Below are 286,368 nucleotides of genomic sequence, written 5' to 3'. Positions count from 1 at the left end.
AGCACTGACTAAGTCCTGAAATGCAATTCCTGCAGGAAATTGGTTCAGTCTAAAGCTGGGATGGAATCTCTGGGGACTGGTCTTTTTGGTTGCTCCAAAATCCTGGGCCAGAATCTAGAGGGGATGTTCCCAAGCTGTTGTACTTATTACAAAGGAACCAGGTCCAGTGTTTGCCTGCTCTGAGCCTAACAAAGAGCTGAGTCCCAAATCCGGTGCATGCATCACTGCCGCCACGGAAGCCAACCACTCTGACACAGCAAAGTCACTCACCCCAATAAAGGGACTTTGCAAAAGGAACGAAATCATATGCAATTGCCTTGGCTGTGAGTGCTTTCTCCAGGATGCATATCTGTGTGTGAACTTTCTACAGTCGAGTTGGACCATAAATTACTTGAGTCAATTCTAAAAGAAGCTACCCTCTGCAGCACCATCCAGATTAGAAAACAATTTTCCTGTCGCAGAGATGCAACATCCACTTTGGATCCGTCTTTCTCTGGATGCTGCATAGAATTGACCTTCTGTTCAGAAAACCCACTCCTAACACCAGCAAAGGGATGAGGCAGGTACACATGGTATTCCAGGGTCTTCCAGGAATGACAGAAACATGACAAATGAGAGAGACAGCCAGGCAGGTGTGTGAGGGAAAGTTTTGTAACAAGCAATGCCGGCTGGATGTCCAGATATCAAAAGAGGAACACCTCCAAACTCAGAGTCTGGGACCATAATAAGGAGCTGTCATTCAGGGCTAGCATTATGGAGTGTCAATATGCCTCTCCACAAGGGGTTGGAGATAGCAGCCCTGGGTCACATGCATCTGCTTTAACATACAGAAAGCAGATATAGGACAAGAAGATCCATCAGGACCCATCCACACTGCTAGTGTGTTCACCAGACAGCAACCACACTCAGAGCTTCTCCACCCACCAGTCTCAAAGGGCTTGACCAACACCCCTCCCAGATTGGAAGCAGTTGTTGCAAGAGCTCTAGCCCCATTGCATTGTGGGTCAGTGTTGCAGGGAAGGGCCTCCAACATGAAGGCCCCTAACTTGTGTTTAGTGGGTGCCCTGCACTAATAAGCCCTCTTGTGCCTGGGTGGGTGTTGCAGGGGGTTGCCACAGCAACCCTCTTCCTATGTTGTAACTAGAGCCCACTGGGAGTTAGGTGCCTAAATAGCTTTGAGGATCTGGGCCTCGTTGCCTGAAGGAACAACTTTAATGCAACATGCAGGTGCCAATCTCTCCCCCGGGCACACAAGGAATGGGTGCTTTGGCCTGCCTCGATTCGGGGGTGGGGATGGGAGCCCCTGACAGTGGCTATAAGTCAGTGCAGCCCTGGTTGGTTTTGACGTGTTCAGACCCCATGTGCCGCTTTGCAGAGTTCCATTGATTAGGATCTGATTGAGTCACCGGTGGCTGTGGTCGCTATGGAGACCTGTGCCTGAGACTCAATTCGAACAGTTTGTACCTCACCTGTGTGCTCCTCCTCACGTCCCGATCCAAAGGGACCAGCTAGAGGCTTCTCCTTGCTGACCAGATGGACCTGCTACCCCCAGCCCCATGTGGGCAGCCCTCACCACCTGGACACACAGTCAGCAGAAGCTAACAGTCTGCAGGCAAGGGCTCTGTTGCCAGCCTTTCCCCTCCGGCTGAGCTGCGTTACAGGGGAGCCACGGCTGAAGCAGCACAGTGTAAACAAAACTGGCCCCTTCCAGCTGAAATCAGTGCTCCTGGGGGAGCCCTGCAGGACTCTATGTGTTCACAGGCCAGGCCCAGCATGGTTAAGACCCACCCCTGGCCAGGAGGGCCCCCCTCCAGTCTCCAGAGCCCACTCAGTCCTTGGCCCTCCTAATCAAGGCTCCTCATCCCAGTTTGCATGGGAGATGTTACCAGGCTGCCACCTCCACAGTTCCCCTCTTGGGGCACAGGTGGCTCTACAGCAGCCCTACCTCAGTTTCTCCTTCTCAGGGCTCCTCAGTAAACTCCACTGTGTGGCTTGGCTGCTGCAGTGACAGGCCCTCCAGCTAAGTCCTTAACAAAAGTCCACCCCTTCCAGGGACATAGCGCTCCTCAGGCCAAGTCCAAAACAAGCAGTCTCTGCACCAGTCTCAAACTGGGCCCCGCCCCTCCTTCCCAAGGGGTCTATCTTCTCACCTTGAATTCTTCTGTCCCCCTGGGCTCAGCTTTCATCCTTCCCAAGCTCTTTTCCATCTCTCCCCTCAGCTCTTCTGGGCTCCTCTGGGCTGCTCCCTGCTCCTACCTGAGCAGACCCACAGAGGTCCTGCCTGCCTTGTGCTCCCCTTGGTTCCCCATGGCCATCTGCCACCAGGGCCGCCCGGGGAGGGGGGCAAGTGGGGCAATTTGCCCCAGGCCCCGCAGGGGCCCCCACAAGAGTTTTTCGGGGCCCCTGGAGCGGGATCCTTCACTCACTCTGGGGGCCCCAGAAAACTCTTGGGGGCCCAGCCCCCGGAGTTTCTTCCACTCCGGGTCATCGTCAGCAATTTGGCGGTGGAAGGACTCCCTGCCTCCGAATTACCGCCGAATACCCGGCACTTCGGCAGCGGGTCCCACTTCGGCAGTATTTCGGCGGCAAGGGTCCCGCCGCGAGTCTTCAGGGCACTTCAGCGGCGGGTCCCAGAGCGGAAGGACCCCCTACTGCCGAATTACCACCGAAGCGGGGGCCCCCCGCTGCCGAAGACCCCAGGCCCCCTGAATCCTCTGGGCGGCCCTGTCTGCCACATCCCCTTTCTCCCTTGACCTCTGGGCTAGATAGGCCTGGCCCACCCATCACATGACCTTCTTCATTTCCTCACCTGGGGAGGAGAGTTGGCTGTGTCAGAGGTGGAGTGGAACCCATCTCTGTTTAAGGGTCCAGCCACCCTGTGACAGGAGGATTCTGTTATGAATAGGGTGACCAGATAGCAAGTGTGCAAAATCGGGACAGAGGGTCTGGGGGGCTGGGGGTAACAGGCGCCTACATAAGACAAAGCTCCGAATATCAGGACTGTCCCTATAAAATGGGGACATCTGGTCACCCTAGTTCTGACAGGGCTAGATCACATTCTGCAAGCCCTAAATCATCCCCAAATATATTTGGGGCCAACACAACAAATCCGTCCCACAGGACAGACTTTAACCCTGTCCCAGTTACCAGGCTGCCAGAATGCCTTTGTAAAACATGGCTTGAGTTCTGGACCCATCGATCATTCCCAGTGCTGCTGCCTGAATTGCCTTGTTATTCTGCTCTGCACTTCACACCCAGGACTACATGCCCGGCCTATGCTATGGCTTCCTCTGTTGCTACCACTGGTGGTGAATTACACTCACACTTGAAAAGCCACCGTTTCTTTCTTTCTTTCTTTCTTTCTTTCTTTCTTTCTTTCTTTCTTTCTTTCTTATAACCTCACAAACTCTCCTGTGCATGCACAACTAGGTGTTTATTAGATTCCCCTTTGCAGTTAGGTCAGAAGCAAACTAATTCCCAATGAAGCCCATAGTTTGTTAATGACCCACTTAATTTCCTCACATGTCATTAATGTTAAGAGACTGAATTTAAATCAGAATCCTGGAGAGATGATTAAGCCTCATGATGGTGAGAAGCCTCATCCAGGAACAACTGTGGGAGGGTGCATTAGAGCCAAGAGTGAGCGAGGATTGTAGGTCGACCACAGTGTGCGTGCAGGGAAAGGACTGGGGAGGAAACCCCATCACTCAGTTCCTGTTTGCGGAATGACTTTTGTGGGTGTGTGAGGCCTACTGCTGGTGGATGAAGTTGGATTGACAATCCCCGTATCCCCAGAACAGCTACAGCACTGGTTGCAGCAGTGTATGCTTCTCCCACCTGCTGCTCCCCACTTGATCAGAAGGGACCTCTGGCATCCCCCAGCCGATCTTTGGCCTCTCTGCTGAGGCTTCTAGCAAGGATACATGTTGTGAAGGCAGGTTGTGTGATGTGAATCAGACCAATATCCCCAGCTTATTTCTCAAAACCCATTCACTGGGAGAGATTTTAACCAGTGGCGAAAGGCTCTGATCTCATTCTCTACCTGCTGAGCCACATAGACCCGCCAGATCAGACAGCGCTGGTGAAATCTAGAAACATTTGCTGAACACAATTGTGACAGAAAGAAAGAAAGAAAGAAAGAAAGAAAGAAAGAAAGAAAGAAAGAAAGAAGGGGAGAGGAGGAGACATGGCATCGCCATCAGGCCAGAGAGATAGACAGAGACTTTCTCCAATTTCCAGCCATTTATCTACTTACAAACAAGATCTGTTTTGCTAAATGGCACCAAAGGCACCTACTATATAAACAAATCTAAACAACCCCACTCCCCAGGCCACCCCAAATAGTGTGTAGCCTCCAGCCACTGGTGTAAGCAGCTTCCCCAACTCAGCTGAAGGAGAGGTTTGTTCTCTATGGACATCCCAGTGCAGGGTGGGGCACACAACTGAAGCTGGTGAATTTACAGCCATCGCCACACAGGTGAGTTCCAGACTCCTAGAATGGAAGAGCTCAATAGAGCACATTGTGGGATGGATCATGGGACATAGAGCCTTCTGCCTCTAGGTCACTGGCTCAAATTCAGCCCAAGCTAATAGCGAATGAGAGTCATTGTCGTCTGCTGGCTGGTTGATGGCTTACATGAAATGCAGTTGATGGGTCACTGCCCAGTTTCCAGTGGGCGAAGGTCCACAATCCAAAAACTGCCACCATCGCCGCTTCTGGCCTTTTGGTTGGTAGGTCTCAGCAAAGAGGCCCCGAGTTGATAGGAGACTGAGCTGTCCTCTCACAGGTTCCCTCCAGCATCGGCTGAGGCACATGTCAGGTGGGAGGGAAGCATGCCCCATCCCTGCCTATGCTTTACCTGATCCGTAGAGCCTCCACCTCTCATCAGCACTACATTCACCTCACATACAAACCTCAGTCCTTTGGGTGAAGGGAAAAGCCAGTGTATCACAAGCCAATGTGCTGTCAAGGAGAAAAGCCTGACTTGTCATGGTGCCCCAGGTGTGGCAGTTAGGAGCAAGGAGGGGAGGGAGGAGACTGGTGGATCAGTTATGTATCTTGAGCAAATACCTGATCAATAGGAGAATAGCAAGCTTGCAGATTTCAGTGTGAAAGTGAATCCACACAGCAGGGAGAGAGGGGAGCAAGCATTTGGAGATCAGCGTGGACAATGAGGCAAGTGGCTCCAATGAGTCACATTCTACTTTTTAAAAAAAATAAGCTGAGGAAAGGAAACATCAAAGAATCCAGTGCAATATTTCTGAGGGGCCTGGTAGGGAAGTGAGGACATGGCAGGTGTAACTGTAACAAGTCTGCAAGGAAAGACTTGAGTGGCAGTCAGCTCTCCAGCAGGAGCCATTCAACTCTGCTAAACTGGATGAGGCCAGGAAATGCCGCCAACAAGAAATTAGATCACAAAGTGACAAGGGAGACAAACAGAGCTGGTTGAAACATTTTCAACTGAACATTTTGGCCTTTCATTCAGAAAACGAATTTCAAAATGTGGGAATTTCCCATGGAACAGAAATTCCATTTTCTCACCAGTTCTAGAGATGAGCCTAGACTGAAAACTCATCCCCTGGGACTGCGGATACCTCCCTCACTGGGCTTTCTGGACATAGGGATAGGAAGGTTTAAGAAAAGAGGTTATAATATCATAATAATAGTATTCAGACACAAAATATATGGGCTGACTTGTTCAACTCTGAGGTACTTGCATCTGTATTTGGGCACCAAAAAAAAAGCGGACCAAATGTTCAGACAGAGTGGGGCTGATTGAAAATGTCCAAATTTGGTTTTCAAGAAAACAAATGTTTTCATTCAAAGTGTCTACTTTCCAAGGAAAATTTTGATTTTTCATAAAAATGCCTGAAAGCTTTTGACTGAAAACCAGAAGATTTTTATTCAGAAATACTGCTGCAGTGTCTCATGGGAGTTGTAGTTTGGGTACCCCATATGTTCATTCTTTTTTGTACACCAGACTACATCACCCATGAGGCACCATGGCCACAGAATCCCATGATGGACTTCCTCCTTCATGCATCATGGGAGACATCCCTGCTCAGGTACTTTGAGTTGTTGGCTACAGTGAATGGAGCTGAGTATTCACCCCAGTAGCAATGCCCTCCTAACAGGGACTGTAACAATGGACTTTGGGTAGTTACTTTTCATCGTAAGGTTCCCTTTATAAATAGCTTATGAAAAACTAATAATGATTAATAAAACTGTTACTACATGGGTAATTAAATGTTAGTGTGCAACAGGTCAATAGATTGCTTTAAAACCATGGCTATAGCCATCTACAGCACGGTCTACTGTTGCTCTTATAGCCACCTGTAACCTGTCATCTTCATGTCTGTAACATGCCTGGGACATCTGCTAATCATTTATAAACCATTTATAACCGGAACCTCAGTAGAAGGCGTGACCTACTTTACACTTCTCTAGCACCCGTCACCAGGGGATATCAAAGCTCTCGTTCCCCCTCCACCATTTCTGAGACTGATGAGTTACAATTGTTACCTCTGGTCCCCTAAAAGTGAACCCAGGGTCACACTTGTATTAGTTTTATTACAATGCTGCTGTTAGGTCCGATAGAAAAGAGATGGAGCCAGGGGTGGCTCTAGGATTTGCGTCGCCCCAAGCAGGGCGGCACACCACGGGGGGCGCTCTGGTGGTCGCCGGTCCCGCGGCTCCGGTGGACCTCTTGCAGATGTGCCTGCAGAGGGTCCGCTGGTCCCGCGGCTCTGGTGGACCTCCTGCAGGCTTGCCTGTGGATGCTTCACCGAAGCAGCGGGACCAGGGGCCCCTCCGCAGGCACGTCTGCGGGAGGTCCACTGGAGCCGCAGGACCAGCCGACCTTCCGCAGGCATGCCTGCGGGAGGTCCACCGGAGCCGCCTGCTGCCCTCCCGTGGGACGCCGCCCCAAGCGCGCGCTTGGCGCGCTGGGGTCTGGAGCTGGCCCTGGATGAAGCTTATTCATACATGCACACATTTACTGCATTCATACCCTCATGCACCCACACACTTACACAGGTGGAGAGTTACGGGAGTCAGCATGGAGGCCGAGAAGCCGAAGTGTGGTAGATCTGGTGTGTCCGCCTGCGGTCACAAATCCAGGCTGCTGAGCAGGTCAAGAAGCAGCAGCTGCTTGTGTGCATGGCTGCTTCCTTTTGCTGGAACTGGGTGGCTCCTGTCACGTACACTGAGTTTTCCTTCTGTGTCCATCACTGAGAAGCATTCCCAGACCAGTTCCTTTCATTATATTAGACACACCTGGCTCCTGGCCAGTCCCACATACCCTCCCTTGTTCACACTCCCTTATCTTCCCCACACACTCCCTTGTTCACACTCTCTCAGATTGTGTGATGGGATATTACACAGCTTGGAAGTTCGTACAAGTGGTAACTTGAAAAGGTTACAGAGCTTGCAAAGGTTACAAAACTTAAAAGGCTATGCTAACAATAACTGAAGTTACAAAGTCTGCAAAAAGGCTGCAGACTTAATGATACAAGTTACAGATCTTACAATCGCATTTGAGCGGAGGCTTTACATAACAACAATGTAAGGAGTTTGTGTTATGCCTGGACGCTAACCTGTCGGTGTCTTTTGGACAGAAACTCACAGCTGAGCTGCAGGGAGTGTTAAACTTTCAATTGGAACAAACTGCCTAGGGAAGAGGGGAATCCTCCATTTCTTGATGTCTTCCAGGCTAGACTGGATGTTTTTTTGGATGATTGCAAACTCTGGGGCAAGGACCATCTTTTTGTTCTGTCTTTATACAGTGCCAAGCAAAATGGGGCCTTCCTCCATGGCTTGCGCTTCTAAGGTCTAGGACTTGAAATTAGATGAAGGTTTCTAACCATTAGAGGAGTGAAGTTCTAGAACAGCCTTCCAAGGGGAGTAGTGGGGGCAAAAGACATATTTGGCTTTAAGACTAAGCTTGATAAGTTTATGGAGGGGATGGTATGATGGGATAGCCTAATTTTGGCAATTAATCAAAGATCAGTTGCCAAATTATCAGCAGGTAAGTATGCCCAGTGGTCTGGGATGGGATGTTAGATAGGATGGGATCTGAGTTACTACAGATAATTCTTTCCTGGGTGCTGGCTGGTGAGTCTTGCCCACATGCTCAGGGTTTAACTGATCGCCATATTTGGGATCAGGAAGGAATTTTCCTCCAGGGCAGATTGGCAGAGGCCCTGGAGGTTTTTCGCCTTCCTCTGCAGCATGGGGCATAGGTCACTTCCTGGAGGATTCTCTGCAGCTTGAGGTCTTCAAACCACAATTTGAGGACTTCAATAACTCAGACATAGGTTAGGGGTTTGATACAGGAGGTGGGTGGGTGAGATTCTGTGGCCTGCATTGTGCAGGAGGTCAGACTAGATGATCATAATGGTCCCTTCTGACCTTAAAGTCTATGAGTCTATGAGTCTATAATAATATGCTTTACATAAGTTGCAAAGCAAAGTTATTGGGCTCAAGACAGGGATAACTGGATGCAGTTCTCTGGCCTGTGTGATGCAGGAGATCAGACTAGATCAGTGGTTCTCAGCCTATCTACCATTGTGGGCCACAATGTGTTATGTGGGCCGCATACAATGCTACCTCTATGGCCCTGAGGATGTCACATGGGCCGCAGCTCTGTGCTGATTGGGCCGCAAGTGGCCCACAGGCTGCAGGCTGAGAACCACTGTACTAGATGATCATAATGGTCTCTTCTGGTCCTCTGGTCTTGAAAATCTATGACTCTCCATCGTGTGTAAATTCCTCTCTTTGAAGAGGGTTCCTCCTCCAGCCATCCAGTTTACCCACAGAATAGGCACAGCACAGGTACTGGCAGGGCAAGCTGCCCCCTCATTGCCCCTCCAGTGTGCTTTCACTCTGTCCTTCAGGGACTCCTTTTAGGGCTAAAGGGGAGTCCGGTCTCTGTGGCCCCTTTCAGGACTGCCCAGGCATTGCTAACAGGGGCGGCTCCAGGAACCAGCGCTCCAAGCGCGTGCCTGGGGCGGCAAGCCACTGGGGGCACTCTGCCGGTCGCCGCTAGGGCGGCAGGCAGGGTGCCTTCGGCGGCTTGCCTGCGGAGGGTCCGCTGGTCCCACGGCTTCAGTGGACCTCCCGGAGTCCGCCGAAGCTGCGGGACCAGCGGACCCTCTGTGCTTGGGGCGGCAAAATGTCTAGAGCCGCCCCTGATTGCTAAGGCACTTGACACCTTGGGATCTGTGCGGTAAAGCAGCACCATTACTGTTGGGAAAAGGACCAGCCACTCCACCACACCCTTGATTCCAGCTGCTTCCTCGCCTGGCAATATTTGTGGAGTTTCCCTCCTGTCGCTGGGCTCTCTGCTGATGCTGCCAAGCATGGCCCCAGTGGTGATGGTGTCTTGTGGTTGCAGCAAAGACCAGGCTGAATCCCGCCACCACATTGCACCTGGCACCCGTCAGATGGGAACATTCTTGCGTTAGCTTGGTATCGATTCCAAAGCAAAGGTCAAACACATGAAACCAGCAGCTCAATACACTTGGTTTCTAATTAATAATGAGTAATTAGGAAGGCCATGTTTTAAGTGAGAGATCTCAGCAGTCAGGAGATCCCAGGTCGGGGCATGCTGGCTTCCCGACCTGCCATGATGGCCCACAGGAGCCATGGGCAGCCAGGCACAGGTCAGGGCTCCTAAGGCTGGGGGCTAAAGAAGGCTCCAACAGTTCCCAGCAGGAGGCACAAAGGTGAGCTGAGGCAAAGGGATAAACTGGGCCCTCTGGGTAAATGGCAACTCCAGCAGCTAATACCGGCTGATTATAGGATGAAATGATGCCTCCGAAGAGGGAGAAGGTGGAATCAGTTTGTATGCATGAGAATCCAGCTGCCGAGAACACAGTTCCTGGGACTATTCCATTATACATACTGATTCTTACCTTCAGCCAACCGGGGTAGAAGAAAAACCCATGCACTATTACAGTGGTTAGCTGTTGCTGCTTAATTGTGCACCTCCTGCTTGCAAGCTAGTAATTTAGTGGTAGCCAACATGTTTCCTGCCCTCGCAGCTCTTCCCTGCCAAATGTTCAGGGAATGTTGCATGTTAAGCTGCCCAAGGAGCTCCAGAAACCAATTGCTCCGACCCAAGAATGGGCTGCCTGCTTCACGCTGAATGTCCATCTTCCCAGCTGCAGGACTGCAGCAGTGCTGCCTCCATGCTGGGTGCTCACCACCGCAGGCATGACAGAGCAAGGGTCCCAGCTGCAGGATAAGCTTTTCTGGGAATGTGTTTCTGTGAACATACTCACGAAGGCTGGGAGCAGCTTGGTGGAGGTTTGAGTACCAGTTGTGTAACAAGAGGCAGGGCGGCCAGCAGTCACTCCATCACGACTCCGGCCTGCAGCGGTGGGAGGCCGTTGCTGTGCTGTGCTTAGAGTCTGTTGCTGTGCTTGAAGCAAGAGGTGTAAGCAGCCTCCTCTCTCATACAAGCTCCACTGAAGCTAGTGGGGTTTTCAAAGCACCCAGCATTGATCTGACTGGCCTGAACGGGAGCCCAAGCTGAGAGCTTCGGGAGCCTCCATCCCTGATCTCAGCGTGCTCCGCCAATGGAACACCAACATAGACTCATGGCATCATCAGGAGACATCCTCATTGGCCGAAGGCCTTTCCTGGAGGGTGGGACACTGTTTTCCAAATTGTGCCCTTCCACGGGTATTCCGTCACTCATGGTGCCACAGAGCTGGGGCAGGCACGGTGAAGGGCAGACTGTTGCAGCGCTTAGTCCATTACCCTCATTACTGAGCACCTCAGAGCCCTGAATGTGTTGATTCTCACACACCCCTGGGAGGCAGGCGGGACCACTGTCCCCCTTGTACTGATGGGGAACTGAGGAAGCATATGGAGGAGCACAGAACTAAACCTGGGTCTTCCAAGTCCCCCCAACCTAACAACTGGACTGTCCAGCACCCACAGCCTGCAGCTGCTGCCTTTGCATCTGTCCTGCACCAGTGGCCATTGGAGGTGGTTTGCAAACTTAGCTCCTGAGCTCTTGTCGTCATTAAAGATTCTATGGCACTTTCCCCAAGAGCAGATGGTTTAACCCCAGTGCCCTGGCCCGATTCCAGCCTCTATCCTGCCGTCCTGCTTCCACGGCATCCAGGAACCTTGGTTACTCCCTGCCCCAAACGCACGCACAGTCTTTGCCCTAATACAGAGACACTGAGCCCTCCAGCCTGATGCCCTCTCTATGCTGTCTGGCTTTGAGACATCAGTGTCATTTAAGTGTCCAAGGATACGTCTACACTGCAAAAAAAACCCTGCAGCAGTCAGTCTCAGAGCCTGGGTCGACTGGCTCGGGCTTATGGGGCCTGCGCTCCAGGGTGAAAAATAGCAGCATAGACATTCAGGCTTGTGCTGGAGCCGGGGCTCTGAGACTCTGCCCTGTCGCTGGGTTTCAGCCCGAGCCAGCACATCTCCACTGCTAGTTTTAGCCCCGCAGTGCAAGCCTCACAAGCGCAAAGCGCTTGACCTGGGCTCTGAGATGGGTTACTGGGGGGTTCGTTTTTGCAGCTTAGATGTATCCTTGGCGGGCACGGGAAAAACTTGGTCACTGATTTACGTGCTGGCAGGTGCTGAGCCTTTTGGAAAACCTGGCCTCAAGTCTTGGTGGCTGCATCGACGCTGGAGAACCTCTGGAGACCTGCCATTGTTTATACGGCCTTTGGCCAGCTGGAGAGCTTTGATGGATGGAGTAATTTGGGTTTTCTTTCACTTGGCTGATATAAAATATGGATTGTTACAATTCTGTTGGATTCCTCCCCTGCCTTGGGGCAGTTGGCAGAGACTCTTGTGTGATTTTTCATACATTACTGAACATTATTCTTTGTTTTCCAGTGTCCAAACCTTTGGTTACAGGACATTAGATCTTATCTAGTTAAAGGAAGATAAAGAAGACAGGCCACACAGTGGTGGGAATTCACCATGCGTAGGCCTCAAGCACAGAGAGTGTCACTGATGTGGCCACCTAGCTTCAAATATTGCTGCTGAACCCAGACAAGTGCCTGGCTGGGACTGGGATGGGCCCCTGGGTCTACTGTGGAGGTGACTCTACTCCCCCCACACGGGGCCCCTAAAATTGAATCTCAGCTATTGGAGACCAAGTCCGGCTTCTGTTTCCATGGGAACAGCTGTTAGGCTGCAGAGCATACATACGGTAAAGTTTTTCAAATCCATGAGCTTTAATAAGTGTAGCTAAGTTCATCCAGCCTCCATCCCTGGGCCCATTCCTTTCAGCAGAGAGCCCAAACTGCCCTCCTTGCTTTCCCAGCTGCCCTCAAGAACCAGGTTTCCCTCAGCTCTCCTCCTCTTCCCTCCAATGCCTTCCTCTCTGTGCTGCCTAATGCACTCCAGGCTGGTGCAAGGGCCTCCTCCTCTGCAGCGCCTGGCATTAGAGCAGCTTTGTGCACCACTCTGCCGCACAGTGCAGTCAGCAACCCTATCCACGCCAGCTTCACCCAGGCCAGGATTTGGGCAGAGCATAGCAGGGTGCTGACACTGTACGGCACGGACTAGGTCAGGCAGGGGGCCAGTCAGTGTAGCTTCATGGATGTTAGTGGCCTACCCTGATTTACAGCAGCTGAGGATTGGAGCCCCAGTGTCTAGGTGTGTCTGGCGGGGTGTGTTTTTCTGGATGGAAACACCCTTCTGCCTGGGTTAGTTGCTGCAGTCACTGTGTGTGGGACTCTGGCCCTCATCTCCAGTGCAACACCCCTGGGGATGGGGAAAAGCTGAGGCTTACATGCAGGGAGTACAAAGGGGAACTTGTCATTACTGAAGATGCCAGCACGCACAGGCTTTCCCTCTCCAGCCTCTCAGGCCCAGGGACACAGCCCATGTGGCTCTCTCAGTGCACCAGGGTGCCTTTGCCCTGGCCTGGTTAAGGAACCATGGAATGAATTGGGGATCTGGAGCTCTCAGATTTCCCCAGGCCCTTCAGTGTGCTTCAGAGCCTGGCCTCGCCGGAGGATGTTCTGCTAGTGCGGGACAGACACCACTGGCTCACGCGGCTCTCTTAGCCCTATCAGCTGCCTTTGCTAACACTGGCCCAGATGCCTGGCATGGTGCTTGTGTGACTGCACTGTGATCTACGACAGGGTCCAGCTGGACTAGTGTTCTTCTGGCCTTGGGGCTCTCTCTGTGGGCAGTCATTAGGTTCTGTCCCGTTGTCCCTTCCTGTGTGTGTTATGGAAGGGCAGACAGTGCGGGCTGCAGTGCCAACAGTTTGCTGGTGACACTGGGCTCTGCATCTCATCAGAGCCAGATGGGAGAGTCTCTCAGCATCTAACCAGGAATGAGGCCGGTAGGAGGACAGGCTGACTGTCCATCAGTCCAGAGGTGACACTGGCTGGCTGGCAACAAAGCCAGAAGGGATGGCAGGTGATAGCTTTTGCATTCCGTCTGCCAGCAAGATGCACAGTTTGGAGGCCCTAGTGGAGTCGCAGTTGTTTCCGCAGGGTGTAGTAGCAGCTATAGCTGTGAATGCATTTTCCACATGCAGCTGGCAAAGAGACTATGGATCTGAGCCTCAATGGCCACATGAGACACATCACCTCCAGGCCGGCTTACTGCCATATGCTCTACGTGGGACTGGAGCTGCTTGGTCACCCAGTGCAACACATGACCCCTGGGATCCCATAGTCGGTACTGGCTTCCTGCTGGGCCCTGGCTGCCATGCAAGCCCTGTGCGGTTTGGGACTCAGGATGTGTCTACTTTGCAGGCAGATGAGATTGCAGTTCCTGCAGCCAGGGCCGAGCTAGCTTTGATCTAGATCAAAGTTAGCTTGAGTAACAATGGCTGGGTAGCCACGGCAGCAGGGGTGGCGCACGGGCTGACCTCCTGAGTACAGCGCCGCCCAGGACCCATGAACTAGCTAGATCTAAACTAACTCAGGTCTGCCTATCCCAGATGCAGTCACACCTCCTGGCTCCAGTGTAGACGTATCATTGGAGGCCTGCTTTACGCACTAAGGCTCAGCTGAGGGGGGCTGACATAGCCAGGTGGCTGGTAGCACAGTGCTCAGCTCCAGAATTCATTCCCTTTGCTGGGCTGAGAGCGCCTGTGGCTGGTGAATTTCATTCATGCCTCAGGAGTTATCTGCTTGCCTTCGCATTAGCCTCAGGACCTGGTGTGAAGCGGCAGATCATGCCCTTTAGGTGGGAGCTTTTCGCTGAGCCCAAAGCCCCTAGTCTGACACTTTAGTGTGTTTAGAACAGCCCTTTTTATGGATCCTAATCGGCATTTGAACCCAGGACCTTCAGCACTAAAAGCTTGAGTCTCCACCTCTTGATTGAAAGGAGCAGCTTCATTAGCTTGTAGCAGCAGTAGGGTCTTATCCTCTGTTTAGACAAGCCACTAGAAGGGGACACAGCATGCTTAGCTAGCGTGCTACATGCTTGTGTAAAGTAATGGCCATGTTTTATTTCTATCAGTGAGCTTAGAACTGTTTAATAAGCACATTTCATACAGTTTAACAAATAAGCAACATACATGCATACTTAATAGGCAGGTTCCCAATGTCAGAGTCTCTCTGCTAGCCACTATAATGCACTCAATAAACACTAGTCACTAACCCCTTATCATGAAAGGGGCCCTGCTACTGGCTGGAGGAACTCCACCTCCACAGTACAAAGGGAAGGGTAATTTTATGGCTCTGCTGCTCTTAATAACATGGTATAGCTAGGCCAAAAGAAGCAGGTGCAGGAGAGGAAAATAAGAGCAAGAACAGTTAATATCAAATACCCAAAGCTATTTGATTTCCAGTTGCAATGACACACATGGTCATGACATCCTTCACTGCACAGCTTCTCACTGCCAGGTTCCATCAAAGAACAGGAGGCTGATGCTGCCAGTCCCCCAGACTCCAGCACTCGGACAGGGAAAGTAAAGAGTGACACGCAAAGCAGTCACTGGGGCGGGAGGGAGGGGCAGCGCCAGGAGGGGTCCTGTTCCCCAGGCCAGAACCACGCAGTGGAAAGGCCAAACAATCCAGATTAGATAGGAGCAATGTGCGTGGAATCATTGTGCCCAGTTTGTCTGGCTTGGCAGATGCACGGATGAGCTCTGCATTGCAACATGGAGATTATCATTCATAATTGTTACTGAGTGACCCAGCACATTTTGCAAATCTCAGAGTGCTTTTCAGAAGTACAAGCAGTGCCCTTCACCAAAGTGCAGCAGTTTCTGGGGTGGAAGGCAGCTGCTATGTATTAAGTATCAGAGGGGTAGCCGTGTTAGTCTGGATCTGTAAAAGCAGCAAAGAGTCCTGTGGCACCTTATAGACTGATAGACGTATTGGAGCATGAGCTTTCGTAGGTGAATACCTACTTCATCGGATGCATGTAGTGGAAATTTCCAGAGGCAGGTATATATATGCAAGCAAGAATCAGGCTGGAGATAACGAGGTTAGTTCAATCAGGGAGGATGAGGCCCTCTTCTAGCAGTTGAGGTGTGAATACCAAGGGAGGAGAAACTGGTTCTGTAGTTGGCAAGCCATTCACAGTCTTTGTTTAATCCTGAGCTGATGGTGTCAAATTTGCAGATGAACTGGAGCTCAGCAGTTTCTCTTTGAAGTCTGGTCCTGAATTTTTTTGCTGCAGGATGGCTACCTTTAAATCTGCTGTTGTGTGTCCAGGGAGATTGAAGTGTTCTCCTACAGGTTTTTGTATATTGCCATTCCTAATATCTCATTTGTGTCCATTTATCCTTTTACGTAGGGACACCTGCTCTCGGCAGTGGCTGGGCAGCGGGACAAATTTGGAGGCAGCTCTGGGCTCCTGGAAAGAAACACCCTGCAGGTGGTGGAGCAGAAACTAGGTATCCTGCCACTTGCTCAGCCCCAGAGAGACAGGGTTGCATTTAGTGCTGTAGAGCAACCCCTAGTGGGCAGCCTAGGAGCAGCAGCCATGGGCCAAGTGTTGAGGGAGTTGGGATGTCTCCCGACCAGAAGCAATAAAATCAGAAGATGCTCAGTGCAAAATAGCAAGAGACAAAACCCATCCAGAACAGGAAAATTGGCCTCCAAGCAGCATCTGGGATGAGCATCAGATCGGTGCTTCTGGAGCTGCCATGGCTTTTAAATAAACGATGAGGCAGAGCAGACATGTGCCAGGGGGGTGGGCAGGGACATGTATAACAGTGCTGTTGGCACCGGGAGTCTGAGCTACATCAGTTATTTTCCTCCCACCTCCCACTTTGTGATACTAGACAAACAACCCCAGCTCACCCATGCAGGCATCTGGGGACGAATGCCACCTAAGCCCACCCCTCTCTTGCAAGTACATGACAGAGTGGGTGAGGCCATGTTTCCAGAGCAGTGCTGAGCATAGCTCTGCGCCCCTGGGATGACTGCAATTAATACCCACGCTAAGGAAGAATTGTATGTGCAAAGTGCCCCCTGTAAAGTGGGTGAAAAGGGGATCTGGATCGAAGATAACTGAAATGACAGCAAATATCTGCAGCCTTATTGAGTCATTCCCTGGCCCCTCACCCCTTAGTCACAGCTTAGCCAAGCTATGCAGATTTCGGATCCCAAGCCTGCCCCTGGTAGCTGTGGGAAGTTGCATTAATAGGCACCCCTGAAGGCAGGGCAGGGAGCACAGGGGAACCTGGCCTTGCATGGATGAGAGCATGGCTGTGACAGAGCTTGCAAGGGACTCCTGCCGCTAGCAGGACGCAGCCCTCAGCCGCTCCTTGTTGGGATCACGTGGCTCACACACAGAGCCTGATCCCTCAGAGGAGGACACAAAAATCCGCAAAGCGTTCTCACACCCCAGTTCTGTACCCACTTCCCAGCCCTCCTTGCCCCTATGGGTTTAAATGGGCACTCGGGGAGTGCAGGGTCAGGCCCATCTGTGTCACCACTGCCCTCTGCTGGAGAGAGTGCCCCATGTTTGTCTCTGAGACGCTGCAGTGCCCTCTTAACGGCCATAGCCAGGGGTGCTGGAACAAAGTGTGTAATGGGATGCTGAGAGCCATGGAACCAAACTGTAAAGCCTGCGTGTGATGGAAACCACTTCAAGCCAGGGGGTGTGGCAGCCCCCAAGCACCCCTAGTTCCAGCATCCATGGCTGCAGCCTGCAGCTGAGCCCTAAGCCGGCTGCTGCTAAGCCAGCATTCAGCCACAGCCCCGTGTCCCGCGGGTTCTGGGCTCCCTGGTGCAGTTTGGGTGTGAGTTAGTTGATGACCATGGTATATTTCTTGCAGACAAAGGTTCCCTTCCGCTCTCAAGGCATTGCATTGCCTTGATCAGCTCAGCTCAGCTAATTAGAAAGGAATCAGTCCCAGATCGTCTGTCACATGGTCCCTACTTGATGGGCTTTTGTACTGTTGGAAATCCCAGGTGGAGAGATTGTTTCAGTATGTCTTTGGGCACGGGGCTGTTTGAATGGAGAACATTTGGATTGATGGGAGGTTCTGATGGGCCAGTAGAACCAGGGCTGATATGGGAGCAGGTACCCTCTGAAATCTCTCAGGATACTGTCTGAAGCTCAGCTCTTTAAATCCTGCGTAAGCGCTTTATTTTTAGCGTACTTTCCGAATGCACCAAGCAAGCCCTGGGAAAGCTGTATAATCTGCTTGCATGCGAGGCACCAGCTAGGCTAGGGGGCAGAGCCCAACCCAGGAATAAATCCCAGGTCAGATGCAAGAGCACCATCCTTCATCCTGCGGAAAAGGGCAAGCCAGAGGGCAATGTTTTCCGAGACTGAAAACCAAGGTCCCCAAATGACGCACACCTGGAATATCCTGTGCTCCAGAGGAAAGACGAATCTACCTCTTAGCACATTATTTTGGGCTGGTTTGGTCTGCTTAATTCTTTTAAAATCTCCATTGGGGGTTTTATTTGAGATAAACAGCCCAGCAGTATTCTGTTTACTAGACAGATGCATCTCTTAATTGATCTGAATTGCTTTACCTGTTTAAAGCCTGTACAAATGTATGAGTTGCCATGTTTTGTCTGTTGAGTGAAATAAATGGCTTCTTAAAAGTCTCTTGCAGATATCGTAGTGTGTGCACAAGATAGATGCAGGGATCCCTTTACAGAAATGCAGCTGTTTCTGAGGTGGGAGGCAGCAGCTACTTATTAGCTCACAGCAACACTATGCAATGGCTTAAGAAGTAGAGAAAAGTAGCATCGCTCTCAAGAGCAGCAGAGGAATTTAGGGAGACAAAATGTAGCTGGCTCACTGAAGCTAACACCCTGGCTTTGTTTGTAGTATAATTAATAACCACAGTTTTACCCACCCTGGGTACTGGAATCAGTGACTTCTCTCAGCCTGCAGGTGTTTTTTCTTTCCTGCAATTTTGATCATGCTGGTCTGTGGAGTTTCCTTGTAACCAGGCTAGGCACCTCCCAAGTGCTCCCTCGTGGCCTGGGGTGGCTCTGCTGGACCTTGCCTCATTTTCCCCTTCTGGTCACAGCCGCTTAAGAACTCTGCATCACAGTCCAATGGTCATTAAAACACTCTCCCTTCTGGGGTCCAATTTATTTAGTTCTTCCATACATTGGCTCTCCAGGTCCCATCCCAGTACAATGTCTCTCTTCCTGTGAAACAGAAGGCCTCACAGCTCCTTCCCAGAGCTGGATGCAATTCAGACCAGCCCTTTATTCCCTGTGGTATTCACCTGCTTCCTTCCATCAACTGCAGTTTCCCCTGGCATGCATCTAATCAATCTATCTATCTAGCTATCTGCCTGCCTGGCAGTCCCACTCCTCCCAGCTAGAGCATTACGCTCCCACTCGGGTTCCTTTTAAATCCCACACCTGATGCAGGTGTAACAGGGCAGGGCTGGCTGACCTCAGTTCTCCTGACCCTTAAAGGGGCAGGCTGCCCTGTTACATTCCTCTTGGGCTCCTTTGAAAGATCTCAGGCGTTGTCTACATTTTCTCATTCTGCTCAACTAAACAGAGCAGAACCACTTCCCTACACTGCACAGCCAATCTCTCTCTGTTGCTCCAGAATGGCTGATGAGCAGAGATTGCCTCGTAGCACTAAGACCTGGCCGCTTTCACAGAACAGATCGTGGCACATTGAGGAAGATGCTCTAATGCACTGTGATAAACCAGGCAAACTGAACGTAACAACAAATGGGCAAAGGACTTGTTGCACGTTACTCCTGCTTTTAAAACCTTTATTTTGGCCCTGCTTCTGCAAACATGCATTTGAGCCCAAGCAGGCACTGAGCTGACACTTCTGCATGTCAGTAATTTGTCATGAGTGAGGCCTCCCAGTTATTAGTGAAGCTCTGGTGTTGTAGGGCCCCACTGATGCCTTGCCAAGAGGAATTCTCCCTCCACCTCACACATTTCTTTGCTTCCTTAAAATGCATGAAGGTCTGCAACGTTTTCTGGGTTTGCTTATTGTTTTAAGTCACAATTTCTTTTCTCATTGTCTTTTTAACCTTCAGGAATATCAGCCAGGTCTTGCCTTCCCTCTCCGGTTGCAAGACTCCTTGGAGGACCAGAGAACTGGAGCGGGAGCCCTCAGTAGATTTGAAACATTCTCTCAGACTGTACATCTGAGTTAAACTGAGGCTAACAAAAAGAACCAACTACCCCAGGATTTTAAACAGCCTAACAGCCCCTTTGCCACTCCTTGGTAGTTCACACTTCACGCTCTGCTGTTTGTGACAGCAGCAGCCTAGAGACTTCCAGAGAAAACAGGACAGACAATATCATTCATAATAATCGTCCGTCTCTCATCCCCCAACATTAAAAACACACACACTTCAGGAGGCAAAAATCCCCAACCCATTCCAGGCTCTCTTTACCCCACGGGAAGACTCATATGTGAGTGCAAACTGGTTTGTGTCTTTCCTTCGCAGGCGGCCTTTCGCTCATGAGAGACCAAACTGCGAGGAAGTGCTGGAAGGAATGGGGAGGGTGAGCACCCAAGCAAGAGGGCAGATCTCTGTGCCCCGCCGCACGTCAGTTCAAGTTGGGAACAAATGCCGTGGGACAGGATGGACTGGACGGGAATGAATGTACGTCTGAGCGGGAGCTCCCTGTGCAGTGAGAGGCTGGGAGGGGAGTGGGAGGCAGGCTTGTAAGAGTCTGTGGCGTGGTAACAGCTCTCACACACACACACATGCTCGCTCTCTCATACACACAGATGCTCACATAGCCCTAGCAACACGGTTTGCCAAGGAGGCAGGTAGACTTTAGACTCCAGCTACAGCTAACTTGTCTTCACTCCCCTCCCAGCAATATCTCCATCCTGTGGTTCCTAGGTGCTAGTTTCCCAGGCTGGAAACAGGAGTGGAGAAGTGGACTCTCCTACCCAGTTCTCGGGCAGGCTGCGGTTCTCTCCTTAGCTGTGGGGATTTACGTCCAAAGCAGAGTGCTCCTTGGGCAGCTGGCCAAGTCATCTGTGGAGACACAGGGCTGCCTTCCACCAGCAGCCTGGGCTGAGACAGGAGAGTGCTGGGGTTTGGAAAGGTAAGTGAAATTCAAATCATTTCAGAAGAATGGATGGGGAAGGGAGCTGGGAATATCAGGGGAGGTGCACAGGTTATTCAGGGTTGAGAGAGTGACTGTGAGTTAAACTCTGTGGAAGGTCAGGAAACTGGGAAAGCCTGAGTTATTTTGCAGTGGGGCTGAGCATCACTGTGTAACCAGAGGTACAGCAGGGAGATCCTTCTGCACTCTACTATATCTGGTGTATAGTGCATCTTTCAGAGCCCTCATGCTCCAGCCACTAGGTACGGCACGTGTTTAAAGTCCATAGTTACAGTCTAAGCCCCGAAGCTGGTGTTAAGTATAATCTTGTTTCCCACAAAGCATTCTCTGCAATTGCATTCCATCCTGATAGTCGGATTTGATTTACCGCCTGCAAATTCACTCTTTAATCTGTTTGACTGCTTGCTGAGAGGATTATTTGAAGGGGGTTTAAAGGGACAGACACTATGACCAGAAAATGTATTCTAGCCTATTGGTATTTTCCTTAGACTGGGCTACTCTGTGTAACCCAGGGCAAAGGAGTCTGTAAATTATATCCTCTAGTTTCTAAGTGCAGTGTGTGCAATGTATGGATACAGCCAAAGACTTATCTGAAGGGACGCCCCATTGACTAGACTGTCATATTTCATTGCAGTGGAACGGGTGCCACCAGAGCCTTAAGAAGTAATTATTTAAAGGAATGAAATGAACAAGTATGTGACTGTTAAATCTCTTAACTTGCAAAATAAAACCTCTCCTCTCGCTCTCTCTGGAACCTTGGTGTGGTTCTCTCTCCCTTCCGGGAAATCTTTGTGCGATGTTATTGACACCCATAAATTGTTCTGGATTCCTTGTTCTCCACATGAGCTCAGACAGGATTTAACAGCTGCTCACCAAGACGCCATCACATTTCCACCATCAAAGTGTTCAGAGCAGAGCGTTTGAAAGGGAAAAGATGTTAAAGAAGCCAGCGCCCCGGGAGAAAGCAGTGACATGCCAGTCTGTGTTGGTGCTGCTGGCTAGCAGGGTTGGAAGGTCAGCTGGAGGTGCAGGGGCCATGCTGAATGGGAGTGAGGGGAAAAGGCAGACAAAAGGACTTTGCGCTGACTGGGCAGGCCACCTGGGGAAGGGCTGAGGGCTAGTTCTGTGACTCCCAGTGGAGCTCCAGGCATCTGCAGGGTGGTGGTTGTAATGGCATGCTAAGCTGTATCGTACTGTTCAGCCATGAGGTGCCGCTGGGTGTGACACTTTATTTAAGCTAACCCCAGCCAGACCTGGCAGAGCATTAAAGGATCTCAAAGTGAACACATCTGGAGCATGTAGGCAGCTCTGTGGCCAGTCCATAGCTGGTACGGGAACATGACAGTGGTGAGGGACCCAGTCGCAGTGCCCTGGGGGTGGCTTGGCACAGGACAAGTGAAGGGATAGCGTTGCCGGTTTGAATGTCTAGCCTCACTGGAAAGCCCTGTTGCTATTCTAGCACTGTCAGCTGATCCCCTCCACCTGTGCAGTGCAGGGGATCAGCTCAGGGCTGGGGTCCGGTTGGTTCTGTGTAGACACCAAAGATCCACTTGCCGCGAGGCTAGCGGCTTGCCCCAGTGTCCTTGGCCTAAATTTCCCCTCCCCCATACTGTTGGGCAGGGTGATTCATAGATTTTTAAGGACCACTGTGATCATCTAGTTTGAAATCCTTCACAATACAGGCCATAGGAGGGCCCTGAATTCATTCCTGTAGTTGAACTAGAGCATATATCTGTGCAGGGTACCTGTTGGCTGCTGCCCAGAGGTGGCTGCATTTCAGTGCAGCAGAGTTTGCAATGTGCTTTGGGATCCTTTAGGTTGGGAGGTAGAACAGGTGTTATAAGAAAGAAACTTGACCTCAGGAGCCAGGAGATGAATCTCCTACACCTGGAATGGAGGCTTTAAACAAAGAGATGCTGATTAATCATCATCCATCTGTTAAGGGCTGAAAAGGTGTTTGGGGCTGCTGGAAACAAAGACCAGACATGAGAGTCAGTCCCTGTCTGGAGGAGCCTGCAGTGTGAACACCAAACCAGGGCTGCCCAAGTTGGGAACACAGCAGTAGCCTGGCCACACCCCCTTTGGAAGGACACGTAGGAAGGACACACCCCCATGGGGCATTTCTGCTAGATTTAAGGCTGCTCTGCAGACTGGAGCAGCACAAAGCAGCCTTAATGGGGCTGAGGATCTGGCCCTGGGAGACCTAGGGGAAAGACTTAGCTTAGAAAACTAAAATTAATTCTCATTAAAGTGAGTGAGGGGTGTGGGCGCCCCAGGAGGCATGGGCTGCAGGCGTGAACGGCAGGACGTATCCTGGAACACCTGGGCTGGGTGTTCTGTACACATCCTGTACACATGGCCCAAGGCAGGGACTGAGTCAGAGGGAACGTCCTCTGCTCTGCTGAGCCCGTCCCTTGCATGCCTCACAGGTAGATGTAAGCGTGTCCGATTACACAGTCGTGTGCAACGGGGGACAGGTCTCCCTACCCCCACCTGGGGAACAGCGCATCCCAGACACAGGGGCGGGGAGCCCTGTGGATAGGTGTGGTGGGCTCACTACAGCACTCATACATCTGCAGCCTGCATTCCCCGCCACAGGGTGGCAGAGCCGACAGACCTACCATTTTTAAGGGGCCATCACTTAACTCCCATCATTGCCACATGTTGCTTTGGCCACCACAAGCATGGGACTTGATGGGTGCAGGAGAGAGGCGGCTATCTAATACAGAGAGGGAACCTGCCTCCTCCTCCTCAACCTCTTCCTCCCCCACCTCACATTTCCTGCTCAGCAGGTTCAGTGGTCAGCCTGGTTGGAAACACCCAGGCCAGCTCATCAGCACAGGGACAGGTTGTCCACCAAATGCCTGAGACCTTGCTCTTGTCCTTCACTTGATTGATCTATTCCCTGCACTGTGCAGCCATCTGCCGACTTTCTGAGATACGCCCCAGCCACCTTCTGACTGTGCTTGCCAAATTCAGATCGGCTGGGAAAAAGTCTTCTCTATGCCTTGGACAAGGACTATTGGCTCCGCTTTTCCATTGCTGAGAGGTGGCTAACGCTGTTACTGTGGCGCTCCCAATGTTCAGCTCTCTGGGTGATGACGTGACAATGCTGGGAATGTCCAAGTGACTGAAGTGTCCAGGCGACATAGGCCTGGAAGCAGAGTGGCCCACTGGATAGCACACTGGACAGAGACACAGGAGATCTGGGGGCTAACATCAGCCCTGTCATGTCCACTTGCTGTGCTCAGTTTCCCCATCTGTGAAACAGGCACAGTAACACTGATCCTGCTTTGTACAGTGCTTTGAGATTTACAGCTGGTAAGAGCTGGGTGTTACGATACATGGGGTATAGAGTCCCCAGGGGGAGCCATAGAGTAGCACCTGCATCGTGGCAGTAAGTGAATGATGGGTGTCTAACCACAAAGAGTTAGGGACGGGTGGAGCTTTGGCAGTTATCCACATCCCAAACATGCATGTGCCTGCCCAGGTACAGGAACTGGCAGGACACCTCGGTCATTTATGGGGCACTCATTGAGTCCATGGACACAAGGTGTGTTTAGCCAGCTATCTCCCTAACCAGTTGGATGCCTGGTAAAAAGTTGCCAGATGGCTGGGGCTTTACACATCGCCTGAGTCTTGCTCCAGGTCCCAGAGCAAGGGAGCTGATGTAACTCGCACCGCGGCGCGCAACAGGAAGAAGTGACTCGCAGCAGGGCATGAGCGTGTGTATGGTAAAGCAGCCCCTACCTGACTGGAGCCCATGTCTTCTTCCAGCTCAGTGGTGTGTCCGTCCTGCCAGCGGCGAATCCCAGAGCTGTGCCTCCCTTCCACAGCTGGATGAAACCTGGGAGAAAAGCAAAGACACCTGGCAGCAAAGACCTCCTGGGTTAATTCCTCTATTTCCTTTCTACTCCCAGCTAGTCTGCTGGGCAGCAGGACATTTCCCAGTGTCGATATGACTCCTATGGCCAGATCTGGGCCCCTTCATAGGGAGTAGCTGCATGGTGCCTGTTCTGGGTCCCCCCCACGTGCCCCAGTGCCTTGCATCTGGTTGCTGCTGCAGTGCTGATCTCTGAACCCCTGGGCAGCAGTGCTCAGCCCTTGCAGGCAGCTATCCATCCTGCTCCACGAATCTTTGCCCTTTAAACAGCAGCCCTTGGAGCAGTGACTGCAGGAGCTGGACGGGCGCTGGGGCTTGGCGGAGAATGCAGGCCCTGGATTACTGGCTGGTTGCACTCAGCAGCAGCCCACGCCTCTCCTGGTAAGAGAGCCGCCTTTGATTCCTTCTGACCCCGTCAGTGATGGACATCAGGGCCCAGGTTTGTCCTGCCTGTGCAGTCCAGTGCTGCTCAGTTCTGACAGCCCATTGTGGCCCAGCACCAGGCCCACTGCTGAGGCTATGCTGGGGTTAACCCTTCCTATGCTGGGCTGAGCACAAGTGCCCAATTACCCGTGAAATGGTGCAAAATGAATGACAGTGTTCTGCAGAATATGAATCTGTGCAGCGTGGCTGAGTGATGACTGTGGGGGCAGGGGGACAGGGTCACAGGCTGCTGATATCTGGAGGAGGTGCAGGAATTACAAATGCGACAACGAACACAGACTGGGTAGCAGAGAAAGTCTCTGGGCGTGCAATCGACTGGGTCCTGGAAGGCTGGCAGCACTCACTGTGCTAGCCTTGCCATAGCCAGGTATAGCCAGGGAAAGCCGTCAGCAAGCAGGCAATGGAGTGGCTAGGACCTACCAGGCCTCACTGCTATGATTCTAGTCACTGATCCTGTTTTCCACCCATCCTGGCTTCTACAGGTGGGCGTGCAAGATTTGCTCAGATCCAAGCCTGGTGTGGAGCATGAGGGAAGAGAGTCTGAAGGCATCCCCCTCTGCCAGCCCTCAGGGCAAGGTGGCTCTCTCACAGTGCCCCACATGGGCAGTACTCTGCCTGACCCTTACCTGGGGCAGGGCACAGAGAGCAGGGAGGGCACAGGGAGCTCGTGCACCAGGCCAGGAAGAATTCCAGTGCCTACCTGTGTTCAGGGGAGCCCAGTGGTGGCTCTTGCCCTGCTCCCCTGGATACGTGCCTCTGCCCCTCTACACACTGGCTGGCACAGCTGGTGAACCACATGGCAGGGGAGGGAGCTGCATCCCTTCAAGGGGGTAGGAGCAGGCAGGCGGCCTCGGCTCAGCCCACAGCTTGGGGAGGCCCCCAGCATGGCTGTTAGGGTTGCCAACTTTCTACTGGCACAAAACCGAACACCCTTGCCCCGCCCCGAGGTCCCGCCCCCGGCTCACTCCATCCTGCTCCCCTGTCGCTCGCTCTTCCCACCCTCACTCACTTGCTCATTTTCACAGGGCTGGCTCAGGGGGTTGGGGTGAGGGAGGGGTTGATGGCTCCAGCTGGGGGTGCGGGCTCTGGGGTGAGGCAACGGATAAGGGGTTTGGGGTACAGTTCCCTCTCTGCACCTGAGGGCCCCATACAGCACCAATAGCCACTGGCAGCCTGTGTGAATCCCAGGACAGCTGATACAAGCCCCCATACAGGCTTAGCCTGCTGACTGTGGGGCTCAACACATGCTGGGCTCCAGTCAGTATCCGCTCCTGTCCAGCTAAGGAAGAACAGAGGGAGAAGCCCTTCCCGGAGTGAGCTGACGAGTCTTCCTTCCTTAGCTCTGGAGAGGCTGCTAATCGCAGCTGGTCCTCAGTGAAACGCACTAGCCGAGAGGGCCCTGCATGCTGAGTGCAGCAGACATGCTTCTCCCTGGGGAGTCCTGCACCCAGGACTGATTCACTCCTCAGTTGCGCTTGTTAAGGGCAGAGAGGGCTCCAGTTAAAGCTGGGCCCTGGGAGCCCTGCTGCTTTCCCAGTGCCCAGGAGGATGGCGGCTGTTAGAGGTGGGTTCAAAGAGGGGAGATTTGGCTCCGGATTCCAAGCACCCCAATGGTCAGGGTCTCTGGAGCAGGTTTGGCCAAAGGCTGTTTGCCGACTGGTCCTGCTGGGGATGGAAAGCATTGATTGACAGGGAAACAAAGGGGTGGCTGCCCAGCTCCTCCCTATGCTCCCCTGGGCTGAGCAGGACACCCCATTACGTTGCTTTGTGCCCTGCTGATTGCAAAGGGGTTTCTCTGGCAGGGAGGCTGAGTGCAGACTCACTGGTTAGCTCACCAGCCCCCTGGCTGTTTGGCTGCAGCTCAGTGCTCTTGGGACACCTGCACGGCTGCACCCTATGCTACGTGTCCCCTTCACTGGGCCAGCATCCCAGGGGACATTGCCCCTAACCACTCGGGGGCTGCAGCGGGAGCTAGCACTGCAAGGGTTAAGAGCAGCTGGTGTTCAGATCAAAGTGGGGAGCTGCTTGTGCCTTAACAATGGCCTGAGAGCCATTTAACTCCTTCTAGTCTGACACCAGACAGACACCCAGGCGTTGCAGCTGCTGTAATGTCACTGCTGAGCCTGGGCCCGCTCCAGGAGAGCGCTGGAGCTGTGGAGCTGCCCAAGAAGCTCTGGTGCCTCTGGGATGCCTCCTCCTCCCCCCCCCCCCCCGGCTGGGCCGGCAAAAGAGAGGGGAGAATTTGGTCTGTGGTGCCGATGTTTCCCTGAGCCTGCTGGTAGCGGTGCCTCAGCTTGCTCTAGTTATCAGAGATAGGGTGCCCCATTTCGCACCATGGCTGGCAGGAGCAAGAGCAGGGGCAGAAGGGATGGGTGGGCCCAGTGAATCCTCCCAGGCTGTGCCAAAGAGTGGGGAACAGTCCTGTGTCCATGCAACACTGCAGGAGGAGAGCAGTAGTCCTGGCTGGGCTGTGGGGAGGGGGCGTCCCAGGCTGTGCTGCAGGATATCAGGATAGTCAGCATGGATTTGTCAAAAACCAGTTGTGTCAGACAAACCTAATAGCTTTCTCTGACAGGGTAGCAAGCCTTGTGAATGAGGGGGAAGCGGTAAATGTGGTGTATCTTACCTTTAGTAAGGTTTCTGATACTGTCTCACATGACCACCTCATAAACAAACTAGGGAAATACAAGCTAGATGGAGCTGCTATAAGGTGGGCACATAACTCATTGGAAAACCGTTCCCAGAGAAAAAACAACAAGGAGTCCTTGTGGCATCTTAGAGCCTAACACATTTATTTGAGCATAAGCTTTCATGGGCTAAAACCCACTTCATTGGATGCATGAAGTGGAAAATACAGTAGGCAGGTATAAATACACACAGGGCCATCCCTAGCTATTTTGGTGCCCTACGCAGTCCCCCTGCAGGGGTGTGTGTGGCCCCAGGCCTCTGTGGGGGTGGGGGGTTGGCACCAGGCCTCCACGGTGGGGCAGGAGCAGGCTTGTGGGGCAGGGGGGAAACTGCCCCCCAGCACGAGCTGGCGGAGTGGATTGGGGCCAGGTTGCTCCACTTACTGCTGCCCGGTGAGTGCAGGGCAGGCCCGACCCCACATTCATGGGGTGGCAGGAAATGGAGTGACCTGGTCTCAGCCCACTTGGCTCTGCTCCCCTGGGTCCCAGCCTTGGGGCTTGGGGGCAGAGGGAAACCGCCCCCCCAGTACTCACTGGTGGCGCGGCTGGGAGCTGGCAGCATTGAGTGGGCTGGGGCCGGATCACTCTACTTACTGCCACCCGGTGAGTGCAGGCCAGACCCCTGCTGCAGTCCTCAGGGAAAGGGGTGGAGTGGGGCTGGGGCAGAAAAGGAGTGGGAAGAGGCAGGGTGGGGGCAGAACAGGGGTCATATGGTCACACTGCACCTAATCTCGTAGAATTCACTGGACATTTCATGAGTTTTACTTTTTATTAGTGTCATTTGTGGTTTATAGACCCAAAATCCTTCAGGGATTGTCACAAATGAGTGTAACATTCTGTGCATTGGCTGAGCCTGGGGCAGGGGGCTGGATGCAGGAGTGAGGGGTGCAAGCTCTGGGAGGGAGTTTGATGCAGGAGGGGGCTCTGGGCTGGGGCAGAGTGTTGGGGTGCAGGAGGGGGTGTGAGGTGAAGGCTCCGGCTGGGAGGCGCTAACCACAGGAGGCTCCCAGTCAGTGGCGCAGCAGGGCTCAGGCAGGCTGCCTGCCTACCCTGGCCCCACATTGCTCCCAGAAGCAGCTGGCTGCTGGCACATCTCTGTGGCCGCTAGGGGGAAGAGGGGCAGGAGGCCTCTGTGTGCTGCCCACACCTGCAAGCGCCACCTCCGCAGCTCCCATTGGCCAGTTCCTGGCCAATAGGAGCTGTGGGGACAGTGCTGGGGGCAGGGGCAGGAGGCAGGGGGCAGGGGCAGCACATGGAGCCACCTCACTCTCCCTTCCCCTACCCCCAGGGGCTGCACAGATGTGCCAGCAGCCAGCCGCTTCCGGGAGCAGCGTGGGGACAGAGCAGGCAGGCAGCCTGCCTGAGCCCTGCGGCGCTGCCGGACTTTTAGCGGCCCAGAGATCACAATCGACTGGCAGAGGCTCCAGGATCAACAGGTTGGTGACCACTGATTTAGATAATGGCATAGAGAGCACACTTAAAAAGTTTATGGATGATACTGAGCTGGGCAGGGTTGCAAGTGCTCTTGAGGATAAGATTAAAATTCAGAATGATCTGGACAAACTGGAGAAATGGTCTGAAGTAAATAGGATGAAATTCAATAAGGACAAATGCAAAGTAGTGCACTTAGGAAGGAACAATCCGTTGCACACATACAAAATGGGAAATGACTGCCTAGGAAGGAGTACTGCAGAAAGGGATCTGGGGCTCATATGGACACAAGCTAAATGAGCGTCAACGCTGTAACGCTGTTGCAAAAAACTCAATCATTCTGGGATATATTAGCAGCAGTGTTGTAAGCAAGGCATGAGAGGTAATTCTTCCACTCTACTCTGCTGATTAGGCCTCAACTGCAGTGTTGTATCCAATTCTGGGTGTCACATTTCAGGAAAGATGTGGACAAATTGGAGAAAATCCAGAGAAGAGCAACAAAAATGATTAAATGTCTAGAAAACATGACCTATGAGGGAAGATTGAAAAATCTGGGTTTGTTTAGTCTGGAGAAGAGAAGACTGAGAGGGGACATGATAACAGTTTTCAAGTGCGTAAAAGATTGTTACAAGGAGGAGGGAGAATTTATTTTTTTTTAACCTCTGAGGATAGGACAAGAAGCAATGAGTTTAATCTGCAGCAAGGGCGGTTTAGGTTGGACATTAGGAAAAAACTTCCTGTCAGGGTGGTTAAGCACTGGAATAAATTGCCTAGGGAGGTTGTGGAATCTCCATCATTGGGGATTTTTAAGAGCAGGTTAGAGAAACACCTGTCAGGGATGGTCTAGATAATACTTAGTCCTGCCATGAGTGCAGGGGACTGACTAGATGACCTCTTGAGGTCCCTGCCAGTCCTATGAGTCTATGATAGCTGGGGGATGGGTGATATCCACATCCTACCTGTGCAACCTTGTGAAATGCTCTGCCCCTGCTGCCAGCTGGACTCAGGTGATCTGCCGTGGCGTTGTGGGGAGACTCTGGCTCTGAGTGATGCCCCACATGGGCTGGGGCACCGGTTTGTCTCGCCCCACCGCCGCTGCCCATGTTCTGGCTGGTCTCAGTTCTCTGTGGCAGTGATTAACCTTCCTATACGCACACTAGGACGGCTCTGCTCTCCTCCAGCTGTGACACAGGGAGAGAGGTCCAAGGGGCAAAGCACAGCTGTGGCCATGCTGCAACCGGCAAGCTTAGTGCTCCCGAGTCCACTGCAAAATGATCGCTTCTACTCCCCTTCCCTCTCTCTTCCAGACGCCCAGGGACCCCGGCTCGGCTCAGCGACCCTCGCACCTGGGCCAACAACTGGTCTCTCTCCCCCAGATCCAGCAGATAGCCATGAGGGGTGTGTTCTGCTCCTTGTACAGTTGGATGCTTGTTCACCTCGCCTGGATGTGCCTCCTTTCCTCCATGCAGGTAAGGGTGCATGCACCTGCCAGCAAGGCCGGCTCTAACTTTTTTGCCGCCCCAAGCAAAAAAAAAGAGCGCCGCCCCGCCATAACACCCCTCCCGAGCGCCGTGCTGCCGAATCCCCACCGAGTGCTGCGCCGTGCCGCCCAAGCCCCGCCCCCCTCTACAGCTGTGCTGATGGCCTTCAATCCAGCCCTGCACCCACTGCCATTCCAGCCCTGGGCCCACCCACAGATCTAGCCTCTGCCTCGTGCTGCACACTGAGGTGGCTGAGCAAGTGGGAAGGGGCTACATTTTCCCTGGCGGTCCCTGTGCTCCAGGTAGGGCTGCCAGAGCCCTGGGCTGGTGCGAGATTCTAACCTGAGATCTGTCCTCCCAGCACTGCAGAGCGAAAGTTCTGGAGAAGACCTTCGAGGAGTGGATGAGATACCGGGACGAGTGCTTGAAGAAGCTGGCAAATGAGCCATACCCCACAGGTAGGGCAGCCCGCAGGGGCAGTGCTGGGGGGTGGGGGGGGGGTTGGAGACCATGTTTAAGCACAGTGGATTTACTGCCTATGGCCACATTCCCGCAGGGGCAGCTCCCTCCCAGCGGGGGTTGTAAGGCTCTGCTTTCAGCTTAGACCAGCGATGGCCACAGTGAAATCTTGGGCTGGGGGACTGCGCACAGGCAGGCTGGAGCTGAGACCCTCGGAGCGTGCCTGCGCTTTTGCAAGTGCGGGAGAGAAACTCCCACAGGCCAGCCCTTTCCTGGGGATGAGGGCTAGGAGCTGGGATGTTTCAGGACACGACAGTCCCTGCAACTCTGCCCCCCCGCCCAACTGCCAGAGACTCCCCCACCATGGCTCATTAGTACCACCACCTGCAGTGCTGATTGCCTCATGGCCATTCCACTCCCTAGCCAGCCCCCGGCCTGCTGCCTGAGCTAAGAGCCACCTGCTGTGGCTGACTCACCAGCCTGCTCAAAAGCCCACCCTGACTAGCTATTTACAGCCCCCAATCTGTGTGACCATGGGCAGCATCTGCCTGGCTTGCACCGTGTTAGCCACCATCGATTCATTGTGACGCCACCATGCAGAGGTGAAAGTAACTTAAAGGACTTACTGGTACGCCGGAGTCCTGAGCGGGGGCGTGGCCTCAACCAGAAGAGGCGGGGCCTTTCATGATTTAAAGGCCCTGGGGCTCCGGCTGTGGCTGGGAGCCCCTAGGCCTTTAAATCACCCCGGAGCCACCAGCTGCAGAGGTGGCTGGGAGCCCCAGGGCTCAGGGGTGAATTAAAGGGTCTGGGGTTCTGGCCGCTATGGAGCGGCCTTTAAATCACTGCGGGAGCCCTGCCACTGCTACTCCGGACCGGACCGGCTTACTTTCACCTCTGCCACCATGGCAACTGGCTGCATGTCCGAGGTGAGGAGACACAGAGCCTGTCTCATCGAAGGCTGAGAGGAGACGAGTCAGACACAGAGGCAGAGGTTTGCAGAGAGTTCCTGGGACACTTGGGTGGTGGGTAGCGTGGCCCCGCAGTGTGGCACTTGGAACTCTGGGTGCTGAGAAGAAGCAAAGCCTGGCGCAGGGCTCCAGGAGACAACGCAGCTGGGCTGACTGCTCCCTGGGAAATCCTGTCCAGGGTCCAGGCCGACAGCTGGCACTCAGACTGGCACATGAGACAGCTGCCAAAGTCCCAGGCCCAGGTCAGTGTGAGGGCGGGCAGGATTCTGGGAGTTTGGCCATCACTAGGCGGTGCTGGGCTCTAGCCTTTGCATTGCAGTAGTACCTTGGGGCCCCAGTCAGAGGTCAGGGGCCCACGGTGCTAGGTGCTGTGCAGACACAGAACAGACAGTCCCTGCTGTGAGCAATGTACAGACCACGTAGGGCAGGTTCCCAGGGAGTGTGCACACAATCACTGAAGCTCGCACTTTTAAAGCTAAGTCTCAACATTTTGATTCAAAATGCCAGTAGTAGCCTGGGTCACTGTGCCCATGAGAATGGCCAGCAGGCTGGCAGCGCCCCATGAGGGCAGGTGAGCCGGAGCTCAGGGAAGTCAGGGCCTAAGTGAGTTCCAGGACATTGGATCAGGCTCTCACTGAGAGCAGCAGCTGTTGGCTGGGATGGCTGGAGAGCTGTTTGCAGCGTGGTTCTGGGTGGTGGCAGGTGGAGAGTTCCAGCCCGCTGTGCAGAGCGAGGCGGCAGGGGAGGGGAATGAGGATGCTCTCCGCTAACAGGTGTGACCACCTGCAGTTCCTTGGGCCAGGCTGTTAGCAGATGATGGGAATGGTGCAGACCAGGCACTGCGCAGACTGCCGGCCTCTTCCCTCCTGAGCTTTGCCTTTGTCCTTCAAAGGGCTCTACTGCAACCGGACGTTCGACATGTACGCCTGCTGGCCAGATGGGAGCCCAGGCAGCACCATCAACGTCTCCTGTCCTTTCTACCTGCCATGGTTCGAGAAAGGTAATGCCCTGGTGCCCTGCTCTGGAGTCTGCCATCTGACTCCACAGGGGGTCACAATCCTCTCCACTGTAGAGATGGGGAAACTGAGGCACACCGCAGGGAACTGACTTGCTCAGGGTCACAAGTCAGCAGCAGGGCTGTGAGTAGCACCTGGGGATCCACTTTCCCTAAACCCTCAGGGCCTTGCACACCTCAGGACATCACTCACCCCTGCAGAGTGGGTGTGAAACACGACCAGGTCTCCCCTAGTGAAGTGTCTCACGCTTGCTGTGCACTGGTGAGTGACTGCACAAGGGGTTAGAATCAGGTGCCTGGCACCTCCAAAGAGGCACTCAGCTCCAGGGCTGCAGGCTCACATGCAGAGGTGCCTTTTTGCTGTGCCTGCATATGGGGAGGGAAGCCCATCCCCTACACCCCCCATCCATGGGGCAGGAGAAGCCCCTCTCTATAGCGCTCCCCTCACCTGGGTCAGCTTGCCCCATGGCTCCATTGCCTTCATGGGCCCCTCACTCAACCCAAACAGCTGCAAGTGATGGCCCGACAGCCTGCACCAGGCCCTGTAGCCTCATCACCCAGGGTGAGTCTGCGAGGGATGAGAGAACAGCTTGGAAACAGGAGAATCCACCTGCCTCTGCAGCCAGAATCCCCTGCAAACAGGCCCTGTGCTGAGCCCCCAGTGCAGGGTAACCATCTCCCCCACACATACCCCTGCCACTCTTGGGCATCTCTTCCTCTGCCAGCAGGAGCCCAGCGAGACAACCAATACACTGTACACAGTGAGAGAGGCTGGCATGAGGATGCTCCTGGCCTGACTCCAAGGGTCTCGAGGGCCAGCCTGGCCTGGTGGCCTGATCTTACAGAGCCATGTGCTGGGCTGTGCTCATCCATTCCATGCTGGGAGAAGCATCTGAATATTGTAGTGGTGCTGTCAGCCCTTTGGGGCTCCTCCATCACTGTAGAGCAGGGTTTGGCAACCTTTCAGAAGTGCTGTGCCGAATCTTCATTTATTCACTCTAATTTAAGGCTTCATGTGCCAGTCATACATTTTAATGTTTTTAGAAGGCCTCTTTCTACAAGTCTATAATATAGAACTAAACCATTGTTGTATATAAAGTAAATAAGATTTTTAAAATGTTTAAGAAGCTTCATTTAAAATTGTCACCCCCTCACAGTTCCTTTTTGGGTCAGGACCCCTACAATTACAACACCGTGAAATTTCAGATTTAAATAGCTGAAATCATGAAATTTCATATTTTAAAAATCCTATGGCCATGAAATTTACCGAAATGGACAGTGAATTTGGTAGGGCCTTATCCATGTAGCTCCAGCTGCAGTTTTTGCTCTTCCCACCCCCCAGTGGCGGAGGCTGGGTACTACATCCAACTGAACTTTTAGCATCTGACTGGATGCTGCTAGGTTCTCTTTTTGACCAGACATTCTGGTCAAAAACCAGATACCTGGCAACCCTGCACCAGTAGCTGGCTTATTATACACATAACTCCCCCCCCACACACACACTTTTTAAATTATTTACTCCACAACTTACAAAACCAATAAGAATACCTGGTAATGCATTTCCGATCGCAAATAACAGTAAAACGATGTAAAGAAGCACTCGGTCACTGTTACACTGTATAATCTTTTAAACATGTAGATGGACATTGCTCCCATATAGAACCTCACAGTTCAAGCTCTGCAAAAGGGGATTCCACCATCTGTGTTGCATTTTCAGGACCCACTTTTGGGTCAGACGGGTCATTCTGTGATTCTTCAACCATCTGTTCATGAGGTCTGTCTGTAACACTTGATATTGTGTCTGGAGGCTTCCCCTCCAGACTTCATTTTTCTCAGCTGACGCACGTGTTGGCACACAACTGAGGTATCTCCCAGAATTACTGGGTAGGACCCTGGTCCTTTAATGTCTTGAATGACCACTGGCATCCAGTTGGGACCAAAGGTTTTAGCATAAAGGACATCACAGTAAAACTACATTTTTTAGCATATCTGCTGATTTTGTTTTTGCTGTATTTTCCCCACTAAGTATGGATGCATAAGGTCTAACCTTGACTTTAGTTTCCTTCCCATTAACATCTCCGCTGGGGACAGGCATGTAGTAGACTGCTGGATTATTTGAGAATTAATGAGACACTCTCGTATCTATTGTACCCCCAGGTATTCTTTTAATACCCTCTTTAAATGTCTGAATTACCCATTCAGATAACCTATTTGAGAATGGACATTGAGGTGCTGATGTAACTTGTGAATGCTGTTTTGCTTCATAAATCTTTTGAATTTCATGCTAGTAACATCTTCCATGATCTGATACAAGCATTTCAGGTAAAGCATAGATCCTAAAACTGGTCCTTACTTTTTCTGTGGTGGCTTCGCTAGGGGATGTATTCATGAGTTCCTATCCATCTGAAATGTGCACACACTAGTACTGAAAACAGTCTTCCCCAGGAATGGTCCAGGATAATCGATGTGTATGGTTTCCAAGGCTTCTCTGGTCACTACCAAGAATGGAATGGAGTCACAGTAGAAGCTTTGCAACTCTCTTGACCAATTGAACAGGTTTGTACCCAACTCTCAATGTCTGTATCCATCTTTGGCCACCACAAATAAATCTGGGCTAATCCTTTCATTTGGTGATACCTGGGTGTGTCTGGTGGAGTTCACCCATTCATACATCACATCCTTGCTTTGGAATGAGGACCCGTAATACACACCCATCTTGCACACTACATTCACTATGTCACTTATAATGAGGTGTGAGCTCCTGATCAGCTTTGGTCTGGGACCATGTTCTAGCACAAACTCTCCAACTCTTGCGAGTACTGGATCTTCACCAGAGCTGATTTTACCAGTATACTGTCACTGGAGGCATATGGAGACAATGCCTTAGTAACACCCTCTCTTCACTTCTTTCTTTTTTGTCTCTCCAGTAAAGACAAACAGGTTAAAGCATCTGCATTTCCAGCTTCTTACCAGCTTTGTACAAAACAGAATATTCATAGGCTCTTAATGTCACCGCCCTCCTCTGGATTCTGGGAGATGCCATTTGTGGCACAGCCTTTGTCTCATTAAACACCGAGAGGAGGGGGTTGTGATTGGTGCAGATTGTAAACCTACACCCTCATATATATTTGTGAAACTTCTGCACCCCAAAGATAAGAGCTAATCCTTCTCAATCTAGCTGTGAATAATTCTGTTCAGCAGAAGACAGAGTCCGGGATACAAATCCAATTGATTGCTCTGATCCATCCACCATCTGGTGAACTAAAACGGCTTCAATTCCATAAAGAGATGCCTCATAAGTCAAGAAAATTTTTTTTGGCAGCTTGATAATGGACCAGGACTTCTGAGTACCGCAGCTCTGATATATGCCTAAGTACAGAGGCATACTGAATTCCTTTGACTTTCTCACTGGGTGTAGTCCCGGGGCATCCACGTTATATCCCAAGCATATCACTTCATGTACCAGGAAGGAAGACTGATCCCTTTTTAGGCACACACCTGCTTTCATTAGCCCGTTTAGCACTTCTGCTAAATGTTGTAACTATTTTGTGTCGGTGGTATCTGGCATTAGTATGCCATCCAAATAAACTGCCTGCCGTGGGGTACACTCACTGCTGTGGTGCCTCCTTGTGGCTACATATGGGGGGTTAGTTCTCATCCAGTCTGGTGCCCCCCTTCCATTGCTCATTTGCTAGCTCTGCAATCTCTCTCTCTGGACTTGGGGTGCTCCCTCTTCATGACTCGACCCTCTGGCCAGGTCACTATAGTCCTCCCTTTCCAGGGTATCAAAGTCCCACTGGACCAACTGTCTCAGGCAGTCTTCTGATCCACTGCCAAGTCTGTGCCACTTTCCTAGTGGCTGGCAGGGGAACCCAGACCTGCCCACTACTCCAGGTTCCAGCCCAGGGGCCCTATGCCCAGCAACTGCAGTCTGTTCACCCTCCAACCTGTTGCCATGCCTTGACCTCTTTCCTAACTCTTTTCTCTATTTTCTGGCCCATCTCCACCCCCCCATGGTTACTTCACCCCTCTCGGCTTCTTGCCTGAGTCTGCAGTCCAAGGCAGGATCCCGGGGCCTACTCCCCCTAGAACTCCTTTGTACCTAGCCAGCTCCCCTCCTCTCTAGGGAGTGACTGCAGAGATCCTCCCTGCTGGCCACCTCCAACCACCAACTTCCTCCCTTTATAAGCCTAGCCCAGCTCTTCCCCCAGCTAGGTTTCATCAGCCTTAGGCCTTATCAGTCCCTGGCTCTCCTCCATGTGCCACCTCTAAGGATCGTTGGCCACTTTCACCTGTTCAGGCTTGTGGGGGGTGGACACCCCATCCCAAACCACATGTGGAACTCCCTGAATCAATCCCTCCATGCTTCTCTGGAAAACAGCAGGTGCTGAGGATACCCCAAAAGGAAACTGATTATTTTTAAACAGGCCTTTGTGAATATTTACAGTGTCTTAGTGCTTTGGCCTGGAAGAAGAGTCCATCTGTTGATAGGCATGGCTCATCTCTAATATGGCTCCTGATAAAACTGCAAACAGATCCTCGAGCTTTGGAATTGAGTACTGTTCTAATTGTGAGACCCTATTTACAGGCAATTTACATTCCCCATCTGGCTTTAACACTGGTGCTATTGGTGCAGCCCATTCAGAAAACTTTCTGGATCCATGATGCTAAAGGTCAATGGAAAGGACACCAGCACTCACTGGTTCAAATTCTGGGATGCTTGTGATGTCCCAAACAAAGACCTGATGGAATGCCTTCCCCATTGGCAGCAGACTGTGCTCAACCTCATGCGGACAACATGTGGAAGATGTGTCTATCTCCTTCACTGATGGAAAAATCAAAGAATCACCGAATTGTAACTGTGGTGAGGAACAAACCATGCAACACATTACAGATAACTGTCCCATTCCCGGTTATGGTGGTGGCACAAGGGGGATCCACCTGGCTCAAAGCATTAGAATGGCTTTCGATTCGCCCGATTCAGTTATAATCCCAGACTGTTGCTTTTCAAATGCCATACAAAAGAAGAACAGGCTCAATAATACCAGTTGCCTCTAGCTTTTTTTAATTAAATTTCAACTTTTTGTTTCATAACAGAGGGTACAGATCTGGGTTTGAAATAACAAGGTGTGACATTTATGTAGATTTTTAGCAGTCATGCCTTTTAAGGTGCCCCGTTCATCTTTAAATACTCCTTATATGTATTTAAAATAGTTTCCAGAACTAGATCATCTTCTGATTTCAAGTGATGCACTTTTTCCTTCCAGTCCAGTGAAAGGTCATCCAACCATCCTCGACCGAGCAACTGTAAGTCAGGGCCTTCAGTCACGAGCAATGGTGGATGCCTTACTTGGCTCTGGTGGGAAAGCTTTGCACTGGTGGCTCCCAGTATCTTTATTGCTTCTCCAGTGTTTCATTGTATCCCATGTTTCTGCACTGGAGATAGTTTGCTATCTTTCCACAAGGTCTCACATGCTTCTTGGCTCATAATAGTCATGCTACATCCCGTATTTGAGTTCAAACCGTGCATTTTCCCCCAACTTACAGTCAGCTCAATATGAATGGGATCTACACCTCTACCCCGATATAAAGCGACCCGATATAACACAAATTTGGATATAACGCGGTAAAGCAGTGCTCTGGGGGGGGCGGGGCTGCGCACTCCGGTGGATCAAAGCAAGTTCGATATAACGCGGTTTCACCTAAAACGCGGTAAGATTTTTTGGCTTCCGAGGACAGGGTTATATCGAGGTAGAGGTGTACTTTAGGAATATTTGTTTCAGTTATACTATAGATAGGATAAGTCACTTCCTCCTCTTCTTTCACTGCTTTCCTTCTTCAGTACATGAAAGGTACTGTGGCTATGAGGCTGCTTTTCATCATGGTTTTATGCCTCTGCTTGCTTGGTTTTATTTTGACATGGTCTTCTCACATGCCCAGTCAATCTGTAAATGTGACATTTTTTATGTTTAAATCTGCAGACATTTGGGGTGTGTTTTCCTCCACAATAACACTCCTTGCTACTGATAGGATCACTTTCCCTGGCAATTTTGTGCACAGTACCTTGTGTTTCCTGAATGCTCTTCTGAAGGCTTCTGTGACTTGTGTTTGTAAATCCTGTACGTTTTTCTTTGCAAATTCCATAGCCTGGGCTGATTTCAGAGCTGTTTCAAATTGTAACTGTGTCCAGACAGTAATCTCCTTTGCATTCTGTCATCATTAATGCCACAAACTAATCTGTCTCTTGGCATTTGTGTCAGAGTTACACCATAATTGCAATCTTGAGAGAGCCTCCTCAGTCCCGCCACAAATTCTCCTACTGTCTCCCCCGATTTCCTTGACCGAGAGTTAAACTTAAATTGTTCTCCTGTTTCACTGGATGTTGGGTTGAAATGGTTTTTTAACAGATTTACGAGCTCATCAAAAGTTTCATCTCCAGGCTTTTTGGGGTTAACAGGCCCCTACACTGCTGAATGTGATAGCTTTCTGCTTACCGTCATCTGTCATAGCATTAGCAGTGACAAAAGATGTTTTGCAGTATTCTACCCAAGTTTGCGGATTAAATGGTGAAATGGTCCCAAAGGTTGCAGCCATTTCCCTGGTGTTTGTGAGGATACTAACGCACATACTAACGCACACTTTCCTCACTGAGGGGTCGGCTCCACCTCATCACCATAGATTGTAGCTTAAACCAGTGGTTCTCAAAGCCAGTCCGCCGCTTGTGCAGGAAAAGCCCCTGGCGGGCTGGGCCAGTTTGTTTACCTGCCATGTCCGCAGGTTTGGCCGATTGCAGCTCCCACTGGCTGCAGTTCGCCGCTCCAGGCCAGTGGGGGCTGCGGGAAGGGCTGCCAGCACATCCCTTGGCCTACGCCACTTCCCACAGCCCCCATTAGACTGCAGCGGCAAACTGCAGCCAGTGGGAGCTGCGATCGGCCAAACCTGCGGACGCAGCAGATAAACAAATCGGCCCAGCCCACCACCACCCCGAACAAGTGGCGGACCGGCTTTGAGAACCACTGGCTTAAACCAAATGTATTCCAACTTCTTTGAGTATTAATGGTCTCTTTAGACAGCCAACACTCATCTATCCTGGCAATAGCTCCACAGTTGCCAACAACGCACAACACAACCCTAGAACAGCCACACATGTCCTTCTTTAACTATCTGCCTATTCCCCCAACTTCTTCGCCAAGCCTGAAGCAGAGCTCTGTGGAGCTGGAAAGCTTGTCTCTCTCACCAACAGAAGTTGGTCCAGTAAAAGATACCCTCTCACCTACCTTGTCTCTCTAATATCTGAGATCAACATGGCTACAACACTGCGGACATACTCCCCTTAGAGGCCGGTTTATTATACACATTATAACTGTCCCCAGGATTGCCAGTTGTGGGGAGCCTGGGGGATCAGGCTTTTGTCTGAGGGGGGACCCCAGGGGAAGGCAGTCAGCCTGAAAGGTGACCCTGGTGTGCTCTGTGTCTGCAGTGAAATACGGGCTAGTGAGCCGCAAGTGCGGGCTGGATGGGCAGTGGGTGATGGTGAACGGCACGCAGCCATGGAGGGACTACTCCCAGTGCGAGGAGGAGATGGAGTCCACCATGGAGGAGGTGAGGCTGCTGCGCCTGAAGGGGGGGGGGTGTGCTCCCAGCTCTGTCCATGCCAGCCCCCTGACATCCCAGTGGCGTGTGCTGGGGCCAAGCCAGGCCTGGCCTGGGAGTGTTGGTGTTGGGGAGTGGGGGACACAGGAGCCTGAAACAAGAGGGATAGGTGGTAGCAGGGTGTAATAATGCACAGGAGGAGGGGAGTGGGGAGGGGCATGTTATAACGCCTGGTGGGGGAGCGGGGACCATTCAGAAATAGAGTTCAATGTAAACACAGGTGCACAGCTCCCTCCCTATCTCTGCTCAGTCACGTGCTGCCTCCCCCTTCTTGGGGTGCTAAACCCCCACTCCCTGCTCTCCCCTCCCCGACAAATCCCATTGTCTGGCTGGGGCTGGGGCTGGGGTGGTCACAGCTTCCCACTGAGCCCCTCAGCCCCACTCCCGGATCATTGTGGAGGCCATTCAGAGGCCCTCGCCAGCTGGGGAGCTCAGGACTCAGCTCCCTGGGGTGGGGAGGATGTGAGGTCAGGCCCCAGCAGCCCAGGTACATGGCTGAGCTGGGGCCAGGGACCCAAGCCCACTATCCCACAGGACTCTGTTTCAGCAGGGCTAGTGCGTCCCCCGGTGGGCGCTCGGAGTGCAGGGCGGCCAGTGGGGGCGGGGGTGGCAGAACTGACTGTCTGCCTCACCGGGTCCCCTTTACCCATGCCAGGAAGGGGCCCGCCGGCTGATGGTGAGTTTCAAGGTGCTCTACACGGTGGGATACGCGCTGTCGCTCCTGGCATTGGTCTCCGCCCTGCTCATCCTCACCATCTTCAGGTAGGGCCTGAGCCTGGGGCACGGGTGCTGTGTGTGCTGCACCGGCAGGGTATGCGGCGGGGCTCTCCAGCGGGACGGGGTGGAGGGGAGGGATGATCCTGTGCTGGGCACTGTGCCCAGTGCTGCTGCAACTGACTCTAGCATTGCAGGCATTACAGTGCCTCCTGCTGGGGCAAGCAGGCAGTGCATGAGCTGTGAGCTTGGCACAGCCAGCCCTCCTGCCTCTTTCCCTAATCCTGCTTGGAGAGGGGCGGATGGCAGTAGCTGAGTGCTCCCCCGGCCTGCAGTGCCTGCTGCAGGAGAGACTCGGCTGCTCTAGCCCTTTCCCGGGGAGAAGGTCCATTCTTTTCCCTCAGCTCTCCAGTGCTGAAAGCTCTCTCTCTCTCTGGACCTAGGAAACTCCGCTGCACCCGCAACTACATACACGCAAACCTCTTTGCCTCCTTTGGGCTGCGGGCCATCTCGGTGATTGTCAAAGATGCGCTGCTGGAGAAGCGGTGGGGCATGGAAATCCTGCATGTGTCCGACTGGGAAGCACTGCTGAGCAATGAGGCAAGCCCACCAAGAAACCAAATTCTCCTTGGGTGGGGGTAGAATCTAACTGCCAATGCCTGCGCCCCCTTCCCTGGCTAGCCATGATGGCTACCTGCTGTGCCCAGGTCCATAGCCTGACAGCTGGGCAGGGAGGCTTGACTTGGGGCTGGGGATGCGATCCCTGGGTGCTGGTGTATCTGAGTGCAGGTCAGTGCTCAGATCCACGAGCATCCAGGAATCGCACCCCCAGCCCCAACCACTAGGTGGACCTGGGAGCACTCAGAAGGACCCTCTGGGCGGGTACATCTATTGGCTCAGCCGGAGGGGGGTTCTGCCAGTCTCCCACCGGTGAATTTTTTGAAGCTATTGAGGATCCTAAATCACACACATATTGTGATGCTGAGCTTAAAAACCTCCACCCAACAAAGCAGGGGAAATCAGCCCCTCCTTCACTGGCCTACCACAACCCGAGTTGATGGAGCCCTTCCCCCTTCTACGGGGTGGGGCAGCCCAGTGGCTGGAGCACCGGCCTGGCACTCAGGAGACTTGGGTTCTCTCCCTGGCTTTGCTAATGGGTGATCTCGGGCACATCATGTCCCCTCTGTGCCTCAGTTTCCACATCTGTAAAATGGGGGTCATGATAGAAAAGTGCCATAGAACCACCTGCTGCCCCTGCAGATGCTTCCTACACCCTATCACTGAGCCAAGTGATGACGTTTCCCCTGCTGGTCAAGATCCGCTGTGCTTTCCCTCCTGTCTCTCCCCTATAGCCTGCCTGGCTGTGTCTCTGACGGGATGAGAGTGGGGGACTTTGCTCTGGGAGATGAAGCCCTGGATGTGAACAGGATCACCAGAGCAAAGCAGCAGGGGAGAGCGCCCTCCGGTGGGGTGAAGTAGCCTGGATCTCCCTGCGACTCCTGGTCACATCCATGTTAGCCTGCCCAGCGGGGGGCTGTGCCTGGTGTCATGGAGTGCACAGGGTGTGCTGGTTAATGGACACTCTCTGGTGGAATAGACAGTGCTCTAGGCATATACCAACTGGCTGCACTTCTAGTCCCAGGTCCCCAGCTCAGAGCATCCTAGTCTCCTCTTCCTGCACAGTCACTTTCTCTCTCTCTCTCTCTCTCTCTGGGGCTCCTCTCCACAGGCTGCAGTTGGCTGCCGGGTGGCTCAAGTCATGATGCAATACTGCATTCTAGCCAATCACTACTGGTTTCTGGTGGAAGCTGTCTACCTGTACAAACTTCTGATTGGAGCGGTGTTTTCCGAGAAGAACTACTACATGCTCTACCTGTACCTAGGCTGGGGTGAGAAGGAGAATGGCCCATGGGAGAGTGTGAACGGTGGCCTGGGCGTGCGTGCGTGTGTGGGGGTGTGTGTGTGTACATGAGGCGGCAGCGTGGTGAGGGTGTGGGCCAGAGGTGTGGGTAGGTAGTGTGGGGATGCATATGGCATGGGTGAGTTGGGTGTGTGCCTGTGGTGTGGTCATGTAGCATGTGGGGGCCTGGGCGGGCAGGGGTCTGGTGTTTGCTGAAGTGAGTACTAGAATTACAGAGGACATATCGGGGAGCACAGAGGGATGTGGGGCACTCCAAGAGGGCAGAGACTCTGCCAAGTGGGCAAGTAGCCACCAGGTTCCCCACCTGGGCGACTTGGCAATGGACTGACACCCAAGTGGTTTCCATTCGGTTCTACGTGCCCATCAGACAGCAGCTCATGCCCCTAAAGCAGGATCACTGCTCACAGTTGATAGTGCCTCACCAGGAGGGTTAATAACTTAGTGACATGGATGAGTGGTGACCCCTAGTGGTGCATACATGACACAGGAAACCCTCACTAGGTGGGGAAAGTGGAGGATTGGGGTCGTGGCCTGTCCTCAGTCCCCCAGGGATGAGAATCCCCCGGAGGGTAGGGGCAGGTCCCTTCTTGGATCAGGGAGGGGAGAGGGGGTAGGACACCCCCTCAGTTTGTGAGAGCTGCTGTCTCAGCTCAGGCAGGTGCTTGGTCTTCACAGGGTTTGCTGTGTGACTTGCAGGAACCCCCGTGGTGTTCGTGGTGCCGTGGCTGGCGGCCAAATACCTGAAGGAGAATGCAGAGTAAGTGCAGACGCTCCTCACTCTGCTCCCCCAGCAAGCCAGGCTCCGTGCTTCGCGCTACCTGGGTTCTAGTACGGCGCAGCCATGGGAAAGGCAGGGAGAGCTCTTCCACTGAAACCAACGTGCATTGACTGCTGGGGAGAGAGGCATCCGATTCCTCCACTGCCATGGCCCACCCCGGCCCTGTGTGACTCCCCTAGGGGTGAGGGAAGAACTCAGCCTCCAGGGCTTGGTCAGTGCTTGGCCTCCCTGGTGGGGCAGGGCTGGTCATGAGTAGGGTGACCAGACAGCAAGTGTGAAAAATTGGGACACGGGGTGGGGGGAATTGGAGCCTATATAAGAAAAATACCCCAAAATAGGGACTGTCCCTATAAAATTGGGACATCTGGTCACCCTAGTCATGAGTGCTGTGCTTGGAGGTGCTTTCTGGGATGGTCTCTGCATAGTGGGAGCAGAGCAAAGACCCACTCAGCTGATTTCCCACAGGCCAACAAACGGGGCTGGTCAATGCTGACCTGGATCCCTGGAACTGGGCCCGGGAGTGAACAGCTCCATCTTCCAAGCCACGGAGCTATTGGGGATAAGCTCTCAGCCTCAATAGCCCAGCCAAGACCATTAGGAGGAGCCATGAAAAAGAGCCCATCCCTGGCCTGGCAGTGGGACTTGTGGGCTGACTCCTGGGGGTAACGAGCTCCAGCCGTCAGGGAAACACAGGCCTGACCTTCCAAGCTCCTGCTGCGGCATGTCTGAGGCACCCTCCAGGGTGTGGGGCAGGGAAAGAGATTGTCTTTCACTAGCCCACAGCTCACCAGGCTCCCTGCCCTGGCCCCTGCTGGAAGCAGACAGGTTAGCTCTGGGGGTGGGTGAGATGGGAAAGGATTCCAACCCCTGGAAAATGGGCAGGCTGGCACAGCTGGTGATAGTCATTCCCGCACCTTTGGTGCTGAGGGGCAGCATCTCTGTCCAATGGGCCGGGACGTCCCAATCATCCAGTGGCAGCGCTTTCACCTGGCCCCGATCTGGCTGTGGATGAAGCACAGCTCTCCTGCCTGCTGGCTCCCCGGTGTTTAACAGCATGCCTCTCTTGTGCCACAGGTGCTGGGCTCTGAATGAGAACATGGCCTACTGGTGGATCATCAGGATTCCCATCCTGCTGGCATCCCTGGTAGGTGATCTCAGAGGTCTGTGATCGGGGATCACATACGAGGCATGATATCTCTCAGGTGACAGCAGTTAGTCTCTTGCAGTCACTGATAGTCTGGCTCAGCTCAGAGGTTGAACATGGCCCAAGGATAGCAGCAGCTCCTGCTGTAGAAATCACCATCCCTAATCCACAGCACGGCACCCTTCCCTAGTGACTTCCCCACGAGCCTGCCCCAGGAGGGAGCTCAGCATCATTATCCCACTGAACAGCTGGGGAAACTGAGGCTCTGGGGAGCACTCAGCCAGTCAGGAGCAAGCACCTACACCTCTTGGCTTGCAGTCTCCTTGTCTAACCACTAGGGGGTGACAAAGAAAGGAGACTCGTCCCCACCAAGTAACTAACCCAATTGAACCCCTCTGATTAAAAGAGAAACACCTGTATGCGGGGTCCTGGCCCCGGCCCCTCCAGATTCCTGACCTGGATGTCAGGGCAAGCAGAGTCAGGCCCCCAGAGATGCCATCCCACATGTTCTGTTGAGCCCAGTGCATGCTTGGAGAGGGCTGTGTGCAGGGCCAGTACAAGGATGTTTCACGCCCTAGGTGAAACTTCCACCTTGCGCCCTCCCCCCCTGCCCTAAGCCCCCCCCACGGCAGCTCCCCACCTCTGCCCTGAGGTGCCCCCCTTTGCAGCAGCTCTCCACCCCCACCGTCCGCCCTGAGGCACCCCCCCCACCCCAGCTCACCCCTGCTCCAATCAGCTTAGGCGCCGCAAGCCTGGGAGGAGGGAGAAGTGAAGCAGCCACGTCGTGCTCGGGGAGGAGGCGGGGCAGGGGCGAGCTGGGGCGGGGAGTTCCCCTGCCTGCTGCCTCCCACCCCCTTACTTGCTGCAGGCGGCCCTCCCCGCGCTCCCCTGCCCCAGCTTCCTCCGCCTAAATGCTGGTGGTGACCGGGGCGACCAAAGATCCGGCTGCCACGGTCGCTGCCGAAGAAAATACCGCCCCTCAAATCCTAGCACCCTAGGCAACCACCTAGGTCGCCTAAATGGTTGCACCAGCCCTGGCTGTGTGAGTCTAGTGGGGGCTGGGTGGCTCCCCAGGCCGTGCCGATGGGCTCGCTGTTGAGTCTCTGGGGATGTTTGTGCTGCTCCCTGCCCCACAGATATTTCTGCCTTCACTGTTACTCCCTGCACATCCCTTCCCCTCGTTCCTCCAGAGGTGCTGAGTGTGACCCGCTTCCTTTCATGCTCAGCTGCCCCTGCCCTCAGAGGCCGTCACTGTCAGAGTGACCTGGGGAGCCCAGAAAGGATAAAGGAGGGTGCTCAGCCTACACCCCTCCAAGGCTGGCCCAGACAATATGCAGAGCCCCCTGGATGAATGCAGAAGTAACCCTCTGCGTCCTCCCCCCACAGATCAACCTGCTGATCTTCATGAGGATTCTCAAGGTGATCCTGGCCAAGCTGCGCGCCAACCAGAAAGGCTACGCAGACTACAAGCTCCGGTGAGCTGTCTGTGTGCGCGCCTGCTGGGAATGACTTCCCAATGGGTGCCTATTGCGCCGGCCATTCTGGATCTAGCTCCCCTGCATTGTAAACCCAGGTCTGTGGGACCCACGCATGTGGACTCAGTGTGTCCAAGCCTGCGCTTGTATCCACACTGCATTGGAAGCCTGGACCTGGGTCTCGCTAGCACCTCCATCCCACACTACACAGACCGCTTGAGCCAGGTCTATGGCTTGAACTCCGTCCACATTGCAGAGTGATAGGGCTTGGACCCCAGTGCCAGTGGGATGCAGGCTCAGACCCACCCCCTTGTGGGACTCAGGCTTGAGTGCTTGCTGGCTCAGTTGGACAGATGTGTGTGGACTGTAGTGGGGGTTGGGCTCAGAGTCCGAGCCTGGGTTCACAATGCAGTGTAGATGTGCCCTCGGAGGTCTGGCCATGCAACCCACTGTCATGCAAATAGGACTAAGGTTTTGTCAGCCATTACAGCAGGTTGTGTAAGCAAGTGGCTGTTAGCACAGGGTGTGTGTGTGTGTGTGTGTGTGTGTGTGTGTGTGTGTGTGTGTGTGTGTGTGTGTGTGTGTGTGTGTGTGTGTGTGTGTGCGCGCGCACGCGCACACACACAACAGATCAAGTCTGACCTGTGTATCACAGGCCTGAACACTCCCTCCCCACATGTACGCCTACAGGCTAGGATGCCAAAGCTGTACCACTCACTTGTCTGACTTGAGGATCTCATTATCAATTTGGGGGTGTGGCCCGTGGCTCCTCCATCCTTGGTACCAAATGGAGTTCGTTGTGGCCACCGTTGCCCATGCCAGACACTGATCCCAGCATGCCATGCTTCATCTCAGCTGAGCAGCCTGACCGCACGGCATGCTGGGACCTGTTGCCCTCTCAGGCAGGAGCGGCTGCAGGCAGGGGCAACGGTGGTGTTTGGGTGGGTGGGTTCGCTGACCCCTCTAGGGGCTGGAAGGACATCTCCCATTTCACACAGGGCAGCCCCTGCAGCAAAGCCTCCCAGCTCCTCCCCCGTCTGCTCCCAGAGCAGCATCCTGCTTGCCAACAGCCAGCTCTCCACTGCCTCGTGCGGGCTCAGGCTGAGCCTGGGCAGTAACGATTCCCAGCTCCAAAGCACCATGCAGCTGGTAGCTTGTGAATCCTCCTCACTCCCAGGCAGGGCAGGCAGCGAATACCCCCCTACGTGAGACCCCAGGCCCTTAGGCCAGGCTGGGACTAGCACTCCATCTATCTCCTCTGGCCCTCAGCACAGGTGTTACCGTATTTCTCCTCACACACAACCCCCGCTTTCCTGCCCCTCTGAACACATATGAACTCTGGGAGGGGGATCTCGTCTTCTTTCAGGCTGGCCAAGGCCACGCTGACCCTCATCCCCCTCTTCGGGATCCACGAGGTGGTCTTCATCTTTGCCACGGACGAGCAGACCACAGGCATCCTGCGTTACATCAAAGTCTTCTTCACGCTGTTCCTCAACTCTTTCCAGGTGAGCCAGGAGCGCTGGGCAGCCCCGTCTCAGGCAGGAGCAGAAAGCCTGGCCCCTCTTCCCCTCCCTTGTGCCACCATCACCCAGGGGAAGGCATGGTCCTTTCCCCTCCAGTCTGTCCACATTAGCCCATCAGCCCCGCTAGCCAAGCTTCAGCCCCTCCCCTGGCCCCACTGCTGGTGTTGTGGGGCAGTGGGCCATCGAGCTGGGCTGCTGCTCAGTGGCCCCAGGACCCACATAATCACCTGCCTTCCTTGGGCTGGAGGCAGGCTTGGCCATGCCCTGGACTGATGGCCCCTGCAAAACTGTTCCCGGCAGCTATGAGGTGCAAAGCGGCATCTGGCAGCTGAAGTGTCGCACTGTGCCACACTCCAATCACCTCTGACTGTATCTGCTCGGCCCACCCCTTTCAGCATGTATCAACCCTGTGTGGCTGGCCTGGCGCTCCTGGGCTCTACCCACCTCATCTCATCGCCTGGAGCAGCCTGGAAATAGCAGGCCCATCCCTGCCTGCTGTTAGAGAGGTGTACATGCCTGCATGCTGGGATGGCAATGACATCTGCATGCACTGGAGGGAGAGCCCCATTTAGGCAGTGCGTGGCCATGGCAGGCACAGGCCAGGGGCCTGTCCCTGAGGAATGGACCTGTGGGCCGAGGGCTGCCCCTCGGGAACCATACCCTCCCTGTCCTGTTGTAACGCTGCAGTGTGCCTGGTATGATGTAACCTTTTCCAGAGGGTTTGGCTGGCCTGCATCTTGCAGGAGGTCAGACTAGATGATCATAATGGTCCCTTCTGATCTTGAATTCTATGATTCTATGATTCTATGATTCTATGATTGTGACTTAGGTGAGCATGTTGGGACGGGTTGCCACTGTGTCATGGTGTGGGAGGGTTTTCCCCTCTAGCTGAAGCCAGCTGCATCCTGGAAACTGGCCCTGTGGGATGCACTGAACAGCAGCTGCCAGGGCCTGGCAAAGCCAGGCTATCTTCTCAATGGGGAGGAGGGTTGCTGTGCTGCCTGGCTCACCCGTGCTCTCTCCCTAGGGTTTCCTGGTTGCCGTGTTGTACTGTTTTGCCAATAAAGAGGTAGGTGCCCCTTTGTCCTGCTCCCTGCTGGGGGGTTGCTCTCTGGCCCTGGAAACACCTGCAGTCAGGGCTCTAACCGAGCTGTGCTCTGTAGCTCAACCCTGGGTCTCTCTCTCAGGCTTTCTCTCCATTACTCTCCTGCCAAGCTACTGCTGATTTGCTGTGTCCTGAATACAGAGACCATGCACTACTGGATATCCTGGGTGGTTAGGAGCCTTTGATTCCACTAAGAGCGTGACGAGCTAAAAACAAACAGGTTTTATTGGCTGCATCCACCCTAGCTCAGGTAGGGGCTGCCTTGTATCATGGCTCCTAATTAGGGTTGCCAGTTTTGGAGTCCGAGATCTGTATCTCTTTGCTGCCGCCACACCCATGTTTAATACAAAGGGGAGGCCTCACCCACAGCTCCCAGAATGCAATGCTCTGTCTCAGTCAGAGCACCCAGCAGCTCAGCTCTGCAAGTTGCATTTCTGTGCTAAGCAAGAAGGCAGCCCAAGGCCACGCTGCAGAACTGGTGATACCATGCCCTGTGGCCACATGGACCGTGGGCCAGCATGCCCCAGGGCTCACATAGAAACACAGCGGTGCTGTTTTTCAGTCCTTTGGGGGCAGGAACTGCCTCTTCCTATTGCATGGGCCAAATCCCTCCCTGGAGCAACTCCACTGAAGCCACGGCCTTGTACCTGTGCTGAGTTCGGCCCACGCCTCTGGGGCCCTGAACCTGACCAGCACCTCTGGGGCTAATGGAACGTAAGCCCTACGCAGGCCTGGGGCAGCAGCTGTGAACCTCCCAAGAGGCTGTGAAGGAGAAGAGTAGCTCACAAGCTCCTTTCCTCCCTCCTAGGTGAAGTCAGAAATGAAGAAGAAATGGCAGCTCTGGAAGCTTGACCATCCGGCGCTCTGCTGCACACAGTGATGGCTGCACTGCCCCGCCGTGGGCAACCTGCCTGGGAAAGCCGCAGGAGAAGGGTCGCCCCCAGCTTGATGGCTGGGGGAGTAGGCCAAGAGGCCTGCCATGCTCCTGAGCCCTGGAGGGGATGTACCTAGTACTGCATCTCTGCAGATGAGGGCCTTGGGGATTGTCTGTGCACCAGATGCCGTGGAGGGCAGGGCCAGGGATGGAGAACAATGGGCCCAGCTGGAGTTGCAGCAGGGCAAAGCACCTGTTTCCAAAACATAGCTGCATCTGAGAGCCACGGGTGCTGGTGCAAGCACTGCCTGAACTGAGGAGCAGAAGCTGGGATCCTGCAGGCCTACACTGCAGCAGAACAGCCACTCCTGAGGCTCCGATGGGGCGAGGGACACACGGCTATGGAGATACTCTCAGAAGATATGGGAGGCCACGAGATGAGACCCTGCTGTTTATGCTGCACTGCATAACAGGACACCGAGGGTGTGGGGAAACAGCCCCCCCCGACTCCTGCTAGTGTCCTCTGCTACCTGACCCTCTGGTGCAGCACCTGAAATCTACCTCGGCAGGATGCACCCTTCAGCAGGCAGCACTGCATCCAGCAAACCTCCATCCCCAGCAGCACTGCTATCGCCGGACCCCCTGCTGGAGCGAGACACGGAAACCTCAGCATATGGGGATGGAGTCTGACTGGGTCACGACTGTCCGAGGACAGGCCAGACTGCAGCAATGAGACACTGCTGTGATCACTGTGCGGTAGAGGACAACAGTTAGGGCGTGGCTGCAAGTGGCGCTAGGCCTGTGGCTAAGCCCTTAGCCACAACTGATCCAGGCCTATATGCGGGGCGCTGGAAGGCTCACACATCTGATCCATGGGGGTGCAGCTCTCACCCTGCAAATCGAGGACACCCTGCACCCTCTCCTGGTGCTGCTCTCCCCAGCTGTGAGCTGGGGAGACATTTCAGAAGCTGGAGGGCTGGGACAGGTCTGTTTGCTTAGCCCCAGGGAACCCCATTGTGGGTTTGAGCTGCCTGTCACTGGCCCATACGCGACCAGCAGGTTGGCTGTGACTGCCTGGCACGGCTGTCTCATAGCTGAGTGGCAGGGAAGCCAGAGTGGTTGGTGAAACACGGCTCAGCTGACTTGTCTAGCCTTGTGAGGTCAGCCTCAGGGGTGGGTGGGAGCTCAGAAACCCAGTTTCTTTGCATCACTCAACTTCTCCAGCACATTGGGCCTGGGCTTTCAGCCCCCTTCCCCCAGCCCCATAGTAGATCCAAGTCAAAGATCCATCATCGTCTGCCTTCCTCTCCTTCCCGTCGGCCTGCCCAGCTAGCCCCAAAGCCTGCTGTTCTCCTCCTCTTCAGAGCCTTCTTCTGCCCAGCTGAACTGGCCCGAACTGTCTTAGCCGATCCCCCTCACAACAGCCTCTGAGCGCCTCAACCTCTTTAATATATTTATCCTCGGAGCTCAGCCTTGCCTCCCAGAACTGGTGCTGTCCCCACTTTACACAGATGAAGAATAGAGGCTGGAGAGATGCACGTGAGTGACCCAAGGTCAGGCAGGGGCAGTGCTGGGCACTGAACCTGGCTCTTGCCTGTAGACGCTGGTCCTCTGAGCTGCATCCACCTCTAAGTGTTGGGTTCCGGGCAGGTAACCTGTATAGCATACGTGCAGGCTTGGGGCAGGCAGCCTCTTAACAGTGAGTGGTCCGACTACGTTAGACCCTGGTAACCCGATGGGAGTGCTGAGGTCGGGTTGCATCAGTCATGACACCACCTCGTCCCTCTCAGGTCAGGTTCGGGTCAGCTGTGATTGAGCTGGGTTGGGTCAAGCTTTTAACATTAGGCCTAAGCAGACCTGCTCACGAGTCCTAGGCTAGCGCCCTACCCCTGGGCCCTCCTTCCTCTCTCTGCCTGGGCCAGTGCTCACCCCCTCTTCCATGGCTGCAGCAACTGAAAAGTGCTAGGCTGCTACAGCTAAACAGGCAGCCTGCTCCCGTCGGGCAGGCTCGCCCATCCTCTGTGCTCGGGAGCTCTGCTGCTGGCACCAGAGAAGGGCGGGAGCTTCTGGAGCTTGCCAAGCAAGGGGTTGGATTTGCAAGCTGTTCTGCTTCCAGCCCAGGTGGCAGTGGACTGGCTGGGGCAGTACAGTCAGCTACTTGCTCAGAGGAAGTGCAGAAAATGCTCTTCTCCAGGCCCCCTGAATCCAGATTGACAGGGCTGGAGTCTAGTCTGCTGCTCATCCACAGTTTGGGGCCTCCCGACCCTGGACTATGGGCGTGTAGTCTCCATAGCCCAGCCAGTCCTCTGTGTCCTGGCTGCAGGCGCTGGGGAGAAGCCAATGGTCACTTCCTGTGATGTGGATTCTGGGGTGCTAGGAAGTGGGCTGGGATCAGCAAGGCATTTCTCCTAGATCACGCCAGAGCCCTCTGCCGGGCACAGCTTCTGATCTGGGGCAGATTGCAACTGATGCTCTAGAGGTGGCGGGAGCCTCATTTCATCTTCACAGCCCTGAGCCCCCCCAGACCCAATGGGCTCTGCTGTAAATCACACCCGTGGTGTCGCCTGCTGCTGCCCAAGTGCCTCAGGCCCATGCAGTTCATGCACAGACCTTTCTTTACAGAGCTTCACTTCCCCATCTCCTGGTGGATAAAGAGCAGCATCGTGCCCACCAGCTGCCAACTGCTGGAGCTACACCTGCCTGACTCGGGTTCTGAGCCCTCTCCCCAAGAGCAGGGACGTGAACTCCTGGCATGGGAGCAGATGTCAGCAGCAGCCAGAATGCTGCCCGAAGCTGCCCTCACCTTCAGTAGAAGAATGTGTGCTGTAGGGACCATGGCTTCTCCCAGGCAATGCTCCAGCAGCAGAACAGACCACAGCTCCCAGGCAGGCTGCCCCAGTCTCTCACTTGATGCAATTTAGATTCAGGTGGTCCCTCAGGCTGCTGGCACATTGTCAATGTGACCTCTTGGCTGCAAGCAGTGTCTAAGGGCCCCAGCCAATGCAGTGCTCTGTGGAGGGGCTGGATAATGCAGCCCCTCCAGAGAGTTGCAAGAGGGATTGTTCCTGGGCTTTTACAGGCTGGCAAGGAGCCATCCTAGCTGTTTCTGGGCTCAGCTGCACCTGGGTTTGAGGCTGGAGGAAGTTGTGCAGGAGCCCTTGTTAGCTAGCCAGCTGCTAAGGAGCACCAGAGCATTTTGCACATTGTCTTTTCACATGTAAATAAATGTTTATTTTTTCAGCAAGGAAATGTGCTCTGCTGTTTTGGGGGGCTAAGGTGGGGGGAAGCCACCTGGGCACAGAGGGAAAGGAGCAGCAGCTCTAGGGCATGAGCTGGGAATTTACCTGAATCAAGCAGGCAAGTGTTTGACTGGCTTCTTACTAGGGACCCATTTCACTCCTGTGGCTCCGGTAGGCACCCCCCGCCCCCCTCCATCTGCACAGAGCACCATGTTCACTCCTTAACCAGAGAAGCAGGTGAAAACCAAACCCCATTGACCAATAACCCCCTGCAAAGAATCCAAAACACCACAAGCTCTTCCTTGGCTTTGTATTTCACTCAGCTAGGCCCACATCCTCAGAGCAGGCAGCTTCTCACCCCACTGAGCCATGGGGCTGGCCAGATTCTTCTCCATGCTAGCATCATACTGCAGCATCTGTCTCTCTTTCGGGCCTGAGCCAAAGCCCACTGCAGTTCATGGAACGATTCTCCAACTCCAAGAGGCCAGCAAGATGAACGTCTTCCATTGTGTGCCCCCTTCCCTCCCAGTTTCACAGAAACATTTGTATGGGGTTCAGCTGCCGTAAGGCCTCCACAGCAGTCTGCCCAGGTCCTACTGGATAGAGTCTGAAATCAGCAGATGGCTGGGCAGCCAGCCCCTCCCAGCCAGAGGCGGATTTATCATGAAACAAACAGTGCAGTGGCACAGGGCCCCCAATGACAGAGGGCCCCCAAAATGCAGGACAAATCTCATCTGACAACCTGCCCCCCAGTCCCGGCCAGCAGCGCAGCAAGGCTCATGCAGGCAGGCTGCCTGCATTCCATGGATGGTGGCCCCCCGCTGATCCCAGAAGTGGCTGGCTACTGGCACGTCTCTGCATGTCCCTGGCAGGCTCCACGTGCTGTCCCTGCCCCAGGCAGCACACAGAGAACCACTGCCCCCCTCCCCGCAAGGGGCATGCAGACATGTGCCAGCAGCAGCACATCAGGGCGAAGGCAGCTCCTTGCCCGTGCCACTCCTGGAAGCGGCCGCCATGTCCCTGTTGCCCCGGGGTAGGGTGGGGTGGGGTGTTTCCACGTGTTGCCATGTCTCCGAAAACCGACTCCACAGCTCCCATTGGCCAAGAACAGCGACCAATGGGGGCGGTGCCTGTGGATAGCCGCATGCAGAGATCCCGCCCTGCCCCCCTGCCTAGGAGCCACTGGTCACTTTGGGAGCCACGCTGCCCAAGGAGATAAGAGATTGTTCTTTTTTTTGGCTGGGTCCTGGGGGAGGGAGAAGACCTGAAAATGAAGCTGTGCACAGGGCCCCACTAACTCTAAATTCGCCACTGCTCCCAGCTAGGCAAAAAGTAGTCAGGAAGCTCTGTGGCACATGGACAGTGCTAGCCAACTCTAGAGGAACAGGCAGGATCGACTATCAAGCACACAGTGTGGGACATCCGCATATAGGCCTGAACATGCTGATCAAGGAGCTTTGGTTTGGCTGGAGAGAGAGACTAAGCTCAAGCCACTTCAAAAACCAGACAATGATTTAAACCAATTCTCCCTGGCGTCGTCTCTGCACAGATGGGCTATAGGCTGGGGCAAGCGATTTGTGAAAGCCGCTACAGTCTGATACGGGATTTGGACCATTCGGAGATGAGAATCAGGCCATGGGTCACTAGCTAGACTCACGGCCTAAATTCCGGCCTGCAGTCAGTGCTGAGGCCAAGCCCATGCTCCCTCAAACCATTTCTAAACCCATTTGTAATGCACTTTGCCACATGCTCAGCTCTCCTCCCACAGTTGGGGCTGTTGAGGCTTATAAAGTGGAAGTGGCCAAAGGCACAAACAGACTGAGGGGAATGGCCCAAGTGATCAGACTGAGAGGGGGAGGCAGCACAATTTAGCCCAGAAGCTCCCTTGTTGGGTCAGCCCCCTGCTCCCCAACCCATCTCTCAGCACACCACATGCTGCTGTCACTTCTGCTGCAGAACCAGCCTAGAGCTAGTATGCAGCATGTCCGGCAGTGCCAAAGATGTGCCCCTTGGAAGTCTGTGTATATGGGAAGAATTGCAAAGATTTGCTATTTCGATTTGATTCCAAGTGACAGACAATAAGATCAGTGGTTGCAGCGATGCTGTAGGTGTGTTAGCCCCAGGATAGTAGAGAGACAAGCTGGGTAAGGAAGAGCTTTGAGTGGCTCAAAAGTTTGTCTCACCAACAGAAGCTGGTCCAGTAAAAAAGATATTGCCTCCTCCACCTTGTCTCTCTAAAATTATTGCACAGTTCAGCCTCTTATAAAACACAGCTCCATGCCCCACAGTTTGGCTGCTCTATACTCCAGAGAGGCCCCTACAGCCAGCACAGAGGGTGGGTACTAGCCACTGGGCTGCATATCAAGCTGAGTGATTGGCATTTTGTTTAACAAATCACAATGGAACATCCCATTCTTTGCAAGACAGTAAGAGCTAGTGGGCAGCTGGAGACGCATGTACCGCCTCCTGCACAGCCTCTTCTCACCCCGAACGCTGATTGAAGACACCTGCAAAAGAGCTTGTCTACAGAGGGCCGCTGACCAGCCTAACGCTAGCAGAATTACTTCACTATAGCTAAGTCAGTCAATATCCCTGTGTACACAAATCTTAAGACCTGACCAATGGAGAGGTCTGGTGAAGTCAATAGACTATTGACATGTGAAAGACCAGGCCAATGGGGGAAAGGGGGTCTGAGTTCAATGACAAATGTTTAGGGAGCCCCATAGTCTTTCCATTCTATGCTGCTCTGTGCAGAATGTGGCTGAACACAGTGATGCTCCACTGGCCTTAGGAGGCCATGGCAGTCAAGTGCAGGGCAGAGCAGTCCTGAGGTGGCTAACTTATCCTGAGGGCCACGCAGGTCCCTGACCAGCCTGGCTTAGGGGAGGCTCAACTGGTGGCCTAAAAGCTACTTTTGCAACCCCCCCCCCCCATTCCTAGGAGCAAGCTGAGCGTGAGCAGAAGAAAATCACACCTCATGTGTTAGCATTTCCCACCACCTCTTCCTGCTATTCCACCTCTCTCCAGCAATTCCCTTCTCCATGCAGGTGATAGAGATATTGCTCCAGCACAGGAGTTAGGGACGCTAGAGGGACAACCGCAGTGCGCCGAGCCCACAGCCACAGCAGTGGGAGCCCTGCTCACACCTGGCTCTAGTCCACTGCTCAACATGCAACCGGCGACCCAACCAAACTAGTGCTGACAGATCCAATCACTGATTTATTCACCAAACACGGTGCACATTAATTTTGGTCTCACGTGTAAGAGAAAACAGAAGTACAAACAAAGCCACGCAACCGAGCATATTGGTGTGGCAAACTCACCCCCCTCCTGGCTGCTTTGAGAAGCAAACCAGGAAGGTTTGGAGACACCAAAGCACAACAAATTCAGTGCTCCACCGGCACAGAGATTAACTCTGCAGGCCATTTGCATGGTCCAGTCTCTTTGGCATTGGGCAGCGGAGCAGAGGGAAGATCCTGGCTCCGAGGATGGAGTCACAGCAGGTATTGCACTTTGGGGTTTGTGGTCAAGATCTAAAAATAAAATACAGCTTTTTCCCCTTTACCAGCAAAGAGAAAAGTACTTTCCCCAGCTCACCACAGCCCCCATCACAGGGGCACGGTCTTTGTCCAGAGGGCTGCAAGAACTAAGGCTGCCCCAGTCACTATACAGCATTGGAAATCATGTCACTTGGACAGGGCACTCTGAGCAGCTCCCATATGGTCTAGCGGTTAGGATTCCTGGTTTTCACCCAGGCGGCCCGGGTTCGACTCCCGGTATTTTTTGACACTAAACTGGGAGGAGTGGTTGATACGCTGGAGGGTAGGGATAGGATACAGAGGGACCTAGACAAATTAGAGGATTGGGCCAAAAGAAATATGATGAGGTTCAACAAGGACAAGTGCAGAGTCCTGCACTTAGGACGGAAGAATCCCATGCACTGTTACAGACTAGGGACCGAATGGCTGGGCAGCAGTTCTGCAGAAAAGGACCTAGGGGTTACGGTGGACGAAAAGCTGAATATGAGTCAACAGTGTGCCCTTGTTGCCAAGAAGGCTAATGGCATTTTGGGTTGTATAAGTAGGGGCATTTCCAGCAGATCGAGGGATGTGATCATTCCCCTCTACTCAGCACTGGTGAGGCCTCATCTGGAGTACTGTGTCCAGTTTTGGGCCCCACACTACAAGAAGGATGTGGATAAATTGGAGAGAGTCCAGCGGAGGGCAACAAAAATGATTAGGGGGCTGGAGCACATGACTTATGAGGAGAGGCTGAGGGAACTGGGATTGTTTAGTCTGCAGAAGAGAAGAATGAGGGGGGATTTGATAGCTGCTTTCAACTACCTGAAAGGGGGTTCCAAAGAGGATGGATCTAGACTGTTCTCAGTGGTAGAAGATGACAGAACAAGGAGTAATGGTCTCAAGTTGCAGAGGGGGAGGTTTAGGAAAAACTTTTTCACTAGTAGGGTGGTGAAGAACTGGAATGGGTTACCTAGGGAGGTAGTGGAATCTCCTTCCTTAGAGGTTTTTAAGGTCAGGCTTGACAAAGCCCTGGCTGGGATGATTTAGTTGGGTTTGGTCCTACTTTGAGCAGGGGGTTGGACTAGATGACCTCCTGAGGTCCCTTCCAACCCTGAGATTCTATGATTCTATGAACATTACCCATGAGAGCTCCCAGGGGCAGCAGCAGCAGCACCAGGTCAGAGCAGCCAGTGGCCAAGACATCTCCATGAGCTAGAGCAGTGTATGTGAGGGGCCAATGCATGCCGCAGTCGGTCTTCCTGCAGCAGCCCCTGTTACCGGAGCTCTCATTTCCAGCTCCCGGGGGCTGGAGCAGGAACACAGGCTGAAGACGACCCATTTCCACATACAGATAATGGCACTGAATGTACCTGGCAGGTAAGAGGGAAGTGTCCGAGGCCTGCAGCATTTAAGAGAGAGACAGAGACAGAGACAGAGAGAGAGTGTGTGTGTGTCTTTCTTTCTTTCACTCCTTTCCCTGGAGAGCCCCATTCACCATCTCATTCTTGTGCTATCAACCCACACACGCCCTCCTCCTGGGTGCCCCGCAAGAGCCCACGGCACTAGTGTCTAAGAGTCCAACCCCCATGCCCAGCGTTCTCATGCTGTGGGGCCAATGCGGGGGCTAAGGACTGCATGGAAACATTTTTGAACTTTATGGGTTCTTGGAGGGAAGGAAGGAGAGGAAGCTTCAGTCCACTAAATGAAGGGATGAGCAGCCCGGCAGGGGACCTCCCAGTGGGAGGAGATGGCAAAGGAGGTTGGAGAAGCACAAGGAGAACACAATGCCTAGTGCCTGGCTGCCCGTGGCCCAGAGGAGAGCAGGACTCAGCTGCCTGAGGCCCACGGATGCCATGAGAAAGGGTGCCTCACAAAACCCTCAAGAGATGGAAGCCAAGATTTCCAAACATGCCCAGCCTGAGCACCTTGGGTCGAGCTTTCTTCCAACCCTTCCCATGCAGCAGGTTCAAAGGCCCATCCCATGGAGAAAACAGGAGGCCCCTTCCTGCTCCCCCAAAGTGCAGGGAGAAGATGGCAGCCCTGCCCGCTGCCTTGGGGACAAGCAGCCTCCATGCAGGCAGGGCAGGAATCTAGAAATGGCAGGCATGAAGTCCATTCATGGGGGCAGAGGTGCCAAGCTCGAGTCTGAAGGAGAGAGGCTTGGACACAAGAACAGGAGCCAGGGCCTGAGGGAGGGTGGGGAGCCAGCTAATGGGTTCCCAGGGGAGAGGATCCCCCACGGAACAGGCTCCTGGTCTTAGACGCCTGTGCTAAGGTCTCCTGCGACTGCCTTCACACAGGGGCAGACCTGAGGGGAGGGCTGTGGTGCTCACGGTCAGGTGTTACCCTGGGGGAGGGTTTTATAGCACCAATTGCGGGGCCAAGCCCTGCATGCAGCACAGAGCACGTAGCTCACACACAAGTGCTTGGGGATAGTATAAACTCACATCAGGCAAGAGCTGCACACGCCCTCCTCTCATGTGGCTCCTGGCTCCCTCGTCCTAATGGGCCAGTGCTGCACCAGCAGGAGCTGCTGCCTGCGGCAGAAGCTTCTGGGAGCACACTGGCTCGGCAGAAGCAAGGCCTTTGAAATGTGCTAACCTGGGGGTTTAATGTGGGCATTCATGGACTGGGGGAAGGATCAGGGCCAGCTGCCAAGTCAGCGCCAATGGGGGGTCTGCACCCATAATGAAACAGAGAAGCACGGTTAGGACACTCAAGTGATCCCATAGCTCCTGCCTCCTCAGAAGCCGGTAACAGCTGAACTGTTGCAGGCTGCCAGGAGGGGGAGCTCTCCACAGGCTAGAGCTGCAGAGCTCACTATGTTCAATCACCCAGATCCTACAAGGGCTGCAGCTTGGGGCTGTTTGATCCTGTCTCAAAGGGGAGGCTCAGCCCACTGAACTGCAGGACACTCCCATTTCCAAAGCACTGGATCTCACCCTATCAGCCACCACTGTGCTGTCCTTTGCTCTGTGTGTCACACGTTTGCTGGGTCAGCCTGCGGGCAGAGACCAAATGGAGGGAACGAGTTACGAGGGGTTGTGGCAGGGAGGGGCATAAGGGAATCCGACTGCTACAGACAAGGGTTGGCTCTGTAAAAATATCAGGCAGCATTAAGTGAAACTGAGGCAGTCTTTCCATGGGCAGCTAGAGGCCAATTAGCCCTGATGCTTCAGCTCTTAACACTCTAACCCTTGGACAGGGAAAGCAAACCATCTGTGACAGGAACCTGGAGATCAGCCCAGCCGAGGCAGCCTGCCCACTTGACTCCTCGTCCTCCGCCATCCCCAGCTGGCTGACCCCCTTCTCCAGGCACCCGCCTGCCTCCTTGGCGCTCTCAGCAGAGGAGCCGTGCTGGCGGACCAGCCTTGCGCTCGTTCTCCCAGGCACTCAGCTTCCGGGTGGAACCATCACCCGACGTCAGAATTCCTGCAAGAGAGAAGGAGCCACTCAGAGGTCAAGAGCCCCCACAGCTTATTGGAAAATTAACCCTTTGCTGTGGGCAGCAGGAACATCACTGTGAACAGCAGCTCGCTGCAGTTCCCATCAGCAACTCTCTAATCAAGGGGCCTACATGGAAAGGCCCCCACTGATAGCAACCCCTGGGAGTTTGGCAGGGCAGGACAGAGGTGTGTAGGCAGAGTTATGGGGGGAGGGAGCTGGAAGGAGCTGCATGGCTACATTGCCTCTAGCCAGACCCTGCTTTAATGGGCATTGACATGGGTCAGTATTTCCAAACCCCTCCCCACTCACCATCCTGCTCCATTAGGGCTCTGGCCAGCTCTGCTTGCCTCGCTCCGAGGCCTGTAGCTGCGCGAGGTTCTGAGTCACAGAATGCAGGGCATTCCCTAAGGGCATAACCAAAATCCATTAGCCAGCAGCCCAGGGCACCACCAGACAAGGGGCAGGGGAAAGGCTCAGCCAGTAGGGTCGCTGCATTCCTGTCTCTCTCTCCCCCTCCAAACCACTGCTTCGCTAGCTTCCTGCCACTGGGTCCAGCTTCCACTAGTCAGGAGAATGACGCACGAACGCTGGAGGCACACAAAGGCAGCTCCTTGGCCACAGAGCTGGAGCAAGGCCAGTGCAAGAGGCCAGCACACCTCACCATGGGTAGATTAGCAGGGGATGGAGTATGGAGAGAAGAAGGGCTCCCCAGGCTCTGCTCCAGCTGGTTTCTATTGTGTCACAGAGAAAGGCTGCTTCTGTCCTTCATTCTAACTAAGAAGGAGCCACCCTGAGGTGTACAGGAGGGAGGATTTGTGCTGCACAGCAGCTGGAGAAGAGAGTAATTACTCCTGCTGCCTACAGGTGTCAGCATGACTCACTAGTACAGCTGGGCCAGATGGCCCTGGGTTCAAGCCCCCACACAAGGATCCAGGGCTGATCTGGCACTTGTGGGAGAGCCATAGTAAGACGTGTTATGTTTTGCAGGGGGCAGGTATCTTTTGCCCACTCTCCAGTTACCACCTGTCTTAGAAACCAAGTGTCCTTTGGTGTATTTCAAAGGGAGTTGGGGATAATCCTAGTGACTTAACCCCCCTGAGACCCTCTCTGCCGTACCTATATCTCCGACACGCTCCTCCAGGAAAGCTGACAGCTCAGGCAGGCTCAGGGACTTCAAGGAAACTGACCATCCTTCTAGACCTGGGAGATTAAAAGCAGAGAGATTCTCACCAACCACTGCAGCTTCTGCATGGCAAGAGCAGAGAAGCGAGGGCTTGGGGCTCAGTTCCCCTCACAGTCTTCATGCCCACAGCAGCTTGAATTGGTTGGTTTTGATTTACTGAGATCTTGTATCAAATGAGTTCCTACAATGCAAATGTGTGACAAGCAGCAAGTTCCCTCTGTCCGCTAATTGTGCCAAAGAGGGATTGTGCTTGTGTCGCACAGTTGGCTATTTATAAAGCAACCTGGCTTAACGTTTGTACCTTGTCACCCTAGAGATGCTCAATAGGTCAAATACGAGGAGAATCTCAAGGAAACGGAGCTAGACTTGCTGGATGGTAATTGCCAGGATTTTCTGTTTTGAAGACAAGAAATGAAGATGGACCTCTCATTTCTGCAACGTCCTCAGCTCCCCAGGGTGCTTCATAAACAGCTGTCAGTGGAGCAGTCGGATCAGTAGCAAACTGCCTGTGACACGCTCAGACAGGCCGACTGGTTTGCACAGATGGATGTTTTCTCAAGTATTCCCTCCCACGCCTAGTTCTTGTCAATGGTGACACCTGCAAGGTCCCCACCACCTCCTACTTGTCCAGGGGTAAAAATCTTCAAAAGCACTAGGAACTTGCATTCCATTTTCAAGGTACTGAGGAGCCCAAGTCCCACTGAAAGTCAATGGAATTAGATGCTTTTGAAAATTTTACTCTAAATCTCTCTCATTAACGACAGTTTTTAAAGGATCTGTTCGTAGCTCAGCCATTTTGGATGCCTCATTAGTTTCACCCTCTTCATCTATTAAAGCATCTGCTTTCTCTCTGGTGCCTCTCATACCCCTTTGGCTGCATTCATTCAGTCTGATTGTTTGCTGCCTTATCTTTTCCCTGCAGCCTGGACCATTCATAGTCACAGCAGCACCTGGCTCTTACCTTCTCCCTTGGGCCATCTGCCCTCACCAGCTCCCAGCCGTGCCTTGGTCTCCAGCATCCTGCCAGCCAGGTGCCCTTCCTTCAGCCGGGAACATAGCTCCGCCTGACAGGCTCTACCAAATGAGACCAAACCCCCATTAGCAAGGCATATGCAGTACTGGGAAATCACCTGCCAGTGCCCTCCTGTGTCCAGAAATACCTGCCTTGGCAGCCAAGGGATCACATGCTTCTTGGGGCAAGCAGCTCACTGGATTATAAACTGCCCTTCCCAGACATAGGCAGATGTGCCTGAGACAAGAGCCCCACATGCCTTCCACAGCAATCCCTGCCCCTGTGAACAGAACAGCTGCAGGGGTCAGTGAAAAAGGAGGAGGCAGGGAAAGGTCCAGGCCTGCGTTTCACACAAATGCCCCTCAGGCTGGATCTGGTCTACATGACATTCAAGCCTGGTCTGCACCCAAAGTTACACACTTGTAATTTAGAAATGCAAGTGAAATCAATGCACTTCAAGGTTTAAACTGAAGCAAGAGGGTCCACACACAAAGCTGAACAGTTTAACATCACACTTTTAGTTAAGCCAGTGCAGCTTCAGTGTACAGACCAGCCCGGACTCTGTGCACAACCTCAACTTTCATTTAGAAAAGAGAGAATTTAAGTGTCTTGCCTTGAGATTGTGAAGGAAACCTTCCACATGTGAACTGCTGCTTTCCTGAGTCTGCAGTCAGTCTCTGCGTGGCTCAAAAACTTCTCTCCCCCACAACAGAACTTGGTCCAATAAAAGATATGACCTCCCCTGCCTTGTCTCCAATATCCTGAGACCAACATGGCTACAACTACACTGTGAACAATGAAGTCCCTAATAAGTTAGCAATAACTAAACTATGAGTCACCATACACAGGCCAGATTTTACTCTGGATCTCTGGGCAATCCTGCCATTGCCACCAACACCAGTTCTGCTGTGGATGGAGGGGCATACAGAGTCCTAACATTATATTCTGACCCATATGCCACAATGAAAAGTGCAATTGGATCCCTGCACCAAATTAGTTTGACATCCTTCCTCTAGGCAGACAGCAGCTCAATGCTTCATTAATGGGACAAATCCTAGATCCCTCCACCCACCTTCAAAGGAGCAGAGCAAGTAACAGCAGTGGGGCAGCATGCAAACAGATGAAGTATGTTACACATACCCATGGTTTTAATAAAAAGACATGGACTGTCAGGGCAAATATAGACCCAAACACAGGCTGTCAGAGCCACAAGTCTACAAAACCTTAGGCCAATGGAACTACCTCCAGGACAGCAACACACATTTTTAGGAAGATTGACCAGAACGGGCAGCGTTGTGGGAGCGTGAGAGAATCAGGAGTGAAGTTCACTGGATGCTGATTTGTTTACAGAGGTGAAATCGACTAGTCTCTTTTCACTGTCCACCCTAAATACAAAGTGTAAAACAAAGTGGCACGAAGTGGGCGGGGGGGGGGGGAGAATTCTCCCCATATTAATAACCTAACTTGTTATTCAGTAATACAGATAACCCCATATGTTTTGAAAATGATTTTTAAGTCGACCATGTCCTTTTTAATCCATAAAAATGGTGTCTGCTTTAAGAAAGGGCTGACTTCTCAGCCAGTAAGTGGTATACAAGGATCTTAGAAAATGATTTACCGTTACAGGTAAAAGTGAAATAGCCACTTAATAGGTAAACCCTCTGTGACATTGCACTCCATATGTTTTATGGAAATATGCTAATGAGTGTGAATATAATGTAACTGGAATATGCTTCATGCAATGAATAAAATGTAACTGGAATATGCTTCATGCAAAAGGTCTCTTGTAAGGTATCATTACAAAGCTTATAATCTACTGTGTTCATCCTATTTGCATGTATATATCATTCTTGTATCTAAAGCTAGAAATATGAAGTATTATTCTAAAGTCCTATTGTAACTATGCAAAGTGTGGGCTATTAATAATGGCTTGGAATCTTGATGGCTCCCATTAACCAGGACAACTGCTTATAAATGGCTCTGTTTACTTGAAAGCCTTCCTGTGTTCGTGTAAGTCAGTCCAGGAAGAATGGAGGCTTGGGGTCCCACATGACATGTGACCATGTCACCTGGTACTGGAATACATCTTAAACCTGGTGCTTTTCCATTTAGGAAGAGGGGTGGGGACCCAGAGAGACAAAAGATTCCTGCCTTGTGCCAAAGCCATAAAAGGGAGTGAAACAGGACAAAGGTGGCTGCAGTCATGAGAAATCCCCTAGCTACCACCTGAGCTGGAACTAACAAGAACTGTAGCAGGGACAAGTATTGGGCCCAGACTAAGAAGGAGTCTAGTCTGTGAAAGAAGCTTATTGGAACATCTGAGGTTGAGATTTACCTGTATTCAGTTTCTTAAATGTATTAGGCTTAGACATGTGTGTTTTGTTTGATTTTACTTGGTAACTTACTTTGTTCGGTCTGTTATTACTTGGAACCACTTAAATCCTACTTTTTATACTTAATACAATCACTTTAATTAACAAACCCAGATTAAGTGATTAATACCTGGGGGAGCAAACAGCTGTGCATATCTCTCTATCAGTAAAAGCAGCAAAGAATCCTGTGGCACCTTATAGACTAACAGACGTTTTGCAGCATGAGCTTTCGTGGGTGAATACCCACTTCATCGGATGCAAGATGCTATGACGGAGCTCAGGCCCCGCCGGAGACACGCTGCAGCTGTTCGGCGACGCGCTGAGGCTCCGGAGACTGTCCAGTTTGGCCGATGTACATAGCATCTTGCATCCGATGAAGTGGGTATTCGCCCACGAAAGCTCATGCTGCAAAACGTCTGTTAGTCTATAAGGTGCCACAGGATTCTTTACAGATCCAGACTAACACGGCTACCCCTCTGATACTCTCTATCAGTGTTACAGAGGGTGGACAATTTATGAGTTTACCCTGTATAAACTTTATACAGAGTAAAAATGATTTATTTGGAGTTTGGATTCCATTAGGAACTGGGTGTCTGGGTGCTGGAGATAGATAACCTGCCAAGTGATTGTCAGTTAAAGCCTGCAGCTTTGGGGGCATGGTTCAGACTGGGTTCATGCTGCAGCAGTTTAGTGTGTCTGGCTCAACAAGGCAGGGTTCTGGAGTCCCAAGCCATCAGGGAAAACAGGCTCAGAGATAATTTCAGCACATCACGTGACAGTCCCAAGGGGGTCGCTGTGACCAAACCTGTCACACCCTCCATCCACGTTCATTAGGCAATACATGTTGCTCTGGTGTTTGTGGATTGCCCTCTATGACCACTGCCTCTGCACACACACACACCCCTTATTTAATGTATGTGCTACATACATGTAAGCACTGTGGCCAACTGCTGGAGAAGTCACTGAACTCCAGCTGCCATATGCTAAGGCAACACAAGTGCCGTCCGGGAACACTATGCTGTTATCTCAAACCAGCCTCCTTTCTCCTTTTTCCAGGGGAACCCCTCTGGGACTCCCTCTCTTCACCACGTCCTCATAGGCCTACAGCAGGGATTCTCTCCCCTCTGGCTATGGCAGGCTGGACACAGGTCCCTTTGGAACTCAGTGATGCTGCATCTCCTTTCTCCAGGGGCAAGAATGTTGCTTCCACCCCTGGAGCGAAGGACAGAGACTTTCCGGTTTTAAATTTATTGACCAACACAGCAGGACTGATGAGCTGAAAGTATCAGCTTAACCCCCAGAGCAGAAACACCACTGAACGTGGGATTTTTACAGCATGCAGGATATTTTCAGAAGAAAAGAAAAAACAGTTGTCCTGGTGCATCTCACTGGGCAATGCTGTATGATTTAGAGGCTGTGCATTTCATCCTGACCACAGCTGGTGATCAGTGTGAAGCCTGAGTGCCGTTGCAGTGGAGAAGCACTACAGGTTTTAGTGGTGGGAAGGCTCCTGAGCTTTCTTCCCAACTCTGCCACTGACTCCCTAAGTCACTGGGCAAGTCACTTAGCACCTGGTTCCTACTGGGGTTGAACATGCAGAACTCTAGCTCTGGAAAGCAAGGCCCCTACCCACTGTGCTCCAGGAAGGGGCTTCAGTATCTGCTTATCCTGTTGGAATGTCCTCACTGGGGGGAGGATTAGAATGGGGTTCAGATGCTGTGGTGTGACTGTGTGTGGGCAGCTCACTAGAAGGGCGCCGCCTGCATTCACATCAGACGGTGGACATGCTGGGTTCTGCTGGGGTGGCCCCGTTCTCCACTTCCCCTGGAGCAACTTACTTCATTTGCTCTAGCAGGACCCCAGCGTCCCTGGTGACGGCCTGGGCCTCTCGCAGCTGGATCTGGACATCATTCCAAGCCACGTCCCGCTCCATCAAGCAGCTCTCGACCACCGCCCGCAGCTCCTGCTCCTGGGACACTTGGCCCTTCATCACTTCCACTTCCTCGCACCTCTGCAGTGGGGGAGAGCAAGAGAGGAGGGACTGAAAGGGGGAGTACTGCATGCGGCAATCTCAGACACTTGACTGCTCATGAAACATCCCTGGAGCCTCCTGTTATCATGATCTGGGCGGTTGCAGAGTGCTCTGTATGCACCCACCAAACCCGTCCGAAGCCCAGATGCAGGTGGGAAGGAAATTAGGTAAGGTTCCCACACACGGTCAGCTCTGATCTCAGGGATTCCCCTTCTTTCCATGCAGGAGGGTGGGTTTGCCAAGCCGACAGACATTCTGCAAGGATCTCCCCATTTCAGTATGAGCAGATTCTAATCAGGATGGCAGATATCCCCAGCCCAGCATCCCGGAAAGCTGGGATTGGACTAAAGACACAGAATCCTTGTCAGCATGAGAGAGTGAGGGTTAGAGTGTGGCAGAACCTGCAACATGGGGTTACCTTACTTACCCTACCCCTTTGCATCCCTTCCAAACTACCTCAGCTCCCTCCCTTAAGAAACTTTTCCTACCCCCAGGAGGTGCCATAGTAAATATGTGATTGGGTTAGAGCCAGGCTCCTTACCTTGTGCAGCTGAATGGCCATCTCCTGCATTTCTGCCTCCAGCCGATCTGCATAGGCCAGCTCTAGGGCATCGCTGGGAGGCCTGGCATTGCTGTGCCATCGAGCAATGGCAGAGGTCATCTTCCGTTTGGGCCCGAACAGGCTGGTGATACAGCAGCAAGCAGTTAGCACCAAAACTGCACCAGGACCTCGCTTCAGAGACTTCTACCCCTTCTTCCACTGAGGCCCATGAAAACCCCAGGAATGAGCAGGAAGGATAATTAGGGACAGCAGAAAAATCACGCTCCATCTCCTCTAAGGCTCTGCTAACTGCTGCAGGAGAGTTGCAGGCAGGGACTGAGTTGGGGGTGGGGGGCATGGCTGGAAGAACAGCGCTTGCTGTAGACCAGGATTAAGGCACACAGAGATCTGTGAGGGATCCCCAGCCTGGAGGGCAAGACTAAAGGTAGTGGCAGAATCGTGCAAACCTGGTGGGGGGCTGGAAGAGAGGACTGAACTCTCCTGATCCCTTCGTACGCCCCAGCGAGAAAGGGGCTACACCGCAGAGACTCACGTGATGCCTATTTCCTTGAGATCACTTTCTGTGAGGGTCAGGAAGATCCGGAGGTCGATGTCCTGCTCCTCAAACACCTGGAGGTACTTCAGACACCCGATCTGCTCCAGGAATGTTGCCAGGTCCTGCGGCCCATCCAAAGCAAAGATGTTTGTAGCCACACAAGGAACTGGACTCTCTCGTCTCCTTGAATGAACGGCTAACAGCTACTTTGGAGCTATCCTAACTTTCTTTGCATTGTTCACTCTCTAAAGCCAGATGCTGTAATGGGGTCTGGCTTGTAGTTTGTAAGAGCCAGACACTGTAAAGCTCTTCCTTCAGATTCCCTGCACTACATTGGGCTGAGGGGAGGATTCCCCAAACCATCCCTGCAAGCAGGTTAGGTAGGAGAGAACTGTGTCAGGGATGAAGATTATTCGCCAGGTGAAAGTGTAACTGTTGTGGCTTTATCTGAATATTTTGTAAGAGTGCTCTTGGCCAAAATCCATCTTAAATAGAAGGGATTTGATGGCACCATGATTGTGGGAGCAAAGAATACAATTCCTTCAGATCTTTTAATAGGGAATGATTTTAAAGCTTTGTGCAGACAGGTTAATATCATGAAACTGTCTATTGGGGCAATGATTTGCCTATGGAGGGTTTCTTCAAATGTTTGTCTGAGGAAGATAGCTGTTTGTCTGTACAGAAAAGCAGGTTATATGTGAATGAAGTTTCTGAATATCTGTCTAATATATCAGAAGTGAACCTGGAATTGGATAACGCACAGAGAAAAATCATTGATCAGGAAAATGTTTCTCGAAAGCAAATTAAAGTTGATGGTCAGGTTGAAGCCCTAATTGAGGAAGAAGGAGGTACATTCTTGGTGAGTGAAGTTTGTAAAAGCGAGCCTAGACAAGGTAACAGTAATTTGCTTAAAGTAGCTCAGTATGAGCCACTGTCTGTAAAAAGCAGAAGTGTCTGTTGGAAGCAGCATCTTTCCTGTTAAGGAAGCTGTCCCACTCTCCAAGCAATTGTCCATGAATAGCCATGCGTGCTGGGACAAAGGAAAAAATTTCTCCAATTGTTTGTCTGTTTTGAGCAACGGCAGCATGCCTGCTAAGGAACAGTGTATCTAGCTCTTCTCTGTCTGTAAAGGAGACAGAAGAAGCCTGTCAGCCTAGGATGGTTGAAAACGTATCAGTCGTCCCAGAGCTGATTCTGGATTTAACTGAAGCTCAGGACGGAAATGTTCCTAAGTTTGTGTCTGCTAGGGATAATGACGTTGTAATCAGGTTGCATCCAGTTAATGTCATAACTGAGTCCCAGGAACCAGGCGATTCTGGTACTTCTGTTTTGCCTGTTGCTAGTGTATTGCTGGGTAAAGATATGACAACCTCGTCTACTCAGGTTGATATCATAGCCAGGGCACAAGGAAAGCACAGATGTGATTTGACTCTGTTACCCACTGACAGTGTGGAAACTTGTAACAAGGAGGAAATGATTCCTAATCTTGTGCCTGTTGTCAGCCAGGAGAGCTGCAAAGAGGAAGGGAACGCTTCTAACCTTTTAATTATGGAGTCTAGCAGCTTGCCTGAAAGGGGTTTGTGTAAAAACTCTCCTGATGGGCCAGAGGTGATTCTGGATGTAAGTGAAACTCAGAAGGAGTTTGGTGATTTGTCTGTTGTGCCAAAGTCGGTTCTGGACATAAATAGAGCTCGGGAAGAATCTGTTGCAGTTCATAATACTGCAAGAGAGATGGAATTTCTTAGTGATGTCTTTGAAATCTGTAAAAAGTCAATAGCTGTACCTAGTGGGGGTGAAAAATAATTACTTCCATTGACTCTTAATGGGCCATTGTTGGTAATAAAGAGTTTGTCTTCTGAGAAAAGTGTGTTGGTGACTAATGGCTTAAGTCTTTCAAGAGTAAATGAATCCACTGAATTTGCTTTAGAAAGACCCATTGTGGATAGCTTTGAGAAGATTTCAGATGGTATAAAAATTGTTAGGGAGTCTGAACAGCTCTACAAGCTTGACCAACTTGTTGAGGAGACAATGTTGTTGGGACAGGAATATCTCCACAGTGATTCTTTGAGTAAACACAGTCTGTATCTCAGGTTCAGAGGGAAAACTGGATAGCTGAATCTGCAGAGCAGGAGAACAGTTGTGCAGTTGATCTCTCGAGAATACAGGGGATGGCAGCTAAACTCTCATCTCTAGATATTTTGGAAATGTCTTGTAGTCTCTTAGTGGACTTGACATCTGATTCAATGTGGAAGCAAAGGTTGGTAATGGAAAGACAAAAGAACCTTGAGTCTAACAGGCTAGTGAAAATGGATGGTATCTCTTTAAGACAGAGTCCAGCCTTGGAATTGGTAAAGGTTAAGAATCTGAAAACTGGTAAACAGGCTAGTGTCTGTGTTAATGCAAATTACCTGACTGACTGGAGGGGAAAAAAAAACGTGCCTCACTCATCTCTAAGATACCAAAACCCCAAGGAAGTGGTTAAACTAAGCCTATGTTAAGGAAAACCCTAAAGTAAAGAAAAAGCTAAAAAGATTCAAAAGGGATATTGAAGAAGCTGACCTAAAGAATAATGTATCTAAACAAAATGCTTGGCATGGCAAAGATAACTGTAAATTCACACTTGTGATAGAACTGATGTTATTGCTAATGATTGTAACTAACTTGTTGCTGATACCAAAAACTGTAAAAAATGTACAATGTGCATGATCTTGAACATGTTAAGAGTGGTACATACTAGAAACCCTTATGATTATGCTGTTTGGTTCAATAAGAACACACTTGGAATTAAAAAGCCTAATAATGTTAAGGTTTCACAGCTCATGTCTGTACACAATCCTAAAACTTTCCACAGCAAAAAGACCATTACAAGTTCGAACTGCTGTGCACAAAGGGAAACTGAGGTACAACTCCTCACAGCTTTCATGGCTGAATGCCAGAGTAAGCGCTCTCTGAAGAACATTAATGGCCATGTTAAGTCAACACATAGACCAAACCCTGGAATCACTGAAGTGTTTCACAAAGTACAGACTAAGTTTTTAACTTGGTCCAAAGCATGCATCAATAAATTGGCCTTACAAAGAATTCAATGTAAACACCGCTCATATCGATGTTTTGAAAGGTTCTTAGGGTATATCCAGGAGCTCTAGTTTCTCCCTTCCACACCACTCTCATACACTTGTTGGGGGTATGACACATGACCAGAAAGAGTTAAGCATCCTGCAGGATAACTGACACTTAAAAACATACAGGGAGATAATGCTTGTGGGGGTTTTTAAATATTATTTTATATATATTGTGGCAAAGTTCCTCCTCTCCTCTAGTAGGTCCTGCGCTTATTGGCAGATTTCTTCCCCTCAGTGGTTTTCCCCTTGGATGAAACCCATAGATTGGATCAACTACTCCTATGTCTGATTAGGAGTAGCGGGGCTAGGGGGGAACCTGGGCCCGCCCTCTACTCCGGGTTCCAGCCCAGGGCCCTGTGAATTGCAGCAGTCTCTATAGTGCTACTTGTAACCGCTGCTTGACCGCTACAGCTCCCTGGGCTACTTCCCCATAGCCTCCTTCAAGCACCTTCTTTATCCTCACCACAGGATCCTCCTGGTGTCTGATGCTGCTAGATTGTATGGTGTTTTCCTCAATCCTCCAGTAGTACCCCCTCTCAGTTCTTAGTTCCTTGTGTCTCTGGCTCCCAGCTCCTCATGCACACTTCTTTCCTCTGGCTCCTCCTCCCTAGACTGGAGTGAGCTCCCCTTTTTATACCAGGTGCCTTGATTAGCCTGTTCTGATTGGCTGCAGGTGCTCCAATCAATGTAGCTCTCTCCGGTGCCTTCTAGAAAGTTCTTAATTGGCCCCAGGTGCCTTGATTAGCCTGGAGCAACTGCCATTTTGGTTCCCATGGTACTAGGGATTTGCTTAGCCTGGAGCTAACATACCTGCTCCTCAATACTTTCCTGTAGCCATCCGGCCTTGCTCCATCACAATATATAAAAAGGTAGAAATCAACAATGTAATCAGACAGTCCCTGTCTATGCTGTATTCTGTTAATTCAGAGATTAAGAGAACATCTTAACATTTAAATGAACTGTAAACCTAAGATATTGCTGTATTCATCTCTCTTTGAAATGTATAGCAAATCACCTGTGAATGGTGGAAAAACAGGAAATTATCTTATGTTAATCTGTATGAATAATTATCTGCGATGCTTAGAAAATGAGTGTCTATTGTTCGCCGAGGGACTCTGAGCTGTCAAAAGAGGACCTGAAACTGTATAAAAAAAATGGCTTGGCTCCTGATCCTGTCATCTCAGATCTGCTTGAGGCTTCATGCAGCGGAAGCCTAAGCCATAAGGACTGAGATCCCAGTGCTGACTGGACCACCCGGAATACAAACATTGGACTATAACCTATGGGCTATTTCTGAAAGAACTCTCTGCATCTACAAAGCTCACCATCTATGCTATGAATCCGAATCTCAAAGTTGACTCATGTCTGTATGTATACTGATCTTTTAACCAATTCTTTCTCCTTTTGTTAATAAATTTTAGTTTAATTAGTAAGAATTGGCTGTAAGCATACATTTGGGAAAGGTCTAGAATATTTATTAACCTGGGAGGTAATGTGTCTGATCCTTTGGGATTGGTAGAACCTTTTATTTATGATGAATAAGATTTTCAGAAATCCTCATCACACCAGATTTGGGTGTCTAGGTGGAGGCCTGAGGCTGGGTTACTTTAAAGGAACTGAGTTGTTGGCTTCTGGAAACCAGTAAGGTAATATAGAAGCTATTGTGTGCTTGCTTGGTAACTCTAAGAATTGGAATATCCACCAGCTCTGGGGATTGTCTGCCCCATTCTTTGCAGTTCATCCTAATTTAGTGACCTCAGCTAGCTCCCCTGGGATTCCGGTCACAGTGGCGTAGTTGGCAGGATACACATTACCACAGGTTAACTGGGTTTTTGGATCAGAATCATATGCTTGTCAAAAATTAATTTTGATATTGGAGAGTTTAAGGGTTAAAAATCAGTTACAATGAGTGAGCCAGGATCATATGAAGAGCCTGACAGAAAACCCTTGAAGAATTGTGCTTACAGAGGGGGTTGTCTTTTAAGAAAAAGGCCCTAGAACAAGAACTGAAAAATCTGTTAATGGCCAGTGATAGGAAAGTAGACCCAGTGAAAATGCTTTCAGTGAGAAACCAGCAGCAACTAGAACATCAACAAAAGTGGATACATCTTTCATTGCAGGAAAAGCAAAAGATAACTGATATGGAAAAAGAAGCCCATGTAAGGCTTATGGAATGGCTGGCTGCTGAGGAGAAGGCTCACCAGATGCAACAGGAATCTGCCAGACTTCAGCTCCAAGTCTTGAAACAGCAGAAAAAGATGCCACAGTCGGGAGATCCATCCCTTCATGACAACAAACACTGGGAAAGGATTTGTCCCATTTACAAAGATACCGAGGACATATTGGAATTTCTATCTACCTTTGAACGTCTGTGTGAAATTCACCATATCCCAGCGGTACACTGTATGCCTGTCCTGCTAACCAGATTGATAGGGAAAGCCAGGGAACTGCTAATGAAATGGGTATGGATGAAGTTTTGAATTATGTAAAATATAAAGATACTGTGTTAATGACTTATACCATAAATACCCCTGATTGAATCTTAGGGGCAAGGGGCAGCTGCATTGGCTGCTGCTTGGGTGGTCCCAAGGGCCAGCTGGCAGGGGTCTCTACAGCTGCAGCCGGTGTGGCTGGCCCCGGGGCTGAGGCCGCTCTAGCAGCGGCTGGTGAAACTGGATGCGGGGCCCTCCGAGCGGATGGCTGCAGAGCCACTCCAGCAGTGGCTAGTGTGGCTGTCCCCAGGGCTAGCTGCTTGAGTGGCCCTGGGGTTAGCCACACTGGCCACTGCAGAAGTCACGGAGGTCGCACCTGCTCTGGTAATTACACTGGGCTGGGAAGACAGCTTAAGGAGCCATGGTTAGAAGCACCGAGGTGCAGTGATCAGGAATGCTCCATCAGAGCAATAGCGATGCTTGAGCAGGAGTTTCACTGCAAAAGCAGCCTCTCCATTTTAGGAGTATTAGAATGAGCTGCAGAGGTTCAGCGTCAAAGTCCACTTGGGGATGGGGGTTGGGGTGGGGGTGGGAGAGGCAGCATTGCTTCCTTATCTGAGAAAGCCAAATGACCAGGCTGGAGACTTGGGGCAGCGTTCTCTTTGAGGGATCTCCAATAGCTTTGCACTGACATGTCTGTGATGGAGTGAGAACATGTGAGTTTTCTGTTCTTCTTTGCAGCTCTTACCTGGGGTCCTGTGTAGGTGGCGGCCTCTGGGTTAGGGAGCATACAGTGCTGACTAGACATCCCAGCTTTGCCTGGGCTCTGAAACCACTGGCTGTCACTGTTGCTGTACCGGGTCTTGATCTTTACGTAGCTTTTAGCCTGTTTCCGACTACAGAGCTTTTCCGCATGGTCAGAGTCCTGGAGAGACAGAAGGGGCCTGTTTAATGGCAACGGGGGAAAACTTGCTGAGTCACCAGAATCACTACAGGGGAACTGCATGGGTGTGGACTGTGGGGGAGCTCTCAGCTACTTCAGTCCCAGGCTCTGAGTCTGGGCAAGCTCATTGTAGGGACTGCGGTGGGAACAGAATACTCTGTCTTAGCCACATTCCCCAACTGGAGACTGTTTCCTAAACGGAGCAGAGGCCCGGAAGTGAGAGTGGTAAAGACTAAGCAATCACTTGTTAAAGAGGACTTCCAGGGTGAAGTCCTGAGCAAAGAGCAACTTGCAGGGACTCCAGTCTCAGGGAGACAAGCAAAGGAGAGGATTCCCCAATGCACCACGCCGAGGGTTTTAGGTAGGACGGAACTGTGTCAGGCAGGATTAAAATCCTTATGTGGACTGTAAGCTCGTTGGGGCAGAGTCTGTCTTTGTTCTGTGTTTGTACAGCACCTAGCACAATGGGTCATAAGCAGGCTCCTAGGTGTTACCACCACACAAACAGTAATAAAACCTGCTCTAATAATTACACCGGGCTGGGAGGAAAGTTTAAGGCGCCAAGGTTAGAAGCACTGGATCAGGAATGTTCCATCAGAGCAATAGTGATGCCCGAGCAGGAGTTTCACTGTAAAAGCAGCCTCTCCATTTTAAGAGTATTAGAACAAGCTGCAAGAGGTTTGGCATCAAAGCCGACTGGGGGAGGAGGAGGGATCAGCATTGCTTCCTTATCTGAGAAAGCCAAATGACCAGGCTGGAGTCCAGGGCAGTGTTCTCTTTGATGGATCTCCAGAATGCTGCACTATGATAGAGAGGCCTTGCTTTGGAGCTAATCCTTGGAGCGCCAGCACCACAAAGCAGCCATCATGTACTGCATTCTTTCAAGCCCAGAGAAACATTGACCCCGCTGACTAGCAGAAGGATAGCGTGTAGTTATTCCTGTAAGCAGCAGCTCAGGGAACTGGGGAGCCTTCCTAGTGCCCAACAATGTCATACCCATCCAGCACACCTACACCAAATCCAGAACCTGGTCTAAGAATGCAAGTGGTTACTCGAACCACTGAGTAACTTACACAGATTCCAAGTCCAGACTTCCTCCCCATACTCCAACCTGTAGAAGCCAGGACCACCTTAGAAGCAGTGGTGTCATCCTACTTCCACAAATCCAAGTGACCTGATCCAGTCACCTGGCCAAATTCCTTCAACAGTTATCAAGTGCTAGGGCAGGAGTAGGCAACCTATGGCACGCGTGCCGAAGGCGGCACACGAGCTGATTTTCAGTGGCACTCACACTGCTCAGGTCCTGGCCACTAGTCCGAGAGGTTCTGCATTTTAATTTAATTTTAAATGAAGCTTCTTAAACATTTTAAAAACCTTATTTACTTTATATACAACAATAGTTTAGTTACATATTATAGACTTATAGAAAGAGACCTTCTAAAAATGTTAAAATGTATTACCGGCACGTGAAACCTTAAATTAGAGTGAATAAATGAAGACTCGGCACAGCACTTCTGAAAGGTTGCCGACCCTTGTGCTAGGGTATGAGAGAGACTTCCCTTCTAGACTGTGGGTTAGGGACAGGCCACACGCAAGCAGAGCAAGGGCTCAGGGATTGGGGAAAGAATGAACTTTAAAACCATGGTGAATGTTAGTGCTCACCATGGAAGGGCACAGACATCACCAGCTAGAGCCCAGCTAGTGCAAGGAGGGGAGTCTGCTTCAGAAAACAAGCCAGCCTGCTGGCACCTGTCAGGATGCTGTTGGCCACAAAGTGGCTATTTATACTGCCATGGGGCTAAATGATCATGGAAAGGATTTCATCCCAGGACAAGAATTTGCTGTTTGTATTCACTGCCTCGCTGTTTGTAAGAGGCTTCAAGAAAGCTCCTGAATCAAACAGTCACATGGTCTGAGCCTTCTCTGGTGAGGAGGGTAGTGAATGCCTGGGACAAGGGAAAGTGCTGTGATTGGAGAGTTACTGATCTACCCATCAGGAAACCACTCTGCAGGGAGGGTGCTCAGATATTCAGAACAACAACAAATGAGACAACTTCCCATCCCCTAACACAGTGGCTCTCAACCTTTCCAGACTACTGTACCCCTTTCAGGAGTCTGATTTGTCTTGCGTATGTCAAGTTTTACCTCACTTAAAATTACTTGCTTATAAAAATCAGATAAAAATACCCCAGGGTCACAGCACATTATTACTGAAAAACCTCTTACTTTCTCATTTTTACCATATAATTATAAAATAAATTGATTGGAATATAATTATACTTATATTTCAGTGTATAGTATATAGAGCAGTACAAACAAGTCATTGTTTGTATGAAATTTTAGTTTGTACTGACTTTGCTCATGCTTTTTATGTAGCCTGTTGTAAAACTAGGCAAATATCTAGAGGAGCTGATGTACCCCCGGAAGGCCTCTGCGTACCCAAGGGATACACCTACCCTTGGCTGAGAACCACTGCCTTAACACATTTAAACAGAGTTTACAGGTTTCCTTCTACCCTGGAGGTTCTCCCCTCCTGTCCCTGGATCCAACAGTCTCATGGCAGATGTAAAGTCATGGCAAGTGGCTGGCATATTTGTGAGTTCCCATGTTCCACCAACGGCAGCGACCAAGAAGAGACAAAAGACCCACCTCATTGCTCTCCAGGGAGCCCTCACTGCTGACCCCCAGGGCTTTGGGCAGACACTCGCTGCTGCTGCTGCTGCTCCTGATGGTGTCCAAGTTGTTGGTGAAGAAAGCATTCTCTTCTGGAGGGGAGCAGAAAGGAAAACAATGAGTTCCTGCTTCTTCCCCTTGATCTTCTCACCTCATGTAGACATCCAGCCTGAGTCTGCGTGCAGCAGCTGCTCAGATTAGGAGGTTACTCTGAGGAATGAGTGGAGAGTATCATGTCTGGAACAGGGGCACCCGTCCTTCCCCATGCCACTGCCAGTGGGTGTCAGGTAGTTTCAGTGCAATACACTGATGGACAGATTTATAGCCATTTAGTATCACTGACTGCAGTAATGGGTAACAAGTGTATGTTTTAGGGTGTGGGGTTACCAGCTAAGTCTGTGTTCTTGTCTCTAAGCACCCAGGAGAGGTCTCCCAGTGTCCCTGACATAAGGCCAGTGCAGATGGATGGCACTCATTTTCCTTCTACCCCTCTCCTCCTTCCATCATGGCACTTCACTCTCCTCTGGGATGGCAGGACAGAATCTATGCCATTCCAACAGAGGACGCCTGTGCACTGATGGGGTGCCCCCTTTCTTGCTTGAATCTCGGGCAAAATGCCTTCCTAGGAGCTCTTCAGACCTAAGGGGTGGGGAGATGAGAAAGGAAACGTGCAAGCTCTGAGGCAGTTCTCAACGCCAGGTCACTCACACTGGAAGCTAGACCCTCCTCTGAGACCATGCCCTACCCCTGCTGCTGCTACTTTCCACGTCTTGCTCGTTGATTGGAGAGGTGACATCCCGGAACCGTAGATCCTCCCCTTCAAAGCTGCCATTGTCACTGAACGTAACGTAGCCCTGCGGAGGGACCTGCTCTGTGTGCAAAGAGATGAGAATACAAGTTACCAAACAGGCTTCAGTATGGGGAGCAGCAGCTGCTGGCAAGCATCCAGGGATACAATCAGGGGAAGAAATCACATTTTAAAATAACCAGCTTCCATTCCCCTTTGAACGACAAACAAAATTACCAGGAATGTGGAAGCCTAATAGCTCCTTTTGCAGGCAAGATCAACGCTGGTCACTGACCATGCTCTAGCCAGATGCCTGTATCTAAGAGGTTCGCACATAACTAGCCTTGCAGCAGACGCACCTCCAGCTTACGAAGCTTGGAGTATTTCCTCCCTTCCCTGAGTTTCTGGGACAGCACACAGGCAGCACCCTGTGAAGTTCTGCAGCTGGTGGTTTGAGCATTTCAACACAGCCACCTCCCAGTAGTAGCCTCAGGCTACACCAATAGGAAGTACCAGACAGTAGTGTGTTTCCTCACTAGCCTGAACAACATTAAAATAAGGTCAGTTCAAGCTCAAGGAAATCTGAGGGTTGGTATTTTTTCTTCAATACAAATCAATATTCTTGGCCATCCAAGATAACCAGGTAGCTGGCTAGACTCACTGGTCATCACCACTCCACGCCATGCACCCAACACAGGGCAAAGCTCATATCCACCCTATATTTAGGCGGGCCTATCACCGTCATTGAGGGGTTAATGTTTAAACCCAGCTGATGTTTCTCCCTGCCCATCACATGGCTGGCCGACCTCACCAATTTCCACTGCAACAGGAAGTGTTTCTCAGTGCTCAGGCAGATACAGGTCACCTGGCCCTGAAGCTAGGAGATTAGTTTAATCATTTCTGCTATTTGTCCTGTCTTGAATCCCCTCTGACACTCCTGCTGGTTTGTGAATGGCTCTGTGACTCCTGAGTCTATCTTGGGAAGGGAAGAGGGGGCAATCTCAAGAGCCAGACAGCAAACAGAGATTGAGATGATGCTGAAGAAAATTCTCAGCTGATAGGTAAAAAAATTCATGCCTATCATGGATCAGCTGGGAGATAGTTTTTAGAGCTGGCTTTCTGCCCCTGGAATGACAGGTGTTTGCTCAGTGCTGGCAGCTGTAGGAGCCATGCAGGAAGGCCCAATCTAAAGGAGCAGGGAAGTGCTGGTGCTGGAGTAACAGCAAAGCAGTACTGTGGCACCCGAGATCATGAAGGAGCCTCATAGTTAGATTCCCCAACCCACACTCACCACAGCGAGACTGCTTCTTCCCTGCAATTCCGACAGCTGTTATCTTAGCCAAAGCTTGGGGCCCCTCATGGATACTGGGGCCCTTGGTCTTACGGACTGGTCTCTGTCTCTGGGGAGTAGAGCACGATTCATCTGAGGAGCTCAGATCTTCACAGTATTTTCCTGTGGTCCAAGCACAGACAGTTAGCTGCACAGTAGCTCCAGCTACTTACATCCTTGATTTGCTACTGGCCCTTTAAAAGCAGTGGGAAAAACAGTGAAGCAAAGCAAAGGGTGAGCAAACAATGGTTGAATGGAGTAGAAGCTTATTGTCAGGCACCCCTTGCACCAGCAAGGGCTACCCACCCATCCAGGCCTCCACTGCTGTTTAGAGGAGAGGGATTTCCAGCAGACACCTGAAGTATCACTGCCACTCAACCACTGCACTATAAAACAGCAACAGCCTCTTCCCCAAGCACCTTCCCCAACGTGCACATACAAGGAGGTGTCTCAGTTACCTGGGCCCCTGCAGAAGACTTTGGGCACGGGGGCTGCGTGTAGGTCCATCAGCCCCACGATCTTCATGTGTCCATACTTCATGGCCAGAGCCCGTGCTGTGGCTCCCGTGTTCTCTCTCACATCCACCTTCACGCCCTGTGGGAAGGCAATACATACTTCTGGCGTGCGTATTCTGAATGGACACCACACACACAATTCAAGGGAACCAAAGAACTTTCATATTCCATCAAGATCCCCCTTTTCTTGTCTGCCTTTTTAATGGAAGTGCAAGGCTCCTTGAGAGCCATGGATAAATTCCCTGAGTCTCTTCTCAGTGCTACTGCGCCTAATGATTTGCTGTCTGCTCTCTCATCAGAATAGCCCAATATCTCACTTTTTTGCATCACCACCATAATCTTGCTTGATCTGCTGCCGATTATTCCTTCATTACTTCATTTTGCTGAACAAAGTCACTATGCAAATTACATTTAAATTTTTATAAAGGGGCTCACTATGGTTAGAAGCCAAGAGGACTGAATATTCAAACTTTAGCATGGAGGTGGAAGATGCCTGCTAGGCAGAATACACAGGCCTACAAAGCACTAGATAGGATCTCCTAGGGGTGGATCAGATATTAACTGACATCACGCTTTATGAGAGTCAAAAAGGCTAAAAACAAGGGCTGTTTCAATAGTCTGACTTGCCCTGAGTGTCTAGATCCTTTCAGGGACAAGTCTACACTACGGCGCCACATCAGCGCAGCAGCACCACTGTAGCATGTCTGGTGAAGGTGTGCTATACTGACAGGAGAGCACTCTCCTATCAGCATAATTACTCCACCTCCGCGAAAGGCAGAAGCTATGCCAGCGGGAGAGCGTCTCCCACTGACAGTAGCAGTGTGGACAGAGCTTAGGTCGCTGTCACGTGCATTGCTCAGGGGAGTGTCTTTTTCACACCTCTGAGCGACAGAAGTTACATCAACTGAAGCAGTAGCATAGACCAGACCTCAAACTATTGGGGTGTTAATATCATTACCAACACTTATATCAATATTCCAGAAGCCCATCAGGATGGTAGCCCCACAGGCTTAGTCCTGCCTGGCTCAGAGTTTCAAATCCAAAACAATAGGGACAATCCTACTCAGGTTAGAGAGTCATTGAACAAATTGCACCTCCTCTCCTAGGATGGACAGAAAGAGGAGAGTAGGCATAATTCATTCCATGATTGTTTCATCTGATCGAGGATTCAGACAGACGTTTGCATGGGAACACGGCAGCACAGTCTGTGTTCCTTAGTCTGTGAGCTGGAGAGCAGCACAGCATGTCCAGCAATTAAAACATACAGTGCCCTTGGTGCATGGTGCAGCAGAGCATGGCTTCACTTCTAAAGCAGGTGACACTGTAGAGGGAAGGGGGAAGTTCCTCACCATGGTGTCTAACAAGAGGAGATAATTTTATTTAACAGTTATTTTACACACACTCTGGTTCTGTGACTGCTCCTAATAGAACCACCATCACTGTGTATTTTGAGAGCTCTTCTTCGCTGCTAATTTTTGGTCTCAAGGCAGTGAGTTTGGGGGTCTCTTGTCTCCTCTGTTAATAAGCATTGAAGTCTAATTAGCCATATTGTTGAGAAAGCCCCAACTTCTGCCCCACCCCCATCCTTGTAATGACAGCTTTCTAGTTCCTGAGAAAAACGGCTGAGATGGGCGATCATCATTACATGCTCTCAAAGTGTCTTGGGCTAATTCTGTGGAGGGGCATGAGGAAGGGCAGAGATTTTGAACTTGACCTGATAATCTGTGGGGAACCAGTGTATGAGCAGACCGCTAGGATGCTGCTGCATTTTGGAAAAACTGAAGCTTCTATCAAATTTGAAGTGCTTATCCCTAGGCATAGCAAGCCTGGAGCTCATGTAGTGTAAGTCATCACGGCCCAGCCACAATCCCCTGGGCTGGGGCTCCAACTCCTAGCCAATCTCAGATAAAAAAAAGATTTTTTGCTAAAAGTTACAGCTAACTAACACTCCCACAGCAGCAGTGTGCCCAGAATGAACCAACGCTGCTGACCACAGGATCCGTGGCTACATTTATTGGATGTGTCCAATGCAACACCTATTGCAAGGAGAAAAAACAACAGAGACCACCTCTGGAAAGCAGAGGTGGAAATTTTGCCCTGGAAATGGGCTAGAGTTTTAATAGATTATACCATGAGGGAAAGGGTGAGGCACATAGCGAGCCAGAAATAGGCTGTGGGAATTTGGAAGTTATTTTGGGTTTCTTTAGCAACAAAATATGTATTAGAAAGGAGAGAAAAAGGAGCATTTCATCCCCTTTGGAAAAATCGAATTACACTTAAGGAAAGACCAGAGATTCTATGCTGTAAACATGCAGGGGCTGTTAGGGGAGATACACGCTGTGGAGAAAGGTTAGTTTGGATTTGGGATCTCTCTGCTTTATTAAATAACAGCTGTATAGGCATTCAACCCCAGAAAACTACTCAATGAGGCTGTGACCTACCACCAGAGGGGACTTGTAATGGAGAGCAACAGCCTGGAACTATAACCCTTTGGAAGGCCTGAGCTCTCAAATCCTGTGTTCTCCTGAGGGTAAGTCTGGACCCTAAAGATTCTAGGATTTATTTAGAATTGGGCAGACACTTACATGATTGAGAAGATACTGGACAATTATCTCATGGCCAGAGGCAGCTGCTTCCATCAGAGGTGTATATCCATACACAGGCTCCCTGGATAAGAGAAAAAAAAAAAAGCTCATGTAGGTTGGACTCAGGACAGGTGAAATGAAAGATACAATATGGTTTGCTGGTCACACACAGAAAAAATAACCAAAGAGCAAATCTCGCCCACTGAAGGCTGAAGCGGAACCCACACCCTAGCTTGCCAAGTCTTCGCAAAAGATCTCAATTTCCAGGGCTTGTCTAACTGGCTCCTTTAACCAGCACAAAGTTAAATTGAATTCATTACCAAAAAAAAGAGTACTTAGCTCATGAAGCCATATATTACTCAAGAAGGCACATCCGCTAAAATGTCATTTTAATCCAGGGGTTCTCAAACTGGGGGTCAGGACCCCTCAAGGGGTCACAAGGTTATTACCGGGGGGAGGGGGTGTCACGAGCTGTCAGCCTCCAACCCAAACCCCGCTTTGCCTCCAGCATTTATAATGGTGTTAAATATACACAAAAAAGTGTTTATAGTTTGTAAGGGTGGGGGGCGGGGGTCTCACTCAGAGGATTGCTATGTGAAAGGGGTCACCAATACAAAAGTTTGAGAACCACTATTTTAATCCCTCTAACCCAGGCAGGATGGGGCCAACAAAATAGCATGTCCCACCAGGGCACCTCCAGCTGAAACCTGGTCAAGCCCCACCACTCTTTCACCAATGTAGTTATCAGGAAAGGCAATTCCAGGAGGGGGTCAAATCCTGTCAGACACATCCCCATTTCTGTCTTGCATATCACATTCTCTGCTTTGGTTGTATTTAATATGCATTTTCTATATACATGAATTCTGAACTGTGTTTGTTTGCTGGGGATAAACTTCAAGCTACGCTTGATCCTTGGTATGCAAAAGAAGTTATTCAGAACTCTGAGGAAGATGAGCTGATGTTCAACTGAACACTAATGTCCTACCCTATATGCTGTCCAAAGCCAATAGACAGCTAGTACTATGTTATATAAGGGCCTGGAAGGATCTTTTTCTTGTGACATGGCTCTTTGTGTATCATGCAATTTAGGCCAGAAATTCAAGAACATACATATTTGTTGCGATAAATATTTTATGCATTTACATAACAAGCATTTCTTCCCCCGGAAAAATTAAGGAAACAGGGTTATGATCAGAAAGATTTTACTGCTCTGGGTCCTGCAAAGCCACCGTAACTAGGGAAGGAGAGTCAGCTATTCTGCTTCAAGTATTAAGATTGTCAATGGAGTTTCGGGGCTAGATCCTTTGCAGGTATAAACTGGTTTAGCTCCACTGACTTCAGAGCTACACTGCCTTCCACCAATAAGTATCTGAGGTTTTCAGTTTTGGAAATCAATATCATTAAACATTAACGAAACAGAAACAGCACGACCAACACATACCATTGCAGGTTGTTTGATGTGCATGCTACCAATGGCAGGTTCTTAAAAGCATAAGCATGGGAAGCCAGCCAATATGTTAAGCGACCGTGCATGAGCATCAACTGAGTTATACAGGGTCAGCAGCAGAGTGTAACTGAGGCCAGGAGCAAGCTGTAATGCCCTTTCACTTTCACAGAGATCAGCCAAAACAGAACTTGATTTCACGTGATATTGGTTTAAATGTGGCAGTGTGGGCAGACTCCACTTCTCAGTTTACATGGCACTATGATCACTACATTAACTCCATGGCCCACAGGGATAGTGGATTACATTTTATATGCTTAAGCTGCAAGGGAAAAGGAGGAATGTATTTTCTTCCTTTATGCTCTGAGCACTTCTTATGCTAATGTGTTCCTTTTGCTTTTGAAATCATGTGGAAATCCTTGACACAGAAAAGAAATACCAGTTATTTTTCCTCTTACTTGCAGTTGGCGTTCGCCCCATTGTCCAGTAAGAATTTGACCATCTGCTGGTGTCCAGCACTGGTGCAGTGGAAGAGGGCAGTCCAGCCATGAATGTCCTTCATCTCCAGCTCTGCGCCTTGCTTCAAGAGAACACAGAACGTTCTTTACTGCAGCATCTCTCCTGGGTCTGTTAGCCATTGCCCTCTGAGCTGTGATTCTGAGAAAGTTTGAATCCCTGTCAGGAAGCTGAATTTACAGCAGCGCACTGAGCTTACAGTTCTCTGTCAGAACTGGTGGAGGATTCCACTCCTCAGGCATTTCAATTTTGCAATACCAGCTTTCTTAGCCATTCCTGAACACCCACCTGGAGGAGGAAGTAGGCAACACTCTCATTGCCACAACTGGAGGCCAGCATGAGTGGGGTCTGCCCTTCCGGCGTCGGGACGTTCACATTCACTCCCGCCTCCAGCAGCAGATGCACGATGGTATCGTGCCCGATGTATGAAGCGTACATCAGCGGGGTCCAGCCACCACAGTTTCTCTTATTTAAATCCAGTTCCCCACTTAAAAAAAAAAAAAGAAAGAAAAGTAAGTAAAAAGAAATCAGCTGAACCAATACTAAAGCTGATCACAGCTGCAGCACAGTCTCTTGTAGTCAAAATCATCTTTATTACCTTTGTAGTTAAAATAAAAACAGTGTTAAAAACAAGTCAGGCACTTGTCTACACTGTGGCTCCCCATGAGATCTAACTCCATTTCAGCTGAATCAGTGGGAATTTTGGGGGGTGAATTTCCCCATCCCAAACATGGCCCACAAATCACTTTACACTGAGCAAATGATCTGATACCACTGAAGTTCACTGGCAAGGGGTCATTGTCCCAGTGCAGCCTGACCCTGTACTGCTGTCATTTAAAAATATTATCAGCATAAGTAACAACAAAGCTGTGTTAGTCATGCTCTGCTCATTCCTTACCGCTGAATACACTCCTGCACCACCTCATACTGGCCAATGGAGGATGCTGTGTGTAGGTCCAGTGGAACATCCAGCTCTTCTCGACACATCATCTGGCCTACCCCATGCCACATGGACAGGCTGCGGTTCAGGAGCTCCGATTCGCTGGCTTCATCACTCAGCTCTGACATCATGACCTGTAGAGCCAAAGTGTAACAGAACTTTCAGTTCCAACTTCAGGATCTTATAGTACTGTGGTGTGACCACTTGGCCCTGGAGCTGAGACATCCTCAGCTTTGAAGGTGTGATCTTCTCAGAGATATGTTATGCTGAATTCCTACCCATAAACTGAACCCTCCTTTGCCCTTCCTTGGTCAACAAAGCTCTCCTGTGAAACAGCAAGTGGTTGCTGCAGATCCTCCATGACAGCCCTTTATTGTTGTTCTAGACCATTTGGTCCTGTCTACTCTACAAACAACAACGCAAACAATGCTAGAAAACAAACATACATAATTCTGGGATGGATTAGCAGGAGTGTTGTAAGCAAGACACAAGAAGTAATTCTTGCACTCTGCTCCACCTCAACTGGAGTATTGTGTCCAGTTCTGGGCACCACATTTCAAGAAAGATGTGGACAAATTGGAGAAAATCCAGAGAAGTGCAACAAAAATCATTAACGGTCTAGAAAACATGAGGAAAGATTGAAAAAATAGGTTTATTTAGTGTGGAGAAGAGAAGACTGAGAGGGGACATAAGTTTTTTCCCCCCCTCCTCCTTGTAACAACCTTTTATGTACTTGAAAACTTTTCTCCTTACCTCTGAGGATAGGACAACACTGTGGCATTTAATTTCAGAAAGGGGAACTATGCTAAAATGAGGAGGTTAGTTAAACAGAAATTAGAAGGTATAGTGACTAGAGCAGGCCTGCACAACATGCGGCCTGTGGAACCTCACTGTGCGGCCCGCGGGGGGATTCTAAATCCCCTTCACACGGCGCTCTGCGGGCAGCCCAGAGCCCTTTGAATCCCGGCCGTGGCTCCAGCAGATGGGCTGGGGCTGTGATTTAAAGGACTCGGGCTCCCCTCAGCGGCAGGAGATCTGGGCCCTTTAAATCCCTGCCCCAGCCACCGGAGCCCCGGGCCCTTTAATTTGCCCCTGAGGGCTCCCAGCCACCTCTTCAGCTAGGAGCTCCTGGTTGATTTAAAATCAAGTATCACCTCCCCACCCCCAACCTTCCTTTTTGGCCCACAGCTGTTTTGGTGGGGCGGCGCTGGGGAAGGAGGGTATGTTTCTGCAGGGCTGGGCGGTGCTGGAACGGGGTGTTTCCGCAGGGCCGGGAGGTGCTTGGAGGGGGGGGGGGGTGTTTCCGCGGGGCCGGGGGGTTTCGGCCCTCAGCTGTTTTCTTTGGAATAATGTGGCCCTCGCCACTTTACAAGTTGTGCAGGCCTGGACTAGAGTGAAATCCCTGCAAGCTGCATGGACACTTTTCAAAAGACACCATAATAGAGGCACAACTTAAATGTATACCCCAAATTAAAAAACTCAGTAAAAGAACTAAAACAGAGCCACCATGGCTTAACAATCATGTAAAAGAAGCAGTGAGAGATAAAAAGTGGAAGTCAAATCCTAGTGAGGTAAATAGAAAGGAGCATAAACACTACCAATTTAAGTGTAAAAATGTAATAAGAAAAGCCAAAAAGGAGTTTGAAGAACAGGGCAATAACAAAATGTTTAAGTACATCAGAAGCAAGAAGCCTGCTAAACAATCAGTGGGGCCCCTGGACTATCGAGATACAAAAGGAGCACTTAAAGACAATAAAGTCATTGCAGAGAAACTAAATGAATTCTTTGCTTCAGTCTTTACAGCTGAAGATGTTAGGGAGATTCCCAAACCTGAGCCATCCTTTGTAGGTGACAAGTCTGAGGAATTGTCACAGACAGAAGTGTCACTAGAGGAGGTTTTAGAATTAATTGATAAACTCAACAGTAACAAGTCCAGATGGCATTCATCCAAGAGTTCTGAAAGAACTCAAATGTGAAATTGCGTAACTATTAACTATGGTTTGTAACCTGTCCTTTAAATCAGCTTCTGCACCCAATGACTGGAAGTTAGCTAATGTAACGCCAGTATTTAAAAAGGGCTCTAGAGGTGATCCCAGCAATATAGACCGGTAAGTCTAATGTCAGTACCGGGCAAATTAGTTGAAACAATAGTAAAGAATAAAATTGTCAGACACATAGAAGAACAATTTGTTGGGCAAAAGTCAACACGGTTTCTGTAAAGGGAAATCATGTCTTACTAATCTAGTAGAGTTCTTTGAAAGTGTCAACAAACATGCGGACAAGGGGGATCCAGTGGACATAGTGTAGATTTCCAGAAAGCCTTTGACAAGGTCCCTCACCAAAGGCTCTTACATAAATTAAGTTGCCATGGGATAAGAGGGAAGATCCTTTCATAGATTGAGAACAGGTTAAAAGACAGGGAACAAAGGGTAGGAATAAATGGTAAATTTTCAGAATGGAGAGGGGCAGTCCTAGGACCAATCCTATTCAACTTATTCATAAAAGACCTGGAGAAGGGGGTAAACAGTGAGGTGGCAAAGTTTGCAGACGATACTAAACTGCTCAAGATAGTTAAGACGAAAGCAGACTGTGAAGAATTTCAAAAATATCTCACAAACTAAGTGATTGGGCAACAAAATGGCAAATGAAATTTAATGTAGATAAATGTAAAGTAATGCACATTGGAAAAAATAACCCCAACTATATATACACAATATGATGGGGCTAATTTAGCTACAGCTAATCAGGCAAGAGATCTTGGAGTTATTGTGGATAGTTCCCTGAAGACATCCACACAGTGTGCAACGGCAGTCAAAAAAGCAAGCAGAATGTTAGGAATCATTAAAAAAAAAGGGATAGAGAGTAAGACGGAGACTACCTTATAGCCCTTATATAAATCCATGTTATGCCCACATCTTGAATGCGTACAGATGTGGTCTCCTCATCTCAAAAAAGATATACTGGCATTAGAAAAGGTTCAGAGAAGGGTAACTAAAATGATTAGGGGTATGGAACGGGTCCCATACAAGAAGAGATTAAAGAGGCTAGGACTTTTCAGCTTGGAAAAGAGGAGACTAAGGGGGGATATGATAGAGGTATATAAAATCATGAGTGGTGTGGAGAAAGTGAATAAGGAAAAGTTATTTACTTGTTCCCATAATATAAGAACTAAGGGCTACCAAATGAAATTAATGGGCAGCAGACTTAAAACAAATAAAAGGAAGTTTTTCTTCTCACAGTGCATAGTCAACCTGTGGAACTCCTCGCCTGAGGAGGTTGTGAAGGCTAGGACTATAACAGGGTTTAAAAGAGAACTAGATAAATTCATGGAGGTCAAGTCCATTAATAGCTATTAGCCAGGATGGGTAAGGAATGGTGTCCCTAGCATCTGTTTGTCGGAGGGTGGAGATGGATGGCAGGAGAGAGATCACTTGATCATTACCTGTTAGGTTCACTCCCTCTGGGACACCTGGCATTGGTCACTGTCGGTAGACAGGATACTGAGCTGGATGGACCTTTGGTCTGACCCAGTATGGCCATTCTTATGACATTAGGAAAAATTTCCTGTCACGGCAGTTAAGCACTGGAATAAATTGCTTAGGGAGGTTGTGGAATCTCCATCATTTGAGACTTTTAAGAGCAGGTTAGATAAACACCTGTCATGGATGGTCCAGATAATACTTCATCCTGCCGTGAGTGCAGGGGACTGGACTAGATGACCTCTTGAGGTCCCTTCCAGTCCTAAGATTCTATGATTCTCTCTCCAGTCAAAATATGGTTAAAATGGAATTTGAAAACCCTTGTCAAGATTAGGCATTAAATTCTGTTTAAGTGCTGACAGCACACTCTGCACTGTACAAGAGAGAAGTGATTTCTCATGTGAACTGTTTATAGTCAAAAGAGACAAAATACGCACAGGGGAAACTAGGAAAACCCTACAGAGAGAAAAACCCTGCTTAAACTGAATGGTGGATGTTAGTAATGACAACTGTGTCAAATGCTGAGTTGCCTTTCAAAATAAAGTAGTAACATCACCTGAATGCAGCTGATTCCTTTAATGCATCTTCAGGGCCTACAGAAGCAACCTTGCTAAATTAGTGCTTATTTCCTCAGCAGTTCAGGCGCAGCCTAATCCTGCCTCTGTGCATCTTGGAAATTGCTCAAACACATTTTAAATAAATAATGGACCTGCCAGTTGATTTGCAGTTTGCCCACTGGACTGGATGCAGTAACTTAATTACAAAAGGTAGCATAATTTCATGACTGCCTAAAAGGTTAAGGTCCATTTTCCTTCCCTAGACTGTGGGATATGGGAATGTGTTAATTCACCTATAGATGGGATCACACATTTGCTCAGTTCTTTAATAAAGCCACCTGACATAGCTGCCTCTAGTGTTTTCTGTCTTATTTGTATTTTCTTAATCATTTGGCGTTTGGGGACAATAATTATTTCTCTTTCTTGTGACCTATTAAGGACTCATTTATCTCAAAACCCAGCCCTTCTCCTCCATACACCTATACACTTTTATAATTAAAAAAAAATGAAATTCAATCTATTCTACATAATCAGGAGGTACTGGTACATGACGGTTGCTTTATTAGGATAACTCCCAAGATACTTATTTTGCGTGTTGGTATGATTATTTCTATTACAGTAGTGCCAAAAAGTCCCAACAAGAAGGGGCCCTCACTGTGCTATGCAATGTACAAACACCTTAAAAGATGTGCCCTGAAGAGCTTACAATCTAAATGCAAAACAAAAAGGTAACAAGTGGGTTTAAATGGAAGATGGGAAAGAGAGAAGTGAAAAAAATGCTGCTTAATTGGACAGAAGAAAGCTCCGTCTTCACTGGGAGAAAAAGAGGTGTGGCGTCCTCAACTCAAGGTAAAATCCTGGTGAAGACAAGAGACATTGTCATTTTCACGCAAATGAGCAGTCCAGGTTAAAAACTAGGTTCCCCCTTAGTGACTTTACCTCCACTTGCTAACTGGTGTGAAAACAACAAACTGCCTTGTCTTCGCTAGCATTTTCCCTTGAGGTATGAACACACTTTTTTCCAGTGAAGACGCAGCCACAGTTTGACATTCCAAATATACCTTTAAAATTTAAATAAAGATTAGACCATTCAAGGCCTTCTACAACTGTGCCTCTGCCTCCATCTCATTTACATTAGAATGGCCTTACTGGGTCAGACCAAAGGTCCATCTAGCCCAGTATCCTGTCTTCTGACAGTGGCCAGTGCCAGGTGCCCCAGAGGGAATGAACAGAACAGGTAATCATCAAGTGATCCATCCCCTGTCACTCATTCCAAGCTTCTGGCAAACAGAGACTAGGGATACCATCCCTGCCAATAGCCATTGATGGACTTATCCTCCATGAATAATCTCTTTTTTTTTTTTTTAAACTCTGCTATGGTCTTGGCCTTCACAACACCCTCTGGCAAGGAGTTCCACAGATTGTCTGTGTGTTTTGTTCCCAATGCCTTCCCTCTGCTCAAGCTTCCCACCCAACTGTTCCTTTCTTTCATCCTCAGTTCTGTGCTGTCATTATCATTAATAATCATGTTTATTACAGTAGTGTCTAGTGATCAAACAAGATCAGGGCCCCATTGTGCTAGGAGCTATACAAACAGAGAAGTAGATGGTCTCTGCCCTGGAGAGCTTACACTCTGAATATAGACAAGACACCCAAAGTTCAGGGGAAAGGGATATAACACACAAGCAGAGTGAGCGATGTGATGGCAATAAATGGCACATTCATACCAAAACTCTTTTTGGAGGAGGATTAGCTAAATAGAAAGGTGAGCAGGACAAAAGGGCAGAGCAGGGGGGAAGTTATGACTATTGTATTACAAACAACAAATAATAATACCACAGTAGTCTAACTGAAGATAATGGGACTAAGTCAAGGTCGTAATCATTGACTGGCAGCATGTTTTTGCAGCATAGAGCTCTTCACTTCTGATGCAGTAAATGCACAGCGGTATACAAGGAAGAACAACGGTCCAGTGATTAGAGCACCAGCCTGGGACTCAGGAGACTGAGGTTCAACTTCCTGCTCCACCACAGACTTCCTGTGTGATCTTGGTAAAGTCACTTAAGTCTTTCTGTGATTCAGTTCTCCATCAGTCAAATGGAGATAATAGCACTGCCCTATATCATGGTGGGAAGGAGTTGTAAGAATAACTATATTAAAGATGGACATGCGCTCAGGTACTATGATGGTGGTAAATAAATACCTTAGGTAGCTATAGTCCCATGGAAGTAAATGAATATTCATGTGTTTAAAGTTACTCATGGGTTCAAGCAGCTGCCTTTACCAAACTACACCAGCTGGTTGGCAATAAAAACCAAATGCAACCAATACTTTTATTCAGTTTGTCATTTTTAATCTCCTTCTAAAAAAATATTAAAAGCCTCTGTTCCTAAATGGGACACCTGGTTATTCAATAGGATTCACCCCTAAAGAAGAGCCTGGTGTAATCATCTCTTGCTTTAGGCACCTAAGTCAGATTCTTTTGCTACATTGATTATAAACATTTTACATAAACAACAGAACAAAGAGCCTAAATATTAAATCTGGAAATGAACTTTTACATTGGGTCCTACATGATGATTAAAACAAAACAAACCCTCCCTCTCAAAAATAATACCGCACAGAGCTCTCCCTCCACACTGAGTTTGTGGACCACCACTGCGCCATCATAAACCAGTCTGGGAGCTTCTGTGCAGCGTTGCTGCTGCACTCCACAGGAAATATAGCCATCCCCGAGAGATTACACACGTGGGGAGCCTTCGGAGCCAAAGCATCCTAGGCACAGCCTGTTCCTTAACCTTAAACACACGTGGCCAGTTTCTGCGGGCGCACAGCAACATCCGAGCAAGGTGCTCCTGGGGTGGGGATGGGAGGCGCCCCTGTCACTCCGGTTTTTAGGCAGCGGCTTGCCCTGCAGTCACCAGCTGCCTCTTAGACTGGACACAGCAAGCCAGGAGCTGCCTCATCCCGAGGCACCGAGCGGCTGGAGCCGGCCGGCCCCAGCGCGGCTCCCTGGCACCAGGCGGCTGGAGCCGGCCGGCCCCAGCGGGGTCCCCGCCCGAGCACCCCCAGTCGAAGGTCGCAGCCCCTGAACCCACCGCGGGGAGCGACCCGCGCAGCCTAGACACCCCCGCTCGTCCCGTGCCGCCCCGCAGCCTCCCGCCCGTCACCTCGCCGCGCTCTGCCCGGGCCAGGCACCTCGCTTAGCTCCGCTCCCGGAAGTCCCTCGCGCGCCAAGAACGCTGGGAGCGCAGCTCCTACTGCTCTTTCCCTGTGAACAATCGCGGCAAAACTACAAACCCCACACTACCTCGCGGCACCTTGTGGGCCTCACCCCCAATCCTGCTAAACAACCAATAGAGGAGGAGATTCCCATGAGGCGGGGCTCAAATTAACCAACGAGATAGGAGAAAGAGGAAGTTGAGTGAGGTCCTGGCAGGGAAGAGGCAGGAATTAGTAGTCTGCGATAAGGGGGGGGGGGGTGTAGGAAGAAGGGAATGGATTAGAATTAGCTATTTTCTCTGGGAAAGGGCTTTGTATTTAGTATCAGAGGGGTAGCCGGGTTAGTCTGTAGCCACAAAAACAACGAGGAGTCCGGTGGCACTTAAAGATTAACAGATTTATTTGGGCATAAGCTTTAGTGGGTAAAAAACCCACTCCTTCACCCACGAAATCTTATGCCCGAATAAATCTGTTAGGCTTTAACGTGCCACCGGACTCGTTGGTTTTGCTTTGTATTTGTGAGCTAGAATTGATTCTGCCAGGACCTCGGCAGTGGGGCGGGGCTCGGGGCGGGGCAAGCGGCCGGGAAGCGGCGAGGGGGCTCTGAGGTGTGATGTGAGTGCGGTGGGTGGAGGAGGGTTAGCGCTGCGGAGGGTGGCGGGGCAGCGCTCCGCTAGGTGGTGAGGCCGCGGGGGCGGACACCGGGGCAGAGCCGGGGCGACGGGATGCGGGCAGGGGCGCTGGCGGCCTGGTTACCATGGGAACGGGAGCAAGCGCGGGGGCGGAGCCAGGGAGCGGCTGGGGCCGAGCCCGGCGGCTGCTCGAAGCCGTTGGGGCCGAGGCGGTGGTTGGCCGGTGCAGAGGCCCGGGGCCAGGGCAGAGGGGCCGCGTGTTGTCACAGATCAGAACGGGCCGGGGGCGGGCTCCCGGACCCGCTGTTCAGCCCAGTCAGGACTGAGCCGGGGAAGGTGCGGGGAGCAAAAACTGCGGCTCACGCCACGTTGTTTAGCTTCACGCGGATCCAGGCGGCGCGCCAGAGGGTCCCGCCCAGGCTAGGGCACCACCAGGGCAGATGGCATTCGGGGTCGGTAACTGCACCTCAGAAGGGAACATTTAAACTATTCCTGCACCGGGGCACGGTACCACCGTGTCAGTTCTGGAAAGGGGCCTGGGCATTATTGTGAACAGCTCAATTCAAATCTCTGCCCAGTGGGCAGCTGTCTTCAGAAAAGCAAGCAAGGTGTTAGGTGGCCTAAAGAATGGGCTGGAGACTAATAGAGACTATTATAATGCCGTCATTATCAATCAGTGTTGTGGCAGTATACTGTGTGCAGTGCTGATAACTGCATCTCAAACAGGATATTGCAACATTACAAGGGGTTCACAGAAGGGTGATGAACGTGATTAGGGTAATGGAAAATCTCATATAAAAAGATTGAAAAGACTGGGATAGTTACTTTAGAAAGGAGACTAATAAGAGGGGACATGATAAAAGCCTGTAAAATGAATGGTATCAAGAAGGTAGATCAGGACCTTCTGTTCTCCCTGTTTCTTAACATAAAAACAAGTGGACACAATAGAATTGCAAGGTGGCAAATTCAAAACTGATATAAGGAAATACTTTTTCACACAACACATAATTAATCCATGGAACTCTGCCACAGAATGTCACTGAAGTCAAAAATTTAGTAAGGTTAACAAAAGATTGTCCATATGGATTGGAGAGAGGCGGTATGGTGTAATGGAGAGAGGGAACCCTGGTGCGCTGCCTGCTGGGTGAGCATGGTCACTTCACTGCTCTGTGCCTCAGTTTCCTCAACCAGAGAAGGGGGATAATGATACTGACCTCCCTCCCCCTTTGTGAAGTGCTTTGAGATTGACTGTTGAAAAGCACTAAATAAAAGCTATTTACAAGGATAGCCAGACTATCCCAGAATTGTAATAATTAATGCTAACAAATTTTGGAAGAGATGTTAAATATCCTAATTCAGGTTTTAAGGCAATTTCTAGCTATTAGGGATTAGGAGGGGAATAAACCTAAAATTAAGGGTAGATTATCTCACTTCTACCTAATGCAAGGGTAGTTGCACCTTCCACTGAAGCATCTGATGCTGGCCAGTGGACTACTTGGACATTGGGTCTGATCCAGCCAGGCTATTCCTATGTTTCCTGTTACTATCTCCACCTATGACAGAGATCTTGGGTTTCATACGGGGAACTCCTTGCTTCTCTAGATCAGAAAAGGCACCGGTGGGGGAGTAACCCAGTAACCAACTCATCCCAGTCTCATGGGAGTAACCTTGCATTCAGCAGCTCCCATTCATTCTCTAGAAGTGGTGTCATTCTTGTGCTAATTTCACTACATAAATCCAGCCCCATGTCAGGCATCAGATGCCATGCAAACTCAACATTGTCTGATATGGATAAAGGAGACATTGGATAACGTGCAAAGCATTCACAGGCACGTTATTCACCTTGTGTATCTTAAATTGTAAGCTCCTTGGGCAGAGAATGAGCCTTGCTCTGTATGTAAAGCACTCTGTCAACCTGCTGCAATACAAGTGATTTAAGAAGTATAATATAATCATAAGCGTAATTAAATCAGTGACTGAACTCCATACAATAGCAGCCTCCCAACCTTTATTACCAGTTAGAACATATTTACTCCCATTTTCAATTCCTGTGGAAATCAGATGATTGTATCACAAATTGAAAACGAAAAGGTCCCCAAATAGTATTAATTATGCAGTGAGCAAGGAGGCAGCCTCCACTGCCCCTTGTGAAATACCCCTTCTCAATCTACTGTAGGAAGAAGCCAGGAAAGAATCCACTCTCCATAAAAATGTTGAGAAGTCAAAATCCAAAGGGCAGATCTTTGGATCCCCTTTGTGCTATTCTCGCAATCCAAAACATACTTAAAGCATTCCCTTGGTATGGGGAAACCTTTGACTGGCATAGAGCTGGCAGTACCAACTTTACGTCACCTCTTCCTGCCCCTCTCCCAATGTACGGGGTGAGCTGAGGTATGTGTGAGGGTGCTATTAGAAGCCAGCACAATTTAGAACAGCTCTGGGGCACAAAGATGTCAGCCTCGTGGGACTCAGGTGGAAAGACAGGCTCCATATAATCCATTATACTGCAGATCATGTCCAGTGCTGGGGTATTGCTGACTGTATAACGATCAGAATTACAGGATTCCCAAGAATTTTGCTGAGGCTTAATGCCGATGGTACCTCTGTTTTCTTTAGTGGCATGTGCTGAAGCCCTTTTGCCTGTGAGTTGGTTATATGGGAGCTATTTCAAATGGCATCAGAAGGACAAAGCCAGGAAAGAGAGGATCCATCTGAGGATCTTACAACCCATTTCCGGGGCAACAGAACCTCACACTGGGGAGCCATCCTCTCTGCAGTGAAAGACCAAATCCCATCTCTGGACTCTGACACCTCCGCGGTAAGCATTGCTGTCCAGCATCCTTCCTTACTGTGTTCCACAAAGGCCTCTCTAAATGGCAGCTGAGGATCACCTCATTAGTGAGGAGCTCCTGAGTAGCCAGCACTACTCTCAATGGGCTGCTCATCTGCTGGGAGCAATGCTGTAGTGGGCATTAGTCCAGGAGCTCTGTAATTGTCCGAATGCTGCGTCCATCCTCCCCCTTGTGTTCTCATCATCTCAAACACTACTGAACGCAGGCCTGAGTCTACAGTGTGCTGAGCATCCTCAGCTCTCATTGAAGTCAGTGGGCATGGAGGGCACTGGCATCTTGCAGCATGAGGCCTCCTGTGTTGTTCATCTGTCTAACAAAAAGCAGCCATGAAATACACAAATAACCACATTTAAATGGAATTTATTTTGTTTTTCTACTTCATTCTGCTGGGGTATCAACTGTAGCACTGTCAGAGCCTGGCAGAAAGCCTCTGAACATGCCTCTCTGTGGCTGTAGATCATGGAAATATGATCCTTGGCAGAGAGAAGATCTGGGTTCTCTTTGCTGCTCTGCCACTGACTCGCTGTGTGACTGTCGGAGAGTCATCCCACCCTACCCAGTGTGCCTTAGTTTCCCCATCTGTAAAGTGGGGTGATGATACTTACCATCCTTTGTGTAAAGCACATTGAGACTGACAGATGGAAAGTGCTGCATAAGAGCTATGTGGCAGTATTATTTTCCAAGCATGTCTTTAGTACTTCTAACAGGGTGACTGTCTACTTTAAGGGTAATAGGGACTAAGACCCAGATCCTCAAAGGTATTTTGACTGTTACCATTCATTGAAATCAATGAATGTTAGGAACCTAAAGCCTTTTGTGGATCTAGCCCTGTTCCGAGGTGTGTCCCCTAATGTTCCTGGGACTTTCTGAGTGGATGAAAGCTTAGGGAAGGGCAGAGTTGGAAGAGAAGAAGTTGGTCCTGGAGGAATGATTAATGCTTGCAAGAACCGTACTGTTTCTTTAAGGGCCTGGGGTCAGAAGACTTGTAGTGCAGGAAGGAGCAAGGATCCCCTCTCTCCCAGCTAACTGGGAGGAAGGTATCAAATAGTCTGCCTCCTCTCTCATAAGTGAAGACTCCAACAGGGGAAGGAACATTGCTTGTTCACCTCTCCCAAACTACCAAGTAAAAGGATTAAATACAAAAGGGCCAATTAGGAGAAGCTGCTCTAAGGCTGCATGCAGCCTGAATCAGCACAGTACCAGCAAGGAGGAACTATAGTGACTTTTGTGATGTGATCCCTTGACCGTGGGGACTTGGCTTAAGTATTGGTGATTCTGTCCAGGTGAGAGCTCTATTTTTAGAGAGCACACAAGTAATAATAGTTTTCAAACATACTTAACCGTAAAGGAAGTGTGATTTTACCATCAAAGGAGACTATTTCTTCAGATTTAGGGTGTGGCTTAGTGATACAGAGATCATCTTGTGAGTAGCGCAGGTGCGGAAACTTTCAACTTGGGCATTAATCACACTCATAAGAGGTAATGTGGCCTAGGAGATAGGTTACTGGACTGGGACTTGGGTAACCTGGTTTCTGTTCCTAGTTCTGCCTCCGAAAAGCTGTGTGATCTTGGGTAAATTACTTTCTTTCTCCATGTCTGTTTTCCTTCCCACCCTTTGTCTATTATGTCTGTTTAGACCGTAAGCTCGTTAGAGCAGGGACTGTCTCAATCAGGGCTTCTAGATGACTAATAACAGTATGACTGAAAAGATCTTTTTGTGCCATGTATTAATTTCAGAGCAAGTCAGTCTAAGGTCTCTTTCACACACAAACATTCTCTAAATTCTTTGTTTCTATGCATCTGGAGAAAGCATCCTACCAAAGTGTTATCTGGAGTTTGACCACGGCTCTTAATTTACATAAAGTAGAGCTGATTGCAGTACCCCTCATATTTAATACAAAACTGCAGCTGACCGAGACTGCATGACTCCATCTTGATCTGAACCGTGTCTGCTCACAACAAGAGTCACTGCTGCACCTGAGACCTGTAATCTTGATGTGGTATGTTCTTGTATTGAAGAGGGCAGTGGCAGATTGTGTTATACAATCAGTGGGGATGCTTTGGCCACCTCTAATGGGCATTTCAGTAAGATTAGAGCAAACTGGTGCAGTGCAGGTGGAGGAAATATAATCTCACCAGGCAGTCAGGATTCGCCAGTACAAAGAGTTACTGGAGATGATATGCACTGTGGTATAAAAGGCAAAGTGAAAGTTGGAGCCTGCCTGCCTGATGTGGTGGGGTTGATTCTTCCATTTGGTGTAAAGAATGGTTTCTACTTGTACATTCTAGATATTGCACTGGGCGATGCAGTCACTAGGATTTGCAAATACCCAGTACCTCTCAAGCTTTGCAATACTTGCCTAGTTTTGTCCCCATGGATATCAATGGGATTTTTGCCATTAACCTCACTGGGCAATATTTTATCTAGCTCTTATTATTGAAGCCCATTAATGCCCTAAATCACCAAAGGGAGAGTTTATCTCAGACCCTTTGGATGAACTTGACATTCCACTGATGACATGACTCGACAGGATATCCCTTAACACCATAGCCAACTATGAGATAAAGAAGTAAAATGGCTTATGCCCTCTTGAAACGTCTGTATTATTGTGCTGGCCCTTCCTTTCATTTCTTTGTTTTGTATGACAGTCCGATTGTGATGAAGATGGGGAGCTGTTCATCTTCCAGCGAGATCTACCCAATCTGATTCCTGACTTGTCGGAAGAACTGACAGATCTTTCTCCAGGAGACCCAGACATGCAGGTTACTGACTGTACTACTGCAGCCCATATTTTCTGTGGTTGTTGGCAGTGCAGCTGCTTAATATTACAGTGCAGATTAAGGTTGCACTGCGTGATATAAGTGCCTGGGCCCTTTTTCTCATCTTGGATCTGCGTCTCTCTCTTTCTCTCTCTATTCCTCATCTATTTTTGTAGGCTCACTGTCTCTCTATTCTTGGGATCTGGACCTTTTCTTTGTCCCACCTTCTTGCGGTTCCTCTGGTTATCTCTTTATTCTCTGCCCACTGTCTGTTGGGAGGGTGGGTCCTTTCTTTATCTGCTTGTAGTGAGGATCCTCACTCTCCCTCCTAAAGGACCTGGACCTCTTTCTTCCCCTCACTGGCCTGGTCCCACTCTCTCCCAAGGAGCCCTTCAGTGTCCCCAAAATCAAATGAGCCTGGTTTTGAATGAGCTACTGCTCGATGATGATGGCTGCCTTGCAGTAGTAGCTGATAGGTGGAGATGCAGGCAGCAGGGTACTTGTCAGGAATTGTGATGTATGCATTACAGGAGACACTGATTTGTTAAGTAGAACACTGAGTCTATGAACCTTTCTACAATAGATAATTGTCCCACAGCCACTGGCCAGCTCCTACCCATAGGACGATCTGTGAAGCCATACATCATCCAAGCATTAATAGTAAGGCTATGCAGTAGGTTAACTTGCAAACCTTTCACTGTGTGAAATGTCTCCCATCACCATACTCCAAACATAGAAACTAGAGAGGAAGTAGTTAGGGTGGGTATATCAAGAAGTAATTGTATGATGTTAAAATCTGGGCATAAAAACATTCATAGATAAAGGGATTACTTTGCACCTGGAGTGATGAAACTCACTGATTATAGAAAGCTATCTGGGGAGAAGGCCAGCTCCAGTATTTTGGCCTTGGGACACTAGCTTCTTGTATCACCTTTCTTATTGCGCTGGGATCTGTATGTAAGCAATAACACAGGGATAACAAGGCACAGGGCTAAATGGGTTTCAGGTGCATCCAGCACTTCCTGAAGTTACTATTTTTACAAAATGAATCTCATTCTGTTTTGTAACAAATCTCAGGGATGAGACCTGACCCAGGCAGTTACCAGATGCCCACTCAATTTGAACCTCCATCAGCCAATCAGTTCTACTTGTTTATTGTATGTCTCTTTATTGCTTTGGTGAGGGGAATGATTGTCTCTTCTGAGGTGCATTTTCTGTATCTATAGCAAATATTAGAATCCGTGGGACACTCCAGAGAGACCTGGAATGGAGACCTAGAAAGTTCAGATCTTCAGAAAGAAATAGATGTTACCCAAGCTGTGGGAAGAGAAAATGTACCATTGGTAAGAGATCAGACACCTGCTTTTGCTAACCTGACTGAAGAAACTTCAAGCCAACAGAGAGCAGTCCTTGCAGATCCTACAGATCAAACTCTCAGAGGGAAAGAACTGGGCAATGAAAAAGACAGGGAAACAGAAGGCTTTTGGACTAATAAAGTACTGTCTATGAAAGAGCCATATTTTTTAGATGCAAACAACAGTCAAGAGCGACGAAAGATGATAGAAACAAAAATACTCTCTAAGGTGACCTTAGAGGCACCATCTGGAGATGGAGGCAAGTCAGAGCTAAAAACAAAATCACCATTGGAGACTATCAGTGACAATCTAGAAAGAATCACTAAAGCAGAAAATGAGCAAGGAGCCACTTCAGCTGAACACCCTCGAGGGCTGATGCTCTTTTCATTGCAGGTAGGTGGGGCAAACGGATAGTTTTCTGCGGTGATTGCTTAGGTGTCTAGCATGGTGGACAACGCATTAGATACGAAATGTTCATTGACAATAAGAGGACATGAATGTCCAATTCTGCGCACACCATTTCATTATGAATTTATATTGCAGTAGCACCTAGGAGTTCCAGTCATGGCCAGGGCCCCATTGTACTAGGTGTTGTACAAACTCAGAACAAAAAAAGCAGGTCCTGCCCTAAAGAGTTTACAGTCCATGTAAGCCTTGTTGGAAGTTAATCTCACTGATCAAAACAGGCATGTTCAAGGATACCGAGCACAGAGTCTCTGATGTGGATGCAATGTGTGGTGGACTTTCTAGTCGTCTGGTTGCAAAGAGTTCTGACATTGTAAAGAGAGGTATGTTTGTCATGGCCAGACAGTAGCATCAAGAGTGTTGAGAACTTCCCCATTTCTTTTACTGTGGTACCAGTTTTTGAAGCTTAATTAGTGGGGTCAGTGACCTGCTGCTGTCATGGAATTGCAGATGAAATATGATTGTCCGAGAGGAATTTTAATGTCAGTGGAACAGAAACTTCTTGTTTGGTGACTGCAAGAGAAATCAGACTGGGAGACATGATCTTGGCTGCTGCTCTTCTGGTCTACCAGCTCCCCAGGAGCAGTGTTGCACTCATGAGACAGCCACCTGTATGCTACAATAGAAAATTAACAGTTCTTTATTTCATAAATTAAAATACATTGCCTGGTGGCTAACTACCATGAGAACCTTTGGATTTCTGTTCAGAGCCTTCAGTGAGGTCAAAGTACAGATTCCTCAACATGCCGCAAACTTTACAGGACAAATTTCCAAAATCAGTATCAAAACCACATTCTCAAAACATAACCGTAACTGCATGTGCATAGTATACACTAACTTACTTTTTTGTGCACTGAGCTGCCTAGCTGGAGCCAGCAATTCCCTCCTTAGACCTTGTCCAAACATTTTTTGGCCTAATTCTGATCTTAGCCATACCAGTGGCTCTCAGGAGTAGCTCCATTCAAGTCAATGGACCTGATTCTCCGTTCAGTATCCATTTTACACCAGTGCAACCGATTGATGTCAGAGTTACTTTTGATTTGCACCAGCGTAAGTGAAAGGAGAGTCAGGTTCAGTGGATTTTACCTTGGTGTAAGGGAGCAGAATCAGGCCCTTGTATACACAACTTATGCACAGGGCTGGCTCCAGGCACCAGTGCAGCAAGCAGGTGCCTGGGGCGGCCAATGGAAAGTTGCAGCACGTCCGGCTATTCGACGGCAGGTCCCTCAGTCCCTCTTGGAGGGAAGGACCTGCCGCCAAATTGCCACGGAAGAATGAAGCGGCAGCGGTAGAAGTGCCGATCGTGGCTTTTTTTTTTCTTCCCACCACTTGGGGCAGCAAAAACGCTGGAGGGGCCAAAACTATAACAGAATTCAAAACAGAATTAGATAAGTTCATGAAAGATAGGTCTATCAATGGCTATTAACCAAAATGGTAAGGTATATAACCCCATGCTCTGGGTGTCCCTAGCATCTGATTGTCACAAGCTGGAACTGGATAACAGGGGATGGATCACTCAATGATTGCCTGGTCTGTTCATTCCCTCTGAAGCACCTGGCATTGGCCACTGTCGGAAGACAGGATACTGGGCTAGATGGACCATTGGTCTGACCCAGAATGGCCATTATTATGTTGTTATGCCATAAATGAGTAACTGTATAAGGACTACATTTTCAAAAATAGTTACCTAAGTTGGATCTTCAAAGTACTGACCTGATTTTATAATTAGGGAGTAGTCAGCTGTTGGCTTCTTTTATATATTAGTTTTTAATACAATTTAGGCTAGGATCCTGCAATTCATTATGCTCAACTGGCACACATTGATATCAATAGGATGGATGCAGTGGTGTACCCATGTAGATTGTAATGAAGGATCCGGGCCTAGTGTCTTTACTTTAGGCAGGAATATTTTTAATTAATATTGTGCCTTAAGTCACAGTCAGCACAGACGCATTCTGTATGAAAAGCTCTCTGTAAATGACTAGTAATATAATAAAGCGAGCATTGTGGGCAGGTTGGGTATTTTGGTATTTGCATTTTTAAGCCCAGGGAAGGCTTGAGAGGAGTTGGTAAATTCTGACATTTCCTGATATTTAGCCACCAGATGATGTTTCTCCTCAGTATATAAAGTAAATTGCTGTGAATGTTGAACTTCAGTGAGCCACTGATATCCCATGAATTCCCACGCAGACCCAGGATGGCTGTTTGCATGCTGGGAAACAACTTACTGTCTAGCAGCCCAGGAAAACACAAACCTGGTCTGAAGAAGGGTATGCAAATATTTAGGCCCAGATCCTCTAAGGTGTTTAGGTACCTTTGGGCTTTAGTGTTTGCATGCCAAGCTGCTGGTCTCTACTTACAAATTCTGGGTGCATTGGTTGACCGGCACATTTGATCTAAGGTTGCAGTTGAAAACTCTCTTCTCACTGAAAAGGAGAGGAAGAGGATGGTGGAATGCCTGGCCTGCTGCTTTGCTAACTTTCTCCTCTGGCTCCAAGTAGCTAGCTCCTCTCCCGCCTGAACTGTGGGAAGAGTGCACATAGCTAATTATATATGGTGATGAATAATTTGAGGTCATCCCACTTTCTTATTGGACAACCAATTCTGAGATCCAGCTTGCTGCTGGCTGTGATGTAGAAATAGTGTTTCTAGGTCAGGAACCCATCTGCCTTTAAGAAAGGTAGAACAGGGAGAAAACCGAGGGAGGGGGCTACATGCCTCATCCTGAAAGTTGCTGAGGATCCACAGCTCCCTTTGAAATCAGTGGAAGTTACAAGTGCTCAGCACCTCTTAGGATCAGGCTCTGTATCCTTTCTCTTGGAAGAGAAGATGGCCTGATCGACCTGACTGTCTCTCCGCTGTCATGATTTTTTCCTAGTCTATTTTTGTAGAGGTCAGTGATCCTGAAAGGAGGAGCCCCCTGCAGAATTGGGTGTGGAAAGTGGGATAGCTGCATTATCTGATAGGAAACATGGTGTTAACATTTCACTAAGACTTGGGCTGGATCTGGTGTTCCTGATGGACATGAGAGGGAAAGAGGGACCAGGTGTTAGGGACTCCAGCATGTGATTAGCTGTTGAAACTGAGTTATAGGTTGGGGGACAGTAAGCAGAGGGGGATGTCAGGTGGATATTAGAGGGAGGGGTCTTGTATTTCTGACCCTGAGGAGGTGCTGATTCAGTCCATATTACCGCATCCATCCCAGACTCAGCAGCTTCTTCAGATAGGGCAGGAAGCTCCTCCACTCTTATGTTGAGCATCAGTCCCTCTAGCTAGGTTCTCTTAGCACTTAGGCTGCACTTGGTCACATCAGATCTGCTCAGTCATCACAGTGGAATGCAGACAATGGGAGGCACCAGGCAGTAGCTTCCCTCTTCTAGATAGCCATGTCCAGTTTTGTAGGTCCATCCTGAAGGACCCATGTGTCCAGTGGAGTACAGGGTCTTCTTCTGAGGAATGACAGCAACATGACACTGGTGGAGTTCAAGAAGGCAGGTGTCCATATGCTGTTCATGCATTCAGGTACTTCTGCATGGTGAAGGTACTCAGGAGAACTTATCCCATGGAGTATAGGCCTTTGTGATTTTTACCTTTTGTAATAACCACTTGGGGATGAATTTTCCCTCACCATTGGTTTCATTCTTTCAGGATATCGAGAAGTGGGATCTAGACAAGATTCTTGAGGACCTGGAGGAGCAGAAAGACAGTAGAACTCACTCAGAGGAGCCTGTTCTTCCTTCAAAGGATCATAGTAACATTACAAAACCAATGTTAACTAGCTGAAACTGTGTAAAAACAATCCTCTCAGAGTAGGGCACACCAGAACTGACCTCTGGTCTCGCCTATGTCATTCTCTCTAACTTCTCCTTGCCTGTCTACATTGATGGTGCCTTGAACATCTATCCCTCTGCTTAACTTCTCTTACACTTAAGAATTTTTATTTCTAACCTAAACTTTCCTTTACTGTGAGACCATTGTTTCTTAGCTGGCCATGTTCTGAGAATGAACAATTCCCTTCCTTAATCTGTGTCAAAGGTACTGGGCCAGATGCAGCCCTGGTCTAAGCCTGTTGATTGAAACAGAAACACACCAAGGCTGAATTTGTCCCACTGAGCCTATAGACTGGGGTCATGTCTCTGCTAACTTCTGCCCATCCCACGTGGGGCCATATTGCCTTGGAGTTGTGGTTCTATCCTTTCAGGCAGCTGGACAGTGTGCAACACATTTCCCAGGGCACCTGCTGCTTTTTAAAGAAGTAGTGTATCAACTATGACTTGTTCCTTCTTGCCCACTCCAGAACTACAGGATGGAGGTCTCTAGGAGCCACTGTGCAGTGTCATCCTTCAGTGTCCCACTTCTCCTGCAGTGCAACTGCAGCAGATGTGGGTAGATTTTAGCCTTTGGAAAGGAGTAGCATGAGCACCCAGCTAGCACCTTCTGTTCCCCATACATTAGCTGCCTAGGGAGATGGGCATTCCCTCTTGGGGCTATGGCATGCTGGAAGACATGGAAAGAGGCCTTCTTACTTAATACCCAGGCCCAAACTGGATCAGGTTTCTAAACTCTGAGAAGGTACCAGGCCCTATGCCTGGGGAGTAAAGATGGGTAGTAGGCCCATGGGATACAGATAAATACAATCAATTGGTAAGTGCAATTTAAACACTTAGTGTCTGTAATCAGTTGGTCGGGGCTCGACCGTCCAGCGGGCAGGAGGGGAGCCACTCCGACTCACTTCTTGTCTCCTGTTAGTCTGCTTGAGTGACAGGGAACAACGTTAGGAGGCCCAGGCCCTCTGGAGCAGGGGCTGGGCAACAGCAGTACAGAGTAGGCCCAGGCCCTCTGGAGCAGGGGGCTGGGCAACCGCCGTACAGAGTAGGCCCAGGCCCTCTGGAGCAGGGGGCTGGGCAACAGCAAGATACAGGGCTCAGACCCTCAGGCAGGGCTGAGCAGCAGTTCAAGTTCAGGGACTCAGGTCCTCAGTCAGGAGCTGAGCCAACAACCGGTAAGTCCAGACCTTTGGGTCGGGGTGCTGGTGTGAGGGGGGAGACTGCCACCCGTGAGTGGAGTGGCAGGGGGGACACAGGCCCACCCACTCCACTGTGTCCCAGCCCGGGGCCCTAGCAGCGGCGTGGATCTGCGGCAGTCAGTGGGGATCCTGGCCGCAACACACTGACATGGGCACGTCGGTGCCTGCAGCCTGACAGGGGTCGGCTACCCCCGGGCTACATTCCATTTCCCCCTCAGGTCCTACCTCGTCGGTCGCACTGGGTTCGGGCCAGTCTGTCTGCATCGGCTCCTCTGGACCCGGGCTTGGTGGCAGGTCCGGCAGCTCCTCCGGGAAGTTGGGCCAGGACTGCTCGGGCGGCTCCTCCGGGTAACAGCAGGGCCGGGGGGGCTCCTTGTCGTAGCGGGCGCTAGGCAAGCCTGGGGGCTCCTCGTCGTAGCAGGCGCTAGGCAAGCCTGGGGGCTCCTCCCAGTACCGGCTCCGGGGAGGCCCCGGGGGCTCCTCGTCGTAGTGGGCGCGGGGAAGCTCCGGCCAGGCAGGGCAGTTGCCTCGGGCCGAGGAGGGCTCCCAGCCAGGAGCTCCCGCCGGCACATGTGCTCACGGCAGCGGCTGCCGTCTGACTGAGCTTTGGTGCCCTCCTTTTCTACTTCCTGCCCCGCCCCTTGACTTCCAGGGGGCGGGGACTGATGGTGGAAGCTCCGCCCACTGGGGGGTTGGCAAGGGGGCTCCCTCTGCCGGGCAGGAGGGGAGCCACACCGACTCACTACAGTGTCACTGGAAATTGGAGTAGTTCTTCGAGTGATGTCCCTATGGGTGTTCCACTTTAGGTGTTTGTGCACCCCTGTGCTTGTAATTGGAGATTTATGGTAGCAGTGTCCGGTTGGGTCACACATGTATGGTTCCCATCTTGCACCGCTTCAGGCGATTAATTGGTGCTGTGTGACCAGCCCTCCCTCAGTTCCTTCTCTACCATGGTTGGCTCGAGTTGGAGCAACTAGCAGCACCTCTCAGCTTTCTGAGTAGCATACTTTCCCCTAGCTTTTAGGTTTTCTTCTAGTTAGATTAGTTATCTTTATTACTTTATCCCCGTCCTTTTGTATTCTCAAAAGAAATTTTTTTTCCTCTGTAGGTTTCTGTTTTTACCACTGCAGCACAGTATTCATACCTCCCTTATGGGGAGAGTACGTTCCCTAAGGGGCATGCCTGGCTCCCCAGGGTTCAAATGCCACCTTACCTGCAGGCTTTCTATACCTCTCAGTGTGTCCTGCGATATGTGTCTCGCTGAGACAGTGAAGTGCTCTCACTGTCACAACCTCAAAGCCCACACCAGGAAGGCGAGAGATCTCCAACTTAAACTTCTCCTCATGGAGAAGTCTCTCCGTCCGATATCTGAGCCTGAGATACACACCCCTCCTGGCCAGAGATCACAAACTATAGCCTCTGACAAGGGCCCTTCTTCCACAGCCCAGGCTTCCGATCAACCCACCAAGAAGGAGGCAAAAAAGCGGTGTATCACGATCCCGACTCTGGAGTTGGCCAAGAAAATGCATTCCTCTAGCATGCAAACACTCTCAGGACCAACTGCATCAACCATTCCAATGGCTGAAACAACGGGACTCTCTGGCACCTTCGGTACCAAGAAAACAAAAGTTGCCAAGCAGCTGAGCTTGGACACAGGCACCAAGAGGAAAATGAAAACGCAAGCTGCGGTACCACCAGAGATGACTAAACACTCAGCACCCCCACAGCTGATGGCACCGCCAAGTACAGACATTGCGCACTCCAGTCACACATCAGCACTGACTGGCAGGTTTCAGCATCTGGTACCAATTCCTACCACACCGACAGTACAGATGGCATCCACTTTGCAACAATTCCTACACCAAAAAGACCTCTCCGTTTCCTCTATACCAGAATCTCCCATCCTCGGCACCGATGGTTCTCACAATATCTAGTCAACCCAGCTTTCCACCTCTTTCCACTCCACAATTCTTGAGCAAGGATGAAGATGGAGACAATGTTGTCATGCACTCTCCACAACATTCCTCCCCTGTGGCTGCTCCCACTACACCTGCCCCTCTGTACAAGACCTGCCTGGCGGACCTTCAGGACCAACCCTGGTATGGGCATCCCCAGCTGCCACCTGTGCCTTTCCCACCCCAATGGCCATTTTGGAGCCAATGGACAGCATATCCGCCACCACAACATAGATCTGCCATCCTTCCCAGAGCTAGCACACAGCTAGTCACCCTTATCAGCAGCACAGGGACCACCTGAAACTTCAGAACAGGGGGCTGAAGAGGAAGAAGAACTGCAGGCTGCTCTTGACTCTGCAGATTCAGCAGCAAGTTCGATAGCGATCACAGTGGTTATGAGGAGGGCTTCCTGGCTCCATCTATCGGGATTCCCAAAACAAGTACAGTCGACGGTTGAAGACCTACTATTCAAGGGATCCAAACTCTTTGCGGATGTAACAAGTGCAGCTGGGTCCCTCTAGCTGCTGCCCCTGATGCACCCACAAACCATCCAGAGACCTCTGCATTGGTGCAATCACCCATGCTCTTTATTTCAGTTTACTTTCCCATCACCTTCTAGTTACAAACAAGTTCAGCATCACAGCCCCAGAGACTGCTAACTCCTGCAGTCAGCATGGATGAGCTCCAACTCCCTGGCTTCTCCCTTTCCTTCTTTCTCCCTGGCTTCTTTCCTGCCAGCCTTTATGTAGCCCCTGGCTAACATGGCTGGCAGCTGTTCCCCATTTGCCACTCAGGCCTGGCTTAGTCAGCCAGCTCCAATTCCCCTTCCTTGATTGGAGCTAGTGTGATAGAGGCCTGGCTCAAAGTTTCTTAGCCAGCACCCTGCACACGCCTCCCCCACTTATGAACTGCCAGGTTCGTCCTTCCTCATTCTCTCTGCCCCCTACCGGTGGGATTTGGCTCAGGGAGTCTCGCCCCTTCTTCTGGGTGATCCCCAGCATCTTTTTCGTGGGGTTCCTTCATCCCTCCCCCTCCCCCATGCCTCTATAGCTCTGCCACCACCCACAGGTCCTCACACCAGTTGCACCCCTGTGGGCGTCCCTTCACCTTTATCTCCTTTTCTTCCGGTTGGGGGTCGGGGTCCATCCCGACCTTCTCCAGGACACCATGGGCCTCGGGTTCTCCCAAGCCACCAAGCGGAGTCCACGTCTCCTCTCCTGAGAGTTGCATTGTGGGGAGCTCCAGTTGCCCCTTTTCTCCCGCTAAGGGGCTTAGGCTGGCCATCTCCCCCACACCTCCTCCCTCTCTTTCTACCCTATCTGGGCTTTGTTGTCTAGGGTTTCAGTGTTCGCTTCTCCAAGGACCCTGCTCCTCTTCCTGACTGAGGCTTCTCTGTCTAGGGATCTCCACCCCCTTCTTTGGGGAAACGTTTCCTTTTGCCTCCAGGGGGGAGGGCCCCAGTCCATACCCTACACAGTGGGGTATGGTAACCCCTCTACTACCCCAACCCACTCCCATTTAAAGCTGCTCCACACTTCTAGAGGCAGCTGGGCAGTATCTTCTGTCCCCGTGGATACACTCCAGGGCCATCTGTGCACCTGGAATTATCCAGTGTGGTTTTATCAGCCCCCTCTGGATGAGCGAGCAGGCTGAAGCAGTATCCATCAGGCCCCTCTGGGGTTTCCTCCCCACCCTCACCGGGATGGTGGACAGTCTCTGCCCCCTTTCCCACCCTCCAGCATTAGTCCAGCCGCAAAATTCGGCCCACCCACATTCCATGTCTGGGCAGTCTCCCTTTTTATGTCCTGGCTGCCCGCACTGCCAGCAAATGATCACACCGTCTCTACTGCGAGCTCCTCGGGGTTCCTTCTTCTTCCTCTCTGGGCCTTTCCCGGGGGGGGGTTCCCTTGGTTTCTTCCCCTACTCTGCCCTTTTAGGGTCGGCCCTCCTTTCGGGGGATGTGTGCCTCCCTGTATTCCTCAGTCCGCTTGACCGTTGCATCGACTGTACTTGGCTGATGTTGTCTGACCCAGACTCGGATATTCTCGGGGAGGCCCTGTAGCAATTGTTCTAGGACTAGGGTGTCCATTATCTCCTAGGGGGAGCACGATCACACTCCCTCTGTGTCCCCTACTCTGTATGCTCATTTATACTCACTTCTAACAGTTATGGCCTTTTGAAGCAACATGAAAAATAGTAGCAGGTGAAAGGTTATTTTTCTTGATGCCAGCCTAGAACCAGCCCGTTAATTATCTTAAAAGAGAAACCTATTGGCCCAGTTGGTCCTTAACTGGTGTAAATCAACATAGCTCCATCAGCTTCCATGGAGCTATGACAACTCACACCACCAATTGCTCTGACACAGTTTCTCTAAAAGCGCCTATTATTATAACAACAGCACATAACTGTCGGGTTACCATAACTTTAGAGTCCCCTCCACATTAACCAGCAGGTGGTAGGTGCTGTTCCTGCTGATAATATTTCTGTTACCTGAGGTTTTTGGGAATTTTAACTGGAATATTTTATTATCAGTGTTTCCCAAATGGTGGGTTGCAGGCCTACAAGTAGGGGGAGGCAGGGATTGGAAAACAAGCTCACTCCACACTTCCCGCTTAGTGGCAGCTCCTGTCCTGCAGGGATGGGCATGGTTCCCTGCTCTGGGTGTTGTGACCTGGCACACACTGCTGCTTAGGAGCAGCTGGGCCATATTTCAGCGAGCAGCGATGTGACCTGGTGCACTGGATTTCAGTGCACTCATTCATATTTGGCCCATCCTAATAGAGGGGTGGCCAGGCCAAATTTCAGTGAATGGTGTTGCCATTGCTACACCACGTGCCAGATTCCCCACCCCTTAAGAGCCCTGAACTCTAGCCTGAGCTGCAATGTCAAAGCAATGTTTACACAGCTTTTTTTAGCCTGCTAGCAAAAATCTGTCACCCGTGGCTGGGAGGCTTGTTGCCAGATGCAGGGTAGACATGTCTTAAGTCTGCAGCTGTCAGCTGAGGACTTCTTGCTCTGAGAGTCCTTGAAGACTGGTTCCCATCTTCTCTGCAGAGCTGGAGACATGTTCATATTGTTTCATTCTTTCCATCAACATACACAACCTTGAATTAGTGTCTCTGAATTAGACCCTCAGTTATTCCCATGGAAACCCACTGAGGGCTAATGGGGTTGCACAGATGTCACTGGGGGCCCACTTTGGCTTGTAGAAACTTTATTAAAGGTGACCATGTGAGAGAAGGAAAGTCTGACTCTGAGATCCCAGGCTGAGTTTGCAGGAGTAGCAGATAGGAAAACAAGCTTATTACTTGCAAGCTTATCAGAGTTGATCTGGAACTCAATGATGCACAATGAAAATGGGGCCTGACGCTGTCATCTTTACATAGTCACTGTTTAGGGTTGAACTGAATTTTAAAGAGCAAATTTTAAAAAGTGTCAGAAACAATTAAAAAAACAAAATCCTCCCCATTCCAAATTTTAAGGCGTCTGATTTTTAATTTTTATTTTTTTGAAAGATTGATTGAATCATTCTTGTGGGCCCTTAAGTTTCTGTACTATTGTGACGTTATTGATATAAATTGGGACCATATAGAACATGGGTTGCAACCAAGGTCCTGTAGTGGCACCAAATCTTGGGTAAAGGGGGTCATATAAGGTGTCTAAGACCAGGTTATGGGTGGCGGGTTATGATTATGCTGTCTGTATGTCTGTGTATCATTTTGTAGTTGAAGTTATAAGTATTGACTCTGTACTGTCTGTACTTCAAACTTATGTTGTGCTTCTGGGAAACATCCCAGACAAGCTGGTGTTAGCCCTGCCTAGTCTGCTTGATGGCCAATTAAGGACCATCAGCTACACAATTGACCCATGGAGAGAAGGCAGACACGCCTTGTGACTCAGCAAAGTACGCAGGGACTGGCCCATGTGGCTCCAGACTCCATTTTGCTGTAATTTTCCACAGTAAGGACAAAAAGATTCTTGCACCTGGAAAAGCATATATAAGGCTAATGCCTCATCTCCATCTTGTCTTCAATCCTGCTTCTTACCTCTGGAGGGACTTTGCTACAAACTGAAGCTCTGAACAAAGGACTGAATGACCCATCCCAGCGGGGGATGTTCCAGAGACTTGATTTGAACCTGCAGTTTATGCCATCACTGCTGCAAGCCTGAACTAAGAACTTTGCCATTACTGTATGTAATTGATTCCATTTAACCAATTCTAGGTCTCATCTCTACCTTTTTCCCTTTATGAATAAACCTTTAGATTTTAGATTCTAAAGGATTGGCAACAGCGTGATTTGTGGGTAAGATCTGATGTGTATATTGACCTGGGTCTGGGGCTTGGTCCTTTGGGATCGAGAGAACCTTTTTCTTTTATTGGGGTGTTGGTTTTCATAACCATTCATCCCCAGGACAAGTGCACTGGTGGTGATACTGGGAGACTGGAGTGTCTAAGGAAATTGCTTGTGTGACTTGTGGTTAGCCAGTGGGGTGAAACCAAAGTCACTTTTGGCTGGCTGGTTTGGTTTGCCTTACAGGTGGAAAAACCCCAGCCTAGGGCTGTGACTGCCCTGTTTGAGCAATTGGTCCTGAATTGGCACTCTCAGTTGAGTCCCGCCAGAACCGCATCGTCACAGTGGCGTAGTCGTGCTTGGATCCACAGAACCAGGTCAATTAAGCTTTGGGTCAGAACCCCACGCTATCCAAATTTTAAATTTTGGATTGAGAGTTTGGTTGGTTAAAGATCAGTGACCATGAGACAGAAAGCATCAGGAAAAGCAAGGAAACTGCAAGCCTTGAGAGACAGCCTGCAGTTTGAATATGAGCAAGAACTGGCAGAAATTCGAATGGAGAAAGAGGCTGCTGAGAGAAAGAAAGAAGCTGCTGAGAGAGAAGAAAAAGCTCGTAAGAGGCATCTGGAGCTGCTGGCTGCTGAGGAGAAAACTCGACAGATGCAACAGGAGACTCACAAGATGCAACAAGAAACTGCCAGACTTCAGCTTCAAGTCAAAAAAGCAAGGGAAGAACAGCAAAAATTGTATCCTCTTGAAAGTCCAGTTTGTAACAATGTTGGTATGTTGTATAACTCTGAGCAGTTGTCTGGGGGTAACCAAATGTACCCCAACAATGCCACCTTTTATGTCAATGCTGTTACTGTGTGTTCAGTAGAGGGTGTCCCCATAAATTGTGCCAGTGCTATGTATGGGAGTGGTAATGGAAAATTCATAGAGAGTGTAAAAGTCAATGGGAAAAGCTGTTTAGGGCAAATTATGGCTTCTAACATCACTCTTGTTAAAGCAGATCTGGTCAAAGAGGAAGATTATTTACCAAATCAGAGCGTGAATGTTGTGATCCTCTATGAGTTTACTGTCCGTGTGCCTTTAGCCAGAATCCACCTTGAATGGAATGGGGCTCAGCATGAAGTGATAGCTGGCATCAGGAAGTTATTGCCTAAAGATCTTTTAATTGGGGAAAATGTTAAAGCTTTGTTCAGTCCAGGTAGCCAGTCACAGGAGAGGAATGATCTTAAACCTGTGTCTATTGTGGGCAATGATTTGCCTGAGGTGGGTTGCTCTAAAGGTTTGTCTGTGCCAAAAAGCTGTGTCTGTGAGTGGAGTTTCTAAATGTCTGTCTGATGTCTCAGAAGGGAATCTGAAGTTAAATCAAGAGCAAAAAGATCTCATGGGTGAGGAAAATGTTTCTCAGGAGCGGTTCTGGCGGGACCCAACTGAGAGTGCCAATTCAGGACCAATTGCTCAAATAGGGCAGTCACAGCCCTAGGCTGGGGTTTTTCCACCTCTAAGGCAAACCAAACCTGCCAGCCAAAAGTGACTTCGGTTTCACCCCACTGGCTAACCACAAGTCACACAAGCAATTTCCTTAGACACTCCAGTCTCCCAGTATCACCACCAGTGCACTTGTCCTGGGGATGAATGGTTATGAAAACCAACACCCCAATAAAAGAAAAAGGTTCTTTCGATCCCAAAGGACCAAGCCCCAGACCCAGGTCAATATACACATCAGATCTTACCCACAAATCACGCTGTTGCCAATCCTTTAGAATCTAAAATCTAAAGGTTTATTCATAAAGGGAAAAAGGTAGAGATGAGACCTAGAATTGGTTAAATGGAATCAATTACATACAGTAATGGCAAAGTTCTTAGTTCAGGCTTGCAGCAGTGATGGCATAAACTGCAGGTTCAAATCAAGTCTCTGGAACATCCCCCGCTGGGATGGGTCATTCAGTCCTTTGTTCAGAGCTTCAGTTTGTAGCAAAGTCCCTCCAGAGGTAAGAAGCAGGATTGAAGACAAGATGGAGATGAGGCATTAGCCTTATATATGCTTTTCCAGGTGCAAGAATCTTTTTGTCCTTACTGTGGAAAATTACAGCAAAATGGAGTCTGGAGTCACATGGGCCAGTCCCTGCATACTTTGCTGAGTCACAAGCAGGGGCGGCTCTAGAAATCACGCTGCCCCAAGCAGCGCGGTGCCGTGCGCCGCCCTTCCCCGGTCCTGCGGCGGGTCCCCTTTTCCCGCGGCTCCAGTTGAGCTCCCGCAGGCATGCCTGCGGCAGGTCGACCGGAGCCCGGGACTAGCGGACCTCCCGCAGGCATGACTGCGGCGGGTGCCGTGGTCCCGCGGCTCCGGTTGACCTGCCGCAGTCATGCCTGCGGGAGGTCCAGCCGAGCCGCGGGACGAGCGCCCCCTCCGCAGTCATACCTGCGGCAGGTCCACTCGTCCCGGGCTCCGGTCGACCGACCGCAGCCATGACTGCGGCAGGTCCACCGGCCCAGCCTCCCGCCCTCCGAAACGGCAGGGGACGCCCCCTACATTTTGCCGCCCTAGGCACCAGCTTGGTTTGCTGGTGCCTAGAGCCGCCCCTGGTCACAAGGTGTGTCTGCCTTCTCTTCATGGGTCAATTGTGTAGCTGATGGTCCTTAATGGGCCATCAAGCAGGCTAGGCAGGGCTAACACCAGCTTGTCTGGGATGTTTCCCAGAAGCACAACATAAGTTTGAAGTACAGACAGTACAGAGCCAATACTTATAACTTAAACTACAAAATGATACACAGACATACAGACAGCATAATCATAACCCGCCACCCATAACCTGGTCTTAGACATCTTATATGACCCCCTTTACCCAAGATTTGGTGCCACTACAGGACCTTGGTTGCAACCCATGTTCTATATGGTCCCAGTTTATATCAATAACGTCACAACCATCCAGCACCATTCGCAAGGGGGCAGATTTGCAAAGGTATTTAGATGTATAAAGATGCAGATAATCTGACTAGGTGTCTAATAAGTGCCTAAGTGTGAGTTAGGCACCTAAGTGAGTTAGGTGCCTAACTTCTATTGAAAGCAAATAAGAATTAGGCATCTGTCTCATGTAAGTGCTTAGTGGGATTGAGAAAAGCACCTATCTGCTTCTTTATATGGCTAAGTACCTTTGTAGATCTGGCCCAAGGTCTGCAAATGAACCATAAATTATTGTTCCTCCAAAAGGTACTTAGAAAAGGTACTTCTTATGCCATTGCAAAGCTAAAGCTTAGTAGGAATGAAAATGGAGGCCCTGGTTACGTTAAATTGATATCCTTCTCGGGGTGAAGAGGAGGAAAAAGCATTTTGCCTGAATAACAACTAAACATTTGGGAAGAGGATAACTGTATAGGTCTGTGGTTTAAGATGTGACCCTTATCTGCATTGTCCATGACCTCAAACATGATTGTTCTATAAGTGCTAGCATCCACCTGCTTTAAGAGTTCTTGTGGATACAGACAGTGCTCTCTTGATGTAAATGGAATCAGCAGAAATCTCAAGGTTAAGCATTTGAGGGACCCATTTGTCTATTTCCACCCTCTCCAGACCTCTTAACCTAATGGTTTGTGCATTGATTAGACTTTGAGTTGTAGTTTTCATTGTGTCATTGCCCTTCACAGATGAAGAGAGCAGTTCAGACAAATTCAGTTTCTTCTTTTGCAGTTCCACTTGCATCTCAGGATCATTCCCTTTTTGTTCTTCATCATTAAACCTAAATCCAAAGAGGGGAGTTGCAGGGCTAGCCACTTTGAAACCCAGGGCTGAAATCTCTGTTTGAAGATTCTGCAATGAAATTTGTTTTTTACATCACTTGGAAATAGCTGTGGAGGTGCCCTCCTGGGGTTGCTAATGCAGTATCATTGAGTATGTCTAAACTGCATTGTAAACCCAGGTTTGTGGGACTAGGTGTTTCCAAGCCCATGCTTGAGTGTCCACACTGCATTGTAAAGCTAAGTTTACAATTGCTGGACCCGGTTCTCAGGCTTAGTGTGTAGTGTAGATCTACCCTAAGTGTTTGTTTTAGTAGGTTACATTAGTACCCAATCATGGCAACAAAAAACAGCACACTTCCATCAGCCACTGGGCCAGAAGATTGCTCCATGTACTGTCAGACTCAGACCCATCCTTGGTGATCTATGTATTTGTGACATCCAGGGTTGATTATTGCAATTTACTAATACAGACGGAGCTGGTAGTGCCACTGTAGTTAATGTTGCCTGATGTTTTCTATTAAAAGACCCTGTTTTCAGTTATTTATAATTTTGTCAGACTTTAAGCATTTGGGCTGAAATTTCCCATGCTGGGTATTTGCCTCAGGCTACATTTCTTTTTTCTTTTCTTTTTTTTTTTTTAAAGTTTCATCAAAAAATGTTAAGCTGCTGCCAAGAATGAGATTAGGGAAAATATGTTTTGTTTGTGTTTTAAAAAAAAATTCTTGCAGTTGTTTTGTTGAGAAGCACTAGAACTTCCATGCTTTGGAGCAAGGACTTGAAATTTGGAGGGATGGTCGCTCTGGTGTTAGGGATATCTTTTGCTGTCCCAGAGAACATTAGCCAAATTTGGCTAAGCCTTTGAAAAATTTCAATTTGCATATGCTCAGTAGAGACTTGTTAGAGTTTGGCCGCTAAATTCTCTGAAGATTCCAACTTTGCTAGGTATGCTCCATTTCCTCACCACTCCTGCATACTGCGCGTGCACCATCCTCACAGTGTGACTGAGCATGCCGTAACCCCTGACTTCATGTGCTTAATAGAACTTTCCCTGCAATTTCTGAATGAGGCAGGGGTCCTTTGAAAAAAGTAGTAGGTGATCATGTCACTAAAGGCTGTCTCATAAGGCATATACACAATGGGGCTAAATTAAAATTGCATAGTCAGTCATAATATTGGAATTTTTCAACGTTTGAGTGCTTGACTTTGCAACCTTAGTGTTCTTTTAATATAGTTTTTTGTGTAAAGTCGTATATATTTGAAGAATGGCATGTTAGGTTTCTGTGCTCCTCTCTCTGAAACAAGCAAGGTGGGTCCCTGACTGGGTATGTTATTCCTTACAGGGAATATTTTCAGGGAGTCAAGTAAATACCATCAGTTCTCCTCTCCCCAATTTCTGCTGTTTACGTGTCTAAGTCTTCTTCAATTAACACTGTAACAGTCCATCCTGCCTTTCCTACTGGATGCCATAGCCCAAATTCCAAGTGGAAGGGTAAATGGGTGTAAGTTGCGTTTCTTTACACTGACCCAAGGGACTGTAGGTCAGTGTAAGTGGCTTGACAAGGAGGCAGAAAAGGTGTAAATTACACTGGTTTATGTTCCTTTCTATTCCCTGCTGAATCTGGCCCTATTTATCTGTCCTGTTATGCTATATCAGCACTCCAGAGGCCAGCTTCCAGGGAATGCAGTGGCACAAGCTGAGTGGTGGCAGTCAGGAGCAAAGGAAGGATAGACCATTAGAACCTTACACATAGGTTTTTTTAAGTTTCTTTAAAAATTAAACTATTGGCCTGGTTTTGAAGGGAAACCAGATTTTGACTGCAGCTACCTAGCAATACACTCCTTACCACTCCTGTGTCTGTGACACTCTGTAGAGAAAGTGATAAGGCACAAAAGGGGAAGTTGGAGGCTCTTCTTATAACATCAAGACTGTAGTAAATAGTTCTCTGTCATCTCTGTTCATCCATAGAGGCCTTGACTGCTAGATCTCAAAGTAGGCTCATGGAAAAGCTAGAAGAGTTGTGTGCCAAGCAGTCCAAAGCATTGTCTCCACGCCACAGGAAGCCATTGGCCACACTTGCTCACTTTCAAGAACACCAAGGAGATCAGAAGTAGGTCCTGCTCTCTTGGAGTTAACTTTTGCACATACTGGGTGATTATGGTTGGGACTGTAGTAAGAATGTCTGGGAATTAATGATTTCACTTGGGTGCCTTTCCATAGCCCTGTACCTTGCAGGAATTTAATAGCACAGTAGGAATGTGGCACAGTATTTTTATTTTCTTAAGGTGAGGAATTGCATGCGTTTATGGTAGTGTTGAAAAGAAAAGCTAACAAGAGCTACCCAGGCCAATCCATTGAAAAAGGTTGTGATGCATGCAGCCAATCTTTCAGCAGTGAAGGGCTCATAGAGCCTGTCGCTCTCAAAGGGTGGGATCGGCAAAGGACTCTAGGAGAGTTAGATGCCTAACTCACATTGAATTTCAGTGGGATTTAGGCATCTAACTCCATTAGGGTCCTTTAAAAATCCAAAGCGGAATGATCTGAATCTGCTCACCAGTACCCCAACTACCCCAGTGCAGCCATATGGTAACAAGGTCCAATCAGGTGCCCATTGAAGTCAAGATTCCCATTGAGTTCCATGGGTGCTGGCTCAGGCCTTAAGTGAGCAACCCCCTTGCTGACTCAATCCACAATGACCAGCTCTAGACGGAGACATATCCAAGGCAGTGCAGGGCTTGCCAAGACGAGGGAGCAAACTAAGGGTCAATGCTCCATATCGTAGTGTTTGACTGTCATCAGTAAGGTGCCTTTCCATGCAGCATTCTCGGAGAGGGGGAAGGGCACAAACACAACCTCCTTTCTCTGGCTGTCCCAGAGTATTTGTCTTTGCTTATGTCTTCCAGTAGAGCACAGAAGAGCTTGCAATCTAAAAAGAGAAATGGATGAAGTGTGGGAGAATGGGGTTGAGCAGACAGGACAAGTGATCAGGGTGATGAGTGGCCATGTTTTGATCGTTCCATGGCGGTCTTGGGGTTTGTATTTTCTCTCAATGGCCTCCTGACCTCGCCATTATTAGCTGGGTGTAATTTCTTTCAGGCATCACTATAGAACTGGATCTTGAGGAGGAATCTGAATGCACAGAGGCAGTGGCCTTCCAGACCTGCTCAGGGAGGATGTTCTATGCACAGAGGGTGGTGTGGAAGAAATGGTAGTGAAAGAAGCAGACAAACTGGGTATCGAGGATGGCATCGTTGGCAGAGCAGGGAGGACAGGGGCAAATCAATAACAGACAAAGGCAGATTATTAGGGAAGGGCAGAGTTATGGGGATATTGAAGGGGAGGACAAGAAATGTGAACATGATGCGGTGAAGATGGAGGAGCCAGTGGAGGTGTTCAAAGACGGGAGTGATATGATATGGTCTTAGTGACTGTACTTTGTGCACATGGTAGTGAGAAAGAAGACTGTCCGGGAAGCCCAAGGAGGAGGTTACAGTAATCAAACCTGCGGCTGTCTTTGAGATTGTAAGCTCTTTAGGGCAGGGACTGTCTTTTTCTATGATCTACAGTGCCAACCTCACCATCAGTGCTTGAGAAATAAATAATAGTTAACCCTGGGACAAGGGGCCCTAAGAGTTTAGAAGATTTCCCCCTCCAGCTGGGGATAAAAATCAGAGCATCACCATCAGGTCTCTAAGCAGACAATTTTAGGCATCTCCTCTGAGGGGATCAGAAAATACTATTTTCTGCCCGGTCTGGTCAGGTTAATTTATATAGCTGTCTGTGCCTCTAACTGAGCAAGATCATTGTTTGAGTTGAAAATCAGAGATTCCTCAAAGATATTTAGTACAGTCGACTTTCTGGAAACAGACAGACGTCTTTAGCATTTCACCTCCTGACTAGCCCAGACCTGTGTCACTAAGGTGCTGTGGATGCAGATCTGAACTTTGTCATGGGGTAATGTCATGTCAGTTGAATTCAGCAGCTCTGACGTTTGAATCTTGGCATTTATGGTAGTGTTCTTCTACCATGTGCAGAGACCGTGAGTTGGAACCTGTGTAATAGTCAGGAGTGCAGTCCCTTTCTTGATCTATTTTTCATTCCAAATGTATGTCCTGTTGGAACTCTTCTCCCAGAAAGATGAATAATACATTGAAATGATGATTTATGTTCTCAGAGAAGTCATCTTCCTGCCACCTCCCCAGAGCTGTCGAAGTATGGACATGCCAGAACTGCAGTGTACAGCAGAGCCCCCAACAGTGTACATTGATTTACGAGACGCTAAACCACACAGATCAGCGTTACCATCCGTTGAAAATCAAAGGTAACTTCTGGGGTCTGATGTTAGTGAAAAACAAGGGACCAAGGGCACGAACCTGAAGGTTGTTGCAAATCCCATGCCCATGGTGAGCAGTACCATGAAAGGCTTTCTTTGCTGTATCACTTCTTCTTGCCCTTGGTCTGGAAAGGTAGCCCTCTGGTGGAGTGAGTGAACATTTGGAAGGGAAACTATAAATCCAGGATAGATGGGCAACCAAGGGATTGCTGGCTCTGCTTTTTCAGTCTCCTGTGAGACTATAAGGTGCCTAGATGGCGAGTTCTGGGAGATTGGCCTCTTTCCAAAGACTCCAAAAGCTCTGGCAGAGGATCTCCTCTAAAGCCAATGAGTCTGAGAGAGCTATTTGCTTCCTCCCAAGATGCATGGACACATAGCATGTCCACAGGGTGAGTGGACAATATTTATCAACAACTAAGCAGAGACTTCTGTACTCTTTCCCCAGAGATGCTTAGCGATGGTTCTGGCTAGAAAATGGCTTTGAAGAAAACAGCAATCTGAAGAAACCTTGTAGATAATGAAGACCAAGTAGATGTTTTAGATGCACTCACCTAACACCCCTGGTCTAAATGTATTTCATTAAGGAGTTCTAATTTAACCCACAGGGAGGTTAAATTTTACTACAAGCTTAAATTTAGCTAAAAGCAAGTTGTTCCAGTAAAAACAAGCATAAGATTGCCCTTCATGACCCCAGGATGAGTTATGTTGTCTAAGTGGATTATGTTGTTAAGGCATCAAATGGTGTGTACCAGTTATTGGGTATTTGCTTTTGGGAAGGTGCCTCTAAGGAGCTGTCTCCATGCAGTTTTAAAGACATAAAAGATTGATTTTTATTTTATTTTTTTATTATTATTATTGCATCATGGGCCAAATCCTCAGCTTGTGTAAACCTAGCTCTAGTGAAGTCCGTGGAGCTGTGCCAGTTGATATCAGCTGCAGATCTGACTCCATATATTTTCTTTAACATCCCATTGTTTTAAACTTGCATCTCAGGCATGACTAAGACAGCACATTGTGGATAAATACCCCAGGCTGGTTGTTAATATTGTGACCGTGAACAGAGGTGGCCGGTAATCAGATCTCTTTGCTTCATAGCTTGAATGACAGCTCCACTGAAGATGAGGAGGATACAACAGTTAAGGATGAACAGAAAACAAAGGAGAGAATGCAAGATTCTTCCCAAGGACCATGGTACAAACTACATGAATCTTCACCTTTTCATGAAATTGAAATGATCCCCAGAAAGACTGAGCGTGAGATCTCACCTATTCAAATACTATCCAGCAGTGATTCTCATAGCAAATCTGCTCAGTTTAATAGTTGAAACAAAATGTTTCAGTCTGGATCTAGCAAATCAGTCTTGTGTTCTTTCTGCTGGAGTTAGAACATAATTGTTGATGCTTGAGGCAGAATAGAATTCACCTTGCTCTTTTGCGGCTATATGGAATCTATAGGGATATCAGGAGTAAAAAAACATTATTATTTTTTGTCAGTCGATGAAACAGACAAGGCTGAAAAGACACATGCAGAGTAGACACAGACAGTAGGAAAAATGCCTTATTTTTTTTCTGAGCCACTTTGAGTAACGAGAAAATTGTTTTTAAATAACTCCAAATCAGACATTTTAAAAGCCTATTGGTATATACTCATATCCAGCATCTTTAGGAAAATGATCAAACAGAAGCTAGAAATTGACATTGATCTAGCATGATTATTTATTGCAATGTGTGGGAAGAAAAACTCTCAGATCTCCTTATTTGTCTGGGTATAATGTGAACAGTCAAGGAACTCCTGAACTGTAGATGCCTCTGTATGCAGGGATGCCAACACCTCCCTATTGCCAGACTTGGGACCTGATTCAGCTACGTAGTTAAGCATGTGCGTAACTTTAAGCATGTGAGTAGTTACTGCTCACATGCTTAAAGTTATGTATATGATTAAGTACCTTGCTGAGTCAGGGCCTAAACGTTTCACTCATGTATGCTCAGTGTTATCTTTAGAAGCCGTTTCCTGGATCTTAATGATGCACTTATACCTGAATTAGAGCAGTAGAAGGAACAAACAGAACATGTTGTTTTGTTCTGTTTTTGGTAGAGCTAATTACTCTTATTTTTAAAAATAGTTTTGAAAGAATACATGATTCGCCAAGGAACAGAGCCCAACCACTCAGAATGATTTAGCAGCTGAGAATAGTCAGAAGCCAGAACCAAGCAGGAGCGATCAGGCACACTCATTTGTGCTGGTATCAATCCAGAGAAACTCCACTGAAATCACTGGGCAGTACACCAGTGTAAATCTGGAGTCATATAAAGCAAAACCTGGTCAAATGAATTTTGATTGGTTTTTAAATTGCTAAAAAAAATAAAAATAAAATGCCTGACAAATATTACTGTTTCCACTTTAGGAAATCTGGTCATCTGAGCAGGCAGAAAACCCTTAGGCTGAATTCTGATCTCATTTACTTGGGCCTTCTGCTGTTGTCACTCTACTGATCTGGGTGGAGTTACACCTGAGTTACACTGGGCTAGAATCTAGATGGTCCCAGGGTAAAGCCTGCAGGAGGGAGAAAGCTCTGAAGATCTCCTCAGAGAGACACAGAAGCAGGGCCGGCTCTGGCTTTTTTGCTGCCCCAAGCAAAAAAAACAAAAAACCTGCGGGGTGGCTGGAGCCAGGGTGAAAACTTTCGGGAGGGGGGGAGGGAGTGGGGTGGGGAGAGCAAAGTGGGGCAGTCAGGGCTTTCTTCAGCCAGGGCACTCACCACTTGGCCCCTCCCGCCGCGCCGCCAGCCGGGAGGGCTCCGCGCCGCTCCGGTCGGCGGGGAGGGAAGGACACGGGCTGCCGGGCTTGCTGCAGACCTGGCACCAGGTGGGGCAGACAGAGCGCGCAGCCGGCTCCCAGCAGGGTGCTCCCCTCCTCCGCACCGCCTCCCCCTACAGGGCGGCCAGAGCGGCGAACAAAACAGAAAAAAAAGGGCGGCCATGCCGCTCCAGGATTGGACGGATGCTGCCCCTTAGAATCTGCCGCCCCAAGCACGAGCTTGCTTGGCTGATGCCTGGAGCTGGCCCTGCACAGAAGTGCCCTCAAACCTGGCACATCCCCGGGGCCATGTGTAAGAAATCTCTGTACTCATGCACCACCTCTGGCCCCTGACATTTCCCACCTCATCTCCCTAGCAGGGCCAGCAAACTCCACTTGGTTCATTCACTAAATTTCCATATGGAGCAGGGTCAGATTAGGTCACCCATGTCTTCACCCTACTCCACTAGTTGCCTCCCAGGAGGAAAAGCAAGCACAGAAGTACTTTAATTGTCACATCTATTCCTACTGGAGACAGATAAGTATCCGATCAGAATCACTGCAGGGACATGGTGATGTGTTAGTAGAATTCTTACTGCTAACTTACCCTCTTTGCTCTTGCAAATGACTCATGATTGTCCAAGGTCTATTATACCAAGGCATTCTGCTGGCGCCACTGCTATCAATGCATAGTCAAGGCAAGGTCAGGAATGAACAATCATCACTCTGCACTTACATTAGCTGTTTACCTGGCAACAGATTTAGAATCTGAGGCCCTGGCCTTATGGATGCTGAGAATGTCATTCAGTTCACATTCATTATTTTCGGTATCTGGCAGGGGAGGTGTTGGCAAACCCACACTGCTTAGTCATTCTCCTTAATGGTCCAATTCTTACAGTAACCAGGGATTTCAGGTGTCCAGGAGAGTCTTGTCATCTCTAGAAGAGGTCACAGGTTAAAGTGGTGATTCCTAATAAGAGAGAGAAAAGAGGAGACCCTAAAGAAAATAGAAGTGGGAAGCCTAGCTGTAGAATACTCTGTGTTCTGAAAAGTACAAAGTTAGTTTGAATAATTCACAATAGCATGCAGGCGTATACTCTGCAGAGCCAGAACACTGTAATATCAAACTCAGACAGCACAAAGCCACTTCTCTGGGTCCAGATAATTCTCAGCTGCCTCTTTCAGAACCAAACAGTGACATCTGTGCTGCTCCTTTCCTGACACTGCAATCAGCCCAAAAACTGGTGGCTCTCACCCTTTACCAAACAGCTTGGGAGCCCCTTCATCATCAAAATGACATGCAGCCACAAAACAATTGTGTCCTGATGTTGTGTTGCAATGTGATGCCATAACTTTGCATCATCATCACCCAGGGAAATCACAGAATTGTGATGTTGAGGAAATGAGACTGTTAAATTATCAAGTGCTGGGAGGGAGAAGGCCTCCCTCATCTCCCTTCTATCTCCGGTAGGAATTATTGGGGGGAATCTTATCCTCTCTCTCTATACCTACCTGACTGGCTGCTGGATGGGAAAAGGGCTCCATGGCGGGACCTGTGGACTCTATGACTTCCAGGCCAGCAGTCCATTTCCTGAGTGCTCCTGAGACAGGCATTGTGCTCCTCTGCCTGACAACCAGGAAGAGTGAGTGAAATGCTGATCAAATATCTATCCCAGGACAGCTGCACGGAGGGCCAGGGTAAACTTTTCAAAGGCCCCTGTGTCCCATTTTCTAAAGTGACTTGGCTCCTAAATCCCATTGTCTTTCAATGAGACTTGGGCTCCAAAGTGCATATGGCACTTTTGGAAGTGAGACATAGGCTCCTGAGTCATGTAAGGGCCTTTGAAAATGTTATCCCTCCATCTCTAGAGCCAGGAGCTGTCCGTACCATAAACCACTCTAGATCACAGCCCACTGCAGTAAAAAGTCAGAGTGTAACTGGCCATTCCCTCTATCTCTTCTTATGCAGAGGCAAATAACTGGTCCCATCACAAAGGACAATGTCACCAGAGCCTCATGAGTGCTGTCGAGGTTCATAGTGTTACTACCCTAGATCGATCCAGCAATGTCTAACTGAACCACCTGGATGCCCAAAGAATTCCAGGTGGGCTCATGGTGGCATATTCTATCATTTTTGAGTTAATGTTAGGACATCAAAAACCATTATCTGGGTGGTCTTCTGTGCCCTGCTTTGCGCTGTCAGTCAAATTAGGTTTCTCAGTAAGGATCTGCTAATTATAACGCTCTACCTTGGTTTAATCCATTTGATTTTTAATTTTCAGGGATTGCACTGGGAAAAGCCTGCTGTTGCAGCAACTCCGTAACTTCCGTAAAGAAGCATCTCAGCCTCTTGCTAATGAGGCCTCTAAGCAGGTGCTAAGAGATGAAGGAGTGAGTCAGGATCTTGAGAGCCCAGAAGAGATGGGCACCCTGAAAATCAGGAGAAAACGCTATCTAAGAGTGAGAGGGGAAGCAAATAAGGTGACTTCCAGGTGGCTGGTGCGCTCAGACTCACAGAGGGGAAGTCCTGCCTTGCCAAACCATGTGAAACATGGAGCTGATCCTTCAAGGGAAAACCAGAAGGAGACTGAAGACACTCTATGTTCAGGAAGTGCTCCAGAGACCCCTCTAAATAAAGCAGCAGACTCCCCAAGGTACTAGAGAATTTGGAGTAAAGCCATCAGTGGTGATTCTGAATGCCATTCCATGAAGCATCCATCTAGAGCAGTGGTTTTCAACCTGTGGTCCGTGGACTCCTGAGGGGCCGCAGATTGTGTCTGAGATTTCCAAAGGGGTCAGCACCTCCATTCAAAATTTTTTGGGGGTCTGCAAATGAAAACAGGTTGAAAACCACTGACCTGGAGAGCATATTACTGGTTGCAACCTAGGGGTGCAAGGTTGTCTGGCTCCGTTAGCTAGAGAGAATCTGTAGGTTTATGTTATATTTTGCAGGGCAGAAGAAAGCTTGAGAGAGCTGTCCCTAAAGGAAAAGCAGATGAAAGAGAAGCACAGGAGGCAGAGACTCCAGGAGCAGCTGGAGCGATTGCAGCCTCAACACTCGGTCACTGGAAAGCAGCCCATGGCAGAGAAAACTCCTGTTTTGTTTCACCTGGTTAGTAGCTCAGCATAGGAATGCTCCTTTTAGAGTGTCTTGCTTCCTGCTGACCCCCTTTTGAAAATTCTGGGACAAATCTAGCCATGACCTCAAAGTCCAAAAGACCTTTTCATTCTAATACTTTAAGGTTGTGTTATGTCTCTGTTTTCATGGGCTAGCTTCATGGTTCTGCCATGCCTGGCCATAAGAGTAATCTTGAGAGCTATTCTCTTTTACTTACACATCTGCTTCCACCGCCAGACCAGTGCCTGTGGAGAACACCATCTGCATTTCCCGAAGTGGCTCCCACTGCTGGGGATGTGGGGTGAAATCCTGGCTACATTGAAGTCAGTGGGAGTTTTGCCACTAATTTTAGCAGGGCCAGGATTTCACCCAGAGTTCTTGTAGCTTTTTAAAAAAATGAATTTTATTTTTATGGTTTTAAATAAGTTCCTAGCTTCGATTTGGCCTCCTGTCCCCAGCATCTTGGCTCTCAGTACTGCAGCCACATCTGGATAGGCAGCAGGTGTGAAAGGAGGATTGTGATTTTCATTAGTTTCTTTCCTTGCAGTGTTTGATCTTTGCAGACAGTGTTCTTAAGGGATCACAAAGCCATTTGAACACTCTGAAGCCTAAAACAAGACTCAGAGAAGGGGATCATTTCTCATTCCCATGAGATCTACATATTTGGTCCTGATTTCTCACTGCACTGATTTTGCTACTGGCAATGCCCTCCATCCCCACAGAAGGTGGTGGTGGAGCAGGATTTCCCCCTACATTTGCTCCAGGTCCATTGGTAGCAATCACTTTGGCTTAGCAACAATAGAAAACATTTCACTTAGTGCTAAAGTCTTGTGGTCTAAATGCACTTGACAGGGGATGGTCCATTCAAGTTTGCGCATTTGTAAACAAATGTGACTTTATTGGATTTCTTCACCTTTAATATTCATTTTTAAAACATTGGATTTACCACTGATGAAAGGTGTTGGATTGACAAACCTATCAGCTGAATTCCTTTGTGTCTATAGAGGAGGAGCAGCAAGAACAATGCAGTGCGCAGTTCTCACATGGCATTCCGCTACGGGGCTTAATTCTTGTTCTAGAGGGACCTTCTGTAAGGGTTTCTTATCTGTAGTCTGAAAAGGTGTTGAGTTTGTGGCCTGTCAGAAGCTGTTAATGAGCTCCTGTTAGTGTTGGTTAAAATGTGGGCACTTGTTCATTAGGAAATAGATTGAGTCCCACCAACTAATTTCTTATATTGCACCAAACAATTATCAGGATATAATATATTTTGATCACTACCAACCTTTGTTAGATTTGAACCCATGTAATAAAGGTGTAAGACTTTCTAATCCAATGCTAATTTCATAAACTACCCAGTCTCCCAACTATAACTAATGCACTATAACTATGCACTGTGGTAGAGCCAACCAGAGAACAGCCCACACTGAATGCAGTCTGTGGGCAGCTTCTATCCAATTCTTGTTCATGAAAATCCAGTATTAAAATTAAAAAGAGAAACTAAAAATATGTCAGTATAATCCATCAGAGACAACCGTCCTCTTTAGAGTTATTTGAAATTCACGTTGACAGTTAGCAGCATTTCTGGGCTTCAAATTAGAACAGTTTTTTCTTTCTTCTTTCTTTTCTTTTTTTATTTGCACAGACAGAAGCAGAAAAACTGAGAATGTTTTGACATCTGAAACTGAAGAAGCTATAATTTGGCAGCTGTGTTGCTCAGAGATTTGGAAATGAAAATATCTAACACCAAATTCATATATAATAAAGAACAAACTGGAGTCTCTGAGGCCTGGTCTACACTAAGGGGGGGGTGTCGAACTAGGGTACGCAAGTTCAGCTACGCGAATAGCATAGCTGAACTCGAAGTACCCTAGTTCGACTGACTTACCCATCTAGACGCGGCGGGGTCGAACTCCGCGGCTCCAAGGTCGACTCCGCCACCGCCGTTCGCGGTGGTGGAGTTCCGGAGTCGACCGGAGCGCGCGGGGAGTTCGAACTATCGCGTCTTGATTAGACGCAATAGTTCGAACTCCGAGAAGTCGAACTCACCGCGTCGACCCGGACGGTGAGTATAGACCTACCCTGAGAGAGTAGCACACTATCAAATTTGTTTTCTACATACTTTTTTTGGCAGCGATAGACATGCAGATTTGGAACATGGGACTCCTGACCATCCTAATGTACATCAGTAATTGAATTGAATAATAATTACAGAAGCTCAGAATCCCTGCACAGAGTTGTTAGAAAGTAATACAGAGTTTTTATAAACTGTGTGACGATTACATAAAAGGTCTCATTTCAACTCTTCAAAGCAACAAAATTCAGACTTAATTTTTTCATCACTGTCGCCTTAGCTTAACCTAATTCAGTTAAACTCTGTTCACAGTTTCTGCTTTCAGCAGAGTGGCAATAGTATGAACGAGAATCATTAGATCTGGGGTAACATTTTCAAAAATGCATAAGTGACTTATGAGAGTAAGGACCAGATTTTCAAAGGTAATTAGGCGCCTAAAGATGCAGATAGGTGCCTAGTGAGATTTTCAAAACACTCATTGAAATCAACGAGAGTTTGGCACCTAAATGTTTTGAAAATATCACTAAGCACTTATCTGCATCATTAGGTGCCTAAATACCTTTAAAAATTGGCCCCTAAGTCCAGTTTTCAAAAATGACTTTGACATTTAGGAGTCTGAGTCTTGTTGACTTTCACTGAGACTTAGACTGCTAAATACCTAGATCACTTTTTAAAATGGGACTTAGGCTCCTAAGTCACATAGGCACTTTTGAAAATGTTACCCTTGTTCCGTTGGGCCAGATTCGGACCTGTCATAAGTAGATGAAATGTTCATGAAAGTCTAACTGAGTGGGGATGTAAACAGTTCTGTAAGGTACATGTGGGGTTTAAGCAATAACATAGTATAAGTTTCACAGATTTGGTTTCAGTAGATGGACAAAAATAAGTGTAGGTTATGTGCAGTGGTGGAGAAGGTATGTTGTTGCAGGTAAAACAATTTAAAAAGATGTAAGATAAAGTAGTGGCACCTGCCTTTAAGTTACTTATCTTGCATACTCTCCTAGGCATGTCGACCTAGTAGGTATGTTGACCCTGCATCTGAGAGCCAGCCTCCCAGTCTGGGTCCACAGACTTGTGTCAGTGGGACTAGCGCTAGACATTGCAACACAACCATTTTTAGCACGCTAGTGAAAGCCCCACTAGCACAAGTATGTGGACCCAAACTGGGAGGGATGCTCCCAGATGCAGTGTAGACATACCCCTAGTGTCAAATCAGTACCATTCATGCTACTGCACCTCTTTCTGACTCACTTGCACTCCTGATTCCATTGGATTCTGTGGCAAAGCTGTCATGGATGTCAGTGAGAGCATGATCAGACACGTGACCTGGAACTTACCTGCCAATAATGTCATAGCTGAATGTAGCCCTTGTGACTAAACATATAGCATTACCTATAATGGGCCAAATTCAGTGAAAGTTATTCTTGCTTTACATAGTGTGACTGAAAGTAGAGTTTGGCCCAAAATATAAGCAAAAAGCCTTGAACTACTGAACTACTTGAGTTAAAGACAACCTGAAAACAGATAATTTCAAAAATGAAGTTTCTGATCATTCACCAATCTAGCTAAGGTACTTATATGGTCCCATTGCCATAGTATCTGACTGCATTGTGCTCTTTAATGCAGTTGTCCTTGCAACACATCTGGGACGGGGGACTGGGACACACAGAGATGAAGTGATTTGTTCAAAGTCACAGTGCAGGCCATTGAACCTGGGTTTCCAGAGTCCCAAGCTAGCAACATAACCTCTGGATCATCCTCCCTTTCTATGCCAGCTACCCCTGAGTAGCCCGCCAACTTCAGTGCTCTTGAATGATATTTTCCTTTTTTTTTTTTTTAAGGAAAATGAACTAAGAGCCTGATCCCTCAAAGATTTTCACAGATGAGTAACTGTACTTATGTGAGTAAGCTACTCATCTGGGTTGTCTTTTTGCCAGATCAGGCCCTACCTGACTAAACAGGGCAACAAGATAAAATTCACCCCCTCTTAACTAGTGCATAAGGCCTTTCACCTAGGTGAAACTGACTATATTCAAAACTCTCAAATGCACAAAGTAAACAAACAAAAATAGAACAAAATAATTCTTTTGTATTCCAGTTATATTTATCTGATGTGACTGCTTGTAGGAATAGTAGCTGAAACATTTTCTGACTGAAGTGCGATTTTTGAGTTGCTGTGTCTCTAAATCAGAATTTGTAGGTTTAAATTAGATCCTCATGGCCCTATTCTGTTTTCATTTACACTGTTGATGTATAACTCACACCAATGTGTTTCCGGAGTAACTGAATGCAGAATTTAGCCCTTAATGTTATTTTAACATAGTTTTTAAAATTTAAATCGTGATTATGTTCAGAAACACATCTATGTAAAAATGGCCCGAGATGCTTCCTGTGCTGAACTTGGCCTGTGGATACTCTTCAGATTCCCATCAGATTTCTTTTCTCTGGTTTTGCTGGGATTATATGTAGCAGTGATACATCAAACAGCCACCAGATGGCCCCTGAATACTTCTCTTTTGTCTAATAAAATATTTGCCAATTGTCTGAAACAAGACTAAAATCTCTTATTTAATGAAAAAAAATATTAATTACTACTGCCCTAACTCCAGAATGGCTTCAAAATAAGATAAGTTAATTAAAGATGATGTATTTAATTCTATTGTGTCAGGACTTTAAGGCTATATTCTCTCTTGTGCTGCTAGTTCAAAGGGTCTAGAAACAAGCTGGATCTGGCCAGCTGCGAATTCCCTCAATGTAGGGGAAATGTTAGCTGGTGCAGTACCAGTGTATCTGGCCCTTTTGCCAGCTTATTATTATTTATTATGCTGTGCTCCAGCTGTGTTCATCTGATTTTATAATCCCTTACGGATGATGGGCAGTAAGCTAGAAAAGTCCCCAGGCTACTCTAACCTATGCCAGGGCTCAGGATTGCAGCAAGCCATAACTGGCAAAGCAGAGAATCTTGGCCTTAATGTTTTGGCTGTAAAGCTGCAAAGAGTGCTGTGGAATTAGCTCTGTTCCTCTTTGGGTTCATACAGTAATGCGAGTTACGAGCGTGTGAAGACTGGTAAACTATCGGTGCACGCATTAAAACAAGTCAAGAAGACCTTCAACATCTCATTATCCAACTGACTCCTGTCAAAGGTTCTTATACCGCACCCATCACCATGGTATCTGAGCCGAAAATAGTCATCAATAGTCCTGCTTTAATGTGTCATTTGACTGGGTTTTGCAGAAATACTGCTGAGGTGACACTCGCCTCAAACAGAGGGCACTTAATTATCTTTTCAAAACACTAAGGCCCAGACTTACAGGTATTTACGCGTTGCTGTGCTCAGCATTGCAATGCCTAACTGATTGAGGAGCCTACATCTCATTGTCAAGAGGGAACTAGGCACTTAAGAGCCTTAATTCCATTGATTGTCAGTAGGGTGCTTTGCGGGTAGTAATATAATATGTGAATTACACTAGGTCACAGTCCGGGACCCATGGGACGGAGAGTTCCTTTCAGGCTGCTGGCAGTCCATTCCATTTCTATAGAATATAAACTTGGATTTATTAAAAAAATTAGGATTCTAACCCTTCTGTCTTCTATGGAGTCTTTCAAGTAGGAGCTGATGCACTGTTGTCTGCTTGAGTCTGCCAACAAACAGCCTGAAACTAGAGCTTTAAGGCCCGACCTAATGTGCATCGAAGCCAAGGGAAAGAGTCCCATGGATTTCATTGGGGGTTGGATCAGTCCCTAAGAAAACTTTGAACTTCTCCATTTATCTCAATGGGAATTTAACTCGGAACCTGGCTGGAGATCACTGAAATTGCAGGTGGAAAAGATCAGTTTAGCCAGCTAATCCATCCCCTGAAGGGTTCTCTTATGGTAGATTCCACTTATTAGAACCCTTTTGTTGCCAGCAAAAAGTTGCTATTATACAGCAGTTGCTAATAAGAAGGAAGGGTTGTGAGGCTACAGCCGGGGAAGGAAACACTGAGGCATGCCTTCCTTGGCTGCAGCCTGCAAACCTACCTCTGGGGCCAGGACTGCAGCTTGGATGCTGAGGCTTTCTATGGCGAGCAGGGATGCTGGAGGCCCCAGGGGCTACACCGTACCTCTCCCTGTGCACTCCAGGGGTCTGGGCTCAGGCACATTCCAATGTTTCTTTCCCTGCATGCAGTCGCCTGACAGGATACAGCCCGGAAAGGGGAGGGAGAGGTACCATGCAGATCCAACAGCTGGGCTGCAGCCACCTTCCCTGCTACTGCCCAGCCCACAGCCTTGCCTCCTAGCCTATGGTCCCTTACCTCCTGTGTGCTCCCTGTGCGCAGGCAGGTTTGCAGGGCTTCAGCCAGAGAAGGTACATCCTAGCACTTTCTTTCCTTGCTGTAGCCTTGCAAACCTGCCTACAGCTGGGCCTTTGTTTCAAAAAAAAGAAGTTGCTAATAAGTGGCATGCCTTTTGCCAATATCCAAATCCCATTAATCCTGCTGTGAATGGGATGGGATTGGTTCCCAGCAGTATGTTACCATTAAGCAGAAGTTATTAATATCAACATTGCTATTAAGCGGAATCTACTATACATTTGTGGTGCCTATTGCCATGTTATTTGAGCACCACACAATCTTTAACAAATTCCCTCTCATGACACCCAGGTGAGGTGAGGACGTTCTGTATTCCCATTTCATAGATGGGAAACTGAGGCACAGAGACAAAATGACTTTTCTGCGGTTGAATAGGAAATCTGAAGTGGAGCAGGAACTGAATCTAGTTCTCTCCAGACCCAGGCAAGCAACCTGACTCACTGCACTATTCTTCCTCTGTCTCCAGTCTTCCACATTCAAAGCAATAGCCAGTTACATGTGCACAGCTGACAATTCTGGGTGCTCCCTACAGCACTTTCTCCAGTGCTTTGTTAGGTGACTTAAGGAAGAGTGAGAGTCCCCTTGCTTGGGAGACTATGCAAGGTCAGCTTGTTCTCACCATTAGGAAGCTGTGCCTGATTGTCAGCCCTTCATTTCCTTATCTTAATATAACCCTTTTGCCAGGTGGAGCCGGCAGCAACCAGGGCTGGGTTCAATATCTTGGGGTTCCTTTTCAACAATACAACACAGAACTGGCTCAAGCTCCCACCCAGTAACCTGGGAAAATTATACACCACCCCTGGGCACCTCTGAGAGGCAATACTTCCCACTCGCAAGCACAGAGCCTGCGTGTAGAAAATAAACTTTTAATGAAAGGAGGGAAGTCACCCAACATTAATTAGGGGAAATGCCACAAGCAGGATTCATAATCATAAAACTATGAGCAGGACACCCACCCTAGTGTGCATGGGGCAGAGTATTCTGCCTCATGTTCTTGAGTTCTACAACCAGAAGTTCCTTTACTGTGTCCCCCTCTGCTCCCTCACCATACCCCACTCACAGTGGTTGTCCTTGGTCAGTGAGGACCCAGGGTTCAGAGGTGCATCTGTGTGAGTTCACCTCCCACCCAGGGAACCTTACTTGCTCTGCCATCTGATCATGTGCTCTGGCTGGCTACCCACCAGCCATGGTTCCTCTCCACTAGCCACCTGGCCAGCCATGGTTCCTTGCTGCTTGGCCACCCTGCCAGCCAACTGCTTGCCACTTTCACTGGCTGCTGCCACCTGCCTCTCTGCTGTGACCTCTGTAGGTCAGTCTCTTTGGGTTTGTCTACACTGGCACTTTACAGTGCTGAAACTTTCTTGCTCAGGGTTGTGAAAAAACACCCCCCTTCCCCCGCGAGCGCAGCAAGTTTCAGCACTGTAAAGCAGCAGTATAGACAGTGCACCAGCACTGGGAGTGCGGCTATGCCCCTCGTGGAGGTGGGTTTTTTAGAGCGCTGGGAGCTCTGCAGTGACTTCACAAGCCACAATAAAGCTCCTCCGCGTCAGTGCTTTAATGTTGCCAGTGTAGACTAGCGCTTAGTGGTTCTTAGCTCTCAACAGGCTGGGCAGAAACACTGCCCCACCACAAGTGATTTCAGCTCTCATTGCAGGGAGGAGAAACAGGGCAGCAGCTATCAGGAGAGAGGGGGAACGGGAGTCACGCATGACCGAACAGAGGTGTGGCAAGTGACTCACAAGTAGAATTTTTTCACTGCCATCCCTGCTTCTGTAGCTTTGAGTTGAAGATTGTCTTTGTTCAGGGCTTTCAGCCCTGAACCCATTCAAAGACATACTCTGCAAAACAGAATCACTGTATCCATTCAAGGCTGCAGGGTAGCTGGCTGCTGCTTTGAGTGGGGAAAAGTGCTGGTAAGAGAACGCTTACTGGAACATTCTCTGTCCCTGCCAGCCAGTGAGCCACCGGGAGAGAAGTGAGGTCTGTTCCCTGCTGGGTAGGGAGGCCTGTGAAAAGAGAAAATTTGCCAGCTGGAGGCCTGGGAGAACAGAGCAGAGCCGTGTTTCTGTTCACTGCACTAGCCTCATTCTTAGGCTCTGATTAGCCTGGCCCTTGTGGGGAGATGCTGTGTTTCATCCCATAGCCCTGGGGTGGGTATTGAGGAGAATGGTGAAAGGGGGCAATTGGAGCGAGAAGGGAAGGGGTTTAAATGGAAGGGCAGAGGTGGGAAAGCAGGGCAGAAGGCAGAACAATGAAGAGGGCCTAGGAGAAGAGAGGAAGCCTAGTAAGAAGGGGATAGAAGGCAGAGAGGAGGGCAAAGAGAACGTGGCAGATGGAAGGCGAGAAAGGGAAAAGAGGAAAGTCAAATGAAACACCAAGTGATAAGGTTAGGAAGAGGATGTAGTCTTCACTGGCACAGGTTTCAATGCATCGTTGGGTGAATACATGCTGACCACCAACTCCTGAACTGGGTTGTAGATGTCTATGCAAATTAGTTTTGGCTTTTGGACTCCTGGCAAGTGGCTTCCATAGCTCTTCTTTTGCAAGGTGTGTACCCCTGCTTACATAATCAGACCAGTACACAGCTCCACCCTGTGCTGGTGCAAGAGCACCTGGATGCTAATACTATAGGGGTGCACTAGCATAGAGAAGGGCAGATGGTAAAGAATGCAGAGGTCCCCAGTTCACAAGAAAACTTTACCCTAGATTCTCCTTGTAACTGACCTTTTTGTCTGTGCCAGTTCACACAATGCTGCAGCAGCACGGCCTCCAGGGCATGTTCTGGGGTCCCCATCCCATCGAGAACAGGTTGAAACGAGAGTGATGTATATTGTATATACATCCATGCCGCTTGGTTTGGGGTACAAGCTGCTTTGAGCTGATCCAGATCTATTTGGCGATAACGCTTCTCACCCATTCCGGACACATCCTCCATTGGCCCCCACACTGTGGGGCTCAGCCCACCCCCTTGTGCCATGGTAGAACAGCGGGCGGTAGGTTTGGAGAGGAAGATTGCCTTCTGAATCTTGAGCTTTGCCCATTTGAATGCCTTTGCAGGAGCCCCTGGCTTTGTCTATACCACTTTCCAGCCATGGCATCAAGTGAGTGAAATCTGATGTCTTTCCAGGACTGTGATTGTTTTCAGTCCCATTTTCTCTAATTGGAATTTGAAATGGCCCTAGAAAGATATGAAATATTTAGTCCTTTATATTCCTTGGCCCATCTTGGGAGTGATTAAAATGAGTTTTGGTCCATTATTGAATATACTTATGGCAGATCCTGACAGATGGAAACATTTGTTGCTTTTGCTTAAGGGAAAGGTTAGTATAAGTGAAATGAATATAGTTTCCAGAATTGTATACACACAGAGCTTGCTGCCAGTAGAGGTCCCTAAATACTTTTCCATTCACATTAGCAGAATTGTCAAGATAGATTTGAAGAGCAGGCAATAAAGCAAAACGTTAATTAGATAACCTCCATCTCCCATCTACAAGGGGGCAGATGAGGAGGAAATTATGTCTGCATAAGGCAGTTGCTCTTTGACAAGCTAGCAGAAGTCTGTGTTACCTATGGGCCAGAATCTATCACCTTCTACTGAGAAGGACCTCTTGCTTCACTGAGATCAGAATAGAACTCAGATCTCCTGATTCTCTGCTCAGAACTGGGAGCTGTGAAACTACTTTCCGACAAAGGGAGGCTGAACCTGCCCCTGTGTTTTTGTGCCTGAGTGTAGTCACCCCACTATTATGGAATCAGTAGGGACTAGTGGTTAGAGCACAGAACTGGGACTCCAAAGAGTCAAGTTCTTTTGCCAGTGACTTCTTTTTTGATACTGGGAAGCAGTATGGGCTATGGTTTTTGTACAGTGGTGATCTTAATTGGGACTGCTAGGTGCTACCATAATACAAATCATCATATCAACTAGAGAAGCCCTAAACACAACAGCAGCACTGTTTGTAGGAATTTCAAACCGTCTAGTTGAGGTTTCAAAGTGGAAAAATCCTGCAATTATGATTATTAAAAAAATATAGCTGTGTAAGGCTGCACGGTGAGCACCAGCAACTCCCTCGGAAGTCACTGGTGATTACAGGTGCTCAGCACCTCTGGGGATCAGGTGCAGAGATAAGTCATGTCCCCTGCCCTGAAGAGCTTACAGCCTAAGTAAGACAAGACACGTTGGAAAAATCAATACAACAACAGATTGCCCCTTGCAGATGAAAACAAGAGAAGGCTTGATCTGGCAAAGTGCTGAGTGCCCTCAGCTCCCATTGAAACCAGTGGGAGTTGAGGGCACTTGCCACCACACCACAGTGTTCCACACCGTTCCAGATTGAGCCCGTATTGTCTTGGAGGAGCATAATTTTAAAGGTGGTCCATTTAGCCAGCTAGCCCTCTGTGATTGGTACAGGGAGGGCTGTATGTACAATGGCCACACAGTCTCATTCCATTTGTAATGCCCCGCCCTTCACAGCAGGCGTGGCCTTTCTTGCAAGGACACCGGCAGCTTAAAAATCAGACCCCTCTGTGCAGATGTTTTACTTGCCATCACTACAAGTGTCATGTAACTAGGTAATGGGCCAGCTCCCCTTTGCTCTCCCCAACCCTGGAACTGGCTGTGTGCAGGGCGGGACTTCAGCATAAGTTATAGCATTGCTGCTAACAGCCCAAGTGGTCAAAACGGTGCAGCGCAGGGGATCTTGACCATGCCCCCTTTCTGCAGCGGGATGGGAGGTGCTGTGGAAGCCTCAGACTCTTGCACAAGGATGATCCTCCCAAAGGCAGGTGCCCCTGCTTCATGCCCTTACTGCATGAGAGGAGCTGGTCCTATGACTACAGAGATCAAGGGGGAAATGTCCTTTCTTTTTTTTCACCTGTGTTTACTTTGTGCATTTGACAGCCCTTTAGTTTCCCTGTTTCCCTGTCTAGAGAGCCAGGTTCATCCTGCTCCGCCACAGAATCCCTGAGTGACTTTGGGCAAACCTCAATTCCCCATCTATCCAATGGGGAGGATAGCCCTTCCCTTCCTCACAGGTGTGTTGCGAGGATAAAGACATTAAAGATTGTGAGATGCTCAGGTATCCAGTTATGGGAGTCACTCTCCCCCTTCGTTTGTGTGAGTCTCTCACAGAGCAACAAGGGAAGGAGATATATATATATAGATAGATAGATAGATAGATATAGATAGATATCTAGATAGATATAGATATAGATATCTATATAGATATATACTCAAAAGGAAAATGTGATTGTGAAAGCTTCAAATATTAGAATATACCCAGGGTTGAGGGTGTATTTCAAGTTGCGTATAGTGTTGACCTGATACCATGTTAGAAATGGAAGAAGGGAAGTATTTAAAGACAGTATATGCTTCAGGAGGCAGTGGAGCTTAGTAAATAGGGCACTCGACTGGGTCTCAGGAGACAGGGGTTTTATTCCCAGCTCTGCCACTGGCCTGCTGGGTGACCTTAAGGCACGTCATTTCCCCAGCCTGTGCCTCAGTTTCCCCATCTGTAAAATAGGAGTGATGATGCTACTGACCTTGCTTGAATAGTGCATTGAGAACTCCAGATGCAAAGCACTATAAGGAGCCAGGTGTTAATTGGGCTGCTCAGCCAACAGTGGATTTGAAATAGTTCTGTTTCTGGAATGTATAAAGGAAGGAAAGAGATGAAATGTCAGTGTTTTTCCTTAATATTGTGCTGTCCATCTTCAGAGTGCTTTATAGACATTAGCTATTTAATCCTCCTGTCAGGTAGCTAAGTCAGGAGTGTTATCCCCATTTTAAAGGTGGAGAGATGGCAGGAGAGAGGTTAAGTGGTATACAGAAGGAATCAGTCTTAGAGCCAGGATTAGGACCCGAATACCTGGTTCCCAGTCCTCTGATCAGGCCGGGGCGGGGCAGGCGGCGCAGGGCGGGGGCTGGGAGGGGCGAGGGCGGCATTGGCCCGGTGGAGCCCCCCCGGCATGCATGCAGGTGGCGGGCCCGAGGCCGGGACACCTGAGCCGCGTCATGCTGCGCGCCGGCGCGGCGCCTCGGCTCCGCCGCGCTCCCCTGAGCTCTGAGCACCGGCAGGCAGGTCCCGTCCGCTGTCTGTCCGCGCCGCCCTCCCCAGGATGCCGGAGCCGAAGGGGAAGGGGACCGGACCCTGACTGGGCGGGCGGCGGGCACTCCGCTGCTTGGGGCAGCCTACTTTGTAGAGCCGCCCCTGCCTCTGATGCACCCACTAGAATGTGTGTTGGGCAGAGAAATCTCTTCCATATATGTTTGTTTATTTTCAAAGAGATAAAGATCATTAAGTTGTGTCAGTCTTAGAGAAGGAAGAGGTGAGGCTGGTTTTTATGGTTGGCAAAGTCATTTGACCTGTTTGTTTCAGCCATTTATTGTGTCTTCAGAAAAAGAACAGGAGTACTTGTGGCACCTTAGAGACTAACAAATTTATTTGAGCATAAGCTTTCGTGGGCTACAGCCCACTTCATCGGATGCATAGATTGGAACATACAGCAAGAAGATATTTATACATATAGAGAACATGAAAAGGTGGAAGTAGCCATACCAACGGTAAGAGGCCAATCAATTGAGATGAGCTATCATCAGCAGGAGAAAAAAAACTTTTGAAGTGATAATCGAGATGACCCATAGAAGGTGTGAGGATACTTAACATGGGGAAATAGATTCAATTAGTGTAATGGCCCAACCATTCGCAATCTCTGTTCAGACCTAAGTTAATTGTATCTAATTTGCATAATAATTCAAGTTCAGCAGTCTCTCTTTGGAGTCTGTTTTTGAAGTTTTTTTGTTGTAAAATTGCCAGCTTCAAGTCTGTCACTGAGTGGTTAGAGAGGTTGAAGTGTTCTCCCACTGATTTTTGAATGTTATGATTCCTGATGCCAGATTTGTGTCCATTTATTCTTTTGCATAGAGACTGTCTGGTTTGGCCAACGTATATGGCAGAGGGGCATTGCTGGCACATGATGGCATATATCCCATTGGTAGATGTGCAGGTGAACGAGCCCCTGATGGCATGGCTGATGTGATTAGATCCTATGATGGTGTCACTTGAATAGATATGTGGACAGAGTTGGCATCGGGCTTTGTTGCAAGGATAGGTTCCTGGGTTAGTGTTTATGTTGTATGGTGTGCTGTTGCTGGTGAGTATTTGCTTCAGGTTAGGGGGCTATCTGTAAGAGAGGACTGGTCTGTCTCCCAAGATCTGTGAGAGTGAGGGATCATCTTTCAGGATAGGTTGTAGATCTTTGATGATGTGCTGGAGAGGTTTTAGATGGGGGCTGAAGGTGACAGCTAGTGGCGTTCTGTTATTTTCTTTGCTGGGCCTGTCCTGTAGTAGGGGACTTCTGGGTACTCTTCTGGCGCTATCAATCTGTTTCTTCACTTCAGCAGGTGGGTGTTGTAGTTTTAAGAATGCTTGATAGAGATCTTGTAGGTGTTTGTCTCTGTCTGAGGGATTAGAGTGTCTTGTCACTAACCAAGATTGTAAGTTCCTTGGGCAAGGACTCTCTTTTTGCTTCACATTTGTGTAACACACAGCACAATGGGCTGTGATCCCTGCTCGGACTCTCCAGCGCTAATGTGATATGAAAGTATATTGCGCCTGGGGTTGACCCAGCCCCTCGTGGCCCCACAACTGGGGGAACATGAAGCTCGTATAAAACCATTCCCCCCGGCTCTGGGTCCTGTGCTGAGCATGGCTGTGTGCAACTGCAAGATCCCACCTGCACCTTCACAGTGCAATAATTGCTGACAATGAGCTGACTCCCCTTCTTCTGCACCTGCATAGACACAGGCAGGCATTAGCCTTCTCAGGCTCCCACAGCCCATAGATTCCAAATCTTATCATACTTCCCAGTCAGGAGAGATGATCTCCTTCAAGCTAGAGCCTGAGAATAATAGTAGAGAAATGAAGCTATTCCTAGCAAGGAAATGTCGGCTTTCAATTTAAACAACCTAACACAGTATGCAATGCCTGGACCAAATTGGAGAGCTGTGTAAAAGGGGTGATAGCAGAAAATAAAGCTTCTGTTTCTCAGATCCTTGCATTCCTGCAGTCTTATTTTGGAAATGCTTTAGAATTATCTACTTTGGAGGTTTATACCTCATCCGTTTCAACAATCTAAAGCATGGTTCAGGTCAGAAAATCTCCCTACCATCCTGACACAGTCATATTTCTCAGCTCAGTAACCTCGGCATGTTAATATTCAGAAAACCACTCCTGTTATCGAGTATGAGTCTAGTGCTAAAGTGCATTAACAGAAAAACCATTCAGACCATTAATGTCAATCTTACTATGCTTTTCATTATTAAATGTTGCCATCCTAATTACAGTATGTTCTGCCAGTTTAATACAGGAAATTCAGACAATTTCTCATTCTTATCCATTGCTTCCATTCTGCAGTGATAAAGCAGCTCTCTGGCTGATTGCAGGATTTATTCCACAATTTAATGTGGAGTTTGAAATTGACTAACAGATGGTATTGCCATCATTTTTTCTTTTCCCCAAAGAATGGGAAAGAACAAACACTTGACATTTCCGATATGTCTTCATCCACCACTAGAATTTAGGAAGCCATGAAAGAATGTTAGCTGCTTTTCATTGGAGAGATGAACATGATTGCTAAGGGGAACAACTGCATTTCCTATCTGGTTAAAGCACAGCTCTATCCAGTTTCCAGGCTTATGAAAACAGACACATGACAATGCCTTCTGCACACTTGCCTTTTTCTGCGCATGAATACTGCATACTGTAAGGGGTCATGCAAGGCTGGAGCCATTTCAACATGGAGAGAATAGAGACTTCATTAGAGGAATTAGCCAAGGCTGCTAAAGTACCTAGAAATCAGTTCACATTTACAAATGTACAGCTGATGCATCATTTGGCAGACAATTTCTGCAGTCGGTAATTTGCCACTCATCAGGGATTGCCTGTTAAATCCCCATGATCCAGGCTGCAGGGAGGATGACATATAAAGATAAATTTAGACTTGGCTGCAAACAACTGTTTTATGAATCCTCCAGCCAGTATGGAATAAGACCTCTTCCTTCCACAACCCCTACAGATAAAGGATACATCTTCATTTATTTAATCAGGAAGCCACCTTCTTCCTCTTCCTCCTCTTCAATGTGGAGTACACCCTAATTTAGTCCTCACTGCTATGAACTCTGTTTAACACTGCAAAGACTGTATCACAACGGGATCTGGCATTTAGCCTCATCTTTACATAACGTTAGTGTGAATTTAATGCTGGATTGAGAGCCCTGGAGTCTAAAAGCTTCTGTTTAGCCACATAAAAGATACAGCTATACAAGGTCCTCCTCTAATGGGCCTCACTCCTGACTAGGAGAGACCCCCCAGAAGGACCGAGAGGTGAGTTTGCTTTGTGCTGAGAGTACCAGTTGTGATCATGGTGTTATACCCCTGGATACACTGGATTTACCTAACAGCCATTAGTAGGTATCAACTTTCATTTGTTACTAATCCAGAGTGGAGTCCAGCCATCTACTTAGGGGTGAAAGGTCTCAGATCTGTATACCAGTGAACCATTCTGCCCCCTTCTCCCCTCCCCCCAATAACATCCAACCATCTAAAAATCTCAACAGGACCTGCCAATATTAGAGCAACAAGAGCTGGTTGGCCAATCCAATATATGGACTTGTTGAAAGGAAATTTACAAAAAGGCCGACTCTCCTTTCCTAGATCTACAAACAGAATCGTTTACCAGTTAGAGCCATTTTCTTGGAAACGCATTGTTCATCTTGTCAAGTATCAGAGGGGTAGCCGTGTTAGTCTGGTTCTGTAGAAGCAGCAAAGAATCCTGTGGCACCTTATAGACTAACAGACGTTTTGCAGCATGAGCTTTCGTGGGTGAATACCCACTTCGTCGGATGCAAGCAGTGGAAATTTCCAGGGGCAGGTGTATATATATATGCAAGCAAGAAGCAAGCTAGAGATAACGAGGTTAGATCAATCAGGGAGGATGAGGCCCTGTTCCAGCAGCTGAGGTGCGAAAACCAAGGGAGGAGAAACTGGTTCTGTAATTGGCAAGCCATTCACAGTCTTTGTTTAGTCCTGAGCTGATGGTGTTAAATTTACAGATGAACTGGAGCTCAGCAGTTTCTCTTTGAAGTCTGGTCCTAAAGTTTTTTTGCTGTAGGATGGCCACCTTAAAATCTGCTATTGTGTGGCCAGGGAGGTTGAAGTGTTCTCCTACAGGTTTTTGTATATTGCCATTCCTAATGTCTGATTTGTGTCCATTTATCCTTTTCCTTAGAGACTGTCAAGTTTGGCCGATGTACATAGCAGAGAGGCATTGCTGGCATATGATGGCATATATTACATTGGTGGACGTGCAGGTGAATGAACCGGTGATGGTGTGGCTGATCTGGTTAGGTCCTGTGATGGTGTTGCTGGTGTAGATATGTGGGCAGAGTTGGCATTGAGGTTTGTTGCATGGGTTGGTTCCTGAGCTAGAGTTACTATGGTGCGGTGTGCAGTTGCTGGTGAGAATATGCTTCAGGTTGGCAGGTTGTCTGTGGGCGAGGACTGGCCTGCCACCCAAGGCCTGTGAAAGTGTGGGATCATTGTCCAGGATGGGTTGTAGATCCCTGATGATGCGTTGGAGGGGTTTGAGCTGGGGACTGTATGTGATGGCCAGTGGAGTCCTGTTGGTTTCTTTCTTGGGTTTGTCTTGCAGTAGCAGGCTTCTGGGTACACATCTGGCTCTGTTGATCTGTTTCCTTATTTCCTCATGTGGGTACTGTAGTCTTGAGAATGCTTGGTGGAGATTTTCTAGGTGTTGGTCTCTGTCTGCGGGGTTAGAGCAGATACGGTTGTACCTCAGTGCTTGGCTGTAGACAATGGATCTTGTGGTGTGCCCGGGATGGAAGCTGGAGGCATGAAGGTAGGCATAGCGGTCGGTAGGTTTTCGGTATAGGGTGGTGTTAATGTGACCACCGCTTATTTGCACCGTGGTGTCTAGGAAGTGGACCTCCCATGTAGATAGGTCCAGGCTGAGGTTGATGGAGGGGTGGAAGCTGTTGAAATCATGGTGGAATTTTTCCAGAGTCTCCTTCCCATGGGTCCAGATGATGAAGATGTCATCAATGTAGCGTAGGTAGAGAAGGGGCGTGAGTGGACGGGAGCTGAGGAAGCGTTGTTCCAGGTCGGCCAGTCTCTAAGGAAAAGGATAAATGGACACAAATCAGACATTAGGAATGGCAATATACAAAAACCTGTAGGAGAACACTTCAACCTCCCTGGCCACACAATAGCAGATCTTAAGGTGGCCATCCTGCAGCAAAAAAACTTTAGGACCAGACTTCAAAGAGAAACTGCTGAGCTCCAGTTCATCTGTAAATTTAACACCATCAGCTCAGGACTAAACAAAGACTGTGAATGGCTTGCCAATTACAGAACCAGTTTCTCCTCCCTTGGTTTTCACACCTCAGCTGCTGGAACAGGGCCTCATCCTCCCTGATTGATCTAACCTCGTTATCTCTAGCTTGCTTCTTGCTTGCATATATATACACCTGCCCCTGGAAATTTCCACTGCTTGCATCCGACTAAGTGGGTATTCACCCACGAAAGCTCATGCTGCAAAACGTCTGTTAGTCTATAAGGTGCCACAGGATTCTTTGCTGATTGTTCATCTTGGCCAACAAACTTGTATCCACTAAGCTTCAGCCCGATGGGATTGATAACCAGCTCTGACACAAAGCCCAGAGAGCTGGGGATGAAAATGCACAGTGCCATTGCGATTGTGTGCTCAGCTTGCACTGTAAAGTTCATCACATGCTGCAGTGCAGACAGATGAAAAGTTACCTGTGTGTTGGCTATGGTTACACTTGCACTTCAAAGTGCTGCCACGGTAGCACTGCCGTGGCAGCACTTTGAAGCGCTAAGTGTAGTCAAAGCGCCAGCATGGGGAGAAAGCTCTCCCAGCGCTGTCCGTACTCCACCTCCCTGTGGGGAATAACGTACAGCGCTGGGAGCCGCTCTCCCAGCGCTGGGGCTTTGACCACACTGGCGCTTTGCAGCGCCGCAATTTGCAGCGCTGGAGAGGGTGTGTTTTCACACCCTGCTGCAGCGCTGCAAATTTGCAAGTGTAGCCATTTGCAAGGAATTAAGTGATGCAGTGTTTCAGAGCATACTGAATGCATGTTACCGGAAAACTGGTAATGGGCAATGCAAAAGTGTGAGAATTGCATTTGAAAAAAAAAAGGTGGGGGAAGGATTCTTCCCCTAATTGACAAAATACCAGTGCTCAGTTACAATCAAGGCGATGAGATGAGTGTTCACTTAAATGTACATGATAGATCAGCGAGATTTGTTAGGCAGAGCGGACAGTAATACAAGCTCTATCACTCTTATCAGGCTTGATTCAAGGGCATCTTCCTGATAAGTAATTAACACTTAAGGATGATGATGAATACTGAATGACTCCAGTCATACTACCTCTGGCTGATCTCATTAGCTTCCACAGGCTAAGCAGTGTTAGGCCTGCTCCAGACATGGATGAGAGAGCTCTAAGGAAAGCCCAGCATGCTACAGGAAGTGGTGCTGGGGACTCTGAGTCTTTATAGAATCAATGCCCCAGCATGGAGCTAGGAGGCGTTAGATTGCTCGAGATGCTGTCTCTTGGATAAAATGTAAAAGTGGAGCTGTAAACATGCATGTCACTATAGACTTATTACCGCCACCTGTGATGGTAGCATTCAGCCAGTTGTATTGATCAAAATCAATATAGTTTTCTGTTTCAGGCCTCATAATACAAATTAGTTTAATGTTCCCACTCTCCTTCAACAGGAAGCGTCTTATTTGCCAGCTATTAACACATTGCCTAGTGCAGACAGCGCTAATGGTGAGAAGCTTCTCATGACGATTTGGCTCGCCAGTTGTGGACAAGTAGCCACGTGTGGTCAGCACAGTGGACGCTTCCCAGACACTGTCTTGACAGCAGCCAGCATCTACCAGGCTCTTGTTACCTGGCTTCTCTCCCTGGTGAGTTACACAGTGTGAAATGCTACAGAATTGGGCTCCCCACATTTTGTCCAGCAGAAAAATATCAAGGTGGGGGCAAAAATGTATCATCCTCTTAACACTTTTCTTTCCTCTAACACCACAGACAATGACTGACCCAAACAAGGTAAAATCATGCCCCGATCCAGCTCAGCTTGAAGTGATTGGAGAGAATCCCTTTGAGGTCAGTGGGAGCTGGAGCAGTCCCTGAGTTTGCAAAGAGCATGTAACAGGAACAAAAATGAAAATCGGAGGAACACTGAAATGTTGGCCCTCCACATTTAAAAAATCCACAGTAGCCAACTGCTACAGAAATTCCCTTGGTGGAGGTGGGGCAGGGCTATTCCCACTGATGCAACTGCTCCACGCAGAGGGCTGGGAATATGCCCAAGCTCTGTATTGAGAGTGTATTTTTAAAGGCATTTCTCTCACTTAGAATAGCTTTATGTTACACATGGAATAAGCAGCAGGGTCTATAAATCCATCTATAGATCCCAGCAATGGAATAAACCCTGGGAACATAAAGTAAGTGGCTTGTGTAGTCACCAGGGCCCAGAGATGGAATTAGAGCCTCATCATTCAAAAGTTTGCCTGTTTTTTTTCATCTCACATGGTACATGATCCAAGTCAGTGACTCCGGCCTTGCCCAGGCTGCCACTCTCTTCTGTGGCTGCTCTCCCTGTCTTTTTCCCATTGTGTCTCCCTTCTCCCCCATGCCCAAGCTCTCAGGTCTCCTGCTGCCGCTTCCTCCACTTGCTGCCATCTCTCTTTCCTGGTGTTTTCCATTTTCCAGAATGTTAGTAACCATTAGGAAGGGGATAGACAATAAGACAGTAAATATAATGCCACTATATAAATCCATGGTACTCCTGCACTTTGAGTACTGCATCCAGTTCTGGTTGCCCCATCTCGGAAAAGGTACAGAGAAGGGCAACAAAGATGATTAAGGGTAAGGAACAGCTTCCATACAAGGAGAGATTAAAAAGACTGGGACTGTTCAGCTTGGAAGAGAGACGAATAAGGGGGGATGTGATAGAGGTCTATAAAATCATGACTGCTGTGGAGAAAGTGAATAAGGAAGTGTTATTTACCCCTTCACATAACACAAGAACTAGGGGTCACCCAATGAAATCAATAGGCAGAAGGTTTAAAACAAAAGGAAGTATTTCTTCACACAATGCCCAGTCAGCCTGTGGAACTCGTTGCCAGGTGATGTTGTGAAGACCAAAAGCATAACTGGGTTCAAAATATAATTAGATAAGTTCAAGGACAGGTCCATCAATGTCTATTAACCAAGATGGTCAGGGATGGAACCCCATGTTCTGGGTGTTCCTAAACCTCTGCCTGCCAGAAGCTGGGGCTGGATGAAAGGGGATAGATCTCTTGATAATTGCCCCTGTTCTGTTCATTCACTGAAGCACCTGGCTTTGGCTATTGTCAGAGGACAGGACACTGGGACTATTCGTCTCACCCAATATGGCTGTTCTTATGTCCCTGTCAGGGTTCCTTTTTGTCTCCTTCCTACCGTGAATAGCAAGGTCTCTCACTGCAATCCGTGTGCTGAAATTCATCATACTTCATCAGGATTTTATGAGCCTTACAGCTCTTGCCTTGGCCAATAAGGGGTTTATGAATTCAGAGCTCTGTCTCTGGAAATAAACTGATATTCTTGATACCTGGTGTTCATTATCAGGCTGCTTTTATGTCCTTCTCATTTTAGATTAAATCTGTATGTTAAAAAAATAGAATATTTCCCTCTGCAACAAAAAATATAATCTATTTTTAAAAAAACAACAACAAAAAACCCAGCCTTAGTCTAAGTAAAACAGGAAAGTGACTGATGCATTTGTGGCTATTACTGATCATTACTGGGGAATATGAAGGCTTATTAAAGAACCTTGTGCTAGCTCCTTATAATGGCATAATCACTTAGCATTGATCTTGAGCAGAGATTGTATTGATCTCATTATCATTAATAAAGGCAGTGTACAGTGCTGCTGTTGGCTAAGAGCCTGCAGCACAGTGCTGAAAGGGACTCTCCGTTCTCATTTCTTGCTAGGCTAGGGAGCTAATACAAGCAGCACGTCTCTCTTGCTCTTGCATAGCTGACTGAGTGCAGAGCTTGCAGGTTATGAGGGTCCTTCCTGGGAAGATAAATCCCATGATCTACCACCACCTACTATTCCTATTTAATTTGGCCTTCATAAAGTTACTGCTGGCTAAACCTTAGCTATTCCATTAGTCAAGCTAGGTACAAGCTGTCTCCAGTCAAAAGCAGCCGAGTGAGATGAAGGGCTAGTGTCACTCCCTTTCCGAAAAGGCCATCATGCAGCTGTGTGTAACATGAAAGCATCTGTTCAAATGAATTTACAGGTACCTCCCTCGAAAGTGAAAGGTGGGCTCAAAGCCCCGTTTCAGGTGTTGGGTCTGCAGCAGGTCTGGCGAGAGGATGGGCTGGCACTCTACGCTTGCCTAATTCCAGCAGAGGAATCTCCGGCACAGAACAGCACCAAGATCCGGAAGCATAAAGTGAGTGGCAACACTCTGACATGTCCATTTCCCAGAAATGCCCTGGTATTTATTAAGAGCCAGATTTGAATATCCGGACTCAGCTGAGACCCCTGGGAGCCAGCGTAGTTTAGAACAGCCCATAGGCTGCTCTAAATCACACCAGGGGTTGCCAGCTCAGGATTGTGGGAGCAGACAAGTAGAGCAGACTCTACTTCTCACTCTGCTCTTTTCATTTGCGCCGTGTTTGAAATCTGCAGCTCAGAATCCATCCCCATACATCAATGACCTTTTTGTCTGTTTGCTGCACATTAGCTGGCCAATATATCTTCAGTGGCTGTCAATACCCAGTGTGGAAATCTTTATCCAGCAGTCAAAGAGGGAAAGCTTGTTTGACCTGCAGGGTGGTTTTGTCGTCGTATTTTTACTATGTGAAAATGTTCCTTAAGGGGGCATATTGTCTTGATGTTAAATTCTGGCTTCTGTTCCTGGTTTGTTCAATATTAGGTGGTAATCTAGTCCTCTTAACCATTTTCCTACTGAATGATGTACCAGGAACATTTGGGAAACACACTTTTCCATGGTGTCCCAGTGCACCTATCTCCTGAAGGCCACATGTTTGAATGAACATTCTGTATACTATCACTGCTGAGGCACTGACCCTAGCCCTTTGCTCGGTTGGGGAGGACTGGTGGCTCTCTGGTGGCACAAAGCAGCAATAAAGATGGTGTAGCTAGCCAGTGGCAGATTCCTCAGTCACAGGGGGTGCTTGAGTGGCACAGAGCCACAGTCACAGCTTCTGTGCAACCCCACTTAGTGGTTGCTGATGCAGCCAGGGAAAAGGGGTCATGGCTGTTCTAACTTGCACTGGAGATCCAGCCTGGCACATCACAACCTCTGGATCAAAGGAGAGGGGATGCAAATGTGGCCATTCCGCTGCTCAGATGGAGTGAGTGCTCCTCATCCACAGCTGAGGAACTGGCTGCCTGTGAGCAGGGAAGACTAAATTCCCCATGAAGTATCATAAAGTTAGCCTGGAATGTGACAGTTGTGGCTGCAAAGCTTCACAAATATGTGATTGACACTGACAACTAATGTCATGATTAAAACACTGCACAAGAGACAATAAGCAACCCTCCTGGTGATGCCTGGACATTGTGCGGAAAAGCAGCTGGGTGGGTGAGGAGATGCAGCCTGCTAAACTGCCTAAGGGTATCACAATGATTTCCACCTTAGGTCCACTGGAGCCAAGATAAATGCTTTGAAACACAAACAAATGGGTGGTAAAGAGACTTACTCCCTCCCTCCCACATCCCCTTGCCTTGATACTATCTGTTCACCCCAGCCACGGAGCTGATCAGAGTGTCGAAAGTAGTTAACACTGAGCAAACTCAAAAGTCCCATCTGGTGTCATATAATTGAATGTATTTTGCAGGCTACAGGCCTAGGATGCTCCGAACATTTGGTGAGGTCAGGGGAGGGGGTTGATTTTATCTCCCATTGCCTGAATATGCTGCACAGAGCTTCCAGTCACAGAAATAAATCACGGAGCAATCCTAACACCCTGCGTGCATGCACTGCCATTGGAACCCAGTTCAGCTAATACACACAGCGGTGAACACATGAGCCAGCTGGACGGTGTTCCTTAAACTGGGCCTGCGCGCAACTGATGTTTCCTCTCGTTAGAGGTTTCCTCTTGTTACAGAGGCTCCAGCATATGCCTTCCCTACAACACTGCCTTTGTTATTCCTGCTTTCTTCAGACACTTGTACAGCGGCTCTTGGTTCCCTTGTCAGCAATGTAAGCTGATGGGACCCACTAAAATCTTTTTAAAATGTCAGCCTCAGTGGAGACAATGAAAACAAAAGCAACTCACTGCTGCCTCTCTTATTGTTCTCCTTATCAGCCTCAGCTATTGCTGGAGAGAAAGCTGGCTGATTTCACTGTTCAGACTGTCAGCTCTAGTCTCTTGCTGCAGTGCTAATGTGTAGTTATCTTACCTGGCAACATGAGATAACAATATTTCTCTCTTGCAGCAGTTAACATTCCTCATTCTAGTTGTTTCTTATGGAAACAATGGCAATCAGTCACAGGGGCTTAGCTTAATTTGGTGTGCAAAATCTTATGGTCACTCTGTTGTCCCGGAAAATAACTTTGTTGGTTGTTTCAGAGTAGCAGCCATGTTAGTCTGTATCCGCAAAAAGAACAGGAGTCCTTGTGGCACCTTAGAGACTGACGAATTTATTTGAGCATAAGCTTTCGTGGGCTACAGCCCCACTTCATCGGATGCATGTAGTGGAAAATACAGTAGGAAGATATATATATACACAGAGAACATGAAACAATGGGTGTTACCATACACCCTTATAGTGTATGGTATGTCAAATAAGGGTGTATGGTAACACCCATTGTTTCATGTTCTCTGTGTATATATATATCTTCCTACTGTATTTTCCACTACATGCATCCGATGAAGTGGGGCTGTAGCCCACGAAAGCTTATGCTCAAATAAATTCGTCAGTCTCTAAGGTGCCACAAGTACTCCTGTTCTTTTTGTTGGTTGTGAGATTCAAGGACAATATGAGCTGTTTAATTTTTTAGATCATCTACAAAAGAATGCACAAGGTCATGGTCAAAATTAAAGTCTAGTACCTGGACAGCTTGACATTTTAATGTTCTTAGCTTGAGTAATCCATAGTTCTTTTATTAGTATGGCCAACAGACACATGACTGGCTGTGCAAACTATTGGATATACTTAGTGCCCCCAAGTTACCAAAGAGAAAATGTCTGTCTGTCTAGGTATCGCTCTGTTGAGCCCATAGCAGTAGTATCTGATTCACATCAAGTTAGCCATAATGGACTGTGATGTTTTTTCTTTTAATATTGTTTCATAAATGTAGTGTTGAAAGGCAGTGGATTGCTGGTCCCAGAAGCTGAGGACCTATTTCAGTCCACAGAGCAAGTGTTAACTTCCCTCAGCCTGCCCACTAATATCCCCACCTGTGACATGGTGGGACCACTCATAGGTTGAACAGGACATTCAGTCCCATTGGGCCTTGCATTTCTTTTCACCTTGGCTTGACTGCCAACAAGGAGGCCAGCTATGGTGGTGATGGTAGTTGGCTGCTCCTTTAAGAGGAGTCAGGGCCCAGTCTAACTATGGAGGCCTTCTTTAAGGAGAACAAGCCCATCTTGGCCAACCTGCAGTAACTAACTGCCTAGATGGCTGGTTGGCAGCTAATTGACTAATGAGCACCTGGCCTGATAATAGGCTGCCATAGCTCAGTTGAGAGGGTTGTTCCTAGAGAGAAGAGGCTCAGAAGTAGAGGTGCTCCCAGAGATGCAGGCCCATGAGGAAGATCACTGCTGCTGAACTTTCTCAGTGCAGGGCTGGAAGAACTGAATTATTAACATAGGCACTGGGAGGAGGCCTGTGGGACTCCTGAACTTAGGTGGGGAGGCTTATTGGTCTTAGCAGCCAGTTCCCAGAGGAAGGGTAGACTTGAGGGGCTAAAGAGTGTGTATCGTGAAAAATAATAAGTCAGTCCCCCCGAAGGGGAATCTTGATTTAAGTTGTCCGGACTGAGAGTAAATCATTGCAATTGCAAGACTGCGAGAGAGTCCAAGCAGGCAGAGGACCTGCAAGACCACAACATGCCACAAGGGGGTGTGCTTGAGGGTGATACGCTGCCACACTTGTAATAATAATGGTAGTTAGCTCAGACTGCAGAGGTGGACATTTGGCCACTGTGAACTGGACTGACCTGTCCTATTCATTTCACATAGGCCATTGGATGCTAATGTTTTTTTTCAGGCACTACCAACCTAGAAAGGACACACTCGCCATTCCAATCCCCCGAGTCTTCTGCTTTCTGTTTACTGCGCAGTTCATTGGCAGCTGAATGTCTTTTGTTGTTGTCAGATTTTATTTCTCTAGCCCAAGGTCTAATGGTTTCTGAATAAAAATATAACAACAGGCTCCTCAAGGAAGGAACTGCTGTCTTAGGCAGGTCAACCTTTCGATTGTTCAACCATGACAGCATCTTTTGTTTTTAAATCTATTTCTATAAATCAAGCAAATCTTCAAAATTTGTCCCCCTCTGTCATCAGTTTTGGTAGTTTTTGGAATGCCAGTTCCTGTCCCCCTTCCAAACAAGTGATTGAAACGAGACAAGTTTACCCATTCCCTATACGGATCAGGGTCCTGGAGTTGTCAGAACAAATGATTATACATTTATCTCTTGTAACCTTTGCATCCTGATAAACAAGATGCATTTAGAGGCATGTCTGATGGGAATCAGATTTTTATGACACATGCTCCTTAAGAATTTAAACGGTGTTTCCAGTTAGGAAGGCTATCAGTAAACAAAGCAACCTGGTTGTTTTCTATACACTTGCAAACACTAAACAATTTTGTGGTGCATGAAAATAACTTCCATGGAGTTTCTGTCATTGAATGAGCTGAGGATTGAGTCTGAGATCTTTACAGTTTGTGCTTTTGTTTGAAGGTACCTGAACAGATGCTAGAGAGAAGATATTTTGCATAACATTAATCCTGATCATTTACAAACTGGACCCTGTTGGCTGGACCCCGTTTGGGAAAAGTCTTCTCCCTGGCAGCCCTAATTGTTGAGAACCAATTTGAAGGGACAAGTTTAGAGAGGAAATTAAAGAGATCTGTAACTTCCCAACAGTGTAGAATGAAGATTGGGTTTCAGTGTTTTTAATAACAATCTTATTAAAAAATCAAATGAATACCACTGTTCAGACCTGCAAAATAGCCCCGTGAAAGGTTTCTTAAGTGAATATTATACAGCATTAGACTAATTTATGATCCCCTTAATGAAATAGTTCCCCTCCCCCGCTCCACCCCAAGCTTCAGAAAGGCAGAATCTGGTTATAATTAAAAGCAGTGCACCTTCACAAAGATTTATATAATACAGTCATCCCCTGGGCTGCAGAACAAGTGGAATGCCCCCTGGCCAAAAGAAAGTTACTGGTCACCCTTGGTTGTAGAACACTGATGAGATTCATAGCATTGCCCCTTGGCCAGAACTACTGAAATTATTAGCTGGCTTAGCTATAAAGCTTTATTATGGAGAGCAGCATTGGTGTTAACAACTTCAATTGGCTGTAAAGTCCAGGTATAAAATAACTGAGGCCTGCTATCCATCACACAGGGCTCTCAGCCTTTTGGGCATCTATACCACTTCAGCAGATGAAGAACTTGTCTGTGCCTGCCGGTGCCCTTTTCATCCCCCTTCAACTGGAGCTAGCAACCCCCTCTCAACCTTAATGATGAATTTAGGGTCTCACCTCCATGCTAGTCCCCAGCCTGCCTGCCTCCTATTTAGTCGTACTGTACTTATATGCAAGGCTGGGTAGGACGTAGAAAGTTGAATTGAAGAGAACGCTGGGCAAGTGTTTAATCATTAAAATAGGGAAGGGGTTGTGCTGCTGGTGGGTTTGAAAGGTGAGGGAAAGATAGCCAGCCAAGTATCAGGGGCAAAGCTGGACGTATAACTGCTGGTCCGCATTGGGAACTGTGGTAAAGTCTCTCCTCCATCTCCCATTTACCTCCAGTCATGCAACATGTGTATAAAAAGCTTCTTGTAGAGAATATGTGCCGCTTTCTTGCAGTGCGCTGTTAACTTGAAGGCTGGGCCTTTAATCAAATGTCATTGTTTGTAGGCTAAGGAAGCTCTTCGAGGAACATCCATTTTTTACCAGCAGATGTCTACGTACCTCTCCCATACATGGCTTCCAAATGTTATCTGGTGGAGCAGAGAACTGACCAGTCGCCTCCAGAACCAGCTATACCCACTCCTTCCAGAGATTCCCGCTGTACGGCTCAACTGCATCACCGCTATTAACCCTGACCCTAAGGTACTGTCTGTGAACTGTGTGTTTCTGTGTTCTACCATGACTAGGGCCTGTAACAGGTGTTGGCCTTCATCCATTAGGAATCTTTTCCTATGGTCTAGGTAAGGGATAAAGGCCTGATTCTAAGCCCTACTTAGTACTCATAACTCCCATTGCAGTAAGAACATAAGAACAGCCATACTGGGTCAGACCAATGGTCCATCTAGCCCAGTATCCTGTCTTCTGACAGTGGCCAATGCCAGGTGCTTCAGAGGGAATGAACAGAACAGGTAATCATCAAGTGATCCATCCTCTGTCACCTTGTGACGTTGCACTTCATATGCTTTATGAAAATATGCTTATGAATGTGAATATGATGTAACTGGAATATGCTTTATGCAGAAGGTCTCTTGTAAGGTATCATTACAAAGCTTATAATCTACTGACTGTGATCATCCTATTTGTTTGCATGTATTATTTCTATGTCTGGAGTTAGGAGAATAAGATATAAACTTGTATTACTGATGTAAACATATTAAGTGGAAGCCATTAAGAGTGCTTCAGAATCAATTAACTGTAAATGGCTCTGTTACTTGCAAACCTTCCTTTGTACATGTGGGCCAGCCCAGAAAGAATGGAGAATAGGGGTCTTACAGTGACGTGTAACCATGTCACCTGATAATGAAATCCATCTTAAATCTGGTACTTTTCCATTTAGAAGGAGGGGTGGGGACCCAGAGAGACAAAAGATTCCCACCTTGTGCCAAAGCTATAACGGGGGTGGAGCAGGACAAAAGGAGTCCAGTCATGAGAAAGCCCCTGCTTTCCACCTGAGATGTTTGCTGGAACTAACAAGGACTGTACCAGGGGAAAGGATTGGGCCCAGATTAGGAAGGAGTCTAGTCTGCGAAAGAAGCTTATTGGGACATCTTTGAGGGTGAGATATTTACCTGTAATCAGTTTCTTAATGTATTAGGCTTAGACTTGCGTGTTTTGTTTTATTTTGCTTGGTGACTTACTTTGTTCTGTCTGTTATTACTTGAAACCACTTAAATCTTACTTTTTATACTTAATACAATCACTTTTATTAATAAACCCAGAGTAAGTGATTAATACCTGGGGGAGCAAACAGCTGTGCATATCTCTATATCAGTGTTATAGAGGGCGGACAATTTGTAAATTTACCCTCTATAAGTTTTATACGGAGTAAAACAGTTTTATGTGGGGTTTGGATCCCATTGGGAACTGAGTGTCTGGGTGCTGGAGAGGTAACCTGCTGAGCTGTTTTTGGTTAAAGTCTGCAGCTTTGAGGGCATGGCTTGGACCTCGAGTCCATGTTGCAGCAGGCTAGCATGTCTGGCTCAACAAGGCAGGGTTCTGAAGCCCCAAGCTGGCAGAGAAAACAACTCAGAGGTAATTTCAGCATGTCAGGTGACAGTCCCAAGGGAGTCTCTGTGACTGAACCCATCACACACCTATTCCCAGCATCTGGCAAACAGAGGCCAGGGACACTTCAGAGTATGGGTTTGCATCCCTGCCCATCCTGGCTAATAGCCATTGATGAACCTATCCTTCAGTCAATGAGGATTACGAGTGGATCAAGCCCTTAGAAATGTATCAGACTAAACTAAGCCTGGGAAGGCATTAAACTCGTACCAAACATGGGCATGTCTAATGATCCATAGGGAACATAAAGATTAACCCCTTCACTGCTGCCAGGATGTACAAGTCTTCCATAATATCTACTCAAATGAATGAAATGCCAGAAGAGTGCATGGGTTTCTGGTTTAATGGACATGTCTGTTTTCTCTAGGGACCTTGGACATTACATAGGACTGACCTGTTCTATCTAATTGTGAATGGTCACAGCTGCGTTCAAGGAAACAGTTCTCTGGGACAAATTATGGTTGCTACAGGACAGATATGCTGAGTCTCTTGTTCTCCTAGCATTTCCCCGGAGCAGGCAGTCAGAATGTGGCTGCTTGCATATCCTGAGTGCCAGGGGGCTCCCAGCACTGCTCAGGCCCACAGAGGATGATAAGCTGTGGAGAGGTGAAGCCAGGATGCGTATAGATTGGTAAACAGCCAGATGGTTGCATTGGCGGCAATGGTCTTTTTCCTGAAGGTCTAGCAAGGACCTTCTTCTTCCCTTCCCGGATATAATGCATTTAGCCGCTGCTGCCCAGGCTGTTTACCTTATCTACTGATTTCAGAGTGGTAGTTGTGTTAGTCTGTATCAGCAAAAACAACGAGGAGTCCTTGTGGCACCTTAGAGACTAACAAATTTATTTGGGCATAAGCTTTCATGGGCTAAAACCCACTTTATCAGATGCATCACTCCATGCATCTGATGAAGTGGGTTTTAGCCCACGAAAGCTTATGCCCAAATAAATGTGTTAGTCTCTAAAGTGCCACAAGGACTCCCTATCTACTGAGTGTGTCCCACTCATTGCCTTCTCGTAGCATCAGCAGCGTCTGTCAGTCGTGTTGTTTTCCCATAATTCCCAGGTCAATATAAGCACAGATACACAATCCCAGGAATCAGTGGACACTGCAGTGTTGTTTCATGACTGAGCCGATTCCTTTGAAACAGATGCAGTACAATACTTCTTATATAATTCTAATCAGATTCAGGGGTTAATAGTTACCCAACACCAGTCAATACAATGAAGAGGTGGGCACTAACAGTTTTGCCTATATGATGTTCCACCTCCTTAACTGAAAAGGCAGCTTCTCTCTCATTGATGTGCAGCCAACATAGCTTCAAGCACTGAAAAGTTATCCAATATATTTGTACAAGATAAATCTGGTGCTTATTTGTAAGGCATAGAATAAGGCCTCATTTAAATCAGGCAGAGCTTTTATGTCTGTCCCTTATTAGAGGAATTTTAAATCATTAGAAATTGAACAGCCAGGCAGCAAACCCATTTTGTGTGAGGGATCTCTCACAGCCTGGCCTGCTTAGAAGAAATTAAATCAGATAAAAGGCCAGATTTCCCCCTCAATTTCAGGTGCTCAGCACCTTCTGGGGATCACTCCCTTAATTACACGAAGGCCACATCACATCATGGCCCTTTAACCAGACCAACCTACTTTTAAAACGTGAAGTTTTCAGTTAAAATTCTGATCTCTCTAAGCAAGCTAGAATCGGCCAGATTTTCAGCTGACGGGGACTGGTACTATTGACTATACTGGAGTCATGCTGATTGACACCAGGGCACAATCTGTCCCAGAGTTACTAAAAGCCTGCTCCATATCGGTTTTACATGTGAAATTCAGTGTTAGCTTTAATCAGGCCTGTCAGCTTGAAAACTCTGGTGTAGCACCAGCGATCATTATTATTTATCACTGATATCACAGTGGGGCCCAGAGTCCTAACTAGATTGCCACCCCATAGTGCAGAGCATTGGACCCATGGTTAATAAATACAGAGCTCTGCCCCATAGACCTTACAGTCTAAAAGACAAGTCACAGAAAGATTGATGAAACAATCAAGTGGACAGGAGTGGGGAGAGAGGAAAATGGGGTAAAAAAATGCAATAGGATGTCTTAGTCCAGCCTTGCTCTGTGCACAGTGGGTAACCAGTCAGTAGCATTAATCTTTATACAGATTATTTGTCAGAGAGAGAGAGAGAGAGAGAGAGAGAACATTTAGTTTTCAATCAGTTGATCCAGTAGTTTCTCAGCAGATTTTGAGTCCCAAAATAGATCACTTTGCCCTTGGTGCCTTACTTTGAAAGTCTCCGTTATTAATGTTATACATACTTTATATCGATCTGTGGTATTTTGGATATCCAGAGCAATTTTACAAGGGGATCATTAAAACCCCAAGTTAGGTTAGGAGTGACATAATCCTTGTGGAGGTTAGCAATTAGTGTTCCATGTCAGCAAAAACAGGATTGCTTCATTTTAATATAAAATACAACTAACTGCATCTTTATATTAACCCTTGGGCTGCTGTGTATTTGTCCTGATAACCTCCTTCCCCTCGCCTGTTCCTTAGTTCCAAGTGAATAAGACTTACCTCCTTAGTACCTCCAGCAGTGTTCTGAGCACTAGTGGGCAAGCAGTCTCATGCTCCCTGCCTGCTTTTTCTTGGCCACTCTGCAAAGAGCCACCCTGGGCTCCCAGTCTGTGCTAGTTCCCAGCCTGCTGTGGGAATTAGGGAGGTGGATTATATCTAGAGCAAATGCCAAGAGAGGATGGGAGCTCCTGCTGAGGGGAGGTGGATCAGGACTTGCTCAGCTGTGAAGCACTGGCTCTGCCTCACTTGCTCGCCCATGGTGGAATCCCTCCAGTGGCTCCACCATAGCCCTGGAAATTAGCTAGTTCCCAGCTGACTTCCACTAACAAGTGAAGGGTTGTTTTCCTTTTTCATATGATAGTTCTGCTTAATAATGGGCCCATCCTGAGTTCCTTACTTTTTATTCAGGTAAGACTCCCATTGACCATGATTGGAGTTTTGGGCCCAGTCCAAATTCTCCTAGGTGTAACTTCCATTGAAGCTGAGGATGAGTGCTGTCCAAAAAATAACAACACAGCACAATATGGGGTAACAAGAACACTTGGTGGCTATATGAAGACTGAAGGCATATCACCGAAGGCATACAAAATTCACTGCTGTAGTATTTCCACACACTGTTAATATATGGATACAGCCCCCTAGAAAACAACCTGCCTCCAGAATTTGTGGTGAACAACATGCCTCATAAGAGATCTACTCCCATATATACAAAAGACCAAAGTAGAGTCTGAGTTTTCAAAGATGTGATTATTTTAGTTTTTGATAGGTATAAACTTCTAGCTGCAACAAAATACATCAGTCCAATACGGATGATACCAGAGTGTGCTTCATGTTATGGGAACAGTCTCTAAAGATCATGAAGAATGAGGAGCCATTTGGGAATTTCTCGGTCTGAACATTCTGAATTCGATCAATTAGGCTTTAGTTTCCCAAGGGAAGAGGTTAAAAGCCCCCATCCCTTGGGACATTTAAAACTAGACTAGAGAAAGCACAAGAAAATGTATGATGGGGAACTGTCTTGCATCAGCAGAATGACCTCCTGGGGCTGTTCTCTGATTAAAATTTAAGAAGCTCTTTCCCAGAGAATATATTAATGGGATATTTGAATAACAGCATTTGTATGACACAGTTGACAAGAACCATTAGAGTTTTGCAATGCCTTATAGATGTGGTGTTCATTCTCTTCTCCAAAATATATGTGTTATAATATCTCCTCACTCCTGAATCTCTGCTCTTAGCATGTGACTGACAAATCCCATAGCTGTAGAATTTTAATGCCTTACATTCTCTTACCAACAAGCACCATGCACTTACCCCTGGTAAGGGGGAACAGCACCTGCCTCTTTCTAGCTGCTCTTTTACCATCACCGCTGATGGAAGAGCTCCCTTGCACAACTGCTGCTACTGTCACATCAGCATTTCATCATCTTCACAGACATCTTCACCTGATTCTCTTTAGGTTCTTGGCTGCAGAGCTGCTACCTCTAACTGTTGTCTGTCAAACAAATAAATAAAAATTGCATTAAGTAATGTGGTCTGGGCTCAGCGCCTCACAGATCTTCAGATGTTTTATTATTCTTTTACTGCTGCCTGTGCTATCTCTTTCTCTCTTCTTTTCACACAGTCTGAGAAACAGTCTACTGGCTTCAAGCTGCACCCCAGGTGTGGACATATCATGTCCTTCATGTGTGGGTATGACAGTTACCTGAGATACCTTGGGTGCACCATAACTTGGCTGGCTGTGGGATCTGGGAGCTCTCGAGTCCCAGTGTGTGCCTCAGGGCTGTGCTGGCCTCCTCTGAATCTTCTGTTAAGCCTGATGCCAAATCTTCAAGGGCTTCATTATCAAGCATCTCAGCTGGGCATTAGGACTCTGCCTTAATGCATATCTGACAGGATCGACCCTCCACAACAGTGCTTTGGCATCTTCAGAGTGACCGGCCTGTCCCAGTTGGAGTCACGGGAGGATGCTGAGAGATTGGCATGCATGATGACTGCCCTTGATGGTGCTGGACGGCAAGGCCAAGGCACCACCTCTCTCAAAGCAGAGATCAAAATCCTAATCAAGGAGTGCTACTCACCTGCATCAGTAACACCTCACCAGTCCTTGATTAGTCAAGGCCTCCTGCTATTCCATCCCTTCTTGAGCTGATACTGAGAGGCCAGCTACCAGGCATTCCTGCACCTATTGTACAGCCTGATGAACTCATTACATTGCCTTGGCTGCAGTGCTTATATATGCCTCACATCTCACCTGATTGGTCAGACCACTCACCCAGTGCTGAGTCCACTTGGGGCTGACTCACCCACCCTGTCAGTGATTCAGATGCCCTGGACCCCATCTATACAGTGATAATGTGGCTGTACAAATGGATGCCTAATTGCAGACTTAATGAGTTGCTGCCTTACCACACTCCAGAATCCCAGTTTACAGTGAAAAAACATGATGAAATCCTGACCCCACTGAAATCAATGGGAGTTTTGCCATTGGCAAACTCATGGTTGAAAAGCTGACCTTCAGAATATGACTCAAATGTAAACTAACACGATGTTTGCCTGAAACAAGCCTGGAGAGGTGTGAATTGCTCCAGTTCATCACAGTGGTTTGTTCACTCTGGAGCCCAATGACTGCAAATTAACTGTGAAGTTCCACAGATGATTTGTTAGCAGAACCATCCAGCTAACATTCTTATCCATCATAGCTAGATGTGGTGGTACATACTAGGGGAGGAGGATGCAGTGGGATATCTAGTTGCTGTCAATATTTTCTGGAGGACGGGAATGTGGAATTCAATCCTGCTTTCTCCTACACTTAAAATCACCTCTGTCCCTGCCCTTAAGTGGGAAGAAGAGAAACCAAGGTACATCCCCATCCCACAAAATCCTCAACTACCTCATGTATGTCAGTATCCAGAACTGCTCCTCTCCCCGCCATCCTGGGTGACAGAAACCCTAATTGCCCTCTCCCTAGCCATCCAAACCTCCGTCTGCCCCAGGCTGATTGCACAATGCATTCATGCATTTTCAATACTACAATCTCCCCCACACTGAAATTCTGGGAGTTCTGTAAAACACATGGAATTTAGTATCACAATAAATAACACAAGGGATTGGACCACGTGGTGGCAGAGGAGGGAGAACATTTAGCAGCAGTGCCCCAAATCAAAGGTCCTTGCAGCCTAATTATGGGGTCCTTGCCATGTAAATCTGAAGTCCCTGCAGTACACAGTCCCTGCTGTGCTACATCGGACTTGGGTCTTGAATATGTCTCACCACTGGTGCCTGTGCACCAGCTTTCAGTGCCTGTGGCCCTGGCACTTTCTTTAATGCTGTTAATTAACGTTCTCACTGCCAATGGCATTGGCACAACTGAGGTTGGCGGCTCCTTTGTCAATGCCCCTGCCACTCATCTTGGCTTAAACCCGAAGATGCCAAATGAGGTGGTGGAGACAGTTCACCCTGTTAATGCAGATCATGCGAAGGAGCTAGGAGAGTTCTCTCAGGCACCCAATCCTTCTATGGCGATAGAGAAGAAAGCCAATGACTTTTTCATGGGGGATTTGAACAGCTTTTCTTTCTGTCTCTTATGCTGGGAAGCACCAAGGGCTTTGGGGATGAGATAAGGAAGTAGCTAGAGTGTTCCCTCCCGTAAATCCTGCTATGGCTTCCTGCTTTGGCTGGGAAACATTTCTCAGGCTAGTAGATTCTATTTGCTACATAAAGATTATTTTCCGATTCTCTTGAGGTAGTTTGATGGTCAAACCTTCATCCAAGAAGGGAAATGTCAGAGCTCACTGTATTCTTGTGTGACAGCTGGAGTAGCCAGGCTCCTGTAGAATGTGCTTCCCCTTTCTACTAATGAAAGTAGTAGAAACAATGAAGTTTCTGCTCAGTATTTTGCAACCCATTTTTGTTGTGCTGTGAAATCCTTTCTCCTAACTATGTCTGGCTTCATCTCTGTGATCTTGTCTGAAACAAAACAATGGCTCCAGGTTGCTTTTTAATGATTCTTTAAGAAAAAGTAATGTTTGTTTTCAGCCTCAGCTATGCTATAGAGCAATATTCTCCAGTGCCTTCAGGTGACAGAAATCAGAGTATGTCTCCTCAACAACCACCAAGAGAATTGACAGTTATAAAGAAAAACACAGGATGCCACCACCTAGGAATGGGGCACCCCAGTCTTCTTGGAAATAACACTTTTGGCCCAGTTTTTTCCTGTGCCAAGCTCTGCTTTGTAGGGGGCTGTCAGGGAGATGATCAGGCTGTTCCAGCCCCAGCATAAATCAGAGCAGCTTTGGGGCTGCTGTAACTTCTGTCCGTTGCTCATAGTCGCCAAGGGACCATACAGTGAGTGAGAATTGTTCTACTATGTCCCGTTTCACTTCTGACACACCCTAGGTGCCAGGGTGTTGGGGGCCATTGGCATAGGAGCTGACTATGCTGCCTTGTGCCAGCAGAGAGTTCTTCTACTAGGGGAAGTCTCGGCGGCCATTGAAGGCCAGCTTCCTCCACTTTACACCCCATAGTGGTGCAAAGTGGGTAGAACGTAGGCACAGATTCTCTCCCACTTTCCCTAAAGATAACAGGGGGGCTTTCAGTCATGATGTGTAAGCTGGTTTAATGGGGCCTCAGGCCTGATCCTGCTCTCACACCACTGTTCCACTGGTGCAACACTGATCATTTTAGTGGAGGAAATGAGAAGAAAATCAGGTCTTGAGGCTAAGCTGATGTAACTTACACCTCCTTCCTGCCTCTTTCTCAGTGTATGTTATGCTCCCTTACTGGCATGTCACTTATACCCTTTTATCCATCACTTCTGTTTGACCCATGATCCTAACACATACTGTATGTCCTTTGAACCTTTAGCTTGGCTGTTTGGAGCTCCCATGATGCACCGTGATCTCCCCTCTGGATGGGAATGGGTACAGCAGGGGAGATGTAGTCCTGTCAGGGAGCCCAGCCCTTAGAGAAGAATGGGGATATGAGGCAACTGAACTACAACTCCCATGTGGGACTGCAGCATTATGTCCAAATAGAAATATTTTGTTTTTTGAGTGTTTAGTTTTCAAAGAAAAATAAAAAATTTCCATGGAAAGCAGCCACTTTTTGTGAAAAAATCATTTTTCCAGAAACCCAATTTTCCATCAAAAATAGTTTTGATGGAATATTTTCAACCAGCTCTGGTAAGGAGGCATCATTGGCAGAGCAGGGGGTTGGGTGGGTGTGTGAAAAGAGACATGGATAGAAAATAGAGGATAAGGCAGAGTTGATATTTAGAGCCCGGAAGGTGACCACAGGAGATTGAACTCCCCTATTGAAACAAGTTCTTTCAGAGAGGCCTGGGAACAGGGCCTGGGTCAAGAGAAATGAAAACGTCACTCCTCTTGTGTGCCAACATGCATCCAGCCGGCCATCACTGACTCGTGCTGAAAGGGAGCGGCAGAAAAGACTAGAAATAAATGGGCTTCCCTGGGCCCTGAATGATTTTGACATTATTCATGGTTTCTGATAACAGTGGGCAGGGGCAGCTCCAGGCACCAGTGCAGCAAGCACGTGCCTGGGGCAGCAAGCCGTGGGGAGCGGCCTGCCAGTCACTGTGAGGGCGGCAGTCAGGCAGCCTTCGGCGGAATGCCTGCGGGAGGTCCACCGGTACCACGGCTTCGGCGGCAATTCAGCGGCAAGTACGCCAAAGGCGCGGGACTGGGAGATCACCCACAGAAACGCCGCCGAATCCACATGACCAGTGGACCGCCTGCCACAGAAGGCCGCCTGACTGCCGTGCTTGGGGCGGCAAAAAACACAGAGTCGCCTCTGACAGTGGGATCACTCAGCCGCCCAGCAGGGGATGGTACATTATGTACCAAAGCCAGGCTCATCCACGGATTTTATCCATCTGCGTTTACATGATTCTTCCCAAATATGTGACTAGATTTCTATACAATGCATGCTGAAAGAGGAAAGTGCTGGAGGTCCCCTCTTCTCAGACATTTAAAACTAGACATTAGCTAATATATTGTAGGCACCAGTGGTGCACTCACCCCGAGGAGAGGGGTCTACCAGATCAACCAATAGGACTTCCTACCTCCACTTTCTATGACTCTGTGAATAGCATATTTGGGATAACTGCCAGACAATACAATCTGACATATCCTGGGTACAATTTATAGAGGCCTCTGATTCCATGATGTCCATTAGACATCACTTCTTTGTTTGCTAGCTAGCAATGGGGATTTTACTGTGTCCGATAAATATATAAATGGCCTGATTTTCAAAACCTAAGACGTCTAGGGCCTATGTGCAGGTGTGTACCTTTGTAGTCACAGTCACTGCAATATAAGATGGCCCATAATTTGTAATTCATTCCCTTCCTGCATGTCAATGAGAGGGTCTTTGGGCCAGATTTTGATTCCAGTGGCAGGAGTTACTTCACTGAAATCAATAGGTTTAAGCCTGATGTTACTGAGATTAGTGTCATTTATAGTGAGTGAGAAATAGGTAATTTCAACTGAATTCTGCCCTTATTTACCACCATACAATTTCTTACTTACTTGAGGCTGCAGAGGTGTCAGAGACAGGGCTTGGCCCAGTTGATTTAAATAACAAAAAGGTAATGAAATAATGCAAGAAATGGGAAATGGAGATTGACACTCAAACTCCTACAATGGGGCAAACTGAGAGTCAGCCTCTCTCTCGAGTTTCCTAAACTATGTTAGGTTGAGTCCTAACTAGAGCTGTGTGAATAGGAGATTTGGCCACATTCTGGATCAAGTTTGGTTTGATCACTTTTGCCTTCTTTCTCTTCCACCTTCTTGAATATTCCTGGGGGTGAGATTTTGTGCCAGGGTCAGTCTGCATGCATGCAACACCACAGCTCATGTACAAGTAACACCCTGTTTGTGTTCAGATATGTGATAGTACCAAGAGTGCTCATGGGGCCATCATAGATCTTGTGGGCTTAGGCATGAGGACGGTAGGAAGTAGAGCGAGAATAGGGAGGGAAATAAGAAGGGATTTCCTACAATAAACAGGATTGTTTGAACATTGTGAACAGCAGCGGGGGAGCCTTGGGGTCTCCAGTTGCACAAAGGTGCTGGTAAGGTCTCTCTCTGAGAGACACTTGGCTCATGTGCTATGAAATGCTCACAAGTAATTGAGGGAGTGGTATGATCACCCAGACACAACTACCACAGGTGCTGCCGCACATAGACATTCCTGTAACTGTGCCACCAGATAGGTGTCCTGCCCAAGGGCTGCTGACTGGGACCTTTCCATCTGCTGGTCAGAGCTAAAAAGCAGGAGTGAGGTGGCAGGAGACGGGCAAGGGAAAAAGGCCGCAGCAACAGGAGCAGCAATGTGCTGGAGAGGTCCTTGCTGCTGCTGCTGCATGAGATTGGTGAGTAGTGAAGTGACCTCTGAGCAACTGCTCGGGATTTTCAGGATTGGGGTCTCTGGGGTTCTTCTTCGAGTGATTGCTCCTATGCATTCCAGTTAGGTGTGCGCGCCGCGCGTGCACGGCATCTCGGAACTTTTTTACCCTAGCAACACCGGCGGGCCGGCTGGCGCCCCCTGGAGTGGCGCCGCTATGGCGCGTGTTATATACCCCAGCCGGCCCGTCCGCTCCTCAGTTCCTTCTTACCGCCCGTGACGGCCAGTTGGAACTGTGGAGTGCTCTCTGTCCTCCACTACCCTAGCTCTCGCTAAAGGTTTTTTGTATATAGTTATCTTAGTACGTATAGTTAGTTGTTATAGTTATAGTTATAGTTAGTTTGTTAAGTTTAGTGATAAGGTTAGGGGGGTTTCCCTCCCTTTCCTTCCCCGGTGCGGGCTCATGCCCAAGGCACCGGGCTTTAAGCCCTGCGCAATTTGCCAGAGGCCTATGCCGATCGGGGACCCGCACGACGCCTGTCTTCGCTACCTCGGCAAGGGTCATCGCACAGACAAGTGCCAAATTTGTTCCGCCTTCAAGCCGAGAACGCGTAAGGAGCGGGACAATAGACTAAAGCAGCTCCTTATGGAGGCGTCGCTACAGCCCCCGGCACCGGCCGCGCCGGCACCGAGAGCCTCATCGGTGCAGAGCGCACCGGCTGCTCCGAGCCGCTCCGGCACCGCGGCACCGCAGCCTCAGTCAGGAACTGAGAAGACCCGGCACCGCTCCCTTTCGCCTGCTAGGAAGCGCAGGCTGGCAAAGGCTATCGCTAAGTCCCGCGCGCAGGACTCAGCCATGACTATTGCGCCATCGGCGCCTCCCGCGGTGGCCGTGCGCCAAGCAGGCACCGGGCCGTTGACTCCGGCGCCGCAAGGGCCGTCGAGTCCGGCACCGCCACGCTCCCCGGCACCGTCCGCGGTTGAGCCACGACTGCCGTCGACGCCGGAGACATTCTCTGCGGCGCGAGAGCTGATACAGCTCGTAGAGGCACCGAGCCTCCGGCCCCCGGCACCGCCGGTGCGGGCTGTCGCGTCCGTCGGGAAGCCGGCGATGATGATCCGACCGCCCTCCACGGACCACCGGCACAAGCGACACTCCCGGTCCCGATCACGCTCCCGACGGAGGTCGCCTTCTCGATCTCGGCACCGTTCGCCGTCCCGGTACCGGTCGCCATCCCGCTGCCGGTCGGAGTCCCGGTACCATTCGTCATCTCGGTACCGGTCGCACTCCCGGCACTGATCCAGGTCCCGATCGCCGTCGCGTCGGCACCACCGGAGGTCTCAGTCCCGGCGCCGTTCCCGACATCGCGATTCCCGCAGCCACTCCCGGCACCGCAGATCCCGCTCCCGGTCGAGCTCCCGGTACCGGTCGAGCTCCCGGCACCGCGGTGGCCGACGGTCTCGGTCACCGTCCCGGTACCGGAGGTACTCACGCTATTCCTCGGTACCGTCTGCGGAGAGGCTACCGCCTTCAGCGGTACAATCTGTCAGCGCCTCAGCACCTCCTTGGCCATCCCGCCCAGCATCGGTGGCCTCCGGCGTGGACAGCACCGCGCATCTGCCACCGACCCCACACGGCGATCCTCAGGGGTCTCAACAGTGGGGCTTCTGGGTTCCCTGGGCCCAGCATGAGGCGCAGGGGGTACCGTTTCCCCTGAGAGACTTGGCCGCCGAGCGCAGGGTCCCCGAGGCGACGGTTAGCCGGCCGGCTCCTTCTCCTCGACGCGAGTCCTCCGTTCCACCGGACCACAAGTCCTCCACGCTGCGCGATCCAGCCGAGGCACAGTCAACAGCCCCTGCGGCGGAGGCCGTAGTGCAGGGCTTGTCCTCATCATCCTCCCCGGACGAGGCGGTGGCCGGCGCTTCAGCCAAGGATCCGCCGCCCATTGACCTGAAAGCCCATCAGGACCTGCTTCGCTGGGTGGCGACGGCCATGGATCTCCCAGTAGCGGAGGTCCAGGAGGACGAGGACCCCATCACCAATGTGGTGGGCGCAGACGCTCCCGTGCGCGTGGCGTTACCCTTTGTCAGAACAATCCAAAAGAACGCCACCACGCTCTGGCAAACTCCTGCATCCATTCCTCCCACGGCCCGCGGGGTTGAGCGTAAATACTCGGTTCCCCCGACGGGCTATGAGTACCTTTATACCCACCCGACCCCGGACTCACTGGTTGTGCAATCGGTTAACGACCGCGAGAGGCACGGTCAACCTGCCCCTGCGCCTAAATCCAAGGACGCTCGGCGCATGGACCTGCTAGGCCGCAAGGTCTACTCGGCAGGCGGTTTGCAGATGCGCATTGCTAACCAGATGGTCCTCCTCGCCAGGTACGTCTATGACATCTTGACGTCCCTGGCGAAGTTCACAGAGCTCCTGCCTTCAGCCTCCCGCCGGGAGTTCACGGCGCTGTTGGAAGAGGGCAGAAGGTCATCTAGGTCCTCCATCACGGCCGCCCTCGACGCTGCGGACTCCGGAGCTCGGACCTTAGCCTCCGGCGTGTCAATGCGGCGCATCGCCTGGCTGCAGTCCTCCACCCTGCCACCGGAGGTGCAATATACTCTGCAGGACCTGCCCTTTGACACACAGGGTCTCTTTTCCGAGAAGACGGATTCTCGGATCCAGACCCTGAAGGACGGCCGTATTGCAATCCGCACTCTCGGGATGCACACGCCGGCGACGCAGCGCAGGTCCTTCCGGCAGCAGCCCTCCCGGCCCTTCTATCAGCAACGATATCGGCCATACAATAGCCGGCGACCGGCCCAAAATCGCCGTCGTCCTTCCGGCAACCGCCGTAACCAGGGCCAGGCCTCTTCCAAGGCCCCTCAGGGGGCCAAGCAGGCCTTTTGATGGGACGCTCGAGGACGGCCCATCACTCTCCCTACCGGATCCTTCCCCGTTATTTTACAACCGCCTTTCCCATTTCTTTTCGGCGTGGTCCCAATTAACAACAGACAACTGGGTGCTTCAAACAGTCCAGTCGGGATACCGCCTGCAATTTGTTTCGCCCCCACCTTCCCACCCACCCTCCCTGTCCCTCTTCAGGGACCCCTCTCACGAGCAAGTCCTCTTACAAGAGGTTCAGACTCTGTTGAGCGTGGGTGCCATAGAAGCAGTGCCTCAAGACAGGCGGGGCAGGGGATTCTATTCCCGTTATTTTCTCATCCCCAAAGCGAAAGGGGGGCTACGTCCTATCCTGGACCTTCGCGAGCTGAACAAGTACCTGCTCAAGCCCAAGTTTCGCATGGTCACCTTGGGGACCATCATTCCCTCTCTGGATCCGGGAGATTGGTTTGCCGCCCTCGACATGAAGGACGCCTACTTCCATGTCGCGATCTATCCTCCCCATCGTCGTTATCTCCGGTTTGTGGTCAACAACACCCACTACCAGTTCGCCGTGTTGCCGTTCGGACTCTCCACCGCCCCGAGGGTGTTTACCAAATGCATGGCGGTGGTTGCCGCAGCCCTCCGACGTCGTCAGATACACGTCTACCCGTATCTCGACGACTGGCTGGTTCGGGGACAGTCTCGACAACTCGTGATGGGCCAGATGACAGAAATCCTGTCTCTCTTTCAGCGGCTCGGTCTTCTCATCAACGCCGAGAAGTCCACTTTGATTCCGTCACAGCGAGTGGAGTTCATCGGAGCGGTTCTTGACTCCACGGTGGCCAGGGCCTGTCTCCCTCGCGCTCGACACCAGACGATGGTCTCCATCATCCGGGACCTCGTCACCTTTCCGACCACGACGGTGCGCTCCTGCCTCCGTCTCCTGGGCCACATGGCTTCATGCACGTATGTCACCGCATACGTGCGGCTCCGCCTCCGCCCGTTCCAGTCTTGGCTTGCGTCAGTGTACCGACCGCATCAAGATCCCATCGACATGGTGGTCACGGTCACCAGGCCGACCCTCGAGTCCCTCAGCTGGTGGCTCGACCCGGAGGTCGTGTGTGCCGGAGTCCCGTTCCACCCTCCTCGCCCATCGGCCACTCTGACCACGGATGCCTCAGCGCTCGGTTGGGGAGCTCACCTGGGCGAGCTTCACACCCAAGGCCTGTGGTCGCCCCAGGAGCTCGCCCTGCACATCAATGTCCGCGAGCTGCGCGCAATCCACCTGGCCTGTCGCACCTTCTGCACCCACCTGCAACGCCGCTGTGTGACAGTGTTCACGGACAACACCACCACAATGTTCTACGTGAACAAGCAGGGTGGAGCCCGCTCCTCCCCGCTCTGCAAGGAAGCGATGCTCCTGTGGGACTTCTGCATAACCCACTCAATTCACCTGGAAGCGTCCTTTCTTCCGGGAGTGCAGAACACGCTGGACGACCATCTCAGCAGGTCGTTCCTCTCCCACGAGTGGTCCCTCCGTCCAGATGTCGTCCACACAATCTTCCGGAGGTGGGGGTTTCCCCAAATAGACCTATTTGCCTCCAGGGGGAACAGGAAGTGCCACCTGTTTTGCTCATACCAGGGTCGCTCGCCAGGCTCCCTGTCGGACGCCTTCCTTTACCCCTGGACGGATCGCCTCCTCTACGCCTTCCCTCCGTTCCCGCTCATGCACCGAGTGCTCCTGAAGCTTCGGAGGGACAGAGCCCATGTCATACTCGTAGCGCTGGCCTGGCCGAGGCAGCACTGGTACACCCTGCTGCTCGAGCTCTCCGTTCGGGAACCCATCCCCCTTCCGTTGTGGCCGGACCTCATCACCCAGGACTTCGGCAGACTCCGCCATCCGAACCTGCAGTCCCTCCATCTTACAGCTTGGTACCTGAGTGGTTGACCCACGCGGAGAGGGACTGTTCCGCGGCAGTTCAGCAAGTCCTGCTTGAGAGCAGAAAGCCTTCCACTCGCTCCACTTACCTCGCGAAATGGAAGAGATTCGCACTCTGGTGTGATCAACGAAGTCTCAATCCATTCGTAGTCCCGGTCCCTACCATCCTTGACTACCTTTGGTACCTTAAGGAGCAAGGTCTTGCGGTCTCCTCCTTGAGAGTTCACCTGGCAGCAGTGTCCGCCTTTCGTCCATCCGTGGAAGGTCGGTCCATCTTCTCTAACCAGATGGTTTCCCGCTTCCTCAAAGGCCTGGACCGCTTGTACCCGCCGGTGCGGCTTCCTGCCCCGACCTGGGATTTGAACCTCGTGCTGGCCAAGCTGATGGGTCCTCCGTTCGAGCCCTTAACCACGTGCTCCCTGCTCTACCTCTCCTGGAAGACGGCCTTCCTCGTCGCCATTACATCAGCGAGACGAGTTTCTGAGCTCCGCGCTCTGACGGTTAGCCCGCCATACACCGTCTTCCATGGGGACAAGGTGCAGCTTCGCCCTCATCCGGCCTTCCTCCCGAAGGTAGTGTCAGCTTTCCATCTCAACCAGGAGATCTTCCTCCCGGTGTTCTTCCCGAAGCCACATGCCTCGCCTCGGGAGCAACAGCTGCATACACTCGACGTCCGCAGGGCGCTCACTTTCTACATCAAGCGGACTAAGCCCTTCCGGCATTCGCCTCAGCTGTTCGTAGCGGTTGCTGACCGCATGAAAGGCGAGCCGATATCCTCCCAGCGGATTTCCTCCTGGGTCACTGCGTGTATCCGGACCTGCTATGAGCTTGCTCGCGAGCCGCCAAGCCGCCTCACTGCACACTCGACGAGGGCGCACGCCTCGTCGGCCACCTTCCTGGCCAATGTTCCAATCCAGGACATCTGTTGAGCGGCCACCTGGTCTTCGGTCCACACCTTCGCCTCTCACTACACGTTGGTGCAACAGTCTCGAGACGACGCAGCCTTCGGCTCCGCGGTACTACACTCCGCCACGTCTCACTCCGACCCCACCGCCTAGGTAAGGCTTGGGATTCACCTAACTGGAATGCATAGGAGCAATCACTCGAAGAAGAAAAGACGGTTACTCACCGTAGTAACTGTTGTTCTTCGAGATGTGTTGCTCCTATCCATTCCAGACCCGCCCTCCTTCCCCACTGTCGGAGTAGCCGGCAAGAAGGAACTGAGGAGCGGACGGGCCGGCTGGGGTATATAACACGCGCCATAGCGGCGCCACTCCAGGCAGCAGCTGGTACTCAGTGAGCTGCAGAAACAACAGGACAGGTCCTCCATTGGTGTAAATTGAGGTAGAATCATTGACTTCAACAGAGCCATGCCAATTTATAGCAGCTGGGATTTGCCCCTATGGAGTTCTGCCTGTTGACACCAGCTGACCTCAAAATTCTGTTTCCATGCAAATGACTCTTATACTGTTAATAATTAATAAATAATAATCATTAATAATAAAACTAAAACAAATTGCTGCAGCAACACAGAGCCAGGAGGTGTCAGTGGAGTTTTAACATTACTTAAATGAATCGCTTTTGGTTGTTGTTGTTGTTTCTAAACATTTATAGAAAGACATAAAGTCCATATTATTTGTCCAACAGAGCAGAATATCTCTCGTGCTTACACAAATAAACTGTGTTATATGTGCTGTGTAGGCCAGAATGGCCAGTTTTTTGTGTAATTAGCCCAGGCTCTATCTATAATAAAAATGTTAATGAGGCCTTTGTGAAATTCCATTTCTTTTCCATGGAATACTGTGCCAAACCCAGGACAAATGGCTACAAAGGGAGGGGTAGTAATTAGTCCCAGAGGGGTTAAAAGGCCTCTCCCTATCCATTGAGGAGAGAGAGCCATGGAGAAATAAGGTTCAGTTGGAACAGGGGTTACCAGGGAACTAATTAGGTTCAGCTGGTCCCAATTGCTGGAGACCTTTTTAAACCCTCCCTGGCATGGAAGCAGGGGGGAGAGTGAGAGAAGCAGAGAAGCTGCCAGCAAGTAGGTGCAGCAGGACTCTGAACCCTTCCAGCAAGGAAGACTGCACTCTGTCCCCAGAAGGGGAGAAAACCAGCACAAGGGACTGACTGAGGGAAGGATCAGCCAGACCCTGCACGACCTGGAAGGACTTTGCTTTCCTCAAGCCTGTGTCTCCAAGGCAAAAAGAGACTGAGCCAGCTGAGGAGAAGCTGGTACTTTGCCACAATACATTCTGATGGCATCTGAGCTAAAAAGACCTCTTAAACTCTAGGGTCAAATTCACGGCTGGTGTAAACTTGAGTTGTTCAACAAAAGTCGATGGAGCCACACTGATTTACACCAGCTGAAGGTCTGGCTTAGAATTGATTTTTTTTCCCAGTCAGAGGGCTAAATTCTGCTCTGTGTAAATCCCAAGTAATTCCACTGATATTCCTGGAGTGACTCTAGATTTACACTGGTATAACTGAGAGCAGAATTTGTCCCATTAACCAGAACTTGGCCAATAAGAGTTCCCTCCGTGTTCTGTAGATACATTAATTCTTGGGCTGTATCCTTGCATGCTAATCTTCAAGCCAGAACAAATTGTTATGACTGGGAAGTGGCTGGCACGTCCTTAAACATAAGGCTCAAACTGCACTCTTGCAATTTGCTTGGTTTGCTGCACAGAAAATGCATACATAATCATACAAAGTCAGATGTGTAGTTTATGCTGGGTAATGAAATGCCTCCAGGGTGCTGCGATGTGGGGCTAAAGGCCAGTCTCATCTGCTTGAGTAGTGACTGTATCTGAAATAACAGGACCTCCAGAAATGTGGTGTGTTTGATTTGCTTTGATGAACTGACTCTGGTTTCATTCTTGTAACAACTGGCTGATTCCTAACCTGGTTGCAATGTTCAACGGCTAATCAAATTCCACTCATCATATAGCCCTTTCCAGTGAGATGTTCAGAACCCTCACTGACAGGCAAGGCACAGAAGTGCTCAGCATCTTGCAGGCTTATATATAGGCCTGATCCTGCCATCCCCCATTGCTCGTAACACCCACTGAAGTCAGTGGGTGGTGTGCAAATGGAATGGTAGCTGGGTTGGTCCCTAATTATGTTCATTCTCCCAAGATACCAATTGTAACAGATCTGTGCGCTTGGATGGCATTTCAAGTAGTCTTTATTGCACCTAATGGGACAGATAGAACAAAAAATGCCATGATATTGGACTAATGAGTATAATCCTTTGTCACTTTTTCTGATCTCTAGCCTTTGCATTAAACACGCTGTCTTTTTCAGTTCCTGACTTTGAAGGATCAAGATAATTCACAAATAAGAGCTGTCTTTTTTGCATTTCAGGCAGTGGAGAAAGCATTTGCAATGCCAGCTGGATTCTACTGGCAGACAGTAGAGACTGATGAAAAATACTTCCCTAACAGTAGTGACATTGGGGCCAGTGCAGATATAGACACTGAGGTAAGAGCTCCTTTGTGACTTGCAGAATGAAGTGGGTTTCTGAGGGATGATCAAAACTGGCATGAAATGTTTGAATTCATGTGATTGGTACGAATAATCAAACTTTAAACATTTCTCACTCAGATCTAAATGTGTCAGCCTAGCCTTTGGTGTCATCATTTTTCTTGTGCCTGTTGCCCCGAGCCTGAAAAGATTAAACTCTGAAATGTCTGGGCTGGAGAAATCGCTGCCAGCCAGGTGCATATCTGCAGTGGCAGACGCATTTTGAAAACCCAAACCAGCTTGACTGCAAACTGATTTGCCATTGACCTTGCCTGGCTTTTAGAACTTGTACAATAAAAAGTTGAATAAGTCTGATTCATTTGGGGAGGCTTTAAAGCTTCATCCTGAACTTGATCTAAAGATGCTGCTGTTTTGACTTTCTTCCAGCTGGATGGACAAGCTGCTTAGAATGATTTTGATTCCACATGTCTGGCTTGATCCTGCAAGGTGCTTGATGTCCACAAATGGGCACTTAGGATCAGGGATTGACTTATCTCTCTCTAGAACAACTCTTGTGGCTGGTTCAGGAGTAACCCCGTTGAGCTTCTAGAGGGAGCTGCTTTTGTGCTGGAAAGAGGTCTTCATGGTATGAGACTGTGAATAGGATACACCTTGAGAGGGGAAAAGGACAAAACGGGATGACTTTTGAAGCTTCCCCTGCTTTAAACAAAGTTGTTCAGTTACTCACATTTTCACCCAATCTAAGGAGTAACTTACTTCCTTGCTTAGAAGGTCTTTGCTAGAGGTTTTATAGGGCAGGAGGTGAAAGGAAAACTCATTAGCCAGTCTGAGCAATGGGTTAATATCAGGGGAATTATAACGAAATCAGTAGGGAAAACAGAACTTTTTTGTCTAGTTGTCTACTTTTTTTTATTACTGAGGTAGATTTATAACTTCATTTATCATAATGTTGTAAGATTTGTCATGGGTTTATGAGGGAACAGCATTTGGTAACACTTCATTTAAGGTGTCTGGTAACAATCAATTAAATTGGCATTCACTGGAGCAATAAAGCTCCTCCGTACAGAAGGGGGAACCATGAACAAACTCTAGGCTGGTATAGCCATGCTATGCAGCTGCAAGCCAGACCTTTCAGTGTCCCTGAATTTCAGGAAAAACCCAGATTCTTACCTTTAAGGTATGTGCTCCTTGAAACAAGAAATTTCCCCTTATGGGAGAGTGAAATACAGAACTGGAACAAAAAAAAAAGGACAAGGATTCAGAATGATTTTCTTTCCTGTTCAGAAACACAGATGTGTATATTCAGTACAAGGCTGGATGTTTTTCAGTACTGCTTATCTAAAGATGGACTGAATGGGATTAATCTAGAAAACAGGATTTTAAAATATAGATATATTACAGGATACCTGGTGTATCTGTTTTTGAATTCTCTTCTAGTGTTGATTTTATAATTTCTAAAAATATAGGAAGTCTGCCATCTAGTCTGATATTATTTGAAAATATTTCTTTAATACTGAAAAGGTAAACAATGCATTAGATACATTTCATTTGTTGCCTCCAAAGAATCTACAACCTAATTGTAATGGGGTGATGACTCACTGGTGGCACCTCCTGCTGGTCGTCCTGGGAATTAGCTCTGTCCACTCAGGAGCGCCCTCTGCAGGCCGGTGTCTCACTTGCTGCTGGCCCCAGTGTCCCTCCCGGGCCCCGGTGCCCCTTCTCTCAGGGTTCTGCCCCCTGCAATATCCTTCAGTCTCGCTGGGTCTCCCCTCCCCGGGAACGCCCAACCCCCTATACCCACCTTGCCTCAATTTTGGGCTACAGCTAGTCACCATCTAGCCTCCACTCACTGGGGAAGACTGCAATATAATTGCCACTTATCATTGGCAAGGAGGGTTTGGACCTGCTGTCTCCGCCTACCCTTGGGCTGCTCCATTGCAACCCCAGTACCTTCTTGGCCTTTAACAAGGCCTGCAGCTAGGGGTTTTCCAGGCCAGAGCTCCCCAGCTCCTCTGGCCTTTCCCCAGCCCTGCTCCACTTTAGGTACCCTGCTCAGCTCCCAGCAGCAAGGCCAATCCCTCTCAACATCTACAGAGAGAGAATCTCTTGGCTTCTGGCCCACAGCCCTCTCATAAGGGCCAGCTGGGCCCTCATTAAGCCAGCCACAGCTCTCGTCAGCTACCTACTCAGCTTCCCCAGCCGTTCTTAATCCCTCTTACCCTGCTGCAGCCCTCTCCAGGGGCTGCTTTTATCCTTCTAGGGCCGAAGCAGGGTGATCACCCCGCTACATAATACAAGACAAAGTACAGTAGTTCAGATCACAGAAAGCATTATGTTATTAATTAGTTATTAATATTTCTGATGATGTCAGTGCTGAAGGGACCTATTGTGCTAGGTGCTGGACAAATACAGAACAAAGAGACAGTCTCTGCCCCAAAGATTTTACCATGTAAGTAAAGGTCCATCTACACTTACAGCAGCATGTAGAGTATAGACACTGCTAACATGGGTGTAAATAGAATGGCTTAGGTAAGTAGAGTAGAGGCAAGATTACCCACCTGAACCCCCAGGGTCTGTACTCTACATGGCTCTCTACATGCCTCCAACATCTACACTGGTATTTTGAGCTGTCTAGTGTCCCACCTCTTCCTGGCTGCTGGAGCCTTTCCCCACTACAGTGAAAGGCTCTGGCAGGGGAGAGGCAGTGGGGGCAGCGCTGCCTCCCCCCTGCCAAAGCCTTTCTCCACTGCCTCCCCCCTGCCAGAGACTTTCCTTGCTGCAGTGAAAAGCTCTGGCAGCAAGAAGAGGGACTGGTAGGGGAAGGCAGCAGGGAAAGACTCAAGCAGCTCCTTGCTACCAGAGCCTTTCCCCATTGCCAGAGCCATTCACTGCTGTGTGTATCTACACACGTAGGTTCCTGTACTCTGTGCTCCACCGTAAGTATGTGGACATAACCTAAGGCATGGGGATTATTGAAGAGGAGAAGAAGAGAAGAGATATCACTGTACAATTGATGTGAATGGCTGGTTCTCCCTAGAGCAGTGATACTCAGACTGAAGCTCACGAGCTGCAAGTGGCTCTTTGATGTGTCTCCTGCAGCTCTTTGCAGCACATGATATTAAAACACTGTGTGATTTCATTCTTGGTTAATAACTTAGATTGGTTAATCAGGATGCTTTTACGATGTCATTAACCAACTGTAGTTTATAAGAATTATATATACACCTCTACCCCGATATAACGCTGTCCTTGGGAGCCAAAAAATCTTACCGTGTTATAGGTGAAACCGCATCATATAGAACTTGCTTTGATCCGCAGAGTGCGCAGGCCCCCCGCCCCCCGGAGCACTGCTTTACCGCGTTATATCCGAATTTGTGTTATATGGGTCACATTATATCGGGGTAGAGGTGTATATAAAAACCCTAAATATTTCCCCATCATACTGTTTAAATATGAATGTATAGTACTATAGTAAATTAAACAGTGAATTCATAGTACTGTGGCTCTTTTGGGTAATGTTGATCGCTATTTTGCCTCCTGAACCACTGAGGTCTGAGTATCACTGCTCTAGAGAGAAATCTCACCATTGTTACTAAGAGCGTTTGAAGCTATTTGACCCTTTCCTCCATTGCACTCTTTACCTGACTGTTCAGGTTGCTGTGGCGTTGCTGTTTGAAACCCTACTCCGAACTCCTTTGGCTGTCCATCACATGTTGCAGCTGATCCTCAGCTCTGGTTTGGATATCTGTGGGCTCCGCCTGCTCTATCCCCAGCACAGCGAGCTGCTCGCTAGCACAGGTAAGGCCTCATCTACATACAAAAGTTGCACCCGTTTAACTGTAGCGGCTCACAGACTTGCACATCCCTGATGAAAAGGAAGAGAACTTCAAGGGGGATATGAGCATGACCACAATCAAGCCTTTCTTTTCTCCTTTGGAGTCAGATTATACCCTGTCTCCTTCTATCTGTCCCCGGTGTTAAGTTTTGGCAAATTTTTGCCATTTCCTCTATTTTTTACTCCCTGATACTCTTCATGTCACCACACTGCAGTTCTCTTTGGCCTTTATTTCTCTGTAGATGGCAGCCCCAACTTTTCTCTCTGAGGCAGGAAACTGCAAAATCTGGGGCTGCTGACCTTTCTCCAACTGCTCTGTACGGTGACCCACCATCCAGAATGTCATGGTTTGCCAAGTGGCTTCTGCCACATCTTTTAACTTCGGAGGGCACTGAAGAGAAAATGAGGCACCAATGGTAAAGCCAAACATGGATGCCTGCAGTTAGACACTTGGGCTCAGATCCTGAAAGGTATTTAGGTGCCTAATTCTGACTGAATTCAATGGGATGTTGGGGAATAAATACTTTTGAGGATCTGGCCCTAAATCCATAGCATTAGGCACCCATGTTTGTAAATATCAGCCGTAGCTGCTCAGTGCCTCAGTTTCCCCATTAGTAAATCAGGCATAATAAAACTCACCTCCCAGGGAGCAAGTGATCTTAATTATATATTAAGCTCTTCAAGATCCTAGAATGGAAGCCATCACATAACTGCAAAGTTCTGGGATTGCCTCTGTACAGGCTAGCTCTCCTAGAAGTCCTGTGTGTAACATCAGATCACATACTCATACTCTGTTTCTCTTGGGCTGGGATATTGGCAGACTGAGAGGGAGAGAAACATGTGTTCTTTTCAGCTCGGTGGAAATTCAGTCTAGACCTGCTCAATCACTGAGAAAAATTCTGCAGTCTCCCTGCTGCCTTGTCACATTTGAAAACAGTGGATCTGGACTGGCTCATAATTGTGATTGTTTTTTCCGTTGTCTCAGCAGTAGGTATGTAATATGTTGGTACAAGTGAATGGAGAGCTTTGTAAGTGAATCAGAAAGCCATAAAATCATCAATCAATAACAGAAGATGAGCAGAGCTCTGCTTTCTGATCCATACAGCAGATCTGCCCCCAATGCTTTGCTCTCTGCGCATGCTATGGAGGTGCTCTATGTATGGAGGGAGAATGTATTTCAGTTGAGATCCACAACACAGGTCTGAAACTTTGCTTGAACCGTGAAAAAATACTAATATATTTCTGGTTTACAGTATTTTCAGCCACTTCCTCCTTTATTTACATGCTCTATAGTGCCTGAGGTCACAATTCCATTTCATCTGCATGAATTCATGTAATCAGTTCCTAAATCTCATGCTTCAGGATTTCAGCCAGTCTCCTGCAAGGGTCAGGAAGGAATTTTTTCCCCAAAATGTGTTCTGGGTTTGTTTTTATTTTTTTCCTTCCTCAGCAGCATAAGTGATGGCCATGGCTGGAGATGGGACACTGGCCAGGGTGGCCAGTCCCTGAGATGGTACCGAGAATTCTCTTTCTTAGATGCCTGGCTGGTGGATCTTGTTCACATGCTCAGGGTCAAACTGATCCTGAATTTCAGGTTGGGAAGGATTTTTTCCCCAGGTCATATTGGCAATGACCTTGGAGTTTTTTGCCTTCCTCTGCAGCCTGGGGCACAAGTTGCTTGCTAGGTTCATCTGGGTATATCTCACCAACTCAATTCCCTGCCATTACAGGGCCCTTGGACACTGGTGCACCTCAATCCCTCCTATTCTCTGCATGTGGCACACAACAAATTCTGCATCTTGGTAGGGAGTTAGACTAGATGACCCTTGTAGTCCCCTTCTAATCCTATGGTTCTGTGATTGTAATAGTTTAGTCTCCAGAGGGCTATAATACTTTAATCTAATCCAGTTCATTGGATGCAAAACAGGGTAACTGGGTGAGATTTAGTGGCTGGTGACATGCAGGAGGTCAGACTACATGATATGGTGCTCCCTTCTGGCCTCACACATTGACTCTAGATGCACCTAAACCCCAGTGCTGAGGAGGTGGTATCCAGCCCCTCCTTGTCCAATGGCGGCAGTGGGTTCAGTGGAGAAGCAAAGTGGATTCCATTCCTGCCCACGCCTAGTGATCTCCAGCCATCTGTGAGACTGTGAGCTTGGAGAGGGATTTGCCACAGAGTGCAAGAGAGAGCTCTCCTGTGGGTCTTCCTCTGTGGTGAGAAATAAGGGAACCCAGAGTAGGGAAAGAAAGAAGTGATGGTCAAGTATTTTTTTAAACGTCATTCCTTGTCATTCCTTCCCCACACAGCACAGATCCTGACTAGGGAGAGTAAACAGTTTGCATGGAGTTTTGGCAAAGCTTTCACGTTTCCCAGTTGGGGTCCCCTCGTCAGTTCTTCTATTGCTAAGGAAAGGAGCAGGAAACAACCTGGTCCCCTGGCCCAAATGCTCTCCCATCCTCCAACCCCACTAACCCTCTCTGAGTGAAGTGTGAACTTTTGGGCTCAATGGTTTTCAGTGAGAGCCACTCACTCAGCCTGGCATATCTGTGCAGAATCTCCAGTATGTGGTCATGCAGACTTAGCAGCATTAACTACTATGATGGTTTCCATTGGGAAAATTATCAGGGCAGATCCCCAACTGGCGAAAATTATCAGTGACTTAAATGGAGCTGTTCCAATTTGCACTAGCTGAGGATCTGGCCCTTGGGATTTGACAGGAGCCTGCTGCCGCAGTAATGCCCCCTGGCTCTGCAAACCGCATGGAGCCAGCCCTAATTAGGCATGTTTGTGTGGAGGGCTCAGCAGGAGTGGGGACCAGGCCACAGAGGGACCCCAGCTCCTTCTGCTGCTTCAGGGTCATTCCTCGCCTCTCTCCTCCCTCCCTGAGCTGCAGACCAGTGGGAGAACCTGGGTTTTCGTGTGTTATTTGCAAGGCACCCAGACCCTGCCTGTGAAGGGGAAGAGATCGCAGCTCTGATCTCCCAGTGTAATCAGCAGTGCCAAAGCAAGAGCCTCCAGAGGTGAGCAGAGACCCAATGAGAAACAGCTGTTAGCCTGGCAAATGTGGAAGGGGAGCTAGAGGCAGCACTGATAAACTGTCAGTCATCTAGGCTGAGTAATGAACTGAGAAGAGACCTTGAGTGGAATGAATGAGCCTGGAAAGGGTGATTCCATGCATTAGTCACACGTGTTTATCTTTCACAGACAAGCTGCCTTCTGCTTATGCTCCAGAGGCTGGCAAGGCTCCACCTGTGCTGGCTTTAGGCTTGAGAGGGCCAAAAGCACGTAGCACCTTACAAGATATCATAGGGCCCTCGGATCCACAGCTGGCCAGCATGACAGACTGCGGCTCCATCAATGCCATCTACTGCAGGAGCCAAGCCGAGCCCCTAGCCTACCTGCCCCACACAGACAGCCGTGTGCACAGGGAGCTGTGCCTCTTGTTCGGAGGGAGAGCATGCTGTGACGAGGTGCTTCATGTTGGTGTCCAGAATCCTGCCTGCAAATATAACAAATCAAGGTGACAATCCCATACTGCCCATTTCTGAGATCCTGTGATTCTAGTGGGGGTGGGAGTCGGGGTGGGGGGGGGGGTACAGGACTTGCACCACTGAAGGGTCCCCAGGGGATTAGCAGTTTGTCAGTCTTTTCAGTGCAGTCCTCAGCAGAGGGGCCCAGCTAGAGGCAGTGCTCGTTGGGAGCACTAGTCTATTTCTGCATTTTAAAATGTGTTACTATTAGTGTTTGCAAAACTGGTGTGTTCCTTCTCTCACCATGCTGCGTTCTCTGCAACTGACAAGAGTGTATGAGAACGGAGGGGCTGAGAAGGCCTTTAGCCTTGGTGATTAGTGTGAGGAGATGCATGATAGTGGGACCGGGACGTATTTGAGATGGTGGAAACATTGTGAGAGGAGGCCCACTAGAAACTCTACCCTGGAGAATAGGGCCACTCCAAAAGGGATTCAGCCTTAGATTCAATGCACCTATCCTGATGGTGTAGCAACAGTGTGCCACGTGGCACTGGGACCACACAAGCTTAGTAGAGATCTCAGGACTCCAAGTTCCTTGGCCAGTTCAGATCAGGTGTTTGCATGCGCATGAGGGTGTTCTTTAAACACCCTCTCCTGCTCAGTTTGTGTATAACACTGATGTTAGCTTGCAATCTGTTACCTAGCAGAATAGAGTTGCTGAAAGGGAAGGCAATTTGGCGGGGTGGTTTGGAACAGAAAAAGGATAATGGGTCCTGCTCTGCTCCCTGAGAAACCTGCTCTCCAGTCCTCCACAAAATAATATCTGCTGCTGCAGGGGGGAGGAGAAAATGTTGAGATTGCAGCCATTGCACCCTCCTTGAGCACGCAGTGATCTCTGCAGCTTTGCTCTTGATGAGGATGGATACAGTTTCCCAGCCTGAAATGTCTACTTCCCTCCCTGTCCTGCACATTCCCTGACAAAGTCTCAGACACAAACAGCCCAAGGTGAGGAAGCAGTTTCAGTCCTGTGTGTTCAAATGGCAGGACATGCTAGGTACATCATGACCATGAGTCAGTCCTGGGGTGGGAAGCAGAGCATGTCCCCTATCTCCACAATGGCCTCTTGAAGCTACATCCCTCTGATTGTCCCTTGGGAAGTGGGGCACAGAGCAGCCACCAACAGAGCAAGCAGCTAGGATGTGAAACTCACCCATCCTTCAGCCGCTTTCCTGGGTTTCTCCATACAAGGGATGAGCTGGCTCCTTTTAATGTTACCCTGCTGAGCTACACTGTGCTGAGATTCACCTGATTCCAGAAGTCTCATGTAAGCCCTGAAAGATCCATTCTGAAACTGTGAAAGTAGAGCTATCGCTGTGGCACCAGGATGGGGATTAGACAGAACATGGGCCTAGTGCTGCCTCTTTGCATTGAGGCAAATCGCAGCCACTCTGAGTTAATTCCCTTGCTCCTTGAGGGTTGATTTCTCCCATAATGTTATTTGGCAGAGTTTATCTCTGCATGATCTTTAACACTGAATTGAATTAATGTTGCCTGGCTTTAAGACTTAACAAAATTCCCTTTGACAAAGTTTGTTTTTTTTATTGGGGTCCTTCATCCCTTTAACAATAGGGAACCCTGTTACTTTAGTGTAACACAGCGAAACAATGCTAAGAATTTGGTCCAATAGCAGGGCTTAGCTGGGAAGAGTATAAACTCCATCTCCAAGCTCAGTTCCTTAGGAAAACCAACAGCTCTTACTGTCCTCCTCCTGTGGATTCAAGACATCTCAAGGGAAGGGGGTAGGCAGGCAGGCTTGCATTAGCAGTCTGTGCTTAGCAAGCCTGGCCATGTGATTCCCAGATTACAGTTTGCATTTTTGTCAGTCCCTTGGCTTTTGAAACCACAGTTTGGGTTCACCCTGCTATAATTTGTTCCCTTCTGGAATGAAGGAATATTGGATATTTCACTGCCCTTGGGCATCACTGCCAGGCCTACTTTATAACCGCTTTCAATGCGCTTTTCCCCAATTACAGTCTGATTAAATATTCACCAGTGAGTAGCAGGTTTGAAATATCACGGAATGGGAAGAACATTTGAGATATGGCCCGACATGTTTCAGTTCCTAAATTTTCGTGCCAAACTGACCGCATTGCATTAGCCACTTTTAATTGAACAGTGAGAGCTGGAGAGAGAAGCTGCAATGTAGAAAAACATCCAGTCTGTGTACAAACCCAAGACCCCTTAAGGTGGCCTATGCTCTGATGTCACAGACAGGGGATTGAAGTGGCAGTAAAGCAGTTTTACGAAAGCAGCCTCCATCTCCTTGGGGTTAGTGGGTAAAGCTGATAAGTGCCAATGTCTGGGTCTAATTTTAACAGCTTTCACTCTTTCTGTTGTTTTTCCTTAGACCTCAGAGTCCTTCATCTAATAGAGCAAATGCTGACCAAGAGAGGGCCGATCTCCAGGACATGGCACTGTCCAGACCTCCGGCAACACTGGTCTCGACCACCAAAGGTCATTTCTAAGGAGCAAACCTTTAGGTTTCACATGTGTTTCAAGCTCCTTCGCCATAGCAGAGGGTGTTATTGGTTATCTTACTCCTGCCCCACATGTTCCTATTGTCCTGCTCCCATTACACTCCTCAATGCTGGGTCCTGGCCAGGGGGACAAGAGTCAGGAATTAGTTTGTGAAACATGTAGTGCTTCTTGCCCAATGTGAAGCAACAGTAGAATGTCATGGCCTTCCCTGTCTGCTCCATGTGAGTAGCTATTAGACGCTGTTGTACGGATATTGTCTCAAGGCCTAAAGAGTTAACGTGTTTATAAACTCTTTCACTCTCCAACATTAAACAATGATAGGAAGGTTCAGGTTATTTTAAACAGAGGCTTTGGTTTTACTTGGTTACTTGGCAAACACCCAAAAGCATTCATTCAAATTAAAAATGTATTGATTGATTAGAAAGAACAAGATATCAAAACAGGCATTTAGATTGGAACTTTGGTTGAATGATTATGCAAAACAATCTTAGTCAAAACCTTTAAATTCTTTCTTCTTTTGGAGGTAAAATATCAGTGTCTCTTATTTTGGAACAGCCTTTCTTTGGTGAAAATGAGGGTTTTTTTACTCTCAGTCCTGATGTGTCCAGGTCATTTACTTTTCCTGTTCTTAACTAGCAGACAGACCCATGGTGGAGGAGAGACAGAATAGAAAAGATGAGTGAGATATAGCTCCTGTTGGTGTTTTTGGAACACTGGACTGCTGGTTAGTTATGAGAGTATGGTTTTGGCTGGCAAGTCGACCACAACACCTGACGCTTGGATCCTGGTTTACGATGTGGTCAGTGACGTCATCTAATCAGAACATTTCTTCTTAGACAAGGCAGGCTTGGATGAATACAGCATAGTTGGCTTCAGGATTTGATTAAAAGCCAAGAGAGTGAGAGATAGGATAGAAGGAAAGAAAGGGGGAGGGGAGCAGAAAAACACAAGGGAAGGGGAAACAATGAAGGATCTTACGTGCTTGAAAACAAAGTTCCTTGAACAAGATTACGGCCAGCCGGCCTTCCTCTCAGGAAGAAAATCCTTTAGATGAGCCAAAATGAACTGAAGTGCTGGCATTTTTGGGGATGAGCTGGGATGCAAAGTGGGATGGGATATGAGAGGGAGAGCTGAACTGATCTGATCTGAACATGTCTTCTTTCAAAATCTCTTTTTAAAAAACCCAGAAAGGGGGAAAGTAGGCATCATAATTCATCCCCCTCATTATTTTATCCACCCATTAAGCCTAATATCTGTTACACCAATTTTGGGCTATTAACTTCTGGTTCCACATCTTCTATTTTTACAAAGCATAATTTAAACAGTCCTTGGATTATATCAACATGGACTTTTTGGTTTAGTCTAATCCAGCTTCTTTGTCTGGTTCTCTTGCACTTGTTACAACATTCAGGATTGTAAACAACTTGATCTATTTTTCATGGTTATAGTAACATCTTATGAACTTTCACATACTTTTTACATTTGAGCTCATAGGGATACACTTTGTAGGTCCAGTTGTCACAACAGGCCTCCTAGACCATGCCTGAGGGACTCTAAAACAGGAAACCCTTTATTCTTGGGGTCTACTTAGTGAAGGAACAGTTCTATGGGGGTTAATAGTGTCCTTGAATTGCATGTCTACCTAGCTACAGACCATCTGCCTGTCCTCTTCACAGCCTGGGGTATAATCACATAGGTAGTGCAGTTAAATGATTCAAACAACCCCACATGCATGTTCCTGGCCTTTCTAGGGCCAGGGACTAGGTGGCCAACCAGTCATCTGGAAAGATGCACAGGGAGCAGCTACTATTAACTGGCTCTGGCATTGCTCCTTTCCCTTCCCAGGTTCCCCTCTCCTCCTTGCAGGTGTAGGCTCCCAGTTTCTGTATTCCCCCTAAAGAGCTGAGAACTTGCTCCAGCAGCCCTATACAGGAGTGACAGCCAGCTAGGAAGTGTGAACAGAGAGAGCCCATCTTCCTGGGAAATCTGTGCTCAGGGGGAGAGTGTGTGAGGTAGATGAGCCATTGGCTCTGTGGCCTCCTCTAGTGGGGGTCAGGGACAGCAAATCTTTCTGCCCTCTCCAAAGGAGGAGTGGTTTTGAGATTGTGCTACCAGAGCACTGCTGACCTACCTCTGCTCCCTGGGACTAAGGGTAGCCCTGCAAGGAGGAACCGAGGGGTATAGGAACCCTCCAACCAGCAGTGAGAAGACAGTAAGGACAGGGGAGGAGGAGGATACTCTGGCATAGAAAAGAGGAAGAGGAAATTAATTTGCCAAAGAAAAGTGGATTGGAGGGGAGAATGGAAACAGGAGCCAGAAAGATGAGAGAGGAAGGGAAAGTGAGGGAGAGAATGAGAGAAAGGAAGTTAAAAGTCAAGAAAAGATGAGGCCTACCTTTTAAATGCATTCAATGTAAGTATGTATGTTAACGCTAGCATCTGAGCAAGTTCCTCTGGCAGACACCCCTCTGCTCTGTACGTTTGGGGGTGGGGATGATGGCAGGTGGTGGTTGTTGCTGATGGACTGAGCCAGATTTCCTGTTTCTCTATCTTTTTATGGCCACTGATGATTCACGTGCGATGTGGGCTGCTGAGCTGCCCCCCTGCTGTGGTTCCATCTGTGGTTGTTGGGCTCAGGAAGTTCCACCCAACCTTTGCTCTTCAAACGGATGGGTGGTGCATCATGCCTTTTGGAAGAGAAGCTAAAGATCTTCCGTGGGAGGGGACAGCATGCAGGAATATTGGAGAGAGGAGCCACTGTGCTCCCTCACTGAGCTTTCTGGAAGCCTGCCTTGGAATAAGCTAGTCACACCCTGTCAAGGGGTTATCCTCTCCAGCACATCTCTTGTGGCTCGGCCACTGGACTCCACACCTTCCCTCTGGTTCTTTCAATCCACTGCTAGCCTTAGGCTGGCTCAGGAACAGTGCTTTCCCCAGGAGCTGAACTTAGAGGGGGTGTTCGAATTTACAGGGGGTTGAGGGCTGAGGGGTGAGACTGTGAGGGCAAAGGTGGGCAGCTGTAAGTTTTTATACATTTTCATTGGCAAGGTGATTCGGTGCTACCTCTCGGCCCCACATTTTAACATCAGAAAATACCAATAAACCACCAGCATTTGAATTTCTGATGATTTATTGTTGTTTATAAATCATCATTTGAAATAATTAGGTTGGCTAACATCGCTGAAATGAACGCGCCAATATTGTCAGAACAAACACAGCTGTGTGAGGAAGCTCATCTTTGCTCAGACTTTTCAAACCTATTATGTTTTTTTAGGTACACGTATTTGATCATATATCTGCTTTTAAAGTGTGTAGTAATGTTTCCATTTCAATTCAGATTTCCAACCAACAACTAAATGGAATTGTTTTCCAATTAGAAATTTTTTAAAACATCTAGATCGAGTTGGAACATGACTAAATTGGCAACATTTCTGTAACTAGTTGACCACTGGGGGGAGGAGCGAGTTTGGGGTGGAGGGAAGGTAGAAAAATCCCTGCTCAGGAACATGCTCCCCCTTCGTAAGGTCTAATTTATTGCAGTTCTACAGCGGGTGACATACTTTGTTAGTTGCCCCAGGTTACCTTCTCTCAGGCCTAGCAGAGTCCTGGTCAGTTCTTTGTTCTCATTCAAAAGACACCCCAGCCCCCTTGCTGGAGCTGGGGTTGTGCTTCAAACAATCACTCCCCCTGTCCTCATAGCAGAAGCCCAGCCCTCCTTCTTGTAATTTAGCCAGCTGCAGAGCCTTCGCACCATTCATTCTTTTTCTTCTCTCTCCATATCCCCTTTAGATCCTTATATCAGACCTTTCAAACCCTTAAAGGGCCATTCCACATGGTGGGGTGGGCTGACCACTAGTACTACCACCTTTAAGGGGAAGACGACCCTGTCACATCCCCATACAGAATGGACAGTGCAGCTGCATTATAGCACCCATCAATTGCAGCTGCCAGTCACACTAACAGAGGAGACAAGGTGGGTGAGGTAATATATTTTATTGGTGAGAGAGACAAGCTTTCGAGCTACACAGATCACTTCTTCAGGTCCAACCTATATTGAACCATAGCAGATATGCTTGTTAATTTCAGTCCTATATTCGTTCCAAAATAGGGGTTATTTATGAAAAAGGGTACTGTTTTAACTAGACGTCGGCCAGAAGCTTATCTGGACTGCCCACTTCCCTGAAATTTGGCAGTTCAGATACAACAGGCCCAACAGTAGCTCCAAACTGGCTTTGATCCCACAAACTAACCCTCACTGAGACTTTGCAAAGTGCAAACCACCCCATTTCTTCCAGCTGTCTTTTCAAGCTTATTGTTTCTTTCTCTCTTGGTGTTGATTTGTTTTGGAACACTTAGATTCACAGTAAGGTTATTGGAAAACCAAAGGGACTCGCAATGGGATACAGAGCCTTCTGCTTCCAAGGTACCGGTGCAAATCTGGTGGACTCCAGTGGTGAACTAAAATACCAGCGGATGACTGTTCAAAGGCTAACAAATGCTGGGTCTCAGTCCAGCTCCTGGGGGAAAAATGTTCATGTCACAAAATCTAGAACCACAATTGCCATTTCTTGTTGCCAATCTCAGCAGAAAAGCCAGGCCGTAACTGGGATATGAAGACAAAACTACATTCTCACCCATGATTCCTCCATAGTCAGGGCACATTAGCAGGTCGGTATAGAGAAAACCTGTCTAGAGCTGACATGTTGTATGGGGCCTCCTCCTGGACTGTTACAGAGGCCAGGTTGTTTCATGATTACAGCAAAGGGCTAGGAGGACAGAGATCTGGGATTCTAATCCGAGGTGAACCACTGACTCACTCAAACTATGCCTCCGTAAACCCAGCTGTACAGCAAATGGAGAAGGAATTCACAGATCACCAGATAGATCTGAGCCAAACTTTCTAGAATAATTGTTTTTTAAAGAAGATCTTTGATGGTGTGAATCCTGCCCTCCTGGCTTGGCCTGTAGTGACAGCTATATGTAGGTGTGATGGGCCAAATAAGGATTAATGTTGACTGCAGAATGTAGTGTCACCATCTGGGCGGGGCTGGAAATTGGGGCTGGCCACTTTCATGAGGCTTCCTGCAGAGATGGAACAGCTTCCACAAAAATAACCTGATGCCCTTCTCATCTTTACTTTGATCCAGGGGATGTCATTTTGGTCGTGTCACCTGCTGTGCCTCCTCATGCATATGGGGATGTGATTTCAACCTGTACTCAGAGAGGCTTTACTCTGCAGGGAATCAAGCAGCTGCGACTTTCTCCCAAGCGAGCCATCATGCTCAGCATGACAACAAGTCAGGTATGGGACAGAGGGTCACTAGACTAATGCTTTCCCAGATCCTGAATGGCATATCCATTAGTGCTCCTGCTAAAACCTACAATGTAGCTGCAATGGGCTAGGCTGATTCCAACCTCAATGGTTTTGATTTTGACATGACTGTCCAATGTCTTGCAGGCTGGGCTCTCAGGATATTGAAAGCACCTCAAAATATCTGTGTGGCTGGTGCAATATGATTATGTCATGATGTTTACATGTTGTGTCATGATGCTGCCACATGGTGAGATAAGGTCAGAATATCATGATGGAAATGTTACAGTCAGCTCATTTTCATCTAGGGTGACCATATGTTCCGATTTTATAGGGAGAGTCCTGATATTAGGGACTGTCTTATATAGGCCCCTTTTACCCCACCCCCCACCCCCATCTCGATTTTTCACACTTGCTGTCTGGTCACCCTATTTTCATCCCAGATGACAACGTTTTTAAAGCCACACTCCTGCAGGCCTCAGGTTAACAATGAAAGACTCATAATGAAGAAGCAGTGTTACTTTATGTGCCTGTTGCAACAGCTGGTCCCAATGTGAAATGATTGCATTGGTAATCCCAGTTTAGAACTGGGTCTACTCTTACATTAATAATAGCATCTCCTCCAAAAAGGGGACAAATATTCTAACATGTTGTCCTGGCACTATTTGAATCCCAGAGATGGTCAGCAATGCTGACTTTCTCAGCAGAGTGGTCAAATCAGCCACAGGTGAATCCACCTCTGTGAGGTGGACCAGGCTGGTGGAACAGAGACATGTGCTGTGCCATTTTATTTGTCCACACAAAGCCAAATGGGCCTCGGATTAGCTTGCACTCGCTAAGGGAAGTCATGTTTTTTATAGCGACGAGCATGCTTCACCCTTGCTTCACTCTTGGGTGAATTTTGCTTTGTGGTTTTCTCATGCTTGTTACCCTTTTGCCAGCCAGCCTGCACCCAGGCTTCCCCATCTTCTGACATCATCTTCTTTTGCTATGAGCGGCACCTCCAGTTGCTTTCAGAGCTGAGTTTCCTTTGTGCTGGAAAATCCCATTAAAGCCCCATCCTTCCTGGCAGCGAAGAATACTAATGGCCAGATTGTACCATTGTGAAAGTCAAATATGAATTTTGCTGTTGATTTCAATGGGAGCTGGATCGGGCCCTAACTGTAAAAATCACTGTAAGATGATTTTTAATCAATTAATGTGTCATCGGGAGATACTCCTCATTTGCCATATGTGACTGCATAACTTCATAGTTCTTCTTCTGGTGCTTGTTCATGTCCATTCCAATCATGCAGCCAGAAAACTTTTCCCTTAGCAGCATCCGTCGGGTTGGCCTGGGCACCCCCTGGAGGCACTCAATATAGAGCCTTGCTGACCCACCACCCCCTCAGTTCCTTCTTGCCATCAGTGACAGCTAGCTGGAACAACCTGTTGCTCTTGCTTTGAAAGCGCGTTTGGGCAGTGTCCACTCTTAGTGTTTATAGTTAGTTCTCAGTAGTTACTAGTGTTAGTTTAGTATTAGTAGTTAGGTCATAAGTTTCCTTTTGGGGTTCCCCCCCAACCAACACTCCCCCGGCACCGGGGTATGCCCCGGTCCCTAGGGTTCAAACTCTGCGAGGACCGTAGAAAATTTATGCCTAAGAGCGACCTGCACTCTTCCTGTCTGTGATGTCTCAGGGAGAGCCACCAGAAGGAGAGGAGCAGAATTTGCAAAGGGTTTTCCTCTAGGACCTTAAAAGACCAGGAGCAAAGACTCAAGATCCTTCTCATGGAGACAGCACTCCAGCCACAATGTGACCTGGGGTTGGCAGAACCCATGCCCATCATCTCCTCATCAGTGTGCAGTGCTCCGGCACCAATGATGCGAGAGCCGGTACCAAGAAAGGACCACAAGGAGTCACGGCACTGCCACAGCTCCGCCCATAGACAATCTTCTGTGAGGCACTGGTCTCAGTCCCTGGTGCCCCAGAAAAAGAAAAGGCCAGAGAGAGGTTGCTTTCCCCCTTCCAAGCCCAAGGAGCCTGTGGCAGGGAGGCCCAAACCAGGCCATGTCACCTCGGCCCCTCTGCCTCCCAGGGTCTCGTTGACCCCTGCCCCCTCTGGGGTCCAGTTGAGTCCAACCCTCACCGCTCTCGGGACCAACATGGCGGAGAGCTCCAGCTCCCCTCTACAGGGACCCCTCTCATGAGCAACTCCTTATACAGGAGGTGCACTCACTCCTTTCGCTACAGGCAGTGGAAGAGATTCCTCAGGAGCAAAAGAGCAAGGGTTTTTATTCCTGGTATTTCCTAATACCAAAAGCCAAAGACGGGCTCAGACCCATCCTAGACCTGTGAGAACTCAATAAGTTTGTGAAGAAGCTCAAGTTCCTCATGGTCTCTTCGGCCTCCATCGTCCCTTCATTAGATCCAGGAGACTAATATGCCACCCTCGACTTGAAGGACGCATAATTTCACATAGCAATAACTCTGCCCCACAGAAAATACCTCAGGTTTGTGGTGAAAAACAACCACTGTCAGTTCACAGTCCTCCCGTTCGGCCTGTCAGTCGCACCTTGAGTGTTCACCAAGTGCATGGCAGTCGTGGCCATGTTCGTGCGCAAGCGACAGGTACAGGTGTTCCAGTATCTCGACAACTGGCTGATCAAGGGCTGCTCCAGTTCTCAAATGGAGGCACAAGTTGACTTCATAAGAATGATGTTTGATGAACTGGGCCTGTTTCTGAACAAGGGGAAATCAACTTTGTCCCCTGTTCAGAGGATAAAGTTTATAGGGGCAGTACTGGACTCAACACAAGCCAGGGCATACCTGCCGGAAGCAAGGTTTCGGTCCCTCAGTGACATCATATGAAGTCTCAGGCAGTTCCCCACCACTACAGCAAGGAATTTCCTGAAACTCCTGGGACACATATATCTACGTAGCACAGTATGCCAGACTCAGACTTCAGCCTTTTTAGTCGTGGCTGAGGGTGCAGTCCACACCATCCTCCAGATCATTAATGAAGATATTGAACAAAAACGGCACCAGGACCAACCTTGGGGCACTCCACTTGATACCGGCTGCCAACTAGACATGGAGCCATTGATCACTACCCGTTGAGCCCGACGATCTAGCCAGCTTTCTATCCACCTTATAGTCCATTCATCCAGCCCATACTTCTTTAACTTGCCGGCAAGAATACTTTGGGAGATCATATCAAAGGCTTTGCTAAAGTCAAGGAATAACACATCCACTGCTTTCCCCTCATCCACAGAGCCAGTTATCTCGTCATAGAAGGCAATTAGGTTAGTCAGGCATGACTTGCCTTTGGTGAATCCATGCTGACTGTTCCTGATCACCTTCCTCTGCTCTAAGTGCTTCAGAATTGATTCCTTGAGGACCTGATCCATGATTTTTCCAGGACTGAGGTGAGGCTGACTGGCCTATAGTTCCCCAGATCCTCCTTCTTCCCTTTTTTAAAGATGGGCACTACATTAGCCTTTTTCCAGTCATCTCTTCCCCCACCCCGATCACCATGAGTTTTCAAAGATAATAGCCAATGGCTCTGCAATCACATCCACCAACTCCTTTAGCACCCTCGGATGCAGAGCATCCAGCCCCATGGACTTGTGCTCATCCAGCTTTTCTAAATAGGCCTGAACCACTTCTTTCTCCACAGAGGGCTGGTCACCTCCTCCCCATGCTGTGTTGCCCAGTACAGTAGTCTGGGAGCTGACTTTGTTCATGAAGACAGAGGCAAAAAAAGCATTGAATACATGAGCTTTTTCCAAATCCTCTGTCACTAGGTTGCCTCCCTCATTCAGTAAGGGGACCACACTTTCCTTGACTTTCTTCTTGTTGCTAACGTACCTGAAGAAATCCTTCTTGTTACTCTTAACATCTCTTGCTAGCTGCAACTCCAAGTGTGATTTGGCCTTCCTGATTTCACTCTTGCATGCCTGAGCAATATTTTTATACTCCTCACTGGTCATTTGTCTACTCTTCCACTTCTTTTAAGCTTCTTTTTTGTGTTTAAGATCAGCAAGGATTTCACTGTTAAGCCAACCTGGTCGCCTGCCATATTTACTATTCTTTCTACACATCGGGATGGTTTGTTCCTGCAACCTCAATAAGGATTCTTTAAAATACAGCCAGCTCTCCTGGACTTCTTTCCCCCTCATGTTATTCTCCCAGGGGATCCTGCCCATCAGCTCCCTGAGGGAGTCAAAGTCTGCTTTTCTGAAGTCCAGGGTCCGTATTCTGCTGCTCTCCCTTTTTCCCTGTGTCAGGATCCTGAACTCGACCATCTCATGGTCACTGCCTCCCAGGTTCCCATCCACTTTTGCTTCCCCTACTAATTCTTCCCTGTTTGTGAGCATCAGGTCAAGAAGAGCTCTGCCTCTAGTTGGTTCCTTGCACCAGGAAATTGTCCCCTACACTTTCCAAAAACTGAGATGTGTTGTTAATGTCCATTCCAGTACCCATCCTACTACCCATCTGTCGGAGTAGTCGGCAAGAAGGAACTGAGAGGGTGGTGGGTGGGCATGGCTCTATATTGAGCATCATGAAGATGTGGTTCCAGGGGATGCCCAGGCCAACCCAATGGATGCTGCTAGGGGAAAAGTTTTCCAACTGCCATGCACACACACACGCACACACCTGATTGGAATGGACATGAACAACACAGTTGAATGAGTATGCATTTGGCATTGTCAAATCTCTGTGGGGAAGCAGAAAAGTAAGAGAAAAAGGAGGATCTGGGAGTAGATGTCTTTAGACCATTTAAGGATTGAGCGAAAGAAAACCCTAACCCTAACAACACGAGAGTTGTAGGAGATGTTGTTCTCACCTTGCTTTTAGTTGATAAGGATGGAATGCTGACTTAAGCAGAAACCTTGAGATAAGGTAGCATCTGGAGGGAATTTGTATAAACAAAGGATAACCATTAGCCACTGATGTATGTAACGGGAAAGTATAAATACTTGTCTTATATTGCTTGTAGGGGGAAGATCTGCCTAAGGTCAGCGGACCCCCTGTCTGACTACAGTCTTCCCTTGCAATTGCTCTTAATAAACTGTCTCTGACTTGTTGCTAACAAATGCAGAGTGAGGACTTGTTTTCTTCCACATCTCAATCCAAGGAAACCGAGATAATAATTAAAACAGGGCTTCCAATCAAACCAAGATAGACAAGAATGAGCCCAGGTCTGCACTCCTCACATCAGCACAACAGCCAGTGAAGTGAATGAGACTTTTCCTTGCATAGGGAGACAGCCCCTTGTAAATCATGTGTTGCACAGGGTGGGGGGGCTGAGACTGCAGAGTGGGGCATTTCCTGGTTCACCTAGAAAACTCTGCACAAGGTGCTTGTTTACCACCTGATTTTCTTCAGATCTGAAGAAGAACCATCTTCCTTCTTCATAACACTTTACCAAATAAAAAAATAACACTATGTCCAAAATGCTTGTGAAGTAACGCTCCTAAATCCACATGGCAGCACTGAAATACAAATGGCCTGACTTCATGGGATCTGTGGATGCTCATCTTCCCTGCAAATCAAATCACTTTTAAATAGGTACCTAAATATGGACTTAGGAGTCTAGCTTTAGGTTCCTAGGTTTGAAAGTGTTGGCCTATGTAATTGCAGATGGCTGTATTTTGCCCTAACAAGACTTCAAGTCCCCCTGATAGGAGATCCTCAAGAGAAGAACTTCCTGCTGAGCCACGCTTGCACTGTCTGATTTTACTGCTGAGAAAGGAGAATGCTGGCCATCATGTTCCTGCATTTGTGAAAGGTAATGCCAGTCTTTCCCAGGTCCTTCAGTGAAGAGTGTTGGTATTTGGGTATGCACCACTCAGACCGGAAAGCTTCATTTAACAGCACCATGTTGCAGTCAAACCCTTTCAAAATATCCGGGCCTGACCTTAGCTTTCACTAAGTACCATGCATCACCAGGCTCGTATATGAATCAGCCACCACCATTAGATCCACATTCTGTGCAGCAGGTAATCAAGCTATGCAGTAATTTAGTCTTTAGCCTTCAGTCTTTAGACACCTCATTGCCCAGGTAATCATGGTGGCCAAAAGTATCCATCTGTGACTGTGCCAGAAGACAGTTACTCCTCCTTGTGATCCACCTATTTGTGACACCCAGGCTTGTTTATTTCAACTTACTCTATACCTAGGAATTCATATTTTAAGGACAGGAGAGACTATAAAATCATCTTGTCTGTATAACTCAGGGCAGAAGATTTCACCCAGTTTTTACGCCTCATAACTGGTGTTTGATTAAAGCATCTCTTCCAGGAAGGCATCCAGTCTTTAGCTGAAGACTGCAAGAGTTGGAGAATCCACCACTTCCCTTGTCTGTTTATTCTAGTGGTTAATCATCTCACTGTTAAAAATGTGTACCTTGTTTCTAATTTGAATTTGTCTGGCTTTAACTTCCAGCCATTGGCTCTTGTTACAGCCTTCTGCACTAAGTTTCAGAGCCCGTTAGTACATGGTATTTTCTTCCCTTGAAGGTACTGATACAGTGTAACCAAGTCACCTCTCAGTTTTCTTTTTGATAAGCTAAACAGATTGTGCTTCTTACGTCTTTCACTGCAAGGTTTCTTTTGCAACCCTTGACTCAGTTCTGTGGCTCTTCTCTGCACCCACTCCAATTTTCCAACATCTTTTCTAAAATACTGTATGCAGTATTCCTCTATTGACCTCACCAATGCCACATACAGAGGGAAAATAACTTCCATACTCCTACTCAACTGTCTATATGTCCAAGGATGACATTGGCCATTTTTGCCGCTGTGTCGCACTGCAAGCTCATGTTCAGCTGTTTCTCCACTTTGCCCCCTAAATCCATTTGACTCATGCTTTCGTGCTCGGTACTCTAGGTTCTCTGTCTTCATATGAAGCAGTTGTGAATTCATGAAGCCAAATGCCCTAAAAAGCTCCAACTGCTGCAAACGCAGGAGCCCTTCTGTTTAGCAACACAGATTGAGCACAGGTGAACATACTGCTCTGGCTCTCTGCAGTGGCACACAGAGTCCAGTTCAGAGTCTCTATCCTGATATTTAAAGGCCTCCAAGGGATTGGCCTTACCTCCATGAGAGAGACCCCTCCCCCTGTGACCAGGTTGTTCCACATCTATCTAGCTGTGGAACAATTAAACTTTTGACAAATTGGGAGAATAGGAGCTAGAACTTGCACTCGATCTAGGCCTGGACAACAGCTCTTGTTCCTGCAAGGGGTGAGGCTGAGGAACTAAATGCAAAACTTGTCTCTTTGACTTGGCTTTCCTTCAGCAAGGTCTTCGCACAGGTGCACGTCCCCACTCGTCACACACATGTCCACCTGCAAAAACCAATGCCCGGTGCTCCTTCTATAGGCTGAGAAGAAAGAGGGAGATTGTTATTGTTTTTCTAGTTTTAAATCCTTGGGAGGGGATCAGTTACTCTGCTGACAGTGGAATGAACTCCTCCCCGAACTAAGGACCATCGCAGATCTTCTGCTCCAAGTGCATTTCTTTGACTTTGCCTTCTCCAATATAACCACAGAGCAACATGTATCTGCTGTAAAAAAAAATCCAAACCCAGTTCTCCTGACTCAGCCCAGGCTTCTTCCCCTGGGGAGAGGCTGAGGAGACATGATAGATATTAGTCGTATTGCTTAATGCATGGCTGAAGGTGCTCAGGTAGTATGGTGATGAGCGTGGTATAAGAACTTACATAGAATAGAATAGTGATGGGGCCATATAGAAAGACAGAAGGGATGTATGCCCCATGACCAAAGAGCAGAAGAAAATCCTTGGCCAATTCTTCTAGCTACTGCCTGTCGGGGAAGATTGACTACAGAGAACCTCTCCCATCACTGTAGTGAGTGTCTATGCTGAAGCGTACAGCAGTGCACCGGTGCCACTATGGTGGTTTAAGTGCAGACATAGCCTAACTCTAGGCACCTATTTTAAAAAAATCATGTCTCTTAGCACATAGGTATTTCTTTGTGTACGTATGCAGTGGTAGGCATATGCTTTGGGCCAGATCCTCAGCTGATGTCAATCAGTATAGCTCCATTGCCTTCATTGCGGACATGCTGATTTATACTAGCTGAGGAGCTGGCACTTTGTTTTTGAGTGGTCAGGCTATCAGGACTGGCTCTTTGTCCAGTCCACAGCAAGTTCTTTACTTGTCTCTGTCCTTATTAGCTTTTCAATTTCTTTTCAGACAGGGACCCTGGAAGCCAGTTAATTGAGCTTCCAAGTGGCAAATAATAACTTCTCTCTGTGCCCTTCTCTAGCATTATCCACCCAAGGATCTCAACGTATTTTACAAACACAAATTAAACCTCAGGGAAAGCATTACTATCCCTATTTAACAAATGGGGAAACTGAGGCAGAGAGCAGCTAACTGTCTTGGGCACAATCATACAATAAATCTGGAAATAGAACCCAGTTCTCCTGACTCAGTCCTGTGTTTCAATCACATCATCCATTCTTCACTGCTCCTTTAGTCCACTATAGTGATCATCTAGTTATCCAACCCACACTTGGGCAGAACTCCCTTTTAGCTGCAGGATTGGACCCTGTACGTATATTCTTTGGGGTTTGGGTGCTTTACAGTGTCCTCTCACTAACTATCCCAGTTTGAGAATTATTCTTCTTCCTATCCTTAGTGCTTTGCTTTTCTATAGTGCACAATACAATGCTTGAAAATGGAAAATCATAAATCACAAATGTTACAACGGGAAAGACATTTAGAGGTTCGGAATGATTTGATAATGCAGAAGGTTCTTTCCCTTTTCTCCAGTGAGTATCACACACACTCCCTGAAAACATGCCCAGGCATGACTGATTAATCATGGCAGACTAATTACAGCATTGAATTGTTTTCTGTCTAAATTCCTTAGAAAAGTTACTCATTGAAGAAATGTGGTTCCTGGTCTTTCTAAGGGAATTTGAGCAAATAGTTCTCTTTGAGAAGGTCACTGAGAATATGTACAGTGTTTACAGTGCTTTAATATATCAAAGCAGAAACTGGCAAAAGGAAAACTTTGGCAAGGTAAAAGATTGCCACTCAAAAATTCATAGATTCTAAGTTCAGAAGGGACCATTTTGATCATAGAATCATAGAAGATTAGGATTGGAAGAGACCTCAGGAGGTCATCTAGTCCAACCCCCTGCTCAAAGCAGGACCAACCCCAACTAAATCATCCTGCCAGGGTTTTGTCAAGCTGGGCCTTAAAAACCTCTAAGGATGGAGATTCCACCACCTCCTTAGGTAACTCATTCCAGTGCTTCACCACTCTCCTAGTGAAATAGTTTTTCCTAATATCCAACCTAGGCCTTCCCCACTGCAACTTGAGACCATTACTCCTTGTTCTGTCATCTGCCACCACTGAGAACAGCTGAGCTCCATCCTCTTTGGAATCCTCCTTTAGGTAGTTGAAGGCTGCTATCAAGGCTGATTTTCTCGTCTGACTTCCTGCATAACCCAGGCCAGAGAACTTCTCTGAAACAATTCCTGTTTGAACTAGAGCAGATCTTTTAGAAAAACATCCAGACTTGATCACAATGGATCCTTTTCATCCTTAGACCAACTTTGCAAACATCTCTTCCCTGCTGTCACAACTGAGGCTTGGAGGATCAGGCCTATGGCAGGGCTGGTGTCTGACTCCGAGAGCCTGGGTCGAGGGTCAGATGCCAAAGCCGGGGTCAAAAACCCATTTCAGAATCTAAATACCAAAGCCAGGAGTCCAAGTAGGAGGCAGAATTCAAGTACCGAAGCCAGGGGTTGGGATTGGACTTGGTGTTCAAGGGCAGAAGCCCGGGGTCCGAGTCAGGGTCAGAGTCTGGAAGTGAGACAAGAGGTAGGTCCAAAACTACAGCTGGCTGGGCTGAGTCCACCTAGTTGCACGTTACTTCCTGGAACTTGTTGGGCTTAAATAGGGTTCCTGGACCAATCAGGGGCCACGAGGGAAGCTGTCAGTCTGGCCTTCTGAGGCGGTGCTTCCTGTGGTGTTTGTCTCCACAGGGTCTATCACAGCTGCCAGGTAGCTGTGTAGAGGTGTCAACCTCCTTGTGGGCCTATCTTCCATCTTCCACAGAACCTAACGCCTGCTACTCTTCTCAGCTTCTAAGTTGACCTGGACCGGTGGCTTATTCCTGAGCCATCTGTGGAAAAGCTGACAGTTTTATCAAATAAACTTTCATTTGGCCACCAGGAAATGCCAAGCTGGCTACAAGGACCCCACGAAGAAGTCCAGTGTTGCTAAGGAATAATCCTTTCCTTCTCCAATACTATTCCCCTTTCCAAGGCATGCCAACTAGAGTCCTACTCCTAGAACCCATCCATGTCTGATGATATATCCTAGTTAGTTTAAGACAGCAAATGACAGTCAGGGCTGAAACAGAACCCAGAGACTCAGCCGTTCTCTTTGGAGTGGTTTTTTTTCATAATGTGGGCTTGGTGTCGATTGAAAATGCTAGGATGTTGGCCACAATGCTAAGAGTCTTTCTAAGAAAAGTAATGGCCAAGCCAGCCTTTTCCAGCAGCTACTTAATCCTGCTGTAAATGAATGTGGCTTACCATGCTGGCAAGGCTGCAAGACTATGTGTTTTATATTCCTTGGGTGAACTCGCCATGACCCATATTAATATCTCCATAATAGGAGCTTGGAAATACAACCCAAGGATAGATGGCAGGATGGTGCGCATTCCCACTGAGTCTTGCTCTGACAGAATGCACAGTAAATAGCTGTGTGCGATGTTTCGTATACAATCTATTGTTCTCTTCCTAGGGCTGATGAATGAACTGGCAGAACGAGGCCTCCTTGGGGAGGTACGAAGCAACTTGCCTCCCAGTGCTGAACTGGAACCTGCATTGTGTATTCACGTGGCTCCCTATACTGACAGCTTGTTGCAGACACTGGGTATGTCAGAGTGATGGAAAATCTAAGATTCTGCTGATTACAGAGCAAGATCCTGAGGTCTGCCTATTATAGGGTCAGACCCCAGGATTTGCTTATTATAGGGCCAGATCCTGGAGTCTTTTCTGGGAATTTTCCTGAACAAGAACCTCAGGATTTTTTCGTTGTCAATAATAACATATTTAGCACTGTACTCTGAGACCTTTTCCTAATGCTGATTAGTGACTCCAATGGGACAACTAGTGGAGTAAGGTGTTACCCTTACTTTTACCTGGGTATCAGAAATTAGGCCATATACATTGGCTTTAGGGAGTCAAAAAGCTCTCCTTGTTAAAAAATAGGTGTGTGTTATCAATCAGAATTTATACTGTAAAATCTTAAGTAGCATAAAGGAGAGAAAGAAACGGACATTTTTCCCGGGGATTTCATTTCTAAACAGCATTAGGCTAGTGAGGATAATAGATTTGGTATGAAAGTGAAGGGTATGGTGATCAAAATCAAATCTTAAGCCAGATCCTGGAATCTTTGCTTGGTCCTTCCAATTGAACTTAGTGAGTGTTTTGCCGGAGTACAAGGGTTTCAGGACTGACCCACTGTGCACTCAGGAGAATTCTGAAGGGAGATTCTGAGTCCAATTTGCAGACATGAAGGGCCAGATCCTCAAAGGTAGTTAGACTCCTGTCTCCCATTGAACTCAAAGGCTTTGAGATCTGGGCTGAAATCCCTATTTGTGCAATTGGCCTCTTGGTGCCAGCAGGAGCTGATAAACCAACACTGGTCCTAATTGTTTAACAATTGGGTTTAAGAACTGAATAGTGATAGGAGTGGAATGCGGCAAAGTTCCTTTCAAGGGATTTCCGACTGTCATCCATGTCCTGGTCATGCCTAGCTGAAGCATGGGAAACGTGTTCCGTGCTGCAGAGCTACCGAGTAATCAGAAGTCAGTTTACTGCAGCCTGTATCATTGCTCTGAATTGAGTTTTGTCTCCCTTGTGATCTGATGAACCAGCTAATTTCTGTTCATAGTTAAAATAAATATATAGACACTGATATTTTTAGAAGAGAAAAGACACTGACCCAACCAAATATAAATATCTAGACATCAGTTAAAAACACAATCCAGACTTTCTAGCTCTGATGATTTTAGGGCTGGAGAATGATTCACAGTTGGAAACAAAACCTGCTCATGTTTTGCAGATAAGCCCTCACTTTAGACCAGTTTGAGACTCAGTCACCAGACACTTGTCTACGTCCTACTTTTGTATCTGGGAGGAAGCTACTCTTAGAACCCATGCTCTGTTATTCTCCAGAGGATGAGTCAGTCCCTCCACATTAAGAGAAGGGAGAAGTTTGTTACCCTGGATAACTAGGTTTGTTGTTTTGATCTTCTCCCTGAGCAGGAGGCAATCTCAGTGCAGTGCCAGACTCATGTAATGTTCCTCTGGATCTTTTATGCCACCGAACCTACGCCTTGGATCCTGAAATGGAACAAGTTGTCATCCTGACACTGATTGGAAAGGAAGCCATGAAGAGTGCTGGCCATCTTCTTTGCCAAATCCTTCACCCTGGCTTCCAGAAGCAAGCTCAAAACCCAGGTGACTCCTGCTTTTGGGGAAGGTTTGTAGGCCTTAGCCAGCTAAATTATATCCAGCTATTCTTAACTCAGTAGGTTCATTTAGGAAAAGTGGTGAAAGGGACCCTCTAATGGGCCCGCTCCTCCCATCTTTAGATGCCCCAAGGACCTCTCAGACTCTCTCTGCTGACTGATTTATTTTCATTCCCATCACTGACACTAATACAGTGATAATATATACAGCCCTTCTCTCCCTTTAGCCCTTTCCCACAGGGCCAGGGAGGAACAGGAGTCTCCCTTCCTTGAAAGCTCTGCACACACTGGGCTCAGCTAGCCCTGGTTACTCCCTCTCTCCCCCAGTACATCCTTCCTGTGTCCTTCTTATAGCCTCCGCTGCTGGACTAATTAGCTCTTCTAGCCTGAGCAGCTAAATTAGCTTGCACCTTCCTAGTCAGCCTTTTCCAGGGGAGCTGATTGATGCATAAGTGATCAGAGTGCTGCCTCACCTGCTAGCTCCTAACACTCTGTCCCAGGCCCTGTCAGGTAGATAGATGTGTTTATTTATCTCCCTAAAGAGTCTGTGAATGTTAGTGAGTGATCTTGCCCCACATGGGCATCATTTGACTGCAGTGGGTTTTGAATCAGTTCAAGGATGTGCTAAGGTTCAGGCTAGCTCATATATGTAATCCGAACCAGTTTGCCCAGCCCTCATATTTAGGAGGCAGGATGGTTCTATGGATAGGAAACAGAACAGGGGAATCAGGAGACCTGAATTCTACTCTAACTCTGCCACTGGCCTCCTATGTGACCATGGGCATATTATTGCACTGCTTTGTGCCTCAGTTTCCCCGTTGGTACAATGGAGATAATGACACTGACCTCCTTTGTAAAGTGCTTTCAAATGTATGCCTGAAAAGTGCTATATAAGAGCAAAATAGTATGATTAGCACCCTGCTCCGAGAGTAGACTTGAAACCACGGGAGTACTCGCAGAATATGATACTACTTACTGCATGCAAGGGTTCCTGAATCTAGCCCATAGTAACCTCAGCGACATACAATTATGTATTGAACCTCCAAACATCTTGCTACACAGGAAACAAGCCTAGTTTGCAAACATAACAATGGTTAAGTTATTCTAGTGACAAGTCAGTGTTACAATGGAGTTTATTACTATAATTAATATCCCTTAAAATGAAGCATTATCAGAACGGTTACAGTATCTATAATTATATACTATGCTGTGTCAAAGCACTTAAATATCATTGTATTCCCAATATATCCCTTTCACCTGCTCTACATTAACGCCTTTCTTTAACCAGTCTGTGGCACTTGATCTCCATGCGTCTCTGTTGATGTGGCACAGGGTTCTTTATTTCCTAGGTAGCCCATTCCTGCCTCTAATTGTTAGCCATTTAACTTCTGAGAAGTTGTATCATTTGAATATACTAAGTTTTAGCCTAGTGTGATTCCAAACCTTGCATCACACTTGCTGGTGGATGGGAGGGAGAGTGGAGACCAAACAAGTTTGGAAGTTCCTGTCTGCTAAGAAGATTATAAGACCAGTGTGAATGTAAGACACTAGCAGAGAACAGCCTCTAGGAAACACAAGTTACCAATTAGTAATGAACAGGTTTCTCTTTTCTTGCAGAAGGACTTGACCCAGGGTTTGAGCTTCTGAGCCTCAAGTGGTTGCCCCATCTCACTCGGAGTCAGGCCAAAGAAGTAACCCCTTTCGAGGTGGGAGATACCTCCTGGCAAAGAAGCATCAATATGCTGATGTCCAGCCCAGCTCTCATCTGTGCACTTCGGAGGGTCAATGCCTTTGGGGTTCTTGCTGAGACCCTGAAGAAGCTGATGCTGCTGGGAGACAAGCCAAGCACTAACACCAGTGACCTTCAGAGAGTGATGGCCTTGACCCCAGAGATGGCCTTCAGGCAGGCAGTCCTCTTCTTCACCGAGAAAGAGTTCATACCTGGTAGGAGTTGTTCTTACTGTTAAGAGGCTTTGCAGTTAGGCAGGCCATGGGCAGCTTACTGAGCACAGACAAAGGAGCCTTTTTGCTGTGGGTTCCAGTCAAGCAGGATAAGAAACACATTACATGAAATTAATTCAGGGTCAAATTCTGCACTTGGGTGCATGTGTGGGGCTCCAGTAAAGTCACTGGGAGCCATATGGGTGAATGTGGAGGTAGGTTTTGCCCTAATAGTCTAACACAACTTTATACCCCCATTACACCTTTCATCTGAGGGTCTCAACGCACTAAATAGCCTTTACAACACCCCGTGAGCTAGGTAAATAGTATTATAGCCATTTTGCATGTTTATATATGGAGATGCAGAGAACCTAAATGGCATGCTGAAGGGCTTACAGTAACAAAGCCAGGAATAGAATCTAGGAATCATGACAACCAGTCATTTGTTCTGACCACTCCCACGCCCCTTACACAAGCTTCCACACCCTACAGTTATAAGGATCCATGTGATCTCATAAAATGCTGCATAATGATTGATCACGTTGAGACACATGACAGAACACGTGGTAGCTATCAATTCCATAACTCCCTCTATAGGGTTTGACAACATGTCAAGTAACAGACATACAGTCCAGTGCCTGTGTCCCTACACAGACAGACTCCTTAGGGACTAACTCAGTGATGCACTGAGTCCTTTGTTTAGGATTTCTTTCTGAACAAAAGGAAAAGCAGCTAATGGAAAATGGATGATGCTGTTGCCAAAGGCTCCCCAAACATGAATGATACATGCTGCCACTAACACATCTGTGCAGTAAGCCTTCTGGTTTCCTTCCGTGGAAAGGAATGTGCAGCCAGACCTGCTTAAGCCAAATCAGTCTGCAAACTGTGGTGTTATTCAGAGTTGATGCCTTGAAATAGCAAAACCTGGAGCTCGCTCTGTTACCTCTAATACGAAATCCATCAGCACGTCACTTAAGAAATCCTGACTCCCAGCACCAAAGGGTAAATAATCCATAATGCACATATGCTGTAACATCACATGCCACTGTCTGGGTACCCAGAGATGGGCACATGATAACTGTGTGTATTGAATGAGGTGTCAGAAGGTGTGTGAAGAAGGTGTCAGAGTTCCATAAACTCATTATAAATTCCTTATGAATTATAATAACCCTCTATTTCTTCCTGTTTCTGCACATCTGCATTGCTGCCAACTCAAGTTTATATGCTCCTGTCAGATGCAGAGTGCTTATGTAGTGCAGAACAACAGTGCAGCCTAATAGAATAGCAGACGTGAGCTGTGTTGGTGTCAGAAAGTATAGGCACATGCTGCTGTGGTGATCTGAAAATGAACTATTCAGGTGTTCTGTGTTCAGAGTGGAGGAGCATGAAAAGGGGGTCTTCGGTAAAGGAATGGAAGCCAGCATCTCAAAGTTAGATCTCCCCAAAACAGTGTATAATGGCCACTGTGAGTTGATGTGGCACTGACCTGCCTTAAAGTCCTGGTGCAAGAAAGGTTCAGGCAGGGCTGTGAGATCAGCTTGCACAGGAAGGTGGTGGTTACAATGCCAGTTTGCACAGATAGGCCATTGTCAGTGGTAAAAAGGCAGCACACATACTGCTATTAACCATGACTCCAGCAGTCAGCAGGAACTCTTTTACAGGGTCACTCTGAATTCTTTCCTCCTGTTGTTTTCTCCATCGGGGGTCTTTATTCTGAAGAACAATTCTTCCCTTGGGTGGTTTGCAGCTGTTTAAAGCCCACTCCTATTGCCATGGTACTTATAGTTACAATCCTGATCTCAACAAGCAGTCGTGACCGTCACATTAGGATTAGTCATAAAAAGCACATCTCTTTCCCTTTGCAGATTGCAAACGTCGCCCTGCTATGAAGTACCTGCCACCATATGGCAGAAGTTCCAGGGCTGAAGGTAAGACCAGAAACGTGGGCTCAGTTTGCTTTCAAATTATTCCCTATTCTTAAAATAAATATTGAAAAAATTATAATTCTGGAGCATTTTGTCATATCCATCACCACTGCATTAATAGAGCCAGGCTGCAGTTTGCAATCCCCTGTGCTTAGGAAGGAGTAGGGGCAGGTGGTAGCATGGCAGTCATTCACTGCAAGGTGTTGTACCATGATGGGATCAGCTTTAATTAATATGTCAGAGTCCATAGGAGTCCTACTGTGGAGTCAGCCAGGGAGTATGCTGAATCAGTGCCCTGGTGACATCCTCTCCTTCCCCTTTTGTGGGCTAGTGGGCTTCAGGCTGCTGGCCCAGAGTGGGTTGTGGATGATTTGATTACTGCAGCCGCTTCACTGGGTGGTGCCAGCATGAGGGGCCCGCAGCTTGGGTCACATTAACTTTCACTGGGGGGCCAGGCAGTGACTTGCATCCTTGCTCTTGATTTCTGTTACAATATCATTTTGATAGACCAGCATCAGGAGTGGGAATAAGCCGGCGGTTCTGCAGATGGAGTAGAACATGGAAGGCAACCTGTGCACAAGTTCAGGCTGACCCATGAAATGGTGCTGAAAGTGGCCAGCCTGGGTGATCACAAGGTCCAGACTCTGTCCTTTGCTCACTGACCACAGAGTGGGGACATCTTGCACTCCAGGAGCCCCTCCAGCCAGTTCAGAAGGGTCCTGGGCAGTCTCTAGTGGGAGCTCATCCAGCCCTCCTGTCTCTCCAGCTCTGATAATTGTGCGGTCCCCAAGACCATAGTATCTAAGCACCTGACAGTCTTTAATATGTTTATCCTCACATTCCCCATCCCCCCAAGTGAGGCAGGGCAGTGCTATTATCCCCATTGCACAGATGGGGAACTAAGTGACTTGCCCAGGGTCACATAGGAAATCTGTGTCAGAGCAGGGATTTAAACCCAGATCTCCCGAGTCCTAGGCTAGTGCCCTAATTGCTGGATAATCCTTTCTCTTTACATCCTTCCTCCTGTTCTGGACAGAGGGGCAGTCCCATCGAGGGCTGTCGAGGAATGTAGAGCTAAAACTCACAGTTCCAAGAAGAACAATCAGGCTCCCTAAATACTTAAGAAGAAAATAGGTTCTATGGGGATGTGATCACTAAGGGTGTGTCTGCATTGCAGGTGGGAGATGTGATTGTCAGCATGGGTAGAGAGCTTGAGCTAGCACATGAAAAATAGCAGAGTGGACATTGCAGCATAGCCAGCAGCGTGGGCTAGCCACCTAGCTCAGACCTAGCTAGAATCGCCCCACATACCCTGATGTCCACACCGTTGTTTATAGCACACTAGCTCGAGCTGAGCTAGTGCCAGACTGTCTGTCCATGCTGGGAATCACACTTCCCAGCTGCAGTGTAGATATACCCTGAGAGATTACAAGAGAGCTTCAGGGTCAGATCTTCTGCTTAGTCCTGCGTCTTATTCTACCAGAACAAAAAATAGCCATGGAAAGTGATCCAGCGGGTAGGCAGCTCCCAGATAAAGGGCTGTGGGAAATGGAAACCACGCTGTAATTCAAAAAGAGTGTAATGACTTAGTCTGTTGCTAACAAACAGGATTTCCTGCTTTTGCTTTTTAAATTGAATGTAATGCTTGTTAAAGCGGCCAGATTGAAAGCTTGGGAGACTGAAGGCCTTTATTTATACAAAACTATAACGTTATACTTTACTAAACAGGCAGCAGCAGCACAAGCTTCCCCAGCAACGTATCCCAACAATGACGATGAGGGATGCTCTATAGGGGCCTGAAGGGAGTTTAGTCTCCTTGGCCCATTCACTCCACTGGCCCCTCTGTTGAGAATGCTAGTAAAGGGGGACAATTAGCTGGTTTTGTGACCTGTCTGCTATAGCTGGACTGAGATCCACAAACTCATTCTGTCAAAGAACCTTCAAGTGGTAACAACACTGCCCTTGTGCATTTAGGCTGGAGATCAACCAGTAGCCTAGAGGTGAAAGGCTCCATATTCCATTGCCTGTCCCTTGAGTCATCCAGTCCCTTCATAGGGAATGGTTGTATAAACGTGAGTGTTAATATTCCTAGACATTTTGATAACCTCTCCAATGTTGTGCCCTTAAACATTCCCAGAGCAGCAGTTCAGATGGAGGGCCCATTATTTCCTAGTTTGTTGATAGGGTCATAGATGTCCCAGCACTTGAACTAAGGCAACTGAAGGCGCAATGTACATTAGGGGTTGTGAACAATGTAGCTGCTTGTTTCTGCATGAGGTTTTCCATGGGCTTTCAACCCTTGGGATTCCTTAGTGGCATTTTTCATTCTGTTACCAGTTGTCAAGCTGCATGGTGACTCAGAGTGCTGGCCTTGTGACTGAATGGGCTGGTTTATACAATTGTCACTAAAGCCCTGAGCAGGACATCAAAGTAATTCATCTGTCACTTTTCTTCTGGAGCTGGGGCTGGAAAGCAGGGCTCCAGAGAACTACTCAGTTCACATCAGGTGCTCCGGAATGGAGGGGTGCGGGAGTCAGAGGGCCATGGCCCCATCACTTTTTACCGACTGTAAGGGTGAGCCACAGGGTGGAGGGGCAGGGAGGAGCAAACAGGGGGCAGGGTCTTGGGGGGAAGAGGTAGCGCAGGAGCGGGGCCTTGGGGGAAGTGGAAGTGCAAGGTTGGGGGCTTAGGAAGAAGGGGCTGCATGGGGGCAGGGCCTCAGGGAAAGGGGCAGTATGAGGGTAAGGTCTTGGGAAGAAGGGGCAGTGCAGGGGTGGGGCTTTGGGGGAATGGGCAGTGCAAGGGCGGGGCCTCAGGGGGAAGGAGCTGTGCAGGGAGGCGGGGCCACAGTTTGGGTGCTGATGACCCCCTACACTTTTAGGGAGCTTACACTGCTCCTGGTTCACATATACCTTGAGCTGGCCTTAAGCTTCCCATAGCTGCCCAGTGTAGGCCATCACAGGTACCCTGTCAAACAGGAAAGCCGTTTGTACATAAGATCTCATCAGGGGGCCTGAATCTCAGTTATACTAAGGCCCTTGACACTGCTCTGGTATTGTAAAGGGGCCCTAAAGTGGGTGGGAATAGTCCCTGAGAATACTCCCTATTCAGTAAGCAGAGTACGTGGACTTTGACGGGATTCGTTGATGTTCAGCACTTCTGAAATCAAACCATGTACGTCCTGATGTGATATTTCAAAACAAAGCGTACATCATGAAGTGTATGAGTGAGTGTGGCTGGAAATTTAGACAGGTGTATAGGATGATAATTAATGATATGAGGAGGATAGTGTGCTTGGTGTGAGTGAAATTACCTAATTTTTATATTGCTGATTGCTTGATAACTGTATATAAGAGCATGCTGGGATGGAATAAGAACAGCTCTGCTTGTGATCAAACTGGTGATCAGACTTTGTTCCCTGGCTCTCTGATGCAAATGGTGACCTGCCCCAATGTGAAACAAATGCAACAGCGAGCTGCCAAAATGGCGCAAAGGAAAAAAAAGAAGAAAAAAAAAAAAAAAAAAAAAAAAAAAAAAAAAAAAAAAAAAAAAAATGAAAAAAAGGGAGAAAAATGAGGAAGTGAGCCGCAAAGAGCCAGCAAATGAGCAACGTAGGCCTGAAAAGCCGCGCCAAGGCGGAAAGAGGAAGAGGGCGCAGGCCGAAAAGAGGAGGCGAGGAAAGAGAGGGGAGCAAAGCAGTGCTAAGAGGGCTGCTGGCCGAGCAGGGGAGTGAAGAGGCATGCCTGGCACTAGAAGTGAGCAGCTATATGGGAGTCAGAGGAGTGGCGAGCAGGAGTGGTGCGCTGATGAAGTGTGGTGTCTGGGCGCTGGGTGGGCAGTTTGTTGTTGGAGTTTGTGTTGTATCAGTCTTTGTCAGACAGTTTGTCAGGGGAATGTGGGGGTGGAGCTCAGCAGCTCAGCAGAGTGAGAGAGTTTTTCAGAGTGGCTTGTTTGTAAGGAGCAGGAAGAGGAGAGCAAGAGGAGAGAGCTTGAGAGCTTGCAGCGCTTTCAGTTTGACTCGAGAGACAAAGAGTTTTTTACAGTTACAAAGCATTTACATCATTGGGGTGTAGAGTGTGCACAATCAGAGCAACGGTGACAATCAGCTGTGCTGAGCAGAGCAGGCTGTGCAACAGAGAGGAAGACTGGAGCTGAAGAGGACTGGAGCTGAGAGAAGAAGAGATCAGGGATCGCAACCAGAGGAGAACCTCAGAGGAGAAACTTTGTTCTTTTTTTTCTTTTTTATTTGTTTGAGCTTTGTTTGTTGTTATTTTTGTGTTTTGTGTTTTTTTTGTTGTGTTTATTAATTATTATTTAATGTAATTATTAATTATTATTTACATATATATTGTATGATCTATAACTATGAGATGCATACTATAATAAATAAAATACTATAATACTATGATGTTAAGAGTATGTTATTGTTTTGTTTTGTTTGTTTTGTGTTTGTTGTTTTGTTGTTGTGTTATGTGTTGTTTTTAGGTTTTTCTCCACCCCCAGACCTCAGTGTTTGATCTGACATCTGATGAGAGGTAACAGAAGGGGGATCCTTGTGTTTTGTTGTTTTTTGTGTTTTTTTTTTTGTTTTTTTTTTTGTTGTTTGTGGTTTTTGGATTTAAGGATTATAGGTTGGTTTAGGTTTTTTTCAGGTTAAAAAGGTTTAAATGTTTTTTTTTTTTTTTTTTTAAATATCAATTTTTTTTTTTGTTTTTGCTGTGGTACTAGACCTTGAAAAAAATATTAAAATATGCCAGCACAGACATGCTATATCCAGATTATATCAAGTGGTAGTTTAGAAGAACATATTTCTCCTGAACAAAGTGAGAGTAACTTTCTCAAAAATATTGTTGTTTAATTTTTTTTTTTTGATAATTTTATAGTGTTGTGTTGTATGAGTTGGAAATGTTTTGTTAATACCTTTATATTTTTTTTTTTTTTTCTTTTTTTTTTTCTTTTTTTCTCTTTTTTTTTTTTTTGAAGGGAGGGGGGGGAAAAAAAAATGGAAGATGGAATTTCTGGGGTGAGTTGAGTGTGCTGGCTGGAAATTTTGTGTAGGTGATGAGAATGATACTATGAGGGTCACAGCTGTGCTTGAGTGAATCTAATTAACCAATTTGTTATTGCCTGATTGCTTGATAACTGTATATAAGAGCATGCTGGGATGGAATAAACAGAGCTCTGCTTGTGATCAAACTGGTTGGTCAGACTTTGTTCCTGCTCCTGCGATGCAACAATGAAGAGCCTCTGTGTAACTGCCATATGTCACAGTACAGCAGAGATGACAATACTCCCACTGCTGTCCCAAAGCAATGCTCACTTATTAAAGTCAATTCACTGTTCTTCTATAGGGGGAGAGACTCGGAGAGGCCACGCAGAGTCATTGTTCACCTACATGCAAGCAGGTGAGGAGGGCAGGGTTCTCTCTCTCTCTGTCTCACTCTCTTACACATAGTTGTTATTCAGCAAATATCCCCGGGGGGAAAGTGGGTTTGACAAGGCCTTTGTGGAGCCATCTTGGATAGATACCAACAGGGACCAAGAAAAAGGATCACGGCTGAATTGCACGAGATGTTTCCCTGGGCTTGAACACAGACAGTGACATACACGCCCTTGTCTAAACATCTCAGGAACCTGACATTTGCTTCCCTTGAGCCTGTATTGATTTCATACCACCCACACACCCAAAGGAAAGAAACACACCTCTCCAGTTTTGGAGTGTACATGAACCCAGTGCAGCAGTTTGGCTTCACCCCCCTTTAAAGCAAGACCAACTTAGACACTTGGCCAAATCTTGGCCACCACGATGGGAGCTGAGGGTATCACAGAACAGCAGAAAAGGTAACAAAGGCTAGAAAAGCATTGGCAAAACCTGGGAAGGCCAGAGAACAGTCAGAAGTGATGGGGGAAATCAGCCAGGACCTTTGGGGAGACCAGAGGCCTACAAATTAAGGGCTATAGTAACACATGATCAGTATGGCGAGTTCCCATTGATATGAGGGCAGTTAACTGATTGAATCTGGGACAGTGTACGGCTCTTAGGGGAATCTGAAGATGTCAGTTTCGCAGGCTCATCTGAAGGTAAGAACATGTGCATACCTTCAGGTGTGGATAATTTATATACATATGTATAAATATGCAGCACATATAGTTAACCACATACCAGAAAGAATAGGAATGTTTGCCCGGAAACACAGCAGATGGTGAGTAAAACATCTTGAGGACAATGACTACTTATGTAACAATATGTAATTTAGATTGCCATTCTAGACACCAGTAGTTGTGGGTAGCAGGGAGGTTTGCCTCTGCATAGCAAGCTGTTGCTATGGCATTTACCTTTCTGTTCAAGGATTTTTATTGAAAATATGAGATCCTATAATGTAAGAGCTCCCAGAAGAAAATGGGTTAATTTGTCTCACTGAGACGTATATAGAATGGAGGGCATGTTGTTATTTTTTATCTGGCTCCAAATTGCTCTGTGTCATGAATCAATAACATGTCTCTTGCCATTTGAAAATAACTCCATGCATCAAATTATATGTAGTATCACTGATGCTTCATTGCATTGACATCTGTATAATCAGTAACATGGTGCATAGAAAACATAAAGTGACATCTGATGTACATAAACAGATAATAATGGTAATAGTATTAGCAGCTTGCAATACTTATTATTACATGCTTTATGCTAGCTGACATGGTTAGGCACCAGGAGCTGATGGGTCCCAGTTCACTGTTTCTGACATTACATTTTGCCAACAAGTCTTAAAAAGATGTTATCAGGATAGAAATCATAATTGTGCTGCTAATAATATGGTGCTTTCAATTACCGAGACTGATAGAATTTTAAATGGCTGTTATTTAAATGTCAACATTTACACAGTTTGTTTGCTTTATGCATTTCACCCAGTGAGGGCAGTGAAGCTAGCCTGATCAGTTTCACTTTCCATTTCTAGTCAGTTTCATTTTGTGGCTCTCAGGCATATTCACAGTGATGCTGAGCTCAGTTCTCAGCTCTGCAGAGGGAATTTGGGTCACACACAAAGTGATTTTGGCTCAGATCCTCAGTGATATTTAGATATCTAACTCCCACCAAAATCAGTGGCAGTGGTGTGCCTAAGTACCCTTAAGAATCTGAGCCTTTAGACCTAAGCTATTTGACAGTGCCCTTCTAAATAGCATAGTCCTAGTAGGGAAACAGAAACATATGGGATCTAAATAAAGAATGATAAGGATTCAATGGTTGCCATAAGGATTGCATTACCTTGTGGTAACTTGGTTCTGATCTTATATTACATGGAAAAGGGGATTCGATTTATCATGTTTAACATAAGCAAAAATAGCATCCCACAGGAAGATCTTATATGAATTGATTCTGGATCTACAGACGTGTGGTATGAAATGTTTGGAACTGTAGGTAGTGCTCACTGATATTCAGGTATCGGATAAAATCACCCTTCTGCCCTTGGCTGGTCTGGATATATTTTAAAACTAAAATATTAAACCAAACCCACATCCTTATTCTGTACTTGTTTGGTTCTGTCAGTAGAGTTCTGTGGACTACATGCCAGCTGCTGTTAAAAGTCCTTGTTCTTTAGATGCCTGTCCTAGCTGACTAACGGTTACATTGTTTGCCTTTAAAATTACTGAGAGTGAGTACCAATGCTCAGTGCTTTAAATATCTTTGGTTTCACTGTAATGCTTTTTTGTTACAGGAGCCCAGCTTCTTTGTACTGTGTTGCTGATCAAACCTGGTGTCTGGGCTCGTAGCCTTGCTAGAATCCTCCGAAAACTAGACCTAGAAAAATTCAGCCTTGTTGGGATGAAACACATAAGCCTGAAACCAGACATTGTCTTAGGACTCCTCTCATCTGAAGCTAAACAGGTTTGTTAAAAAACAGACAGATCTACCACTGCACTAGCACTTAAAACGGTCCAGCTGTAGGCTGTGCTGATAGAATCCATTCCTGCTAAAGCAAAAACTCCCATCCAGGATTCCTCTGTGGTTGTCACAGGTGGACTCCACAAAATAATTAAATCTGCGCTGGGTGTCAGTCAGATAGAAAGAGAGCTATATCATGTGGCACAAAGAAACAGAACAGGTTTCTCTGAAAGAAAAATTCTGAGCATTTGGGCGACATGCATATGCCATTTAGGAGGAAACCTCCCGTGAACTGAATCAGTTATTAAGTAAACTTCCTAATTCATAATGAGTCCTATTACATTTCCAATCAAAGCTCAACTGTTGAGGTTCTAGAGTCTTTAAAAATGACCTGCAAGTAAAACAAAATTGGGCTTGTGTCCTTTTTTTGCTTGATAATAAAGAGGCCTGAACTGTTTTTTCAGTTGAGAGAATTTATTTTTTTGCTTTTTTTTTTAACATTAGAATTTCAGATTCTCTCTAGCCTGGAAGACTCTGTGCTGACTGGAGAGCTAGTGAAATGATGACATGACAAGAGCCAAGAGAGTAAAAGTTGAGCAACTGAGACCTGAAGGGATTTTTATTTTAAAAATCTTTGGATTTTATTGATTTCATTAACATCACCGTCTAATAACATTTTGGATAGATGAAGTCTTTCTTAAAGAGCCAACACCCTTGCCCCTTCCATAAAGGTGAGAGAGCTCACAATACTTGTCCTCTGAGACTTCCAAGAGAGACTTCCTCCAAAAAAACAGAAAAATCTGGGAGATGAGATTTGTTACTGTTCAGGGCAACTGCACCTGTATTTCCCCTCGGTGGCATCCACATTCAGGCTTCCAGCTCCCCAGCTGTCCCTTCTCTTGGATGGAGACACGTGTTTCACCCCCTCCTGATTGGGGTGTTTCCATGCTGCACAGTTCCCTCCCTTCCCTGTGAATTCCCCAGCAAGTCAGACTGCCTAAGCAGGCCTGCTTTGCTTTCTCCTCAGAGGCTATAAACAATGTACTTGGCCACAGTTATAAGGTATCACACAGCTCTTTCTAAGCAAGCACATTTATTCTCAAGGTGAAAGCATTATAGAGAAAACATATTAAAAACCATAAAACAACCTACACACATGCTAATAAGCTTACCAGAGATCACTCCAACTCCAACAGCTCTGGCAGGAGTCAGTCCTTCAAACCCCACCATAGTTTTTTCTGTGGCTATGTGTTCATAACCACTATGGCTCAGAACAAGCACACCCTTGCATCTATGAGTCCCTCCTTTATACAGTTTGGGCCTCTGATCTTGTCCCTGGGTAACAGATGATTAGCAGATAAAGGTCTCACCCTCAGGGCAAAGCTTCAAAAGGTTGAGTTCTTGCATAACCAAAGAGGATACATTTGCATACACCTCCCCCTAGAGATTTTGAGAAATCCACATAACTTTAAAAGTTCATTCTTGTCTGGAAAATCATTTGCTTTGGGGCTCATTACCCCCTCCAGGGTTTACATCCACCATGTCTCCCCACACAGGAGTTGCGTCCAATCCCACAATAACACAGTACCATTTTCATTTTTAATACAATGATCTCCTAAAATACCTAAACTTAATTCAGGAAGATTGAACTTAATTCAGTAAGGTTGTCCGAGACATTGCAGCAAATAGCCCTGTCTCTGTATTCTAAAGCAGGGGAAATCAATTATTTTTTTGTCAAGGTATAGTCAAGGTCCAGACTCCAGAGAAAATAGTACAAAAATAATAACAATCATGATAATAATAAGTAAATTAAAAGATTTTGGTGACTGTCAAAAGTGTCTGACCCATGGTCTGCATATTGACTACCCCTGTTCTAAAGTAACAAACAAGTTGGGGGTGGGAGGACTTTTCTTTAAAGAAAATAAAGAACACTTTTAGCCTCTATTTCTGCATCGCAACAAAGGCAAAAAAGACACAAACCCATCTTTTACAAAAAACTCCTTGCAGGTCACCATTAAGGGAGATGTGGGATTATTGGGAGTGGGTGGTAAGAGCTGTACACAATTTGAGTGTATCATAAGATTAAAAAAATAAAGAGGGGGTGATTTTTCTTTGACCACCAGAAACATACACGTAGTTGGACAGCTATTTAAAAAGATCCAACGTCTCTCAGAGATGGAGGGGGTGGGAAGCTTTAGAGAGCTGCTGTTTCATCTGAACTTCTTGACTTATTCTTGTATTTTTCCAGCTCTCCAGAGCAGCTGCTGAGCATTGATTTAGTTCCCTTAAAGAGCCGATGACTAATGAGTTTAAAAATTACAGAGTATTGTTTGTTTGTTCATGGGAAAAAGCGGGTTTTATTATTTCGGCAGGTTAGAAAGTGGAGATAATAGACTGACTGTAGCAGTGGGGAGCTGGAAGTACTTATACTGTTCAGGGTTCTGATTCCCATTCATAGAGAATGTCGGAGAGTCTTTCAGCCATGAGGTCAGCTTTTCACAAGATCCCAGGGTCAGATCTCCAAGGGCTTAGCACCCACTGTTGGGGCCAGACTTTCACAAGAGCTCAGCTCCCAGTTAGGCACCCAATTAAAGGGGTAGATTTTCAAAAGCACATTTTGGGTGCTGGACTCTTCTGAAAATCTGGCTAAGTGTCACAATGGGAGCTGCTGGCTGCTGAGCTATTTTGCAGCTCTGGCCCTCTTTAAATGCCTGCATGGGAGCTGGTCACCTTTGTAAGTCTGACCCAAAAAAGGACCAAATGTTCCAATTGCCGAGCACCCCACAGCTCCTAGGGAAGCATGTGCAGCCAATGTGCTGAGCTCTTTTGAAAATCTGGCCATGAATTTTGGTGACTAAATGGGAGCTGAGAACTTGAAAACCTGGTCCTAACTGCAAGTGCTGAACCCTTCTAAAAGTTCTGTCTGTGGTCTCCCATCTCCTTCTCATTTGGGACCTGATCCAAAATGCACAGAAGTCACTGAAGAACTCCTATGGGCTTTGGATTAAGCCCTTAGGTGACATTAGGTTTATTCTGACATATACATACTATTTGAAGGCAGATCAGATTTTGGCGTTTTTTCCCAGTAACATGACAGCCACTAGTGTGTCCTTCCTTTTTCGAAGGTATTGGTTACACTCATGCCAACTAATATCTACAGCAACATGATCATTATTCTGACTTTGTAATCTTAAATACGAACATAGAACAGCTTCTTTGAGTACAGCCCCATGAATTCTCCACCAGAGGTGGTGTGCACACCCGTGCACTCTTGATCAGAGAGTTTTGTCAGCAGTTCCCGCAGCTCCGTGCCTGCGTCCCATGCCTCCTCGGGCACTGGTATGAGGACATATAGGGAGGGGCTGATCCACTGCCCCACTAGTTCCTTCCAACCACTCTGGTTTGAGATGGAGTTTGCAGTGTCCACTAGCTAGCTGACACAACTGGTTTATTTTTTATTTTATGTTATCTTATCTTTATAGTATTCTTTATAGCACAGTCTCGTGCTTTTGGAAGGGGGGAATTTGCCCTTTCCCTTTTTCTTTGCGACCAGGGCCTTTCGGCTCTTGCCTCCTGCCAGTCTGTGGTCTTTATGGGTAGGTTATGGCCAATAACCTGGGATTCCAGTTCTGCCAGACTTGCCACAGGTCTCTTCCCCTCAGTAATGGGTACTCCAGCTGCCTCCGCTGCATTGGAGGGTCTCGCATCCCAGCCAAGTGTAAGATGTGCTGAGACCAGCAGTATCTTGACTCTCCATCCTCCATACATCAGCCTCAGTCACTCACAGTACTCCAGTGGCTTCCTCAGCTCTGGCAAGCAGAGACCACAGGGCAGCTTTGGTCATCTAGAAGTCTTCTAAGTGTAAGAGACCCCACTCCCCTAAGAGAGAACAAGAGGAGGGAAAAGTCACCACTAAGACCAGGGAGCAAAGAGACTTTATGTCCCAGTGCGAGTACTGCCAAGGCTGTCATGGTACCAAGATGCTGGCACCACCAAGAAAGTCTTCTACTACTAAGCTGCTTTCCATGAAGCCTTCCAGCAAGCAACCCCATGTGGCAGCTTCATCGGATCAGATTCCTCCAAATTGAAGGACCCCTGAAAGGGCAAGGACTCTTCAAAAAAAGTTGTCTTCACCGCACCTGGTACCATTTCCCTCTATCCATAGCTATCAAAAGCATACAGACCAACCATCTGTACCATATCTGGTACCATACAGGTTCCTCTCTCATGAGGATCTCTGGGTTATGGACGAGCCCTAATCCCCTCTGTTGAAGAGTATGCGGGGGATTTCCCACCAGTACCCACTAGAACCAGCATACCCTCCAGCTGTCCCATACTCATACGAAGATTAATCTGTCAGTTCCAGCATGGCTGCCAGTCTCTCCTCAGTCCCCTGTACCCATCCGAGCACGAGTAGTGGTGCCTTTAGCTTCTCCACTGGAGACAGAAGAGGGCACTTCCTTGGACTCAGCCTCCATTTAGGATTCCATCCCTTTCCAATTCCAGACTCCTCCTTTGAGACCCCTGTAACCAGTCAACATATGAACATCACCTTTGATAGGAGAATCCCTGGGTCCCACTCCTTTCCTTTATGCCTCCCCTCAGTGGGCCTTTTGTAACCCTTTGACCCCTTATGATAACCAGCTCTACAGGGTGCCCTCATGCAAAATTATCTGCAAAGATGAATAGCCATCGGCACTTCAGGACTCTCTTCCTCAAGAAGAGTCTGGAGAAACAGGATTTAAGGATAGAGGACAAGACACCATCCTCCTCCTCCTCCTGTCCAGACAAGACAGCTCTGCCCCCCTACACAGATTATTTCAAGGCTTTTCAAGACCTAATGAAAGGCTTTAGTGAAGCTGTTTTCCAGCCTGTATTGAATCACCTGCTCAGCACCCTCCTCTGTGCTGAGGTACTACTCATAAATTCCCTGATGTGGAGCACCCATAGGGACAGTAACTCAAAGAAGAGAGGTTACTTACCTTCTACAGTGACTGGAGTTCTTCAAGATGTATTGTCCACTCCACCACCTGCTCTCCTTTCCCCTCAGCTTCGGAGTCCTGTTGGGCTTTGAGGTTGAGAAGGAAATGGAGCAGTGGCAGGCCCTTGTACTGAAGCACGAAGAGCTGTAAGGGTGCAGGCACAGACCCGTGGGCACTGCTGACTAAGTGGGTGTGCACATTCTCTCATGCAGCCTCCATCTCGAGGAACTCGAAATGAAAGGTTACTGGACAGGTGAGTAACCTTTCATTGTTAGTAGCTGTTGGCCCATGGCACATGATACAAATGTTTGCTGTGGTTTTCTAATCACATTAGTTACAATAGTACTTTTTAGCTGTAGATTCAGGATCAATAGTAATGTTAATATAAAAATGAACATGAAGGCCAAATCAACAGAGCTGAAGTTCTCCCTTCGATTTTAGCCCCAACCCAATGGGTGTGGCTCTGAACTCAAATGACTACAGTATGCACAAATTGTACCTCTTCACTCATTAGATCTATTCCTTGTGTAGATTCAGAATCCTCTGTTCAGACTTTGGGGGATGGGAGGAAAGGTTTTGCTGCTTTTTAGTCCTGCCAGGCCTGCAGAGCCAACACACAGCTGGATTCTGATCTTTCTCATGCCTCAACACAATTGTTTACTACGTTTCAATCAGCTACACAAGGCTGTCACTGAAGACAGTGAGGTTTCATGGGAGTAAACGAGGGCACTGTTTGGCCTATAGAACCTTTACTACCGGTGGCGGTGCCCCAGAAGGAAAGAAGCCAGCTTGATTATCTGGTCCCAGCGTGAGGTTTTCAAGGTCAGCAGTTAGAAACATCACCTGAAAATGAAACACATTTGCTAGGGAGCCATTGCAAGATAATAAATCTAGATCCCCTGCACTAGCATTTGTACTGGGTTTTTTCTTCATAATGGAACCGTACTTTAAAATAATAGCACTAGCACTGATAAAAAGTTTTCAGATCAGATGTTTTTTCACTGAGAAATTACCTTTATTATATGAAAAAGTTTGTAAAATTCTGTTGTCCTAAAAAAAAGTCTTTTGCCAAAAGTCTTTTGTGACATTTTAATTGAAAAGTTTATCGACATTTTTATCAAACATGTTTGAAACAGGTACTGAAATGGTTATCAGCATTTTTAATTTGCCAGTGACAAATGTTGATAATTTAGGCAATGATCTGGATAATATTCTTGATAAAAAAAATTCTATCAAACATTTCCAAAAAGTGAAAAATGAGTCTGTTCCACTCGATGAAACAGAAACACATTTTTTAAAAAATTGAAATGCACTGTGAAATTCTTGATTTGAAAAATTGAAATATATACTGTGTTGTTAAAATTCTTCCGCTAGTGCTTGACAGCACTTTTTTAGCACAGCACAGCCCTGTGAAGTTTTTTGTATACATTTTCCATAGGCAGTAATACCATGTGAATGATCTTGGACTCCAGTGACATGTTTGTCAACTTTACCTAATTTCATGAGAAAAATATGTCGTTAGATGCATAGGCGCTGACTTCCCCTCTGCCCGGTGGGGGCTTGAATTCCCCCTGGCCCCGCCCCTGCACCACCTCTTCCTGCCCCTGCACTGCCCTCGCCCCACCCCCATTCCACCCTTTCCCCAACGTCCCCACTCCACCTTTTCCCCCCCTTCCCCCAAGTCCCTGCCCCTGCCCTGCCTCTTCTCCGCCTCCTCCCCTGAGCACGCCGTGTCCCCGCTCCTCCCCCTCCCTCCCGGAAAGTCCTAAGTGCCGCCAAACAGCTGTTAGGTGGAAGGGGGGTGGGAAGTGCTGGGAGGGTGGAGGAGGAGTGGGGACACAGCACGCTGTGGGAGCTTGGCTGCCGGTGGCTGCAGAGCACCCACTAATTTTTCCCCATGGGTGCTCCAGCCCCAGAGCACCCACAGAGTCGGCGCCTATGGTTAGATGCATCAAGACTCTTAGGTAACTTGCTTAGCAACACTAAGATCCCACTATGACACAGTCAAAGGCCATGGCATAATCTGTCATGTTGGATCATCAGTGCCTGTTTTGTTATTTTCCCTGGGGAATGCTCACTATTAGTTGGACAGGGAGTTTTTGCGAGATATTTACAAGGGTTGAGAATGATGTCTAAGCTGCATTGTAGCAAATTGTGTTCCTTACCAACCGTGAATGAACTCCTTCTCTCCCTATCCATATTCCCTGAAACTGGGGATGTGTGTGGCCATGCACCACATATGCCACAGTCGAATATTATTAACGTCCTCGGGGAAACCGGGTTTTGTTTTGGCTCTTCCAAAGGATTTATCTTAAAACACTACTAGAACTATCTATGTATGTATATGTTTGTGAAAGCTGCCATGTTGAGATTGAATCAGCGGCTTCCAGAGCTAAAAGCAAAAGCTGCTACAGCTTGAGCTAAACAGACAAGGGTCCCTAGCTGATGCTGTAACAGACTCATATTCTTTGAGGATTGGGTGCAGAGTGGGCCCTGTAACATACGCTCTCCAGTGGGCTGCATGTGCACATGTGCTGGTTTGGTGATCTTGGGGGGATATTGTGGCAGCTCTGTCTACAGAGATCATGGCCATTTATAGTGTAGAGAGAGCAGGAAGCAGGGAAGATTGACCAATGAGTTTGCTTACGGTATGGATGTTGTTAGCCATTGGAAGTTTGCCAGGTGTATCTAATACTCAACATGAATCAGTGTAATTTGTTTCTCTCCCTGCTTTTCTTTTCAGGAGCCTGTAATTTTAGAAGCTCACTGCAGCTACCTCAGCTCTGGTTCCTCCCTTGTGTTGTGCCTGCAGAGAGAGAATGCTGTAAAGAAGCTGGTAGATTTATTGGGGCCAGAGGACCCTACACTGGCTCAAACACTAGACCCATGCCTTTGGAGGGCTCAGTATGGTGCCAGCTCAATACAAAATGGATTTTACGGTGGGTCTCCAAGTTAAGAAAAATTTGTTTGAGGGACTCACATATGCCAAGGGAAACAAATATGCACTGCTATTACTTCTTCAAGCGTTGCCAGTCTAGAGAGACCCTTGGGAGGCTCCTCCACACTGCACCAAAGCCCAGAAGCCTGTGGAAAGCTTTGGCTCTTGTGTAGTGGCTGTGCAGAATTCTTGGTAGAGATGTATAAACAGGCATGACCCCATTGCAGCCTTGGTTCTGGCCAAAGCCACCAAAGTGGTAAGTCAGAATTCCCTTTGATCCCTTGACTTTCAACTGGTGGTCTTCTCATCTTTCTCCCTTGTATGGAGTTGGTTGTCATGCAAATAGCTGAACCAGCTATTAGACAAATTAGTAGTTTTTAAAATAAATCAGTAAGCTTTAGAAGGCACATGGATTTTGGTTCCATAGGTACCATTCTCTAGCCTCATTAGGTTAGTTAGGTTTTTCTATTTAGTTCCACTCCGTGTCACCAAATCACCCTCCTTCCCCATCCCTCTCCGTGCTGGACTTGAGGGCACTCAACAGATTGCTCTGCATGTTCAAGGTCAGGATGACAGTCTCCCTCAGAGCTTTTCTAAATTCATAAGGGTGGCTTGCTGCTCTCTGCCTCAAAGACTCATATTTCCATCCATCCGGCTTACAGAGGAGAAGTATCTTTTCTGCATCCAACAGGATCTGTGCCAGTACAGAGTTCTATTGTTTGGCCTTTCTGTTACATACACAGTATTTACCAACTGCCTCATTCCGACAGCAGCTCCCTTGCAAAGAGAGAGAATCCACATCTTCCCCTACATCAACAAATAGTCAGTGAAGGTGTGAATGCCTCAAGGAATGCAGTTCTCCCTTCAAGAGTTGTTCTCTATTCCAATCCTTAGGTTTATGGATAAACCAAGAGAAATCCATCTCCACGTCCACTCAGATGATCCCATCCATGGGAGTAATTGAAGATTAGGGTTTACCTGCCTGAAAGATTTGAAGAAATACTCAGAACTCTTTAGTTGGCACAAACCCATCCTGAAAACCCCACTTCTCATGTTCCTAACAGGTTGATAGATTTGCATATCCTGAAAACTCTGTGAATGAGATCTCCCCCAGGCATGCTTGAAAGAGGTCAAAGTATTTCAGAAAACAAGAGTTGACATGATGGGACCACTGTGAATCAGTGTATCACCTGTGAAGTCTGGAGTTCATGCTGACTTACATCAGATGATGGTTTGGCCCCAGAGTGCCTGTTCCTCAGAAGGTTACGCAGCCCACGCAATATCTGCAGAAGGGTTCCCTTAGAGTCACTAGTCCCATCCATTGCCTCCATCACATAGCTGGGCTAGTTGACACCCACACTTGGTGTACCCCTGCATGCAGAAACCAGATTACACATCAGTGTACTGGAGCTGAGAGTAATTTGGCTGGCACTCAACAGCTTCCTTCCACACGTTCCATGGAAGGCAATACAGCTGTTAACAGTGTACTCCGTAATTTGTCAAGGCAGGGCAGGGTCCAGCCTGCTGTGCCAAGAAGCAGTCCATCTTTGAAAATGGGGCATTCGTCAGTTCATCACCCTACTCCAAGCAAGGAAAAAGCACTTGAAGACACACTGAGCAGGAAAAGCAGCATTCAGCATGGACCGATCAGTGATCAAGAGGGGATTACCCAAGAAGATTTCTTTGCCATGTGAAAAAACACGAAGTGCCCTTATGTTTGCTCCAGACAAAGGCAAATTTCTGTCTCCCTGCCAGATGTATTCTTACTGAACCGGAGCAGACACTAATTGTGTGGGTTTCCTCCCATAGCAGTAGTCCCTAGAGTAGTCAAGAAAAATCAGGCAAAACACAGCTAGAATTCTGCTGATAGCACCAAACTGAGCCATGCAGTTTTTAATACTAGCAGTTGACCAGCCTGTACCGCTTCCTTCTTTTCTGGACCTTCTTTTTCCACACCAAGGTCCAGGGTGTCTGATACCCTGTGCCCTGCATCTTGTGTGATCATTTACACTTGTGCAAAGGGGCTGGAAAAGTCTCCTGTTCTGGTTTGGGAGCATTTTACACCCACTCTGCAGAGGTTTAAATGACTTTCACAAGGTGTAGGGCAATGGCGAATCTGGCCTAAGGGCTCTGCAGCTGGCAGCATGATTTATGCACCAGTGATCATTATATTATAAACTGCTGGGGCCAGGGCTGTCTCTCACGTTATGTCTGTACTGACTGAAGTCCCCGGGAGCTATTGTACCACAAATTAATATTCATATTTTGCGTCTGTGCAGCCTGTAATGGTGGTAATGGACTTGCATCCGAAGAAGTGGGTATTCACCCACGAAAGCTCATGCTGCAAAACGTCTGTTAGTCTATAAGGTGCCACAGGATTCTTTGCTGCTTCTACAGAACCAGACTAACACGGCTACCCCTCTGATACCTGTAATGGTGAGCACTCTCCAGAGGGTAGCAGGCTTTGGTGCAGTGAACTGTTGCATCCCAGGGGCATGGGTCTGCCCTGACACATCGACAGTCTGCTTGAATTCCAGTCCAGGGGAATAACGTTTCTTTCTCTAGTATCTTCCAAGCAGTGTAAATACATCCTCACAACACTCCTGTGCTGTACGAAAATCTCATTATCCCTATTTTGCAGAAGGGGAAACTGACGCATGTGGTGGTTAAATGACTTTCCCAGCACATCACAAGTCAGTTAGTGTCATGTCTAGGATTGGGACCCAGACCTTCTGCCTCCCAGTCTTGTGCTTTAACCAAAAGTCCGTCCTCCTCCTCTTGTGTCCCCCCCCCACCCATATTGTTCCACTCTCCAAAATCCTGATGTCATCAGAGGTGTATAGTGGGGCATGATTAAACAACACATTTTGCCTCGTGTCTGAGCTCTGCCTATTGATGAAAATTCTGAGCCACTAAAGTAATAACAGAGTGATTATCACGAAGTGGGTATTCACCCACAAAAGCTCATGCTCCAATACGTTTCTTAGTCTATAAGATGCCACAGAACTTTTTGCTGCTTCTACAGATCCAGACTAACATGGCTACCCCTCTGATATCTCAGCTATGTTCCCAGTAACTAACTGTTGTAGTGGTGCTTGTGATGGCGACACTTATGACACTCATTCCTTCTGGGAGTGGCTGATATTTAAAGGAAAAGAAAGGGCCAAATTCTGTTCTCAGTTACGCTACTGTAAACTATCACCACCAGTGTTACTGAGATCATTAGTAGCTCCCTCCCATCCAATAACACCTGACTGATGTGATCTAGACAGCATGGGAGCCGTGTGGTAGTGGATTGTCACTGCAGTGTGAACTGTTTCACTGACTACCTCCAATGATTCCCGTTATTACCCTGCTAGGAAATGAAAGGAATCTTGTTTTGTATGAAGAACAAGCTGAGAAATAATAGAGCAAAATCAAAATACCAAGAAGACAATGAAGCAAATGTGAATATAATGGTTTTAAATGTTTGCTGTGACTGTATATAACAGCTGCCCTTTAAAGCAATTCCTTCAGTAAGTTGCACACCATCAATCTTGCAGGTAGATGAGTGTGAGCCTAAAGAACGTTTAATTCCTGGCCTGATAGAATCCTCTCCTTGTGTCTGTCTGTCAGGCTCCAGATCCTATCATGCTGCTGTCCGAGATATGAAGTTGTTTTTTCCAGAAGGGCTGTGCTGTGCCGATTGGCGGGTGCTAAAGGAAGAACAGGTAGGATTCTGCCCCGGCCTGAAGAATCCTCCTATATCAGAGCAATAATTGTGGCCCCCCTGCGCTGCCCCTTCCCCCTGTGCCCTCCCTCCCTCCCTCACCCTTGCACTGCTCCTTTCCCCTAAGCTCCCGCCCTTGCACTGCCCATTCCCCACAAGCTCCTGCCCTCATGCTGCCCCTTCCCCCGAGCCCTCACTCCTGCCCTTGCGCTGCCCCTTCTCCTTGAGCTCCCACCCTCGCACCGCTCCTTCCTCCCCGAGCCCTCGCTCCTGCTCTTGGGCCGCCCCTTCCCTTTGAGCTCCCACCCTCGCACCGCTCCTTCCTCCCCGAACCCTCACTCCCACCCTTTCGCTGCCCCTTCTCCTTGAGCTCCCGCCCTTGTGCTGCCCCTTCCCCCCAAGGAACCGTCCTCACACCGCTCCTTCCTCCCCGAGCCCTCGCTCCTGCCCTTGGGCCGCCCCTTCCCTTTGAGCTCCCGCCCTTGTGCCGCCCATTCCCCCCGAGGCTCCACTCTTGCACTGCCCCTTCCCTCTAAGACTCCCACCCCCCGCTTGCTCCTTTCCGCCCCTTCCCCCGACGCTCATCCTTATGGCCAGTAAAAAGTGGGGGGACCATGGTCTCCTGGCTCCCCCTGTTTTGGCCGCCCTACCTATGGGTTTATTTTCTATCTACCCTAAGCATTGACTTTAGTAAGGCTTTTGATACTGTCTCGCATGACCTTCTCAAAAACAAACTAGGGAAATACAGCCTAGATGGAGTTGCTATAAGGTGGATGCATAACTGGTTGGAAAAGCATTCCCAGAGAGGAGTTATCAGTGGTTCACAGTGAAGCTGGAAGGGCATAAATAAAATAATAATTGGAGATATACCTATCTCCTAGAACTAGAAGGGACCTTGAAAGGTCATTGAGTCCAGCCCCCTGCCTTCACTAGCAGGACCAAGTACTGATTTTTGCCCTAGATCCCTAAGTGACCCCCTCAAGGATTGAACTCACAATCCTGGGTTTAGCAGGCCAATGCTCAAACCACTGAGCTATCCCTCCCCCCAAACAAGTGGGGTCCTGCAGGGTTTGGTCCTGGGTCCGGTTCGGTTCAATATCTTCATCAATGATTTAGATAACGGCATAGAGAGTATACTTAGAAAGTTTGTGGACGATACCAAACTGGGAGGGGTTGCAAGTGCTTTGGAGATTAGGATTAAAATTCAAAATGATTTGGACAAACTGGAGAAATGGTCTGAGGTAAATAGAATGAAATTCAATAAGGATAAATGCAAAGTACTCCATTTAGGAAGGAACAATCAGTTGCACACATACAAAATGGGAAATGACTGCCTGGGAAATGAGTACTGCAGAAAGGGATCTGGGGGTCATACTTGGTCACAAGCTAAATATGAGTTAATAATGTAACACTGTTGCAAAAAAAGCAAACATCATTCTGGGATGTATTAACAGTAAGCAAGACGCAAGAAGTAATTCTTCCACTCTACTCTGCACTAGTTAGACCTCAATGAGTATTTTGTCCAGTTCTGGGTGCCACATTTCAGGAAAGATGTGGCCAAATTGGAGAAAGCCCAGAGGAGAGCAACAAAAATTATTAAAGGTCTAGAAAACATGACTTATGAGGAAAGATTTAAAGAACTGGGTGTGTTTAGTTTGGAGAAGAGAAGACTGAGGGGGGACATGATACCAGTTTTCAAATACATAAAACCTCTAAGGAAGGAGATTCCACCACCTCCCTAGGTAACCCATTCTAGTGCTTCACCACCCTCCTAGTGAAAAAGATTTTCCTAATATGCAACCTAAACCTCCCCCATTGCAACTTGAGACCATTACTCCTTCTTCTGTCATCTGCTACCACTGAGAACAGTCTAGATCCATCCTCTTTGGAACCCCCTTTCAGGTAGTTGAAAGCAGCTATCAAATCCCCCCTCATTCTTCTCTTCTGCAGACTAAACAATCCCAGTTCCCTCAGCCTCTCCTCATAAGTCATGTGCTCCAGCCCCCTAATCATTTGTGTTGCCCTCCGCTGGATTCTTTCCAATTTTTCCACATCCTTCTTGTAGTGTGGAGCCCAAAACTGGACACAATACTCCAGATGAGGCCTCACCAAGGTTGAATAGAGGGGAACGATCACGTCCCTCGATCTGCTGGCAATGCCCCTACTTATACAGCCCAAAATGCCATTAGTCTTCTTGACAACAAGGGCAAACTGTTGACTCATATCCAGCTTCTCGTCCACTGTAACTCCTAGGTCCTTTTCTGCAGAACCACTTCCTAGCCATTCGGTCCCTAGTCTGTAGAAGTTCATGGGATTCTTCCATCCTAAGTGCAGGACTCTGCACTTGACCTTGTTGAACCTCATCAGATTTCTTTTGGCCCAATCCTCTCATTTGTCTAGGTCCCTCTGTATCCTATCTCTACCCTCCAGCATATCTACCTCTCCTCCCAGTTTAGTGTCATCTGCAAACTTGCTGAGGGTGCAGTCCACACCATCCTCCAGATCATTAATAAAGATATTGAACAAAACCGGCCCCAGGACCGACCCTTGGGGCACTCTGCTTGATACCGGCTGCCAACTAGACATGGAGCCATTGATCACTACCTGTTGAGCCCGATGATCTAGTCAGCTTTCTATCCACCTTATAGTCCATTCATCCAGCCCATACTTCTTTAACTTGCCGGTAAGAATACTGTGGGAGACCGTATCAAAAGCTTTGCTAAAGTCAAGGAATAACATGTCCACTGCATTCCCCTCATCCACAGAGCCAGTTATTTGATCATAGAAGGGAATTAGGTTAGTCAGGCATGACTTGCCCTTGGTGAATCCATGCTGACTGTTCCTGATCACTTTCCTCTCCTCTTAGTACTTCAGAATTGATTCCTTGAGGCCATGCTCCATGATTTTTCCAGAGACTGAGGTGAGGTTGACTGGACTGTAGTTCCCCGGATCCTCCTCCTTCCCTTTTTCCAGTCATCCAGGACCTTTTTTCCAGTCATCCAGGACCTCCCCCGATCACCATGAGTTTTCAAAGATAAAGGCCAATGGCTCTGCAGTCACATCCGCCAACTCCTTTAGCACCCTCGGATGCAGCGCATCCAGCCCCAAGGACTTGTGCTTGTCCAGCTTTTCTTAATAGCCCTGAACCACTTCTTTCTCCACAGAGGGTTGGTCACCTCCTCCCCGTGCTCTGCTGCCCAGTGCAGTAGTCTGGGAGCTGACCTTGTTCGTGAAGACAGAGGCAAAAAAAGCATTGAGTACATTAGCTTTTTCCATCCTCTGTCACTAGGTTGCCTCCCTCGTTCAGTAAGGGGCCCACACTTTCCTTGACTTTCTTCCTGTTGCTAACATACCTGAAGAAACCCTTCTTGTTACTCTTAACATCTCTTGCTAGCTGCAACTCCAAGTGTGATTTGGCCTGAAGCTTTAGAACCAGGATTCCCCAACTGAGTCGACAGGGGTGTTTCTGAAGTGGCTCACTGGCAATGAGAGTCACAGGCAGAAGCAATCTAGCCTCTCTGACATTCAGGTGGTAGAAAACAAGAGTCTGATTTGCCAAGCCACTGAGCATCTGCAGCTCCCATCGACATGAGTTAGACATGGAGGTGTGCAACACTTCTGAAAATCATGCCCCAGGGCTTTTCTTGAGGCACAATACTGAGGAACCTAATCGAACTGGTCTGGCATTCTCTCAGTCCTCCTGCCCCATCAGCATACAATTGCACAGAGCCACAGAACGCTGCAGGAAATGATGTGGAAGAAGGATTTTTCCCAGGGCTTTCCCTGAGCCACATGAATTTCAAGAGAATCCCATTTGAAAAACAGGTGGGAAGAAAAATACTTGGTAAAAATTTACTTGATAAGAAAGACTTCTCTGGGGGTTGTCTTGCAAGAAATACTGTGCTGGAGGACCCCTGTTAGAATATATAACACCTGGGGGATAAGGAGCCTCATCCTAGAACAGCAACCCAGTCATCCCCATCCCATTCCATTTCATAGTAGATTCAGTGTTGAATACATGGGTGGAGAACCAGGCTTGTACTGGGGAAGGAGCAACTGAAAGTCAGGTGAAACCCTGCTTCTTCAAATTGCATGCAGTACATGACATGGGAGAGCCTTCTTCCCTTTCCATCTATGGAGTATTTAGAATAAAATACCTGTGTGAACTATCTTTCTGCTCCCAGCCTCTTGCTGGCGAGATTGGGAGGAGCTGAGAGTATTGCAGAGGCAATGCACTTAGTTTGCTCTTATATACAAAGATTGTAGGTGCCTCAGAAATCCTTGCCAGCTCCTGCCCAGAGGCTATATTCAGGCCCAAGGGAAAGGAGTGAACCATGCCACTCGAGCAACCTTGCCTGCCAACTAAGGAGTGTAACTGATGGGCTGTAAAAGGAGTCCTGTCCAGTCCTCCCTGGCTGGGAAGATGTTAGCTGTGATGTAAGGCCTCAAGGGTAAAGGACAAAAAGCAGTGGGAAATGAGGGACACTAAACCTTCAAGAAAGACATAGAAGTACCTTGGGGAATACAGAAGAGCAAAAGCTCCATGCCCAGACAGAGACTCCCCTACCCTGAGATTAGCTTGAACACTTCCTATTTGGGGAGTGCTTGGAGATGGGAACGCAAGGCAGCAGAGGGTTAGGTTTTACAATGAATTGTTGCACTAACCATCCACCTCAAGAGCCAAGGGATTTAGGAAATAAATTAAAATCAATATGCAGGTTCTGTCTGGCGTGGGCATTTATCCAGATCCACCATGCAGTCTGCAGTCATCTGCAGTCTCTGCTCAGAAGAGTTTCAGCCTCTGAAATAGCTCTGTGGGAAGCCCTGCACTGGAATAGCACAGGGGGCTGGGGCCCAAACTGAGGTGCACGGGCACAGCTGTGTGAGATCTTAGGGCTGCAATAGCCAGGGGGCTGCAGGTCAGGAGTGAGGTGTGCTGGCAGAGCTGTGAGGGGGCTCGGGCTGAGAAGTAGAGGATCACAAAGGGCTGCTGGCCAGGAGGAGGTGTAAGGGTAGATTTGTGCCGTGGAAGCCTGTACAGCGATTGGCTGGATTATGTCTGGGACTAGCTGCTAGGCCTTCACTTTCATAAAAACCACTTCCTCCCAAACTCATCTGTCCTGAAAACATTACAGACAACTCATTGCTAGTGTCCGCTACTGAGGGATAGGCTAGACAAGGAGGCCAGACTAGATGATCACAATGGTTCCTTCTGGCCTTGGAATCTAGGAATCTATGATGGGGAACAAAAAGAGTTATCAGCAACCCCTCTCCTCCCCTCCTGCTGCTTCCCCACTGTCCCCAAATCACCATTATGCCTCCATGCTGATCTTCCTACTTCCTGCCTGTGCCCTGCCCTTTCCCAGCCTGACAGAAAGAGCCACACAGACACAGCCTCGGGGGCAGGTAGGTCACATCAAGAGAGTGGGTTGGTTAGGAAAGTCCAGATTAGCTCCTCATGAAAGCCCTAACATGACCTATCTCTCAATGACCACACACACCCCCATCATCCCCATCCTGGGGGCCCCACACAAACCCCAGATCAGTCCTGTAGGTGATGCACACCTGGGAATTAGCCAGTGTCATAAGGTTGAGAGGCAGGAAAAGGCAAGTGGGAGGAAGGGAGAATCCAGTGCTTAATTACTGTGTTAGATGGACTCTTTCTTTGCTTGTAGCTGCAAAAGGATGGCACCAATCCCTAGGACATACAACATATCTCCAGGCAAGCTATTCCTATAATGGCACCATCTTAAACAGTGGGGCCCTGTACCTGTCATATGTACCAGCACTGCAAGGGTTAAATGGTTTAGGCTGCCAGGAACTTAATCCGCCAGTGAAAAACTACTTAAGCTGCCTGTAGCTAAAATGAAATGAGAAGCCTTTATTTTCCTGGTAGCTATTCTGATTTTATTTTCCAGTATGATCCTCTCATCCAAAGAGTTGGGGAGCTAGAAATGCTACACTTATGCCAGAGGAAGAGGAGCCTTTGACATGAATATGTGGGTTGATTCTTAGAGATTTGAGAGTCTGGCCTGGGCAGGGACTTTAGCTGTAGGATCTTTTAAAAAATAACAGGGCGCTATCCTGAATTAACCACAAAGAAGGGTGTGGCAAAGTACCTTCTTCTCCTCAGCAGGCTCAGTCATTTTTAGCCTTGGCGACACAGGCTTGGGCAAAGCAAACCCTTCCAGGTAGCACAGGGTCTGGCTAATCCTTCCCTTGGTCAGTCCCTTGTGCTGGTTTTCTCCCCTTCTGGGGACAGAGCACAACCTTCCTTGCTGGAAGGGTTCCAAGCCTTACTGTGCCTAACTTGCTGGTAGCTTCTCTACTTCTCTCACTCTCCCCCCTGCTTCCACGCCAGGGAGGGTTTTAAAAAGGTCTCCAGCAGTTGGAGCCAGCTGAACCTAATTAGTTCCCTGGTAACCCCTTTTCCAGCTGAACCTTATTTCCCCCTGGTTATCTCTCCTCAGTGGATTGGGAGAGGCCTTTTAACCCCCTGGGACTAATTACTACCCCTCCCTTTGTAGCCATTTGTCCTGGGTTTGCCACAAGGGGTAATGTATGCAGAGCGTTCCTTCAGCTCCTGACTACACAACAGGGCCTTTCCTAGGCTGGCAATTACAGGTGTATGCAACATCCTGACAAAACACTTCACAGCTTCCCTGAATAACTATTTACAAACCTTCACCCCTCCTGATTACAGAATCACAGAAGACTAGGGTTGGAAGAGACCTCAGGAGGTCATCTAGTCCAGCCCCCTGCTCAAAGCAGGACCAACCCCAATTAATCATCCCAGCCAGGGCTTTGTCAAGCCAGGCCTTAAAAACCTCTAAGGATGGAGATTCCACCATCTCCCTAGGTAACCCATTCCAGTGCTTCACCACCCTCCTAGTGAAATAGTTTTTCCTAATATCCAACCTAGACCTCCCCCACTGCAACTTGAGACCATTGCTCCTTGTTCTGTCATCTGCCACCACCTAGAACAGCCAAGCTCCATTCTCTTTGGAACCACCCTTCACGTAGTTGAAGGCTGCTATCAAATCCCCCCTCACGCTTCTCTTCTGCAGACTAAATAAGCCCAGTTCCCTCAGCCTCACCTCATAAGTCATGTGCCCCAGCCCCCTGATCATTTTTGTTGCCCTCCGCTGGACTCTTTCCAATTTTTCCACATCCTTTCTGTAGTGGGGGGAGGCCCATAACTGGACACAATACTCCAGATGTGGGCTCACAAGTGCCAAATAGAGGGGAATAATCACTTCCCTCAATCTGCTGGCAATGCTCCTACTAATGCAGCCCAATATGCCGTTAGCCTTCTTGGCAGCAAGGGCACACTGTTGACTCATATCCAGCTTCTTGTCCACTGTAATCCCCAGGGCCTTTTCTGCAGAACTGCTGCTTAGCCAGTTGATCCCCAGCCTGTAGCAGTGCATGGGATTCTTCCATCCTAAGTGCAGAACTTTGCACTTGTCCTTGTTGAAACTCATCAGATTTCTTTTGGCCCAATCCTCCAATTTGTTTAGGTCACTCTGGACCCTATCTCTACCTCTCCCCCCAGCTTAGTGTCATCCACAAACTTGCTGAGGGTGCAATCCATTCCATCATCCAGATCATTAGTGAAGATGTTGAACAAAACCGGCCCCAGGACAGACCCCTGGGGCACTCCTCTTGATATCGGCTGCCAACTAGACATTGAGCCGTTCATCACTACCCGTTGAGCCCAACGATCTAACCGGCTTTCTATCCACCTTATAAGCCATTCATCTGATCCGTACTTTTTTAACTTGCTGGCAAGAATACTGTGGGAAACCAATCACATGACGTGCCTTTCCCCCTTCCCTCCTGCAGATTTGTAACATGAAATGTGACCCGATAGTCAGACCGGAAATCAGCAAGCGGCGCAGGATTGTAAAACATGAAACAAGAAGGCAACTCAATTTCCTGGGCTCTGAGCAGCAGCATAGTCTAAGTAAGGAAATGCAGAACTCGCTCATTATAGGCCTCAAACTGCTATTGATTAGTTGACCAGCAAAACAAACCATCTGGTGGCAGCCAACATCGGTATTCATGTCCTTTCAGAAAGCAGAGACAGTTCGGAGCTGGAAAGAACTACTCAAAAGTAGTTCAGGCCTGTTAACCCCTTGAATGCCAGGCCTTTTCCATGGACTTCAATGGGCTTTGGATCAGGGCCCATGTGCCTCATTAGCATGATGAGCACACTTAAGGCCACATCTTCTCATCCATGCCCATTTTATTGCCTTGCACATTAATAAGTAAGGGACAGGCTGCACAGAGGCATGGGTTTTAACTGTCCCTCACTGTGGAGGATTAGACCTAGCCCGTAACCTTACTCACTCCCACAGGTCACTTCTGCTTGTGCCAGATTGTTCTCAAGGAACTGCAGGAATAAGGTATTGGTAAATCTGTGCATAAGGGGGAGCATGCTAGGTGAACTGATGGCCCCATGCACCGCTGTCTGCTGGCTGCTTGCTGACCTTCCCACCTGGGGATAGTTCAATCAGTGACTATTTTCCATCTAACATTTCAACTCAGGGAAATGTGAAATGAGAAGGCGTATCAGACAAGGCTGCGTGAGAGGCCATCAGTATCTCTCCAGTCCAGGTCTTTCCTGACAGTAGTTCCCAGCCCGTTTCCATCCTGCAGAACCTTTTCCCAAGTAGTTGCACAGTAGGAAAGGGCCAGGTTTATAGCACAGGTCCCAAACTGTTTATCTGTTTCTTGATTTAAAAGAGTTATTGCAAGTAAAACACTTCCCTGAGGAGGCGGGGGAATACTTTGCAAGCTGCATGCAGCACTTTGTTTCCCAATCTTGGCAGCAAATCCTGGAATCTCCCTCCTGCTAGCTCCTGGGTGCTGTTTCGTAAATGTCACACCTTTACTTTGAGGGTGTCTCAGTAGAGTGAAGAGTAATGAAATATACTGGACTGACACAGTACACCCATACATCAGCTTCTGAGACAGTCTCCAGAGTGAGACTGTCCTGAGAAGGCAAGGACATGTGGCCACTAAACCATCAGGCACTTACAGTAAGTGCTTCTAGTAAGTCAGATGCCGCATCCTTTCAGAGTAGCAGCCGTGTTAGTCTGTATCCCCAAAAAGAACAGGAGTACGTTATAGATCATCTTGGACACTAGAGGGCTCTATTGCACACACAGAAACCTGTCCCTTTGGCTCCTATTCATCAAATCCACAAAGCTTTTGCCTATACAAACAAACAGATTTATCATAGGGAAAATATGAAACACACCAAACTTTACAGCTGCTGATCAGAATTACATGTTTGGATTATAAAACCAGATGGATTAACAGATTTCTTTGCCTGGAAGAAATTTACTACATGAGATACTATTCCATTTAATCAAGCGCTGTCCTGGTCTGATGTCTCTGAAAATGGGGTCATTACTACTGTCTATCTACACACCATACACACACACACACACACACACCAGTTCAGCAGCTTGGAATGAGCAATCACATCTGCAAGCAACTAAACAACATAACAGCTCATGAATCTCTGATCCTTGTGTTATTTATTTTGTTTGGGGGAGGGGAGGGTGTTTAGAGGGTTTTTTTTTAACAAAAAATATTAAACAACCATCTGTTGTGTTTTGATCTTTTCCCATCAGACCTGCCATTGCTTGATACACTCTGCCAAACCACTTGCCTGATACTTCCCGGGATAATCCTTCGGGGTTCAGAGCGCCCGCCTTACCTTGGACTGCTAGACCAGCTGATTGGCAGAGATTTCACAGTGACAGGGGTACGGCTCACCGTGCTGGACAAATCACAGGCTTACCTCATCTCTGAGACTCTGAGCACTGAGGGGTGCAACGTTTCGACAATGGTATGGACCAATGGAGCTACTCTTCCCTCTGCCCCCCAAACAAGAAGAGCCATTTGCTAGTCTATACAGTTCTTAGTTTCACTTAGTTGTAACTCCCTGTTAGGCCTTCGAGTACATCCCCCTGTCAGTGCATAATAGTTCTTTATTACACTTGCTAGTCTTGATTCCAGGCTAGTTATAAATACAGGGGCATCCCCAATTTCTCTTGGGAATCTATGCCACGGGTTCAGGGAGGACGTTTTCCCTGATATATACAGCCTCTATTTCCCTGTTGTTAATTTCACCCCATTAATCCCTATCCCCCTTTTGCTATGCTAACTAATCCCTCTCTCTTCTTAGTGATTACACTCTTGACTTATTGGGAGGGGATTTTATCCCCCACTGCCTAGTTCTCGCTTAGCCAATCTAAGCATATTTAACTGTTTCATAGGTTTTACTATGAGCTTTCTGGTGCTGAGGCACCCAATAGTAATCTCCAGGATAGTCCAGTGTGTTCACACACGGCTATTCGGAGCTCGATACTGCAAAGGGCTGAGAACTCGAGCCCTCCTCTAACAAAGCACTTAAGCACGTGCTTAACTTAAGCATGTGAGGCTTGCTGTTGAAGTCCGTGGAGCTATGCCCATTTATGCCAGCTGAGGATCTGACCCCCTCCCTGGCTGCTGCGTGAAAGACACACCCAGAGAGGGAGCCGGCTAAGGTGAAGCAGAGAAGCGACTATACAAGAAAGTGCTGTCAGATGTACAAAGCAAACAGTGCGGGGGAATGATTTTCCTGGAAGTGGCTATTATCAAAGGACTGTCAAATGCACACAGTCACCCAACTGAGAAAACACAGACAAATATTTTTGCCTCTGACCTTTAAACTTGAGGGGTCTTAGTTATTACTGTAACAAGAGCAGGTAAGATTTTTCAAAGCATGATTTTTAAACTGACACTACCCCTTTAAAGTACGTCTGTATAGAAGAGCAATTCCCCTTTGGTTATCCCAAGGATACCAGTCCCTCATGTGCCAGGCAAGATCTCCAGCTATTATAGGAAGGACAAAAGGGTGGGTAGTATGATGGAAGCCAAGCAGCACCAGTAAGTGTAGCCCAGAAATCGTTTTCCCCAATCAGAGAGGAATGTTTTCAAACAGAGTTAGACAGGGCTGATGTATTTCCATACAGGTCTGATCGTGCTGAGCCAAAGGGAGTCATTACAGCAGTCATTCTCCCCCCCCCACCCCCCCACCAGTGCAGTCTGAGTAACACACCTGAGGCCACACTTTCTTTTCAATACCTCAGTTTTCCCCTCACCCAGAGGCAAATGACCAGGAAAAATGAAAAGCCCAGGGAGAATGAATAACAACTGAACTCTGGTGGAGCAGGCATTTCAAAGAGCATGCTGCCCCATCTCTTTCATCCCCCACGCAGCGCGCAAGCTGTTCCTTGTGCTATCAGCAGCAGATCGCAGAGTTACTTAAGTGGGGCTCAGTATCAGCTTGGTGTTCTTCCCTCCCTTGCAGTGTTCCCTGTTGGACGGGGCATGTCTGGTGGTAGCAGCACAGCGAGACAATGCCGTTATTTGCTTTGACTCCCTGCTGGACAGGTAAGCATGGACAATACCACATCAGCCACATGCCAGAGAGCTCTTGAGCTGATCATGGGGCTGGGTTGTCTTCTCTGTAATTCATTTCCAGTTTAGCCTCTCCTAAGGGTAGGTACCTTGCAAAGGCCATGCATTTGTCATTATTTATGTGGGGTGTGTGTGGGGGGGTGTATGCGTCAGCATGTTAGAGAGCTTTTAATTTCTGAAGTCACACAACCTAAACACCCCCACCCAGGTGATGGGGTCTCTCAACGATGCAGTAAGGATGGCTTTGAGATTTTATTTTGCAAAGACACAGGGAGTTCTCCAAAATAAAGTCTCACTTAGAGAATAAACCTGCTGAATCAATAAACTTCCTAGGAGAAAATCTGTGTAGATTCTGCATTTACCATGGAAACCCGATTTCAAACAAACACCAGAGAGCGAAATAAAAAATCAACCTGTTCAATAAATCACCACAAATGCCTGGTAGAGGAATTCATGTGCTAAAACAAACAGAACCCACCATGGGGACTGATTAGTGCAACAGAATTATCATCAGACCAATTAACCCATTGGACCCAGGAGGCTGATATTTTGCAACGTGATGTGCAGTTACATGCACCTGGCTTCTTCTGATGGCTCTGCTGTGCCAAGAACTTGGCAGAGCCCATGCATGAGGGTCATCACGCAGCACAACAGGCCAACTCACTGCTGTGCATCCAGGGGCGGCTCCAGGCACTAGCGCACAGAGCGCATGCCTGGGGTGGCAAGCTGCGGGGGTGGCCTGCCAGTCGCCATGAGAACGGCAGTCAGGCTGCCTTCGGCAGCATGCCTGCGGGAGATCCGCCAGTCCCACGGTTTCGGCGGCAATTCGGCGGCGGGTATGCCGAAGGTGCAGGACCGGTGGACCTCCTGCAGGCATGCCACCGAAAGCTGCCTGACTGCCGTGCTTGGGGCGGCAAAATACATAGAGCCGCGCCTGTGTGCAGCATCCGCTTGGATAACACCATCAGAATACTGCTCACAAGAATGCTGGAAAATGATCAGATCTTTCAAAATACATTGGTAGGCCATTTGGAGACATTGGCCAACTATGAAGGGGGTCTGAGGTTGTCACCCAAGCTCAGTACCTAGTTGTGGGAGCTGGGAATCAGCCAAGTGACTTAGGGAGCCTCACTGGTTTTCATTGGGACATAGTCTCCTAAATCAAGGTGTTTTGGAAACTCTTACCCAGCACCTCTAGTCCTTGTCCTCTGGCTGATTCAGGCTTTGATAGGCTTGAGGGTGGGGGGAGCGAGGACTAGTGGAGGCCTCTTGGTTCTGAGAGTGGCTCCAGAAGGCCTGGGTATTTGGGAAAAAGCTAAAACTAAGTCCTTTAGAATTTCCCTGTGTGAGATCTTTGCTTTCCACCAGAGATAAATACCCCACTGCTCCAGAGACTCTGTTACATCACTGGTCATTACTGTTTGTCTGAGGGATTATATTTTAAGAGCCCCAATCCATTTATACAAAGCTTTGTAAAACCCTGGATTTATCCGTGTAAAAAAGTTCAGCAACAGATGCACATGGCCTGAGCTGCTGGCAAAGAACATACCCCTCCCCTCAGCGAAGTCATTTGCAGGCTCTGAGAGCTTAGACAGCAGAGTAACACTTGCTTCTCTCTTGCTATTTTTTCTCTCTCCCCAGTGGCCGCTGGCAGAAGCAGGCTGTGCTGGACTGCATGCAGCATCTTCTGTATCCCCAAACGGAGAAACAGGCAAGTGGAGGAGGCCCTGGTCCACATAAATAGCCATTTTTCTTTCCATTTTGTTCTGCTGGCTGTAGATTAAGTAGAGCTGGTCAGAAAACAGCTTTTATTTTTGGTGGAAAATTTGAACAAAAATTAAACTCTCTTGATGAGGGAAGGAGAGGTGCATCATGAGAGTCCCTGGCAGTGGTGCATCAAGGGAGATGTAGTCTGGCCAGAGATCTCAGCCCATGGAAGAGAATGGGAGCATAAGGCTCCCAAACTACAATTCCCATGAGGCACCGCACTGCCACTTGGAATAAAAATATTTTGTCCTTTTGGCAAAACAGCACATTTATGTACATAAATTGAATACTTTTCGTGAAAAGTTTCATTTGGTTGAAAGCCTAATTTTCCATCAAAAAATAGTTTTGATAGAAAATTGTCCACTCGGCATTAAAATTCTAAAAGCCCTCGCTCTGAAGTGAGCTCATTAACCCTTTAAATGATGGGCTGGTTGGCTGTTTTCTCAACAGCGCATTGCAAACAGGGAGAGATTGTGTCAAGCAGCTCTAAACTAGACAAGAGCTTTGGAGGCAGGGTGCTGGCTGAACAAGAAGGTTTAGGGGTATAAAGAGCTGGGATCTCATGAGAAATGGTAGCCAGCAAATCAGCCCATCTGGGAAAGCAAGGGAGAGTGTCAGATGTGTTGGCACATGGCATAGCTCTCATTGGAGCTGACAACAGAAGGCAGATTTTCCCCAAAATCAACATTCAGCCCCAGCATCCTAAGGGTTAAGCCTCAGAAGATACAGCTGGGATGGCACCCCTGGGTCTGTGTTCTTGCCAAGGCAGGCGCTCCCACAATCAGCGCTGTAAAGCTGTAGTGTCCAGCACCAGGTGTTCCGTGTTGCCCCAACAGGCAGTGCAGGTCCCTTGATGGTGCACTGAGAATGTGCTACAAAGCCTGGGAAGGTCTGCAAACCCCAGCTCTTTGGTAGCCCATCGTTAGAAGCCAGCTACGAGCGTTTGACACCATAATACCTGCTGCTGCCAATAGTGCTCGACTGTTGCCATGTTGCCAGGACAACAGTTCTGGGCGGCCCACTGGTTTTTGGGATGCCCTCTGATTTGCTTGGGAAACGACGTTGGTTGTCGCTGTCTGACATCAAATCTCTTCTGTCTTGTGCCAATAAATGGGCGCTCAGCCCATGATTAAGAGGCTTGGGATGCTTTCTGTGCTGGGACAAGTTCCATTGCTGTACATGTGCCCAACCCAGCCTCTCCACCATTCAGCATATTGGGCCCAATCTCATTTCCACTGAAGGCAAGGACAAAACTCCCATTGATTCCAGTGGGAGCAGGAGCAGGAATTTACCGATGAGGCCTTCAGCTTTGCCCTGAGAAGAGCAAATGCGGCATTTTGCAATCAATGCAGAAAACAGTGCCCCCTTCATGACAGATAGGGTTGCGCAGTGGGAAATACCGTCTCCCATGGTCAAGGGGTCTTTTACTCAGGTAGCTTTAGAAATGACCAAGCAGGCCCGCTGGAATTTACCGACAAGGCCTTCAGCTTTGCCCTGAGAAATGACCGAGCAAAACCCGAGGAGCAAACTCCTAGAAAAAAGTAGTGTAAACTGCCTCAAAGGATGTCCCTGGGAACCATATCTGACCCTCTGGTCCCTTGCTAATGAATTTACGAAGTGCCAACCAGGCCTCCCAGGCCAGAGCTAATGAGAAACAATATGATGTCAGGCAGAGGGCTAAATAAGAGGAGCTAAGATTTGCTGCAGATCACGTGAGCAGAGCTGCAGCCTTCAATAGTGGTGCTAAGCCATGCACAGTACTGAAAAGGGATTGCCTGTTTAGCTCATGTCTCATAGACTTAAAGGCCAGGAGGCAGGACTGGATTAACCTTTTGTGAGCCCAGTGTCAAACATATTTGTGGGCCCCCATGGAGGCAATGGAGCATGGTGCAGGGAAGTCAGTGCATAGAGCGAGGGGCCAGCCAGGGGCAATGGAGCGTGGCATGGCAGGGGCAGCCCCACTCTGCCCAGCCCAGTGCGAAGGCTCTATTTACATGCTGCCAGCACGCCCCTTCCCCTCGGGGGTGGGCCCATACCATGCAGCCCCCATGCCCAACACTCCATAGGCTCTGACAACCCACAGAGAACCCCCAGAAAAAAAAATAGTGTGTGCTGAGCACCCACAGTCAGCCCCACCAATCAGCTCCTCCCTCTCCCCCCAGCGCATCCTGCCTGCCGCTGATGAGCTGTTCAGCAGCGGGCAGGTGGCGCTAGTGGGGGAGGGAGAGGAGCAGGGGCAGGAAGAAGCGGAGCAAAGGTGTGGGGGGTGCTCAGGGGAAGGTTGGAATAGAGCAGGAAGAGGTGGCATTGGGCGGGGTGGGACCTTCGGGGAAAGGGTGGAGTGGGGGCAGGGCTTGGGGCAGAGCAGGGTCAAGCACCGCTGGGGAAATCAGAAAGTCAGCACCTCTGCAACACCCCCCTTCTATGGCCAGAGCCTCCCCCAGACCCACTATGCCCAGCGCACACACCCCAGTTCCCCTCCACAAATGCACGGCGCCCTGCACGACACCACCCCTGCCCAGCGCCCCCCTGCCCAGAGCCCCACCACAACTGCCCAGCACCCCACACAGAACCCCCACTCCCTAGTGCCCCAACACACACAGATCTTCCCCGCCCCCTCACAGCCCAGCACCGCCCCCCCAGACCTCCCAGAGACCCACTCCCCCACATCTTGCCTTCCGGCTGCACTCACCAGCCCTGCTGGGAGGTGACTGTGTCTGCCGGGCTGAGCTGGCAGCGCAGCCAGGGCTGGTCCTGGGGCAGGGAATCACTCCGGCCCCTCAGGAGTGGCACTGTCTGGGCTCCCTCGGGACCCACTTGCCTGGAAGGGCCTAGCCAAACCCCCCCCACTGCCCCCCCACAATTGGCCGAGATTGGCTAGGCATCTGCACCAGTCCCATGTGGCTCAGCTCCAGGGAGACAGGCAGGACCTCACAGGTGGTGGGAAGCAGAGACTGTCCGGAGCCGGAGGTGCACTGGGGTCCAGCCAGGGGGCAGAGAGGAGCAAGTGATGGGTGTGGGTGAGGGGGGGCAGCAGGCTGCCAGGGTTGCAGGGTGCAGTACAAGCGGAGCACGCCAGGCCCCTTCTGAGCATGGACCCTGGTCCCTGGCGCCACTGGCGCCATTGTAAACCCGGCACTGCCAGAAGGGACCATCATGATCATCCAGTCTGTCCTCTCACATATTGCAGGCCACAGAACCTTGCCCACTCACTCCTGTAATACGCCCATAACCTCTGGCTGAGTTACTGAAGTCCTCAAGACTTCAAGTTACAGAGAATCCACCATTTACTCTAGTTCAAACCAGCAAGTGGCCAATGTCCCACACTGCAGAGGAAGGCCAAAAAACCTCAGGGTCTCTGCCAGTCTGATCTGGTGATGTCCTTCCAACCCCCACCTAGGGTGATCAGTTAGACCCTGAGCATGCAGGCAAGAACCACCAGCCAGACACCTGGGAAAGAATTCTCTCTAGTGTCATGGATGGGCCTTCTGTGTAAGGCACTATGATTATGATTAATGGAGATATCCTAACTATGAATCATTAGGTTACCCTTTAAGATCATATACCAAGACCAGGCAGCTGTACTGCACTGCTCCAAAAAGAGAGTGGTGGCTGTGTTGTTTTATGAGACTCACTCAAATATGTGGGGAGAGCACACACAGCTTCCTGCTATTTCCCTATAGGATTCTGCTGCCTTTTCTGTTTAACAAAGCACATGGTTACGTGTGTGTATATATCACACTGAAATTGAATTGTCAGGCTGGGATGACCTAAACCTTGGTTATGCACTTCTGTGCACTCTGATTGATTTTGGCCATCTGATTTGCATAACCACGGACAGTTATTTCCTACTAGCTGTATGCCAGGTAAGAGCCCCATTGCCCCCTGATCTAGCCGCTGTTAGCCAGTCGGAGTGGGAAGCTTTGCTTGGGCACTGTACAGATGTCAGTAACTGTACAGTGAATGTGCAAACCTGCCTCCTCTGAGTGGCAGCTCTAATCCCCCAGCTCTGTCTGGCTCCCGACCCCCCTGGGAGTTTTCCTACTGCTAACCAGCAGCCAAGATGGCTGTCTAGCTTCTCCCTCCCTTCAGCTGCATCAGAAAAACTCTATAACAGACATGGAATAGAAGGGAAAAAATACTAGCAAGCAAAGAGACTGGGGTTGTGAGAGCAGTGAGGGAGGGGGAGGACTGTTTCCAAAGCACTCTGGGGAGATCCTCACACCCAGTCCAGCCTCTTTGTGCCAGATGAAAGGGTCAGACTGCTGTAAAGGGGCTCTAAAAACCCCATATCTTCCAGGAGAAGGATTCCCCTAGTGCAGGCCCTAGGGAAGAGAGCCACAGTGCTATCTTCCAAGGACCTCCTCACAATACCTGGCATATGGACATGTCAAGGGCAGGGTTGGGGGCATGTTGTGGGGAGCCTCAGCACGTAGCATTGCAGGGATGCTGGGCAGCGCTGTGGCCCATAGGGCAGCCCCAAGAGGCTGCCATAATGTAGACCGGGGTAGGCAACCTATGGCATGCGTGACAAAGGCAGCACGCAAGCTGATTTTCAGTGGCGCTCATACTGCCCAGGTCCTGGCTCTGCATTTTAATAGAATTTTAAATTAAGCTTCTTAAACATTTTAAAAACCTTATTTAATTTAGATACAACAATAGTTTAGTTCTATATTATAGACTTATAGAAAGAGACCTTCTAAAATGTTAAAATGTATTACTGGCACGAGAAACCTTAAATCAGAGTGAATAAATGAAGACTCGGCACAGCACTTCTGAAAGGTTGCAAACCCTTAATGTAGACAAACCCTGAGGTCTCTCTGTAACTCTGGGGGCTGTAGGGGAGCCCAGGATGGAGAAAGCACTAAGGTGTCTTGAAGCCAGTTTAGCTGCCCCCACCAGCCCCTGGGGCATAAGCTCTGTGACGCCCCTCTGAAAGGCACAGCTCAGAATGTGACCTTCTGACTCCTAGCTCTTCTTCAGGCCCCATCATGCCCTCACTGACTTGGATGGGAGTCCATGAGACAGGCGCTCCCTCTGTCACACTCCCCATACAGGTGACCTCACTGCATTGTTTGCCCCCAACTTGTCCCTCTCCATTTCTTTGGGAAGCATCAGGAACAAACCCACACGGCAGCCAGCCAGACCAGGAGAGCCAGGTTGGGGTAGGAAGGAAGGGGTGGGAGGAAGAGGAGCCTAGGGGATGTATTTAGATGATTTCCCATTCAGCACCTTGTACGTGTCATTTCTGTTTCTCTTTCATTGAAAACATGAGCCCTGAAAGTGTCCGTGTCATAATAATAACTGAAGGGTGTTTCCCTTTTGCTGGGCTAATCCGCACCTCTGCATCAGGATGGATTCAGCCTCAGATACACTTATTACCCAGTACACGGACAGTAAAAGCTGGCCTGCCCTCACCCCGCTTTCTTTTCTCCCAGGCTGAAGAGCTCCTCTGTTGCCTTTTTGACTCCTTAACATCCGACAGCTTCTACCGCATCGAAACCCAGGATTCCTAGCCAGGATTTTCTGTTCTCCTGACCAGCCCAAATGCAAATCCCATCACGGATATCAGCACAGGTGCACGCCCTCAGGACTCCACTGGTAGAACAGCCTTGTAACCATTTGTTATTAAAATGTCAAGCCCAGAGTGTGGTATTTGCATCACTAAGTTGAAGTAGGGGGTGATCAGAGAAATAATCAATCAACATTGGAGCCGTGGTTTTGAGGGGTATGATTTGAAAGGGGACTTGTCTGTGCAGCACAAAGACAATTACAGAGCATTCCTTCATCTGGAGAACACTTTGGAGGCAGAGCACATGCAAAGAGTAGAACTTTCTCTGTGCTTGTTATTCTGTCTATTCCCCAGGAGCCATTTGATTGGGTACGTGGGACCCATCTTATTCTCCCCAAAGAAAACTGGAAGAAGACTCTGTTTTTGCTAATCACCAGCTTGTCCCTTGTGGAAGGGCCTGCTGCTTTCCTGTCTGGGTCGAAGGTCAGCTGCAGGCCGGGGAGATGGGCTATGGCAAGAATAGGGAGGAATCAGCCTTATACTGCAGCAAAATTAATCATTTGAGGCCCTCTCATAATTACTCTGAATGTCTGAAGATTCCCATAGGGCCATTTTAGTCACTTGGGGTAAGGGTTACGATGCAGTCCTGCTCCCATTGAAGCAATGAGAATTAGACCAAGAGGAGTATGATCAATTGCTATCCTCAGCCGTCTTTAACCAAGACAAGTACTTCCAGCCCCACTCACCTGGGCTCTGTTTCCCTTCTCTCAGGAATGCCCTGCCATTGATTGTCCTCAATAACGTTCACCGATTGCAATGAGGATAAATCACAGTCTGTTTATTTGACACAGGAGTTAGAGAATGGAGAGAGAACCACAGTAAATAAAAGGGAAGCTGAATAAAACAAGAGCAGGCTGAGTGCTCTACAAAACCCCGCTAGCCAGGATAAAGCTATTGATTAAGCAGGATTAAAAGTCCTATAGCTTAATGTCTGCTTGCCTCTGTTCCAGCCCTCACACTAACATCTCTCTCTGTTCCAGTTCCCAATACACAGTCCCCTGCCATTCATTTTACTTTACCAATAGCCTGTGATCTAAAGCATGTTTCCTCTTCCTTCGCCATTTACTATCTTAGTTCTTTCAGTGAGTCCTTTGCATTATCACCTGCATCCTCTGCAAAGGCCCTCAGTCTCCTGGGGGCCAGCTGGCCAAGCCCAAGCCCAAGCCCCTCTTGGGAAGAATCTTGCCAGATGTTCCCTTCTCAGCCCAAGAGACCTCGTGTTCCTTTGTCAGCCTGAGATTTATACACATGCACACAAACACACCTGGTTAAATCTCCTGTTGCAGACACAGCAAGGACAATTCCGGTGTGCTAACTCACAGCATCATGGCACATAAAAGGAGGACAGTTATTTGCTGGGATTTAGTGCAAGTTTTATTTCTGAGGGCATGGTTTTACTGCACTCCCTGCAGCTATCTAGCAGAGACACCAGATTCTGGCTATATGTGGACAATTGGTCTGCAAGCAAAGCAAGGTACATAGGCCCTGCTCCTGCTCCCACTGAAGTCCATGGTAAAACTCCCATTGAATTCACTGGTGCATGATCTGGCTCATAGTGACTGGCAATGCCCTTTGATCATGCCTGTTGGCTTGCGCTGTTGATCTACTGGCAGGGGGTCCACCCTGAACAGAAGCATACAAAAATCCCAGGGTGTATTAATAACTTCATAGGCCCGTAAGCCAGAAATCCCTCTGTAGCAGGGTGCTGGTGCAAAGGCACCTAATTAGCCCCTGCTCAGCCAGCCTCAATCAGGGGAAATAGATTGGGGCTGGGGAGAAGTCTGGTGCCTGGCCTTTAGAATTGGCAGCACCTGCGGGCCTGAGGGTTCAAGGGCTATAAAGGCTGGCTGGCAGCCAGAAGACAGGGGAATGGCCAGGGGAAAGTCAGTCTCCAGGCTGAGGGCAGACTCTGTGTGGAAGAGGAGATTGTAAGGCCTGCAAGCTGTATATAGTATATCACTGGTGGTGGGAGAACTTGGTGTAAATAAAGCCACGGGTGCTGAAGAACTAGAGGCCTCTCTTGCATTTTATTGGGGCAGCCAGTGGGCCCCAGGAAGAGGGGCGGGCAGAGGACTTGTTACACCCTCCCATCCATATATTAATAAAAAGATGCATGGTGACAGAAACTTTCCAGCTTCAGCATTTGTCCTGATGCTGGTTCTGCAGTGGGATGCTCCCCAGAGCCATCCCCCAGAAGGTCCTCTGAGTGTGGACCCAGGGTGTCCTGTAGCTGCTCTGGTGGCATAGCCTCTTCAGTTACCAGCCTCAGCTCTAGGGGTCACTTCTTGCCCTTCATCTGGCAGCTGGCTCTCTCCTCCTGTGATGGGGGGTTATAAGGTCCCCATGCTTGCTCAGCAAAGGATCACACACCACAGGGGACTCAGTGTTTGGTGAAGTTCCCATTATCCAGTCAAATTCCTCACAAAAGAGGTGGGAAGATGGGAGTTCCCAGAGGGGCCATTAGCATCCTTGACTTTGCAGTAGTCTGTCTTCAGCTGCTTGATCCGCTCTCTGCATTGATCTGCTGTCCGGTCAATCCTCAACACTGCCAGCCATTCAGATATTATTCCATACACATGATCATTCCTTGTGCTCTTGCTGAAGTCAAATGTCTTGCTCACCCTTCCCCACAGATTAACCAGAATCCAGCTGTGTTCCTGTGGCCAGCTAGCAGTGTGCTTGATGCTTATGTACTTATGCATCTTACTGCTGGTCATAGCTAATACACATTAGCGTTGACTGTGTTTGCTATTCCAGTTGAGTACTCCATGTGGAAATGAAGAGTTAAATGCCGAGCAGCTGTTTTTGTATGAGGAGGATGCTTCCGGTTCCTGGGTACCGAGTGGCAAGTTTTGGAATTGAAGGGCTGGGAAGCCCAGCCCCAGGGGATTGTGGGATAGTGTCAGATTCTCCAGCCCTGAGACCCAGACTTGCGCTGAGTCCACACTACAAAGTGCTTGGGCTCTGACCCACCCACTAGCAGCATCAATGGGCCTGAGTCAAGAGAAGTTGGCCTGCATCAGACTAATTTCTATGTGAGTGGAATGGGGGCTTGGGCTTGAACCTGAGTTTGAGTCTGGGCTCAGTGTGCTGTGTAGACTATTCTAACAATCATGTGCAACGGCAGATTGTTCTGCCCTTAAGACCTTGTGCATCTTTGTTGGAAGATGTGTCCTTAGGTTCTCCTCTCCCTCCATACAATTGGCTTCAGTTAGCCAGTAGAATGTGGAATACATCTGGCTATTTATCTTTGCTTCTTTATTACCTCAAAGTATTTATCTAACGTCATAAAAATGACGCATAAATACCACGTAGCAGTCACAGGAAGCAAGCCGTCAGAGTGCCATATTCAGTCATGTTTCCATGAATTACGGGGGTAAATGCAATACCCACTCAGCAGCATTACCTCTGCCCAAAGTCACTGGCTAGATGCAGGAACCACTAGGAGAAATTCTCCAGCCCCTGTTTTGCAGGTCAGGTTAAAGTGACCATGATGGACTTCCCTGGCCTTGAAATCTATGACTGTTTAATAAGTGGCATGGCAGACTCTCTTCTACTTCTGCATGGCTAGAGGGTTGGCACCTACATCATGGAGCTTTGACAGTGGTACTGTATAAAAGGAAGAATGAGTGAATCCTAGTCTCCAGCTTTGGAGAATGGTGTGGGTCAGGGTGTATTATCTGCCCCCTGGCTGGCTCACTCGTCTAGTTCACAGATCAACACACACTGTTCATCTCGCTGTTTCTCCCAAAGTAGCCTGCTGGCATCTGAAATTAATGTATACTTTGCCCTCCTTCCGGTCCTCTCCTGAGGAACCAAGTGTCTACAGTAAGTATCTGAATAACTCATTGCACGTCGATAACAACTCTCTTCTGGGAATCTCACAGCAGTGCCCCCATAACCCTCTGAGAGGCGAGGTAGTCTTTTCATTACTTGGAGTGTTATTTGTTGTAGTGACCTGCAAAAGGCAAAACAACCAGGCTTGTGGCCTTCATTGGTTCTTTACTGTGTTTACAGAAAGGCTGACCAATTATTCTCTTGGTTTGTATTTTACATTAGAAATTCAGATCTTCCGTCCCCCGGACACTCTGGGTAACTAGGAAATGGGTAGGTTTGTGACATCATAAAACCAAGGAAATGAAAGCTGATTTGCTGAGAAGGTGAAGCAGTTTGTACTTTTCCGCTTAAAGCTCTTTGGGTCTTGTTCACTCCCACTGACCTCAAACCCTAGTGCTCTTTGTTAAGGATTCAACACAGTTTCGTCAACCTCCCAGACCCCATCTCTGAATCATCCAGGAAGTCTCCCAACAAAACCAAAGGGAAGATGCCTGGATATTCTTGATATTTCTAAGGAGAAACGCTGGCAAAATCCCCCTCTTTCTTACATATGTTTTAAACTTCAAACTCTCTCAAGCCTTCTTTATAAACCATAAAGAAACCAAAAAATGACACGGCCCCAATTTTCCCCCCTCTGCATGTCACCTTCAAGCACTGACCATAATTATTATTCTCATTTTCCAGCTAGGAAAACTGAGGCATGGAAAAGGGAAGTCACCCAGCAATTCAGTGTCAGAACTAGGACGAGACCCCCCATACCAGCTTTCCAGCCACTATTCTAACCACTAGACAAAGCTGCTGTCCTGAGCAGGATGGTATTTGGATTTTTATAATGATGTGGAATGGAGCTTAGAGGTAAGGTCCAAGAGGCCTGTAACAGAGCATGTATTGACTGGAGGGTACAGTATACTTGAGCTATATGCCATGAAAAGGAGGTAGAATCTGGACTGCCAGTTCCCTTGGAAAACCTTGTCTGTCCTGCAACTGATAAATAGGCTTCCTGTGCTACAGGCCCATCTCTGACATGCTCCTAAGCCACGTACAGCTTTGAAACAAATGACAATTAAGGGGATGGACCCAGGGCAGTAGGGGAATGTGATTGAAAAAAGGAGAGATCTGGGCTAAAAAGCAGCTCACAATAAAGCAAGGGCCTGAAGGGTCAGGTATGGGGGTGTTTGTGTGAGAGAAAAAGAGAGAGAAACACTCAACAATATCCCCCTCAGTACCAGGATCCCCCCAAGGGTAAGAGATGTGAAGCAGCCACCGGGCCGTCTGATGAGGCTGAGCCCTAATGATTGCAATATGGATTCGCCAGGGACAATGAGCACCGTTATGGAGGAAGCTGCTGGTGAAAATACATGAGGGAGCTATCTGGAAATTGAAGTCTTCCAACCAGTTAAGTAATTATTCCAAAGAGAGTGGCAAAGATCACTCCAGGAGGTCTGCATCTGGCCAGGGGGCCAGGGAGGCCTGCAGACAGCACCTAGGGAGAAAGGGAAGAGAACTCTCTGGGAATGTCTGCGATTTGACAGAGAACACTCAGGAACATCTGTGGAGAGACAGAGAACGTCCTGAAACAACTGAACCTGCACAGAACAAGGAAGGCTCTGGAAGGTCAGGACCTAGACAGGAGGTGGGGAATGCTCTAGAACATCTGTGCCTGGGTGGAGGGGCAGAGAACACTCTGGAACAGTTGGGCCTGGGTGGAGGGGCAGAGAACACTCTGGAATGTCTGTGCCTGGGTGGAGGGGCAGAGAACATGCCGGAATGTCTGTGCGTGAGTGGAAGGGCAGAGAACACTCTGGAATGTCTGGGCCTGGGTGGAGGGGCAGAGAACACTCTGGAACAGTTGGGCCTGGGTGGAGGGGCAGAGAACGCTCTGGAACGTCTGGGCCTGGGTGGAGGGGCAGAGAACACTCTGGAACGTCTGGGCCTGGGTGGAGGGGCAGAGAACATGCCGGAATGTCTGTGCCTGGGTGGAGGGGCAGAGAACACTCTGGAACAGTTGGGCCTGGGTGGAGGGGCAGAGAACATGCCGGAATGTCTGTGCGTGAGTGGAAGGGCAGAGAACACTCTGGAACGTCTGGGCCTGGGTGGAGGGGCAGAGAACATGCCGGAATGTCTGTGCCTGGTTGGAAGGAAACACTTGATGAATCACGTGCCATGGCAGCTCCTGTTTGTGTTTCCAGCTCTCCCACCCTCGCTGGACTATCTTTCCTGCTCTTGCTTTGCAGTGTGGCCCCCTCTCTCTGGACTGTCCAGCTTATCCCGCTGCAAGCTGCTGTGCAAGTTCCCTGCAGGGGCTGCCATTTAACTTGGTATTATAAAAAGAAACCAGAGGTGCGTCTCCTGCGACAGACTGAATCTTATGAATAAGACATAGCAGCTAAAGCAGCTGCTGCGGCAGGCAGACTCCTAGGCAGCCCTCCCACTGCAGAGCTCATCCCAAGTGGTCAGCACAGAGTCCCTCAGTGTCTCTCTGCCTGGCTACCAGTCGTATAATCCCCCAGCCCAAGCATTATTTAGAGATCCCACTAGGGATTCCCTCCAGAGCGCCGGCCCTGGGTCCCAGCCGGGGCCCATTGTGTTTGCATTGCCAGCCCATTGTTTTAATATTGCTGTTCACAGTGAGCATGCTTCATGGCTGCCTGCTGGCATGTCTGTGCTGCTCATGGGTCTCGCAGAGATTGGGGCCATGGTGGGAATGGGCATAGCAGATGCATGCCCCACACTGCAGGCCTCCCGCCTCCATGCTAAACAGTGGCAAAGAGAGCAAGAGCCAGGGGTTGGGTGGGGTGAGACTTTCCAGCCGACTTCAACTCCAATCACAGTGGGTGGGAAGGGGAGGGTAGGCACGGGGCAGACAGGGGCACAGCTCCACTGTGACAAATCAAAGGGGCTCTGGTCAGCTGTGTAAGGTGACGCAGCCTCATTTGGGCTCAGATCCTCAAAGGTATTTATGCCCCTAACTCCCATTGATTTCAGGTAGCCCAGTATTTCAATGGAAGTTAGAAGCCTAAATACCTTTCTGGGGCTGGGTCTTTGTGCCTCAGTTTCCTCTTTGCACAATAGTGATAACAGCACTTCCCTACCTCACTAAAGATTGTGAGGCACTCATATACTAGGGGAATGGGACCATATCCATATAAATATCTTAGATCAAAAAAGAATCCTGCTAATTAATTTCTAACTGCAGAGAAAAGTAGCACACCCTGCATGGAGCAGGGGAAGGAAGTCACCCTCTGATATTTACAAAATGCCAGGATTCCATAAATAACAACCCCCAGCCGTTTATCGCCTGCACAACGGACGTCCCGTTGGAAAGCCAGCAAAAAGGAACACCATTTTATTCTGTTCAGTTATAAAAGCCTACAAATACCTTCCCATTGCCCCTCTGTCATATCTCTGTTGTAACTGAGCTACAGTTTACACTGTCCTTTCCTCGCAAACTGCCATGAGGCAGTCAGGATTAGCTAGCCAGAGCCAAGGAGCCAATTAATGATTGTGAGAACTAGGGAGGAGGCAGATTTGATCAGGGATTGTCAGTTTTGCAGCTGGCTTCTACTTGCAAACAATTCATTTAGATTATGAAAGCAAGAAATTGAGCACAAAACCCCCCTAGATTGTTTGCTTCCTACAGAAAGAAAAGAAATGGAATTTAGATTAAAAATTATGCCGAATGATATTAAATTCTCATCCTCTTTTGCCTCCTCCCTTTCTAGGAAATACAGAATTTAGGATTATTTTACTCTTTGTATTTAGAGCCTGTTTCAATGGAAAGGAAGGGGTAAAAATACTTTGGTCTTTTGTGTTAACTCCTTAGGGCCCTGTTTATCGAACACGTAGCACATTGAACGCTGAGTGTGGTCTGGTCTGATCATCATCTATAAATTCCTTGGGGTAGGAAATATCTCCGGGTCTTGTACCACACCACTGATGCTTCATGTACGATAACTGACAGAAGGGGCTGCCCCGTGGGCCCATGCATGCAGGTCCTGGGTCCTTTAATTCAGACCAATCCTGTTCATTCAGTTTTTAGTGAAGCAATTGGTTAGGAAAGGTGGCAGACTGACAACTAATCCTCTCCCCAAATGCACAACAAGGCACCAGGCCTGACCAGTGCTCAGCTCACCTGCCAATTTTCCCAGCTGTGATGGTGGTGCCCTGTGGTGGTTCTGCCCTGCTCGGGCAGATGAATAAATCCAATTCAGCCCTGAGGCTGCTCTGAATTACTCCTTGGATCCAACAGCCCAAGGACCAGGGAGCTGCAAACGGGACTTCAGCCTCCTTTGTAGCCCTTCCTCCCTCCCTTGAGGTGGTGCTGGCTGCCAGAGTCTGGTCCTGAGGATCGGGTCCTGGGTCTTTAGCTCAAGATACGTAGAGTTATTTCTGGAGAAGCCAGGGATCGAGAGACATGGTGTAGAAGACAGGCAGGGCTAGGATGTCATTTCAAAGGTCATCGTTGTTTTAACCAGTTGGTCTTTCCCTGGCCCAAAGCTCCTAGGATCTCAGACTGCATTTGTCTTCCCCACCAGGGCTTGGTAACACATTCACCTTCCTGTTCACAAACTGGTATTGCTGCTGGATCTCCGGGGATAGTTGTATCCACTAAGGCAGTGGTCCCCAACCTTTTTGTGGCCAGTAGCACATTCATGTTTTCAGAAGAGTGTGGTGGGCACCAACAATTTTTCAAGGCTTATTTTGTATTTGTACATTAAATAATACAAAAAACATCATATTTAATATTACATAATATATGAATCCATAAGATAAAAAGGGTAATTTTACATGTAAAAGGTATTAATTAAATTATTCGGCAATTACCCTTTCACCTTACCATGTGAATTTGCTCTTTTTTATCTACCTGTAAGAAAATTAAGGCGTTTTTACAAAATAAATATCATAAGCAGTTTTCATCTTATTTATTTTAAAAAAGTAAAACATTGTTGAACTGCTGGTCCAAATATATTTATTATTCTTACTTTAACATAGAATGAAGCCTGCAGCCCCGGAGTTTTTCTGTCCCCGGCAGGCACGGGGCTGCGGTTTCTCTCCGGCTTAAGCCATGGCCCCGCTCCTGCCAGGGACTGAGAACACCAGTGCCTGCAGCCCCAGAGTTCTCTGTCCCTGGCAGACTCGGGGCCGTGGCTTCTCTCTGGCTTAAGCCACAGCCCCGTGCCTGCCAGGGACCGGCACCCGCAACCCCGGAGTTCTTTGTCCCCAGCAGGGGCAGAGCCGCGGCCCGGTGCCTGCAGGGTACAGAGAACACCGGTGCCTGCAGCCTGCAGCCCCAGCGAAGCCGGAGAGAAGCTGCAGCCCCATGCCTGCCAGGGACTGAGAACACCAGCGCCCGCAGCCTGCAGCCCTGGAGTTCTCTGTCCCCTGCAGGCACGGGGCCGCGGCTTCTCTCCCCTGCTGGGCACTAGGCGGGCACACATAAATGCCCTGGTGGGAGCCATGGCGCCCGCGGGCACCACGTTGGGGACCACTGTACTAAGGCATCTGGAGCATCAAGGTATTACATCGAAAGCATTACAAAGGCAAGATGTTATGAGGATTAATGAGGGAACTGGGGGAGGAGCTCCCGGTGGATGGTCCTTGGTTAGAGGCCAGGTGGGAATCTTTATGATATGCAATGCAATGATCCCCAGCCAAAGACAGTGTTACATCCGGTGGGTTGGTGAGACCCTGAGGAGGAGTGTTTGTAAAGGAGAATACCATCCTCTAGAGGAAAGGCCACTCTGGGTGTAATAAAGGAGCCCCCCCTTCCGCTCTGAGCTGGGCTGTTTAAACAGGCACAGGAAGCGGCGCAAGGAAGAGGGGAAATAGGAGCCACATAGGCTGCAGTGGGTAGCTTGGGCCTTGCTTTACTTCCTCCGGCTCCAGGAGAGCAGCCTGACCAGTCTCACACCCTTTGTTCTACAGACTTTAAATTAGGGAGCTCTGGGGTAAGGGCTTTATGAGCTGCTGTTACGGCTGCTTATTCTCAGAGACCTTCCTCCAGGGCCCATGCTAATTTTGTTAGTTTGTGCTTGGCTTCCCCTTGCCCAGATTCTTTAAAGTGAATTTATGGATGCCCCACTGAGGGAAATTAAGGTGGAGCCTACTTACAGTACCACACCTGGCCACAAGGGGGTACATGGGGATGGTACATGCCTTTTCCAGATGCATGCACGGGTTCACAGGTTCTCATGTGTGTGTTCCCTGGCCCCAGCTTCGTTGTGCCAGCTGGTGAATTCTGTGTTCCCACCACTGGGCGCTGTGGTACCGAAGGTCTCTCAGATGCAGCGCTGTGCAGAGGGAATGTCCGAAGCGATGCCAGGCCCAGGCTGGACAATCTGGGCAGAAGCTTTGTGCTGTGATGGCTGAGACTCAGTTAGGAGGCTGCTGAAGCCCAGTTTTGCTGAGTGCTGAACATGTGGCAGCTGCATTTCTGTCCCATTCATTCAGCTTCCTGCAGCTGCCTTTGCCCCTGGCTCTGAACAGCCTGTTCCCAGTGAGTGAGCAGCATGAACGCAGCCATGAGGGAAGGGACAGCCTGAGCTAGGCTCATGCAGTAGGAACAGGGGGCTTTCTAAACCAGGCTGGTCACTGCCTGGTGCTTCTGAGGCAGGTGGAAACTAAACTGGCCCATAGGGCCCGCGCGCCGCGCCTTCCCGTCGGTCCCGTCTGCCTGGCCGGGTCCGTCCCGCCCGCCTGCCTGCTGCATGCCCCTGCCCGGGGGCCTCGACCGGAGACGGCGCGAGCCTGCGCGCGCGAGCCTGCGGGAGCTCCGGAGCGCGGGAGAGCCCCGGGACGCGGCGGGAGTCATGCCCGCGCCTCTCCGCTCTCCGTTCCGTCTCCCCTGCGCCGTGCATGCAGCGAGCAGAGCCGAGCCAAATGCCGCCGCCGCCCCGAAACGCCCGCGCCTGCGCCTGCTTGGCGCCGCTCTAGAGCCGCCCCTGCATAGGGCAATACGGGTGAATGGGGGACCCTCCCTAGGTCCAGCATTGCCATTATTAGGGGCCCCGTTGTGCATGACACTGCACATACAGAGCGAGTGCTTACAATCTAACCACCCTGCAGACAGAAGCTTGGGTGGGAAGGAAGGAGGAGGAGGGCATCCCAGGCTAACTCTGTGGGTGGATTCTCCTTGCAGTTCCCTAGCTCCCCTGGCTGGGGGGAAGCTGCGTAGTGCCCTTCTCACTTGGGTCTGGGACATGAGAGTAACGCTGGCTGGGTCCCACTTCTTCTGCCCTCTGTGGTGCAGCTGCAGTGGCTTGTCTCTGCTCCTGCTGGCCATTAGCCAGCAGGTTTGGCCCTGAAGCACGAGGGTGGATTATTTTTGCCTGCAGCTTGCAAAGCTGCTAATAGTCTTGGTTGGGGCAGGAGGCGAGAGGAGGAGTCTGTGATCAGGGAGGTTATGTGGGGCTATGTCTGACGTAGACCAGCCCTGGATATTCGAGTCCTCATTCAGCCACTGGCAGGGCTGAGAAAGCAACACCCTCATGGGGCTGGCACCCTTGCAAAAAGGAGGTCATGTCTCTCAGGGCACTGCCAAGCGCATGCTAATGAGAGATGGACGGCCAGAGCCCATTGGCACCTGCAGAGGATCTGGCCTATTGATTATAGCAGAGCTGGCCAGCTGTAGGGGTGCCAACATTTGGCTTGCTCTGGGGCATCCCTGCAATACAACTGGGGGCATGGTGTGATGGGAGAATGAATGTTCTACCTCTGCTGAGAGAACCCGGCTATACCCTGCCCAGACAGGGGCCAGGGCAGCAGCAACCTCAAAATTAACCCTTGGTATGCTACAGTGGAAGCAAACACAACTCACTCGTGGGCAGGGGTGAAAGTAACTTAAAGGACTCACCGGTACATCAGAGTCTTGAGCAGGGGCCATGGTCTCAACTGGAAGAGGTGTGGCCTCAACCAGAAGAGACGGGGCCTTTAGAGCCCCAGACCCTTTAAATCACCGCCCGAGCCCCACTGCCGGAGCCCCTGGCATAGCAGCGGCAGCTGGGGGCTCTGGCGGTGATATAAAGGGCCCCTTAAATCACTGCCTGAGCGGCCTCCGCCACCCAGAGGCACTGGCAGCGGGGCTCTGGTGGCAATTTAAAGGGCCCGGGGCTCCGGCCTTTAAATCGCCAGCCTGGGGAAGCCAATCCGGTCCGGCATGGCATACCAGCTCTTGCCGGTACACCGTATTGGACCGTACTGGCTTACTTTCACCTCTGCTCTTGGGCTGTATTGCTCAGCCTAAAGGTTGTTGCTGCTCTTGGAAGTTGGGTGTCTGGGAATCAGGATTCCTTGGTTCTACTCCCAGCTCTGCCACTGACTCACTGTGATCCCTGGAGCAAGTGATGGCCCCTCTCTGTGCCTCAGTTTCCTTTGGAAAATGGAGCTCATAACACAGATCTCTGTCACAGGGGGTTGAGAGGCTAATCAGTACTCAGCAGTCCTTAGCTGAAAGGAGCTAGGAAACTGCAAAGGGAGATTATGAGCATCTGTGAGCATTGATCAAACAGGGCTGTGATGACTCAGAGGTGGGTAATTATACTTGTTCAGGTCAGAAGTAACAGCGCTATGTGTTGGAAGCTCTTTGAAGGACTGTAACTAGGTCAGACAGGAGCCTGTTGCTAGCAGCGTCTCAAGCTGGCTCACGGTAACTCTGGCACAGCCAGAGAACTGGTGGTAACATGTAGAAATTGATGGAGACAAGGCTCCTGTGACGAGCGTGCCCGTCGGGAAGTACGGAGCCTTCTTGCTGGGCCATGGCATGGTAAGGCCTTTTCTGGGACTGACCCTGTTAAATGAAGTGTACGTCACGCTGGGTGAAACTGGGCCAGGAGAGGGTCCTTGCCATGTTAGCTTTTCACTGTGGATGGGCAAAACTCATGGGCTTTAAATATATGCAAGTCTTTCCAAATGATGGGCCAGATCCTCAGCTAGTATGAATTGGCAGGGAGGAAGTGTGGCCTAGTGGACAGAGAACTGGAGTGGGATTTGGGAGTTCTGGGTCCTGTTCCTGGCTCACCCACTGGCCTACTGCATGACCCTGGGCAAGTTGCATCGTTGCTGTGCATCTATGCCTGAGTTTCCTCATCTGTAAATTGGGGGTAACAATCCTGACTTCCTTTGTAATGTGCTTGGAGATCTATGGATGAAAAGCATTATTATTACACCAGCCCAATCTGGCCTGCTGACTCAAGTGAGGTGATGCTGATACAAACCAGCTGGGGAGCTGACTGCATTTGGGCTTCTCAGAAACATTTGACTTGCTTTTTCATAGATTCCAAGGGAGGAAGGGACCATTGTGATCATATAGTCTGATCTCCTGTGTAATACAGGCCAGAGAACTGCCCCCAAATCATTCCTAGAGCACCCACTGGCACCAGAAGAAGTCGGTGCCTATGCATGTGTGCCCCTTCCACCCACGCTCACACTCATGGTGTCCTGCTGAATTCCCAGTCAGGCAAAATGACTCTCCAGGTACCTACGTTGCACCCAGATGTCCCAGAGGCAGCAGCATAGCAAGTCAGGAATAGTTTCCATCTCCTCTTCCATTCCTCTGGCCAGGTTCCAGATCCATCCATGAGCCCTCCAGGCTGAGCTCCTCCTAAGCTCTTCAGCTCTCCGCTTTCTGGGGGCTGCTCGGCATTGTTGTCTAATACTCAGAAATAACAACGGGAGTAGTTCATTGGGGCTGGAGTGCATCTATCAAAGTAACTGTGAGCTGCTTGGGAAAACCCTTTGGTTTTGCTCTGATGAGGAGTGAGCAGGGGCCGCTGCAGGGGTACCTCATTCCCCAGATGATACCGGCTGCTGCATGAGGGAACCTTGGGGCTGGCATTGCTATAAACACTAAGCACGTCCCTCTCTCTCTTACAAGGTTCCTTCCTCCACCTCACATGCCCCAGGGATGCTCCTCAGCCAGGGAGGGGCAGGCCCCTTCACAACTCCTAGACCAGCCCACCAGAGCATGTGTCTTGCTCCTATTTCCCAGAGCTGAAAACTCTGCCTCTGTGACCAGATCAGAGAGCCCGAGCCCAACTTCTGCCTTGAGTCCCTGTACGCAGAACCAGAAGCTCAGAGTCCAGGAACACTGTGGCTGCTGGCTGTGGTGGAGACAGGCAGGAAGGCCGGGGACTGGAGGGGTGGGATTGAAGTTGCTCCATCTTCATGGACATGTTCCACATGGGGATGCCCAGCACCGAGAACCACAGCTGGGTTTGCTAACAGCCTACCCCTCCCCCATCACTTAGCTGGGAAACCAGTCCACCCCCCATTAGCACAGAATACAGAGCTAGCTGTTTGGAGACGGGATGGCTCCGGGGCTCAGTGGGGAGCCAGGGAGCCTTTCGTGTCCAGGCCAGCAGTGCTAAGCCAGCCTAGCTGTACGTGTGAAGTCAGTTTGGCTTCAGGGCAGGTGCCCACACCACAGGAACCACCCCCATGACTGGCACTTTCTATGTGGAGGCTGCAAAGGTCTGACTGGGCAGGGAACCTGAACTAGCTTGGGGCCCTCCAGCCCTGGGCTGTGATCAGGGAGTTGCCCCGTTGCATGGATCCCGCGGCGCTTCCAGCCTCTGCTGCTGACAACGTGGCAGTAAAGAAAAACTGACTGAAGCTGTTGACCTAGAATAGCCACCGGCCCAATCTGCCCTGTGTTCCAGACGCTGCTGCGTAGCAATAGTGACGACTAATCACCTCCCACTCGGCGCTGCCAGGAGCAAGCGAGAGCCGGCGCTGCAGGGAGCACTCGGTGGCAGAGAGGTGTAATGGCTGCCAGGGGAGCACTAAGAGCCCCACGTGTTGCATGCCGTCGCTCGCTCTGTCCTGCACAGCAGCCAGCTGGTCCCCTGCACCGTGGCTGCTGCTCACTGGAGGGACCTCTCAGGCAGCCGGGCTCTGGTGCCGGGGGCGGGGAGGGGGGCAGCCCAGCGTTCCGCAGGAGGTCAGACTAGATGATCCCGTCTGGTCTATGAATCTATTCACATGTGAGTGGCCTGTGAGGGGCTGGGCCAATCTTCTGAGCCTGGACCACACCAGGGAGTCTGCTGCTTCGGAGGTGAGGACGCCCTGTGTGACCGGAGCTGGGGCGTCTGTGTCCGGTTCCTGCTGGACAAGAGGCATGGAGGAGCATCCTTGTCAGCATCCTTCTCATCGGAGAGCCTAGTCCCAAACAGAGCCTAGAGCCAGAGCTCTCCCACTAGTCTAGCCTCTGGGGTGTGGGGATGAAGCCTGCATGCCTGGTGCCCATGCTATGCCTCCTCTGGGCATGGCCAGCGGAGTCCAGAGCTGTCAGGCTGGCACTTCTGCCAGCATGGCACCCATGAGTAATAGAAACCAAGAATGGAGGCAGAGGGGAGGGGAGCAGCCAGCCCCAGTTTACGCTCTGGGAGCTTTGCCCCCATCCCAGTAGCTGAGAAGGAAAAGTTACCACAGGTTAATTTGGTACATTCCCAAAACGTGAAGCAGCAGCTGTTTCCACCACTAACAGAATTATCTCCCATTCTGTAAAGGGCAAATCCAGCTAATGGGCTGGGTAACCTCATTGTATCAGGCATGCAGCAGCTGTTTGATCTGGGGGTGCAGCTGCTTTGTGCAATGGCCAGTATTTCATACACTGAAATGGAACAGATTCCGGCTTGGAGCGGGTCCTGTTCTCCACTGGGCACCTGTTCCAGCTCGTACATTCCTGCATTGGCTGAAGCTCCGTCTGCGCCCTTCGGTCTGAGGTCTGCTTCTCTACTCTGCTGGGAGTGCCATAGGCAGAAAAGCAGCCCCTGAATCCAGGTGCCAGGGGAGCCAATCCCAGCCAGGCCCCAACTACTAGAGACCATTACAAACCCTTGTGAATTGCAATGCTCTGACAGAGGAATGAAACACGGCTACAAGTAAGAGGGGAAGCTGTCCTGTACAGCCCTGTCGACCGCCCCGCCAGTACCCCTCCTGGCCCTGACCCACGTGTCCCCACCGACCCTCAGCCCTGACCCAGGCACCCTCACTGACCACTCCCCCAAACCCTGACCCTCATGGCTCCACTGACACCACTTAACTCTGACCCACTCAAGCCCTTCCTAGTCTATTCCTGCCCATGCCCCTCAGTCCTGATTCACCCCCCACCCTCAGTTATTTTGGCGCTGCCACTCCGGCTTTTCCGATGGCCTCTGGGGTTGCCAGCTCTGAATCCTGGTCCTGGCCGAGCAGCTCCCTCCAGGCTGGCACCCCCGGCCAAGCGCCCCCAGCCCAGTCCCGGCCCCAGCCGAGTGCCCCCGGCTCCGGCCCCGCAGCTCCCTCTGGCCCGGCTCCTGGTCCCGGCCGAGCGCCCCCAGCTCCAGCCCCACGGCTCTGGCCTGGCCTAGGCCCCGCAGCGCTGGTGCTGGTGCCAGGCCCGGCCCCGCGGCTCTGGCCCAGCCCGGCTCGGGCGCCGTGGCGCTGGTGCCGGTTCCGGTCCCGGCCAAGCGGCTCCAGCCTGGCCCCAGTCCCAGCCGAGTGGCTTTGGCCCGGACCTGGACCCGGTCCCAGCAGAGCGCCCCCGGCCTGGACCCGGACCCGGTCCTGGCCGAGCGCCCCCGGCCCGGCCCCAGACCCGGCCCCGGTCCAGCCGAGCGCCCCCAGACCCGGCCCCGGTCCCGGCCAAGAGCCCCCGGCCCGGTCCCAGACCCGGACCTGGCCGAGCAGCTCCAGGAAGCGTGATAAGGGGGCAGGGAGCAGGGAGGGGGTGTTGGAAGAGGGCAGGGGAGTTTGGGGGGTTGTGAGGGGGTGGATAGGGGTGGGGCGGTCAGAGGTCAGGAAACGGGGAATTGAATGGGGGCAGGGTCCCGGGGGGGCAGTCAGGAAGGAGCAGGGGTTGGATGGGGTGGGGAGGGGCAGTCAGAGGCAGGGGTTCCAGGGCCAGTCAGGGGACAGGGCCCAGCTAACCTTCTGCATGGGCACCCGCCTCCAGCAAGGCAGCTGAAGAGAGCCGTCATGGGAGGCTGTCACCTGCCCAGGCCAGCCACAAAGCAACATCTGTCTCTGCACAAACGGAGCCTCTTATCACTCTGCGAGGGCAAATGCTGCCCCATGATCCCTTCCTCTGTAATGTTTGGGCTGTGCTGGGAGAGCCAGAGAAGAGTGAGCCCCCCAGCAGTGATTTACTGCCACTGTCAGCCTGCCGCTAATTGTCATAGTGATGAAAAGCTGCTGGTCCTGGCCTAGTGATGGATGGAGATGATTGAAAGTGTCGCAGCCGCGAAGCAGAGCCACTAAGCTTGATGAGGTAAGACGGTTCTGCCCCATTGACTTCTGGGAGCCAGCCAAATCCATCCATCCCCCTTCCCTGCTCGGGAATGATGGAGAGAATCAATCTTTGCCATTCCCCCCACTAGCCCCCACTCCCAGTGCTGTTACACGCTTCCTTCTCCTGGGAGAGGGGTTGACTCGCCCGCTGATGAGATCGCAGCTGATCTGTTGCAGGAAGGAATGGGTCACCTCGGCATCTGTCCTTGTCATGCCAGCCGGGCCACAGACGGCGAGACAGCAGCATTCCCTGCAGTGCATCGAGTGGAGCCGCAAGCCAAAGGGCTGGGACTGTGCTGAGCTATAGAGAAACCATCCATTGTTAACATGTCTCTGAGAACACCTGAAAAAAAGAGAGTTTAACTCCCATCAAACCGGCCCCATTGTATAATTAAAATGGGGATGCAGAAAACAATTTGACCGTGACTCCCCCTCATAAAATGCAGCTCCTGCACCAATAGAAACCCAGTGAACATAGTGTGTGTGTCCTTCATATAGAAACACACACACAAAACTACATTAAAAGAAAAGATTATTACAATTGCAAAGTCAAGCACGCCAAAGTTAGGAAATGCCCGAGTTAAGGTTGCCTGTGCTACCTTAATACAGCCCCCGTGGGCGCACGAAGCACAGGACAGTCTTTAACTGCATGATTACCGACAGTTTCTTCCGCCCCTGCCCCTCACACAACATTTGCTGGGGGGTTTCTGGTGCTTGCAATGGATTTGATGGGATAACTGTCAGTCCTGTTAGAGCGGGAGGCTGGGAGCCAGGACTCCTGGGTTCTAGTCCCAGCTCTGGCGCTGTCTTTGGCAACCTATCACAACTCCTTGGTACCTTGGTGTGCAGAGCTGTAAAATGGGGTAATGATACTTCCCTGCCTCATGGGGCAGTGCCAGGTGGCCAGTGCCTGCTCTTACAAGGCCTGGAGAGCTGCAGATGAAGCACAAAGGAGGGCTGGAATGAGCCTCTTCCCCATGCATTATTCTGGGCAATACACTAGATTCCGCTCATTAGCAGCCCCTCAGTTGCCAGCAAAATTTGCCATTGACTGGCAGTTGCCAGTGAGCAGAAGGCAGGTTTGTGGGGCAGGGCTGCCTCAGGGAGAGGGAACTCTGGGACATGCCTCCCCCTGGCTGCAGCCCTGCAAAGCTGGCTATGGGCAGGGAAGCAGTGCAGCCCAGATGCCCAGGGGAGAGGAGGTTCTGGGCAGAGGAGTGGGGAGCTGTGGAGCTGCACAGCCCCGCTCCTGGTGGGCAGAGGTACCATGCAGCTCCATGGGCCCCCAGCACCCCCTGTCAAAAGCCCTGGCACCTGGGCTGCAGCCTCTCCCCACTGCTGCCCTGCCCTGCCCAGCTCCTGTGCAGTCCCTGGGTGCAGGCAGATTTGCAGGGCTACAACTAGAGAAGGCTCATCCCTGGGCTTCCTTCCCTGCCTGCAGCCGGGCTTTTCTTCCAGAAAAAAGGCCTCAGTTAGTGGCATACTATGGCCAATAGCCAAACCCCATTAACGTTAAAGTCAATGGGACAGGAATGGTTTGGGGCAAAATGTTGCTATTAACCAGAAGTTAGTTAATATCAGGGTTGTTATTAAGTGGCATCTACGGCGTATAGTCCTTTCAAAGCAGAGTGTTTTGAACTGCCTCCTCTGCCTCTGAGTTCAAAAGTCTCTGTGCAGCCTCACAGAGGGACACCATTTCCCATCGCCTGGGTTCTGGGAATCCAGAAATGGACAGAACCCAGTGGAAAGCCAGCTGGAAAGCTGACAAAACAGGGCCCTTCCCAGCAGACATCCTGTACTTTATGAAGAAGGAGATTTTAGCCCCGTTCAGACTGGATTGCAAATATTCTGCCTGACAGCCACATGAAAGGTGGGTCTGAGTTTGCTTTTATAGATAGTTAGAAGGATTTTTTTTTACTAATGCAAACAGCCTGGAGAAATAACAGACCCAGCACAAGTGGGTACAAGTAAGATCTGTAGAGAGCTTCTAGAGTGTGAGGCGGAAATGAATGCTGGGCTGGTAGGATTTAAGTTTATACACACACATGCAGGCGCACACAAATCTATGGGCATATGCACGTGCATACACATGCTTATATGCACACACATATGGACACACCAGAGGCGTATACACACACACAGAGTTAACTTGATTCTCAGCCCACGCTGAAGTCAATGGAGCGACATCAGTTTAGGCCAGCTGAGTATCCAGTCTTCAATGTCAACACCAGAGACTCACAGCCCAGAAGAAGAACTGAGCAGCTGACCCCCTAGGCATCTCATCCTGCAGATTTAATTCAGCTCCTTAGCACTTTGACCTCCAGCAGCCTGGGCTCTAGACAGATCAAAGATAGCGGCTCCCTGATCAGTTTTGTAACACTTTACCTGATGCCCAATGCATTTGACTGACGCCAGTAACTCACGGATTGAGCTCTGATTTTCCCACCAGCAGCGGGCGCTCTGGCAGGGTTGACGCTATGCAGCATGTCGTCATTTCAGAAGTATGAGTCGTAAGTACCCACTGATGGCACTAATCACACAGCCGGAGACAGGGATAGCAGGAGAATCAGACAAGCTATCTGTTCTCCTCCATGCCATTACTTCTGCAGAGCCCCACTGGCAGATCACATGCCCTGCCACTACAGAGCCAGCAGGGACTAAGCGCACCCTCTGTTGTCCCACTGTTCTAGAGCCATGGGTATAAAAGCCCTCAAGCCCAGCTGTCCCCCAGCAACTCTCTTTCCAATGACCTGAGCAAATGTGGGCCCCCTCAGTCACCCTGAAAACTGGGAAAGGGTTCACTGTTCTGTAACAGCAACTCCTCTCAGGCCTGACAAACTCACTGTACCTAACACATCACCTTCATGCTATGTCTCCAAAGAAAGCTTACATCATCCTGATCCTCACAATCCTTGAGAAATGTAGGTCTGGAAGGTATTTAAGGAGCTATGTGTAGGTACTGAAAATACGTCTTAGTGTCTGTGTCCCAGGCTAGGCTGTCAAACAGGCTTTGCTAGACAACAGGATGGCGATTCACCTGTCTGCTTAGGTTCATGTGTAGGTTGTGCTTTGTAAGCCAACATGATGGAAGCCTGGTCTGCACTGGAAAACAACTTGGAACCAGCAGCCCAGGGCAGGAGCCACGGGGGTGATCCTGATGCTGGGACAAAAGCATGGCCTTTGGGGATAAGAGGCAGGCAAAAGGACAGCTAGTTGATCCTTCACTGAGGAAGCAAAAAGAGCAGCACTTTTCGCATTCATGGACGTTGGATCCCAGCCATGTTGGTGGAGACTCTGGGAAGCTGCTTTAGGTGAGAAACTGCTTTAGACAAAGATTTTTGCCTGTTAAAGTTAAGTTTAGACTCTAAGAAGCATGTTAAACCTTTTGTTTTATATCTAACCATTTAGGTTTCCATCTGCCTTTCTCGGCAGCATTAAATCTTAATCTTCCATGATAAACGAATGATTGTTTCACTCTAGATCAGGGGTCGGCAACCTTTCAGAAGTGCTGTGCCGAGTCTTCATTTATTCACCCTAATTTAAGGTTTTGCATGCCAGTCATACATGTTAACATTTTTAGAAGGTCTCTTTCTATAAGTCTATAATATATAACTAATCTATTGTTGTATTTAAAGTAAATAAGGTTTTTAAAATGTTTAAGAAGCTTCATTTAAAATTAAATTAAAATGCAGAGCCCCCTGGACCGGTGGCCAGGACCCAGGCAGTGTGAGTGCCACTGAAATTCAGCTCGCATGCCGCCTTCGGCACGCGTGCCATTGGTTGCCTGCCCCTGCTCTAGATATATCTCAGCGCTGTGACCGGCCTCATCCTGAGTTGGACCCATCAAGCTGGGTGCATATACTGCCTTGTGGGCAGCTAGCCTGGTCATGTCTGTGGATGCCACAAGCGAACTAAGGGGACTCAGGGGTTGGCATGTGCCAAGCACTAGCCTGCATAGAGAGCACCAGGTCTCTGGAGGCCGGGAAGGCAGGGCATGCATGGCCAGAGGCTGCTGGTTTCAGGAAGCTGAACTCCCGCCGGTGTTAACAAAGCTGTTTCATGGAGATTGTTCCTGGAGGAGAGGTCCATCAACAGCTATTAGCCAAGTTGGTCAGGGATGCAACCCTGTGCTTTGAGTGTCCCTAAGCCTCTGACTGCCAGAAGCTGGGATTGGATGACAGGAGATGGACCACTCAATGATTGCTTGTTCTGTTCATTCCCTCTGAAGCACCTGGCATTGGCCACTGTCAGAAGACAGGATACTGGGCTAGATGGACCTTTGGTCTGATCCAGTATGGCCATTCTCATGTTCTTATGTACACTAAGGACAGGTAGTAGTGAGGGGCCTCACAACTCTGGGGAGCATCACGCCCGCCACTTCAGGGTTTGTGTTGGGCTAGTCAGGGACTGGCTTCGCTGCTATCTGTCCAGGGCTAAGTTCATAGTCACCTTGGTCTTGGTCTCTGTCTGACACTGAGGTTCCCGGGTGACCAGGAAGGAGGACAAGGCGGTCAGGACGACTCACCCTGACAAAGTACCTCCATGGAGTCATCTTTGGGTGTCAGCAGCTCCTGTGGATCTTTGCCTGAGAAGGAACCCTCAGATACCCTGGAGGCAAAACCTGCCTGCATGGCGCCACAAGGGTTCGCTTGTGCCTTTGTCCCAGGAGTTCTCAGCTCTATCAGAGACTGGCCCGGACAGATGGCTCCAGGAGCTGCGCCTGGGTCTGAGCCTGCTGGCCTCCCCTTCTTAACCTCCACTCCTTCCCTGCATCACAGAGGACAGAATAATGAGAAGCCAGAGGCCCAGCTATGGGGCTGCAGGGACATTCACAGCAGCGCCGAGCAACACCTGCTACCTCCCAGGTTTCTGGAGACTAGTGCCTGGCTCACCAAAAGCCCTGCTGAGGTTCGGAAGCCTTCAGAGCGAGGCTGGGCTGGTTTTTCCTTCATGCTGAAATTGCTGCAAAGTGATGGCTTGGCCTTGTTTCAACACTGGAAACGGGGCATTTGGGATGAGACTTGCTTTGCAGTCTGGGGCTCTTTCAAACCCCAGACATGAAGCAGAACTCAGGCTGTGAGCCCACATGGCCTGGAAGAGAAGGGAGCAGCCATCCTCACCCTGCCACATGCATGGAGCCGCTGTAAACTCGGCAGGCTGGAGTTTATCCCACGGGAGTAAGTCAGCCACTACCCCAGCTTTGCAGAAGGGAGAATCACCTCTGAAGGGTGGAGTGGGGGGGTCATCAGTGGGTAGCGTCAGGGCCCACTTTGCAGGGCCTGCACATGGGCACGGCTGCTGGTGAGCGGGCATAGCTGCCAGCACATGGGCACAGCATTTAACATAGCCAGAGTGATTTTTAAGCCAGTCCCATGATTTTTGGGAGTTGATGCTGCTGATCTTCCTTGGGGTTTCCCTTAGTCCACAATAAATGTTGTTTTAGGCTGAAGTGGCCTTTTCCTGTGTCTGATGGCATAGCAGGTGCCTGGGGCAATACATACATACAAAGAGAAGTAGATATATGGGGAAAAGTAGTTAACAATAATGATAACACCTAGCTCTTATCTAGTGCAGCATTTCTCAGATGCGGCCACTGTGGCCATATGCGACCACCAGGGGCTCTTTGTGTGGCCAGAGCCTCCTGGGCAGTGATGCGGGGGTGGGGGTGGGGGGCAAAGCAGTGGACCCTCCCCCAGGGCCACCAGCGGGGGTTGGGACCTGTCCCCCTCTATAGCCACAAACGCCAGAGGAGTAGGCAGCCGGTTTGAGTTTCCCACCTTCCTGAGGGCAGTGGGGCTTGGGCTTTAGCCCTGGGGTGGCAGGCTGCAGGCTCCAGCCGTGCAGCGGTGGGCTCCGGCCCCCAGTCATGGGTCTTCGGGCCCCAGCCATGCAACAGCAGGTGCCAGCCCTGGGATCACCCCACATCACTCCTGGCCCCCACTACGTCCTCCGGCCCCTGTCGCATTGCTGCAGGGCTCCAGTCCTTGGGATCACCCTCGCCCATCGCCCCGGCCCCTGCTGCCTTCCTCCCCACCTCCCTACCCAGGGCTTAATTTGTCTGCCAGCTTGCCAGGGCTGAGTAAGTCTGGTGTGAAAAGTGATATTTGTATGTTATTGTCACTTTTCACTGTCTCCCAGCTAGCTAATAAGTCTGCTGCTGTGGAAAGTGATAAACATTGAAATATCACTTTTCACAGTCACAGACTTACTAGCTAGCAAATCTAAGAAAAAAAAAGAGGCAGCCAAAAAGCAAAAGAAACTACAGCAAAAAAGACAAAAAAAGACAAGACCATGCAAAGTACCTTATTTGTTTCTATTCTGTTTAGGTCCAGTAAAGAATAGAGACAACTGTACATTATTTTTATTACTGAGTCTGCAAAAAAACCCTACATCAATAAAAGCCACTGATTTGGATGTGTCTATGTGCATATTTCTTGTTTTCCGAAAGTTAAGTAAGTATTTTAGAAAAAAGTGTGAGAGTGGCCACCAGAAAGAGTTGGTGGCTGCACTCCGAGGCCACCAAACAATTTGTTGTGAGAACCCCTGACCTAGTGCTTTCCATCTGTAGAACTCCAAGGACTTCACAAAGGAGGGCAGTGTCATTAGCCCCATCTTACAGGTAAGGAAACTGAGGCACAGGGAGTAAGTTGCCCACAGTTGCCCAGCCAGTGGGAGAGCTGGGAACTGAGCCAATGGGTAGAGGCCCTATTTCTTTGGGTCCTGCAGTATTATATATGATTTTATAGCAAGTGGAACTATATTGTTTTGTCCCAGTTGAAAGCACGTTACAATCTAACTACAATCAGCTATTCAAAGAGACTTGCAGCGTAGCTTCATTATATGAGTATATAGGCAGGTGTTGTGTTTGCTAAAATAAGCTTAATAGCCTCATTTATGGTACAGTAGCTGTCATAACTATAAAGGGAAGGGAACAGCCCTCCTGTGTACAATACTATAAAATCCCACCTCTGCCACCATGGCAAGGTTCCTTCCCCACTCTGAACTCTAGGGTACAGATGTAGGGACCTGCATGAGAACCTCTAAGCTTAATTAAAGAAAGAAAGGTAAAAATCATCTCTGTAAAATCAGGATGGAAAATAACTTTACAGAGTAATCAGATTCATAGAGCCCAGAGGAACCCCCTCTAGCCTTAGGTTCAAAGTTACAGCAAACAGAGGTAAATCCTCTTAGCAAAAAGGAACATTTACAAGTTGAGAAAACAAAGATAAAACTAACACGCCTTGCCAGGCTGTTACTTACAAGTTTGAAATATGAGAGACTGGTTCAGAAAGATTTGGAGAGCCTGGGTTGATGTCTAGTCCCTCTTCGTCCCAAGAGTGAACAACCCGAAAACAAAGAGCACATAAATAAAAGCCTCCCCCCACCAAGATTTGAAAGTATCTTGTCCCCTTATTGGTCCTTTGGGTCAGGTGTCAGCCAGGTTACCTGAGCTTCTTAACCCTTTACAGGTAAAAGGATTTTGGTGGCTCTGGCCAGGAGGGATTTTATAGTATTGTACACAGGAGGGCTGTTCCCTTCCCTTTATAGTTATGACAGTAGCACATAAAGGGCACAACTGAGATCAGGGCCCCATCATGCTCGGTGCTGTGCAGACCCATAGGCCTGGTCTATGCTACAAAGTTAGGGTGATGTAAGCCACCTTGTGTAGACCTCATGCGTGTCTACACTTCAATTTGTCTCCCACCAATGTAAGTGCCCTGTTATGTCAATGCAGTAATGCCACTGTCCTGAGTGGCATTGAGCCATGATTGAGGTACTGAGGTCGACACAGCCTGACTGTAAACTGTCAGCCCTAACCATCCTCCAGCAGCTGTCCCACAATGCCCTGCACTGACCACTCTGTTCACAGTTGTGAACTCCACTGCTCATTGCTCCCTGAGACCAAAAGGCCTGCCCTCCCTTTTAAAGACCCACAAATGTTTGAAATGCCTTTTCCTGGTTGTCCATCTTGGCAAGCACACCTAGCAGCTTTCCATTGTTGTGTGCAACTGTCCAGCTGACTATGCCAGCTACATGCTCCAGATGTGCTCCAGCCTGGAGTAGACAGGAGATATTGGCTCTCCTGTGCCTGTGGGGAGCAGAGGCTGTGCAAGCACAGCTACGGACCAGCTGTAGAAACATGGACATCTATGAGCAGATTGCATGGGGGATACAGGAGAGGGGAGATGACAGGGACCAGCAGCAGAGCCGCGTGAAAACCAAGGAACTGCTGCAGACATATCAGAAGTCCAGGGAGGCCAACAGTGAATCCAGTGCCAAGTTGCAGACCTGCCACTTTTACAAAGAACAGTGTGCTGTACTTGGCTGAAACCCCACCATGACCTCACACACCACCATGGATACCTCTGAGGAGTCCAAGTCACAGGCCCCTGGAGGGAACAGCAAGGAAGAGGAGGACATGGAGGAGGAAGAGGAAGAGGATGGGGGACATGTGACCAGGGGGGCTCCAGTAAGGCTGCAAGCCAGGACCTGTTCGAGATTCTACCACAGTCCAGTCAGTCCCAGCAGTCGAGCAGAGGAAGGAACCTTGAGAAAGAGTGTAAATGTATTTCCCATACAGTGATGGTGCCCCCAACTTAGCAGGATACAGCTGTTGAGGTTTCATTCATGTACTCGTACTAGAAGAGATAGCGGTACAGCAAAGCGAGGTAGAGCTGTTATCTGCTTTTCATTGCCCTGCACAGTTAGACGGGGTGGCCATGTGGAGCAGTTTGTTTATGTGCACAGGGATGTCCCTTGAATCCTCCTGAGAGATCTCAATGAAACGTTCCTGGAGGTTCTCTGCAGTTCTCTCCTGAAGGTTTCTAGGGATGGCTGCTTTATTTCTTCCTCTGTGGTAGGACGCTTTCCCACACCAGTCAGCAATAACTTCAGCAGGTGCCATTGCAGTACCCAGGCTAGCAGCATACAGGCCCGGGTGGATTTGGGACCCCAGCTTGCAAATGGAGTATTCTCTGTATTCTCTGCCTTTGTTACCCTCAGGAGTGAGATATCAGCTAACCCCGCCGCCCCACCTGTGGAACACGATGCCACTGTTCATTGCCATTGACCCACATTCATCATGCAACTGAGCAATTCCCTCCTCATTTCCCTCACCCTGGTAGGCCACACACACCATGACTGGGTCTGTGACTGGCACCGTGTGCAAGCGCTCCAGATGTGTCAAGAAGCATGTCTCTTTAAAACTTTAGGGGAGAAATAATCTATTGTAATAACCTTTGTACAAAGTATCCCTTGGAAGATATCATTTGAAAACTCATAATTTGCTGGTCATTATTGTCCTGGTAAAATATGAGTGGCAACATTGTATGTGAAGTTATAAGATTCTCCTGTGCGGTGGTGTTAACACATGTTCCAAACAGAAGTTGTCAAACAGGAATATGGGCTCTGCTTCATTTGCATTTAAGCAGTAAACAGAGTCATCAAGCAGGAAGGGAAACAAAGGAAGCCCCAACAGGTAAGGAAAAACAGCAGGGAACATCCTTCCACATAGACTTTTTGTATCCTGGTGCCCAGCTGGAAATGTTTTTCAAGAGGGGAATTGAAACTATAAAAAGGAGGAACAAACACTCCCAGGGACCATCCACCCACCTTTACAATTCACTGCATCTGAAGGGACAAAGGTGGCAGACATTGGACTAGGGAAGGGGTCCTGACCTAAGAAGTTTGGTCAGTAAGACTGCTGAAAGCCTGGAGTGAGAAAACTTTGCTTTGAATTGAACATGGTTTGTGAAGTTAGGCACCAACAATGCTTTATCCTTATTTTTCTTGTAACCATTTCTGATAGTTATGAGGCATAACTTGCACTCACTTAAAATCGATCTCTGTGTAGTTAATAAACTTGTTTTATCTAATCCAGTGTGCTTAAACTGAAGTGTCTGAATAACTATTTGAAACAATGTGCATTTTATTTCTATTAAAGAAATAACGGACTTCATGTAACTTGGATTGTCCAGAAGAGAGCTGGGCAGTACAGGACATACATTCTGGGGGGCTGTCTAAGGCTCGGTTCACCCTGCAGTTTAGCCAAAGCTGGTGAGAGCCACAGTGTAACCCAACTGTGGCTTGCAGGCTGTAGCTACACAAAGACACGCAGAGTGTGACTTACCTGCTGGAGGCTGTTTGTGAGCGACCCTGGTGGGAGCTACTTCAGCAAGGCATTGTAAAGCACCCTAGGTTTCAGGGCAGGGGTGACGCAGCCATTCATCAGTCTGGATTGTACCTGGTATGTCACAGAGTGTGTTCTGAATCTGAAGTGTCACTTTCCATTTTGAGGTGACTGTACCAACAATGGTACCTCTGTGTGTTTTATCTGTAGCTACTGCCATTAAGGGGTTCTCCCTCCACACCTGCAGAACGCCTGAGACAGATAAAGAGGACAAAGAAGAGGATTCAAGGTGACACATTAAATGAGATCCTGCAAGCCAGTGCTGCATCAGACCATGAGCACTGGGCCTGGAGGGTGAATATTGCAGACAGCCTGGAGAAGGAAAGAGCAGAGAGTAGAACAGCCCAGGAGTTCCAGCAGGACAAGGAGACGAAGATGCACCAGACCATAATGGGGCGTCTCTGGCAGTAAACACAAATGCTGCAGACTCTTGTGGACCTACAGATTCAACAATTCCAGGTTCACCTCCCTCTACAATCCATGGAGAACTCCATTGTGGGACCTTCCTACACCCCCCTCAGCATTCCACATAGCCTCAGTGGCCACATCCCTTTCCCTGCCACTCCATAGGAGGGGACATTAAAGACAATCACAGCTTCAAATACACTGACCACAGCTGCCAGCTTTCACATGGTAAATAAGCACTCTGGCTCTCACAATAAGCCAAAAACCAAGCTAATCCCATTTCAAAACTAGGCCAAAAGAAGCCAATCCCTAAAAACCCCAACACTCTATGTGACTAGATCCCCCCAGCCTGCAGTCTGGGACTGTGGTCGGCCCGCTGTGCACCCCGACTCTCTCCCCACCTTGCCCCTGCTTGCCGGGAGCCGATCAACAAGCTGCAACAAGCTACATGCTACAAGCCAAAAACTAGCCAATAAGCAACTCACAAGCCAATTAAGCCAAAAACAAGCCCAATTTCTATGTTTTTTCCATGGGTTTGGCATGTCTGGCACTGACCCATAAAAGCCACAATTGGCGTATGTGTAGCTAAAATGGACAAGAAAGTTTTTTCCCCTTCACGAGTACTGTTCTATTAATTTATTAAATTTTTAATGTATTTGCTTTTAAATTGCAAGGATTTTTCTTTCCACTGATTTTATTACAGAATACAATTCTATTATCTGGAACATAATTCATCTTCATTAGTTCACAACAGAAGCTGCAGAGTGCCTAGCAGTTCTGAAAGCAACCAGTTACTTTTTACTGTATGATTTGACACAACTCCTAGAATTGGTGACAAATAGTGTAATAATTATAAATGTATAGTAAGCACTGCAAAATTAATAGGTACTGTGACGGACTCAGGCCAGAAGGATATAAGAGGGTAGTGGAGGCAGGTATATCAGCCTCAGAATGAGCAGGTCCCTGGATAGCCAAACAAGGGCTACTCCAGGCCAATCAAGACACCTAAGACCAATTTAACCAGTTAAGGTTGTTAGGCTAATGCCGGCACCTGACCTCAATTAACTGACAAAGGGTCAGTTAAGGCTGTTAGGCTAATGGAGACAGCTGGAACCAATTAAGGTCCTGCTTATACTACTTTAAAAGCTCTCCTTGCCAGTTCTTTCAAGAGGAGCCCAGGTGAAAGAAGCTGGAGGTGAGGAAGCATTACTGAGTCCTGCGGTAAGGGTGAAGCTTGGAAAAGGGGAGCACGGGGAAGTGGCCCAGGGAATCAAAGCAGCGTCAGTGGAGGAGGGAAGCTGCTAACGGCTGCTATCATTAGGGTCCCTGGGCTGGAACCTGGAGTAGAGGGTGGGCCTGGGTTCCCCCCTTTCCCCCTGCATGATCTACAGAGATCCCTTTGAGAGGGGAAACAGACTTTGGTCCAGGCAGGAGTCCAAACGGTGCCTATGGAGCTCTAAGGAGCAATGGAGACTGTGGGTATTCTACCTCCTGTACCAGCCTGATGAAAATAGCTCAATAAACTGTAACCTTTGCTGCCATACCGGGAAAGGGAGATCATATTGAGGGCCTTAGTGAGCTTCTGAGGCAACTGAATCTGCCAGGAAGCGCGGGACCTACCAATATAGACTTGGAGTCTTGTCACAGAACATTTGCAGTGATATTCATAAATGTACAGCAAGCACCACACTGTTCCTAACAGGCCCCAAACTGCAGGGCCAGGTAGTCCACCACAATGCATTACTGTAGCTCACTGTTAAAGTGCTCTTTCAAAGCCTGCATGAGCTGTGTAGCTCCACAGTGAGCACTGCTGATAACTTGTGTATCTGACTGTTCAAATTCAACAAACAGCTGCTCCACTTCTGCCCTTCACCCTGGCATCAATTTTTCCCCCTTTGCTTCACAGATAGTATGCAGGACACAGCAGACAGCTGTAACATTGGGATGTCTTTTCTCACTGAAATCCAATCTTGTGAGTAAACAGCGCCACGGTCCCTTCAGTCTACTAAAAGCACATTCAACTATTATTCTACAACTGCTGAGCAGGTAGGTGAATCTTTCCTTGATACTGTCAAGGGGGGGGGGGGTCAGTGTCTGGCTTCTTGAGCAAGGGGTAGGCTGGATCCCCCAGGATCACTGCTGGTCTTTCAACATTGCCAGTGGTAATCTGCTGGTTGGGAAAGAAAGTCCCTGCTTGTAGCTTTCGGAACAGCTCTGTATTCTTAAAGATGCAAGGTTCATGCACCTTTGCTGGCCAGCCCACACTGATGTTGGTGAAGCATCCCCAGGGATCCACCAGCGCTTCTATAACCATAGAGAAGTAGCCCTTTCTGTTGATGTGCTCTGTAGTAAGGTACTCTGGTGCCAAAATAGGGATACATGTGCCATCTATTGCTCCACCACAGTTCTGCAAATCCATCTACTATGTCCTGCACATTGCCGACTCACCAAGCATCACAGTCATGCATAGCTGGGGCAATTAATGGCCCTGTACAATTCCATGACAATAGCCCTCTCAGTGGATTTTTCCAGCTCCAACATGATTTCCCACTGACCAGTAGCAATCTGGTGTTACAAGTTTCCACAGTGCGATCGCTACTCGCTTCTCCACTGTCAGTGCAGCTCTCAGTTTGCTGCTCCTACACTGGATGGCTGGGGCAAGCTCAACGCACAGTTCCAGGAATGTGGCCTTGCACATCTGAAAGTTCTGCAGCTGCGGTTCACCATCCCAAACATGCAGCACCCACACAAGGAGCCGAGTATGCATGTGCACAAGTGATATACTAACTAAGCTAACACCCAAAGTTTGTAGAGTAGACATAGCCATACTAACAGTCCCTATCCTGAAGATCCTGCAGTCTAATAGACAGAGGGAGTGTTAATGTCCCAGTTTTGCAGATAGAGAACCAAGGCCCGGAGAGATGAAGGCACATTGACAGGCTCACACATGGCACCTGTAGCAGAGCCCAGGTCTCCCAAGGCCCACTCACGTGCCTTCACTGAGTAGTAAAGTGGAGCAGAACCATCATAACCGAAGGACCATGTCTGAGCTGCATATAGCATAGGACAGTTTGTCCTTTCTGTTCTAAACAGAGCGTTAGGTGAACCCTAGCAGCCGCCAGCTCACAGGGCTGTCAGATTTCCGCTGCCATTTGTCCCATGCCTAGTGTTTCTTGCATTGCCACTTGCTCATAGACGCCTACTTTCTCTCTACTCAGGGGGTGCTCGACCCCCCCCCCCCCCCCACACACACACACACTCCACCCCAGGCTCGCCTCCACTCCACCACTTCCTCCAAGCCCCCAACCCTACCCCACCTCTTCCCGCCCCTGCTCTGCCCCCTCCCTGCCTCATCCTGCCCCTTCCCCCAAGCATGTCCTCGGCCCCATTCCTCCCCCTCCCTCCCAGCATGGTTAGACCCACAATAGAGGTTTTTCTATGGGATGGGGAGCAGGCAGATACCAGACACAATGTTGGTATATAATACTCCAGATGCTCTTTATTGATTACAAAACAAACCCTACTCACTCCACATTCACACCCCAAACATACTATACCAGAGTCCAAAAGTCAGAATGGTCCTGATGGCCAGTCGAGATTCTTTCTGATCATAAGATGCAGGGAGCCGGTGAAACCACATCTATATCCACACAGGGCTCTGGATCAATAAAAGACTCCGATTTGCAGAAATCATAGGCAACCATTTATAGTCCATTCCATCGCGTTATCAGTTCTTTGCCTTTGTTTACTAGGCCTTCTACCCACACAATTCCAAAGAGACAATCCTGGGCAGGCTGCCATGATCCAAGGCGTGCCATTTCCTCCAATTCTCCTACAACTTTATATCAGTTGAGCTGGTGGTGTTTCCTTTTCTGCTCATTTTCTGTATTGTTCATGGAACATAACATGATTGGTTTTGCACAAATAGTTCTAATAGTTCTTGACCTTAAGTTCTTGCTTCAGTTGCCAACTTGCAACGCATGTATTCATGTCAAGCATGTCCAGCCCTGGAGCACTCACAGAGTCGGTGCCTATGCATTTGCTGCCTCTTTGTTGTCAGATTTGCATTGCAGATAGGCAGCCCCTAACCCTGTGATGTGTCTCTGGGCACCTGTTGAGGTCAGCTGCCATGAGTGACATTCTCTGCTGCTGGGAGGGGCTCTCCCCTTGGACAGAGGAGCTTGGGTTTTGATCCGTCCATCTGGCAAAAGGGTCTTCTTTGCTCTGCTGTTTAGTTGTGTGGTATGGGGGCTGCCATACCCACATCCACTTCAGCAGAGCATGGGGCCAGTGGAGGTTGTCATTTAAGGACCCATGTGCAATATCTCTCCATTAGAAATTGGGAGGATGCCAGTCCAGGCTGTTTTCTTTGGCACCCTGGATTTCTGCTTCCTTCCCTCATATATAATCTACACCCATCACTGTGCTATCTAGGATCCTTCCTGGACCTCTGTGGTCTTCAGAGAGGCTTTGTCTGTGGAATCCAAATACCCAAGGATTGGGCTTGGGCAGACAGGCGGTCAGGGTGCTTTTGGATCCCCCTGCCCATCAGGGCTTGGAGCACTCTGAGCTTGCATGTGAGATGGCCTCCTCCCAGTGTGGTCTGCTGGGCTGAAACCTAGGAGCTGCCTGGCTGGAAAGGACAGCAGGGCCGGGCTACAGGCCTGCTCACTGGTGGAAACAAGCAAAGCTTAGCCCCCTCCATGCAAACAGTTGCACAGGCACTGTGGGCTTGGGGAGAGGAAGCCAGAGCTTGCCATCCCCTTTGCTGAGTGCCAGAGGCCCCTGCTGCTGCCCTGATCGAAGGGGCAGCTAACTGCTCTGTGCTGGACCAGCAGGATCAGGAGCCACAGGCCCTGCTCACTGCGAGACCCCACGGTAGGGGGCTGCGAGACCCCACAGGGAAGGGACTGCAATGCCCCACTGAATAGGGCTGTGAGAGCCCTGGGGAATGAGGCAGGAGTGGAGCCTCTCTCTCCCTTGGTCATTAGGACTGAAGAGGAAAGACCAATTCAGCGGTGGGGTGAATCAAATGCTGATATTAGCATTGCTGAGGAGGGCAGGGGGGAGGTGGGGCCTGAATTCTGCTCTGACTGAAGCCAAGGCCTGAGAGCAGGACTGGCCCCCTGGGTTCAGATCCAGATCAGTGCTAGGTTAAAATTGCAGGCTGAGGCTCAGGATCAGACTTGATGCAGCCCAACTCCCCTCTGCCCCCAATGGGGGAACCTCCCCAGATCAGCCAACATTGCCTTGGGCCACATCTGAGGAGGGCCTGCCAAACTGTCCTCTCTGGAATTGGATCTGACCCAAATGCAGGATCACTGGAGTGGGGCCAGAGCTGGGGATTAGCCTCTGAGCTCCTCAATATTTGGAAGGGCTTGGATTGGGGTTCCCTGCTACCAGATCTACCCCACCCTATCTAAGGCGTGGGTGAGTTCTAGGTGGCAGGGTGCCAGCGCTGTTGCAATCGAGGCCGAGGTGCTAGGGGAGATGTCAGCACCTGGGGTGACTTCATGCCGCTGCAGCAGGCTAATGCCAACCCTAGCTGACATAAATACAGCTTATGCTAATTCTGCTACTCCCTGATGTGCCTTTTATCACATCAGAGGATCAAAATATTTCCCCTGTTCTGTGGGGAAGTGGCCTGATTGGCACTCGCTCCTGGCGTCTCTGCACAGAGGGGATGCCACGCACCCAGCCAGTGGCTGCAGCTGCAGCACTGGGGAAGGTGGGGCAGCCTAGATGCCGACACTCAGCACAGCAGCAGGGAGCAGAGCGCTGTGGGTATCTAGGTGGCACGTGCTGGGTGGAGCCTCCTCTGTTTGCCTCTTGTGGGTGGTCTAGTGCAGGAAGTGGTGCTGGATTGGCAGCGCCCAGGGGACTGAAGACTTCATTGGGTTATCAGGTGTCCACTGTCCAGAAGGAGCTGACCACAATGCTGACAGACCTCGGCCACCTTCTCCCTGGAACTAGGGGGAGGACAAAGTCGAGCAGCTGCAGGTGCAATCAAACTACCAGGATGAGCTGCTCATCTGCCCCTTCCCAGCAAATACTGCACTGCTGGGTGTTAGCAGCCGCTTCACTTCACCCCAGGTTCCTGGCAACCTGCCAGCATAGCCCTAGGTATCCCAGGTCTGGGCACTGGGAAGGGGAGCTGGCCCCCTGGCAGAACAATTGCATGCCACAGCCCAGGTCAGCCCCCGGAGCCTACAGAGGTTGGGGCAGGGGAGCACCTCAGCTTGGCTGTTGTATGCACTAGGAGGGGTGGCAAGTTCTGCCTAAGGTGGTGCTGGGAGCCCAGCGTGCAGGAGAATGGGCTCCAAGACATGTACGTGACTTATTGTCCAGCCTCTGAGTTGGCCAGGGCCCTGCTATGCTGGCAAAGCGGCTGCCTCTGTGCTTATGAATCACCCCTTTCATCATAAATCAAGAGATTCATCCTCCCAACCCCTGGGAGGCAGGTCAGAATCACCTTCCCAAGGGACAGTGGGTGGGGGAAACTGAGGCACAGGCCAGTCCATGTATAATGAGTATCCCAGAGGAAGGGCCCCCTTGCTCGGGATGGGGATGGGGAGAGCCCTTGGTTCAGCTTCCCATAGTTTTATCCTCGCCTTGTGCTGACAGTTCCCGAGGTGCTCACACCCCACCCTCTGAGGTTCTCTTTCTCCTTGTCTGCCACCATGTGCCCCAGGCTCACTCCATCTCTGGTCTGTCCCAGTTCTCTCCATGGCCAGCAGAGGGCGATGCTACTTGTGGAGCAATTCACAAAGTTTGCTCACTTGCCACAATGCCCCAAAGCTCTTCCTGGAAGCATCCACTGTGCCCTGTGAGGCCTGCACCAGCAACATGCACCAAGCTCACACATGCAGGGATCGCACGTGGGAATGCACAAGCCCTGAATTCAATCTGCACTAGCCACCCTGACATCATCCAGGCAGGATAGATGTGCTTTTCCAGTGTTTTCCCCCACTAAACACCATCTGCTGGAGACCCTGTTTGAGTAGTGGGTGTGACATTGGCCCAGCCCCATAAAGAAAAGAGAACCTGCGAAGAGGCAGGTTCCAGACTGAAATTAGCATCCCCTTGCTCCCTACCGTGGTGTGTGTGTGTGTGTGCACGCACACACACACGTGTGCACACGCACTCACTCACTCACTCTCACTCTATTGCTGGTGGGCCAAAGAGTGGAAAGTGGGGCTGGCCCCACCAGCAAATGCTCCTGCTTGGTGTATTGGTCTGCTCCTGGTCTCCCCAGGGGTCTGCTCCTCCACCAGGCACCCAACCAGCTGCACAGCCACAGACATGCTGCAGAGCCCAGTGTGGGAAGCAGGCACACCCAAGCCCCAGGCAGGCAGCGGGTGCAGGAGCACTCCCAGGCGTGCTGCAGACGAGGGCGCTGGGGGCCAGAGTGTGGTGAGGCAGCTGATCTTCAGCAGCACCTCGGCTAGCCAGGCAGATCCACAGAGCAGCTCCCTCTGCTAGCTCAGCCGCTGCCCACCGCCCTTTCCCTGTTCCCGGAGCTGCCCCTGTCCTAACGGGCTGGGCAGGGGCTCTGGCCCACAGGTTGGGGAGTCACAGAGCCTAGCATCCCCTGGTGCAGCGGGAATCCAACCCTAGCAGCATGGGGCTAGATCAGGAACCTCGGTGTGAAAGCGACCGGCCTAGCGTAACGGCACCAGCTGAGCGACCCGCTCCCAGGAAAGAGCCCACCGGAGTGAGGGGTGGGGGGGAGGGAAGGGAAACAGGTGCCTGCCATGCCAAGCAGCTCCACACCACCCAGGGAAACGTGGCTTTGAAGGGGCTTTGGCCCGCAGCCTGCTCTTTAAAGGCTAGTTGCTCCATTACCATGGTGCGCACTCTATTTATACACCTCTAGCAGGTGACCTTTCAGGTGACATTTAATAGCAGGCGGTTACATACAGGAACAGGGATGGAGAAGGAGTTCGGCCCAGCCACAGGCCCTGGTAGGAGCAGAAAGGAAGCATCCTTCTGAATGGCTCAGCGTGTGTGTGTGGGCGGGGTATGTGGGGTTGCTGTATGGAGAAGTCTTCAGTGGCTGTGAGACCATCCCCCTCCCCCTTGATGCTGCCCTCGCAGCACAGCTGGCCGCTGAAGGGCCATTGCCCCTGTGACATTGCACTCCATATGCTTTATGAAAATACGCTTATGAATGTGAATATGATGTAACTGGAATATGCTTCATGCAAAAGGTCTCTTGTAAGGTATCATTACAAAGCTTATAAGCTACTGACTGTTCATCCTATTTGTTTGCATGTATTATTTCTATGTCTGGAGTTAGGAGAATAAGATATAAACTTGTATTACTGATGTAAACATATTAGGTGGGAGCCATTAAGGGTGCTCCAGAAACAATCAGTTGTAAATGGCCCTAGTTACTTGAAAGCCTTCCTGTGTACATGTGGGCCAGCCCATGGGGAATGGAGACTAGGGGTCTTACAGTGACATGTGACCATGTCACCTGGTACTGAAATCCATCTTAAATCTGGTACTTTTCCATTTAGAAGGAGGGGTGGGGACCCAGAGAGACAAAAGATTCCTGCCTTGTGCCAATGCCATAAAAGGAGGTGGAATAGGACAAAAACAGGCCAGTCATGAGAGAACCCCTGCTTACCTCCTGAGATGTTTGCTGGAACTAACAAGGACTGTACCAGGGGAAAGGATTGGGCCCAGACTGGGAAGGAGTCTAGTCTGTGAAAGAAGCTTATTGGAACATCTCTGAGGGTGAGATTTTTACCTGTAACCAGTTTCTTAGATTTGCATGTTTTTGCTTTATTTTGCTTGATGACGTACTTTGTTCTATCTGTTTTTACTTGAAACCTTAAATCCTACTTTTTTACACTTAAAATATTTTTTGTTTAATAAACCCAGAGTAAGTGATTAACACCTGGGGAGCAAACAGCTGTGCATATTTCTCTATCTGTGTTATAGAGGGCGGACAATTTATGAGTTTACCTTGTATAAGCTTTATACAGAGTAAAATGGATTTATTGGGGCCGATTAGCCAGACAAACCATAGCTTGAGTGGAATAAGGTGGCCTAAGAAACCCCTGACTGATGATGGAGCCCGGCTGAGAAGGAACAGGGAGGCAGGGCTAAGATAGCGTCAGGATGCTGGCCGCAGAAGGGGGCTGCAGGGAGGGAGCCTGTAGCCACTCTCTGAACATTAGAGCAGGAAGGGAGGAGACCTAGAGGAGAGAGTGTAGGAAAAGGCTCAGGGGAATGGCAGCAGGTTAAGATTAGAGGGTCTCTGACCTGGAACTGGGAGTAGAGGGCAGGGCTGGGTTCCCCTACCAGCCACTGGGGAAGTGGCACCGGCCAGGCAGCGAATGAGAAGACTGCCTGAGACAACTTGCAAGGATAGACTTTGGTTCCCTGGAAGGAGGAAAAGATTACTGTGACCTGGCCGGAGGGCCAAGCCCCGAAGGGAGAGCACCCGGAGTCACAGAGAGAGAGAAGCAGCAGGACACGCAGTGAGCGGCAGAAGGGGGTGCTGGCCCTGGAAAGAGCTAATCCCCAGAGTGGCTGCGGGGGGAACCCTAGCGGTGAGTGACAGGCTGTGTAATGGGCTAGGGCAGGGAAGCTGTGCTCATAGCCAGGAGAGCTGTGCGCAGGGCTGGTGCAAGGATGTTTCATGCCCTAGGCGAAACTTCCACCTTGTGCCCTCCCCTGTCCCCGAGCCCCCGCCCTGAGGCGCCCCCCTCCGCCCTGAGGTGCCCCACCCTGCGGCAGCTCCCCACCCTGAGGCACCCCCCCCGCCCCAGCTCACCCCTGCTCCGCCTCCTCCCCAAGGACGCTGTCGCTGCTTCCCTTCTCCCGCCTCCCAGGCTTGCGGCACCTAAGCCGATTGGCACCACAAGCCTGGGAGACGGGCGAAGTGAAGCAGCTCACCCCTGCCCCACCTCCTCCCCAAGCCCCCATGAGCAGGTCCATGTCGCTGGTGTTCTGAAGGGCGTCCTGGAGACGCTGAGCACTGGATAGCAGGGGGCTGTGGGTCAGGCTTATGGGGCATTGGCAGAGCTGTTGGGGGAGGCCCCGGGGCTGGAGCAGCAGGATGGGCTGTGGGTTGGGATCGAGGGGCCTTGGCAGAGCTATTTGGGCCTCAGGACTGGAATTGCAGAGGGTGCTGTAGTTCAGGATAGGAGCGTCTGGTCCAAATTCAGCCCCTGGCTGAACACAGGGGTGCAGGCTAAACACCCCCAGGCAGCGAGGCTGGCTGCTGGGATTGAGATGGAGCCCAAGGTATGGGCACAATGTGTGCCATGTTATGCCTTCCCAGTGTGGCCCCCTCATCAGGCCAAAGCCCACCTGCCCTGACATGTGCCATGGTATCATGGATGAGGCATCAATGCCAATATGAAGGGGGGGCAGATTTTTGCACTCTGAAAGCGGGAGGAGGCTTTGCTCCTCCCCCTCCATCCCGATGGGGGTAAGAGAAAAATTCTTCATCTGTATCTCTGAGCCAGCAGCAAGCAGGGGCCTCCTTTGACAGATTCAATCCTGGGTGCACCGTGCCGCAGGCTCCGTGCACCAGGAGCCCCCTCGAAGCTGCATTTACAGCTGATCAAATGGAACCGGCTCTGCTTGGAAAGTGGAGATCAGAAAGACAAGCCCCTGGGGACGTGGCAGAGCGGATGCTCTGCTGCCTTTCCTGGGCAGCTTCAATCCGCCAGCGTGCCCTGGATATTCCACCCCAAAGAGAGCAAAGCGGATTAGCTGAAAGAAACCTCCCCCAGCTCCTTCCCACTCCTGGGAGCTGGTGCTTTTTGCTCTCAGAAGTGAGTGATGCTGGAAGTCGTTAATGGGATTTGCAATGTGCCACAGCCTTCCTGCTGAAAACTCCAGTCCAGGTGAATAATTGTCCCTGCACTGAAACCGGGCTCAGTGCCTTGGCTTGGCAGGTGGGAATCGCTGGGGAGCACAGCCAGAGGCAAATCATATCTTACAAGCTGGGAGAGGAGCTCAGGGCATGAGACTGCATGAGGAGGAGGCTAGGGTGGGATGGAGGATCTGTGCCCCCACCCTGCCTATCCGTGCCAGTTCCTGGTGGATGGATGGGCTGCTGAATGTGATCTGAATTACGTGGCATGGGTTATGGGCGATGCACAGCTGGCAATAGACCCAGCTGCTGTCAGGTCTGTGTGGTGGGGAGATTTGTTGAGATGGCGGGTGGAAGGGCCCTGCACAAAGGGTTAATCGGCTGTGAAGAAGCAACCACAGCATCATCCAGTGCTTCTGGATTCAGCCCCATTGGTGGAGTTTGTCACGGCTCTGCACCTGGCCAGGGGAGCTGCATGGGTGGGGCTCTGGGAAAAATAAGCTCCTCCCCTTGCACTTTGCTTGGTTGGTTTGATTGATGTCTCTTCATAAAAACCTTCTGACGCCGTCGTCCTCATCTCAGCCCAGCAGGAGCAGGTATGGCCTGGCTCCAGCTCCTGCTCTGACCACTTGGCCTGACCGCCCCATCCTGGTTTGTGACTGTGCCTGCTCAGGGATGCTGCATGCCAGGAATGAGGGGCACTGGCAGATCTGCAGACCAGGGGATAGAAATGGAATAAGGGATCATAAGCAGGTCTGTATTAAGGTGCTTGGCAGAACTGGGGATGGTTAGAAGTGGAATAGTGACTGGTAAAAGGCAACAAGCTTACAGTGACTAAAAGGAAAGGCATTTCTGTAATGTGGAATTGAGCTGTGGAACTCACTGCTGTATGGCATTACTGAGGCAAAGAACAGCTGAGGTTCAAGAAAGGAACTGGTATGCATGTGGATCTCTGTAATGACAGGAGCTGAGATATAATGATGGGGGCTCTCAGGCCTCAGCCTAGATGTCACACTATCTAGATTCACCTAGGCTGCCGGCTACTGTCTGAAATGCCTCTGTAACTGCCTGCATCTGCAATGCTATGGGCCCAATTCAGAGGCCTTATTGTCAGGCTCCCAGCATGCTATGCACCACTAGGGAGTGAAGGCTCCTTCCTGGGCATGCCCCATCAGCCATGCCAGTGCAGGGATGTGACATGTAGCGATGTCAGGGTGACCCTGGCTGGGGAGGGGCAGCATGTCAGCACCATGAATAGCCAATGACACAGAACATGAGATCATGGTCCACAGCGCAGGTACCAGGCCCTGTGCACCCAGCAGTGAGAGCCCCTGCACCTGCCCACCTGGCTCATCCCCTTGCTAGGGTTCCCAGCCAACAGAGGCTGTTCTTGTTCAGCCATCTGAGCAATCGCTCGGCACAGCACCCTTCTTCCATAGCCCAGCACATGGCCTGTAAGCATTGGGGTCATCACCTCAGCAGGCCTGGAATCGCATGGGGCGAAGGTCCTGGGATGCACCAGATTGCCCAGAAACCTGAGCTGATCTGCTGTGGCTGATCCTATGTTTTCAGCGTGACTTCTGTGCCGTCTAATAGCTGCCACGACTGGGCCAGCACTGATGGGGGTGTGTGCGGCGAGGGTGGATCCCAGTGTAGCCGGGTAATGCCCTGGGTGGGGGGAGGCACAGAGAAGGCCAGCATCCCCACCCATCCCCGTTCTGGGGTGATTCACAGAGCGAGTGGAAACGCAACGTATGCAGCTCTGGTCACCTTGTCTCTCTGCATCAGCCCTGAAAAGTAGGGCAACGCCGACATGACAATCCATCTGCTGCTAGCTGATGGGCCCTGACAGCGCCATGACTGACAAGCGCTGGGGCATAGCAGGAGGGGTGTGAGGGGGCAGCGAGGGTGGGGAAGTGAGGGGAAGAGTGTGACGATGTCTGTTTGCATAAGCCAGGCCGGATGGCAATGGGCAGTGACAGTGGCAGTGGCCCTATGGCGTTGGACTCAGGACTCAGCAAGCAGAGGTATGGTGGGATCTCCAGTCTTGCTCAGATCACAGCTATCTTCTTCCGCCCTCCCCTGGCCTGTACCAGCCCCACACACAGGCAGATTCAGGGACAGAGGGAGACGTTCATCTCCCCACCGGAGCCACCAACCCAGTCCAGCTTTGAGCGCAAGAGCTCCAAGTCCCCTCCCGTCTCCAGCCATGGGCAGCAGAAGCCCCACTGGAAGCAGTGGGGAGGGTTCAGAATCGAACACTGCACAATGTCATTACTGGGGCAGGAGGAAGGGGGCCTCTGCCCCCCAGTCCGCTCCCATACGTGCATGTTGCTTGCAGCTTCCTGTCCCTTGCTGCAGCCTGGCCCCACCACAGAGCCAGGGGCTGGAGGCTGTTTCCTTCCTCCACTCAGGCGCCCCCTGAACTCCCCTCCCCAAAGGCTGTTGCAGGAAGAGTCCAGCAGGCGGTGCTGGCAGGAGAAAGTTGCTGCTTCTCTCCCAGGAGGCATCTGCTTCCCACTGCCTCACGTGGCAGAGGAGAGTCAAATCACAGGATACCCCTAGTCATGGGGGCAGTATCCCCCAACCCCTGCATCTGTGACCAGCTCCATGTGGCCATAGAGGTGCAGCAGCTAGGGGAGTCGCTGTTCTGCCAAACTGAGCATGCACCAGGAACCCCACTTCCCAGGGAGGGAGAACAGCCAGAGCAGCACAGGTGTGTATAGTGCCACCACGCCAGGGGTGTGGCAGCACCAGTGGGACCTGCATGCTGTCAGGATCCTCAGACCTGGTTCTTGGCTGCTGGGATTATTTGCTTCGGCAGTGCCACAGGCTGGCCAGCAGGGGGAACTGGGCACTCTGGGGGCAAGCCAATGCACCTCAATACTACACCAGTCCTGGATCGCCTTGGAGAGCCCTTCAGGTCTCAGCTCAGGGAGCCATCCCCACCTGCTCAGCTCCTCTCTCTTTCCCTGGCTTTTGCGTGTGCTCCTAATCAGGCTCCGTGCCAGCCAGTCCCCAGAGCTATTCCCAAGTCCCGTACTGCTGCCCCTGCATCTTAGCTGCTGGTTAACTGGAACCGCTTCCTCACTCAAACCCGGGCACTTCACATGCTTCTCCACCCTTTGGATTGCAAACGCTGTCCTCTCTGTTCTCTGCACCTGGGCTCTGGCCCTTCAGACACATCAAAGCCCCACTCAGCCCTAATTGGGACATAAGCTCTGAGCGCTGCTCCAAGCCCTCCAATGCGCAGTGAGCTGCTGCTCCACGGGCTGTGCTAATGTGCTGGCTAATTAGGGACACCTGATTATACAGAGCATCCAGCTCTCAGCCCAGGGTCTCATGTCAATGTTAACGTCACCAGTAAGGCAAATCAGCCACAAATGGGAGGTGGGCAGAGCTGAATGCTCCTCCCTCCCCTGTCTAGCCTGTGCCACCCATCCTTGGGCTGGGAGCTCATCCACACTAGGCAGGTTTGGGCCTGCTCAAGGCCTCACTGGATAGGCAGTACAGACTTGTGTTAGTGGGGCTCATGCCATCACACTAAAAATAGCTGTGTGGCCCCACCCAGGAGTCGGGTGGCAGGTGCCACAACAGCCACATGCTATTTCTGGCGCACTAGCTAGAACCCTGCTAGCGCGAGATGTAAGGACAAGGCCTTTTCCTGTAGCCATATAGCAAGGCCTAAGGCCTTTGTCTGCAGCCATATTAACAGAGCAGCAGCCATTAGCTAAGAAGCAGGAGGTCACAGCTGCACATCCCATCTAAATTAAACCAATGTAATATCAGGCTGTTAAGAAGGAGACCCCATCCTAATAGCACCCACTATCACCAACTAAAGAAACAGATCTTAAGATGGTTAAAGAAAACTTAGTGTGACAGCATCCTGTCTGGCAAAAAATCATTTATCGATAGTTGTGGCTGTGAAATCCTCATTTCATTATTGTTTTATCTTTATGGTCACCACTGCTCTCTTGTTTGCCTGTATGATCTGTCTGGTTCTTTGATTGTTTCTGTCTGTTACATAATTTATTTTGCTAGGTATAAATCAATTAAGGTGGTGGGGTAGGATTGGTTAGAGAATTTTGTTACAATATTTTAGGATTGGTTAGTAAAATGATTGGTTAAGGTATAGCTAAGGAGGACTCAAGTTTCACTATGTAAACTGGGGTCCAAGAAGGAGACCAGCAGAAGGAACAGAAGAATAAGAAGGAAAGACCTGGAAGAAGAAAAACTCACCTCCAAGACACAGCCTAAGATCAGAGCTGCTAAGAATCCTCCGCACGACTGTGACATGCAACAACCAGAACCCAGACGAGACTGACCTTGTCTGGCCAACAGGGAAAGTCTGCCTGCCTGATCAGGATCAGTGAGCATAGCACTGTACGCTTAGCATGTGTATTCTGCTTGGTAATTGTTAATAAATAGAGGATAAGGATATTACTGTGTAAGGCTCTTTCACTGGTAAAAGGTTCTGCAGACCCGCAAAGAGTTTGCCCTGAGCCCTAGGAATTGGGTAAGAATGGGTGTCTAAATTAAGAGGGTTACACCTTGAGCCCTAGAACTGGGTAAAGCACGGTGTCCCTAGAGTCTGCGAGTAACAGAGAATTTTGTGCAGGTAACAGTCTGTCTGCCTAGG

General features: G+C 48.9%; 3 protein-coding genes and 2 long non-coding RNA genes across 23 annotated transcripts; 2 read left to right on the top strand and 3 right to left on the bottom strand.

The window, feature by feature from the left end:
- The first annotated feature begins 30,326 nt into the window (after window positions 1–30,326).
- LOC120373572 (glucagon receptor-like) lies at window positions 30,327–52,066 on the top strand. Its single transcript, XM_039492202.1, has 13 exons — window positions 30,327–30,404; window positions 30,778–30,874; window positions 32,736–32,843; window positions 40,339–40,460; window positions 41,167–41,273; window positions 41,669–41,825; window positions 42,955–43,114; window positions 43,843–43,903; window positions 44,999–45,068; window positions 46,455–46,543; window positions 47,910–48,048; window positions 49,094–49,135; window positions 49,980–52,066. The coding sequence occupies exons 1-13, from the start codon at window positions 30,327–30,329 to the stop codon at window positions 50,049–50,051; spliced, it is 1,302 nt and encodes a 433-aa protein (XP_039348136.1). The 3' UTR covers window positions 50,052–52,066.
- A 5,803-nt stretch (window positions 52,067–57,869) lies between these two features.
- ANKS3 (ankyrin repeat and sterile alpha motif domain containing 3) lies at window positions 57,870–92,547 on the bottom strand. Of its 5 annotated transcripts, XM_039493474.1 has the most exons (19): window positions 92,470–92,547; window positions 90,211–90,332; window positions 85,194–85,369; window positions 84,584–84,782; window positions 84,238–84,359; window positions 82,336–82,417; window positions 79,694–79,829; window positions 79,197–79,358; window positions 77,864–77,989; window positions 77,095–77,210; window positions 74,251–74,427; window positions 73,272–73,352; window positions 67,946–68,070; window positions 67,393–67,534; window positions 66,658–66,830; window positions 62,397–62,509; window positions 61,369–61,452; window positions 60,562–60,656; window positions 57,870–60,237 (listed from the first exon to the last, which is right to left on the bottom strand). In XM_039493474.1, exons 3-18 carry the CDS (start codon window positions 85,364–85,366, stop codon window positions 60,574–60,576), a joined length of 2,094 nt encoding a protein of 697 aa, XP_039349408.1. In that variant the 5' UTR covers window positions 85,367–85,369; window positions 90,211–90,332; window positions 92,470–92,547; the 3' UTR covers window positions 57,870–60,237; window positions 60,562–60,573. The 5 variants fall into 5 exon arrangements, with proteins under 5 accessions (XP_039349408.1, XP_039349407.1, XP_039349406.1 ...); XM_039493473.1 differs by lacking the exon at window positions 90,211–90,332 and having other exon boundaries at window positions 92,470–92,539; XM_039493472.1 differs by lacking the exons at window positions 90,211–90,332; window positions 92,470–92,547 and adding an exon at window positions 91,894–91,939.
- A 518-nt stretch (window positions 92,548–93,065) lies between these two features.
- On the top strand, window positions 93,066–243,268 carry DNAAF8 (dynein axonemal assembly factor 8). 12 transcript variants are annotated; one of them, XM_039492529.1, is made up of 33 exons: window positions 93,066–93,101; window positions 95,742–95,943; window positions 98,627–98,740; window positions 99,964–100,485; window positions 104,206–104,308; window positions 117,541–117,682; window positions 119,747–119,893; window positions 121,001–121,096; window positions 124,984–125,355; window positions 125,654–125,813; window positions 145,062–145,256; window positions 145,381–145,458; window positions 147,648–147,803; window positions 153,475–153,669; window positions 173,218–173,334; window positions 176,991–177,135; window positions 180,381–180,696; window positions 183,054–183,160; window positions 188,331–188,485; window positions 194,119–194,266; window positions 199,267–199,398; window positions 200,796–200,990; window positions 202,619–202,945; window positions 204,808–204,870; window positions 210,219–210,272; window positions 212,583–212,752; window positions 220,475–220,670; window positions 224,285–224,379; window positions 232,224–232,344; window positions 234,023–234,240; window positions 235,747–235,829; window positions 237,498–237,567; window positions 243,062–243,268. In XM_039492529.1, the coding sequence occupies exons 2-33, from the start codon at window positions 95,797–95,799 to the stop codon at window positions 243,137–243,139; spliced, it is 5,217 nt and encodes a 1,738-aa protein (XP_039348463.1). In that variant the 5' UTR covers window positions 93,066–93,101; window positions 95,742–95,796; the 3' UTR covers window positions 243,140–243,268. The 12 variants fall into 12 exon arrangements, with proteins under 12 accessions (XP_039348463.1, XP_039348462.1, XP_039348465.1 ...); XM_039492528.1 differs by having other exon boundaries at window positions 93,067–93,108; XM_039492531.1 differs by lacking the exon at window positions 93,066–93,101 and adding an exon at window positions 93,134–93,173.
- LOC120373727 lies at window positions 120,778–124,605 on the bottom strand. 4 transcript variants are annotated; one of them, XR_005585669.1, is made up of 3 exons: window positions 124,214–124,605; window positions 123,438–123,671; window positions 120,778–121,353 (listed from the first exon to the last, which is right to left on the bottom strand). It is a non-coding gene; the product is annotated as an uncharacterized LOC120373727 (long non-coding RNA). The 4 variants fall into 4 exon arrangements; XR_005585667.1 differs by having other exon boundaries at window positions 123,451–123,671; XR_005585668.1 differs by lacking the exon at window positions 124,214–124,605 and adding an exon at window positions 123,957–123,982 and having other exon boundaries at window positions 123,451–123,671.
- Window positions 215,102–243,989, bottom strand: LOC120373728. The gene is made up of 4 exons (XR_005585671.1): window positions 243,882–243,989; window positions 217,732–218,574; window positions 217,069–217,273; window positions 215,102–216,628 (listed from the first exon to the last, which is right to left on the bottom strand). It is a non-coding gene; the product is annotated as an uncharacterized LOC120373728 (long non-coding RNA).
- Between the last annotated feature and the right edge of the window lie 42,379 nt (window positions 243,990–286,368).

The sequence above is a fragment of the Mauremys reevesii genome, linkage group 10, assembly GCF_016161935.1.
Source record: "Mauremys reevesii isolate NIE-2019 linkage group 10, ASM1616193v1, whole genome shotgun sequence".
NCBI classification, from domain to species: domain Eukaryota; kingdom Metazoa; phylum Chordata; order Testudines; family Geoemydidae; genus Mauremys; species Mauremys reevesii.
Note: the sequence above shows the minus strand (reverse complement) of the source record. Positions and strands in the feature narration are given on the sequence as shown.

Bases quoted from the DNA above. Each gene is read 5' to 3' on its own strand.
- ANKS3 (XM_039493472.1), bottom strand. From the start codon at position 91,938: ATGGCGCAGTGGTGGTCCACAAACTCAGTGTGGAGGGAGAGCTCT. The intron at 79,830-82,335 runs GTAAGTGTCTGC...GCCTTCCCACAG, and splicing joins TCCAGTATCTTCTCAATCAT to GGCGTGAAGGTGGATGTGAG. The intron at 67,535-67,945 runs GTGAGTCTCTGC...CTGTATCACCAG, and splicing joins CTCAAGGAAATAGGCATCAC to CCTGTTCGGGCCCAAACGGA.
- LOC120373572 (XM_039492202.1), top strand. From the start codon at position 30,327: ATGAGGGGTGTGTTCTGCTCCTTGTACAGTTGGATGCTTGTTCACCTC. The intron at 40,461-41,166 runs GTGAGGCTGCTG...TACCCATGCCAG, and splicing joins TGGAGTCCACCATGGAGGAG to GAAGGGGCCCGCCGGCTGAT. The intron at 43,115-43,842 runs GTGAGAAGGAGA...TGTGACTTGCAG, and splicing joins CTACCTGTACCTAGGCTGGG to GAACCCCCGTGGTGTTCGTG.
- DNAAF8 (XM_039492529.1), top strand. From the start codon at position 95,797: ATGGCATCAGAAGGACAAAGCCAGGAAAGAGAGGATCCATCTGAGGAT. The intron at 125,356-125,653 runs GTACTAGAGAAT...TATATTTTGCAG, and splicing joins AAAGCAGCAGACTCCCCAAG to GGCAGAAGAAAGCTTGAGAG. The intron at 173,335-176,990 runs GTAAGAGCTCCT...CTGACTGTTCAG, and splicing joins GTGCAGATATAGACACTGAG to GTTGCTGTGGCGTTGCTGTT.